Source organism: Thamnophis sirtalis, unplaced genomic scaffold, assembly GCF_051295495.1.
Source record: "Thamnophis sirtalis isolate CommonGarterSnake01/CBP01778 unplaced genomic scaffold, rThaSir2_p1.2 scaffold_5, whole genome shotgun sequence".
Classification (NCBI taxonomy): Eukaryota; Metazoa; Chordata; class Lepidosauria; order Squamata; family Natricidae; genus Thamnophis; species Thamnophis sirtalis.
The window spans coordinates 132,023,601-132,288,906 of record NW_028261385.1 but is presented as its reverse complement, the minus strand read 5'-3'; the positions used below and the strand labels follow the sequence as shown (position 1 = coordinate 132,288,906).

General features: G+C 39.8%; 8 protein-coding genes and 1 long non-coding RNA gene across 25 annotated transcripts; 4 read left to right on the top strand and 5 right to left on the bottom strand.

Annotated features, from left to right (window-relative positions):
• Positions 1 to 9,406: 9,406 nt before the first annotated feature.
• SPATA24 (spermatogenesis associated 24) lies at positions 9,407 to 18,462 on the bottom strand. Its single transcript, XM_087716921.1, has 6 exons — positions 18,235 to 18,462; positions 16,212 to 16,277; positions 15,250 to 15,380; positions 13,093 to 13,163; positions 12,693 to 12,795; positions 9,407 to 9,602 (listed from the first exon to the last, which is right to left on the bottom strand). The coding sequence occupies exons 1-6, from the start codon at positions 18,301 to 18,303 to the stop codon at positions 9,512 to 9,514; spliced, it is 531 nt and encodes a 176-aa protein (XP_087573047.1). The 5' UTR covers positions 18,304 to 18,462; the 3' UTR covers positions 9,407 to 9,511.
• Positions 18,463 to 22,120: 3,658 nt separating this feature from the next.
• On the bottom strand, positions 22,121 to 35,213 carry DNAJC18 (DnaJ heat shock protein family (Hsp40) member C18). The gene is made up of 9 exons (XM_087716919.1): positions 35,152 to 35,213; positions 33,607 to 33,793; positions 32,592 to 32,737; positions 31,628 to 31,813; positions 30,023 to 30,135; positions 28,697 to 28,806; positions 26,320 to 26,492; positions 24,785 to 25,616; positions 22,121 to 22,370 (listed from the first exon to the last, which is right to left on the bottom strand). Exons 1-8 carry the CDS (start codon positions 35,186 to 35,188, stop codon positions 25,477 to 25,479), a joined length of 1,092 nt encoding a protein of 363 aa, XP_087573045.1. The 5' UTR covers positions 35,189 to 35,213; the 3' UTR covers positions 22,121 to 22,370; positions 24,785 to 25,476.
• A 1,033-nt stretch (positions 35,214 to 36,246) lies between these two features.
• On the top strand, positions 36,247 to 78,653 carry ZC3H13 (zinc finger CCCH-type containing 13). 9 transcript variants are annotated; one of them, XM_087716912.1, is made up of 20 exons: positions 36,247 to 36,485; positions 45,788 to 45,910; positions 46,741 to 46,850; positions 55,407 to 55,569; positions 59,743 to 59,851; positions 61,400 to 61,539; positions 61,977 to 62,137; positions 63,227 to 63,427; positions 64,759 to 64,926; positions 66,347 to 66,657; positions 67,703 to 68,158; positions 68,963 to 69,145; positions 69,574 to 70,030; positions 70,317 to 70,420; positions 71,629 to 72,627; positions 73,459 to 73,962; positions 74,473 to 74,622; positions 75,810 to 76,010; positions 76,764 to 76,927; positions 78,171 to 78,653. In XM_087716912.1, the coding sequence occupies exons 2-20, from the start codon at positions 45,794 to 45,796 to the stop codon at positions 78,336 to 78,338; spliced, it is 4,866 nt and encodes a 1,621-aa protein (XP_087573038.1). In that variant the 5' UTR covers positions 36,247 to 36,485; positions 45,788 to 45,793; the 3' UTR covers positions 78,339 to 78,653. The 9 variants fall into 9 exon arrangements, with proteins under 9 accessions (XP_087573038.1, XP_087573037.1, XP_087573041.1 ...); XM_087716911.1 differs by having other exon boundaries at positions 45,785 to 45,910; XM_087716913.1 differs by lacking the exon at positions 36,247 to 36,485 and adding an exon at positions 36,622 to 36,643 and having other exon boundaries at positions 45,785 to 45,910.
• A 3,566-nt stretch (positions 78,654 to 82,219) lies between these two features.
• CPB2 (carboxypeptidase B2) lies at positions 82,220 to 108,950 on the bottom strand. The gene is made up of 11 exons (XM_087716910.1): positions 108,807 to 108,950; positions 103,986 to 104,061; positions 99,972 to 100,096; positions 99,756 to 99,864; positions 97,979 to 98,080; positions 96,649 to 96,753; positions 93,932 to 94,042; positions 87,243 to 87,333; positions 85,118 to 85,320; positions 82,531 to 82,615; positions 82,220 to 82,446 (listed from the first exon to the last, which is right to left on the bottom strand). The coding sequence occupies exons 1-11, from the start codon at positions 108,881 to 108,883 to the stop codon at positions 82,262 to 82,264; spliced, it is 1,269 nt and encodes a 422-aa protein (XP_087573036.1). The 5' UTR covers positions 108,884 to 108,950; the 3' UTR covers positions 82,220 to 82,261.
• Positions 108,951 to 124,141: 15,191 nt separating this feature from the next.
• Positions 124,142 to 147,772, top strand: SLC23A1 (solute carrier family 23 member 1). 2 transcript variants are annotated; one of them, XM_087716909.1, is made up of 15 exons: positions 124,142 to 124,270; positions 124,980 to 125,041; positions 127,365 to 127,487; positions 129,284 to 129,441; positions 130,168 to 130,256; positions 132,114 to 132,181; positions 134,479 to 134,660; positions 136,618 to 136,738; positions 137,425 to 137,581; positions 138,430 to 138,577; positions 141,170 to 141,275; positions 142,740 to 142,869; positions 143,573 to 143,716; positions 145,928 to 146,023; positions 146,923 to 147,772. In XM_087716909.1, exons 2-15 carry the CDS (start codon positions 125,006 to 125,008, stop codon positions 147,168 to 147,170), a joined length of 1,806 nt encoding a protein of 601 aa, XP_087573035.1. In that variant the 5' UTR covers positions 124,142 to 124,270; positions 124,980 to 125,005; the 3' UTR covers positions 147,171 to 147,772. The 2 variants fall into 2 exon arrangements, with proteins under 2 accessions (XP_087573035.1, XP_087573034.1); XM_087716908.1 differs by lacking the exon at positions 124,142 to 124,270 and having other exon boundaries at positions 124,949 to 125,041.
• Positions 147,773 to 150,096: 2,324 nt separating this feature from the next.
• Positions 150,097 to 170,405, bottom strand: PAIP2 (poly(A) binding protein interacting protein 2). Of its 2 annotated transcripts, XR_015696811.1 has the most exons (6): positions 170,220 to 170,405; positions 156,845 to 157,004; positions 155,744 to 155,920; positions 154,186 to 154,262; positions 153,256 to 153,378; positions 150,097 to 151,179 (listed from the first exon to the last, which is right to left on the bottom strand). XR_015696811.1 is itself a non-coding variant. In XM_087716907.1 (4 exons), exons 2-4 carry the CDS (start codon positions 156,980 to 156,982, stop codon positions 151,123 to 151,125), a joined length of 372 nt encoding a protein of 123 aa, XP_087573033.1. In that variant the 5' UTR covers positions 156,983 to 157,004; positions 170,220 to 170,401; the 3' UTR covers positions 150,097 to 151,122. The 2 variants fall into 2 exon arrangements, 1 of the variants encoding a protein (XP_087573033.1); XM_087716907.1 differs by lacking the exons at positions 153,256 to 153,378; positions 154,186 to 154,262 and having other exon boundaries at positions 170,220 to 170,401.
• Positions 169,854 to 176,699, top strand: LOC148045649 (uncharacterized). The gene is made up of 3 exons (XR_015696812.1): positions 169,854 to 169,959; positions 171,296 to 172,000; positions 174,346 to 176,699. It is a non-coding gene; the product is annotated as an uncharacterized LOC148045649 (long non-coding RNA).
• Positions 176,700 to 180,895: 4,196 nt separating this feature from the next.
• MATR3 (matrin 3) lies at positions 180,896 to 210,167 on the bottom strand. 3 transcript variants are annotated; one of them, XM_014064314.2, is made up of 16 exons: positions 210,002 to 210,167; positions 197,836 to 197,934; positions 194,344 to 195,402; positions 190,141 to 190,202; positions 189,454 to 189,495; positions 188,610 to 188,710; positions 188,193 to 188,242; positions 187,134 to 187,259; positions 186,314 to 186,439; positions 186,032 to 186,202; positions 185,561 to 185,692; positions 185,102 to 185,145; positions 184,622 to 184,997; positions 182,872 to 183,217; positions 182,395 to 182,516; positions 180,896 to 181,892 (listed from the first exon to the last, which is right to left on the bottom strand). In XM_014064314.2, the coding sequence occupies exons 3-16, from the start codon at positions 195,238 to 195,240 to the stop codon at positions 181,842 to 181,844; spliced, it is 2,646 nt and encodes an 881-aa protein (XP_013919789.2). In that variant the 5' UTR covers positions 195,241 to 195,402; positions 197,836 to 197,934; positions 210,002 to 210,167; the 3' UTR covers positions 180,896 to 181,841. The 3 variants fall into 3 exon arrangements, with proteins under 3 accessions (XP_013919789.2, XP_087573032.1, XP_013919791.1); XM_087716906.1 differs by lacking the exon at positions 197,836 to 197,934; XM_014064316.2 differs by lacking the exons at positions 197,836 to 197,934; positions 210,002 to 210,167 and having other exon boundaries at positions 194,344 to 196,488.
• Positions 210,168 to 214,102: 3,935 nt separating this feature from the next.
• SIL1 (SIL1 nucleotide exchange factor) lies at positions 214,103 to 260,669 on the top strand. 5 transcript variants are annotated; one of them, XM_087716903.1, is made up of 11 exons: positions 214,120 to 214,195; positions 217,075 to 217,194; positions 218,092 to 218,202; positions 218,882 to 219,029; positions 221,789 to 221,909; positions 226,124 to 226,232; positions 228,296 to 228,487; positions 230,461 to 230,582; positions 241,340 to 241,436; positions 257,016 to 257,180; positions 260,247 to 260,669. In XM_087716903.1, exons 3-11 carry the CDS (start codon positions 218,098 to 218,100, stop codon positions 260,589 to 260,591), a joined length of 1,404 nt encoding a protein of 467 aa, XP_087573029.1. In that variant the 5' UTR covers positions 214,120 to 214,195; positions 217,075 to 217,194; positions 218,092 to 218,097; the 3' UTR covers positions 260,592 to 260,669. The 5 variants fall into 5 exon arrangements, with proteins under 5 accessions (XP_087573027.1, XP_087573029.1, XP_087573031.1 ...); XM_087716902.1 differs by lacking the exon at positions 214,120 to 214,195 and adding an exon at positions 214,429 to 214,559; XM_087716904.1 differs by lacking the exon at positions 214,120 to 214,195 and adding an exon at positions 214,431 to 214,450.
• The last annotated feature ends 4,637 nt before the right edge of the window (positions 260,670 to 265,306 follow it).

Below are 265,306 nucleotides of genomic sequence, written 5' to 3'. Positions count from 1 at the left end.
TTAATTTTCAAGATAAACTAGAATGACTTCAAATAAATCAACTTTTGGAGGGCAAGAGAAATTATAAGAGCACATTATGAGCATTGTCGCAAAATAGTTATTGGGGTAGTGGGAAATTTGGTTGTCCAATTTACAAAATTATGGAAGTGATCAATCACAAGACTGCTCTAATATTCACGTTTTAAAAGGCAATTCTATGAGGCCCAGAAACTGTCAATTCAACTAATTAACAAAACCAAGCAAAGATGATTCAGATCCTGCAAATCAAAATCACATGACTCTCATGTATAGCATCAGAAAAAACCCCAAACACCCCATTTCAAACATTAGGAAAACATTCACAGGAACAAAATACTGACCTATTGCCCAATCTGTAATTACACAGACAAATATGTGCAAAAAATAAATAGGTATGCAAAACTAGGCAAATAAGTCAGCTAACGGCCACACTCACTTACATAATGCAAACCAAAAACCCCAAAGCTGGCAAGCACATAGATTGAATAGGCACGAAATGAAATGGTCTCTTCATTTGGTCCACCAGTATCCTACAAGTGCCAGCTTTCACATTCCAGGTTGTCTTTTTTCTGTTTTATTTTATTTTATTCCTGGGGCCATGTTAGAACAAAGCATATGCATATATACTAATGGTATTCTGCTTCTCTGTCTCTCCCACTTGGTTTCTCCTGCCAGCCTAAGCTCTTTTCAGAGGGTGTTTAAGTGAGATGTCCAAATTGGGACTTCTGGCTTGTTACTAAGGCAGTTTGGAAGCCATTCCCCCACCCCCCACCCCAGCTTAGCCCTTATTCCTGGTCTCCAGTCAGGACAGAAAGTTGACACTGTGACCACTTGTTGCTAAAACACTCCCCGTTCCATTTCATAGCCGGCCAAATGCTTTGCATAGAGAAGACCTCGCTCCCTTTCTGGTGTCTCCAGATAGGACTGAAAAAAATGTCTGTCTGAAAGTTTGAAGAGCTGCTGCCAGAAGATCAGATTGCTTCAAGAGGGATGAAATTTATGTCTCCACAAATTCATTCAGCCTGTCAGGCATTTGGTTGTTTTTTTTAATTGCTAATTCTCCTCACCCCCTAATTCACTGTTCCTAGCTATCATAGGTGCTATTCAGCCAGTTCACACCGGTTCGTGCGAACCAGTGGGGGAAATTTCACCTGGTTCACTGAACCAGTAATGACCTCTGCTGGCCTTGCCCTGACCTGCCTGGTCACCTGCTCCCCGCTCACTTGCCCCGTCCACTGTTCACTCGCTCCGCCCACTGCTCACTTGCCCCACCCACTTACCGCTTGCCCAGCCCAGCCCAGCCCAGCCCTATATATGTTGCCTTCACTATGCGGCCCAGCTAATTGCTTTGCCAGTCGCCTCCATGCCTTGCCCACTCAGCTCAGCTCACCAAAGGTAAGCATGCCGCCTGCTCGCCCTTCGCCTTGGTTGCTTTGGGGAACGCGCCATTCCCTGGCTCTGGCCTCCCCAGGGCCTCTTCATGCATGCCGCCTGTTCTCCCTTCACCACGTATCACCCCATTTTCCCTCCTTCACAGGCCCTGCCCAGTCCTTACTTACTCTCCCGTGGGCTTACCTTAATCCTTTTGTGGCTGGTGGCAGAGGGTTGAGCCAGGGCTGAGCCATCACCGCTGGGCTCCCCGCCAGCCTGCATCTCACCCCCCTCTTGTCACAAGATGCCTGCAGCCACCTCCTCTCTCTTTTTTTTTTTTTTTGGTGTGAGAAGCCTCCCAGCCACTGGCAAAACTACTGGCCTCCGCTTCTCGAATGTGCCAAAAAGGAGCTTCAGTCCCACTGTCATCGGTGCCCTGTTCTTCCGGCACAACAGGTATGGGGTGCGAATGTGTGGCTGGCACGAAAAACTGGAAGGCGACAGCAGCAGATTGAAGCTCTTTATCGGCATGTTTGAGAAGTGAAGGTCGGTAGTTTTCAGCGCAAGAAGCCTGCAGCCAAAGAGGCGGTGGCTGGGAGGCTTCTTGCGGCAAAAACTAGCCAAAAGCGTAGCTAGCTGGGGTGGGACTCAATTTTTTTACTACCAGTTCTGTGGGCGTGGCTCGGTGAGCGTGGCGGGAATGATGGTCATGTGACCGAGTGGGTGTGGCCATCTCAACATGTCAAGTTGGCCACACCCACTCAGTCACATGGCTCCCCCAAGCCACGCCTGCCAAGTCACGCCTACAGAACTGGCAGTAAAAAAAATTGAATCCCACCCCTCCTAGCTATGCTTAATTGAGTCCACTGCAGTCCATTGTCATTGCAGCTTTTGGGGAAAAGCTCGGTTCCACCACAAAACCGCGGTAGACAAAGGCGTGGTCGACGAAAGCGCGTTTGTGACGTCATCACAGCGCGACGAAAAAGATCGAAAAATGTAAAAATAAAGCGAAAACCTTACCCTAACCCCCCCAAACCTAACCCTAAACCTAACCCTAAACCTAACCCTAAACCTAACCCTTAACCTAACGAAAAACCTAATGCTAACACTTAACCTAACGCTAAACGTAACGCTAACGGTCTAAACCTAACCCTAACCCTTAACCTAACCCTAACCTTTATGTGAATCAGCTTGGTGTAATTTAATTTTTATTTCAATTTTTCGATCTTTTTCGTCGCGCTGTGATGACGTCACATACGCGCTTTCGTCAACCGCGCTTTTGTGGAACGCGGTTTTGACGGGTCACGAAAAGCTCTTGCTTCAAACACTGCTGGGATGCCACCTTTGCTCAGCAGGACCAGCCAATAGAAAACCTTTAACGTGTCTCTTGGAGCATTTGTTAATAGGTTCTAAGTTGAGTCCTGCCCTCCATAGCTGCATATTAGGAAGAATGTATGCAATACCAAACAAGCGTCCATAAACACCCACTTGTAGAAGAAGTATGTGTGTCATGGCAAGCAAGTTGGAGGGAGGCTAGAAATGTAGTTGTTGCTCCTTTGTGAAGGGAAGGAAGGGGCGTTCTTTTTCACTCCCTGATTTTCTTAGAACATTATTGTTACTTTTGTCAGCTTTGTTAAATAAGCTTATCAACATTATTTGTTTTTTCTCCCCTCTGGCCCTCATTATTACAGGCTGGCTTGATCCAACAAGTCCTATAATCTAATCATGGAGCTCTTTTAAGTGCTAGTTGAACAATGATCTGGTCATGAGCAGAGCATGCCATTTTATTTACTTAATTTCATGTACACTTAGAGGCTGTCCACCTCACACACAGAGCAACTCTGGACGGTGCCCAATTAAAAACATAAAAAAATATATAAACACTATGTTCCAACAGGAGGCCGTTAAAACAGAAATAGTATATTGCAATTAACTTTAATATTTTTTAAAAATATATATATATTCCAATAGGCGGCAGTTAAAACAGAAACAGAATATTATATCGGTAGTCCTTGACTTACAACCACAATTGAGCCCCAAATTTGTTGTTACCGTGAGACATTTGTTAAGTGAATTTTACCCCATATTAGACCTTTCTTGTCACATTTGTTAAGTGAATCATTGCAGTTGCTAACTTAGTAACCCAGTTGTTAAGTAAATCTGGCTTCCCCATTGACTTTGCTTGTCAGAAGGTCACAAAAGGGGATCATGTGTCCCTGGAACGCTGCAATTGTCATAAATATGAAACAGTTGCCAAGCATCTGAATTTTGATCACATGACCTTAGGGATGCTGCAAAGGTTATAAATGTGAAAAATAGTTATAAGTTACGTTTTTCAGTGCCGTTGTAACTTGGAATGGTCACTGAATGAACTGTTGTAAGTCAAGAACTACCTGTAATTAACATTAAAGAGGCAGAAGAGGGGGGCAAGGCAGTGGTCGAATCCTACCAATTTAATAATTGGTTCGGTGAGCGCACGCTTTGCGCGCATGCACTCGCTTTCGTTGCACACACGCCTGACGCAAACTGTGAGCGTGTGCGCAGTTTTGAGAAAACTTACCTTCGGCATTACTGCTGGGGAGGGAAACAGCTGAGGTGCGGCAATCTGCTCTGCCACGCAACTCAGCTGAGTAGATAAAGGTCAGCAAAGCACAGGGGTGGGCAGGGTGGTGGTGGCACTTGATCGTCGGACTAACCAGTTCACTCCCAGTTGATTGATGGAGCTACCGGTTCACACGAACTAGTCTGAACCAGTAAAATCCCACCCCTGGTTCAAGGCCCTAATCAATCCCAAATTTGTGTGTTTTCTTCAAGCCTCAAGCAAATCTGCAGAGCCAGGTCTTCAGATACTTCCGAAAGACCAGGAGAGTGGAAGCCCACCTCATCTCTGCTTATCAAAGCACCGCCTTTTTTCACAAGGACCCTCTCTCATAAAGGTTTTATCACCCACAACACTGCAGATGAACTGCGCTCCACATGGAGTGAGGAGTTTTCTGTTGCTATTATCTCCTCTATTTAATTAGATTACAATTTATAATATCGGATCAGGTCAGTGGAACAAGGGGGAATCCTGGCACAGTTGGTGACAGGAAAAAAAATGGGTGCAGCCTGCTATGGTTACTTGCCCCAATTCCTTTCCTGTGTCTTTGAACTTCTGTTATTTTCTCAGAGCCTCTTGGTGGATTTTTAAGTTGATTTATTGTCTGAACTGGAGAAATCACAGGTCATTATTAACAACTCCCATATCCCTGGATGCCATGCGGTTTTCATGCCAGGCAAAACAACAGGAATAGTAACAAATTGCCACTTACCTATGTACAGCATTTGGAAGAGTTCCTACTGTGACAGCTGAGAGAGCAAGTTCAACCTGACAGTTGTCACTTGGAGGATTGGATTCAACTGGTATGGGGTGAGGCAGGAAGAGGCTATCCAAGCTGTGCTCCTTTGGTCTGCCTGCAAAGGCTCGGAGAGTGCAAATATCCAATTCGCTAACAGGAGCTCTTCATTGTATTGTGGTTGACTTGTCATATATATGGCAAAAAGGATAATTTATCTCATTCAAAAAAAGGATGTTTTATCTCTTATCCAGGCTCGGCCTTGCTGCCACTTGATCTATGGCAGCATTACCAGAAGTCTTTCTCGCAATGAGATGGTACAACCATCTTGTTTTATTGTTTCTATATTTCTTAATTATTAAAACTTCAGCCTTTCTTTTGTATGTCTGCTGTGACATCTTTTTCCGTGTCCTTCTTGCAGCCTGCCATTTATAAAACCCCTTCCAACCAGTCTTGACTTTGTCAGGTGAAACTTGTTCCTCTTCCATAACATCTTTTAGACACAGGCTCTCCATACTATTAGTATTAATTTCTGAATTAATTCTAAAAAAAAATATCCTTCAATATATCGAGTGTTGGAATATTTTGCTTAATTCTGCAATTTTAAATTTATGTGTTCTCCTTTAATTGTAATCTTTAGTTCCCTCTAGTGTCCAATTTTTGAAATCTGACTTTTTAAAAATTCAAAACAGAAATACCCCTGTTCTAAACCCACCAAAGACAGTTGTTAAGTTCTGGGCGAAGAATGGAGATGAGGCCAGAATGATTTCTAACAGCTCTTTATTCAATACTGCCTGTGAGGCAACTGAACTCCCTGGCTGACACAGCTCCTTTTATAGGGAGCTGTTCAGCCAAATAACCAATCAGGAGAGAGTATTTTCCCGCTCTCATGGAGGACCAGAATGAGAACTTCAACTGACAACTATACACTATATACAATACAGAACAACAGTTACTTACCTTATAATCTCCTTATGAGGAGCAACTGTCCAGCACACTTGAGTGCAAACTCAAGTCCTCTCCTTCCCTAGAGAGATTTCAAAGAGCCAGTCTATTCACAAGTTCTTCATTCACCATGGTTGTTGGCTCTGCTTTTCACAGAGATGTCTTCAGTCTGCCTTTTTGGGGTCTCTGTGTAGGCCATGGAGAACCTAACCTTTGTGTTCTCTGTCTTTGAATGTGGTGAAATGAATGTTTAAAGCAAGCTCATTGGTACCCTTTAGCAATAGCAGTTAGACTTATATACCGCTTCATAGGGCTTTCAGCCCTCTCTAAGCGGTTTACAGAGTCAGCATATTGCCCCCACAGTCTGTGTCCTCATTTTACCCACCTCGGAAGGATGGAAGGCTGAGTCAACCTTGAGCCGGTGAGATTTGAACCGCCGAACTGCAGATAGCAGTCAGCTGAAGTGGTTGCAGTACTGCACTTTAACCACTGCGCCACCTCGGCTCTTTCATAAATCATTCCCTGGAAACTAAGACCCCATGTCTTTTCATCCAAATAATCTTTCCCAGGGATCATTTTGAGAGGGGAGACATCCGCCCTATTCTTCTAATCAGATCTTTGCACATACAAATAAAAAGATTTTTACCATCACTCTGTGGCTTGTACGTATTCCTTTCCCAAAATGACCATCTCTTGATTACCTAGATTCCCAGGCGGGAAGTGTGAAGCTCCTTCTCTCTAAATGGGAAATAGAGTACTATATCCTCACTGAAGCAAACATAGATAAATTTTTTAAACCTGGTTCTGTGATTGTGAAAATCTTGTGGCTTATCCTGGGACACTTTACGAAAGAGAAGTGACTCAGCATGAAAGCACAGCTGCTCTCACCAGTGGTATGGCTTGCAAATCTGGCTGCACCTTTATGGACTGGCTGAATTTTTGAACACTCTTGGCTACTCCATATCAATTATGCTGTCAAAGAAAGATGTTTCATAAAATGTGGCATTTCTATTTATTACTGTATACACTTTTCTGATCATAGATTTAATACATTTTAAGGTTACTTTGTTCTACAACAAATTTCCTCAGCATGTAATAGGAACTTAGTGACCTTGACAGGACATAGAAGCTAAATAGCATTTGCAAGGGAAACTGTGGAAATCCCAGTCCTATACACCAGACTGCAAAATATAAATATATTCTGGAAATCAGGGGCAAGCCACTTCTCCTTGACCGAAAACTAGATGAATATTCCATATAAACACAGAGTCAAGTTTAAGAGTCTTCTCCTTTTTTAGGGATGTGGTGGCTCAGTGGCTAAGACGTCAAGCTTGTCAATAAGAAACAGTTCGGCAGTTCGAATTCCTAGCGCCACATAACGGGGTAAGCTTCCGTTACTTGTCCCAGATTCTGCCAACCTAGCAGTTTGAAAGCATGTAAAAATGCAAGTAGAAAAATAGGAACCACCTTTGGTGGGAAGGTAATAGTGTTCCGTGCCCCTTTGGTCTTTAGTCATGCCGGCCACATGACCATGGAGATGTCATCAGACTCTTTGGCTTTGAAACAGAGATGAGTACCTCCCCCTAGAGTCGGAACGAGTATCACGCTCGTGCAAGGGGAACCTTTATCTTTTTTAAATGATGGAAACAGTGCATACAATATCAATGCTATTTTGAATGCTCATAAAATAGCTTTAAAAAATCCCTTTGCGTTACCTTAGGCTAAATTTTATTCACCAGGACTGAGGAAATTTCAAGCTTACTTTCCATATTATCTTCTGTTTAAATCAGTGGTTCTCAATCTGTGAATCGAGAGCCCCTGAGGGGTCGAACGATCCTTTCACAGGGGTCGCCTAAGACCATCGGAAAACACATATTTTCAATGGTCTTAGGAACCGAGACACCAATTTTATGGTTGGGGGTCACCACAACATGAGGAACTGTATTAAAAGATCACGGCATTGGGAAGGTTGAGAACCACTGATTTAAATTCTCATATTATGCTTTGTCACTGTGACTGATTCATTCTTTATATACAAGTGCCAAAGATGTTTGTCAGTGGCAAAGTTCAAAGTTTATTCCAAACGGTACTAGTAACAAAACCTCTATTAATAAGTAGATGCAAAATTAAGATGTTTAATATAACCACTGAAAGTACTTCGACTACAAGTACAATGTGAGTTCTTGTAAATGTTTCAGCATCTAAATGGCATATGGCTTTATTGATCCAATTCCCCAAACATCACATCAGTACTGAAATGTAGCCAAGATAATTAACTGAAGTTTACCTGACACTGATTGAAATGGCTAATTTACAATTGAGAGATCCAATCCGTTTGTACCTAAAGAGGGGACCAGAAAGGTTTCAGCTTGAGCTAAAAGGTGGCTTTCAAACTTTATATGAAATATCCCTCTTATGTTCAATATCCATAGAATAAAGGAGAGATATTTTTTTTCTTTCTCTTCGAACCAACCAGCAAGTAAACATAGATATGTGTATATCAGTTTACAACACGTGGCATGGGACACAACAGGCTGCACTTAGTGGAAACTATAGCAAAGTTATGTTGTTTATTTAGTTTTTTCAAAAACGGGTAGCAAAGGAACAGCAGCAGGTGCTAATCCACTACAGTGATGCCAAGATCATGCTACTGGATACTCTGGGTCAGATCAGTTCACTAATGGAGCTAAATTTAAAGGCTTGGGAATTAATTAAAAAAACATGTAAATCTCACTACAACTTAAGGTAAACACAGTATATTAACTGAGGTTTTGAAGGACCAGAATCCAAAATGTTTAGGAGTTGTTCTCAACTCCTACAACAACTCAGCCATTCATATAAATCAGGGATGTAAAATCTAAGTAAATTAGGAGAACCAATTCATGGGGATCATATACAGAATAAAGGCTAGGTAGTGGACATTTATTGGGAAAACAGCCAGCAGAGACTATACTGAAATTGATCATTTCTGTCTGGAGCAGGTTTCACTATTGCCCCCCTTTTATCTACCTATAATTGGTATATTATATAGTTTTGTAAATGTGGCAAGCCAAAATATATTACTTCTCCAATGTATGGTTTCTTCAAAATAGGGCATATCTCCAGGAGATGTAATCCAGACATAGCTGATTACCTGAATCCCAAGAACCTCTTTTCCAAGATAGAGAAAATTAGGAAGTATTTGTGATAATCTATGAAGTATTATACCAGGGGTATCAAACTCGTGTTGTCACGGCGGTGTCATCTGACATATCAGGACTTTGTCCCATTTTGCTAAATCGGGGGTGGGAATGGCCAGCGTGTGACGCATCTGGCCCGCGAGCCGCAAGTTTGACAGCCCTGTACTATACTAAAATATTTAGTGTGCTCCTATCAGAGGTCTGCCTTCTTCTTCTTAGATCTTTATAGTTGCCTAGCTGATTCTTCCTCATCTGCAAAACCTTTCAAATCCGCAAAACTGTTCAAGACTTTTCTAGAGATCATGAAAAATTCAGAAGCTCATTTCTTAGTGCAACACTTCTAATTTAATTGCTCATATGTTTCACCCAACATAATGAATTGGGATAAGATAGTCTTGTTGTTTTATTGCCCTTCCCACCATTAATTATGTTCCTTGATAGGAATGAAACAAAACATTCCAACACTAGCATTTCAGAATAGCTGTGTTGTATTCCCACTATTTTAGATAAATGCATAAATAAAGGATATCCAATTTTGACCCAATAAAAAGAATGAGAAACGAAAACTTGATATTTTATGAATTTTTCAGCGGGAAAACTTGGGAAATCCTTTAGAGAAGAAAAACAGTCCTAAGATGGTAATCCAAGGGAATGCTTCTGTAATTACTTAAAGCTTTTCTTGAGCCTTTTTCCAAGTACATTTGCTATGTAACTTTCTTGTTGCATCTGTATTTTGAATTCAGATGCTTGTTTCCTGCGAAACAACAATACATAACCATTAACAATATAGTAAGAGTCTGGTGTCAGATCGTGTATCCAGACAGACTTTGATAGGTTGAATAAATCAAAAAATAATTGGATGAACGTACCCATACAAAGTCCTTCCCAATATACATATAGTTGAAAAGATTTATTACCACTCCTACTTCAGAGAAAACAATATATGGGTGCTTGGGCAGTATATCAGGCAGTAATGGAGCTGGTTTAGCTGTAATAATCATACATTATTGGGAGAGGGAGGGAGGGAGGCAGGAAGGCAGGAAGGGTTAAATATGCAAATAGGGAGCAAAGGTTTCATTCAGATTGGGGCAGGGAGGGTGTTAAATAGGACATTAGCATTGGTCCATTAGAGCGGTGGGAAAAATAAAGAAATGTCAGTGGCCGGATTGCCTGTCAGTGCCCTTAAAAAAGAGAGCACTTTCAGCAGCTGGCAGAGAGGTTTTTCCAAGCCTGTTTTACCAGTCGCACAATAAAGAGCTGAAGTCACTTTTGGAGACCTGCCTCTTCATTCACCCCCAACTTAACAGGAAGGAAGAAAGGAAGGAAAGAAGGAAGGAAGGAATCAATCCTTCAACTCCTAGGCTTGATCCATCATATTTTCACTGGCCTTGGTATGACTGCTTTTCTATTAATTGTGATCAACTGCAGCGTCTAAGAAAACCAGAAGAACTATGTTTAATTTAGCCACTTTGTTAAAGTTTGGTCACTTCATAACATGGGAATTTTGAATTAAATATTACCTCATGGATATACCGAAGAAAGGGGAAGAGCATACTTGTTAAAACCATATAATATCAAAATAGGCCTAGAGTTTCTGAAAACAAACTGGAAGTTTTCAGAAAGAAAAGCAGATAGAAATGAAGTGAAAAGAATAAAAAGCAGGAAACCTAGTTAGGAAAGCAACAATGGCTATCAATCAGATATACCCAGGAATATTAGCAATAGCAATTGCAATAGCAGTTAGACTTATATATCGCTTCATAGGGCTTTCAGCCCTCTCTAAGTGGTTTACAGAGTCAGCATATCGCCCCCACAGTCTGGGTCCTCATTTCACCCACCTCGGAAGGATGGAAGGCTGAGTCAACCTTGAGCCAGTGAGATTAGAACCGCTGAACTGCAGATAACAGTCAGCTGAAGTGGCTTGCAGTACTACACCCTAACCACTGCACCACCTTGGCTCTTATTATGACCCATTAAATATTACTTCAGCTTTTTCTTTGGTTTACCTATTGAGAACTAAGGAAATAACAGAGGACAGTTTGAAACCAAACAATATACATATAACAAGGATAAAAATGGAAAGAAATTGATTATATCAAGAAGAAAATTCAACCATGCTGCCTATAGGAACTTGGATGGAGCAGGTGGAAACTATGGCCATGATATCTTTGCCCATCTTCTGAGCCATTTAAGCCTATACCTGGACTGGGAAGCTTTGTTCACAGTCATTCAGTCTCAGAGGTGGGTTCCTACCAGTTCGCACCTATTCGGTAGAACCGGTTCGTCAAATCTACCGAACCGGTTAGAAGAGGTTCCACCAGTGGACCCGGAAAGCAGGCCACACCTACAGAAGAGGTTCCAAATTTTTTTGAAACCCACCGCTGTTCAGTCTAGTAATGGTTTTCTCTTACCTTCGCTACCAGTTTGGAAGCGGGAGCGCGCACGTGGTGCTTCTGCGCATGCGCAGAACCTTCTGTGCATGTCTCTTCTTTCCTTCCTTCGTTCGTTCGTTCCTTCTTTCTTGTCTCTCTCTCCCACACTTACTTTCTCTTTCCTTCTTTCTTTCTTTCTTTCTTCTTTTTCTTTTCTCTCTCCCTCTTCCTTCCTTTTATTCTCTTACCCTTACTCTCTCTCTCTCTCTCTCTCTCTCTCTCTCTCTCTCTCTCTCATCCCCACCTCTCTCACACACACACATACCTTCCAGTTGGTGAAAAATTCTGTTTTGCCAGCTGGGAAGCTGGCAAAGAAGCCTCGTTTTCCCTGCTGCCTGCAGCTCTCAGAGAAAGGAGGCAGGGAAGTGAGCCCCGGGCCTCATCTTTGCCTCCTTCCTTGAGAGCTGGCTTTGGGGATGGCCAGCCTCTCCCGCCACTCGCCTTTCACCCAGAGGCTCTGCCAGCGGGGCGCATGCCATTTCACCTCCCGAGAGAAGCTTGGGAGAGACGCGCAAACGGCCGCAACTCGAGATTCCCGAGGAAGATGCTGGACACCAGGGATGGCAGTGGTGCCCGCTGCTGCTGCTGCTGCTCCCAGTAACACAGGCTTCTTGGAGAGCATTATGTTCAGGCGTAGTGGCGCACCGATTCAAGCAGCTGCTTTTTCCTTTGAAATTTGCTCTCCCGGCAACCCGAAGGGGACATTCTCCCAGCGGCTTCTCAGGCGTTCCCACCCTTAGCCGGGAGGGAGTGAGAACAGCTGGGCACAGTTTGGCGCCTCCTGACTACCCTCAGATCATCGCCGGGCCTCGTGCACCTGTACTACATTAAGATCCCCGTACTTCCCATTCCCGCTGGAAGCACGCAGGCCACGTGAGCAAGCAGGCGCGCAAGATCCCCCGATGATCTGAGGGGAGCCGGGAGGTGCCAAACTGCACCCAGCTGTCCTCACTCTCCCTGCTGCTGCTACCAGTTCAGCCAAACCAGGACGAACTGGCAGAATACCACCTCTGATTCAGTCCTTATTCACTTTCTGGTTGGATTACTACAATCTGCTCTATATGAGGCTGCCCTTGAAGACCATCCAGAAGTTACAACGGATGGAGCATGTGGTAGCATGCACAATGCTGGACATCTCTTAGTTTGCCATATTGTTGCAAGATGAACTGCACTGGCTTCTTTCCAGGTGCAATTCAACCTTTATGGGATAAAGCCAGATTATTTTTGGGATTGTCTCTCTCTGTGGCTATCTGCCCATCCCACTAGTCAGATATGGTCTAAGATGGGCAGCCATACAAATCTTTTAAATAAATAAATAAATACTTTCAATGAATTCGCTAAAGTATTTGTCTCCTGCTGAAGTTAACAGTGAATAATAGAAAGAGAAAGAAATCTCATCTTGAGGTACTTACTTTAAGATTTGCTTTTGCTTGTTGACGAAATAATGCAATTCCTTGATTTCATTTTCTTTGCAGCTTAGAATATTTTCCTGCTTCTGAATGTGGGTTTCAATTTCTACAATGGGAAGTTGGGAGTCATTTAAGTTTTCCTCTTCCCAAGTCTCAAAATGTATAGCACAATCCATTTATGAGTTTCAATGAGCAGATCTGTTTCCCCTCTTAATGGTCAACATATCCCCTAGAATCCTAACCTTACATAGCAAATTTTAAGAGTTGTGTACCTAAACAAATGAAGCAGACTGATCCTATTGCAAGATAGATATTATTTGAAAGCATGATGCATTTAGAAGTATTTCACTAAAACAAAAAATCAATGGGCCCTTCAAACATTTCAAATTTCTATTGAACTTACCTGTACATTTATTTATAAGTTTGTCTTTCTGAAGTGATTGTTTTAGCACTTTACTGTGTACTTGAGAAAGTCTACAAGACAAGTAACAAAGTATCGGTTTTATTACATATTTGATCAAGCAGAATTAATTGTAGAGGAAATAGGGACTCCAAGATTTTTGGTTATATTTTGGGTAACATGAATCATAATACATATCATTTAGAATTTACCAGATTCATGTCTGAAACTACTGAATTGTCTGACCTGCAGAGCCAATGTGAGTTACAGATAGGCCTAAACGTAATTGAGACTGGAATTATAGTCGTAAGCCATGCTGGTTGTTAAGTGGGTAATCATGTAATTATCGACCCAATATTTTGTTTGTTTGTTCAATTTCAATGGCTGTCCATCTCAGTCAATGACTCTGGGTGGCTTACAATTGAAAAAACAAATTACCTAAAAATATGAAAAACATTTTAAAACAATAAAATAGTAAGACCAATAAAACACTAAAACATACAAATTAAATACATATAGGAGCAAGATACTTGACCACTTAGCAAGATAGCAGGAAACGGGGTCGTTGATATATTGAGATCCCCAGCCTCAGGAACATAGCCAAGATTTTGGGCCTTACAAAAGGCTAATAGGGTTGGAGCCACACTTATCTCTGAAGAGAGGATGTTCCATAGAGCTGGGGCCAGTGAGGATCCCCATCCAGTGGACATTCTTTGGCTGACAGGATCTGCAGCATGCCTATCCTACTTGACTTGGTTGGATGGATAGCAGCTCTTGAAAAAAGGCAATCCCTCAGGTAACGTAGTCCCAAGGCATGTAAGCCTTTAAAGATAACCACCAGCACCTTGAATTGTACCTAGAAATACACCAGTAGCTAGTGAACACAGGAGTGGTGCTACATGTGCTATATATCTGTCACTATTTACTACCTGCATGGTGGCGTTCTGCACCAATTCGAGTTTCTAAATGGTCTTCAGGGGCAATCCCATGTAGAGCCTGTTACAATAGTCTAACGTGGAAGTTATAAGGGCGGGAGTTATTGTGAGCAGGGCCACTCTCGGTCCTCTTGGTCCTGGATTCCCTTTAAACTTTTGCAATTTATTTTATATATGCAATATGTATTTTATATGTACAATATAATATTGCACTGATTCAAATTAGGGGTGGGTTCCTACCCGGTGCACAACCGGTACACTTCACGTGCGCTTCACCGCGCAAGGGTGCGCAGTTTAGCAAAATTTGGGACTTCTGCATTGCAAACAAGAAAAGGAACAAGGATACTAGCTGAGCAGTGGCAATTCAATCTGATGCCACTGATCAGCTGGGCTTTGGAAGCAGAAATAAAGGTCAGTATAACCCAGGGGCGGGCGGGCTACACACTTTCACGGATACAGAGAACCGGTTCGCTCTCGGCTTGCAGTCAGCACTAACAGTTCGGCCGAACCAGTCCGAACCGGTAGGAACCCACCACTGATTCAAGTTCACATGGAGTTATTTGTAGTATTCAGTATTATTGTATTGTAGTTGTAATGAATTTATTTTTCTAATATGTGGCTCCTAATGTGGGCATTGCCCAATGGCAGAATCCAGAAAGAGATTGCCAACAAGTCTGGTTTAATAAAATCTTTTTCAAAGCGGTCAATAGCGACTATTCATTACTGTGCAATTAGTATTATTATTCACAGAACTATTATTTAAGATACCATTTATTAAATTATTTTCATACAATAAATATTTGGGGTGGGCAATCAATAAACAAGCTGATACATCATGGAAAGGTTGGTGAGTTGAAGAGTTTGGGGATTCCTAATCTAATCTCAATATTAGCCAACAACATTCCACATTCCAGAACTTCGTTGTAAATTTTAAATCTGCTGGTAATATTTCAAAAAATAAATAGTATTTCATTTAATGCATCTAACTATGCTTAATTTTATTGAAACCAGTGACCGAAGTGACGCTAACTTTGCATATCTTTGGCTTTTGTTTTTCCCAGCATTTAGATGATCACAGATGCTGCCAGAAGAATTAGAAGGAGAGAGAAGGGTAAGGGGTTCGCTCCTCTAAGATAAAACTATGTGATGACTAATTTAAGGAGAGTGAAATAATTTACCCCAGACAAACTATAAAACCACTTCTATTCATAGGTTTCAAGCTTACGCCTTTTCAAATGCTTGTTTCTCCCACTCAAGTTGTTTCGACAAAATATCAATCTCTCCTAGGGCAAACTGCAGGCGTTCAGATGTTGTAGCTAAGGTACTCTTTGTCTCTGCGTGTTCTTTCTCTTCTTTCTGCAAATTAAAGAACAACTCAAGAATGTGTGTTATAGACTAAATGTTAGCCAGCATATATCATGTTTGTTCTCACCAACTTTCAAGAATTCAGGTAACTCTGAAATCATTATAATCTTACAGTGTAATTCTTACTATTGGAAACAGTAAATATCTATATATCTATATATCTATCTCTGTCTGTCTATCTGTCTGTCTGTCTGTCTGTCTGTCTATCTATCTATCTACCTACTATCTATCTATCTATCTATCTATATCTATCATCTATCTATCATCTATCTATCTATCTATCTATCTATCTATCTATCTATCTATCTACTATCATCTATCTATCTATCTATCTATCTATCTATCTATCATCTATCTATCTATCTATCTATCTACCTACCTACCTACCTACCTACCTACCTACCTACCTACCTACCTACTATCTATGATAGATAATCTATCTATCTATCTATCTATCTATCTATCTATCTATCTATCTATCTATCTATCTATCTATCATCTATCTATCATCTATCTATCTATCTATCTATCTATCTATCTATCTATCTATCTATCTATCTATCTACCTACCTACCTACCTACCTACCTACCTACCTACCTACCTATCATCTATCTATCTATCTATCTATCTATCTATCTATCTATCTATCTATCTATCTATCTATCTATACCAGCATACACACACACACACACACACACACACACACACACACACACACACACACCCCTCTTTCAGATATCAGAGAATTTTTTTTCTTATCTCTGCCTTATATTTACACAAGAGAAGAAATATCACAGATTAGTAACCGGAAGCTTACAAACCTCAAGTTTCTTCACAATAGCGTCATATTCCTCCTTATTTACCGAGTTCTCTTTCTGTATGTTTATCTATAAAAAAGTTACATTTTGTAAATTATTGTTTGTATATAAGAATCTTATCATTTAGATCAGATCTCAACTATATGCAGTTAGATGTTGAGCTGAGTATACTTAAGCACATCTAAATATAAAAGCAACCTGTTTATTTCAAAAATCGTTATTATCTATTTTAAATTATTACTACATCTATGTTCACATAACATGGTTGACTAGGAATCTGTTACTCCAGTGAGTTAACTGTCCATGGAAGTGCATGACTTGGGATGTCCCTCTCTCAGTTGTCCTCATGGCCTTTTAATTCTGATAGTATGTGTAAAGGAAGCGGTCACATCCTTTTTAAATTTTATTTTCATTTAGCATGCACAAAACACAAAACAACTGCAATAGCCCAGATGGGATGAGAACATCTTTAGATGGTCAAGAAACTCTTCATTTCCACTGTACATCTTTTTTTTTCATCCCACATGTACTCACAGGAGAAAACTGAAAGCCACAACAGTGTGCCTTGAGAATCCCCATTTTCATCAGGCCCACCATGTTCTCTTGAGGTGTGCAAAGGAACAATTAACCTACACATCCATCAGCTGTTTGCACAACACAGACAACTAGATGAGAGGATTAGTTTTCTGACCACACTCTTCATTTTTTCATTTCATTTCATTTTATTTGTCTTGTATGCCGCCCACTCCCGGAGGACTCCGGGCGGCTCACAACAGACAAGGGAAAGGGGATAAATAGACAAGACAACACTTTAAAAAAGACGCAACATTCACAATTTCCGTGGGGCTGGATGTTTCACAAGCCCCCCGGCCTGCTGGAGCAGCCAGGACTTGGTGGCTTTGCGGAAGGCCAGGAGGGTAGTAAAAGTCTTCAGCATAGTTGTAGCAGCATGGCATGGGCAAAGAATTTGTTTGAGTGGAGCGACCATGGGTTGGACCTCTTACCCTTTATCGATACTGATTGGAGCTGGCCATAGAGAAAGAAACCGAATCAGTGCAACAGTGCACCAACAGTGCAACACCGCACTGTCTCAAATCCTGCAGCTGGCCCGGAAGGATATAATGGCTGAATCAGAATCAGAATAGAACTGGAAGGGGCTTGGCGGTCTTCTAGTCCAGCCCCATGCTCAAGCAGGAGAACCTGTCCTATACCATTTCAGACAAGTGACTGTCCAGTCTCTTCTTAAAAACCTTCATCCAGTGATGAAGCCCCCACAACATCTGAAGGCAAGCTGTTCCACTGGTTAATTGTCCTCACTGTTAGGAAGCTTCTCCTCAATTCCAGGTTGCCTCTCTCCTTGATTAGTTTCCATCCATTGTTTCTTGTCCTGCTCTCTGGGTGCTTTGGAAAATAAATTCACCCCCCTCTTCTTTGTGGCAGCCTCTCAAATACTGGGATACTATCAAAAGCCACTCAGAGATCAAGGATGGATGCATTATCCCCATCCTGCTCCCACCAGAGATCATTGACAAGCGTAACCAATGCAGCCAACTGACTGAAATAGTGGGACAGTTTGAGATGATGCTGTTCTCTCAGCAAAAAATAAATAAATAAATAATGATTCGTTTATAGTATTACTGTGCCAGGTAGCTACAGGGCTTCCCGTTCCTTTCTTGGCAAGACCAAGCCGCGACTTCCAGCTGCTGCTTGGGCAATATTTTCAAGCCTGCAGGACTAAAAGTCGCAAACTTCTGAATCCAGCTTTTCTCACAATCCAAAGCATTTGGAAGCGCGAGCGATTGAGGGAAGCTGCCCAACAAGAAGACCAGGCTCTCCGCAACACACACCCCCCGCCCACTCCAGCCCAAACCTTTAGTCCAGTGTTTGTCAACCTTGGCAACTTGAAGATGTCCGGACTTCAACTCCCAGAATTCCCCAGCCAGCATTCGCTGGCTGGGGAATTCTGGGAGTTGAAGTCCGGACATCTTCAAGTTGCCAAGGTTGACAAACACTGCTTTAGTCTCACTTTATCCAGTAAAGCCTCCTGGATCTCGAGGATATCTCTCAACTGTCGGACCGCCGCTGACGACGCCATGGAGAGCCGGCTTCTTCCTCCTCCGGCCAATCCAAGCTCGGATCCCGGCGCCTCGGGGTCTCAAAGCGATCCCTACGGCTAAACGCCCGTGCGACGCTGTGCCCGATCCAGCTGTCAAATAAAAGAAAATAAAATAATAACCGGGAGAGGCGCGACTCCTCCTCGTTTTGAATACACTCGCGAGGGAGCCACTATTGGCTGAAGCCACTAGGCTCCTCCCCCCCCCGTTCGAAAATGGAACTCTTCTCTATCCTAAAGGGCGGGGGGGGGGCGAGTTTGAGCAAAGTGTACTGCACCGCTTTGCTTCGCTTACCACAGAAAAGCTATCCCATTTTTTTCCCCCAGGAGGCACAACTAGACTTCAATCATTAACAAAAGTCTCTGCTGTAAAGTCATATCAGCAAGAGACTTCGGGCTTCCCGTTATTAAACGAGACAAAATAGGTACAGGATAGAAACAGGCACACTCGTGTACAGATATGAAACTCACAGAACAGCTGCTGGTTTTCAAATTGGGGTTTCTAGGTTAAATAATTTACTCTATATGCAGCTCTTTTCTATGCCTGCTTATTTGGAAGCAATGTGAACCGAGGGCTCCAGAGTCAGACTCCCTGTTTATTTTACATTTATTGCAAAGAAGACATAAAATAGATTTCCATTCATTGTTGGGATAATAATGCTGCATTCTGCACCAAAATCTGCCTTCTAAGCTTTCTTTTCGTGAAAAAGAGACTGCTATTCTTTTGTTTGTCTCAAAATGATGTCAGTTTACCTGTGAGTACTCTCTCTCTCACACACACACACACACTCGTCACTTATAAAGCCCTTCATGGTATTGGACCTGGGTACTTGAGAGACCGCCTGCTGCCAATTACCTCCACTAGACCGATTAGATCCCACAGATTAGGCCTCCTCCGAATTCCATCCGCCGGCCAGTGTCGACTGGCGACTACCCGGAGGAGAGCCTTCTCTGTGGCTGCTCCGACCCTCTGGAACGAACTCCCCGTGGAGATTCTAACCCTCACCACCCTCCAGGCCTTCCGCAAAGCCCTTAAAACCTGGCTGTTCCGACAGGCCTGGGGCTAAAGAATTGTTGCCCCCGTCTCGAATGGTATGACTGTCGCGTGTTTTAAATTATGTATTGTTTTGTGTCATTTTAATTTTTTGTTTGTATCCCCCTTCCCTGGTTTGAGTTGTGAGCCGCCCTGAGTTCCCTTTGGGGGAAAAGGGCGGCATATAAATAAAATAAACATTCAAACATTCAACACACACACACACAAACACACACACCAAAAACGAGAGAGGATAATCCCAAAGGTGCTTTTTTCAGGAGGCAACAGGACTTTCCTGTTTTTCTTTGAAGACGTTTCGTTTTTCATCCAAGAAGCTTCTTCAGCTCTGACAGAATAGTGTGGAATGGAAGGATTTATATTCCTTGCAGACAGCGGGTCATCTGCATCCTTTCTAGAGGATCGTTGAAGCACTTGGAGGTTTATCTGTGTTTACTTGATTTATTTGATTTTGTCAAGCGTGAAAAGATAATAGATATAAGTATACACAAGATTATGAATACATGACCTGGATAAGAATAAATGAGGTTGTTAAGACAGGGACAGTAGGCACGTTGGTGCACTTATGCACGCCCCTTTCAGACCTCTTAGGAATGCGGTGAGGTCAACAGTGTAAAGTCTAAGGCCGTGATGGCCAACCTGTGGCATGCGTGCCACAGGTGGCACACAGAGCCGTTTGTTAGGGCATATGAGGCGTTGCCCTGTCAGCACCAGCGTGCATGCGTGCGCTGACCAGCTGACTTTGGCCTTCTTTTGACGCCATTTTTCGCCTCGAAAAACCAGCCCTACGGGCTAACGGGAACTTCAGGAATGGACTTCCGGTTTGCTCGTAGGGCCAGTTTTAGCCCTCCAGAGCTTTCAGGAGCTTTCTGAACGCTCTGGAGGGCGAAAACCAGCACATCTTTGGCCTTTTCTCTCATGCTTCCCACATTACCATTTGCAGCCTGTTGCTGGCATGAAGTGCAAGTTGGTCATCAAGAAGCACTGCAAAGATTTCTGTTGGGTTTATGGAGATTCTCAGTCATCCAGGTCATGGTTGTCCCAAAAAGGTGCTTTTTCCCCCTGGTTTCTCTTTGAAGACGTTTCGTTTCTCCTCTCAACAACACTGGACCTTTGGGTCAAAGTCGGGTTGTTTCTTTCCCTGCTGGGCAACCTGTACAGGTAGTCCTCAACTTACAACAGTTTGCTTAGTGACCATTCGAAGTTACAAAGGCACTGAAAAAAAGATGACTTGGGGCCATTTTTCACACTTATGACCACAGTAGCATTACCCATGGCCACATGATTAACATTTGGATGCCTGACAACTGATTCACATTTACAATGGTTGCCCTGTCCTAAGGGTCATGTGATCAGCTTTTGTGACCTTCTGACAAGCAAAGTCAAATGGGGAAAACAGATTCACTTAACAACCATGTTACTAATTTAACCACTGCAGCGATTCAGTTAAGAAATGTGGCAAGAAAAGTTGTGAAATGAGACAAACTCGCTTAACAAATGTTTCACTTAGCAACATAAATTTTGGGCTCAGTTGGGGTCGTAACTCGAGGACTACCTGTATTTCATTTCTTGCCGTGGCTGATACAGGTAGTCTTAACAACCACAATAGAGCCACACATTTCAGTTGTCCAGTGACATTTGTTAAGTGAGTTTGGTCCCATTTTACAACCTTCCTTGCCTCATTTGTTAAACGAATCACTGCAGTTGTTAAATTAGTAACATGGCTATTAAGTGAACCTGGCTTCCCCATGGACTTTGCTTGTCTGAATTTTGCAAAAAGGGATCACGTGATCCTGGGACAGGGCAACCATCATAAATACGAGTCAGTTGCCAGGCCTCTGAATTTTGATCACATTATGAAGTGTGAAAAATAGTCCTAAGCAGGGGTGAAATCCTCCTGCTTTGGCCCGATTTGGCCAAACCGGTATGGATGATTGTCCTTGGTTTTTTCAAACCAGTAGTAAAAAAAGCTTCTGAGGATTGTGCAGCTCAGCTTTGAGCCACACGATCCTTGGAAGCTTTTTCCCAGCTTTTTAAAGCATTGTTTTCCTGCCGGTTCGGGCCAATAGGCAGGAAAAAAAATGCTTTAAAAAGCGAAGAGCTTCCAACAATCGTGCAGATTAGCTGTGAGTTGTGCAATCATTGGAAGCTTCCCCCCACCAGCTTTTTAAAGCATTTTTTCCCTGTCTATTCTCCTGAACTTGCAGGAAAAAAATGCTTTAAAAAGTGAAAAAAAAAGGGCCATGCCCACCCAGTCACACGACAACCCACCACCACCAAGCCATGCCCACAGAAAAAAATTAGATTTCACCACTGGTCCCAAGTCACTTTTTTTCAGTGCCATTGTAACTTCCGTCATTAAACAAACCATTGTAAGTGAAGGACTATCTGTATTTTCTTTCTCTGGCTTTATCTTCTCATTCTGCAAAATTCTTCATCAACCTCAACCTGGGTCTGCATGAGGAAGTGTGGTTTCATTATACAGTGCCAGAACTATTGCTATTGAGTTGCCTAGTTTGTGGCAAACTGAATTATCTTTTGGATTCAGAATAAACGCTTTATTTTGGCTTCTAATAGTATCTGCTTGATGGCACTGCTTTGCCTTGTTAGAGATAGCCAATGTTTTTGATCTTTTTTTCTGGATTTCACCTTATGGTCTCTTTGAGATGTTTTATCCCTCAAGCCAGCATTTGTAAGGATTTTATTGCAGTAATCCAGCCTCCCTTCCCCCCAAGTGCAACAAATCAGTTTTGATATTTATATCTTTTATTTTATTTTTTAAAATTTTCATACAATACAGTCACTAGGTGTCTTTTTAAAGTAGTACATTTAATGATTTGTGTATAAAACACACACCATAAACACACAGGGTTTTGTTTCTCAACCCAAGGGTGAAATCTTCAACAGCAGATGCACTGAAATTACCCCAGAATGTGGTCAAATTAATGGAGAACTGTTTACTTCAAATTCACAAATTGCTCCGACAAAGTATTTTTCTCTAAACAAGGAAATAATCTTATTTTAATATTAATCCTCTGAAATGTTACACATCTAAATATTGTCTAAAAAAAGGTGAACTATACAGTAATGATTCAATGCTATCATGTAATCACCATTTCGCCAATCTATATATGTACATTGAGAAATAAATATCGCCATTAACTTAACATTTAAACAAATAAATAAATAAATAAAAAATTGGTGCTTGATGTGAAAATAAACAAGATTTTTTTTCCAGAACTCATGCACATCTGAAGAACATTTAAAAAGAAACTATTTCACAAAGGCTGAACCATGCCTTTAAGTTTATGCAAAAATCTGCTATAGATTTTACCTATTGCCAAATGGGCATATGACAAAATACAGAGTTAATTTTGTCTATCAAAATTCAGGAGCTTGGTTTTCCTGCAATTTGCAATACAAACATTTGTAAAACATGGTTGATGAAGTCTTTCAAAACAAATTTTAATATCAGATACCATCTTTGAGAACCGTTTAGCCCTGAAAGGTGTCTTAAGAATATTTCTATGTATAAGCCTGCACCTTTTCAGCAAGGATGCAACACTGGGATGTGTGTGTGGGGTCAAGTGAACTGTGAGAGGGACACTAAAGATAAAACATGGATCCCAAAGTGATAGACCAAACCCTTTAAGCAAAACTATTAATTGCCTTTGTCGAAAGTACAGAATTTCATAAAACTCAGGTTATGTATTCAACATGTTACAATGTAGCACAGGATTAGGCCACATTTAATCCCACAATCACTTGATATAATACTATTTTTTTCAAAGCTATCACATTTCACAGAATTACAGGTAGTCCTCATCTTACAGTAGTTCATTTAGTGACCGTTCAAAGTTACAACGGCACTGACAAAAGAGACCGTTGCAGCATTCCCAATTTAGGGCGCATCAAATTTTTCAACTTTTAATTTCCAAACATTAGGGGTGCTCAAAAGTTGTGATATGCTTTGGGCATTGTAGAGATATTTTGGTTACTTTAATATAATTTAGATGTGCTTGGTAAGCAAGATACATAAATATCGTAACTTTTTAACATTTTGTTTGTTTCACACAATCAAGATTCGAATGCTTGGCAACTGGCTCCTATTTATGACCGTTGCAGCATCCCAGCGTCATGTGATCCCCTTTTGCGACCTTCTGACAAGTGAAGTTAACGAGGAAGCCAGATTCACTTAACAACCATGTTATTAAAAACTGCAGTGATTCACTTAACAAATGTGGCAAGCAAAGTCATAAAAAGGGAGAAAAACTCACTTAACAAATTTCTCACTTAGCAACATAAATTTTGGGCTCAATTGTGGTTGTAAGTCGAGAATTACCTGTATTGTACATTTTCTTTTGTTTGTGAATTATTTACGACCCTGTGTTCAGAAGTTTTACAAGAATGAGAAGCAAGCTGCTGTGCTATCATAGCCCAACAGATAAGGCTACCCATTAATATTTGTAGAATAAAGTTATGCCAAATGCATCCTGTCAACAGACCCTAAAAAGGTATGGGTTTTATCTCTAGGCTTTGTAATCAGGCATGACCCGTCAAAACCGCGCTTGACTAAACCGCGCCCGATTAAACCGCGTCGCTGACGTCATCAACAGGGCGACAACAGCCAGCGCGGAGAAAGAAGGGCGCTTTAAATAGCGCTTTGAAAGCAAGCCGATTCAACTTAAGGTAAGGGTTAGGTTTAGGTTAAGGGTTAGGATTAGGTTTAGGCTTAGGTTAAGGATTAGGTTTAGCAGGGTTAGGTTTAGGGGTTAATTTTAGGTTTAGGGTTTACAGCGTGCTTCTGTCTCCACGCTGTTGTCGCCCTGTTGATGACGTCAGCGACACGGTTTAGTCGGGCGCAGTTTAGTCGAGCGCGGTTTTGTGATGGAACCCTAATCAGGCAATATTCATTGAGAGAATAATAAGGCTTCAGCTGGAAGCCTCACCTGAAAGTAGTTCTAGCTACAACCATTTTTTTATGTCTTAAGTGAAAAGACCTTTGCAAACGAAGTTACCAACATCTGTGCCTTGGATCTTAGCATGCCCCCTCCAAACAAAACATTCAGCACACAGGATGCCAGGACATATTCCTTGGATGGCACCTCCACGTACATTCAGAGTTTAGGAATCAGATGGTGTGTTCAGATCTCAATCCACCTGGAAGGAACCTGCTGAAGTTGTACTGATAGCAAAGCTTAGGCTTACAGAAATGTAACTTAGGTCACAGTATTACTTAGGTGGAAATAAATTCCATTAGCCTGTCTAGAACTTCCCTCTAGACCAAAAGTTAGAACCTAGCTCACATTCTGATATGCGTGAAGCCACCTGGTTTGACTTCTCTCGGAGTATGTTTTTATTTCATGCTCTAGAGACCTAAGGCTGTTTCCTTTCTTTGTGTACAAGTCTCACCTGGCAACCGGAATACCAATCCATCCTCATCTACTGGCCAGATAAGGAGTTAATGTTCCAGTTCCTGCTTTGTCTTCTCTCCTCATTTTTTCATATTGTTTTTAGATGACGAATCTTCAGGCAGCACTTTAGTTTTTCCAACTGCTTTATGTATTGCAACATAAGACAGTGTATATCCTTAACACACTGGGCTGTAAAGTTCTCTTGAAACTGAATTGCATGTGTTTTGTACAGCATATACAGTCTGTGCATGTATTTGTATGCACTGTCTGTGCATGTATCTATACATAGATACATAAATGAAAGACTAATGCCATCTTTTTCTCTTCTAACTATGATGTCTTGCAAGGTAAAATTTGAGAAACCATAGGCTCAGAAAGCATGATGGCTATGATCCTGCAAAGCACCCAGTTGGCACTTAAACAGTGGCAAAGTATCATCATGAAGACTATAACAAAATGAAGGTAAATGAAGAATCACTAACACTGAAATAACGACTGGACTGTGAAAGGAAATGCACTGTACACACTACAGCAACTGCTGCCTCTATGTCTCAGTCCATATACAGTTTCCATGAACATAAATGATTCCGTGTGTGGTTTGTATGGGATGCTTTTCTCTCTCTACGCCTTTCCTCTTCATTATAAAAGTCAAGTCTAATTCCTGCCAACAGAACAGACAGTATTGTTCTCTCATGCCTCAGCCAATTGGCGGCTCCTTTGAATCCCTATGAGGTTGGAGAGCTTTTCACAGTTGTCAAGTTTTATGGATTCGGCTTTCTGTTTCAGTCGCTCATCTCGGTACAGCTTGGCCAAATTAGATAACTCTGATTCTGAAAGATGAAATGTATGTTTCAGTCATGCTTTCAGGGGGAAAAATATTTCACTTTTTATAGTCATTTCAAAGCTTGACTTACATTGGCTTGGTGAAAATGAAAAGCTACTTACAATCAGAAATATATATTAGCGGACTGCTAGTTTGGCAGTTCGGCGGTTCAAATATCACCGGCTCAGGGTTGACTCAGCCTTCCAACCTTCCGAGGTGGGTAAAATGAGGACTCGGATTGTTGGGGGCAACATGCTGACTCTGTAAACCGCTTAGAGAGGGCTGAAAGCCCTATGAAGCGGTATATAAGTCTAACTGCTATTGCCATTGCTCTCTCTCTCTCTCTCTATATATATAATATAATATAATTCTTAGATACAGTGGCAGAACAGCATCCATTAGTGCTGTAAAAAAGAGCACTAGAGAAGTTGTTTATGGTTTATGGTTCTGATACCCTAGCTGTGTCAAAAGAGAAATCTTTTGACACAGCTAGGGTATCAGAACCATAAACAACTAGGTTTAGACAAATCCTTAACATCAAATACATAGATTTCATGTGGTCAGTAGGCAATGGCAGAGTGAAATATCTTTATTTTTACTATATATCGTTTAGTTTTCTTGGCAGCTGAGCTGGTTATAGTGGATTATTTGTCTGTTTTAACCTAAATTTGAAAATAATGCAGGATGCTTGGGAAAAGAACAAAACTTACTTTGTTGTTTTTCTTTCCTGCAACTAGTTTGGACATAATCAATATAATCTTTCTCAATATGTTTTTCAAGGTCTTCAAGTTCTTCTCCATGGTAATTATTTTCAAAGTTCTTATCCACATAATAAGGCACCTGCAGGTTTTGTGTTTCTCTAACAACAGTGTGCCCTAGAGACCTGTGGTAGGAAATAAGAAGGAAATAAATTAATGCCTTCATTGCAAACCAGAAGTACCCTTTTCCCCCAATTAATATTTCGATTTAAAATTTTCTACTCTCTGAAAGCGAGCAAGGGGAATCATTGACATGCCTTATGCAAAGGGTGGCTGATTATGACCAGACCCGACATCCTGTCTTCCAAGTAGTACCAGCTATAAAACACTCATTTCTGGTTTATTTTAAAACAGCTGTGTCCTGCAAAGTGATCAGGAGCTCTATACCAAGCATCAAGTAGCCAGAAAGAAAAATCATCAACTCCTTAAAACAAACCGTGAGTTCCATCTCAAAACATCTTTTTGACCAAAAGCTATTCTACTATATTTACATGATGGGAATTGAAGATAAAGCAGGAGTGATTGACCTGTAGCTCCAACACCTCAGTGAAGAGGGAAGCTTTGACTCTGTTACCACAATAAAATGTATTTCTTTGTTCTAATCCATTTATATAATCCTATAAAGTTCAGAATCCTCCCCATATATCATGATTTACACATAAAGGCATTGGAATACTACCCACAAGAATTACAGATTTTTCAGTAATTAAATATCCTAAGGGTTTGTTTTTTTACTTCATATCTCATTTCTGAAAGGCATAGGCGCACAATCTGGAACATGAAAACAAAATATGAGAAGATACAACACTGCTTTTGGAAGTGTACTGATGTAATTTAGCATGATAAATCTCTTTGCTATCTATTTCATTTGTAATAACTTTCCTTTAAAAATTGTCTATCCTGGCTTCGTACCTAATTCAGAAGGGCATACAACACTTTAAAATCCTATCATTGTAAAAATTACTAAAATAATAATAATAATACCGAGAAACAGATTCTGCAACATTGGGGCAACTGCTTAGAAGATTCTAAAAATTTTCTCCATTAATTCTGCCTCTGTTCTAAACAAGATATAGGCAGTCCTTGACTTATGACCATTTGCTTAGCAACCATTCAAAGTTCCAAAAGACCTCCCTAAGACTACTTACAACCTGGATTCAAAACTGATAGCCACCTCACACATACACACACAGTCACATAATTGCATTTTGGGCGTTCAGCAACTGACCCGCATTTACATCTGTTTGCAGCATATGCTCTAGTCACGTGACTGTAATTTTACAACATTGTTTGGCCAGAAACCAGTGTTTGGTTCCAAGTTTCTGGCAAAAAAAATGTCCATTACAGACAACGGATTGGCTTACTGACTGTTGCATTCACTTAATGACCACTGTAAAAAAGTTCCTAAAATTGGGCACAGTTATCTGGTGATCCATTTAACAATTGGCATGATTTACAACTGTAATTTCAGGCTGAATTATGGTGGTAAGTTGAGGACTGCCTGTACAGGGAAGGAAGAATGCAGGATTATATGGAAGGAAGCATTTCTACAGGTGTCCTGGACCTGTGTCATTAAAAAGATGTTAATATCACAGACAGTAAATATCTGAATTCCAGCCCCTGTTTAGTGCTCTTTTTATTTGCTTTCAATGTAGCCTATAGCAGCTAACGACATTTCATATGCAATGAAGCAATCTTCCACAAACCAAGGTTCTTGTGATATATCGAGATTACAACTCTCAAAATCCTAAATTGCCATGTACAGCATCTTTAATACTCTTTTTTTTTAAAAAAAATTCTATTTCAAGTGGCTACTTACAAAGTAAGACTGGCACTTTTTTTAATTAGTTTTTGTTTCAAATTGCCTGGTACAAAACCACAGAAAACAATTTAATCATTTTCTATCCATCCTTTGGCCTCGAAATATTTAATCTGAAAATGGTTTTCTGTGAAGGCATTGTGGATCTTAATATAATGTATTCAAATAATAAAAGAAAAGAAAAAACCAAAATGCTCACGTTTTTAATGAAAACAATATTGTTTTCTATAGAGCAATAAGTCAAAGTAGTTTATAGGTTTAATGTCCCATCCTTCAAATAATTTGCAGCCCGGAAATTAAGTTCTCTTTTCAAAAAAAAAAAATTCAGTTGGAATGTATAGCTATGGGTATGCCTTTTCCAAGATAAAACGCTTTTCAAATTAACTGCTATTTATATATAATGAAGTAGAGGCCTCTTTGAGCAGCAAGATTAAACCTGCTGTTGGAAAGTTAGTGTCAAGAAGTAGCCTCTATTCTTGCAAGAGCACAAAGAAACAGATCTAGACTTACGATTTAAAGAAGAGGCTGTAGGGTGGATTAGTAGCCATCAGCTGAGTTACTATTGAAACAGCTATTATAATAAAGACTGGCAGTAACTGGATAAATGCTGAGTAGGAATTCTGGAAATGAAAACTATGGTTAGTAAAGCATGTAAGAAATATATGGCGAAAATGGAAACCACAATGGTACCACAATCATCCCAGATAGGGCGCTATGTTTTAATTTAGAACAAAAGCATAGGAAAAAAAGGTAACATAAAAATAATATTTAATTTTATGCCAAAATCTCTTGTGGTTTTCCATTTTAGAAGGCTTGTTTTGTTTGTGGATGCAATTTGATGGCACCTTGAGGTGGTGGTGGGGCTGTCAGTCTGGATGTTTAGGTTTTTGACAATGATAAATAGAAAAAATGAAATAGTATCTACAGAGTCATTAAGAGTTGGGCAACATACAAATTTTATTGTGGCTGGTCGCACAGTCAGCCAGATGTTTAGACAGGATTTGGCATTTTTGTCTGTCTGTTGACTCCTTCCCAAGGAGCTAGGAGAGGTTATTTAAGAATATTAAATATCAACTTGTTCCAAGTAAAGCTGCCTTTTGCAATTTTTGAAAAGAGGTTTGAAGTGGATTTGGTGCTAGGCTTACAATTAGTTCCTGTTCTAGCTTCTATTTTTTTTAGAAGAAAGAATAAAAACTGGAGATCTGGGTAGCAGAACCATTTAGAGTTTAGTCTGACTAATTAAATAAGAAATTCAAATTCAACAGAAGGTGTATTGTCACTGCATGACAGAGTTGGTCAATGTGCTATGCAAAGGACAGCTTGTTACTTAGTCAGAATATAACAAAGGAGAAGTTAGAAACTAAATATGGCCCATCTATAACAAAACAGCGAAGATTTTGTTCATCAGCTCAGAGATTTAAATTACTCCTCATATTGTAAAAATAATTCAACATACTTTGTCTTTTATGGTTAATTACTCATCAGTGATATACTCAGCATTAGCTGTATAACTTTGATAACCCCTTCGTCCACTTACTGATTTTATATCTCTGAATCAATTGAAAAAAAGGTTCTCCAAAGGAAACACCATGCCATTCAGTGAAATTTGTAGCCACATTTATATAAAACAATAAGTCTGCAAATGCTTTCAAAATCTTTCTTAAAAAGGCAAGTTACAGTTAAGATCCTTCTAAGATTTATAAGTATCACTTCACTTTAAAATAGTTCAAATATTTACTAATTTAAAAAAAAAAATCCCAAGCTTCCTTTTCTAGGGATAGGCAATAAATCAGCACTGTTTATCTATGATTATAATATCTTCCCTTCCCTATGTACCTGTGGTCTGATTTCTTCCTCTTGTTCATCCTGGGCCCATGTCCTCTCATGTCTGTTGCGCTGTGGATAACACGGGGGGTCCATTGAAGAATTGGAAAACATATGTATATTTCCTGTTGAAATAGCAATAGAACAAAGGTGCAATTTTTATCCTGTATTGTTTGTGTCATAAGAAACTAAGATTTCATTTTATTTTTAAAAGCTAATTTCAAACATGCCTTAAAAAAAATAGCAATGGCTCCATCAGTCCAGAAAATACTTCCTATGCTGTTTTCATTGCCCTGAATGGATTTTCAAGGGCTGCGTGTTTTAGTAGTGGGGACATCTAATGAGCAGAATTCTACATGTGGAACTTGGGATCAAACATTCATCCGTAGTCCTTGCCTTAATAAGGCAAAAAATGGAATAAAGTGCTATTGCAGAATTGCATGATTCCCCCACCCAGTTTCTGGCAATATTACAAAGAGTTAAGATTATCACAACTGATGTGTTAACATCTACATACTGCCAAAATAGAAGAAGTAAAGCAGTAAAACTAAATTGGTAACCTTCATATTGTCTTATAACTCACCTAGGTAGCGATTTTATCATAAATTAGATTTCTCAGAACTGCAGTACAAATCAGTTTAATAACATTCCTATAAAGCAGAGCAGCCTTCTCAAACATATTTAAGCTGTTCAGAATCATTGACTGAAATGGGCAGCCATAAAAATTGAAAGAAAATAAATAAATGAATATGTGCCTGAAAATGTATCGATTACATTCCACAATTCTTTACTATTAGTTAGGAAAAATGAAATTCTTAACTCAACAAAGTGTAAACCCAATAAATGTCCTGCGGTATTCAGAGTAGGATAAGCCTAAAGAATTGAGAAAAGCTATTTTAAGTTTCCTACCCTACAGAACTATGTGTCTAGTTCAAATAGCATCATATCTTGTTGAGTAGTCATATATGCAGCACTTTTAAAGAAAACTAGCTGATAACCAGGGGTTGTCCAGGTATTTATTTATAGGGGGAAAATGTCCTGACCAAACATAATTTCTAATGTTGGATTTTTCCCCTTATGGAGCCCCCTTGTGGAGTACGGCGAAGCTGTTACCATTGCAACTCCACTGCGCTGAGCCATTTTATGGCAGTACAGTAGAAGCCATTTGAATGCACAACAGGCTGTATCGTAACAGAACATACACCCCGAGAGGTGTTGGGATGTCTTACCCCCACAGTATTTGTTTCCAGACAGTAAGTCATCTGTTTATCAAGTTTGGTTGAAATTGCTTGAGGCATTCCAGAATTATGATGGAACATATACACACACATAGCCAGATAGATAGCCAGATAGCCAGATAGCCAGATAGATAGATAGATAGATAGATAGATAGATAGATAGATAGATAGATAGATAGATAGATAGATAGATAGATAGATAGATAGATCTATCTAATTGATTTCTGAAGTTCTTTGGAAACTTCAAATAGTCATCAAAACCGTATCTGGAGCTTCATCATCAATTAAAGGCCCCATGAAGCAGGGGGCAGAGTCTTGTACAGATGACTGAACAGCACCTTTCATTGCACTTTAAAGCACAGCTTTTAAAAAAATGTACCTGTTGGGAAATTCCCTCCAAAAAACATATTAAATATTTCTTCTGGCGTTATATCTGCTTCAAATTCTCTGTAATAGTTATAGTGGTTGGGCACATTGGTATAAAAAGTATCTTCCCTTTCTCCAAACTGATCATACTGTAATCTCTTTTCAGGGTTGCTCAAAACTGCGAAAGCTGTGCCTATTGCTGTAGAGTGGAAGAGAAAAATAAAGAAAACCAATCAAAAAAGAAACCCGGGTGAAATACGTAACCATATTACAAAACTCCTACAAAACATCTTTTTGCCCCACATCCAACAGAAAAATCTAATGTTTGTATTCTATTATTTGAATATTGGGAAACGGTCATGGTAGAAGGAATAACCTGGAAGTACAGGAGAAAGATAACCAAGTCAATGATTAGATAAAAGAAATCTGAGTCCCGGGCAGAAATGTAATTTGAGACCCTCTCTAGTTTTCATGAAGATTATACCTTAGCATGACATGAACTCCTCTATAAGCCTGGCGTTCTGATATTATTTTGTATTCATTTCACATCCTTCCTGGTAGTAACTATTATTGTACGTAATACACATTCGAGTTGGAATGAGATCCCAATATAGTGCTTGCTTTACTGTTCTCTTAATTATGTATCGCCTGCCATTGTACAGCCACCTTTAGTGTCCAATGGCAACACAAATATGGAATTTCAAATCATCTTATGATCTAGATTCAGATTAACCTGACAAGTGACATCAATCACTGGCGTCAAATGCTTACAAAGAATTGTACGTGAGGAATATGCAAGTAGCAACTATTTCCTAAGAGGTGGCAATGTTAGAATCTTTCTTAGTGTTTCACTTAGAATTATGCAATACTACAACTGTATGTAGGAACATGTTCTAAAAATATCTTCCTGTTAGCCAACACAACATTGGAAGATCTTCAAAGTTTGCTGTGGTCCCCTTTCAAGCTGTTTCACCTACCTTTGAATGCATCTGTTGCTCCTGGAGCACAATTCTTATCAGGATGAAATTTAAGGGCAAGTTTTCGGTAAGCTTTCTTTAGTTCTTCATCTTTCGCATTTCTTCCTACGCCTAGAATTTCATAGTAATTCTTACTCTCCTTTATTCTATAAAATAAGCACAATTATTTAATTTTGTAACTTTTCCCCAAACACATCTTACATATTCTTATTAATACAGAAGAATACCTTCCAATCCAGTAACATGATTTTCTAATTTGCTTCACTGATAGAAAGGGATTCAGCTGCTCTTGGGCATCAAGTGCAATCCAACTTAAATTTACATAATGAAACATGTGTTGCACTATTGTGATGCCAGTTCCAGTGCTTTTGTACATGTGTTATCACACATGTAAGGAGCAGAACTTGGGCCACAACACTGCTTTCATAATTCTGACAAAAGCCTCTGATCCTACACATGTTTGAGCGAGAACGCTTGTCCTATGCTTCCTGGATCATGTAGCAACTTTTGGTATAATTAAGCAAGATATATTTCTGTAGTCATTGAGCCAATTGGAATCTCACATTCAGAACTCTACTACTACTATTCTTCTGACAGTAAATAGGTGGGATCTTCTTAGTATTTTATGGTATCCCCATGTTAATTAAAACTGGCATAGCTGCTGTATATATATGGATGGCTCCATTCAAAATGAAACAGGATTTCATTTCTTTGGTAAGCCATTATCTGAAGTCAGTAATGAATTATTTAATTGAAATTCTGTGTATACAAGATAACATGCCCAGCATGAACAGAACTTCCCAAATCAGGAGCTCTCCAAATGTCTTGTTCTACAATTTTCATAATTCCTAGATTTATTTAATTTAACAATTCCTAGATAATAGGATACACAGCTCAACCTATCTGTGGGCACCAGATTGGGGAATATAGAGATTAGTTTTATAAATTTATTCATTAAACAGGTTGCAAGTCTAACAAATATGAATATATTCTAATTAGGCAAGTTCCTATTTACCTTTGAACTCCAAGTAACTGTTCCTTGGTGTAGGTCATGCTGCCTTCTCCAGATGTTGACTGGCTTCTTCCACTGTCACACATACGCTCCTTTTTCATTCTCATACAGTCACTACAGCCACAGCAATCAAAATTGTTTCTTACTTCCTCCAATGGACATGGATTTCTTCTGAGCTCATCAATTAATGCTGAAACAATGACAGCCTTCCTATGTATGTATATTTACCAAAGTGGATCACAAATGACATATTCAAAATACCCATGCACATATTGTATGTATGTATGTATATATTCATATTCTATTTTATTGAGAGCCATTAATCTATAAAATACATACAAACACGCATAACAAAACTGAAAGTCCCTTAAAATCATGATATACCCATCTCTCCACATCTTTGTTTAAATTCTAAAACTTTGCAATGATTTTTTTCAGGAAAGCAAATTACGAAGAATATTGAAAAGATATATTTTGAAATGATAACAAGCAAGGATGGTAATTCAGCAGTTCTTTAAAAAACATCACGTAAGGTTTGGATCTTTGGAAGCAGTTCACACATATAACTCGGTGTGTGAATTCTGTTGGAAACCTAAGTTCTTCCTACGGTTCAGAAGGACAACTTATTATAGTACATTTCAATTCATTTCTAACATGTGGTCCAACAGCAATGCTGGCCCACCTAAGATTTTCATTAGTAATGTGGATTTTAAAAACTCATGCAACCCTATTTTTATGCTGTATTTCTAGTTGCCCTGCATGTACATCCAATGTACTGTTTAAAATTATATAAAAGTTTTTCCTTAAAATTCTACATAGTTGCATAAATTGCAATACCTTGGGTATATGCCCTTGCCTAAACTCACAATAGGTGAAAATCTCCCCCCCCCCCAGTTCAAAACTTTTTTCCCTTTTCCTTCCTTCCATCATTCTTTTTGCATTCTACAATCTCAGAACTAAAGCTAGCTTTCATTCTCAAATCTCATCCAAGCAACACTTCTTGTTTTTACCCAACTGCATAATCCTCCTGGTCTCCAATCCTCCATCCCCTGAGACATATCCAAGAGCAAGTATGTTCATGTGTTGCAAGAAAAAAAAATGCTTTTCCAAGGCGATTGATTTTTAAACAGCAGCACAAGCTGCCGCAATCCATATGATTTTGCCCTTCGTTGGTAAACAAACATACACACCCCTAAACTAAGAAAAATTGAAAAGACCACGAAGACAAGAGGAAGACATTTACACCTTTCTATGCAAACTCACAAATTTCGCAAGTTCGATATTTTTTATACCCATTATCTGTCATTTAGAAGCATCGCCTTGCTAAAGCGTTCTCCCTTTCCTTTCTTCCCACTTGCATTTCTCATTTCTCCCTCTGAGTAAAAAGCTGATATGGGATTTGATCTGTCTGTGATGTCTCCACAAGGCTCTCCTCTCTGGGCAACCTGAGCTCTTGGAGCACCGATCTCCCTTCCCTTAATAAGATTTAAGCCTCCAATCCGGCCGTTTTCCCCGGCTCTGGCCCGCGTCATGGGCGCGGAGCCTTACCTTCGGCCCAGCGATCCCCGGAGCTCAGTCCTGCCATTTTCCCATCTGGTGGGAAGGAAGGATCCGCCAAGCAGCCGGGAGGGTCACGTGAACGCGAGCCCAGTGCAGCCTGGGCAACGTAGTCTTCGCGTGTTCGGCAGCTGCCCCGCCCCCTCCCTCCTACCAGGGCCCAGCGCTTTTGGCGGGAAAAAGAAGCGTTTGCCCCGTTGTGAAAAGTCGCGCGAACTGCAAGGGGTGGGGGTGGGGGCGTGGGAGGGCGCGCGCGCGCCCGCGCGCTCCGTGTGTATAACTCGCAAGCGCGCGGTCTCTTCCGAAACCGAGCTGTCATTTTTCACTCTGGAGTTTCTAGAGCGTCACCCCCACTTTTTTTTTTGGCGCCCATAAAGAAGAGTCGTGAAGACAGCTCTTTGCTTCCATATCCGAAGGGAGAAGAAGGGAAAAATACAAGGCGGTTATCATTTGTGGGTCAATTCAGCCGCTCGGAGGGAGCGCTCCTTTTCTCTTGCTGCGGTTAAAGCACGCAGAAGCATGACGGCTTTTTATATTCCACAAGGTAGACAAAAGATTCAGGTGATTACGACTTTCAATGGCCGCGAAGGCGGTCAGGTCTGGGATTACATTTATGGCGTAAATCCTCCGGGCGATTGTTAGGTATTAAAGTAAAAAAAAAAAAAACAACAACCCGGAGGAAATGAAATTCGGTCAACTGCTAGGCCAGAAATACCCGCCATGACGTACTTTCAAACGCCTTTACGTTTGGCACTGACGTTTTACTGAGGGGGGTCCTTGGTGCTCTCTGAGCTGGCTTGTTTTCTTGCAGACGTTTCATTATCCCAAACTAGGCAGCGTCAAACTAGGATGTTGCCTAGTTTGGGTAACGTAACGTCTGCAATAAAACAAGCCAGTTCAGGGACCCCTTATTTCAACCCTGAGCTACAGTTTCCTTTATTGATTGACAGTCTCCGTCAGAAGCCTGCGCAACGGCTTCCGGCGCTTCGCCTTGCGCCGGAAGTGGTACAAAAAAAAGATCGGGTTGGTCGCGCAGACGCAATCACGGCGATTTGGGTCGGCTCTTTCCTCCCCCCCCCTTCCCCCCGCCCCTCCTGTTGGCCTCCGCGGCGAACAGGAGCAGCGGGCGACCGCCGTCGGGTGGTCTCCGCTCTCGGAGCGAGCCGCGCTCCTCTTTTTCCTCCCCGTGTGGCTCGACTTTTAGGCCCGGGAGGACGGACTCCCCCCTCGCACTCTCCCCCCCTCTCCGCCCAGGGCGGCGGCGGCGGCGGAAGCGACGGCGGGAGCGGCGGCGGGGAGGAGCAGGCCGTGTGCGGAGAGAGCAGGTGAGTCGCGGCGCTCGGGAGGAGGAGAGCGCGGCGGCGGGAAGGCGCTTCGCTCCGGCACTCCGCGTCTCAGGAAGGTCAACGCACACACATACACCCTGTGGCTGAGGGGAGGGAAGAATAAAACATCCGGGATTAATTCTGCGTGACGTTAGTGTGTAAGAGATACATTGATGGACGAAGATGGTAGAAAACGTGTGTCTTATATCCCCTTTCCAATGGAGGGATATTTGTCCAGATGTTGGGCGCTAACTCCCAAGCAGCTTTCAAAGCAGCATGATGAGCGTTTCATTCCAACCTCTGGAGTCCCATTTGGCTGATCTCTGTCCTTACTCCGTAGCATCTTATCATTCCTATAAATTGTCTCTTATTATCGCCCTCCGCTTTACTATGAGTGGAAATGAGTTTTGTATGATTATTGCACAGATACGTTTGAAAGTTGCAGATTATCAGGACATCTGGGTAAGCAGAGTACAAAGGCCATGAACTGGGCTGGAGAGAATTGCTGCGGCCTGTGTGAAGATGGCTCTTTTTAGTTTTGTAGTGACCCTCTTGTCCTTAAGGGCTGAATTATTTGAACAGGTGCTTCAGCTTTGCTGCTTATTTACAAAGTCCTAAATCTCATGGTGCCTGTTTGGGAAAGGCATTGTCAGATGTTTTGGATGAGATTGGTTCTGATTTTGTATCCCCTGGGTGCAGTGGAAGGCAGAATACAAGTTTGGGCCAGAATAATTAGGATCTGGCAGCCTTTTTGGTTACAGCTGTTCTTTGCTATGTTTCCTATACAGGTAGTCCTCGACTTACAGCAGTTCATGTAGTGACCGTTAGAAGTTGCAGTGCCACTGAAAATAGTGACTTACGACCCCTTTTCACACTTGTGACCATTGTAGCATCTCAGGGGTCACGTTATTTACATTTGGATGCTCAATAACTGACTCATTTATGAGGTTGCAGTGTTCAGGAGTCCTTTTGCGTCCTTCTGACGAGCAGAGTTAGTGGAGAGGCCAGATTCATTTAACAACCACATTACTAATTTAACAACTGCAGTGATTCACTTAACAAATGTGGCAAGAAAAGTCATAAAATGGGACAAGTTTGCTTAAGAAATTTTTCACTTAACATACATTTTGAGCTTAATTGTAGTCATAAGTTGAAGACTATCTGTAATTGTTTTAAAAATATGAGAGCTCCGTTAGGTGAATGGTCAGGTCCATTGTTCGTATTGGTTAGGTTGGCAGCATGATTGGGGACCTGAGAATTAGCCATGAAGAAGATAGCTTTTTAAAAATTATTTTCATATATTTAATGTACAACACTTGGTGTAAATTTGTTACAAAGGAGATAAGATCACTAAAAAGCTTGCACTTTAGCTTACTGAATTTGGAAGGGAGCGCAGCTGATTTCAGTGGGAGATATTTCTCAGTTTCAGTGTTCTGGAAAGTGATGTCACTGTATTGTTTTTAATTCTACCTGCCATCATTTCTTTTTGTTTATGCAGTTGTGATGTTCCTATTTTAGAAAGACTGGGTGGGATCTGGCATGTTTTAATGTTTATGCAGAAAACTAAAAACTGTTGACTTTTATTAGAGCCATTTATACAGGTCTGACTTAACAATGGCTCCTTGGAAGAATATTTCTACAAATTCCAAAAAATTGTAGGGTTATAAAGTCTTGTCCATGTAAGTTTTACTTCACTAAATGAGACTTTGTTTCAAATAACTGCATGGATTGCAGCTTAAACCAGTTGCTGATATTTATCAACTATACAGTGTAGGCTTGCTTTTAACAGGTGTTTTTGCTGCTGATTTTCCTCTATTTTGTGCCAAGTTCTCTACAAGTTCAACCATGTTTTAGCCTACTGATTTTTTATTTTAAGTTTGCGATTTTTTTGGAAAAAGTATTTTGGACTTGTTTTGTATTATACTTATTACAATAATTAGATACAATTTTGTAATAATGTCAGATTTCAATTATTTGCTCCAGTATTTTAGTTGGAAGAGTAACAAAGCTTTTATTACTGAATATCTATGTATTTTAAAGATTCACTTCCTAAGAATATTACAATGAAAAGCATTTAGTCTGTGTTCCTGCCTGCTTCATTGCTATGAATGAAGTGCAGATTGTTTAACTATATGGATTGACCTGATGATGTAGTTTAACTGTTGAAACATATGGGGATTGTCGCATCTATGTCACCTCTGAGATGGAACTCCTCAATAGGAAGTTGAAGAATACTGATTTTTGAAGTTTCCAGAAATTCTGAAGATTCCTAAAAAATTAGTACACTTTGCCTGAAATACAACTATTTACCATAGTTCATGTTCTGATTGTACGTAGGTTGAGAATATTTAATATTATTCTTTGCTACATGAAAAGGTTGTTTTAAAATTAATATCATTTACTGTTCATAGTATGAAAATGCATCCTTTAGGGCAGTTGTAGTTTTCAGTTTCAAACATACAATATAAGAGTGACAGTGATTGTGTTGTTGGAAAGTAGAGAAACTATGAATACCTGAATTCTTAAAAATTAGATAGTGATGCTGGTATGTATCTGGTTATATCCATAGCAAACACTTAATTACGTTTAACTGTCATAGCATACATTATTTTTGGAATTGTATGTTTAAGAAAGCAGTTGAATTCAATGATTTTTTTTAAAAAAAATGTTCCTGAAAAGATAGTTAATCCATTTATTGGATTGTAATTCTAGCAAATTAGCAAGTACAGTAAGTTGAACTTTTTTCATGTTCTTTGTTTATATCTAGTTCAAGTTTGGACCCAGGTTTTTTAAAAAAATACATTGGCTTAATTTAAGAAGGCACTGTAATTTAGATTTAGCAAAATTATATTTTTAAAGGTATTGAACAGGGTATCCATTATCCCTTGCACCCTGTTTTCCCCAAAATAAGCCCTCCCCAGATAATAAGCCCAATTGGGCTTTTGAGCTGTTGTGCTAAAATAAGCCCTCCCCTGAAAATAAGCCCTCCCTGAAAATATTGCAACACAGCAGCAGCCATGAAGTGACTGCTCACCATCACCTGCACCTCAAAAATAATAACACTGCCCCCAAAATAAGGCCAAGCACTTACTTTGGGGGGCAAAAGAAAATAGGACCCTGCCTTATTTTCGGGGAAACACAGTATTCAGTTTAATTGCAGAAACATTAGCAGCCATCTACTAGTAAACAATTAGTTGTGATTGTAAGTCACCCAAAATTAGCTTATTTATTTATATCACAAATAAAGGAATAAAGAAGCTATGCATTCAGGAAAGTTGTTTATTAAATGTATTTGAACATGGCATATTTCTTAATCCCCCTAACATAGCACAAGAAAAAATATGAAGTTTTATCAGTCTGTCAGGCTTAATGGTTAATTTAAAAAATCTTAGTTAACCTGCATTCATATGATATCAAAAATGTTAGGAAATATTTCAGATAAAACTTTAAATACTTAGGAGTATATGTATCCAAACAATTTTTAAATCAAGATAAGTGTTACTTTATTAGCATGGATTATTCTATGTACAGTAAATATTAATATAAAAATCTGATTTTGTACCAATGTAAAACTGGAATAATAATTAGATTAATTACTAAGGAAGATAGTACCAGATTTAGCTAACGGCTACCTTTAGAATTTGGAGAAATTAATTTTTACTTACTCACCTCAATTTAAAAACATGCTTTCTAGTTACAAATAAAAATAAGGAACTTTATTTTTCTGTTGAAAGTAGAATGGGAGATGTAAATCCTGAATAATTAATAGGGTTGCCAAAGAGGATACGTTAATACATTAGAAAAATTATATCTTATAGTTTTACATTTTTGTGTTTAACCCCAGAAAAGTATCTTACAAACAAATGTTTTAATACTTTTTCTTCTCGAGTGGACATATAACAATTTCAAAATTTGTAGGCAATGTTTTTGGTGAAATAGATGTTCTAGCTAGAAAAAAATGATTGAATGCTTTGCAAGATCAAGTTTGTTACATATATTCAATCATCAGAATAAAATATCAGCAAGAAAGAAATAATACAAATTATTTTTCAGTGTTGCAATTATTCAAACTATTTCTATTCATATATTGTATTTTTTCGGAGTATAAGACGCACAAAGATTTTGAAGAGGCAAATTTAAAAAAAGGTTTTGCACTCTCCAGACTTCCCCAAAATGGCCCGTTTTTCATGAAAATGGGCCCATTTTTTGTCAAAAAAAAGGGCATGCATAGCTTTTAGGAGGCTTGTAGCGTGCTCCTAAGTGCTGGGAGCCCCCAACAACGAGCAAAAAAGGGCCTGTTTTTTGCGAAAACAGGCCTGTTTTTTGTAAAAAAAATAATAAATGGCACAAATAGCCTTTAGGAGGCTTATAGAGTGCTCCTGGGGGCTGGGGGGGGGCAAGAACAAACAGAAACTGGCCCGTTTTCGCTCAGGAGCACTCTGGAAGTCTCCTAAAGGTTATGCACAGCCATTTTTGCAAAGGGGGTGGGGTTTCAGGAGGCCAAAAATGCTGTATTCAGTGTATAAGACGCACCCAGATTTTCAGCCTCTTTTTTGAGGGGAAAAGGTGCGTCTTATTCTCTGAAAAATATGGTATGACACAGGATGATCAAGTCAATTGCTGTGTTTGGAAAGGTTCTAAGAAAAACTCTGTCAGGAGTTCCTTAGAGTAGTTGTATTTTTTTCTCTTGGATTCATGCAGCTGTCTTTGTAACTGGCCAAGATATGAGAAGAGATGGGATAGATTAAGGTGTTCCAATAGCATGACCAAATGTTGTGCTCTTTGATTGCCCATCTCTGCGCTGTCCCAAGGACTTTAACTATTACCAAAAAAAAATACTAATCCTTAAAAATGTATCAGGATTTGTGTAAATGATACATGCACAATGGGGATGTGTAAATTATATCCATCTTATTGGCTGCATAAATAACTTCTTCAGAAAAATAAAAACAATTTAACTCAAAAATATGTGAGCGCTAGTAGCCAAGGTGTAATTTTTCTTTGGATAACTAGCAAATACATCTCTATGTTTGTGCTTTTTTTTGCTTATATATAAACCTAAGGAAGCAAACATTATTATGTAAAATGGTAACTTTTGATAAAGCAAAATGTAAGATAAAACCGATAGTTCCATTTATTATTACATTTCCCCAATTAAATATTTCTTGGAATTACTTTAGCTTGTTAGGGTTTTTGTTTTACTTATTATGCAATTTATGAAATTGGTATATATTTTCAATGTTTACTAAATTTAAAGCAGACATGCAACAGACAATTTAAGGGAGAAGAGTGGTTGACTTTGCAGTGCTGACAACAAGCAAGCTTTAGTGTTTTACATAGATAAAATTTGTGTTGATCTGTGGTCTGAATTGTCTTGCTGATTGAGGTGAAAATAATTGTGGGAGGCAAGAAATAGGGATAGAATTGTTCACTGAAATTCATCTAAAACTTCCAGATAAGGTATTAAATAAGTTGCCTCTCTCTTCTATTATACCAGTGTTATTACATTTAATATTCAATCTGAAGATAATAATGACATATTAAGTAGCCAATTAATTCACTCTGATGTCATTGAGGGCAATTCTTTTATTCATTAGCTAATGATTTTTGAATATGTGAATAGTTTGATAATCTTGTTGCATTTCTTGAAAAATTGTCAAGGAAATAGTGCTGCTCCCTCTTAAATACTTTTTCCATTGTCCATTTGGATATGAACCCATGATTGCCTGCAATCACTTGTTATCATGGGAATGTCAAATAATTATTCAAGCTATACTCCAAAACCCCTGGAGGAAAATGCATCTGAATCATGCACATCCATTCATTAATCGATAGGAAGCAATATAGTAGTTCATATTTTAACTTTCGTGAGAAGAATCTTACCACTTCTTTGGCAAATCACATGCTTGCTAAATAAAGGTAAATGCTTAATTTTACCTCCAAATTACATTCTTAACTCCGAGGATCTTATGTAAATTTCTTGCAGCAAAATTGTTTATTCCCCACTTCTTTTCATATACACTTTAATATTGTTAAGTCTATTGGGCAGATATAATTAATGGAGTGTATTTCTTTCTCACTTACTTGTTTATCCCAATTAAAGCAATTCTTTTTCCCTGACCCCATTGAAGAGTAATAACTGAAATTTAGGGAATAGAAATAGGAGTAGTCCTCTAGTTACGATGGTAATTGGAAGTCCATTGTTAAGTGATGCGGTGGTAAAGTATGATTTCACATGACCATATTACATCCTCATTGTTACCTGAATTCCACTGGTTATTAGCTGAGAACCCACCCCAATCCAAACCTTTCCAGTCTTGATCCCTCCCACACTTAAACCTCAGTTCTTCCAAGATAAAAAGGACTTCAGCTCCCACCAGTTTTCCCCATCTGTGTCCTTTTGGGCACCTTGCATTCTGCCTTGGGGGAATGGTGGCAAGCAGCCCCCAGGATCATACTGTTCTGATGCTTCTTGTCACGATGCGGTTCAGGGGCTTTTTGGTGTGTCGCAGCTCTGAGGCTACAAGGAGCCCCTGAACCACAGCACACTGCTGCCCCAGCCTGACTCAGCAGTGCAGTGTGGTGTGAAGCCGCAGCCGTACCAGGAAGTCCCAGTAGCACAGTGCAAAGCTGCAGTTGCCCCAGAAAGCACTTAACTGTATGGCATAACGATGCAGCCATCAAAGCCCCAGCAATGGAACACGCAGCTTCCTAGGAAACCTCAGCCACACCAACCCAGTCCCAGCTTCAGTATCTGCATACAAAGCCCCTGCTTCCCCATCCCAGTTGACATTCAGTATCTTCTTGCTCTTGTTGCTGACTAGTTATGCCCATCCTGACCCGTCACACGGCAGCTCCTGTTCATCTAAGACCATCTTCCTTAAGTCTTGCTAGGGAACTACTGCGTGCAACTCTGGGAAGAAAACCTCATGTGGCAAGCAACTGCAGGCCAGGCAAGGTTGATCAAGCAGCGGGAGCAAGGAGAAGATCAGATAGCATTGCAGACACCATGGATTACTGGGAGACAAAAGGGCACATAGGGGAATTGAAATGACCCTATAGTCATAAGTGGGCTACCAAGTGCCCAAATTTTGATCATGTGACCAAATGGCCACTGAATGAATTATCATAACTTGAGGGCTGCCTCAAGTTTTAGTATAAATAATGGGATGAAATTTCCATGAACCTATTGAATTGTGTTTTACTCTGAGTGAGCTAGTTTTAAACTTCTAAATAATCATGCTGCTCCTTTTTACACTAATAATGTATATGCAAAGTGCCTGTTTGCAATTTGCACATGTCTCATAAATAAGCCAAGTGCTGAACATTTGAGTGTGGCCTGTGTGACATGTCCCTGAAATACTGGATATTTTGCTTGTATATTGAAAATAAGTTCAATCCTTTGGGGGAGGGGGGTGTTAGAGCTTTTGAAGTAAGAACTCTTAAAATCTTCCTACATTTATTTGGACCTTTGCCTCAGTCATGGTGCAAAACGTTCAAATTTCTCCTCTTCTCCACACAAAGACACTTGAAAATAATAGAATTAAATTATATGTGGTAAAGACCTGTGTAGATATTATGTCATTTCTTTCCTGTTGTACTTCCCCCCCTCCCCTAAAATCTTTAGGGGCTTCAGAATAGAAGAAAAGATGTACTTATTTCTACAGTGTTGTATTGAATTGGGCCTCAATCTCCGTTTATTGCAGTATTGCAAATTTTAAGATAGAAAATCTAGTTTACATTATAACTACATTTTATACTGATTTCATTTGTTATATATTACAGTTATTGAGTCAAATGGTTATTGTGATAATGTAATATTCTTCCCCGTCAAGGTGTGTATTGGTCCTGGTTTTATTTATTCTGATGTTAGAAATACCTTCAATTGAGACATACGGTTTGCAATAAGTTCAGATTCTCTCATTTGATTTTTGAAATCATATTTCATATGCAAAGTATGCTAAGCCAAATCTATTTTTTTTAAACTGGTTAATTTTAGGGATTACCTAATGTAGGAAGGATCTTAATTTACAATAATTTAGAGTTTTGGATACCTTTCAGATCTCTTAATTTGTAGCACACTGCTTCTCACTTTCATGCCTTTAGGCATATTGAATAACAGTTCCTAAAATGTTCCATTTTTGGATAGACGTTCCTATAGTCCAACACTTTGCATACAGCAGAATTAGAGCATTACTTTAAAAAGTGACCAAGGTAATGATTGAATAAGAGATGCTGCTCACCTCTAATAAAAATGCAAAATAAAAACACAGCTTAAAACAAGGAACATATTAGGCTTTCAGGTGGCTTTCACACAGTGCTTATAGGATATACCTGAACACTTTTTTACTGGATTTCTCATTTATTCTTTGGGTGGGATTTAGCAGTGATTCTTTGTATTTCTCTTGTAATATGTTTCTAGCATGATCACATACTTTAAAACTTAACTTAGAAATGTCCTATTTTATTTCAACAGCACAGTAGCTTTGATTTCCAGCTGAGATTGATTCATATTATTCATTGATGTTTTAAAGAGCATTTTGTTATAATGACTACTCAAGAGGAAAGCAGCTTGCACCTATCTTCTCCCTCCTCTTTTTTTATTTGCATCTCGTAAAAAACGCAGAGAGTGAAGGACATTCAATAATGGTCGAATTGCTCAAAACTGAACAAGCAAACTTGGAAAAATTCCACACTTTTGCTAGATTTGGAAAGTTTCTTCATCTTACGTAAAGTACATAGCATTGAAATCTTGTACAATGTGCTTAATATTGTTCTGTCCTTATCTGTCATGAGAAATTTTGGGGACAGTACTATGAGTTAGACAAGAAAAAGGAGAAAGAAAATGATAGTTTGCATGGGCCTTCCTCTGAGTGAGCTATCTTCAAGTTGTGTAACTATTGTATTGATTACAATCCAACACTGTATACCATTTATAAGAATATTTTGGCTCCCCCCCCAGTACTTTTATTTTTTACTGAAAATAAAGCTTTCTTCTAGAGGGAAACCCCCCCCCCCTTATTTTAGTACTTCATGGATATATTATTTCAGATAATAGCCAGAAATGGATAAGGTAGCTGAAAGATGGTATAAAGATGGATTCCTCATCTTGGAATGTTTACTAATGAATCGATTAAAATAATTCCTTTGAAATAAAATTCTGTATTTGCTACTTGATTAATTTCTACAGACAGTTCTGATGATGAATAGTGTTAACTAATCCCCCCACACCCCCTATGAGTTCAGTTGCATAGTTCAACTTGAGAATTTTACAGTGTTGCTTTTTTTTTTGGTTGAAGTAGTACAAAATGTCAAAAATTAGAAGGAAGGTCACAGTGGAAAATACCAAGACCATATCTGATAGCACATCGAGAAGACCCAGTGTGTTTGAAAGACTTGGACCCAGCACTGGAAGTTCTACAGAGGTGAGTCAAAAAGTATTCTTCCTTCTTAATGTGACACTCTCATAAACCAGAGATTGTGGCAGGGAATGCTTTTCTCTTTTCTTTCTCATAGAGTAAGTCACCTTATTGGTTTAATTGGGATGCTATAAACCTATAAAGATTTTCTTATCTTACACTGATATATTATGAACTCTTACATTGTTTCAAATGGGATAAGATGAAGATGAACATCTTTGTTCAGTACTTGTTCCTGATTGAATAAATGTTTGTGTCCATAATCTAAACATACTCAATTTCAAAAAATAATCCACTCTTGAAGAAGTGACTCTGTTAGCTTGTTGATGTTGATGTTGTGCCTTTATGTAACGGGGTTTCTTTTAATATTTGAAGCCTTCAAGATAACTTTCTTAGATGCAGTGCAACCTGTTTAACTCTGCTGACAGCTGATTATTCAATTAGAATGCTGCATTTGGATATTATCTATTTTCAACTCTGATTTTCTAGGTCCAAATCCATCCCTATTCTGCAGAATGAAGCATATGGATGGATGAATTGTTTAGCTAAAAACAGAACAAATTCCAATATTTGATCACATGTTTCACATTTTTGGTGATACATGTCTTGCTCATGGTCAGAAAAAAAACTCTTTTATCTTTTAGTTGTGAGTGAGAAGAGATCTTAGTTCATGTCAATATACCTTGAAATGACTTCTGTTTAATGAGCACTGTCAGATTTGGCACTAAATTATTGTTTGGTTGGAATGATATGTGGAATTATTTGTTCTGTGAATCTTCACGCGAGCAGTATTCCAACATTAGTTTGAAATTCACCCAGTAATGTCTGTCTCTTAGACACAGTGCCGTAACTGGCTGAAGACTGGCAACTGCCTCTATGGGAACACATGTAGATTCGTACATGGCCCTTCTCCACGAGGTAAAGGCTTTAGCAGCAGTTACCGAAGGTAAATGAAGAACTCAGCTTCATATTCAGATGCTTTTTCAAGCTGTTTTCTTGTCATCTTAAAAAAATTACAATGCAATGATGTGCCTTATAAAGAATATGGTTATTCTGGAAATACTGTTATTCTCTCACTTTTTGAGTGTTGATTCTGAAACTCAAAATATTTTTGTTATTACGTGATTTCTGCTTTAATTTACCAATGATAATCAGAAGTGAAAATGAAATTATTGCAGTTTTGTTTTGCTCAAATTCTCTCTAGTAAGTGATTAAGACACCAAATTCTCAATTTCTCTTCATAAAAATTTACACCTGGCAGTGTGATCAGTAAATACGCTTTCACACTTTTATGACAAAATTATTTTTCTAGTTGTCAGTATAAAACAAAAAATGATATATATGAGAAATTTATTTTCATTAGTACCTCATGAAGAGCTTTAGTCTTACTTGTATTTACAATATGTTTTGTTTAGCTAAAATGTATGTATGTAGTCTGGAATCCAATTAATTCCTTTCCCTAACAAATTTGCATCAGGTGAGATGGAACAGTAGCTAATTTTTGCTATCTCCTATACTTTTCCATGCATTTTCTATGTGTATTCATGGGAACAGGGATTGGAAGACAGATTTTGAGGTATGAAAAAGTAGTTTATAAAATAATTAGACTGCAATCCTATAAACAATTATCTGTGAATAAGTCACATTACATTCCAGGGCAGGGGTGAAATGCTATCGGTTTGGGCTGGTTCGCCTGAACCGGTTATAAAAAATGCTACCGTTCGCCCGAACCAGTAGTAAAAAAAATGCTTAACAAAGTAAAAAAAAAGTTTTGACAATCAGCTGTGCTGCGTGATGGTAGGAACTTTTTACAAACTTTTTTTTAGCATTTGGGGTTTGTTTTTGTTCCCAGGAGGCTTCTGTAAGGCCTGCTAGGCCAAAAATGGGGGGGGGGGGGCGAGGGGTCCATTTTTGCTTGGAGGAGGCTTCCCTGACAGCTGCTAGGCCAAAAATGGGGGGGGGTGTGCTGCGAAAGAAAGAGGGAGGGAGGGAGGGAGGGAAGGGAGAAAGAAAGAGAGAGGGAGGGAGGGAAAAAGCGGGAGGAAGGAACACAAGCCTGGCACTAGACGCAGCTTCAGAGGATACCTTGAAAGAGCACAGCAATCCAGGGCTGGAAGGGACCCGGAGGTCATCTAGTCCAACCCTCTGCTCCAGCAGGACATTGTTAAAGTGAGTTTCTGTCTTTTGACCCCCCAGTCACATGACTACATAGCCACACCCACCCAGTCACATGACTCCACCACCAAGCCACACCCACAGAACCGGTAGTGGGAAAAAATAGATTTCACCAGTGTTCAAGGGGGTTACTTTGGGAATACACTACCAATTGTAGCTGAGAAACGCAGGAAAGGAAATGCAGGAAAAACAGGAAAGGAGCTTGGATTATTGTTTGGAATGGCAAACATTTCATTTCTGATTTTCATATGAATATGGAATTACAATTGTGAATTTACATTGTATAAATTATGCTTTAGATTAGAATACAAAATGTATTAAGCAGCAAACAATCATTATATGGCCATTTTATGAATATATTAGGAGCCACTCCATTTATAGCAAATTATCATTGTCAAATGGACCAATGTTTTTCATTATTGCAAATAAAGTGATAATGATTCTTTCTTTAGTTTCAGAGGAAGCATGATGGTGCTACAGTGTAACTAGCAAACCATATTAGTGGAAAATTTAGACCTTTCATGCCACAACTATAGGATGGCAGAAGGTAGGGCTTCTAATCAAAAAGACGGGAGACATACTCAGATAAATCTCAGGTTTACAGAAACATAAACATACAGTATCTTTACAGAAACATATAAAAACACCTTAGAGAACAACCACTTTTCCCTCAAAAGCAAAGAAAGTACATAGGTTGAAAAAAAAGAATACATAAAGATTGTTCTTGAAGTTATGCTCTTCAATTAAGTCTCTAGTTAGTTTAACTAGAATAGTTCTTCAGTGGTGGGGAAACCTGAAACACCTTAGAAGGAGATCAAGAAAAAAGGGAGGGCACTCCAGCAGTTAAGTGTTTGACAGGATGGGAGCAGAAAAAGATGGAGGAAGCAGAAGATGATTAGAATAGGAATGTGACATTAAAGTTGGTGAATAATCTGTCATTTAAATTGTACACAATTTATCGCAGTCTTTTCTGAAAATCACTGTGATTGCATACTTAAATTCATTTAAGAAACAAGCTTGATTCTGTATATTTTTTTACTTATAGTTTTATTGCTTTTAAAAATGACTACAAGCATAAAGACAAAAAGGCATACATTGTCAAAGAAAAAGACAAAATGTGCTTTTTAAAAGTGCAAAAATGCAACAAAAACATGTATAACCTTTAATTATGTATAAATGTATAATCACAAATGATATGTTATGATTTTATATTTGCTCGTGGAATAGTTAATAAAAATATTCAGTACTAATAACTGTTTCTATTGCATGAGTATAAATAGATATTGTAGAAATAAGAATCCTCAGTGATATTTGGGAATTTATGCTATAAAGCCTAGATTGATGACTGATCATCATTGATTTTAAAGTAAAGCAGTTCAGATCAGTAAATTAAATCATTCAACACTATGAGGAATAAATGATTTAAAATAAATCCCATTGTAATATCCACAGTTCTGGTGATCCACAAGTCTTCTGACTACACATATTATTTTTTGCCATATGGTAATTAATGCATTTCATGAAGAAGAACAATTTCTAGATTGGAGAACAGCAAGACTTTGAAATCCATGGATTTCTGATCCCTACCCCCCACCCCGGCAAGCATGGAACTCTCTTGAGCTCTTTAAATAAACGTTAAATCATCAAATGTTAAATAGTTATTAAATCTTCAGAAGACTTGTGAACAGCTTCAGCCTCCTCCCAGTGTGATTTCTGTCCTGTTTTCTTTCTCTTGTTTACAAATATAGATTGGGAGCATAGGAAAAGTTGTATAATCCTGTTATTTATGGATATAAAATGAATGTAGAATAGGTTAGAGATGGGTATCTTATAGCCCTCCAATTATTGAGACTACAATTTTATCTTCTGTCCATAAAGTTAATAGTCAGAGATGATAAAAATTTTAATCCAATAAAATCTGGAAGGAAATAATGTCTCCAAAATGTTTGGGAAAATCAAATGTTAATACTGTTAATTAAATAATCCTGTATATTACATGTTGTATTATTAATATATATTATATAGACAGATGTGTGTGTACTGACAGAAACAAACACTATGCATACACAATTATATATCTACCAGCATATATACACTTTCTTATAAGATAATAATACTCCATGCAGATGGGAAAATGATTCTCTATTTTCAGGAATGCCTGGCTAAGACCTTTTTCAGCAGCCCTTAATTGTTTATTAATATTTTTCTATTAATACTGCTGGTTTTTAATGTTTATAACATTTTTATTGATTTGCCTGTTACATGTGGTTGGTTGTTTTTTTTGTCTATAAACATTCCATAGCATTTGGACCAGATATAAATAGAATAAATAAGTTTTGTTTAGTATCAAGATAAAATAAATGTATTCATGAAAATATTGGATTATTATAGATTTATTTTTGTGTGTGGGCCACATTAAGCTCTATGTAACTAACTTAAATCTTAAGTAAAAATCTATATTTAATTTTTGTTTTTATCTGTATCTCAATTTCCTAAGGATATACACTTTCCTTTTATTTATGTTTTAAATATAACATTTGAGGGGCCAGTGTGTGGAGATAACTCCAGGTAATGTTTTTCTGTTATGCTGTTCCTGTTGGAAACGGAGACTCAGTTCAGTTGGGAATAAATAAATAAAACAGGATAGATAGGAAAAGTGAGACAAAGGCTGTTCCTGAAACGCTACCAGTGCTGGGATAAAAAGCAGATCTATTTTCATTCAAAGAGGCAGAGATGGTGCTATGCACACTCTGCCAATATACTTGTTAGACAGGCTGTGAAAAGTGTAATGAACCTGCAGAGGAAAATTAAAACCTTTTTTCTTTTTCTGTCTCCTTTCCCAATGAGCTTGATCAAAATACTTGTGTTCTTTTGGCTGTTATAGGGAAACAATTATTCTGAAAAATAATAGGGGGATGGGGGAGTTGTCTTGACTAGCTCTGTGCAAAAATTTGAAATGTTTTAAATTTAAAATACCTGTTCTATCTTTTTTGAGAAGTGTTTTGTGTTTAGAATAGCCCAGATTTCCTACTTCAATACTGAATGTTTCCAGTTATTTTCAGTCCTTATCAACATTATTTCACTTTCCCCTTTAGCAGCTCTCTCCCACAGGATAATTCCTTATCTTGTTAACAAGATAATTACTTGTTAACTTACTATTGAGAGAATAAAATTAGCAAATTCATGGGAATCCATTTTAATATTTCTAACTACATTAATGTCATATCTTTTAAATTATAAACATAATCTTTATCTTAAATAATGCATTAAATAGCACCATTATTTAATTTTTCTAAAGTTATATCTTCTTTAAACAACTGGAGATAGTAAATATTTACATCCATTTTTAAACTTCTAATCATCTTAGATTTTTTTTGCTTCATTTAAGTCCTAGCCCTACAATTTAATATTTGTCTTACTTTACCTCAGGGTTTTAAGTTGAGCTAAATCTGAATGTCAAAATAATAAGCATTTATATCACGTATTCAAAAAAATAATTAGCATTTTCCTAATAATTCATCCTAGAATGGAAGGGTAAGGTGGGGCTACTGTCTTTCCTATAACAATATGGAGAATTTGTAAATTACACATTAGCTTCCATTGCAACTGCAATTAACGATACTTTTTCTTGTTGGAAAAAGTTCCTGGTATATTTTTAAAACTAGAAGCAAATACTTTGAATATCACTCAGGAACAAAATGAGAATGGTAGCAAACTAGGATGTGCTACTGAGTGATAAATAAAAATGAACGTGCCTTGATAATATTTCTATATAGGCAGTCCCTGGGTAAAGAGCAATTTTTGTTCCTAATTCTTTAACTGGAAGTTGTATGCAAGTTGGAACTGCCTATTACTAAGAATGGTAGGCAGCATTCTCCCTTCCTCAAGCCAACGAACTGCTGACACCGTGCAGTGCTTTCAGGATCTGCTGAAAACAGGCTTTATATTAAAAACATACAGCTTTCTGAAAGCATTATGTCATTTCAGCAGTTTGTTGACTTGAGGAAGGATAACACTACCCACCATTTTTAATTATAGACAGCCTGTTCGTATGTAGTGGTGGTTCTTAAGACAGATGTTCTTAACCCAGGGACTAACTGTTATTTTTTAATATTTGAAGTCTTTAGATTGCCAATATCTGCTTTCAGGCAAAATAGATACGGTGTATGTTGCAGTCTCTTTCTACCTGTGGAAAACACCCATATTTTTGAATATTGATTTTTATTACAGTTTAGTTTAGCTCAGTTATTCAAGCATAGAAAAAATGCATGCGAGTTGCAGATGCTTTGTGATTTGGGGATATAGATCAAATTTCATCTGTTTGTCTTTGTTGTGAAGCTATATATGTGTGTATATGTTTCAAACTGGATATATATTGAGTTTTCAGTAGTTAACAGAATGAAGTGACATCGAGTATTCCCTCAGATTTGAACTTGACAGTCTTCTTCAGATTTGAAGATATAGAAAAAGAAATATAGTAATTGCTTGAGGTTATTGAGGTAATTAGTTACTGTAGGCATCCTCCCAAGTCATGTCTTTTTCAATGCAACTGATTATTTGTAAATATTAGGTGCTTAAACGTAAAACTACTTCTCTGTATTGCTTACAGTATTCTGTAATTTCAAATATGTGGGGAAAAAATTCTTGTTGAAATTAGTAACATATCTGTAATCTATCTGTTTCTAATCTGTATCTTAATTCTAATTGATATATACCTTCTTTAGAGAGCTTACATATTTTCTCTTTATACCAAAGTATTGTGTGCAATTGAAGGCAGGTCCCCTTTGATTGTTAGAAATGAATGCCAGGATCTTTGTGCTGGCAGAAAAGAGCTCCTAGTAGATAATTTACCAGGATTTTGGCCTGCCCAAAATCTTGTAATTGCATTGTTTTCTTAGATGGAGCAGTCTGTTGTACAGAAAGTTGATATGTGGCGAATTCAAAAATTAGGGAATAGCCATATGTGATCAGGATTCCCTCTTAACTAAGCTGTGAACTAGTGATAGAATATATTTATTTATTAAATTTGTATGCCACCCATTTAACTGATACAGCGACTTGGGGAAATTTATAAAGTAATAAAAAGTACCCAAAACAATTAAAATTAGGGGAAAAAATATAGTAGAAAATTTAAAAACTGAGATGATGGGTGGCCTGGCAGTGGGGATCTTCTCTACTTGGTCAGCTGCCCCCAAAATAGCAGACCCTTGCTGGCCCCCCAGGCCAAGCAACAGAACCAAGTTTTTAGACTCTTGTAGAAGGCCAGGAGTGTGGGGGCAAACTTCATCTCAATGGGAGAATATTCCAGAGGGTGGGGCCCTACCAGAAAAGGTTTTTCTTCTGGACTTCATCAGCTGAAATTCTTTAGCCGCTGGAATTTGAAGAACACCCTTTCTGCTGGAACAAGAGAGGCAGGTTCCATTGGGGTAAGGTGATCCCCCAGATAGCCTGAGCCCATGCCATAAAGGGCTTTGAAGGTGCTAACCTAAACATTGAATTGAATCCAGGAGCAAACTGGCAGCTGGTTCAGCTCATATAATAGCAGTGTCACATCTACCACCCGAGTGGCTATCCATGCCAGTGCATTCTGTACCAGTTGTAACTTCCAGCTACTCTTCAAGGATAGGTCCAGGTAGCGCGCATATATTGTCACATGAAAGAAAAGTTACTGCAATGAGAGTAATACTTGCTACCTGTGTCATGCTTGCTACCTATGACAGATAACAGTGGCATTCAGAACACTACTCCACTGTTGTTTTGCCTCTCATTATCCTTTGCTGTGTTGTTGCTGTCTTAACTAACTGCTGTGTCTTTCTTCTCCCAGGCAGCTCCACATAAGCACAGAGTTACAAGAGTCCTATCTGGTCAGCTTCTTCACAACTATAACTTGTCAAAGAAATAGAAATTCAAAGCTGAGATTTTTAAGATGCAAGAGTTGACAGACTAGACAGACCCAAATATATCAGGCTAAAATAAAATAAATACCATGTTTAAATAAATCAGCACAGAGTATTAATCCAGTGACATATGAATGGGAATGTATTTGTCATTCAGTATATTTATCCCTCCTGCTATTTCATGTTTTGGTTATTGCAGTTTTCAAATTCCCTGTAGTTTAATAATTGCCATTAATGGTGACCATATCACTGTAATATTTAAAAATGTGGCACCAGTTGCTAATATTTTTCTGGGCTTAATTCAGGAAGTTAATCTCAACTTTTAAGCAATTTCAATATTTGAGCCTATTCTATTTTGACTTTATCCAGATGTTAAAAAATTTTAACAGACACAGAAGGCCCATATTGGGGGCATATGAGAAAATTTTATGTACCATTTTCAGCAGTGGACAACTCTCCTTCAGAATTAAGATCGGTTCTCATTCTTTAAGCTTTTTAGAAGGTGTCAGAACAAATTTATTTAATTACATTTAAATTAATTAAATTTACATTTATTAATTGTTAATATTTTTAAATGTTCAGATAGTTTTGTTTCCATAGACTTTAATTTAACAAGCATTCTACCTTGGTGATATTTGTCCCAAGGTAAGAAAGACATGCAGAATTACTTTTTAATGATAAATGTAAACAATTCAGATTATTTTTGAGATTAGCCAAAAAAGAAGTGAAGCCTGGTCAGGAATTGTATGCTGTTGGAGATGATCAATCAAGTGGCTTTGTTAGTTTGATTAGTTTAATGATTAAGTTAGGTTAGCCTTCGATTAGCTCCAGCTCTAAATCTTAGTAAAAGTCTGTCAGGCTCCAATTAATTTCTTGTTTAAATCCTTGTTTATGCATTTTGTGTGGTCGTTGGTTAGAAAGGAAAATCTTTAATATTTATTGGAAAATTTTCTGAATGGAAAATTATTGAAAAAGATTCAACTAAAAGGATTAAAGGATTGAAATACAGGTTCACATTAAGATTCAATAACTCATATGTATTTGTTCAGTCCACAGTTTTATCCGATATGGTTAAATAGCTATTGTGGGATATCATAACATGTCTATTTGTGTAACTTTTTTCTTTTCTTTGGGGAAAGGAATTATAGTCTTTGAGAATAAGCCCAATGATTTTTTTTTCAGTGTGTTTGCATTTTCTCTATCATTGTTAACAGTAGTTTAGCCTTATTAAAATAATCACACAAATTCCCTTCATCTTAGGCAAGATCAGTTGTGACTGATTAACATGACAGGAACTGTGTTAAATAAACAAGAAATTAGAAAGGTTGGGAAATGAAACTGAACTACAGAACTGCGGGACTTAAAACCTAAAACTTTCTTAAATAATGAATTCTATAGAAGCAGCTGTCTTTTCTGTCTTCATTATACAGGTCACCAGAAAGGCCTACAGGGGACCTTCGGGAAAGAATGAAGAATAAGCGGCAAGACATTGAAAGTGACTCCCAGAAACATAATACAGAAGAACAGCCTTCTCCTGTTAGGGTAGGATGCATATCTCTCCAGGATTTCTACAATAGTATAAGAAACAGAGAGGTGTGTCCTGTAAAATATAACTGGGCATAATAGGTTGGATCCAGGTTTGTGCCTTGATGAACTTCTTACATTTATAGAGGGAATCAAGAGGATCGCTGCTGATCTAACGGATGGTGTGATTTTTCACCAACTCCCCATAGTTCCTGTATCCCTTGGTACTACTTTTCACAAAAATTATCCAGAGCAGTTTTTCAGGAAGCAGTGGGGCTGCAAAGGCATGAAGGAATTTGCAAATTTACAATCTTTTGTTTGTAGTGCTGTCAGGCTTTCATGCACCCCTACCTAGTGTTGATTTTTACCACCAGTTATTCAAATATAATAAGTAAACCACAGTGTTATGGGAGCAGCTCCCCAAATTTCCTATTCAGTATCTAAAAAACTGCCAAATTGGGGAAGTGTAGAGTGCTTGCTGCTGTCTGAACTTGGTAGTTTTCTTGCAGATGTTTCATTACCAAACTAAGTAACATCATCTCTTGCATTTTTGAGTGCTGAAATAAGCTTTAGATCAGTGGTGGGTTGCCAATTTTTTTTACTACTGGTTTGGGTGCACTCGTGCAACACTTCTGTGCATGAGCAAAAGTGTCTGGGCTGGTGGACGGAGCCTCCCGCCGCCGCTACTACCAGTTTGCCCGATTCGGGCCGAACCGGGAGCAACCCACCTCTGTTTTACATTTGTATTTTTCAATCCAACCCCTCTCTTCTTTCTTTGTATAGAATTATGACTGGTTCCTTAGCGACCAGTCAAAGTTAAACCAACCTAAAGTACAGGACCTATGACCTGGATTCAAAGTTAATGATGGTCGGACTTTCTTCATGGTCATATGGCCAAACTTTGGGCACTTGGCCACACAGCTGCATTTATGGCAGTTGGCAGCTTTCTACAGTCAGTTTAACACCAATTTTACTGAAAACTAACTACAACTTTTGACAAAACTGTATCCATAGTAAACCATTGGTTTTGTTTAATGACCATGACAATCATTTAACAGGCACTGCAAAAAAAAGTATAAAATTTACTTCTTTTTTTTTTACAATCTATATGACCTATGTACTGGGCAAGCTTTACGGCTACGTATGTTGTTAGGAGTTGTTATGCAAAGAAAAGAATTTCACTGTAAATACCTAGGTTGTTGAATGACTGAATAGTTTTAATTTGCCCATGTGGAGCTCATACTTATGGTCATTTCAATTTCTAAGTCTTTTCAAATGCGTTTTACTCAGGTCAAGTGTCTATGCTTGAGTTTCATTATTTTTCATACATATATATGCCTCTATAGTTTGCAGAGTCATGGGCAGCATATAAATTAAATAAATAATAAACTAACAGCTTATATTTTTAAATCATTGTAGAAAGTTGAAATGTTAGATTTATTATTTGTTAGAAAGTTCTAAATTAAATCAAATGTAGAAGTCTTATTATTTTGGATAGGAAAACCGACTGATTCATCTGAGGAAATTGTCATTAAGAATCTGTATTTGAGGAGATACACCTTGTATTCTATTATTTAAATATATGTGTAGCTTGTTAATTTAAAGTTCTTTCAGATGTAACAGAATGGTAGTTTCCATAATGTGTTCAATGAGGGAATTAACTACACACTAAGACATTACCTAAAGTTTCTTGTTTAATTATAATTTCTTATAATTTATCATTTTCTTGAACACTTATGCTGTATTGGGACCAGAATTTTCTGTTGTTAAGCAAGGCAGTATTTATGCATGTATGCCACCCATCTTGCGGATCAGGCTTGTATGTCATGGTGGGTAGGAAGATATGTTTGAGCCAAGGTGGCGCAGTGGTTAAATGCAGCACTGCAGGCTACTGCTAGATCAGCAGGTCAGCGGTTCAAATCTCACCGGCTCAGGGTTGACTCAGCCTTCCATCCTTCCGAGGTGGGTAAAATGAGGACCCAGATTGTTGGGGGCAATATGCTGACTCTCTGTAAACCGCTTAGAGAGGCCTGAAAGGCCTATGAAGCGGTATATAAGTCTATTGCTATTGCTATTGCTCTTCCTGAAATATCTTCAGCTTCAATTTCTTCACCAACTGTGAGGCATTAGCTTCTAGGTTATGTTGATACAAGGTTGGAGCCATTCTTCTTTCTATGTGGATGGTACATTGTGTCTCTGGCTCCTGCATAACCTCAAATCATAATAGAGGCACATCTATGCATAATAGCTAAGAAAGTGGGTTCTCCCCCGCCCCTAATGCTTTGTTGTTGTTTTTTTCTCCAAATATATTTTTTAGTTGTGGGCAAACAGATAATTTTTTGGTTTTTCAGTCAAAAGCACACATTTTAGATTTATCAAGACTTACTTTAATATTTTTGTGATGAGATCAGAGTACTTTTTTCTGATAATTTCTTGCTCATCATTGTACTGTATAAACAGTGTTGCACTATGGACCTGTAGATAAGTATTCCAGTGTTTTGTTTTTAGCTTTTCAATATGTCAATAGCAGAGATCTGTGAGTTCTGTTTTAAAGATTTGACCAGTTTTCCAGCAGAATTTTTATAGATCTTGCCATAATGTCAACAGTTTCATGTAATTTCCATTTCTTAAACATATTGTTAAACTTACTAACTAGAAATGTTCATATATTGTTACAGCCCTCCTATACTTGATAAGGGTGAATTGTCTTTGTTTTCAAATGCTCAGACAGCTGCTTAAATATGCCCATAGTTGTTGAAAATAGGCAGAAGAATAATCCCAATCAGAGAGGATAGAAGGTTCAGTATTTATTCATCTATGGAATTGCGTTCATCTGGCTAATTGTAGGTCTAAATAATCAGTTAACCTTTTGGAGTCTTACTAACAGCTACATTTTTTTTTAAGTGTTACTGTATCAACTAGAAGGGTGTCCAAACCTTGTCGCCATACTCACTTTTTTAATAATTGAATTTATAAATAACTTCATATATATATGAATTAGTTTTTCTGACATGTTGTTTACAAAGTTAAACTTCCTTACCATATTGAGATGTTAGCTTCTTTTCACATAGAGATTCAGTGAAATATATCATTTGACCAGGGATTACTTTTCATGCGACTGTAGAGATGTTAGCGAAGCTTGTTAGAACCATCAACAGAAGATAACAACATTGGGAAAGAGCATTATATAGTTGCTTTAAAATATATATATTTTGTGCACATTTTACACATTTAAATGTTAGAAGCCTGTAAATCAAAAGCTACTGTTGGACAACTTGCAGAACCAGGTTGGGGATTGATCATCTTAGAAAAACTCTATCCATGTGGTCGCTAAACATTGACATCAATCAGTCAGAACAAAAGTTATTTTAGAAATGTATTAAACCATTTCTTAATTTAAAAGAACATGCAATGATGAATTTTTGGGTTTTGAATACTTTCCCACTTGGTTTATCCTTTTCCTTAAACTTTTATTTTAAATTATATAGAAATTCATGATACAAAATGTAGCATTCAATTATTATTCCAATTTTTGATTTGTGAACAGAATGTACTGTCAGTAAAATACAGGCCAACTTTGGTTGATCTAATTTTAAGAGATAAAAAAGTCTTTTGCATGTCTAGGCTGCCCCATTGCTACCATCTTGTATTTCCCTTAATTGTTGCTTCCTATAATGTGCAATGGGAGCAAAACAATACAAAACAGCCCTAAAGCCACTTTAAAAACTGGATTCCAAATAGTGATTTCTTTGTTAAATGCTGTTTGCCACAACTTCTACTTCACACATTATAGGGAATTTAGATTACCTGCAACATTCAGGTTTTAAACTTTTATGAAGGGAATGAAGTAGCAACTATCAGTATAGGAAATTTTCTGAAATTACCCATGAGCTAAGAGCTTTGTCTAAAGCATAATCAGTATTAGCTTTCAGTTTCATATTGATATTCAAGGACTTTAAAGCCAAAGGCTTGCTTCTGCTTAACTTCTGGAATTCTAAACCACAGCTTAGCATTTGATCTGGAGTTATACTCTTCTCTGAGTAGGTTTCTTAATATAGATTATTAAATATATCAAAACTTTTATCAATTTCAACATTTCACCATACCGTTTTTTAAAGTTAAGAGTTGAGTTATGAAGTCAGCTGTGAACTTACACCCCAACAGATAAAAGTAACATTAAAATAGTTTTCATGTTCTGCTTTGAAAAATGCTAAGTAATTTTTTTAATGTTTTCTTCGGTAGAAAGAGTCTACAAGAGGAAGGCACAGGGGAAAGGAAGATATTAAAATTACTAAAGAAAGGACTCCAGAGAGTGAAGAAGATAATCCTGATTGGGAAACAAATAGAGACGGTAAATTGAACACGCCATTAAACCTTGCAAACAAATTAACATGTATTTTACTTGCCATTCTAAACCTTTTGTAAAGGTCAAGCAAAAAATAGATTGTCTACAGAAATTGCTTGATTTTTCTCATCTCTCCCCTACCCCTGTAGAGTGGAGAAATGAGAGGGGAAGAGAGTTCAAGAGAATACTCTAAGCCAGGGCTGTCAAGTTCTCGGCCCAGAGGCCGGATGCATCATGCACTGGCCATGGCCACATCTGGTTTAGCGAAGGGGGGGAAAGTAACATGCTGCTGCTGTGATGACGTGAGTTTGACACCCCTGTTCTAAGCTGTTTGCATTGTGTGTCTGCAACTCTCATCCCAGTTACCAATGTGATTGCATTGCTTTTGATGCATAGAAGAGCAAACAACTTCCTCTCCCATCTCTCTACTTTTCTTTATCCTGTAGAGTGCTCTGTTTTGAACGTCAAAATAATACTATAAGCTATTTATGTAGCCTACAGAAATCACTCCTCGCCATGCCACAAAATAGAGAGATTGGAGAGAAAGAGATTTCAAGTGTGTAGCGCAAGCTGTTTGCATAGTGCACCCACGGCTCCCAGTCCCAGACTGCTGGCATGGATGCATTGCTTTCAGTGTTTAGAAGAGCCAACAGTTTCCTTGTTTGCAGTCTCTTCCCCTACAGTCTATCTACTCTGCAATGTGTGTGTTTGGAGACTGGGGGGAGGAGGGGGGGATGCAGTTCAGGCACAGGACAAGACATACTAACTGTAATGGCAACAACGTGACTGTTGTGATGGTTGTAAATGGTTATAAGTGGATTATAAAGTTATTCTTTGCTGAACAAATGGTCAGTAAATGAGGATTACCTCTTTGTATTGTACCGTGGATTTACAGAGTATTTAATAACAATCTTTGAACCCATTAGGATGCACTCCTGGTCTTGCATTGCTTGAGATGTCATTAGTATGCAAATTTCTAGAAGAGCAAACCCTTGCATGCTGTTGCTACCTAACCCAGGAAGCAAAAACAGCAGAAAAGAAGACAAAAGGAGGGTGGGGGGGAGGGGGGACTGTGTTCACATATGAAGAAGAAGGCAACACTGAAGGATTTAATTACAGAGGTTACTGATTCTGATTAGTGCTAAAAGAGCCAGTTTGATAATACAGAAGCAATAGCAAAGGCACTTGTTTTTGTTCCTTTCTTCTTGTTGTAAATATTTTTTTATCTCCTCTCACTTTGGGAAGAAAATTTAGATTTGCATTTAATACAGTCTGTGGCTAGACTATGAGAATGCAGATGGTTTCAAGAATTAAATGGAGAAAACACATATTCCCTTTTGAATCTGCATACACTACTGCCCTGCCAACGCTGAATAACATTCAAAAATCATGTTCACTGCGTAATTAGAATCCCTCTTAAATGAAATGGGAAATCATAATGGTGGTATTTATTGAATTATGATTGTTATTTTTAGAGTGTATTTGTATAAAGAAAGAGTTTACTAACCGGTTTTGTTTTCTTCGTCCTTCCTGCTTTCTTTTTCATAACTTAAGATTCTGATAACGGAGATGTTAATTATGATTATGACCATGAATTGTCTTTGGAAATGAAGCGCCAGAAGATCCAGAGAGAGTTAATGAAGCTTGAAGAAGAAAACATGGACAAAAGAGAAGAAATAGTAATTAAAAAAGAGGTTTGTATCTTGAAAAGAATCAATGCATAGTCATAAATAACTAAATCAGTGGACATTATTGGACAAATTAACAAATCTTCAAGATACTAATTCCTGTTAGTCAGATATATACTGTATACACATATATACATACCCTCATTGTAGTTCTGAATCCGAACTGTTACATGACTCCTACCAGCATGGAAAGTTGACGACATGTATTGATATTTTAGACTACATTTTAAAATGTCTTGTTTTCTTGCCAAATAAATAATGAAATTTAAAACTTACCAAATTTTTATCCTTCAGTGGTTCTTAGAGGCTATGTGTGCATGTGTATAATGAATATTAGATAAAGGAATTGCTTTCTGGTATGGATCAATTTCATTGATACTTGGTTGTTATTTGTGGCAAGATTATTACTAGATTTTATAAAATACTAATTGTTTCTTTTTAAGATTTCTCCGGAGGCAGTTAGATCAAAATTATCATCCTCACCTTCACCAAGAAAATCAAGTAAATCTCCAAAATTAAGGACAAGCCCTAAATCTTCCTCCACTGCCACTAAGAGGGAAAAGAAGGTTTCAACGGTATCTTCCCCACTCCTGGAGCCACAGAGGTAAGCAGATTGGCATATTTTATAACAACATGGTTATCGCTTACCTTGATTGTTGCTCTAGGTTTCTGCTTTTGTTTGCCAAGCAGTCCTATGGCCCTGTGGGGGTATTCCCAACATGGAGACGACCAGCAATATTGGCAAGATATGGTTTTATATGGAATAGGATTTTTGTGCGGGAGTCTTCTACAAAATTTGTAAAATGCTAAACACCTGGCATTGATTCTAGACCTGGTGTCAGTGTTCCAAGTAACACATCTGCCAAAAGCAAAACTCCAAGGCCGGTAGATTCCTCAAAGAACATGTTTATTGGATACATCATATTGGCACAGCTAGTGAAAACCAACTCTAGAAGTTCCCGTGGGTTTTAGCCTAATTAAAAGGGCAAAGATTCCCCTCCCCAGGTGTTACCGGTCACATTGTCCAATGAAAGCTGGCAGACTGGTTGGTCACTCCTCCTTCAACATGACAAAGTCATCCGTTAGGATGACCTTGGTTCCCACAAGGAAACTTTTTGTTTTGACTGTTAATCAGTCTATCTACTTCTCCTTTCAATGTTCACGGCAACTATGAGGCAGCAAAAGATGGCCAACTTCAGCCAACTTCGCTTCAGAGTTGACACCAACTCTGGTCTTTAGGTGAAGACTTCTTATATGACAAGGATTTCCCCTCTGTTTTTCCCTCAGTGCAGTTCCCCTCAGATCTGCTTTGGCAAATAACTCTGGAGCAAGTTCTGAGGATATAGACAGGAAAGTTAATTTCTTTTCTCCTCAGTGATTGGATTTCACTCTTTATGCGTGTACAGTTTTGCCAAATGGAAGTTTGTGTAGCAGGTAGGTCTATGCAACCAGCTCTTAGGCAGAGGCACATACAGAAGATTTATCCATGGCAACCCTGTCAAGAACTGCAATTTCACATTTGAATGACTATGGAAGACCTCAAGTGGACGTTTAATGCAATGTTTATGGGCTCAGCTGCTAGATCACATTTGTACTTTAGATGTCAGATCATATTGCATGGGCACTCAGGAAATATTATTATAATACAAGCGGATTAATTTTTTAAAATACTGGCTTGTGTATTGGTTTTTAGAAATTCAAAAAATAACCACAATAAAAAGAAAGGTCCTCGCACGCCTAGCCCACCACCTCCAGTACAAGAAGATTCCACTCAAGGGAAAAAACATAAGGAAAAGTATAAAGCTAAAGAGAGGGTAGAAGAAAAGCCAAAGGAGATAAAGGAAAGGGGACGTGATTTTGAGAGACATAATAAAGAAAAAAAAGAGAAGCAAAGGTAAATACAGTTTGTTTCGTTTTTTGGTATTATTATCGTTTTGTTCAGAACATTTTCAGGTTACTCCTAAAAGCAAAATATAACCTTCAACAAGCAGCCGTAGTCTCGCTCCATCCAATTTTGTAATCTTTTTCTCTTTGTTGTCCCCCATGCATTCCCAAAATGTGTTTCAAGGAATCCCTCCAGCTTCCAAAACAAATGTGAGACAAATGAGTTTTGTGCATGAGAAAATGAATGGGAAAGGGAATCACTTCCTTAATGGAAACATGCCTTGGATAAGATGTCCTTAGATCTGGCCTGTGGGGCCGCCCTGGAAATAACAAAGAGCTGCCCCACAGTGCCCCTCCCAGCAAAAATGTAGCTTGGGAGGGCCACAGGCAGCTCTCTGGACCTCCGTTTTTGCTGGCAGAGTACTTAGCCCGCCACAGGCACCCCCAACGAGTGATGTTGAGCTGCCACGCTCACCTTGGCCATGCCCCCTGGGCTCCCCTCCAAAGTCAAATACAGCTCTGACGCGGCCCTCAATGAAATTGGATTTCACACCCCTGCCTTGGATGATTGGTGTTAATGGATGCCACTTAGAGAGAGTCGAGTGTGACTCCTGATGTGCAAATGTCTTACTGGCACGAAACCTAGGGTGGCTTTTTTTGATTTGTGAAAATAGATAGCAATCAGTTATTTCCATCTTCAGATCCTTGACAATTTTTTAAGACTTTTTTTAAATCCCACATTTATTACTTATAAGTAACTTAATGCAACAAACATACCAATATTTATTCCTCCGCCTATTTTCCCCATAACAACAATCCTATAAGGTGGGTTGAGTTGAGAGAGAGTGACTCTCATCCATCAGCTTTCATGCCTAAGGTGGAGCTAGAACTTACCTTCTCCTGGTTTCTAGGCCACCACCTTAATCATAGAACATAGAATCATAGAGCTGAAAGGGATCTCAGAGGTCTTCTATCCAACCCCCTGTCAAAGCAGGGAATCTCATATTTTCCTGGTCCAATGGTTGTCCAATCTGTTTTTGAAAACCTCCAGTGATGGTGCATCAATAACTCCAAAGTGCAAGCTATTTTTGTGATTGTTTTCACTATCAGAAAAAAAATATCTAAGTTGGATCTCTCTTTCACAAGGTTGCATTACTTCTTGCCCTGCCTTCTGATGCTTTGGATAATATTTTATATCAAACTGGCATTTATAGTATATTTTCTAGGAAGGAGTATGTTTCTCCTTTAAATGGCGATACGCTGCCTCAAGCTATAAATAACAGTATCCATGCTATTGTTAATGACAATGTTGTATATGTTGGCTGTATGACTATTCCTCAGGGATCCCTCAGAAAGTTCCCACAGACAGAGACGTTCACCTAGTCCAGAAGACCATTCTGGCAGCAATTCTTCTTCACGAGAGTATTCTCCTGCCACAAGAAGAAGGCAGACATCTTGGGCTCCAGCTAAATCCAGCAGTCATAAACATTCTTTTTCACCTCCCCGCAGGTAGGTTTTTAAAAATACATTTGTGTCTGTGTATTGTTATTTTATGTCTATGTATTTTAGACTTCATTTATTCTTGAGAGTTTGCTGCAATGTGAAAGCCACATTTTATTATATTTTATCTCACCTTTATTACTTTTTAGAAAGAACTCAAGGTGGCAAACATAGATAATTATTCCTTTCTCTTCTTCTTATCCCCATAACAAAAACCCTGTGAATTGGATTGTGATTAGCCCAAGGTCATCCAGCTGGCTTTAATTCTCTTGTTCTTATTGTTTGTCCCAAGTGGTAAAATGTAATAAAACATATTTTGAACATCGGGAAGAACTGAAAACAAGCACAAATTAATCATAGCATATCAAGCATAGACAACCTCTGTCTTATACACAACTCATTAAAATCCAAAACTAATACACATTCCTCCCCTTATTGTCCAACCCCCCCCCCCAACCTCTAAAAACATGCTTGTTTCATTTCAGCAACTGATTTTTTTTTACTCTTCAGGTTTTAATATGTATTATCATTGCATTATCATTGATAACAGCTATTTCAAAGTTTTTATATTTGTGGGTTACTGCTGGGTAAGGAAGGGATAGTCTTCACTTGCATGCATCAGCTCCCATTGAAGAATCTTTCCCATTGTAGGGAGTTTTGGGAACAACTTCCATTAACATAAAGAGGTTGGGGGGTTATTTAAAATTCTTGTTTTGGGGAGAACATTTTTGAAGGGAAATCAATACTGGGGAAGAAGGGATAACGATTCTCTTATCAGCTCTAATGATCCTCTTTAAAAATGGATTCTTCCTCAATTTTTATTCTAAAGCCTAATTTCTGTGTGTGAGACAGAGTGTATGTATGGGAGAAATAGAACATTGGATTTCTTTGTGTTCGTTACAGAGAATTTTGCAGGTTTCCAGGGATGCCCCTACCTATTTTGAATGGTGGCTTCTCTCATAGTTGGGATGCAAGCCTTTCATGGTTGCCTAAGGCAGGTTAGAAAAAATAATCCCATACTGGTAATAGAAGAAGTAAATCTGTATATAGGGTGTTCTGTACGCAGGGTGAAATCATGAGCTTTGAGAAATGCTATAAGGAAGCAGATGAAAATTGATCTATAATCTAATAGAATTTGCCCAGGGAACGCCTGTTGTTGGTTATACAGTATACGGATATTTAAACATGATTTGAATACTGCATATTTTTAGCCACCCAAAGCCAAACATACTGTTCAGGTATTAATGAAAACAAATGCCTAGGAAGGAAAATTGTGGACAGGAAAGAATCAGCTTGGCGATGAAACTTCTGCTCTTCTTTTGGAACCAATCTGAAGGCAATTTTAGCAAGAGATAATTATAAAGGTTTGTGTGAATAATGCTCAAAAGGTGTGTAGCACCAAGATGTATATACAGTTCTATGTTTACAGGTCTGCATCACCACCAACACAGCATCATTCTCCTGTATCGTCAATGCATCATTCTTCTTCATCTCAGTCGGGCTCGTCTATTCAAAGACGTTCTCCATCACCACGTCACAAAAGGACCCCTTCCCCCTCTTACAAAAGGACAACTTCCCCACCTGTAGGTCGGTCTTCTTCTCCTTATCCTCACCGAGCATCACCTTCTCCACAGCAAAAACAGGCTTCTTCAAGGCATCGTTCACCAGTTAGAGAGAGAAGCCGGCATGATCACGAGCGGATTTCACAGTCACATGATCGTCGCCATGAAAGAAGAGATGGTATGAATAACCTAAAGACTATGAATGCAGATAGTCCCTATTTAATGGAACGGTTCTTTGTTGTTGTTGTTCAGTCGCTGGAGTCTTGTCCAGCTCTTCACAATCCCTTGGACCGTAGCATCCCCTGCTGGCCCCCCTACCCTCCACTATTTCCCAGACTCTGCCCAAACTCACGCCCACTGCATCAATGACACTATCTGCCCATCTCATCCTCTGCTGTTCCCTTCTCCTTCGCCTTCAGTCTTTCCCAACATCAGGGCCTTTTCCAGTGAGTCCTCTCTTCTCATTTGTTTATGCCTTTTAATTAAATTTGTTAGCTTGAAAGGACGCTTCTAGACTCATGGAGCATCTGCTTTAAAAAGTATTTTTCAGGACCATTTTACTACCTTTTCTCTGAATGTGGATGTTAAACAAAATATTATGCGGACTTTCAAAGTGGGGAAGTAGGACTTTTTAGAACTTTTTGGATTATGAATTAGAAAGGTCTTAAGACTAGCAATGGTAGAATAAGAACTATGTTTAATCAGCATCAAACAAATATGGGCTATTCACCACAAAAATGCCATTGAAATGTTTTCCATGTTTCCCCCTGCTTTTTAATGCAGGTAGGCCTCAACTTAACGACCATAATTGAGCCCAGAATATATGTTGCTAAGTAAGAAATTTGTTAAGTTGAGTTTTGCCCCATTTTATGACTTCTTGCCACATTTGTTAAGTGAATCACTGCAGTTGTTAAATTAGTAACTCAGTTGTTAACTGAATCTGGCTTCCCCATTGACTTTGCTTGCCAGAAGTTTGCAAAAGATGTTCACATGACTCCAGGACACTGCAACCGTCATAAATATGAATCAGCTGTGAAGCATCCGAATTAAATCATGTGACTATGGGGATGCTGCAACGGTCCTAAGTGTGGAAAATGGTCATAAGTCCCTTTTTCAGTGCCATTGTAACTTTGATCGGTCACAAAATGAACTGTTGTAAGTCGAGGACTACCTGTACTATTAAGTTGATCATATATTTACATTTGTATTTATTTTACTTCCAGAAACAAGAGGAAAAAGGGGAAGAGAAAGAGACAACCGGGATGAACGAGACTATGACCAAGAGCAAAGTACCCCCAGAGATCACAGAGATGATCGAGAATCCCGGGACGGACGGGATCGAAGAGAAACCAGAGATAATAGAGAACGCAGAGATCCAAGAGAATCTCGGGATGCTCGGGACTCACGTGATGCCAGGGAATTCAGTAGAGACAATAAAGAAAGCCGGGATCAGAGGGACGTACGTTCTACACGTGACTCACATGACTACAGGGAAAGAGAGTGTCGAGAACATAAGAAAGAGGAGCAGTATTTGGAGGAATCGCGTAGCTATGCAAGAACCCATGGCAGGGAAGATAATTCTCGAGCTGAAAGTCGGACGGACTCAAGAAGTGAAACAAGAAATGAATCCAGAATATCTGGAAGAAGCAGAGGGAGAGGTCCTGAATTAACAGACAAGGGTATATAATACATGAAATAATAAGAATGTTACACCATTTGTTTACTTAAACATCTGTTTAATCAATAGGGTAGAAATGAATTACACTACAGCTTATTTCTTTTTATGACTTCACCAAATTTAGTCACCATTACTCATAGTACAATGATCCTGTGCGTATTTTAGTTAATTTTAGTCACACATTGCTATTGAGAAGATCCTTTCCTTTAATTCACTGATAAATGAATTAATTTTTGAAACGACTGTTTAGGAGATTGTATAAATGCAGACTCCTTTGCTGAAGCAAAGTTGTTGAAAATTAGTCTAAAGATTAGCTTTTGCTTGAGAAATATTGTTTGCCAGATTATTTTAAATCTTTCTGTTATGATCAAACAAGGCTTTCCTTTTCATAGTGCTGGATTTTGTTTTGAGTATGATTTTTTTCTTCCAGCATTAGTTTTCTGAATCTGAATTCCTTTTAATTCACCACAGAGTTTGATCTGGGCTCAACTGAGGAGTTGAATGCTCAAAGCTCTTAAATTGCTTAGATTTCTGCATATGGATTCTGTAGGTTGAAATGTTCATTACTTGAAAAGAACAGGGATTTTAAGCAAAACTTCCTTATATTTAGCTTTTTTATGGCAAATATATTACACAAATTATCATCCTAGATCAGAAATTACATTTTAACTTGCCTGAACGCATATTGGGAGTGCACAATTTACAAATCCTTTTATGAAATACAGTTCTTTTAATCAATCTGTAGTAACTAATCTCTGGCAACAGAGATTTTTTTCATGTTTTCCATGTGTTTTGTTTTCAATAGGCAATAGGGGAACAAGAAGCTCTCAAGTTGATAGCCATAATACTAGTAGTAGCTACCATGAAAGCTGGGAATCACGGAGCAATTACCCTGACAGGGATCGCTATGAAAGCCGTGAGCATGCAAGAGATTCTTCTTTTGAAAGGAGACATGGAGAAAGGGATAAGCGTGACAATAGAGAAAGAGGTAAGTACTCTTCAGGAGTGTTTTTTTTAAACCATTAACTTATTAATGACTACAAGGGCATAATGGTAGAATAGCGTTAAAGATGAATGTAGCTGTGAAAGTTACACCGACTTCATGAACTTTAATTACAAGCACTAGTAATTAGCTAGCTCATTTAGCACAGTTCTGTTTACTGAGCAAATTTCCCAAAGAAATATTAAATTCAAGAGGGGTTTTTTTTGCTCTACAGTGGAGGTTGTCATTTCCCCCTTCAACCTTCCATCTCCATAGATTTTTATCATTATGGATACTCAACCTAAATAATACCTTCAGAATTAATTATTTCACATCTGTTGCAGTGATTTAACATTAAAGCATTAGTGTGCCCAAATATTGGAAAATAAATTAGATGATTATACATTGGAATTAAAACCTGTTTATCATTACAGATCAGAGACAAAGCTCACCCATACGACACCAAGGAAGAAATGATGATATTGATCGTGATGAAAGACTAGAAGAACGAAGAGTAGACAGGAACGAAGATAGGAGGGATGAAAGACCTAGGGAGCGAGAAAGGGAGAGGGAAAGAGAAAGAGAAGCAGAACGTGATCGGGCCCGTGAGCGAGAACGTGAGAGAGAAAGAGATAAGGACAGGGAACGGGAACGGGACAGAGACCATGACAGGGAACGGGAGCGGGAGCGGGAAAGGGAGCGGGAAAGAGAACGGGAAAGAGAAAGAGAACGAGAAAGGGAAAGAGAGCGGGGCCGGGAAAGAGACAAAGAAAGGGAACGACAGAGAGAGTGGGATGACAAAGAGAGAGGAAGAGAAGAACGCAGGGACAAGAGAGAAGATGTCCGTGAAGAAAGGACCACAAGAGATAGTCGTGAAGAGAGGAAATCAAAGTGAGTTTGTTTTTTAAAAAAGAAAATAAATAATTATGCAGTGTGAGACAGTAAATTGAATGAACGAGTTATACCCAACATTATCCAAACAAACATTGACAGTTCATATGTCTTCTGTAAACATTTTTATTTTTATTTTTGGAAAGAGGATTCTTGACATTCAATTTAGATTTTTAAAATTGGTGTGTAACAGTCGTGTTTATATATATGGTAGAAGATGAATTAAATTTGTTAAACTTAAATACCTAGAATGTAATGACTAACGGTTTATTTTTGGGTAATGCAGAAAACGTCACAGAAATGAAAGTAGTCCCAGCCCTCGGAAATCTCCTAAACGCCGCCGTGAACATTCACCTGATAGTGATGCCTATAATAGTGGAGAAGATCAGAGTGAGTGAAAGCATGTACTTACTAGCAGGAGTTGGCCACACAGTTCTTATGAACATAACACCCACTCTGTTCTAAGATAGGGTCTGCCAACCTTCAAAACTTGTGAGACTGTAGCCTTTTCTAATTTACAAGAGGGGTTTTTGTTCTCTCTTGAGATTTGGCAAGATTTTGACCATCCATTTATTTATGAATTTGTTGGTCCATTATTTTTGGTACCTAGAACATCATGTGATATTGTGCAGTGGCATCTGTAGCTGAGGAAGGTAAGCTAAATTGTACAGTTAAACTCCTGTATATAGAAGTATTTACAGGTAGTCTTCACAAGTGGTAATTGGGATCAGGAACTCCCATCACTAAGCAACACAGTTATAAGGCACAGTGTCATGTGTCTGCTTTGACTTACAATAGCAGTCCCAATTGCCATTGCCATGGCTAGGTGAATTCTACATGTTCACAGTTCCCAAAGTCAGATGATCACCATTTGCAATCTCCTGCACACTTCCCCATTGACTTGGCTTGTTCGAAGTTGGCAGTGAGGATCGCAAATGGTGATCACATGACCACATCATAATTGTGAGCCACTTGCCGAGCGCCCAAATTGCGATTACATGTTTGCGGGGATGCTGTGATGGCTGCTTGCAACTATGGCCTACTTCCTTCCTTTTAGTTCCAACAATCTTTAGTTCATTCATATAATGTTGTAAAACTTGGTTTCACTTCTGTTTTGTCCTTTCTCGCGACAGTTTCAAAACTTTAATAAGTCTCTTTTGTAAATCCAGTGTAAAAAAATTATCCAGGTCACCCTTTGTTATCTGTTTGTATGTCCCTTTTAATTAGGGAATTAAATTAGGGAAGTGGAATAGAGTAATTTGTTGATATTGCCATTGTTAAGAAGGCCAAAGGTGTATTCTCGAAAATCTGTGAATCAGTAATGTTTAACAGCCTCATTTTAAAACCAATTAATTTTTTTAAAGTCATTTGACTTTGGAAAAGAGGGATGTATTTTTAGGAGAAGAAGAATGTGTATACGTGTCGATGATTTTCCTACAAGTAACTTTCATGTCAAGCCTCCTATCTTAATAATTTCCTCTTCTCATAACAAAACATATAGCTGGATTTTTTTCTTCTTTGCTGTAAGTTAAAGAATATTCCTAGATATAAAGATTTGTTCCAAAATCATGTGCATTGACACATTTTCTTTTTTATAGATGAAAAACGGCGTTTATTGAGTCAGGTTGTACGTCCTCAAGAATCACGTTCCCTTAGTCCTTCACACCTTGCAGAAGAGAAGCAGAGCCGTTGGAAAGAGAGCGACAGAAAGCCAGAGCGAAAGGAAAGCCTGAGACATGAAGAAAGCGATTACAAAGAACGGGGTACTTCTGGGGACAAACAGCGAGAGCAGCGAGAGGGAAATGAGAGCACAAGGACCAGAATCCAAGATAATGTAAGCAAACGGGATTCTGAAGAGCACGAGGCAGTAGATCACATGCACGAAGACAAGAAGAAAGCTAAAATACAGAAAAAAATAGCAAAGAAGAAGAAAGAGGATGATGGTGGCAGGTTAGAGCGCTATATCAGTGAACCGCCAGTAGAGAAAACTCAAGTGTTTTCTCCCAAGAAAGGTCAGAAAAAGAAAAATGCTGAAAAGAAGCGCAAGAGATCCAAGGGAGATTCTGAGGCTTCTGAGGAAGACAGTGGCCCCCATCAGAAGAAGAAAAAAGGCCCCAGGACACCACCCGTAACCACGAAAGAAGAAGTGGTGGAAGCAGTGCCTGAGAAAACTGCAGTAGTGGAAGTTCCTCCCAAGAGGGAGGATACAACATTTAGTGATTGGTCAGATGAAGATGTTCCAGAACGAGGGGAAACGGTTCTAGAAAGGATTTCTGAGGAGCCCCATAGAACTAGCCACCGTACACGAGTCGAAACCCTGGAGGTTTCTCACGTGGTTGAAGAAACCCCTCACCTCCGCCCTGCAGAGCAGAAGCGTAGCAGCAGCCTCTGTAGCAACAGGAGCCGTACTTCAAGTAGACTCCGATCACCCTCTAATGATTCTGCACATCGCAGCGGAGATGACCAGGCTGCAGTTAAGAAGATCTTACACAGCAGTTCAAGCGACAGAGACCGGAGATGCCTTGAAATCGCAGGAGAGCGGAAGTCCAGAATCGATCAGTTGAAACGAGGGGTTGCCAGCCGTAGCACTTCTTCTGGTAATTTCTGTTGTGTGGCTTTCTTTGCTCCTGTGCCATATCTGTGGCTGTCCTGAGACTCTGTCCTTGGGTAGCCCAGAATTTGGGATAGGGGTAGGAGCTCCTGTGAGGAGGGATTTGTTTCCAAAGTGCAATGGCTAATGTTATAAAATTGCTTTATAAAGGGGTTAGTAATAACTTGTTTGGGGATAATGTCATTCAAGCAGAACTTGGCAACCTTCAGCCTGCCTTTCCTTCTTCATACCCTACAGTTAGGCTTTTTAGAAGCTCATGTGTTACTAGTAGTTTGCAAAAAAAAAAGCCCTCTAATCAGTAGTCCTAATGGATCTATTTTCAGTGAGGGAATTGGAAAAGAAAGGAAAACTTATTTTTTCCAATAGGTTTTGCTTCCTTGGCTCTTTGTGTGGGTCATTGGGTTCTTAAAAAGCTATATTGGGATCACTTGAAAAAAAATTCAAAATTTTATTTTGGGGATGAGTGTGACTCAGATGAGAGAGGAAACATGAATGTGAAATGGATGCATGAGGAAGGTGAACGGGAAGAGAGAACTAGGCATTGATACTGTTGGCCTCAGCTCTTTCTACCGGTGGTATCATGTCCCTGGCAGACTTCCTGCAAGTTAGAAATTTTCCTTTAGAAGTGATCAGTAAAATAGGGAAAGGCAAAGGATTTGCTTTCAGGTCAGTAAACCATGGTTTATTAATCTGAAGTTGTGCAATTTGGTATATAGTGTCTGGATTTGTTGTCCTGCTAAACCTTACTTCTGAGTTGAGTTTTTTTCTAAATGGAAGTCTGATCGTCTGTTCTGATGGAATTGATTGTGTGTTCTAGATCGACAAGATTCAAGGAGTCACAGTTCAAGGCGAAGTTCTCCTGAATCTGATCGACAAGGTCACTCCAGATCTGGGTCCTTTGACAGCAGAGAAAGAGTGCAAGACAGAGACCGGCATGAGCATGATCGTGAACGGGAAAGAGAGAGACGGGACGGGAGACAGAGAGAGTGGGACCGAGATGCGGCTAAATCTGAGTGGTTGAGGAGCAGAGAGCGGGACAGGATTCGGGAACGAGACCGACAACGAGAAAAACGAAGAGATCTGGACCGTGAAAAAGAACGCCTGCTCTCTGAAAATCTGGAAAGAGAGAGAGGTGTCAGCACTTCCTCTCAAGCAGAAATATCCAAGCATAGTGAGACAAAAGCAAGTAAAGATCATCAGGCTTTTGAGGCCACCGCTCTGGACTCTTCTTCCCAGGAGAAGGAAAGGCAGGATAAAGACCTAAGTTCTTTGCAAGGATTTGAAGATGGAATTGAAGCAGAGAAAGTGGAAAACGTAGAAGGTAAGTTATTCTGAAAATACAAACACTGGCAGTTTTTCTGCTTTTAAACAAACCTGTAAATGGCTTCATTTAAATAATCTTCTTATTTGAACGTTCTACATTTCAGGGTTCCTCATATAGTTTTTGAGCAGCATAGTTACTGTTAGACTCCAAATGAAATTTACTTTCACAACTTTTCCCAGTACAAATGATATTTATGCTCTCTAAAAACTCTGATGATGGTGAGAGACAGGGGGGTAAAAAGAGACAGAAACAGGTCATATGCATACCTACCTCCCATCCACCTTTCTCCCGATAATTACAGTTTTGATGGGATTATATACTGAGTAGAAAGGAAATGAATGAAAAAAGATTAAACCCAGAGTGCAATTTCTCTGATCTGACTCCAGACACGAACAACAAGCAAATCTAATTAGGTCTTCTGCATCATCTCATTTAGCGTGCCATTCCTGTTGGATCTGTGGAGAGTTTGACAGAATAAGTGCATGTTGCAACATTTCTGTCTTTCAGGTGGAGATGATGAAACAAAAATAGATGATATGCAGTCCATGGAATCTGGTGCTGGAGAATATGAGCCAATCAGTGATGATGAATTGGATGAAATTTTGGCAGGTGATGCCGAAAAAAGAGACGATCAGCAGGATGAGGAGAAGATGCCAGGTAAGCTTAGCAAAAACCATTTACATCAGTCCTATGCGTACTAGAAAGCCAAATTATTGTTCCAAAATTACTGTTTCGAGTTCAGAACCTGAAGCCTGCACAACCTATGCCCAAAGAAAACGAATCATCTTGGCTTGATAACGTTAATAGAACTGTTCCAATTCAACTGGTCATGAGAAAGAAGAGTGTGGGAAACTATGGTTTAAGAAATATCAGTGCCATAGCCATAAGAGGCAGGCCAGAGGCGGTGCAAAGTTGCCCATATTTCCCAATCAGTTTTGTTTAGATTAGGCTATGACACATGAATCGGCGCACCTTGCATTTTTAGATGAACATTTTAAAAACAGAGACAGGACAGGCCTGGTTGGTGATTCAGTCCCTGGGGGTTCCCCTTAAAAAAATGAAAGGGTCTTTTCTTAATTGAAGAAGGCTGTCTTTTGTGAGCTAAGAAGCACCTCTCATTGCTTCCATAAGGAGGGAACCGAGGTGGCGCAGTGGTTAGGGTGCAGTACTGCAGGCCACTTCAGCTGACTGTTATCTGCAGTTCAGCGGTTCTAATCTCACCGGCTCAAGGTTGACTCAGCCTTCCATCCTTCCGAGGTGGGTGAAATGAGGACCCAGACTGTGGAGGCGATATGCTGACTCTGTAAACCGCTTAGAGAGGGCTGAAAGCCCTATGAAGCGGTATATAAGTCTAACTGCTATTGCTATAAGGTTACTTTCCTTTTGCCTCTGTAACGGTTGGAAACGGGTCGGAGTCTACTTTCTTAACTGGATCTTTCCCAGGAAGCAGATTTGAAAGAAGACACAAACAGCCTTCTCCCAAACAGGGAACGAGTGTCCTCAGCCAACTGAAAGGGGGGGGGGTGGTCTCATCCCATTTTGTTTTTTTTTTGAGCGGGATAGCGATTCCCTCAGTGAGATTTACAACTGATTGCAGCCAGGAAACGGTTGCAACAGTCTTTGTGCCAGCCTAATGGGTGCTTTGGTGTCTTTAAGAGATAAAAGTTATTTCAGAGTAAACATTTGCATTTGTCTTATTCTACAATTTATTGTCTCCTCTTAGGTTTTACTAGTTTGCTTTAGTTATTGTATGCTCAGGTTTTCTGCTCTTTATTTAAGAAATGGGCTGAAAAGATAAATGAAAATTATCTTAAGTTTTGTTTTTGTTTTGTATGCGTTTGCAGATCCGGTGGATGTCATTGATGTAGATTGGTCTAGCCTGATGCCAAAACAGCCAAAGGAGCCCCGGGAGCCTGGAGCTGCTCTTTTAAAATTTACTCCAGCTGCTGTCATGTTAAGAGTTGGCATTTCCAAACAACTGGCTGGCCCTCAGCTTTTCACAAAGATAAAAGAAACTTGCCAGAGATCTTTGGAGAAACCTAAAGGTAATCAGTTTATTCCCAGCAGATCATGAAGAGAAGTTAGAAAACCTTAAAAGTTTGTATGAATTTTTGTTTTTGAGCACGTGTCACTCTGAAAAGACTGCTTCTAATTGTGCAGGGTCCGTTTATAAATCAGAGCAAAATGCTCGCCAGGATAATGCACGTGACCCGTCAAAACCGCGGACGACAAAATCGCGCTCGACGAAAGCGCGCATTTGACGTCATCACAGCTCGACGAAAAAAATTTAAAATTGAAATAAAAATAAAATTAAAGCAGTTAGGTTAAGGGTTAGGTTTAGGGTTAGGTTTGGGGGGGTTAGGGTAAGGTTTTCGCTTTATTTTTACATTTATCGATCACAGCGCGATGTTTTCGTCACGCTGTGATGACGTCAAATGCGCGCTTTCGTCGAGCGCGATTTTGTCCTCCGCGGTTTTGTGGTGGAACCGATAATGCATACAGGTTTGTAAAAACCTTATTGAGTTGTTCTGTTGAAATAATTTTGCCCTGCCTTTGTGTGTATAAAATCTCCCTTTCTCCAGAGGCAATCATGTAACCTATTCCTCTTCCTGCCACGGAGAAGGGAGGTGCTCTAAGGGAATGGGGTTGGACTAGACTCGGGGAACTGGATATCGGGAGCGGAAGTAGTGACTTCTCATATATTCTCTAAAGATAGATGGGTGTCTTTGTTGATAGTGGTGATCTGAATCCCCATTTTAGAAGACTTTCAATCTCATCGTTACATTGCCTCTTTGTAGATGCAGAGAGCCTTTTTGAGCATGAATTTGGGGCTCTGAATATGGCTGCCCTATTGCGAAAAGAAGAGCGAGCCGGACTGCTCTGCAACCTGGGTCCTTGCTGTAAAGCTCTTTGCTTTCGGAGGGATTCTGCAATCCGCAAGCAGCTTGTGAAAAATGAAAAGGCGAGTACCTGAAATGTATTTTAACGTGAAGTAAACTTTGATGCGGAAATCGTTGTCCATATAGTCATCCAGTTACATAGCTGCAACATATTTTGCTGATTTATTTTTAAAGCCTTTTTTCCCTTCTCTTTGTGAAAGCAACATGAAGTGGAACAATAGCTGCTCAACAAATAATCCCATTTTTAGAACTTTCATTAAGTTCTAAAAATGGGATTATTTGTTGAGCAGCTATTGTTCCACTGAAATAATATTCAGAGTCTTTTTGTGAAATGCAATAGCAATAGCAATAGCAGTTAGACTTATATACCACTTCATAGGGCTTTCAGCCCTCTCTAAGCGGTTTACAGAGTCAGCGTATTGCCCCCAACAACAATCCGGGTCCTCATTTTACCCACCTCGGAAGGATGGAAGGCTGAGTCAACCCTGAGCCGGTGAGATTTGAACCGCTGAACTGCTGATCTAGCAGTAGCCTGCAGTGCTGCATTTAACCACTGCGCCACCTTGGCTCCTGCATGGTATTCAGAAGTGCCTTTTATATTCTAGCAAGCATAATCTTCAAAATGCGTGTATTCATTCATTCCATTCATTTTTATGTGCCATATTTACATGGCCATCCATCTCGCAAAAGCATGACTGTTTTCTCCCAGAATTCTGGGGCAAAATATTTCTTTTGAAAAATTGATTTACATTTAAACTTGCGAAAAAGGTACCTGATTCTTAATATTTGGAGTTTCTGCTTTGACTTCTTTCTCGTCTTATCTGTCTGCAGAAGGCTTATGATTGTTTTGGACATCTTTCATCAAGAACAAGGGTTCCCAACCCATAGGCCGTGGCCCCTATTCATAACTGGGCTGTATGAGTTGTGGGTGCCCAGATCAGCTTGTGCAAGTTGTGGGGGCGGTGTGCGCGCGCACACGCACACACATGTAACTTGCGCAAGTTGAGCTGTGCACATGTGTGCACACGTTGGCCTGTTGCTTGTGCAAGTCGAGCTTGCGTGTGTGCCGGCCCACTGCTTGTGCAGCCCGGTACCCCTCTCCACCCACCCACCCCTAGCCAGACCGCGAAGCTGCAAAGGTTGGGGACCATTGATCTAGAACTTTTCATGCTGTGCCTCCAATAATCTCAATGGTGTATATATTTTTACAGAATAAAATATGCTCCTCCTGAAATGCTAGTAATCATACATTAGAATACTTACCATGCAGTCATTGCTAATATAGGTCGTATCCTGTCCCAACAGGGCACAACAAAACAAACCTACACAAATCCTCCAGTGGTGGACAATGAGTTGCTACGGCTAAGCCTACGATTGTTTAAACGCAAGACTGTGCAGCAAGGATCTGGACCAGATAAGACAGAAGACACTAAACTTTCACAACCATACGTTCCAGAAATGTGCCTGTCCTGAGCCAGAGTCTCCTGGCCCTACGGTTGTTTTGTTTCACTGTTTGATAATATTGATGTTTTCAGTCTTATTTCCTTTAAGTATGATATTGCCACAAGAATGAAAATACTCAAGAGTACGTGTGTGGATTCTGAGACAGAATGACAACGAAAAGTATTCAGTACAAAGAACGAAGACCACTTTGTCTGGTTTTGCTGCATGTTTTACAACAGAGTTCTAACCATGGATTTTATTTAAAAAGTCACTTGTGTTTAAGTGTGTAAAAATGTCCATTTTGGGATAGCTGTTTTATCATCTATTAAATTTTTTAAAAGAAAACAGTTCTGATTTTTTTCCATTTCTTTTTTCTCTTTTCCATAACATTTCCTTTGTAAGATTACTACTCAGTAAGATCAGCAAGCTGATAATTTTTACCATCCAAAAAGAATCATGAAAATGCAATGTATGTTATCTAAATGAAGAAAATTATATTTTTAATTATGAAGATGTGATAAATCCAGACGCATCATGCTCAGTGGAATTCCTCAGATGCTAGAGGAAAAAGTGGGATTATTTTTTTCCAGTTCTTCCTCCAGGTCAGGTCTCAGATGGGGGCTACTTCTGAAACTGACTCTTGATGTTTAATTTAGTTTGTGGTTAATGTGCGAAAAAGGTTCCATTTGAAATATATCTAGGCATCCTCATCAAATGTCCTTGAAAGGTATTAGGTCATAATCTAAAAGTGCAGATGCTAATAGTGGTGTGTGTGTGTGCATGCGCATGTGCGTGCTTATACACTTTTTGGGTTTTTTGAACATACTGACTTTGTTAGTTAGCTGCTTGTTTTGCTGACTGCAATTGTCTCCCCAACCAAGGATGCTTTTTTCCTATGATCAGCCCCTAAGAGCACCCATATTCCAAAAAAAAAACAGAGACTGATTGGCAGGTGCAGTTTTGGGTGAGATGTATTTCATTTCACTTTGGCTGCACCCAAGACCATCCACAGATGGTCTTCAGACTGCGTGACCCAACAAAAGGACGAACAACAAAACCGCACCCGACTAAACCACGTTGCTAAAACTGCGACGTCATCAACGCGCCGACAACAGCGCGTCGACAGAAGGGCGATTTACAACAGCGTGTCGGCAGAAGGGTGATTTAAGTTAAGGTAAGGGTTAGGTTTAGGGTTACATTTAGCGTTAGGTTTAGCGTTACGTTTAGGGTTAGGTTTAGGGTTAGGTTTAGTTTTACAGCGCACTTCTGTCGCCGCGCTGTTGTCAGCGCGATTCAGCGCTCATTCGTCAGAGTGCTTTAGAACACACGGTTCTGTCGTTCGCCCTTTTGTCGGTGAACCTACAGACTAACCAGAGCTTCGGAACCATTTGAGGTTGTTTTATTTTTGCCTCTTCCTTTGTTTTCTTTCCCTAAATATCCCACTCCATTATTGGTCCTTTTCTTTAAGTTTATCAGTGTTCTGTGCCATTGGATAATTTGGGGAAGAAATTTCCCCCTTGGGTCTTTTTCTTAAGATTTGTTCTACCATCTGCAGTGTTACATTATAATTATCTCTTGCACATAGGTGGTGTAATTTAGCCTGCTCTTTGATGAGACAGGAGGCTTATATCATAAAGAAGAAGAAGAATGTAAATATTTTCATTGTCTATACTGGACAAAAGATCCAGTTACAGGTGTTATCTATTTGTGCTCTTAAGACAATTATAAGATACCAAGATGGTTTTGTTTATTGGTTCTTGTTAAAATTGCTTAATGTTGCTGACTGAAGCGCTGATAGTCTCAGCACCACACAGTTGCCAAATTAGGAGGGGAAATATTTTATATTTCTCCTAAGTTCAGGATCAGTACCACTACAAAGCCTCATTTTCATGCATGTTTGATCCTCTGCTTGCAGGTTTCTCCAGTGCACTGCTCGGAGAGTCCAAGCATGGGTTAACACAGCCTATCTGCCCTTGGACTGAGTGATGTTTTTCTGTTGACCACGCCTCCCCTTGCCTCTGCATGCTCAGTTTGAAAACTCAGTCCGCCCGTAGGGACTGTTTTGGGAGTGCTCCAGTCCAAGGTCAGATAGGCTGGAGAAATTTCCCACTTTGGACCACCGTTATACCTTGATATTTGATGATTTATTTGCTAATGTGCATGTTGGATTGCAGCTGAGAGGCCATCCGGGCTTCCCCTGAGTCCGCTGGTCGCAGGCGCCTCAGGGGACTGTCAGCTGCTTTTCCAGCGGCCGCTGGCGAGCGGTGGAGGCGATGTGAGACTCGCAGGCCACCAACCAAGCTCCCAGCCCCAACCGTCACTCAGGGAGGCTTTGCAGGCATTTTCGCAGCAGGCCTGGGCGGTTTGCATTCTGCCCGGCAACAGCGGCGACGGTTGGCTGGTTCGCGCGCTTTCTCCTCAGGCCAGCCGAAAAGAGCGGGAGGCGGCTGCACTCGCAGCCGCCGCCATTTTGAATCACTCCGGAGCGCGTTTGTGAGGCGAGGAGTTCGTTTGCTCGTGGGAGAGCGAAGAGTGGCTGTGACCTAAGGAGAGCTTCGTTTCGGCCCTCAGCGACTGCAGACCGCCGCAGGGAGACTCGGGCCTGATCCAGGGAGCCTCCACAGAAGCTAAATCTCGGGGATCCGAGGGCGGTGGGAGGAAGGAACCTATTAACCACTGTTAACAACACAAGGCCAAAAGGCTGAGTTTCTTTCTTTCTTTCTTTCTTTCTTTCTTTCTTTCTTTCTTTCTTTCTTTCTTTCTTTCTTCTTTCTTTCTAGAAAAAGGCCTAAAATCTGGCCATTTGCCTCTGAATGTACTTACAGACAATACATGGAAATCAATTATTTCTAACAGAGCCATCATATTTCAGAAATGATCTAAAAGAAAGGTTTTGAACCTTGCATAAGGATAGCACTATTTTGCTGCTCATTAAAGCAGCCACAATTTTTTTTAGTCTTCCAACCCTAACCCATAAGAGTTCCAATTGACCTTTTAAAGCAGTAGCACCCTTCTTCAGGTTTATATGGTGGGGGGGAGGAAAGTTGCAGCTGCTTTTAACAGCAGTTGAGCAATTCTGTGTTCATGTGAGCTGGAAAGCCATTCTTCAGAATCAGGTTTGAACAGGCTCATTACCCACACTGTTAATCATACAAAAAAAGCATGGAAAATAAGTCTTACTTGAAATTAAAATAGCAAAACAATGTGAATTACTGTATATACTCGAGTATAAGCCTAGTTTTTCAGCCCACTTTTTGGGCTGAAAAAAGCCGCCTCGGCTTATACTCGAGTCAGTGAAAAATTTGCCCGAAATGGAGGAGAAAAAGGGGCGGGGCCATGCCGCTGGGTGACACTCGTGAATGGCCCAGTGCCCCTGTGAGTTTCCCCTCCCTCTGTGTCAGTTTGCTGCGCAGCGCGCACCGCACCATCCCCCCTCCTCACATTCTAATGTAATGCAGGGCTGTCTTACGATTCCCCTTCCTCCCCCTCCTGCCGCTCTGCAACGATGTCCCACCTCCTCCTTGTTATGGCAAGCAGCCACATAGCGATGCCCCACCTCCTCTGGTACAGTGATCCAATGATAGGAATCACTGTGCCGTGTGTCATAGGAGGCGGGACATCGCTCCCGCGGCTGCACGGGACATCATCATCACAGCGGGACACAAGCATCATGAGGTGAGTGAAGTATTTCATTGAATACACCGCTAGTTTACTGTTTTTCTTTGAAATAAATATTCAAAAACATTATTGGTATCTATTTTTATTTTTGAAATTTACCGGTAGCTGCTGCATTTCCCACCCTAGGCTTATACTCGAGTCAATAACTTTTCCAGTTTTTTGTGGTAAAATTAGGTGCCTCGGCTTATATTCGGGTCGGCCTATACTCGAGTATATACGGTAAGTGGACTCGGTGAAATGCTGTAACGTATAATGCCAAAATGGGATTGTATGTTTTACATATTATTAATCACATGCGAAGCTATAGTTTTGATCCCGGTAATAGCTTCGTAGCAGGTCGGCTTAATGAGATGCTGAGGAAGTAAGAATCCATATCTTCCTTTGTCCCGAAGCTCAAAAGTAAAAGAATACTTAATTCCTTGGTCGTAAGCCCAGTCATCTGAACCGCCTGGGGCTAAATCTATGAGGAAAATCAGAAGTATTAAGGACTCAGCAATGGCCTGTTGATAAACAGAGGTACTTCATGTTCTTGTCCTGTACTTACAGATCGTCTTTGCACCAGGGCCTGCCACATAGCGGTTGTGGTATGTGTTTCTAATAGCACCAGTCACTTGGTTTGCCACCAGTTGCTGAAAAGAAAAGAATTGGTTAATTAAATTATGTGAGTATGTGAGAAGGAGGGGGGGATCGAGGGAGGGAAAGGAGGGGGAAGGAAAGGAGAAAAGGAAGGAAGGAAGGCAGGGGAGAAGGAAGTAAGGGGGGGAGGGAAGAAAAGGGTATGGGAAAGAAAGAAAGGAGGGAAGAGAAGAGGGAGGGAAGGAATAAGATACCTAACCTTTGATGTTTATATGATTTGATAGTATGGGAATATCTCGAAATGTAGTTGTATTGTTTTTTACAAGTTATGGATGTTGTATTTTCGTTTTACCAATAAAATCTTATTAAAATAAATAAATAAATCATCATGGAGAACGTATGTTTTAAGTCTGAATGCAAAAAGAGAGCTGTCCAAAAAAGACTTTCATCTTGTTCTGGATGTTCATGAGCTGCCTTTAAAACTTAAGTTTCCCAAGGATGGCCCAGAGAGTTTGAATTCTTCACAACATTGTAACGAAATTAAAAGATGTACATTTTTTACAGAAAACACAAAAAAACTAAAGCTGCAAGTAAGCAGATGTCGGTCCCAGACCTAGCATGCTTGAGATTAAAATCTTATCTGTGGTTTACCATGATGTAAAAACTAAGCTATTGTGTGTCCATGGTTTTTTTTATTAATCTCCCTATTTCCAGTGATTGCATGCTTTCGAATTTTACCCTTTGCTTTTGTGTCTTTTTCTCCAGTTCTACTATGTCTGTTTGCTTTGGTTTGTAGTCTGAAATCCCTTTTGTTACCGGTATATTATGGCTGACAAATGTTTTTTTGGGGGGGGGGGAGGGGGGAATCGAATATGTGCAAGGCGACATTAACTTTCATTTAGCTAAAACAGCCTAAAATGTGACTGCAGAAATAAATTGAATTTTGAATGTAGTTATATTTGTCTGGTAGTAGAACAGATGCTGTTGACTGACAAGCTTTTGGGTTTCCCAAAATTGAGCCTCTGCAACAGATTGGGAGATTACAGAAGAGCAAAAGAAGAACATTGTCCTTGTAGAGCAGCACTTTTAATCTTAACGAATTCCAGCAACTATGGAGAAAACATTGCACTCCAATTTCAAACTTGGAAACTTTTAAGATACGTGGGCTTCAACTCCCACAAATGAGTTCCGCTCCCAAAAATATTGGCTGGGAAATTCTGGGAGCTGAAGCCCACACCTCACGTTTGAGATACCCTGCTCTAAATGCAGCAATCTTTCAATTTTGAGTTACACAATGAAAACTCTTGAAGAGCACAGGACAAGCAAAATCCTTTTGTCAGTAAAGTCAAACAATCTCAGTGTCTAGACTGATAACAAAGTTCTGCGTCCTTGAAAGACGCTATTATTGCCAAGAGCAATTAATTGCTCACTATGGCAATCCTTAGTCTGATGGGTTGGCCATTTGATCATTCATTTTTCTTTACAAAAATAAAGATTTTTTTTATTTACTTACATAATTACACACTCTGGCTCCGAAATTGTTTATGTGGGCATACAATCTAATGCTTTTGGCATTTTAATTCCTGAATTATTTTTCAATAATTGTAATAATCAAAAAGCAATGCTTCATGATGAACAGCATACTCCTTTCTACGGTATACTAGTTTAATATAGTGTGTTTTTATCTATTATAATGTACTATTTCTTTTATATCTAAACATGCGACAAACCATGATTTACGTTCTTGATTCATTCTAGTGAGATAGATCCCCTGTTTTGGGGTGTGGAGAAAGCCTGGCTTACAAACATTCATTTTAGGAGAAATACTCAACACATGTGTTCTTGTTTGGTCCCAATTGACATGCATCCATCATACAAACTTGCTTCTGTGCCTAGCAACTATTGTGCTATAACCTTCAATGTAATTCCCCAGTACTTAGATAGGAAAAGTACACTCTATGAATTATCTCTTATTTTATACACTTGTTCTGAATATCCTATATTCCTCTCAGACTTGAAGCATCCTTCAAAATGATAAATACAATGGGTACAGGGATGCTGATCCAAAAGTCTCTTTTCTCAGTAAGTCCATGAAAGTTAAAAATAAGGCAGCTGTGTTATGATTCAGTTCGGATGTGGGAATAGATAGTTTGCTTGTTATGAGAATGATCACAGAGGGAAGATATTAGAAACTTTTGATTATACTTTAGGGCAATTTTCCATTTCAGCTGAATGTATTTTATACAAAGCCTGATGTATTTTCAGACCGTGGTTTGATTCTGTTTTGTAAATAATGGCTTGCTGCATTTAAAATGAAATAAGTGGTGGAGGAAGAACATGAAAACCAAACTAAGATGCCATCGCTACTTGCTTTTATAACATAATAATATGGCCTGCTAAAACGTTGACATTATGGGCAGGCATTCATCATTTAGTCACTTTTTCTTAATGAAGAAGTGCCCTTTGTACTCTTTCTTTAAGGAAGACAAAAGCCAAGTCCAAAAACCGATCACAAAAGCCCTCTTGAGCTCAGACTTAAGGAGAAGGGTTCTTACCAGTTCATCATGATCTTTAGATGTATTTTTAGTATATGAATATGGAAACAGGACCATCTGGGAGTAAGAGTGCATTGTTAGATATGCTTTAATACGATCCTTGCGCTTTCTGAGAAAATTAGCCACAGCTTTTACTTCTGGTTCAGACTCAGGGTAAGGTCCACAGTAAGTCTCTTCACAGTCATTTCTGGATGCACCTTTTCCTTTATTTAAGAACAAAAATAAAAGCTTAATTATAGGACCCGGTGGCAACAAATGGAAAACAATATTTATTTAATTATTTATTTATATTAGAGGTTAAAACAATGACGTCCTTATAGGTTGTTGGTACAAAGGGATCTTCTTGTCAAATGGGCCTGGGTACTTGAGAGACCGCCTGCTGCCAATCACCTCCACTAGACCGATTAGATCCCACAGATTAGGCCGCCTCCGAATTCCATCCGCCGGCCAGTGTCGACTGGCGACTACCCGGAGGAGAGCCTTCTCTGTGGCTGCTCCAACCCTCTGGAACGAACTCCCCGTGGAGATTCGAACCCTCACCACCCTCCAGGCCTTCCGCAAAGCCGTTAAAACCTGGCTGTTCCGACAGGCCTGGGGCTAAAGAGCTGTTGCCCCCGTCTTGAATGGTATGACTGTTGTGTATTTTTAAATTATGTATTGTTATGTATCTTTTTTATTTTTTGTCTGTACCCCCCCCCCTTCCCTGATTTGATTTGTTAGCCGCCCTGAGTCCCCTTCGGGGGAAAAGGGCAGCATATAAATATAATAAATGAAATGAAATGAAATGAAATGAATTTCAATCTGCTATTGATAATCCTTTATTAGAGCGTTCAGCCATTTTCAGGTTTAAGCGTGTGGGCCTTTAATTCACATGAGTTGGGGTTTATTTATTTATTTAATAAATAAATAATTGGTTATTGGCAAAATGTGCAAAACTTAATTTGAGTCTTTTTTTTTTTTAAAAAAAACCTCTATTTAAGCAATTTCCTTTCTGGCTCCTTAAAAATTACAGTACAAGTTGAGGACAAACATTGAAGGGCACTAATAGAGCCTTAGTATTTTCAAAAAAATAAAAGCGCAGGGAAGTAGTTGCCCTCTCTTTGTATACTATGGATGCTTTGTGTGTGATGTTTTGCTGCTTAGCTTCCCTTAAGAAAAAGACAAGTGAACCCACGCCTCCATTCGGAGACCAGAATCCCACTTCTGACACCCGGGACCAAGAAATTCCAGTTAGCCTATGCTTAAGATCAGAAATGATTTAAACTGTTTAAAGTTAGTTCAGTAAGAAGAAGCTAAGGTCAATGTAGACTGTCATTAATTTCTTTATTTCTTTTTTCTCAATAGATTTTAGACTGTGTTAGTTAAAAATCCATACCGTGTACGGGTTCTGGGAAGTCGGGGGGGGGGGAAGGAGGTGGGGGGTGGAGGGAGGGGCATACAAAAAAAATGTACTTCAACGTTTTAATGATTGAATGATGAAATATTTGTGTTTTTTAAAAGAAATAAAACCTTAAAAAAAAAAAAGGACAAGCAAATCCTCAGAATATAAACTGACAGCAAACAGCACTTCTTACTAGCACTGATGATGTTACCTACGTAGTTAGGGTAATGAAACGTCTGCAAGAAAACAAGCAAGCTCAGAGAATACCAAGGGCCCCTCACTTAAGAAAAAAGACAATTTCATTTGAGGATGAAACGGGGTACCATTTGTCTCCTCCAGCTTGCAACTAACTGAAACGTCAGAAAACCTTCATTACTGGGTGGATCTGGATGCTTTTCTGATGTAATATATGGACCACTTTTTGTATTCTTGTACATTTTCCCAAGCTATTAAGATCTAGTTCAGCCTTCTCCAGTCAAATGTTTACCAGAACTGTTGTGATGATACCCCTAACCCTGACTAGCATGGACTGGTGATGGTATATGTAGTCCAATACAATCCAATGCCCTTGTATTGGAAAATAAAAATGGAATTCAGTGGTGTTTAACATAGGATAGATTTGGACAGCATTTTATATATCGAGTATGCAACTTGTTTCCCCCAAGTATATGTAGATCAGTTTATACTTTATTATTGCGATAAATATTCATAGTGCCTGTGTATATGTACAAACAAGCATCTTACCACACCAGCCTGCATCAAAATTGCGATTCATATCTGTCCCAGTGCACTTGTTGTTGCCATGCTTTGACCGGCTTTTTCTCCACATTCGATTCTGTAGGGAACACACATGCACACCAGTATGAATGTAAATATTTTAATGTTAACATCACCAATGCATAATCTGTAACATAAAAGAAATCTCATAGCACATAACTGCACCTTTGAAAACAAGGCTTCCCAAAGAACCCCCTGTTTATACCGCAGTGTTTTCTGAGTAGGCAGTTAAGTACGTCTCCAAAGTGGGGCGTGGGAGGAGTCACATCTGGGTATTGTCACGGCCCATCTGCCCGGAGACTGAGGTAAATTTTCAGGCTACTCCCTCTACTCCTCTGACTCCCCAGATTAACCTCAGTCTTCGGCCCAGAAGGAGCTAATTTAGCTGGCTCTCTTTGGTACGAGATTTTACCTTTGAATTTCTCAGCTTAGCTTGCTTGATCAGCTAAGCTTACCTCTTCTCGTGCGCTCTGTAATCAGCCTGTGCACAGAAGCGGTTAGCGCTACTGATTGCACCGGACCACCGTAAGTTCCTTAGGTTCTCCTATGGGGGCACTCATTACCAATACAGGGCCCTTCCCTTTGGGTTGGCCTCCACTTCCAGGACCTTCACCAAGGTCCTAGCCATGGTGGCAGCCCATCTCCGCTCCAAACCGGTCCGGTTACATTGTTACCTTGATGACATCCTTGTATTAGCCACTTCGGGAGGAAGGGAGAGATCCTGGCATTGCCTTGACGTCAGGAGGGCACTGCGCATCGTATCTGAAGTGCATGTCGGCCATTAGGTGGTCGGAGGCCCTCTTCGTTTCCTTTCACCCTGCAACCAGGGGAGCGAAGGTCTCCCCAGCCACCATCAGTAGATGAATCAGTCTGGCCATCTCCAAGGCCTACGAGGCACGAGGCCTCCTGGTGGCATCACCACACACTCCACCAGGAGTGCAGCCACCTCAGTGGCCTGGGCCACCCAGGCCCCCATTGAGGACATATGCAGGGTGGCAGCATGGACTTTGCCCTCCCCATTCATCAGACACTATCGGTTGGATGCTTTCGCCTCCGCGGAAGCATCCTTTGGGAGGAGAGTTTTCCAGAGAGTGCTAGATACTCAGGGGGACTCAGGCTCATGGCCCTTCCCAGGGACACCTAGCTTTGGTATGTCCCAGCTGTGACTCCTCTCACACCCCACTTCGGAGACTGTCGGTTGGTCTTACCTGAACTGCATGTCTCGAAGGATGGTGTGGGAGCAGTCACTTCCCGGCTCTTGTGCGCCCAATGCAGGGTGGGCCTGAGTTCAGATAGTTACCGGTCAGTCAGGGACCAGGGGGTGAGTGGGGGGATTGCCCTGTTCCCTTCCTTCTAGATTCACCTTGACTGGACCATTGGTTAATCTGGAGAGTCAGAGGAGGAATAGAGGGAGTGGCCTCAAGATTTACCACAGTCTCCGGGCAGATGGGCCGTGACAATACCCAGATGTGACTGCTCGCACGTCATCCTTCAAGACATGCAGTTCAGGTAAGACCAACTGACAAATTATTGTAAATTTTAACAAATTTTACAGATGCAAGTAAATGTGTGCTTAAATGAGTCTAAATGCTGCGGTATTTGTTTTGATTGTGGGCATCGTGGCCAAAGTAATCTACACTGCAGACAAAAGTGCTTGTAAAAGGGATTCCAGGGGGGCGTGGCCTGTTGCCGAGGAGGGCTCCACCGAGCTCCTCAGAGATCTGGTCTGTATATCTAAATAAGATCATAGATAGCACCCCTTTTTGGCTAAGAAAGGGGCAGGGAGGATAGCCCCGTAGGTTAGGATCTAATCGTAAGCCACAGCCTTTTTTCTTTTATGGCTGTGGAAAGAGATTAGATCCGGCCGAAGCGGAGCTTTTATCTCCAGCCATTTCTTCTCAGCTGCCTTTTTTTTTTTGGCAGCCCCAGACAGGCTAGCCCCCCCCCAGGACAAGACAAAGTTTTTTCAAGCTAGAATTGATACGGGCGGGTCCCACCCCTGTGAGATTTATGTTTTTATTACTATCGTAAATACCAGCACCATTCGTCTTAGAGACTTCTTTGTCTAAATAGACCTCAAAATGGCGATTTCTCTCCGTGGATGATTGATGTACTTAGCCGGTGTTATCTCCCTGCAGACTGCTCCTTAACAAAATAAATTTTTCTTTTTTGGAAATAGAGGGGAGCGAAGCTCTGCTTACTTGCTTATTTATTATGCCACCCAAGTCAAGGAAGCGTCTTGCTACAAAAGAATTTAAAGAAACACAGCCTTTGTCTCCTGTGCCTTCTGCTGGGGAACTTTTAACACAGGAATATCTCCTTAAAATGCTTAACGCTTTTAAGACAGAAATCAGGGAATTTGTATTGGAATTATATGATGATTTAAAATCTAAAGTTAATCAAATGAAGGCGAATACGTTTGCAGCTGTGTCTGCCCTGTCAGATTATTCTGCTGAAATAGAGAACAAATTGGAAAGTCTGGAGAAGGCTAACTTAAATTTGACTACCAATATTGAAATTTTACAACAGAAAATTAGAGACAATGAGAAACAGCTTATGGTGATAAATTTTAATAGGAAGGCATCTGCGATAAGGGTCAGGGGATTCCGTGAAAAGGAGCAAGAGAATTTGAAACAGACCTTTGCTGAAGCCTTCAGCCATGCGCTGGGAAGCCCGGGACTTAACTTTGATTGGCAGATTCGGAAAATCTATCGCCAGAACTCATTGATAGCGGAACAGCGACAGCTCCCGAGGGACATAATTATACATTTCTCTACAAAAGAATCTAGAAATGCGATCGTGCAAAAATTTCATAATAACAGGCTCCGAGTTGAAGGCCAAGACCTGATTGTTTTTAAAGATATTCCTTCTCAGATGCTGAAAGCAAGAAGGGATTACGCCTTTTTAACTAAGGAGCTTAGGAGCCAACAGATTCGATACAGATGGGAGGCCCCTGCCGGTATCACAGTTACATTCGAGAATCAAAGATTTCGTCTTAACTCTGTTTCGGAGGCTCAAGATTTCTATTGTAGGATTCTGAAGGCGGGACTTCCTGACGCGTTTGGAAGAGTGGAGAGACAAGCGGAAGGAGAAGCCGAGCGGTTGGCCATGTGGTTGCAAGATGGAGGGGGTAGCCCCTCCTCCCTCGGAGAAGTAGAAAAACGGAGATCGAGAATTTAGACATTTCAAAATGCTTGAGGACTGAATGGGGGCTTGAGACCTCTCACCGGTAGAAAAAGCGGACTAATTTTTATCAGAAGGGAAAGCTGGGTGAAACTACTTTGAGCTAGATTTTAAATTAACGTTAGCATAAATTTGATAGTGGTAAACATCAGATAAGCAAGGGATGAGGGTAAAATTGACGTTGTTTAAAGCGTATCAGAACAGAAAGCCGGTTGGGATCATCTTAAGATAAGTGTAAAAAGAATGCAGAATGATTTAGGGTGTTTAAATTTTGTTAGAAGGGACTACTTTAAAATAGAAGGATAACTGATTCTTGCTGAAAGTATTATTTTATAAATTGCTCTGAATTACATTTTAAACAAATGCTAGTATAAATTTGATAGTGGTAAATATCAGACAAGTAAGGGATGAGGGTAAAATGCATGTGGAATGAACTACGTTATTTGTGGTAAACATCAGACAAGCAAGGGATGAGGGTAAAACTTATGTTGTTTAAAGCTTATTAGAACAGAAAGTCGGTTGGGATTATTTTAAGATAATGTGTAAAAAGAATGCTGAATGATTTATGTTGTTTAAACCTTGTTAGAAGGGACTATTTTAAAATAGAAGGTTAACTGACTTTTGCTGAAAGTATTATTCGAATATGTGGAATGACCCATGCTATTTAACTTTTACTTGAAGGGAAAAATATCAGACAAGTAAGGGAAAAGGGTAAAATGCATGTGGAATGAATTATGTTATTTAAATTCTATTTGAAGAGGAAGTTGGTTGGAATTATCTTAAGATAGAAATTGATTTCTGTGTAAAGTAATATTTGATTTACGCTGCTTTAAAGAAAGATGATTCATGCTGTGTAAATTTTACTAGAAGGGAAAGTTTGATTACTTGTCTGTAAAGTTATATTTGAATATATGGTATGAACCACGCTGCTTAAATTTTATCGGAAGGGATCATGAGGTTAAGGAAGAGGAACGGGAGAACCTACAGAAGGTTGGGGTAAATAGCAAAGAAGTAAGAGACGAGAATAAAATATAGATAGAAGGATTTATACTATTTAAACATAGATAAAGATGGGGGGCTGAGATCAACACAAAGAGTGGTTTCCTTTTTTTTTTTCCCTTTTCTTTTTTCTTTTTTCCCCTTTTTTTTTTCTTTCTCTGTTTTTTCTCTGTTTTTTTTTCTTTTGATATATTACTTTTATTTTTTAATCCATATGTACACAAGATATTTTAGACAGAAGGTAGCGCCAGGTGTGGGCCCTGGGAAGTCGGGAGGATTAGGGATGGGGGTTTGTGGGGGGTGGGGTGGGGGGGTGTTAACATAGCCTTAAAAAGAACAAGAATGTATTTATATACGGTGGTTTTTTTTTTTTTGTTTTTTTTTGTTTTTTTTATTTCTTTTTTTTTCCTTGGTTCATTTTACCTTTATCAGATCAAACAACACTCGAATAAAGGCATACACCAAGGAGGGAGGTAGAGGGAAGGAAGAGGGAGGAGTAAGGAAGGAGTAGGGGGAATGTAAGGAGTAAGGGGAATGTAAGGAGGGTGTCTGGGGAGTAAGAGGAGAAGGAAGGTTTGAGGGGAAAGGGAAGTAGGAGGGGAGTGTTAGAGGGAGAAAGGAAAGTTGGAGGGGGTAGATGGGGTGTATGGAGGATGGAAGGGTTAGGTGGGGTTGTGAATGATGAGTTGTGTTTCCTATTTATCTGTTCGTTTTATTCCCTTTTTCTTTTTTTTTCTCTTTTCTTATAGTGAATACCCTGTATATAAATGATTGCAAATGGAATGTGAAAATTGAATAAAATATATTTAAAAAAAAAAAAAAAAAGTGCTTGTAAAAGCACGAAGTCTGGAATCTAGAAGTAAGGCCACCAATGCTCCAAGTGCTGTTGGCAATCCCAAGCTTGAAAAATAGATGACTGTAAGAAATCCGTGCCTGTTGAGCAGAAGCATCTTTCTAGTTAAAGTTAAGCCTTGGTGAACACATCTATTTCATTTTACAGTAATTAGGCCAAGGAGAACTTGGGACCAATATTTCTCTCTCTATCCATGTACCCCATCTATTTTCCTAATTAGTTCAGGAGAGATGCTTTTCACCTTTTTCTTCCCTGCAACTATCTGTGAGTGAGGTGAGACGAGACCGAGATTCTAGATTCACGCATCATGCTAAACATTGGTATAAGGGTTTAGAGTTAGAGAAAATTGTAACCATGTGGTAAGATTCATCATGTGCTAATAGCAATAGCACTTAGACTTATACACTGCTTCACAGTGCTTTACACAGCCGTCTCTCAGTAGTTTACAGAGTCAGCCTATTGCCCCCAACAATTTGGGTCCTCATTTTACCGACCTCAGAAGGCTGGAAGGCTGAGTTAGTCTTGACCCAGTGAGACTCGAACTGCTGAATTGCAGGCAGCCGGCAGGCAGCAGAAGTAGCTAGCCTGCAGTACTATACTCTAACCACTGCACCACCATGGCTCAGCTAAAAACTAGCCGCATTAGAGTTTACCATGCTTCTGAACCAAACCAGAATGTATAGCTCAAGGTTATCTAGTGTGAAGCAAAGATATAAATGAAGATAGCTTGAACTAAACACTCAGGGTATTTCCAAACTCATCTTGCAGATCCAAGTGAGTATCAAGCTACATATTGAAAAGTAGAATTATCTTGCGTCATTTTTCTCTATGGAATGATCTTGTAACTTGACAGCTTTAAGACTTGCATGCTTCAATGCCAGAGTTTCTGAATAGCTACTTGGACCGACCTAAGTACTAATTCATAATTTCATATCCGGCCACTCCCATCTGATCACATGGGTAGCAAGCCACTCCCACAAAGGAGGCCACACCCACAGAGTAGGTTCCAACAATTTTTGAAACCCACCACTGCTATGGATGTACAGTACACTATCAAGCAAGGCTTCTGTCATTCTTGATACTATTCTGCTGTGGGCCAAGATGAATTCCTAGATTTTCCCTGCTTTCAGGGAATTTTGTTGAGATGAACTCCAATGAAATAAAACCAAATGTGAAGCTCATTGCTAAGTTTGAAACTTACACCAAATAAATAAATAGTTCCTGCATCCGGCACAAGATTAGTCACGAAAATACATCCATAAAGGTATTGTTTTTATAAGTATACAGTACTTATAAGTAATTACATAATAAATATAGTGAGCGTATTTTTTAATTAGAACCAGCATCATTGACCCAGAAAATAGGGTCAAAGAATGAATCATTCTGTAAAAATTGAAATTAACATTTTATGTGTGAACTAGCAGGAAATTTGCATTCCTTCCTCTAGTAACATTTAAAGAAAAGAGGCAATCCTGCAGCACAAAGCTAATTGATTTGAATATTGTTTTATGACACCTAAGGTAATGCAACATTGTAACAAGTCATCTCAATGTAGATTATTTGGACTTTCAAGCGTTCCAGTCCAAATTTCATAATATATCTAGTAAAAATTTATACTTACAGTAGTCCATGTATAGTCATAACCATCCACATTCATTACTGGCATGACATAGAAATCAAGGTTCTGTAGGAGTCTTGCCATTGTTGCATCCCTGTTTAGAAATTGTGCAACCTAGAAGTGGATACAAAAATAAGATTTAATGGAAACTGCTGAGTAGGTTGCTATATCCAATCAATTATTAAGGCGTTGCTGTATTTGAGCATAGCTACTTTCTAAGTTGCATAATTCTATGTAGAGGGGTTGCAACCCACTCATTGTCTTTTGCTAGCTCTGGTGAATAGTGGTGTTTCACCAATAGCATGTATCTGATCCCACTATTAAACAATTATGGAGAAATTTCTCCTGCATTTGTTGGAATTCTTTTCCTCCAAGAGCTCAAGATAGCATAATTTATCTCTACTCCTATCACTTTTTGTCCTGTTTTCAGAGGACAGACTTCTTGTGCCCGTCTTCCAGAGGTGGGTTCCTACCAGTTCGCACCTATTCGGTAGAACCGGTTCGTCAAATCTACCGAACCAGTTAGAAGAGGTTCCACCAGTGGACCCAGAAAGCAGGCCACACCTACAGAAGAGGTTCCAAAATTTTTTGAAACCCACCACTGGTCCTTGGATATGATTATTCTACACTATCATGCTCATATTTATAAAACTCAGTGCCTCTGTGAAAGGTAAGGATGACTACTGCATTTGTGGTGCAATCAGAACATTGCGTGTGTGGAAGTTGTTTTAACGCAAACCAAAGATGCCTTTTAAAAAACAAGTTTACATAATATTCTTATGCATGCCAGTGCTGTGTGTGAGGTAATTTAAGGTGGTTCTGACAAGTGTCGTCGGCATCTTCATATCCAGTCACATGGGCGGCAAGCCACTCCCATCCAGTCACATGAGCGGCAAGCCACTCCCACAAAGAAGGCCACACCCACAAAGTAGGTTCGAACAATTTTTGAAACCCACCACTGCTGTCTTCCCAACATAATGTTAGTCAGATATGTTGGATTACAAGTCCCACCATACTAAGTCAACAGATGATAAGGGAGACAGTTTAACACAAGCAAAGTGCAACAGACTGAAGAAGGAGAAGGAGCCTCTGCTGGATTTTATTCTGCTAGTCGTCAACTATAGAAAGCGATGCTCATCTCTGTTTCAAGGCCATTGAGCCAGGGTGCTCTGAAGACATTTCCATGGTAATATGGCCAGCATGATGTCACGGAGCACTGTTATTTTTTCACTGTAGTGGTATCTATTTATCTACTTGCATTTGCATGCTTTCGAACTGCTAAGTTGGCGGAAACTGGGGCAAGGACAGGAGCTCATCCTGTCATGTGGCTGGGCTGTTGGCTTTCCAGCCAACAAGCCCAGCATTTTAACCACTGAGCCAACACGCCACTCCTGAAAAAGGAAAAGGCTTGCCTTTTTTTTAAAACAACCTTTTAATATAAGGCTCTGAATTATGTAATCACCATAAAAATTTCCCACTGTGCCTCAGAGTCACTTTGTGGGCGAAGTTTAAAGATGACTAGATCTAGTTGCTTACTAATTATCGCCATTGCTTCTCACTTCTTGGGTTAATACATTTTACCCTATGTGTCAGTCTCTGCTTTGCTGTTGCTTCGGCTGCCATGAAACGGGGAGGGAGGGCATGGTATTTGGGAGGGGTTACTCATTGTGCTGGAGGAAGGTTCTGGAGTTCAGCTGCTGATCGGACTACGCATGCATGGGAGTTTCCCGCCAGGACTAACGGCATCGACATTCCATCTTTGTGATGCCTTTTGAAGTTATCTCGCACCTGACACTTGGGAGAATTATGATTGGACTGTAACTGTGATGCCAAGGGGAGGGGAATGGGCTATTCTATATATCAATCGCTTTCGCGCCTAAATATTCAGATTTCGCTTCGCTATGCCTTTAATCATTTATAATTAGTAAAAGTACACTTGATTTCCACACATGGAGACTCGTGGTCTTTCTTTCCTAATTATCTAATGGAGAGGTGCTGACTCTATGTCCAGTAGGATCCCATGAAGAATGAAGAACAAACCAGTTCAACAGACATTGAACTGGTTTTGTATAATTTTAATCTGTTCCCTACTTATCCTTTTAAGCTGATTTATGCAAAAGCATAAATCGTGGAATTAACCATGATCTGAATTTGCATAGTATGATAAACTGCATGACCTGATCTCTTGTCACATACTAGGCTTGTACGATTGTATGAATACAGTCATTGTTGACCTCCTGAATTTTTCATTCTCTGTAACGGTATGTGGAATGACTTTTGGAAACAAGGAAAAGCTACAGCCAGATGGATGGTCAGATAAGAGGAAACAGCCCACAGCAGGAAAGAGGACATGTCAACCATCTCAGAAGAGACCCTCCCCAGTTTCTGGGGCTGTAAAGTGATGGGAGAAGTGTACATTCAGGTGTGCAAGGTTGATGTCAGCCTTACATGGTAGCACATCCAAGCAAGCCCATCCAGATGAATAAATTCTATTTTATTGCAAGTTTTTACTTTCATTAACAGAATCTGCCTTTATTTTTGTCTCAGCCTTCTACCTCCTCTTTAAAATAAATAAAAGACTCCAAGCTCCTTGGGAACCAGAACTCATGTTTATTTATCAAATTCTGAAAAGCACCTCCCTTTTTCTTATGTATCCTTGGTGGCTATGTAATGTATGTGCAAGTTAGTAAATACTTTAAAAAAAAAAAACATCAACTTACGTGTCCTGTAAACCAGAGACAACAAGCTGGCGAAATCCATTCCCTTGCATGGATTCCACAATCGATCCACATGGCATTTTTGGGAGTTTTGCTTCTAGCCGAAAGCTAATAAAAGGGAATTTAATGGCATAGGTTTCCAAGAAGACATATGGCTACTTGATCATATTGATTATCCTAAATCAACATCACTTGTAAAATAGTTTCTGAAATAACTTGTTACTTTCAAGTTTTGATATCAGAGCAACAAGAAAAAATTTTTTTTAAACTGTCCCTCTCCTGAAAATAAAATCAAAATCCAGTGGAAAGAAAATAGTAGGACAGTTTTCAGTTCTCGTAACTTCATTTTCTCAAGTCATTTCGGTTGCAACTGGGCATGTCCAGAGGGTGCTATGTATTGAATATATATATAATTGTGTTAAGCTCTGCTAAAGTGAAACTTATTTTTTTTATAAATTTTTATTTCTCATATATACATTCACAATTATATGATCTCATAACTGTTATTAATAATATGTATTTGTAACAATTTTTCTCCCCTACAGTTGACAATATAATTGAAGTTGCTTTCTTACCATCCCATAAACCGATCTTATTTTACAACAATCCTACTTCTTCTTCCTTCCTTCCCTCCTTTCTTCTCTCCTTCTCTCCTTCCTTCCCTCCTTCCTTCCCTCCCTCCTTTCTTCTCTCCTTCCCTCCTTCCTTCCCTCCTTTCTTCTCTCCTTCTCTCCTTCCTTTCCTCCTTCCTTCCCTCCTTCCCCTTTCTTCTCTCCTTCATTCCCTCCTTCCTTCCCTCCTTCTCTCCTTCTCTCCTTCCTTCCCTCATTCCTTCCCTCCCTCCTTCCCCCTTCCCTCCCTCCTTTCTTCCCTCCTTTCTTCTCTCCTTCTCTCCTTCCTTTCCTCCTTCCTTCCCTCCTTCCCCTTTCTTCTCTCCTTCATTCCCTCCTTCCCTCCTTTCTTCTCTCCTTCTCTCCTTCCTTCCCTCCTTCCTTTCCTCCTTTCTTCTCTCCTTCTCTCCTTAGATGACCCTCACTGTTAGCTCCAATTGTTTTGGAGGGAAACTTTGAAGATTCATATTTGGGCAGGTTTTTCAAGCATTATGATTGGTTAAGACCCTGTGGGCCCAGAAAATAAATTACAGGCATTTGCCTGCTATTCCTTAGTTCCAGTTTTAAGTCAATAAATGTTGTTGTAGCTATGCTGGTCTGGTTCTTGCCTACTGAAGCCCACTATATAATAGAGGGGTTCCCAAATTGCCTTGATTCCACCACTACCTGGTCCAAATAGCATTTCACCTTCTGAAGAAATTGTGAGGTTTGGCCAAACATACCTTCAAAACATAAAGTGGATGTTTATCAAAAGACTGTCCAATATGTATCTTTTGGATGACATCAGGATGTCTTGCAACTACTTCATCCATCCATGTATATATCTAAAAGATAAAATGGCTCTTTCAGCAGAGATAGGGCATTTAAAATTTTTTGAAGCAACAACTTCCTTCTATTATTCTGTCAGTTAATTCCAGTTGACATCAATAGAATCCCAACTACTATTTGTGTCTTTCCTAATTTTTCCCCAGGGTGATTGTATATTGAGCACAGACTATACCAGGTTCCACAGTGTTGGGATACAATCAATATTTCTGAAGGTCAGAACAGCCATTTAGGCAATTTGTGTGTTCCGACAATTAAAAGAATAATGGAAGAGGCAGGAAAAAGCAATTGATGTGACCTAACTCTGTTTCTGCAATATAGTTACAACAATATCAAGTTAGCTTACTTTACAGGCTTAATGTAATGATTAGAAGAAGATAAAACATGGATATATTGTTTTGTATGTTAAACGTGATTTTTTTTTAAATTGTTGTCAAATAGGTTTTTGAACTGATTAAAAGCATTACATTAGTAGTACAAGATATGCGTCATAAAACTTGGGGACAAATTACACCAAGTCTTACCACTTTTAGAAAATTAAATTGCCGTATTTTCTGGAGTACAAGACGCACCAGAGTATAACACACACCAAGATTTTGAAGAGGTAATTTTTTTAAAAAAGTTTTTGCACTCTGCAGACCTCCCAAACCCTCTGCTCACTTCATTTTTTGTGGCGAAAAAATGTCCCCCCAAAACGAGCAAAAAGCAGCCCGTTTTTCATGAAAATGGGTCTGTTTTTTGCCAAAAAAAAGTCAGCATGCATAGCCTTTAAGAGGCTTGTAGAGTGCTCCTGGGGGCTGGGGAGGGGGGAAAACAAGCAAAAAGGCCCATTTTCACTCATTTTTGCCCTCCCGAGCCCCTAGGAGCACTTTGCAAGCCTCCCAAACCCTCTGCATGTCCATTTTTGTGAAGGGGGTGGGGTTTCGGGTGGCCAAAAATGCTATATTCAGTGTATAAGACTCACCCAGATTTTCACCCTCTTTTGGGGGGGAAAAGGTGCATCTTATACTCCAAAAAATACGGTATATCTTTAGTGTATGAAAAGAAGCATAACTTTGGACTTGTCTCTCTGGCATAAAAATAACGGACAAAATGACAATCATTGGATCTTTCTCTAGCATAATGTATTACTTTAAAGGCCTTATGAAAAACCCTCAACCTTAACAGTCTTCTCAAAAACCTCCAAGGAAGATGCCATTATAATTCTAGGCTGGGTGATGGGGTCAGAAGTTCTTCTTAGTTGCATTTTACACCAATTGCAGTTTTCAAGCACACTAATCTTCAAACCAAATCCAACTCTTAAAATGTGGTCTAGGGTAATGGTGATGAAGGTGTGCACTCCAGTAGGACCCCACCTGGTAAACCAGCCGAAATATAGGCAAAGGATCCCCGCTATAGTCATACTCCACCTTCATGAATCCAGGAGAACTACCAAGTTGCAAATCCAAGTTGCAGCCAACTAGAGGGTCTCTTGAGAAATAGCAACTCTCTCTTCTTTCAATTCCATTTGGTCAATCACACGGAGCAATTGTTGGCTCATGGCATCCAGGGAAGATATTTGTTGGTTGACCTAAACAATCTTACGACTGTTTCATCACGAAATCCTTGGTTAGTAACTCCCTGAGAACCTACCATAGTTTTAGGAATAAAGGGACCAATTACACCAAGTCTTACCACTTTCAGAGAGTGATATTGTTCATAGAATGAAGTAGAACCACGAGGGGTAACAGTGTCATTGACAGTTTGTAGATCAATAATTTTCTGAACATCGTCCAAAGAAACTCTGAAAAGAAAGAGCATAACGGTTCCTCGTCTCTGATTTTTAAAAAAAACATGGCTTGATAGTATTCTACACCGCAGGCACAGAGAGCAGGACATAAAGTATCATACCTGAATAAAATGGCAGATCGGTTAAGCTCCGCTTTCACGTTATCTACATCGGAAACATTGACGTAAAAATGTACCTCCTTATTCCTTACAATGTTTTCAGAGGAAGCAGGTTGCCAAAGCACAATCTATTTTGAAATGAAAGAGAATGACATAGAGAATGGGACAATTACTTTTCATGGCAATCTGTTTTATCTTGCAGCCTTTACTTTATGCTCTTTTTATGCAAAATATTTGGAGAGAAGTAGTTGGGGGTTTCCTTTCTACTTGGTCTGCAACTAAACTCAGACTAGTATGGTAGAAAACTAGTAATTTTCTGACATATCTACCTTGGTTTTGCTAATTCGATTTACATATTAATTCTCATTGGATTGTTGGGAGAAATGTCCATCTGGGTTCAGTTCCAAGTGGGGAAAAAGACACTGAAAACATGGAAGCTGCTTGGAAAGATGGTTTAATGGTGGACAGGATCACATGGCTTGAGATCCTGGGCAAAAGAAAAAAAAAACCACATGGGTAGGAATGAGAGAGAGATTTATATCCTCTCTTGGGCGCCACCTTGGCGCTTCTTATTCCAGTTTATTCTGATTGGTTGTCAGACTCCCATGGGGCCATGCTGGGATAACTTTGTAGAGTTCCAAGCTTGGTTGAATCTTGCTGGGTGATGTAATCTCTCCAGGTGCCATGTACTGAGCCCTGTTGCTAGATGGGTAGAGGGTCAATCCCACCTTTGTTGGATCCTGGGTAAGGGCATTTGCTTATGAATAGACCTAGCTATCTCTTTATCTCTCAAGTGCTGACATCTGCTGTGAGCTATTGAGGAGGATGGGGGCTATTAAAAGTGAGTCTGCTTCCTGCCTAAAAAAACATGCTTCTCCATTTCTCATCCAGGGAAATATAATATTCTGCCTTTTTAATATTTCCTAGAATATTTCATTCTTCTAGGAGAGGAGTGGGTGCTAACTTCCTACAGCATACGACTATCTATCTAATATAAATTGCATGGTGCAATAATGATGTTCCCATTGCCAGCACCATAAGTATTCTTCAAATGCATATTCCTATAAATATGTTAACTAAGGGGACATCACAAATGTTTACTTTACTCACTGCTAATCCTAATCTATGTTTTTACTTCAATTCTACAACAGTCTAGGAATAGCTTTCGACTCCACACTTCTGTAAAATCTTCCACAATTCTAGCTTGTTCATTTTATTATACACTTTTTTCTATCAATAAATGCAATCGATCTTTCTCACATTCAAACACTTTTCAGTGACCCACTGGCACAAAACTGCAGGGCTCTTCCTGAATTTAGCTGGCACACCTAACTCATTAATTCCCACTCTCAACACACACACACACACACACACACACACACACACACACACACACACCAGGTTTTGCATGTACTCTTGCTACCTTCACCTTTGTGTAGGGGAACAATGTTCTTCCAGTTGCCAGACACAGATGCAATCTTCACATATACTTTTGGTAAGGACTGAAGATGGCAACATGACAAGTAAGGATAGGCAGAACCATTGTGTAAAGATGGAAGAAATGCTAATCTTAGAGGCTGGGAAACATACGGCTTAGAATTCATTGGTTCAAAACAATTGGAGGGAAAAAAAAGACTAGGATTAACTCTTAGGGCTGAGGTATACATATATGGGATGCGGTGGCTCAGTGGCTAAGACACTGAGCTTTCAATCAGAAAGTTTGGCAGTTTGGCGGTTTGAATCCCTAGCGCCGCGTAATGGAGTGAGCTCCCGTTACTTGTCCCAGCTTCTGCCAATCTAGCAGTTCGAAAGCATGTAAAAATGCAGGTAGAAAAAATAGCAACCACCTTTGGTGGGAAGGTAACAGCGTTCCCTGCACCTTTGGCATTTAGTCATGACCACGGAGAAGTCTTCAGACAGCGCTGGCTCTTCGGCTTAGAAACGGAGATGAGCACCGCCCACTAGAGTTGGGAACAACTAGCACATGCGTGTAAGCGGAATCTTTACCTTTACACATATATAGGGTTTGATTCCTGTGCTCTTCTGTCTTCTGAGCATGTATGACTTGCTGGTACCTTCCATAAAGCTATTTAAGTGAGCTGAATTTCTGTAAGTTGCAAGTGTCAACTTACTGAAGAAAGGAAGCTACTCACTGCTCTGATTGTTAGAGAAAAACTGATACAGGTAAAGACCGTTGCAAAGCCAGTTTAACCATAAGCAAACCAGCTCCCTATTTTAACATTCATCCACCTTCCCTCTATATATGTATAGTCTTCTTGCTTTTCAACTTTCTCACAGCATTATTTCAATAATATTATTTTCTTGGACAGTTGTAGTGTTCATTTCAATTCCACTCTTCGATATATCTCTACCATTCCCTTAGAAAGCTTTCTGGCATTCCCAGTTTCAGTTTCATGCCATTTCTTATTTTGAATTTCATTCATTTTTCTGGGGTCTCCTCTTTTTTCTTTTTGTTTTCTTTGCCTATTTCTTTTTTTTAAAATATACTTTTTTATTTTCCATTTTCATAACATATAATCACATGTATACTATTACATAGCCAATATCATATTGTATTAAGTAGTAAATACATCAGTTCCTCTTGCCATCAATGCCCAGAAAGATAAAAACCCATTATTAGCTCTTCTGCTCTCCATACACCTCTTTCTTCTACCTCTCCCCTACTTCCTTTCTTCCCTCCATCATCCTTTTCTACTCTACTTCCCCTTCCTTTCTCCTTCTCCTCTCTCTTCATTCCACTCCTTATTCTCCTCATCTTCCCCCCTTACCTTCTCTCCTATCCCTCTCTTCCTATCTTTCTTCTCTCCTCTGCTTCCCACTCTTCCTCTCATTCACTTGGTGTATTTCAGCTTCTGGGCAAACTCCATTCTATGTTGGTGGTATTTATGCTTCCATATCAATATACTTAACATATCTTAGTTTTAAAGAAAAATAAGAGAAGACAGTATACATGTGCAATCATATTACTTTAAAATCTAACACCCCTCATCAAGCCTAATATACATCCCTCCCTCCCCCCAACCCCCAACCCCCTCCAGCCTTCCCTCCCAGAACCCATACACGGTATAAATCTTTAACAAAAACAGTCTAAAATATATTTGAAAAAAGAATAGAAAATTGATAACATCTTTAAATTGAACTTAGCTCCTCCTTGCTAGGCTAACTTTAAACAATTTATATCATTCCTGATCTTAATCATAAGCTATCTGGAATTTCTTAGTCCCATATTTAATTTGTATATAATCGATCCATTTTTTCCAGTCTTGTTTATATCTTTGCCTATTTCCAAAACAAAATGTCCATTCCTTGTGATCCTTCACAATATTCTATTAATCTCTTTTTTTCTCAGTATGCACCATATGTATTTTTGAATATTTTTTTGCAGCAATTACTTTTCGATGTGCTTTTCGTCACCCTCTTTCATATCAATATCCCACCAAGCACACTTTCTCAGACACACCATTAGCGTAACTCCACACATTTCTATGTGGTGATGATTCAGATTTAATATAGCTGCCTAATCCAATGGATGTATAGCTCTTCATTTTGTCCCAAGCAATTTCTACATCCTCTTTAAGTTTACCTACTATGCATTTTATTAGGAGATTAATCTATCCCCCAATATATTTTTATAAATATATTGAGGAATGGATTAATATATACCTATATAAACTTTCTTTTCCTGCAGCTATTCTACTTTTTCTCCTTTGTTTCACCTTTTTTTCCTTCTGCGTACATTTTTTTTCTTAAACTCCATTCTAAATACTACCAAAAATGGTCGTAAATGAGTACTGTATTCTTCCTGGGTTTATATATCACCCTAAGCTGTTGATCATTAACCAACCACAATTGGCTGGGTTTGTGCTAAACCGTTTATTAACCAGCATTGCTCATTTCACATCACACTAAGCCAAAAGCAAATTCAATCCATTACAATTTAATGCAATGTGAAAACCCATCTTTTCTGCACTATATTCACGGTTTGCCAAAACTTACCTCAAAAGCAGTGGTCAGATTCCGCAGAATGTCTGCTTCTCTTTCAGATTTTGGAAAAGCCCACAAAACTTGATCACTGAAAGAGAAAGAATGAGAATGCAAAGATCTGAGCTGCAGAAACCATGGACCGGAATTATGAGATTCCCATTCTGAATGACTGAGCATCCATGAGTGTACAAAAGAATCATGATGGCGCAGTGGTTAAAATTCAGTATTGCAGGCTAATTCTGCCCACAGCTAGGAGTTCAATCCTCACCGGCTCAAGGTTGACTCAGCCTTCCATCCTTCCGAGGTTGGTAAAATGAGGACCCAGATTGTTGGGGGCGATACACTGACTGTAAACCACTTAGAGAAGGCTATAAAGCACTGTAAAGTGGTATATAAGTCCAAGTGCTATTGCTAAGTGCTATAGACTCCAAATAATGTTGCAAGGTGCCATTCCAAGAGCTTTGGCCCATCTAGCATGTTTTGGAATAACCCACATTGATTGGGGAGGTCCGACTCATCTGCTGGAATGGAGACTGGGTGGAACTGGAAAACTATTGCACATTTCTCATGGTATATGGTATATGTGATGATTTGAGCCTCTGCATGTCTTTGCATTAATGTAAGCGACCCTACATAGATGTAGAAGCCTACCAAACCGGAAACTCACTATGATCAAATGAAATGTCTGAAGGAACCATATAATCCTGAAGTATAATATACTGCCCTACAAGCCAGATAAATCCATGTTGGCTTATCCACATGTGACTTTGAACCATAAGTAGTCCTCGACTTACGACAACAACTGCGTCCAAAATTCATGTTGTTAAGTGAGACATTTGTTAAGTGAGTTTTTGCCCCATTTTACCACCTTTCTTGCCACCTTTATTAAGTGAATCAGCATAGTTGATAAGATAGTAACACGGTTGTTAAGGGAATCTGGCTTCCCCATTGATTTTGCTTTGGAAAAAGAGGGCATGTTAATGAGGGAACTTGTTTGTGTTTTTTCCATCATTGTGAAACTGCAATTAGGTCATTACAATCTGTTTTATTTCCTATGGCCATTTTCATTTAAAATGAAAAGTCCCTATCACTTATATATCACTCTGTTGTGAAATCAAGAGTCAGTACGAACTAAAAAAACATGATTTGTATGAAATCGGAAACCATATGAAACTTGGTTCCTGAAATCATATTTGTTAAAGGGGTTCTCCCTGTCCTTCTTTCCTGGAGGCACCTAATCCCCAACTCTGCTTCCTGGAACCATCTAGCTAGGAAAGCCTCTATTTTATTTTATTTTATTTTATTTTATTATTTTATTTTATTATTTATTTTATTTTATTTTATTTTATTTTATTTTATTATTTTATTTTATTTTATTTTATTTTATTTTATTTTATTATTTTATTTTATTTTATTATTTTATTATTTTATTATTTTATTATTTTATTATTTTATTATTTTATTATTTTATTATTTTATTATTTTATTATTTTATTATTTTATTATTTTATTATTTTATTATTATTTTATTATTTTATTATTTTATTATTTTATTATTCTATTTTATTATTTTATTTTATTATTTTATTATTTTATTTTTTATTATTTATTTTATTTTATTATTTTATTTTATAATTATTTTATTTTATTATTTTATTTTATTATTTTTAATTTTTATTTTATTTTATTATTTTATTTATTTTATTTATTTTATTTATTATTTTATTTATTTTATTTATTTTATTTATTTTATTTATTTTATTTATTTTATTTATTATTTTATTTATTTTATTTATTTTATTTTTATTTTATTTTTATTTTATTTTTATTTTACTTTGTTATTTATTTTATTTTATATTTTATTCTATTTGTAATATACAAATGTAGGGGCCATCTACTCACTCACAAAGCAATTATTTATATGGTTTTTCCTCCTGGTGGCTATTGATGTTGTTTGAACCACCACTGCTTGACTCCTGGCTATCTGGGAGTAATTTTCTTCTCTGTTGAATAGAACACAAGAGAACTTGCCAAGAACTTGCTTGTTTGATAACTCTAGCTAATATTCAGGTCACCAAACCAAAATGCTGGGTGTTGATTTAGTTTTGTTCTTGTTATAACAAATCTCTGCTTGCCTGTCTGAAGGCAATTTTCTGTCAACCAAAGTATGGTGGGTGGTGAAACTAGTTGATCTGGGGCATGGTTTTGGCTAGCAGTGGATGAGGTTGTTTGGCAAGTCCTCCTAGGCTTCAGCTGAAATATAAAGCAGAGATTGGATTCAGCTATGGTTCATGACTTCTCTCTCCTCTTTTGCTCCAAGTTCACTTGGATGTCTGGTTCTTGGAAGGAAGAGAATGAAAATAATCTGTCCTGATTATGGTTAAAGGCCACCAAGAAATCAGAAGAACCAAATAGAAATCCCCCTTTTCCAAGACTTCACATAAACCACCACCAAAGTGGTCAAGACTGTTTTAACCTCAAAATTGGGCAAAGTGCTTAGTGAGAAATTGATTGAAAGGCATTTAATCATTTGCATCTTATTTTACTTGGCGTTGAGATGACATGGTTCCCAAGGCCTATAATAGGTGTATAGTTAATTTAACATCTATAAAAGTGTAGAGATTCAGTGTGTTAGGTTAATTTTAATTTTAAAATATTTTGATTGGTTTCATTACGCTAATTCATGTAGACTCAAAACCTACATCCTCCATAAGGTTGGTGAGATATTGGGCTTGAATTTCATTTAAGGCAGTTGGATAACTTTGTAAAGATAATGGAAACTCCTATATTGTTCTGCTGATGGGACAAATATTTGAGCCTCAGAGCTAAGTAATACCCCTTTCTGATCACATTCCAACTTTGAGAAATCATCTGGTGGACTTCTCCGTATAGATTCATCAGAAAATGGAACTGAAGACTTCTGAGAGTGTGATTATATTGTTACAAAGTTATTGTCAGCCTCTGTTTTGCTGCTTGCTTTCGGCTATGATTGAAATGGGGAAGGGGGGCATGGTATTTGAGTGGGGAAGTATTCAGTACAGGAGTGATTGTAAAAAGGGAGTTGTTCTCACCATCTACTGCGCATGCTGCAGATAGAGCATTTGCCGCCAAGGCCAACTGTCCGTCATACCAACCTGATGATGCTTTTTGAAGATGTCTCCCACATGACACCTGAGGGATGTGCGGATTGGACCATGGGATGGGGATACCAGGGGGAGGGGGTTGGGTCACATATTGATATCTATGATTATGCGTGCTTTTGCTTTAGATCTTGCTTTGCTTAGCTGCTATCTACTCATGACCAGTAAAAGTACTCTTAATTTTGCAAAATGGAGATGAGTGGATTCTTTCTTGGTTACTGAGGGAGCCAGCCTTGACAGTTACGTTCTTGAATATAATCTGTTTGCTTTATGTTTTTTCCAATTTAAATCATCTATACGTAGATCTATCAGCAGAGTGAAATTATCTCCCTCCCAATCCTTCCACTCCACCAGGCACCTGCCGTTGTGCAAGTCTTGGGTTTCTTGCTTTAGTCATGTTGTTCTGGGCCAAGGGAAGTTCCCCATTGTCCCAAACCAACCACATGAGGAAGTTGGGACCTGTCATCTAGTAGGTGACGGTGGTAGAGGAGGAAGGGGGGGAATAACCTTTTTCTCAGCTGATGGGTCGCCATTCATCCCTGAAACTTGAGACTTCAGTGGTGAAATGATTATGAAAGTTTCAAAACAATGAGCTGATTCTAAAACTGTGATTATGTCATTCTCATTATTACGTGAGTGACATGATCTCTCAGGGAACAACCATGCAGTCTGTTCTTGGGAAATCTCTGGATCAGCCAAATTTAGGCAGGAAGAGCACCCAAGTGATAAGATTAAGGCTGTATCCCTGAATAAACATGCAAAATACAAGGACTAGAGAGAGTGAAGCATTCACTTGTATAGAATGATTCCATTCGCAAGAGTTTTGAGCAAAAATGGGATTTAACATCCAAGGAAAACAGTGCATGTAATAAATTCTGTTCATCCACATATAAAATGAGTTTAAGGATTCCAGTTTGATGGCTAAATTTATTTTTTATCTATTGAAGAGAAAATATCCAATTGCGATATGAAGTTTTTTTTATTAACTTATTAATAACTGTTGTGATCTAAAGTTTATTATTAACCTATTAAAGTTTCTTTTCTTTTGGAAAGTCCCTTACAATGATTTATCAAAAATTGGGATCTGAATGTTACGAAATCATTGTAGATTTGGATTACTGCCCTCATGTTAATTATGCTATAAAAAGTTAGCAGAAACCTAATTGCTTGAGAGAAGAAAAACAAAGAAAAGGACATAGTATTGATTTTATAATACCACCGGTATTTTCTGTTTCAATCAGGAGGAAGAGAGTCGTTTCCTCATTTTAGGTGTCAATTTTTAAAAACTTTACTCTAAATTGACTTGTTAATAGACAGTTGTGCTCCGTCTTGAGTTTAATCTTACTGTGGCATATATTGGCATTAAATTGATATGTTATTTATCTATGCTACAAGTTTCTCATTATGGGTCTTTTCAAGAGGTGGGTTGCTAATTCTTTTACTACCAGTTCAAGCGCGCTCCTGCGCATGCTCGCGCGCGCGTGACCTGCTTCTGTGCATGCACAGAAGCGTCTGGGTAGGTGGGCAGAGCCTCCCGCCACTGCTACTAATGGTTCAGCCAATCCAGGCCGAACTGGCACCAACCCACCTCTGGTCTTCTCCCCATAATAATTTGGCAATATAAAGTTCAGATTTCTACATCCATTTGGGCCTATGTCCTTATTTTCTTTTTCACTAAAAGATAAATACATACCTCTGGGAAGCAGAAACAGAGGTCTTTTGATTGAAGATTGATACCAAACAAAAAAGGAAAAGCTTTAGAGCAGCCATTTGCAATAAAACCAAGAGAAATAGTGAAGGCTGGTGACTTACTTTGTTGATTTTCTAAAGTCTATATTGAAAGAATGGTTAAATTTTAATATTCTCTCTCTTTCTCTCTGCAGTTTCTCTCCCCCTTCTGGCAACTCCCTTTTCCACTATTTGAATCTGGGCAGTTCATATCTTTATTAATAATTGAATGGGGAAGTACCAGAAAAAGTTTAAAAATTTCCTTATTACTCCCTTCACCTAAATGTGTTTTGCAGTGAGACAGGGAAAAATAGGCAGGTTGTATTTAAATGAAGCCAGTACTATACCATAAAGAAAATGGAGTTTTGTTTGCAGTTTATTATGCAACCAACTATTTGTGTCCAAAAAGTTTTGGTGTTTTTTTTCTTCTTCTTCTTCATTGTATTGATTTCTGGCTTCCAATTGAAAACCTTACAAGAAATAAAGCCTTATTTATGTTGGCCAAAGAGCAGAATGAGAAATGGAAGTTCTCAGACTCTTACAGCACAACAGTATTTCCATATTTCTATTTCTTTAGCCACATCAGCTGCAATTCAGGTATTTTTATAATGTGAGCTAAGCAGTCGTAATAAGGGTGCTACATATGATCATCAGAAGTGTCTTTAAGTCCTTAGATTCTATCCTTACCCAAACTAGAATTATTTGAATTAATAGGCAGTAAAGAATTTTGAGTCTCTCCTTGCCAGCGTTTAAGATTAAGGAGTGACTAATTTGATATACTTTTCTCCAGTGGTGTGCGATCCAAGTATTTAGAGATGACTGAGAATGGAGGTGATAAATGGATGGAGAACCTGAAGATAGACAGACCTTCCCTGATGAAAAAGAGATCATCCTAAATAGTTTTCATTTAAAGAAAAATGGCCTTAAAATGGCTCTCTTTGAGCTGATCATGCTATGAGAAAATATTCTTTAATTTGGAGGAGAAGCTATCCTCCGTAGTAATTATTTTATGCCATAATGTGTTTTGTGTGTCTCCTTATAAAAATGAGGAATTTTGAGGGAAGGAAGTAAAGCTTTTTGAAAACATTTTATACACTGGGGAAATGCTACTTCCTTCCTAAGCATATTTTATTATTACTGTATTTGCATGTCTGAGGGGGGAAATGGATTGGGTAACAGAATTGAATGTCTGAGGTATCTTTTTACATGATGTCATTTCTCACAATTTCACTTTATGTGGGGATGAAGGACTGCAAATTACATCAGAAAAGGAATGATACTGATTTCAAATTGAACAAGCACATTGTTCCTAAAATTCTTATGCGTCCTTCAATGTCAGTCCTCCATAAATGAGACAGCAGAGCAGACATCTGAAAATTATATTTCAGGCCCTTTACACTCAAAATATTAGTTAATAACACTGGAATTGCGGTGGGAGAGTTAATTTGTCTAATCCAACCAGCAAAACTCACCTAAAACAAATGATCTTATTTAAGATATTTATTCAAGACACAAGTTGTTGCCCCTTTTAGAAAAAAATCTAAAAGATGGGAAATGTGGAATGGAAATTGTGACAGAAGCTCAGAATGTATATGTGAACAGAGATGGAAGAAAGGATAAGAAAGTGTTGTTGTCAATTGTAGGAGTAATGATGGATAAGAGGTTAGGAGACCAGAAAAGAAAGAGAAGGGACTTTGGAAATTGAGGATAATGGAAAGGAAGGTGGCAAGGAAGGGGAAGAGGAATGTGGGCAGGACAAAGTGGAAGGACTCGGTGTTTTAGATGTGAAAAGGACGGACATTTTTCTAGAAACTGTCCACAAAAGAAAATAGAAAGAGAGAGGGAACAACAAGTATATTGACTGATGGATGAGGATGGAGAATAGGATGGGAAGGATGAAATATTTGTTAGTTATTATAGATCATCTGACAGGATGGGTAGAAGCCTACCCTTGTTTTGATGAAACTGCTAGAACTGTTGTTAGATTATTATTAGAACATATTATACGAAGATATGGGATTGTTCAGAGAGTTGATAGTGACCAGGGAAGACACTTCACGGGGAAAATTACTCAAGGAGTGGCTAACGTATTGGGAATAAAATGGGACCTACACAGTCCATGGCATCCGCCCTCTAGTGGGAAGGTGGAAAATATGAATGGAAAGATTAAAACTATGTTAACGAAATTGTATTTAGAAACAAGAATGAATTGGATGAAAACTTTGCCAATAGCCCTGTTTAGGATAAGAACACAACCCAGGAGGGATGTGGGAGTCTCACCTTATGAAATATTATTTGGAATGCCACTAAGGAATGCTGGGATACGAATGGGGAATTTACCTAGTAAAGACAAAGGGTTGATACAATACTTGCAAATACTGTCCCAGACTTTTGATTCTTTCAGGAAAGCGGGCTATTTAATACAGACTCCTCCATTGAGCTTCAAAGTACATTCCATTGAAGTGGGAGACCAGGTGTGGATAAAGACTTGGAAGGACGATTCCCTAAAGCCAAAGTGGGATGGACCATTCCTGGTGTTGCTGACCACAGACACTGCCATCCGGACGAAAGAAAAAGGCTGGACCCACTACACCAGAGCGAAGAGAGCCAACTTGGAGGAGTCGGAAACATGGAAAGCCTTTCAAAAAGAACCATTGAAACTGGTGTTAAAAAAAAAACAGTGACTTATATCCTTTTGAATATAACCCTAGTGGCGGTTGGGGGAGAATTATGGATTCAACCGCGTAGAATCTTTGAACCTGATGGAACTTGGACACAAATTCGGTGTTATAATGACAAGGAGAGTGAGTGTTGTCCCATGAATTGGATCTTTGAACCCAAAATTTGGTGGTATGAATCTAAGTTACAACCAAACTGGCAACAAGTAGGTCAGGAGGAAAGCTGGATAGTGGTAACACAAAAGAGAGGGGGTAAGTGTCAAACCACTCTATATTTGCAAATAAACCGAGAGACTATAGGAAGATATACTTGTACAATGTGGGAGGAGAAAGACTATTTAAACACAAACTCTTTAGTGGTCTCCCCAAGTTCTTTCGAATTTCCTCCTATCCCCTCGTGGATGCTGACTGCTTCAACTATTAGGAGACGTCCCTGCAGAGAAAGAATAGAGCCGTTGGTATAATTATCTGTTTGAAAAGTGGGGGACATCAAAAGGGAGAGTTCCAATACTGGAAAACTGCCTAATATGGATGTAATCTGACTCTGGAGGTAACACCAAGGCAAACTCAGAGAGATCCAGCTTGGACTCATAAAAATCAAAGTAGAGAATGGATGAATGGAATCACCCAGATGTGTGAAAATACAACCAGGGGAGACCCAAGGTGCTATTGGATAGGGAAGGCCTTGTGGTTCAGTGGTTGTGGCACGGAAGGGGAAGGCACTGAGAATCTCCACTTTCTATGTGATAATACCAGGAGTCAGTATTTACAACCAGGATGGAAGGGGTTGTGTAAAGTATTGTGGGAACCTGCTCAGAGTCATCAACCAGCCTATCCCTTAAACCCCCATGGAAAAAAGAAAGAACAGAGCATTACTTGCCATAACCCAGGCCTACTCACAAGGTATAATGTGACCCTGTGGGTTGGACTGGGAATTATTAGTGGGCAGCCTGGGGCAGCATTACTAAAATATCTTAATCATACGGTGGTCACCCAAAAAAATAAATGGGAGCTTTCATTAGATGTATGTAGAGCAATGGATATGATAGCCTTCCGAAAATGTGGTTCACAAACCTGGACTGGTCTGTTAGATGAAGGGGGCTTTTTGGGAGGTATTTTTAGAAATTGGAAGCAGGCTTTATTTATGGTAGGTTTGATTTTTATTGGACTTATGATGCTACCTTGCTTAATCCCAGTAATACGAAATATTGTAACAAGCTCAGTAAATGGAATACTCCAAGCACAACAAAATGCAAAATCTGTAATGGTATTGAAGGAGATTGGAGATCAAATTCAGTTATTAGAACGCATGGAAACTTTGCACCCCATGGAAAATACAGAAGATGAAAAGAAAAGGTTGAATGAAATAAGAGAAAATATTAAACAAATGACCAAATAAGAAATGGGGGATTGAATGGGGAAGTACCAGAAAAAGTTTAAAAATTTCCTTATTCAACAGCAGGCATACGTATAGAAGCAATAATTAACCATATGATTAAATCAGTAAACTAAAAGCAATGATTGGCCTTATGATTAGATCAGTAAGACAAACTGTCCAACTCCAAGCGATTAAATCAGTACCCTTAACACTAAATAAGATCAGCAACCACAGACTTGTAACTAAGCGTTGATTAAATCAGGAGTTACAACTGTTTAACTCTCAAACATTAATTAAGGATTGGAAGTTTACATGGTAAAGTTAGGGTAATTGTGTTGTTTAATTAGATTTGTGACCTGCCACGTCAGGTATAGCTGACGTAGGTATAGGAGGAGTTAGGGAGGGTATAATTGCTATTACGCTTCTGTAAAGGGTGTGGCTCTCCTTTGTGACTCAGGTGAAGTCAGGGTGAGACCCACCAACGCTTTGCAAACCGTTTTCAAATTAGCTCTAATATTCTTTGAATAAAAGGAATTTTATTCTTTCACTCCGAAACTCGTCTTTGGATTTTTGGTTCAAAATTCTGCAAACATAATGATAATTGCTGGTATATGCAGTTCTGATTGATTACTAAAGTTAACACAAATTATACTTTGATCCCTGTAGCGTGATCTATGCTTATCTTTAATTAGCCAGGAAACAAAGCACATTCTCTTCTCACTGATTGATTGATTTATTCATCTGATATATGACATCTTCCCATTGACATTAAACAAATCATGATGTCCTTATTTAATAAAATGGTGTAACTATGTTTTTTTTTTAAATATATTTTATTCATTTTCACATTCCATTTTACAATCACTTATATACAGGGTATTTACTATAAGAAAAAAAAAAAAAGAAAAAAGAAAACACAACTCATCATTCACAACCCCACCTGACACTTCCATCCTCCATACACCCCATCTACCCCCTCCAACTTTCCTTTCCTCCCTCTAACACTCCCCTCCTACTTCCCTTTCCCCTCAAACCTTCCTTCTCCCCTTACTCCCAACACACCCTCCTTACATTCCCCTTACTCCTTCCTTACTCCTCCCTCCTCTTTCCCTCTACCTCCCTCCTTGGTGTATTCCTTTATTCAAGTGTTGTTTATTATAATCTGATAAAAAGTAAAATAGACCAAGGAAAAAAAAATTTAAAGAAAGAAAAGAGAAAAAAGAAAGGAAAAAAAAAAAGAACAACCGTATATAAGTGCATTCTTGTTCTTATTGAGACTATGTTAACACCCACCCACCCACCCACCCAAAAATCCCGATCCCTACTCCTCCCGACTTCCCAGGGCCCACACCTGGCACTGCCTTCTATCTAAAGTATCTTATATTCATATGGATTAAAAATAAAAGTAATGTATTAAAGGAAAAAAAGAAACCAAAAAAAAAAAGAAAGAAAAGAACAAAGAAAAAAGAAAAAAAAAAGAAACTCTTTGTGTTAAGCTCGGCCCCCCATCTTTATATATGCTTAAATAGTGTAAGTCATTCTATCTATATTTTATTCTCGTCTCTTGCTTCTTTGTTATTTACCCCGACCTCCTGTAGACTCTCCCATTCCTCTTCCTTAACCTTGTATTCAGATAAACATTTATCCAAATTTGTATAGACATCCATGTACAGTCTAACTCAAAAATAATCCCTTCTAGTAAAATTTAAGCAGCGTGGATCATTCCACATATTCAAATATTACTTTACAGAAGAATAATCAAACTTTCCCTTTCTTAACCTTAATTTCAAACAATAATTCAAAATAATCTGACCAAACTTTCCCTTCTTAGTAAAATTTAAGCAGTGTGGATCAAGTATTACTTTACACAAAAATCAGTTTGCATTCTATCTTGAAATGATCCCGACCAGCTTTCCCTTCTAATAGGATTTAAACAACGTAAATCATTCCGCATGCATTTTGCCCTCATCCTTTGCTTCTCTGATATTTACCACTATCAAATTTATGCAGACATTAGTTTAAAATTTAGCTCAAAATAATTTCACCAAGCTTTCCCTTCTAATAAAAATTAAATAGCATAGATCATTCCACATATTCAAATAATACTTTCAACAAGAATCAGTTTACCTTCCGTTTTAGAATTATCTCATCCAGCTTTCCCTTCTAACAGAATTTAAACAACTTAAATCATTCCGCATGCATTTTACCCTCATCCCTTGCTTCTCTAATATTTGCCACTATCAAATTTATGCAAACATTAGTTTAAAATCTAGCTCAAAATAATTTCACCAAGCTTTCCCTTCTAATAAAAATTAAATAGCATAGATCATTCCACATATTCAAATAATAGTTTCAACAAGAATCAGTTTACCTTCTATTTTAAAATAATCTCTTCAAACTTTCCCTTCTAACAAAATTTAAACAGCGTAAATCATTCTGCATGCATTTTACATATATACATTCAGTATCACCCCACCAATAAAATCCGCTTTTTCTGCCGGAGAGAGGTCACAAACCCCCATTCAGTCCACAACTTTGGTGAATATTTTAATCTTGCAGCCATGTGGTCTGTTGCTTGCCTTCTCCTTCGGCTTGTCTCTCCTCTTTTCCAAGTGGATCAGGAAGTCCCGCCTTCAAAGTCTTGTAATAGAAATCTCGAGCCTCCGAAACAGAATTGAGACGAAGTCTTTGATTCTCAAATGTGACCGTAATGCCGGCTGGGGCCTCCCATTTATATTGAATCTGATGATTTCTAAGCTCTTTAGTTAAAAAGGTGTAGTCCCTTCTTGCCTTTAACATCTGGAAAGGTATTTCTTTGAAGACAATCAAGTCCTGGCCATCAACTCTCAAAGTATTATTGTAAAATTTTTGCATGATCGCGTTTCTGGATTCTTTTGTGGAGAAATATATGATTATGTCCCTCGGGAGCTGTCGCTGTTCCGCTACCAACGAATTCTGGTGATAGATTTTCCGAATCTGCCAATCAAAGTTAAGTCCCGGGCTTCCCACCGCATGGCTGAGGGCTTCAACAAAGGTCTGTTTCAGATTCTCTCACTCCTTTTCGCGGAATCCTCTGACTCTTATTGCGAATGCCTTCTTATTAAAGTTTATCATAACGAGCTGTTTTTGAGTGTCTCTAATTTTTTGTTGTAATATTTGAATATTAGTAGTCAAATTAGAATTAGCCTCCTCCAAACTTTCCAATTTATTCTCTATTTCAGCGGTATAATCTGACAGGGCAGACACGGCTGCAAACGTATTCGCCTTCATTTGGTCAATTTTAGACTTTAAATCACCATATAGCTCCAATACAAATTCCTTAATTTCTTGTTTAAAATCATTAAAGATTTGAAAAAAAAATTCCTGTGTTAAGAATTCTCCAGTAGAGGGTGTAGGAGACAAGGGCTGCGATTCCAGTGTAAATTCTTTAAGTTCCTTCACAGATTCTTTAGGCACATTTGTAGAGAGACGCTTCGATTTTGACCTGGGTGCCATTATAAATAAACAAATAAACAGCGCTTTCGCTCCCCTCTGTTTCCAAACAAAACAAAACAAAACAAAATTTATTTTGTTAAGGAGCGGTCTGCAGGAAGGTAAAACCAGCTACGTACATCCCCTATCAGTCACCAACGGAGAGAAATCGCCATTTTGAAGTCCGTTTAAACAAAGAAGCCTCTAAGACAAATGGTGCTGGTATTTAAGATAGTAATAAAAGCATAAATCTCACAGGAGTGGGACCCGCCCGTATTAATCCTAGCTTCAAACAACTTTGCTTTGTCCTGGGGGGGGGGCCTTGCCTGTCTGGGGCTGCAAAAAAAAGCAGCTGAGAGGAACTGGCTGGAGATAAAAGCTCCGCTCACGCTGGATCTAATCTCTGTCCACAGCCAAAAAAAAAGAGAAAGGCTGTGAATTACGAATAGACCCTAGCACACAGAGCTACTCCCTGCCCCTTTCTTAGCCAAAAAGGGGTGATATTTATGATCTTATTTAGATATACAGACCAGATCTCTGAGAGGAGCTCGGTTGAGCCCTCCTCGGCAACAGGCTCCGCCCCCCCGGATCTCTCGGTGTAACTATGTTTTGAATTCAGTAGGTAGTTCTGGTCATGGTATCTCAAATGCTGGAAAAAGGGAAGAATATAGTTGGTAGGGCCAAAATGATTAAGGAGTTGCAGCAAAGAGATGTGAAAATATTCATCAGCCTGGAAAAGAGTGAAGTTTTTCTTTCTTTCTCACAATGGTGTGATGATCAACAAATTCATGGAGAGGCTGCATAACTCAATTCATGAAATCTTTCTCCCTCCTCTGTCTCTATCTCTCTTCAAATCCAGGCAAGTGTCTGAAATTGTCCTTCAATTTTTATCGCAAGATAATGGGAAGTGATTTGGCATTGCCTCCTAGGACTGAGACAGAGGGATTGGCCCAAAATCCCCCAGCTGGCATTGTGTCTAAGGCAGGGGTGGGTTTCAAAAATTTTAGCAAAAGGTTCTCTGCCTGGTGGGTGTGGCCATTGTGGGTGTGGCCTAGTCTGCCTCCTGCACTGGGAGGGGGCATTTTTGCCCTCCCTTGGCTCCAGAGGTTTTGTTTGAGCCTCCGGGAGGGTGAAAACAGCCTCCCCAAGCTTTGGAGGGCCTCTAGAGGCCAGAAAAGAGCCCATTGCCAGCATTCCCGAACTTCTAGTAGGCCCGTTTTTCATCCTCTCTAACTTTTTGCGCATGCCCTGAACTTACCTACATCCAAAACAAGCTGCATGGAGACTTCTGGGAGGGACGGGCTGGGGTAGGTGGGGCCAGCCAGGAGTGGGATTTGGGAGTTCTTTGAATTGCACAGAATCTTAGCTAGAGGTTCTCCCGAACTCCTGCCAACCCCCAGCAGCCCACCCCTGAGGTGAGATTGGAATTCGCCATCTCCTGGTTTCTAGCCTGGTGCCTTAACCACTACACTAACTGGTTCTCTTCTTTTATATATTTATGAGCTGAATTTTACACCAATCAGAGCAGTCGTATGTGAGCAAGCAAACCATCCCATTACTAGTTTTCTTCTGACATGTTCTCAACAGTCCAGATATTCCCACTGCCCAAAAAGGACATGGGACCACTCCTATGCCTGCATGTATTTATTCTCCCATAGGAAATCACATTTATGCAGGACTGTCCACATACTGTGTGTAAGATATAAGCAACAGTCTCTTTTTTTGTTTTGTTTTATCTGATCCATCTGGTTCCTCAGCATTTTTCTACGTTTCTTCCTCCTGAAACACCTAAAACATTTTCCCTTCATCTCAGCATCACTGAATCTGCAATCCGATACCCACTAAGGCACCATCAGATACAATGGGAGACGTATTTCTATAATTGTGCCATAGAAGGTGTGGTTAATAATTGGAACACAAGATTTCCACAAAAACAACAGAAAATGTTTAGGTTAGATGTTGAATTTCCAAGGTTTTTTTTGTTTTCTTAAGGTAAATCAAGAGGGAAATGATAAAGTCTTGGACTGGTGAACAAGAATAAGTGAAAAGGTCACATATATAAATGCATGCTGTATATACCTGTTGAGAGATTGGAGGAAAAAGAAACCAGCATGTGGTCAAATGGTATCGGCTATTTATTATGTTTGGTGTTGTACTTATTGCAATAATTATATATATATTAATTAATTTAATTTTAGTACAGTTGGAGTGATACTTGGTTTTGAATATTTGTTATACTTTGTTTCCTGGCATACAGCACCCGATCAGTCGGAATCAGCGATGCTGCAGAGGAATGTGTAAACATGAAATAATTCATGTTTGATTGTTTTCATAATTCTAAAGCACTGAATTATTTCTGCTTCCCGAGAGATACCCCTTCGACTCTCCCACATTACAAAGCAGGATAATTAGAGATCATCTCATCACTGGATTATTTTTTCCTAATAAATTGAGCCAGCCATTGAAACAATACAAAACTTCAAGAAATGGGAAAGAGACCCAGAGAAAACATAAAAAAGAGGCAACTGAAAGAGCGAGAAAGAGACAGAGATGGTGGATGGACATATAAATGGTTAAAACAAACTAACTGATTGACTGCATAGAGATTAATGGGCCTAAACCGGCCCCTAAACATGTGAAATTTCTTCCTGTTACGGTATTTACTGTTGCGGATTAAAGATGCTAACATTTGCCCAGACAAATTGCTGGGCTTTTATTTTGTTTAATTGCTTTTTGCTCTTTGTTATTCAACCAAACAATTTGTTAATCATTTGCTGCATTTTGTTATGATTATTTGTGGATGTTATTATATTTTAATTGCACATTTGCATGGATATTCGCAGCTGTACACATTGTCCTAAAATGCAGACACTTATACTTTGTTTAGACAAATAAATATCCTTCACAAACAATGTATAATGTCTTTGAGAGAATGCATGATCTGAAGATCAAATCTCTGTTGGCATTCCTTACCATTCTTTCTTGGAACTAATAACTGCAAAACTGCAAAGTCAATTCATGAAAAATCAACTGGGATTTCATTAAAATCTATCCCTTTGCACAACTCAAAGATCTCATAAGCAAAGGTGGAACAGCATTCCAGTTAAGACAATTATTATTTCTGTAATCTAAGTTTTACACTTTTGCAAAATAATATCCTGCAAATAATATTAGCATGGAAGCACAGCGAATGTTATAAAAATGGGCATTTGCTCTCCACAAAGCTGCCGTTAAAGGTCATTCAGAAGCTGTATCTGACCCAATCAAAATGCAGAGTCCTGCATGGACCAGGATAAACTAAATTACTAGAAAAGCACAAATCCTGGGGACGCTGCAAAGGCTGCCAGTAGGGTTCCAGATCCAATTCAAGGTATCGGTATCAGAGGTGGTATTCAGCAGGTTCTGACCAGTTCCGGAGAACCGGTAGTGGAAATTTTGAGTAGTTTGGAGAACCAGTAACCTCTGACTGACCTCACCCCCATCTATTCTCTATCTCCCAAGTCCCAGCTGATTGGGAGGAAATGAGGATTTTGCAGTATCCTTCTCCTGGAGTGGGGAGGGAATGAGGATCTTACAGTATCCTTCCCCTGCCACACCCACCAAGCCACGACCACAGAACCAGTAGTAAACAATTTTGAATCCCACTACTGATCGATATGTATGGCTTGGAGCATTGCTGTCCTTTTACTCCAAGTAGAATCAAACCTTCAACCTTGTATCTGACCAAAGGGACATGTTTCAGATCCCCTCATTTTAAGATTTCTTGGTTATACAGTAATTACAGAAAGTAATTACTTTCTCCTAGAATAGCTTCCTAAGGCTATTCTAGACTATTTGGCCATTTTTTTCCCTGTGGTCCTTCTAAAACAGCTTTTTAAAAAATCATCTTGTGAGGATCCATCCTTACAAGAATACTACTCAACTGGAAGCAGCTATTGAGTGGGAATGGCTGAAAATTAATTGGGCAGCATACAAATATGTGTAATAAGTAAATAAATAAAGTTAACAGCTTTAAGTTTCAATACAGATGCAATAAAGTTTGTTTCTCTTCTTTATACTTTTCACATGTTTCATAATCGCCCCACTCAGATTAGGTGTTGGTTCTACCTACTGAAAACCTAAAGCACTCTAAGATTCAGTTGAAGTAGCTCATTTTGGACTATGTGATCAAGCTCATGGATTGTCAAGGCCAACAGTAACTTAATTACCTTGAAACAACTCATTTAATTTAATTACACAGCTAAGGGGAAGAGCTAGGAAGCACAATTATGTAAGCTCTCTGCTGATTAGATTTACCAGAGTTTTCAAAAACCTAACAGCAGCCATGTAGATTTGAAGACACATCAATTTCTATTATACCGTTCCCTGATATAAACCAAGATTCAGTCCCCTTGAGCTATGATCTGTTCTATGAAAAAACAAAAGAAAATATGCAGTGCCTTCTTCAAACTAGAACCTACAAGATGCATTCCCAGACAGTATGGGTTGCAAATTGTGGGCATTGCAGTCTCAACAACAGTGTCAGGCCTGCATTTATATTCCTTTTAGAATTTTGGCCTGCCACACTTTCTCTAATTTCCTTATGCTGTTTCTTTAAGTATAGTCAATGGGAGGGGGGATTAGAAGGAGTAGGATTTTGGAATGTATTGTTTTCATTCTTTGCTAGAAGTCAAGGTCATCCTTTGTCTCCACACCAGTACACCTGACCGGAAGAAGCTGGGCATGGACGCCAGCGTGGAAGAAGGAGATTGGACCATGTGATGGATTGTGGGTGTGGGGTCAAGATCATGAACTTTTAACTGGGTAGGATTCTGATATAACTTCCAGAGTTGGGATCCCATAGCTATGTGCCAACATGCCTGCTTTATTAAATTGGAACTTTAAGCATAGTTTTGCCTTCGATTCTGATTTGATTCTACATGGTATTTGGAACGCTTACAAACAGCTTGGCAGTGGCTATAGTACTGGCGGTTAGCTCCAATTAGCGAACAACAGGAATAAAAAGATACACTTCCTAGGAGATACTGATTGAAATAGTATTGATAATACTACATAGAATGCTCTGCAAATGTAAAACATTCTAAAGTACATGACAGAACTAGTTGAGCTTCTGGTTATATAAGAAAGAAGATCCCAGCAATACTTCAAACAGAAAAACAATCCTGGAACCAAACCGGTTACTTGCAATGTTCGGATTACAAGATTGCCCCCCAAAATGTTATCCATCCTGATATAAGCTAATATTATTTTAATTGTTGGTTGCAGCTGAATGCATGATTTATAAATGGATAGATGGTGATGGCAAAGAAAATTTCCCCAAACTGAGTGGAGAGCTAAGGTGGTTGGAGAAGACTTTTCTTAGATTCTTAACTTTAAGCAGTGCTGGTGCCTCTTCTGTGCAAAGGATCTCTTCCTCCATCGCATAGTGGCAAATATTCTTTGGAACATAGCCAAGTAGTTAATTCTTAATTTCATTGTCTAATTAATAGACCTCTAGTTAAAGAGCTACCAAGATGGACTTTGCCCTGCACATATAGCAAAGTCTTCATTCCTTGCCTGAGTCTAGACATAAAGAGCTTAAATATTTTTTAACTGTAATAGCCAAAAACTGAATGGGTAAATGTGGGAATAAATAATTCCCCCATTCTTTCCCTGGCAATTCCTCTGTGAATACCCTATCTTATTTTTCCACTTAAACTTGTCTTAGATAATCAAGTTCTTTAATCTCAGTAATACTGTAAAACACTTTAATATTTCAAGATGGTGAACATTTTGCTCTGGCCAACTTATTGAAAGACCTCTCAGCTATTACAGCTATGACAGTCCCTCTGCTATTAATTCATTACTCATCTCTTTACTCATTAATTCAGAGCTGGATGCCCAATAATGAAAGAGAGTGGGAAGTGCAATTCAGCTAAAACTGGAAGGGCTTAGATTTCCTGTCTCTGCATAGTTAGGATTGATTTTCTTCTCACACCAGTGCTTAATTAGCCAGTTTTGTCTGTTTACCTTGTCCTGTGCCATATTTTAATTGAGATGAAGATCATGTGTGTTGGAAGCTCCCCTCCTCCTTCTGCTTATGCTAGGAATATCAGTAGAGAAATGTTGAACTGATAGCTCATTGTAGCTGCTGGCTCTTGGAATACAAGTTTAGGGCATATTTCATTCAAAACACTAACACAGATTATATGGCTTCACAGAGGAGAGCTAGATTGGTGTAATGATTAAGATTCCTGGGCTAGAATCCTGGCTACTGTGAGTTCAAGTCCCGTTCTTGGGCACAAAGCTCAAGAGAAGTGACCTTGGGCCAGGCACTCTCTCTCTCTACCCAAGGAAGGAGGCAATAGTAAGCCACTTCTGAAAAAGTTGGTCCAGAAAACTAAATGCCCTTGTTCAGACAGTTGCTAGGAGTCATGACTGACTTGAAGGCACATAAAAAAGTATAACCAGAAACTACCCCAGTAACCTGATCATTTTTCACAATTTAATAGGATTAGTTAATATTCCTCTAAATCAAAACAACACACAGCTAGTTTACTTAATCAATAAATTCCTTAACATGGAGAAATCAGATTTAGCCATAGTCAAGATATGCAAGTAACACAAATGCCAGTCCTTGTGTGATGAACATTTATGTACGATAAGTTGGTGGTTACAGCTAATGAGGCAGGATCTTTTCTACATGCTATAGAAGAGCAATGTCAAGAAGTAGGAGTGTGAATCAGATATTTACCTTAAGTCCTTCTCTGGTTTCATGGTTGAAACCCCAGCATAACATTAGGAAAACATACCTTCTGCTAAACTCAGGCTGTCCAGGTCAATACACAGAGTGAATTATAAAGTGTAATTGTCTAAAACTTTGCATATGGATTAGAGAGGTTTTAAACTATTCATCAGCAGTAGGGGGATTTTTTTTTACAATTATTATTAAACGACATATTGTACATCTCCAAATGGCATAGCAATGTTAATTCTTTGTGGCTACATAATTCTACATAGAGATGCAAAAGTCTAATTAAAGAACATCTACAACAAAACCATTCTGCAACTGTAAACATATAGACTCCTGTATTGATTTCTACATCTCTATGTACGTATCTACCCTTTCTAGGAGTGACTATTTGTGGAGAAATATCATTGGGCACATTGCCAAGGGTGGAGGAAGATAAGGAATTGAGAAGTCATAGGGAGTAAAGTGGCTGTGCCAACTGAAGAAAAATTGCTTCTTTAGAAGTACGTATATAACTGTTGGCAGAATGCCTGTTCATTTGTCCACAGCCATAAAATGACTAAAATGTACTTTCTTTGGAGTTTGGGAGAAAGTATTTCTATCAAGTGGGTCTGTAAATCAATTACATTCTACATGGCAATCTGTGTTTTGAGCATTTCCATTTTCTCTTTTGAATTACCAGCCAATCCCTCTGGTGATGCAATTGTTTGAACTGCTACTTTAAAATAGATTTTGCCCATATTCCACAATTCCTCCAGAATAGATCTCTTATTCCTTTCTTTCTTAGATATCTTATTCCTTTCTTTCTTAGATATCTTATTCCTTTCTTTCTTAGATATCTTATTCCTTTCTTTCTTAGATATCTTATTCCTTTCTTTCCATGACCATTTTGCCATCCCACAATCACATGGAGATATCTCTAAATACCTCCCCAGTCTGTAGTGGGCGGTGCTTTTCCACAGTCCTGTAAGCCAATTATGCTGGCTGGTCCTCTGCTTACATACCGTCTGCTATTTAAGAAAGTAAAGCCCCAGAGTTCATGAGTCACAATCTGCAAAGGAGAAAAGTACTTTTACACTGGAAATCTTCTCCAAGAACAGTCTGGTAGCTAAAGGGAAGCTGGCAAGCAACATCACAGATTCAAGTGTGACAAATAACCACAGGAAGTTAAGGTAAGGGCTGGTGCAGGTAGGCTGGTATACATGACAAATTCTCCTAATGTTTAATTGGAAACAAACTTCAGCGGTGAAATGTATGCATTTTCACCTAACTTTGGTCATAGCAAACTTTCAGTTCCTACATTTGATTTGATTATAAATGAAAACCAGGTCCTGATTAAAATTAATCTATGGAATTGTTGAATTATTAGGATCATAATTAATACAATTCAGGTGAGATTATGATATTACATGGGGGGTGATGTGTCAATAGTTGATGGAAGTTAGAAAGGATTGTCAGATGGGTGAGGATGTTTTGGGAGATGCATTAACAGGTAAGTTGACTTACCACTGATTACGGTATCTAAGATGACTTTGCTGAGATACTTTCTAAAATACAAATTTCTACAGGCTGCCATATATTGATTCCTTGGTCCTTATCACTGCTGCAATTTAATGTAAACAGTCAGTTAGCAAATTAATTATATGGCAACTGTTCTTATGTTTTCCCCACAAAGCTTTGAAAAACTATAATTACTAAAAATGGGGGACAACCAGTTTCACCCAGTAATATTCTTACGAAAGTGTGAACTTTCAAACCATACATTATAATATTAATCAACAGCCAATAGCTACAGTTACAGATTGACAAGCTTTGGTGTGTTGTCTAAAGTCCTTTCCAAGGTGATAAATATGCTTGTTATTACATTTTCTCTTCCTTTAGAAAGTCTGGTCTTGCTTTGTACAAACATGGAAAGCAACTCTGAAGAGCCTCCTCATTGCAAGGTAAATTAAACGTAACATTATTCTTTCTCAGAAATACGAAGCACAATTTAAAACAAAGACGGTGATAGGCTATTTTTGTTGATTGTTAGCAGAGAAACAAGCAACAGCAGGCTGCCATGAAGCCTGACATAGTTTCAAAGACATTTCCATACAGCATTGATCTTTCTGCATATGGAGACATATGAATAATTTGACATCATGTAATTTCTAATATCATTTTTTTGCTAGATAAATTATTTGTCAGTATATTTTGCGTTATTCTTAGATCAATTGATTGGATTTGGATTTGGATTTTACTTTATTTATATGCCGCCCTTTTCCCTGAGGGGACTCAGGGCGGCTCACAATCCAGGGGGAGGGAAGTACAAGACAAAGTACACACATGAAGACAATACATCGTTAAAAAACACAACAGTCATACTATTCGGGTGGGGTTGAAGTCTTTAGCCCCAGGCCTCTCAGGACAGCCAGGTTTTAAGGGCTATGCGGAAGGTCTGGAGGGTGATGGGGGTACGAATCTCCACGGGGAGTTCGTTCCATAGGGTCGGAGCAGCCACCGAGAAGGCTCTCCTCCGGGTAGTTGCCAGTCGACATTGACCGGCTGATGGAATTCAGAGGAGGCCTAATCTATGGGATCTTATTGGCCTAGTGGAGGTAATTGGCAGTAGGCGGTCTCTCAAGTACCCAGATCCAATACCATGAAGGGCTTTGTAGGTGACAACAAGCACCTTGAAGCGCACCCGGAGATCAACAGGCAGCCAGTGCAGCTCGCGGAGGATAGGTGTTACGTGGGTGAAATGAGGTGCACCCACGATCGCTCGCGCGATAGGGCAGATACCAAATTCATTGCAGAATCCTTGTGGACTTTTCTAAAACTTGGGGTGAATGTATCACACTCACACTCATCTAATGTGGCCTCCATAGTATTCAAGGATATTGTTTGTACATAGTATACCTGATTGTGATCTTGGAAGAGTAAGTTGAAGATGTCTAGCTCTGCACCCACACTTCTTTTCATGGAATGCTTAAAGGTAGCAGTGAGGAATGACTCAAAGGTGTTGTGCACTGAAGTTGGATTCCAACTTCAATACACAAGTATTGTGTATTCCATAGTGGATTCCTTAGTTGTTGTGGAGCACTGGAATTTAGCATCGCAAAGCATGTAATTCTTGAATGTTCAGCAGGCTGCCCTATATTTATTTTTCTACCGGTTTTATATTGTGGATGTAACTTGATCTTGTTATTTATTTACTTATTTATTCAATTTTTACTCCACCTTTATTTATGAACTGATGGTGTTCATACTCAGTGCTCATTCCTCCCACTTTCCCACATCAACAACCCTTAGAGATGGGTTGGGCTGAGAGAGAGTGACTGGCCCAAAGTCACTCAGCTGGCTTTCATGGCCAAGGCAAGGCTAGAATTCATAAGCTTCTGGTTTCTGGGCAAGGTTCTTAGCCACCACACCAAACTGGCTCTGTGGTCTTCCTCTGAATAAATAACTGAATGGAATTATTTATATGAATCTGGGATTTCTTGCATGAACTCTGGAAGGTGTAGTAGAAAATATACCCATTACCAAGAATATTAAAGAAGCTCATGGTTGGATAGGGCAGAACACAATGATAAATGCAGCATGATTAATACACCCATTTTTGCTGTCCACATGTGCCTCCCAGATTCCTGTATCCATCTCTCCCTAAGTTCTGCTTCCAGCTATGATGGAGGCAATCCCAGCCAACTATAAAAGTTGTAGTGCAATATATTCAGCAGATTCCAGGTTGAGGAAAGTTGTTTTTGAAAATTTAGGAGTTCCTCCATGACCAGAGACTATAGAACCTGACTGTGGTCATACTTTCATCATAGACACAGTGGACACATGAGCAACTGAATCCCATTGTCTTCCATTTGGGTGGGGTGGTGTCCATCTTTTCTCAGAATTTTCAAATATATCCAAGAGGTGTAAGTCATTGTTAAGAAGTAACAGAAGATACAGACTTTCTTTATTCCTGGCGAATCTCCTCCTCATCTTGTATTCCAAGATGGACTTTTCATTTTTTCCATAACGAAGAACAGGGAGAAAGATTGAGCGGAAGACTAATAAAACAAGTAATAATCTCAGGCATTACAGTGAAATTCAGCACTCCTATCCATTTCTACTGGCTGTAGTTGAGATTGTAACAAGTGTTGAGACAGTGTGTTCATTGCTGGTGCATCATTTTCACTGTAACATACACAAGGGTTATCATGGCACCTGCTCCATTTATAACAGAAATCTTCCAAGCCTTTTCCTTTATGTGCAATGGATCTTTTTAATTTTCAGCAAAAAGCAGCAAATGGGAATTGTGTTGCGCCACCCATCTCCAAAGAGCAGAAGAATTTTGATATGCTCTATACAATCGAAGATGCTCCCCCATGGTATCTTTGCATCCTCCTGGGATTTCAGGTATATTAAACTGAGTTAGCTCCTCCTGGGCTCTTTTGCTGTTCTCCCTGGCTTGTTTAAATTAACAAATACTTGGCATGGTGATTGTTTCTCCACCCACAATAACAGAGTGACTGTTTACAAGTATTTAGGTGTTACTGTGTGTGTTCCCTCATCAATGGTGCCATTGTTGAAAAGGTACAAGATGTACCTTGGCTATGAGTCTTATACTGAATGGTGATTGCATCTTACTTCTATTGTTCATTTATCTCTGCAATATTAACATGTATAGAACTTTGCATCCCAATCTCATTTTGGGACTATGCTTTCATACATCTATTTTTGAAAATTGAAAAATTTATAGCGAGAAGAAAAATACCCTTACAAAGCCACCAAAACTATGATCTCATCTGTTGTCACAGTTCCAATAATGCAGCTGCAACAAGAATGAACACAACTTTGTGCGTCCCATTCTCTACATAGGATAGGGGTTTCCTGGTGGTCTGTGTCCCAAATAAATCATGCATATTTCAGTGCTTTGCTCTGATTATGAAACAAAAAGAGCCCCTTTTTCCCCCTTGGCAGAAATAATTCAGGGTGAGACAGGAAGCAAGAGATTTAGTAGCTGAGGGAAGGAGACAGGGAAAGGAAAAGATGGGAAAATGGGAGCAAAGGAAACCAGAGGAATATGAAGCACTCAGACACAGAAGGAGGCAGCTGACAGGTGGGAAGGATGATATTTGGAAGATTGTGGGGATGGAGGAAGCTGGTGGGATTTGTTACACCAGGATATTGGGAAGTCAACTGAGGGCAGAGAGGAAAGATGATGGGAAAATTAGAGTGGAGGGGAGGGAAATGCTGAATAAAGCATGGTGTGATATTTTGTGTAGATTGAAGATGGTGGCAATTGATATACAGAGTCCAGATTTCATTTAATCTGAATCAGGCCCAATCACAATATTTCAGTGTTTGTTTTGGTTTTGCTGAAGAGTAGCTGGCCTGAAACAATTGAGCATGATGGTTTATTTTGGATTCTAAACAAAATAGTTCCACCATTCGGTGAAGCCCTTTAATGCTCACCATCAGTACATGAATATTTTAACAGAATAACCATTTCAAACAAATGTTGTTCAACCTCTTCTTAAAAACTTCCAGTGTTGGAGCTTTTACAACTTCTCGAGGCAAGTTGTTCCACTGATTAATTGTTCTAACTGTCAGGAAATTTCTCCTTAGCTCTAGGTTGTTTCTCTCCTTGATTAGTTTCCATCCATTGTTTCTTGTCCCATCTTCAGGTGCTTTGGAGAATAGGTTGACTCCCTTTTCTTTGTGGCAATGCTTTAGATATTGAAAAACTGCCATCATGCCATTTTAGGAGCAAAAGGTTACTGTGGGAAAGGCATTTGGGCATTGAAAAAAACCATTCTTGCCTCTAAGGTTTTTTTTTTTTTTAAGATTTCAACAAATCTCAGAATATTCCAAGCATGATGACCCCTTTGTTTGGCATGTCATTGGTCCCATTTTGGATGCACTCTTACAGTCCCTCACCGCTGAATTCACAGTTTAAAGAAATGTCACAGAACTCTCAGGAAATGTGTTTGACTAATATTTCACAGGGAAAGGATAAGCTGTATTTGAGAAAATTACTATCCATATTAGAACAACAGATTATGGCTTCAGTTGTACAGAATTTCAGCATTTCTACATAACCAATGAATGTACAGCTGCATCCCAACGCAGTGGTGCCTGTGTGTCAATTTGGAGACATCGTCTGATCTTATGCTCATTTGACATATCCTCCACCCTAATCTTTCCTCCAGCACTACTTGACGTGTTTCAGTGGCACCATCGCCGTTCCCTTCCTTCTGGCAGAGTCCCTCTGTGTAGGGAAGGACCAGTATACCATCAGTCAACTTATTGGCACCATCTTCAGCTGTGTGGGCATCACCACCCTCATCCAAAGCACTGTGGGCATTAGGTACGCCTCATCTGGTTTGCTCCTTGGTGAATGTAACAGAGAAGAGATCATTATGAGGGGGAAGCTGTTAAGATGTTTAAATTTAGTAGCTGAAGCAGTGGGGTTATACAATGAGCCAGAACACACAGTTATAGTTGAATGATTGGAGAGTGTTGGCTCCTGAGGCAATCTGCACTGTGATTGGATGCTGTGGGTGTAGAGGGGGAGTTTCCCTTTTTTCCCGCCTTTTTCTTCTGGGTGTCCTGTGGGCTCCGTGATTTACCTCATGATGATCCTGCTTGCTTGACTATCTTGTTTGCTGTATATACAGATGCAAAATATATCTATTTTGATAAATCTTACAAATTTGTGTTTGCCTATCTAGTTTGCTGTATAACTAGATGTAAAATATATTTATTGATACAAAATTACAAGTTTGTGTTTGCCAACTATCTAGTTTGCTGTATATACAGATGTAAAATATATTTATTTATACAAAATTACAAGTTTGTGTTTGCCCAACTATCTAGTTTGCTGTATATACAGATGTAAAATATATTTATTTATACAAAATTACAAGTTTGTGTTTCCCTGACTATCTAGTTTGCTGTATAACTAGATGTAAAATATATTTATTTGTATAAAACGACAAAGTTGTGTCAGTCAGACTTCCTTTGGGCACCTGATGTGCAATTCCCTGACAGCAGCACTGAATCCATGCACTTTTTCCCCCCTTCCGTAAGGCAGGCTTCCTCTGTTTCAAGCCAGTGCGCTGGCATTCCTGGTTCCTGCCAAATCCATCTTGGCCCTGGAAAAATGGAAATGTCCTCCAGAAGGTAATGAAATTTGAACAGCCTGTAAGTTGACAGGAGCTAGAATAGAAATATCTTCAGAAGCCTTTAACCGAGTGAAGGAAGTCAGTAGCTTTCCAAATGGTAATACAAGTAGTCCTCAACTTCCATCCGTTTATTTAGTGACCGTTCAAGGTTACAATGGCACTGAAAAAAAGTGACATGGCTGTTTTTCATACTTACGACCATTGCATGGTCACATGATCAAAGTTACCCCGTGGCAACTTTGTTGTTTCAATTTATATTACTACCGTTTCGCTTGTGCATGCTCGCTCCCGCGATGCTTTTGCACATGGGCAGAAGTGTCCTGGCAAGTGGGTGGAGCATCCCACCCCCATCACCACTACCAGTTCACCCGATCCAGGGTGAACTGGCAGAAACCTACCTCTGACCCGGGATCATGTAATCACCTTTTGCAACCTTCTGATAAGCGAAGTCAATGGAGAAGCCAGATTCACTTAACGACTATGGCGTGAAAAGCTGTAAAATGGGGCAAAACTCACTTAACAACTGTCTTGCTTAGCAACAGAAATTTTGGGCTCAATTGTGGTCGTAAGTGAAGGATTACTTGCATATGTGATGTATCTATAAACAAGAATCAGAATTTCGCAGCCAGACATCCACATATCTTAGTGTTGTCAAGGTTGAGAAACATTGTGGTAGACAAATTGCTTGCCTTCCAGATTTTCTGATTAGAATTCCTATTATTCTTTACCCTTGATTTTGGAAACTACAGCATGTAGAAGTCCAGAATACATACATTCAAAGCCATCTTGGGGTCTGGATACAGACTTTTGGGTTAAGCAATATTATGTAGACTGTAAAAAGCAAGTAAAGATAAAGAGCCGAGGTGGCGTAGTGGGTAGAGTGCAGTACTGCAGGCCACTTCAGCTGACTGCTATCTGCAGTTCAGCGATTCAAATCTCACCGGCTCAGGGTTGACTCAGCCTTCCATCCTTCCGAGATGGGTAAAATGAGGACCCAGATTGTGGGGGCGATATGCTGACTCTGTAAACCGCTTAGAGCGGGCTGAAAGCCCTATGAAGCGGTATATAAGTCTAACTGCTATTGCTATTGCTAAGTAAATTATAAGCCAAAGATATTAAGTGCGTACAATTTTAAAAAGGAACATAGATTTAGTTCATAGAAACAATTCACCATAGCTTTCCATAGCTTTCTATCTGTAGAGTCCATCCTTGCATCCACCATGGTCACACACTTTCTTATTATTAGATTTCTTTCTTTTTTACTGTTATAAACTACATTCAATAAATACATTCTTCTTCTTCTTCTTCTTCTTCTTCTTCTTCTTCTTCTTCTTCTTCTTCTTCTTCTTCTTCTTCCTTCTTCCTTCTTCTTCTTCTTCTTCTTCTTCTTCTTCTCAACCCATTCATTCATTTTTACTTTTATAAGTTAGGGTTGGCATTTCTTTTACCCTGGTCCCTCTGTTTTCCTTTCAGTTTACATCCAATCATCAGCCTCTTCACCTTGACCCAAGCTTTTTCTATTTTACCACACATATTTCTGAAAGAACCCATCCTCATTGCATTCAATTTATTTTGTTTCTCCTGGTATACCCAACTGTCATTTCTGTATAACAAAATTGGGAGAAGCATACATTTATACACAACTTTAAACAAATGTTTATTCCTCAACACATAGTACTTACCACCATAATATCAATAAATGGGATGGAGGGAGAAGAAATACATTTCCCCATATCCATTATTCTCTCTGGGATTCAGGCTGTTCTGAAATGGAATTACCTTCCTCGGGAAAGAGAAAGTTTATTATATACGTAGTTGTGCTTTTTAACCCCAATTTCTTTCTTAATTCATGCAGACCAAATCTATGGCAATTGGACATTACCACTGAGCACTTCTCACATATGGCAACCAAGAATGAGAGAAGTAAGTTTGACCCCAGCCTTCCCAGATGTACATCCAGCCACATTTCTCAGGAAATCAGGCATCAGTGGGAAATAGTGAACAGGAGGAATTCTTTATAGCCTATAAGGAATTTGTTGGCAGCAAATTCCCACATTTTCTGCTTATAAATGCAATCACCAAATGTTCTTTATTATAAGGGACAACCCTTCAATTCAGAAAGCTGTCCTTTATATTTATTTCATTTAGTTATTTGTTTTCTTGGTTTTGTGCTTGAATCTTCCCTTGTAATACAAAGTTATAAGCATATTTTTTTAATCCTTAGGAGCCTCTTTCAGATTTGCCTCTTTTCCAAGTTTGTCTTTTATTTATTCCAATAAAATATGATTATTGCACTTATAAGTAATTTTCCATACCCATTGAGGGAAGTGTGTTTTAACTTTTAACTTTTTCCATTTCTTCTTTGCTAACTAGATGGTACGTTAGGCAAGATAAAGCAATTAAAATGTGATATTTACTAAGATTTCAAATATGTCCCAGGGATGCTTTTTCAAAAGGCAACTGGACTTTGTTTTCCTTGAAGACGTTTCGCTTCTTATTCAAGAAGCTTTTTCAGTTCCGACTGTCTGCTTCTCTTGGATGAGAAGCAAAATGTCTTCAAGGAAAAACAAAGTCTAGTTGCCTTTTGAAAAAGCACCTCTGGCTTTTGAAAAAGCACAACCATGACCTGGATGATTGAGAATCTCCAAAGACAAGATTTCAAATAATTGCTTGAACTGTGCCCTATTATGAGATATTGAGTTTATTTAGTATGTTTTTGGAGGAACTAAGGTATACAAGGTTAGGGTTAAGATTTGGTCGCCAAGAAGTTTCCTGGAGAATTAGGATAGCAAAGAGCCATAGGGAGACTTCCAGCAAGCCCTGAACTTTCTAGTTCTAGAGGTTTCTATTTTGTTTGGATTTGGTGGGGGGCAGTGCGGAGAGGGAGGAAACTTTGTTGGTAGGCACTGATGCAACAAGTGTCAGGGAGTCCCTCTGTGCATCTCATCCAAATACCTTTCAGTGGTGGGGCTTAAAATTTAGATTAGTCGGTGGGAGAAGTTAATTTGATTTTAAAGATGAAAATAGATGCTTTAACTACTTTGAGGCATCCATTCACTCTTTAAATCACCCAAACCCTGACTCTCTGTGTCAGAGTGCAGCTCTTAAAGTGCTATTCAAATCCTAGTGTAGCCTTCAAGTAGAAGAATCTTTGGATTAGACTTACTAGTTTTGCATTTATTGCTCAAAGCTGGCTGGCCAGAAAGTACACTGGGTGATTGCAGGACCCAGATATGGAGGCTAAGCTGGATTTATGTATGTTAAGTTCAGGGCTTGCTGGAAGTCTTCCTATGGCTCTTTGCTACCCTAATGCTAGGGATTAAGGTTGCAGTGAATAAGGGCAGGTTGGAACCCAATTTGTACAAAAGTGCTCTTTTATAAAGGGTTATAACCCAACCCAAACCAGAGGTGGGTTCCTACCAGTTTGGACCAGTTTGGCGGAGTAGGTAGTAACTCGGCCACTCACGCACCCGAACCGGTTCTATTGTCAGCGGCATCATCTTTATTTTTGGTTCTGCGCATGCGCAGAACAATCTCCATTGCAGAAACGTAATTTTCCCCTTTTATAACGTTCTGCGCATGCACAGAGCTTTTTAGGTGTAATTGTGCATCCGCGCAAAGTGTGTGTTGGGGTGTGTGTGAGCAAAGCGCACATTTGTGCACACATTTTTGTGTGTCAAACTGGCAGTAATGCCAGTAGCAACCCACCCCTGACCCAAACCAGTTGGGCACATAAATATGAAAAATCAAGAAAGTTACACACATCCTTGCAAAAAAGCAGGCTTTTTGTCCTAAACTACAGTTATTCATCTCTCAAGCAGTGACAATGAAGGATATCATAAAATGCATGCATTCTTCTAAACGTTTCTGTCTTTTTAAAAAGTAAGTTGCATCGTTCCATGGGGGGGGCGAGAGAGGAAGAGGACAACTGAGTGGCTCCATTGGCTTCCTTAGTCTGCTAGTTCAGGCGCTGCAGCTTATAGCCAACATTGAAGCATCTGTTTTCTCTCCCACTTAGAGTTCTTCCTCTTAAGTCAGGCTTCAGGAAATCAGTCAATCTGTGAAATGTCTAATCTCTTTAGACAGAGGATTATCCTTCCTAAATTAGGATTATTACAAATATTGTGAGTGAAATACAGCTATGCTTGTCTTGCTGAAACACTGTATTTGCAATGCCTCTTTATTCAACTTAATTCATCCTTTTCCGGTTTCTGCCCTAGATCCAAGGAGCCATCATCATTTCCAGCCTGGTGGAAGTGGTAATTGGATTGCTGGGCATTCCTGGAGTCTTGCTCAGCTACATTGGGCCCCTGACAGTCACACCCACTGTCTCCTTAATAGGTCTCTCAGTCTTCCAAGCAGCAGGAGATAGAGCTGGAACACACTGGGGCATTGCTGCATTGTAGGTGCTCCTTTTTCAATACACCAGATTTTCAGACTGATGCAAGAGTGGAGCAAAAGCTGTAGAGTTACAGAACTACTGTAGGAGCTCAGAGGAGTGAACTGCAGAGATACAAACTGACCCGTTGGCCAGATGCTCTCATCTCCTCACTCAACTGCCAGACCAAGCCAAATGAAGCAGAGAGTGAAGTTCTGGATGGTTGGTTGCCAGTGGCTCAAATCTTCAGAAAGACTCTCCTTGTGCACACTTATGAGTGTAAGTGTGCATGATAAGTAGAATAGGACAGTGGCATGGTGAGAATATTATGAATCTCTTGCTCTCTTTTCCTAAGGGGTTTGTAGCTCTGCAGTTCTGCTATATTTTAATTTATGACCATAGAAAGGCCACATGATTTTACAAATTGAGGAACAACCCACATATGAGTGTTGGTGGCTGAATTACCCATAATTAATGGTTAAAGGATCATGAATAGAATATATAAAGTAGATATTATGAACCTTTCAGTCACCACATTCATTCTCTGTGATTCCGACTGACTTCAGAGAAGTTTGCTTTATGGGCTTAAATTGGAACCTCGCATTTTATACCAACCTGTTGGTTCACTATGGTTCTGTCACTCTAGAGAGGCAAGGAAGCCAAGAGTTGGAGGAATATGTTGTGGGAAGGAGCACTGAACTTCTCTTGGTGAGAGCATTGACAGTTATCTGATTCTGCTCAAGTCCAACTGATACATTTTTCATATATTTGCTCTGACCTCAGCAGGTCTCAGTTGAATGCTGATGACTTGGACTGAAGCTCCTTAACCTCTCAGGGCATCCATAGTCTAAGGCTGATGCAGTGGTGGGTTCCGGATCCCGTTCCAACCGGTACGGTTGGAATGGGCCCGGCGGCGTCCACATGAACGTGTGCAGTGCGCACATGCGTCTTAGCGCCTCCGCGAGCCTCTGCGACGCTCCAGCTGCTCAGCGGAGCATCACACAGGCACTGTACGCGCCGTGCACATGCGTGAAAGCACCAAAGACTTAAAAGACTGGTAAGGAGCTCGGGCGGGCAGGGGGCCCCTCTGGAGCACCGTACTGGAATGGTATCTGGTGCTCCTGGTAGGCTCCGCCCGTACTGGGGTGTACCGCCTGCAACCCACCACTGGGTTGATGACAGCCTTGCCCATGGATGTTGAGTGATGAGCACAGTCAGAAGATTCTAAACCCGCCAGCCAAAATCCTGGTTCTGCTGAACCTCAACTCTCATGATTCTCAGCTAGTACGCCTGTTAGCTAAGTTAGCCAAGATTAGACATGCCTATAGAAAAGATCATGCAGTCATGAGATGCAAATTCACAAAGAACTTGTGTTAAGCTTCACACAGTTGTCTCAGTTTTGGGACACGGTGGGAGAGAATGAAGTACTTTTGTAAAATTACTCAGCACAAATCAGAAAATCAGATCAGATGCTCTCTGAAGTTGTCAAGCCAGGGTATACTCTGCGCCAGTTCGTGGGAGATTTCTGATCCGACTGGTGATTTATTAGAAGTGGCAGAATCTGCCTTCTTTTAATGGGATGTCCTCCAAATCATTTCCAGCCCAAGATTTCTAATAAACATAGCTGCTGTTCTGCTGGCTGGGATTTGGAGAGATGTACTCCTAATATAACTGCAAGGTATCAGATTTGTGTAAGGAAATGCCTAGATCAGTGTTTCTCAACCTTGGCGACTTTAAGTCCTGTGGACTTCAACTCCTAGAATTCCCCAGCCAGCTATGCTGGCTGGGGGATTCTGGCAGTTGAAGTCTACAGGACTTAAAGTCACCAAGGTTGAGAAACACTGGCCTAGATAATGGTAAATTCATGATAAATAACTACCTATGTATAATCCAATAAATTCAATTTGAAAATTGATCCCAGGGTTTCTGCATCCAATTGCTCCTAATCTGTCCACTCATGTCTTTTCTCTCCTTTGAACAGGTCTATTTTTTTAATTATTCTGTTTGCTCAGTACCTACGAAACGTTTCTTTCATTCTTCCTGGGTATAAATATGGGAAAGGCTGCATATTGATCCGGGTACAGATCTTCAAGATGTTTCCAGTAAGGAGATTGTCTTTTACTCATCATTTATTTCATTGTGGGCACATTTTGTACTCCACCCCCCCCCAAAAAAAATTGGGTCAGAATTTGCTGATTTTTTATCTTGCCAGAGTCCCCAGTTGCATCGGTTGGCAAGAACATCTTATTCTTCCTCTGCATAGGTTACTCTGAGCATGTGCAAATAATCCATTCACAGGTCAATTAGAAACTTCCCATGCGTCAAGAAGGCAAAAATGGGACAAAGAAGAGGCTGGGAATTAATTAAAACTAAATGTAACAAGGAGAGGGGGGGATTGTAAAAGCTTTTGTCAATCAATTGTGCACATTTTTTAGGAGTAAAGGAGAAGGAATGTAGAAGAGATCCTTAACACAAAAGTTTGATTTTGGTTGAAATATTTAAATCTGCATTCTTGAATATTTAAAATTCTCAATCTGCAGTTTTAGACAATTCTCCAGGAATAAAGCTCCCTCAGCTGCATGGGATTTATTTGCAACATAAATATTCCCAGGACTGGATTACTCGAAAGTAAAAACTAGGCAGAGTAACACTGAGTAGATGGACAATAGTTTAGAGATCCACGTTCTTTTCCTACAATTCCTTCCTGTCTTCTGACTTGTTTTCAGTGTGGATATATATGTAGCTGGGAGATGATGGTGTTCTGCCTTTCTGTGTATCTCCTCTTCAGATCATACTAGCCATTTTGGTGGTCTGGCTGCTTTGTTACATTCTGACAGTGACGGATGTGTTTCCTCGGGATGCCAATGCCTACGGATTCAAGGCCAGAACAGATGCTAGAGGAGAAATCTTGTCCATAGCACCTTGGTTCCGCTTTCCCTACCCCTGTAAGTTGGCCTCACGGTTCTCTTCGCCTCACATCAATCTTGGGAGAGAGCAATGGAATATGCGTCCACATGACATGTTAAACCACACAGGATTGCACTGAAAACAGGTCTGATGCCCTCGTATCTCCAATCCTTCCCTGTTTTTCTCTTTTATTTGTCAATTGCATGAAAATGGGCAGGATCTTCCCCCTTTTACCTGCTATTACATGCTCCCTTCCCATGGGAGAGATCACCCCTGGGCTGATTGACAGAGATGGATTAGCAGTTCAGCCTGTGATGGAATAGTTGCCTTTGATGTGCTAAGTCCCTTAGCACATCAACCAGGCACTTCCAGAAACAGGCTGAATAGCAGAGTACATTCTCCGGAGAGCAACTTATGTTGTCCCAAAACCTCCTGTCACCACCTACATCCCGAGACATGAGTTGCATGTAGGAGTTTAAATCTTGGTGAACCTGGAGAAAAGGAAAGGTTTTCTCATGTCTTTTAGCCTTCAATAATCCCATTTATCCTCCAGAATAAGAGTTGGAAAATGATGTATCTACACTCTTACCTCCATTCCTTTGTCCTTTGCTGTTTTCCTTCCTTCCTAACATGGATACTGGCGGAGGGGGATTACGCACACAGGTGTGTGTGTGTGTATTGTACTGTTACCTTTTGGGCTGATGTGAACTTGAGTGTGATTAAAAGACACACACACACACACACACACACACACACACACACACAGACACACACACACGAATTTGGGCTTCCTGATTTTTATTTATTGGACTTCAACCTTTGCTCCTCCTAGAGAAACAACATTTTACAGGGCAGCTGATATTTGTTGTGTTGTCTGCTTTCCCAGGTCAGTGGGGGATGCCCACAGTGACTGCGGCTGCTGTGCTGGGAATGTTCAGTGCTACATTATCTGGCATCATTGAGTCCATCGGAGATTATTATGCTTGCGCCCGACTTGCAGGCGCTCCCCCGCCACCAGTCCATGCAATCAATAGGTAGGGTGCATCTGGCTCAGAGACGTGTATATTTTTAATGTGTCTGTTCTGCTTTTCACTGATGAAACAAAGGTAATATTTTAACTACATTCCTATAAAAACTGTGGAGGATGATACTTCAGTAGCTAAAAGCTCTTAGAAAAAATGGTTTCTCATTTTGTGATGCCAAAGGTCAGACTCAGAAGAGGGAAATTGGAAAAAACTTTTTTTTTTTTTAAATGTCCATTTTTGGTGCACTTCAATGCTTATTTCTTTACTCAAATATTTAAGGATTTTGAGAATATATTTTTTTCACTATGGAAGCACACTGACTCATTAACATATTCATGAGGCCTTCCTTTTGTTATACTCTGCCCAATCTTTGGAGATCCTTGTCCCAAGGTTTTCTAGACTGTGAAAAATATCTTACTATCATTATTCCAAGATTCAGTATTTCCACTATGTTTGCCTTTGAATCATCACTCTTTGGGTGATTTAATTCTGGCAATGCCCATCTTTCCCATTTCCCTTGCATATTTCATTCTGACATTCACAATGCACAACTGGTGTGAGATAGGACAGCTTTGCTAGCTCACTTTACTGATTAAAACTTGAGATCTACTCAATGCATGCAACACGATTGGCCTTACAACTCACCTGGTTTCTAAATCAATTTGTTCTCTTGGTAAGCAGACTACCCTGAACTGTAAACATTGACGGAGGCTGCGTTGACAGGATTTACTAAGTCAGCCATCAAAACAAACAATTTCCCCACTTTGCTGCAAGACTAGAATAAAAGGGCTTACAATATTGTGCAAATACAGCTGTGAGGTTTGCAATTGACCTGGTCAAGGTTGTCATATGAGCCAAGGTGGCGCAGTGGTTAAATGCAGCACTGCAGGCTACTGCTAGATCAGCAGTTCAGCGGTTCAAATCTCACCGGCTCAGGGTTGACTCAGCCTTCCATCCTTCCGAGGTGGGTAAAATGAGGACCCAGATTGTTGGGGGCAATATGCTGACTCTCTGTAAACCGCTTAGAGAGGGCTGAAAACCCTATGAAGCGGTATATAAGTCTACTGCTATTGCTATTGCTATTGCTATATGACAACACAGACCAGTAGGTCAAAGTGGCTGTTTCTCGGAACAGTTTCAGGAGACCAGATTTGTTTCACTGCTGAAAGCAAAATATTGCAACTGCTCCTTTCTTAAGACAGAGGCGGTCAATATTTGAATTCTAACTGAAGGCTAAAAATGTCTATTGTGGGTTTTCTTTTGAAAATCTTTCAGTAAATCAATAGGCAACGTGCACATTAGCCTCGCCTACACCACACCATCTCAGGCTGCTTCACAGATTGGCTGGAATATTTAACTGAAGCTTTCCTCTGGGATGAACCTACTGGACTCTTTTCTTTTTAATGCACACCCACGTTACACCTATCCTCCGCGAGCTGCCCTGGCTGCCTATTGGTCTCCGGATACGCTTCAAGGTGCTAGTCGTCACTTATAAAGCCCTTCATGGTATTGGACCTGGGTACTTGAGAGACTGCCTGCTGCCAATCACCTCCCAAAGACCCATTAGATCCCACAGACTAGGCCTCCTCCGAATTCCATCTACTGGCCAGTGCTGATTGGTGACCACCCGGAGGAGGGCCTTCTCTGTGGCTGCTCCGGCTCTGTGGAACGAGCTCCCCGTGGAGATCCGGACCCTCACCACCCTTCAGGCTTTCCGTAAAGCCATGAAAACCTGGCTGTTCCGTCAGGCCTGGGGTTGACGAGTTCCCTTCCCAGCTCGAATTGTGTGACTGTTGATTGTTTTAAATTTTCTCTGTATCCTGTTGTTTGTTTTTGCCTTGTCTGTATTATTCCCCCCCCCCCGGGTTTGTTAGCCGCCCTGAGTCCCTCCGGGAATAGGGCGACATATAAATGAAATAAACCTATAACCTATAACCACACACCACACTGGGTGTGTGTTATATTCAGTTACATTCAGAACGGATAATGCTGAATCCTGTGGGTGTATGAAACACTAATGGTTTGTTTGCGGTGTAAGCAGAGGTGGAATATCACCCCAGGAAGACTGAACCATTAGGCCAGAGGGATTTAGGAAGGTATCTAATTAGGGAACCTGTTATCTCCCTGTGGGTGGGCAGTAGGTCTGTATGGTTCTATACGCTCGATTGCTGTTCCCAATAGTTCCGGATGTGGCAGCTACCTGCAGATGACATCCTCAAGCGCTATGATCAGCAGGAGGCCGCATCATAAATGCCACATTGGGTGGGGCAAGGCAGGATTTGCTCTTCCTCTCTCTCTTTTAATCAGATGGTTTCTGTCTGCCAAGGTCAGGGAATAGGACGAATAGGTGATGAGAATCCAAAGCACCACTAGTCAACAGGCAGCCACATCTGTGTACCATGGACGCATTGTATCTGGCTTCACTCTCATCTACTTGTTAATTCTAATTTTTGACAGTTATTCCTTTAAACTGTTTAACAAGATCTTCATGTAATTTGCTGAGTATCCATCAACTGAAATGCATCACCCTAACATTGCTAGGAGAGAGACTTGGAACATCTAAACACAACCCTTAGGATTCTTCTTCTTCTTTCCCCTCAGAGGCATTTTTACAGAGGGAATCTGCTGTATTATTGCCGGGTTGCTGGGCACTGGCAACGGTTCTACTTCCTCCAGCCCAAATATTGGAGTCTTGGGCATCACTAAGGTACCACCCTTACGCTATTAGATAGCATCTTCTGTTTCTAGGCTTTTGATGGATTTGCATACAGCTGCCTCCTGCTTCTTCTTGTGCACTGGGAGAAGCACAGTGTTTCAGTTTATAGCAGCTGGGCAAAATCTGCAACTGGGATAGATTTTATATTAGCATCACAAGGTAATTTTGTAGGATGAATTCTGCCATTCTAGATTCCTGAGAGACGTTTTGTGCTCCAGCATTAAGGTAGCCCATTTTTGGTGCGGTGTTGTTCATATCATGGGCCCAGTTAAGTAGGCAGAATTGTTGCCACCTTTGCAGAAGTTTATTTATTATTTTTTATTTATTAGACTTATATACCGCTTCATAGGGCTTTCATCCCTCTCTAAGCGGTTTACAAATTTTTTAGCAAATTGAGTCAGCAACTTGCCCCCACAGTCCGGGTCCTCATTTCACCCACCTCAGAAGGATGGAAGGCTGAGTCAACCTTGAGCCGGTGAGATTTGAACCGCTGAACTGCAGATCACAGTCAGCTAAAGTGGCCTGCAGTACTGCACCCTAACCACTGCACCACCTCGGCTCTTCCAGTATTTAACTTACAGTATTTAACTTACAGTATTGTTGTTGTCTAAAAATTAAGGAACTGCAGGAACAGACCAGGCTATTTAGCTAACCTGAAAAACACCTAGTCAGATTGGTAGTAGTTCTCCAGGGTTTGGATTAGACAGAGACTCACCTTCTTGATTCTCTTAACTGGGGATCAGTAATGCCTCTGGAAGGAGCATCCTTTCTCACCAACTAAGCAGGTTTGAACTGCCTCACTCCAGGTGCACCGCCTGTAATTTGAATGGGAAATTTCCTCTGAGATGTGTCACCATTCTGCTTGGCTTGCAGCCGGACTGACCAGAGACAGCAGCTGGGACAATTGTTGTTCTAAATAAATGGGTTTGCTGCTCTTATTTTGCTCAGAAATCACTCTGGAAATCCTATTGAAAAAAAATTAAAGCTTGTATGTGCCAGATGGTATTAAATGCAAAAGGTCCTTTCGGGCTCAGTGTGTCCCTGCAAGCATGACTCATACGTTGAGTAGAGACAGCAGAAAATGTAGCAGAAGATGAAGCATATACAGATTAATAATAATAATAACAACAGTGCATATGAAGGCTAAAAAACTGGCAGCTGTGATTTGATATTATTGTGAACAGATAATTATAATGCTGAACGTCTGGCTGATTGTGCCACAAACCATAATAATTTATTTAGTTGGGAGTTTTACTTGGAACAGCTTACATCCTCCAATGATATCTGTAACTCCATCAAACATCCACGTCTGCCTATCCCGGGTCCTTGGGAAGGAATCGATGAGCAGACAAAAATGCCAAATCCAACCTGTACATCTAGCTGACTGTGAGACAAACCGTAATAACTGATAATGAATATATGTTGTTTATTTGTGCTATTGCTTTTCCTCCACAGGTGGGCAGCAGGAAAGTGGTACAGTATGGTGCAGGAATCATGCTTATTTTAGGAACCATCGGCAAATTTACTGCTCTTTTTGCCTCCCTCCCTGATCCCATCCTTGGAGGGATGTTCTGCACTTTGTTTGGTAAGTCATTTGTAGAAATACAAATCTTTCTGACTGATTGAAGGACAAGGTTGAAATGAATTGTTTACTTTGAAAAATGTTTTTTTTTGTAATTCCGTGCAGCAATGGGAGGGAAGCGCCACTTAAAAAGAAACTGTGGATAATCTTCTACTCCCCCTGCTGCTTTCCAGTTCTAAATATTTGCTTTTTCCTAAAACACCTGGGTGTTAATTGTTACAGTGTAATGCACACTGTCTCCACACCAGAGCTCTAATTTGCATTTCTGGGATAGCCTCGTCTTCATATCATGTTCGGATTTCAACCCAGGGACCCTTATGCTAAAACCACATCCAGGAAAAATCAGTAGACTGAAATCATTCTTATGGTCTTTGTTGCTGCCTGATTTTTAGTATGGGGCTTAACTACCCTTCTCAAGTATCCTCCATTTATTTGTTTAGCCATATGTTTATACAGCAATAGCACTTAGACTTATATACCGCTTCAGTGCTTTGTAGCCCTCTCTAAGGGGTTTAGAGTGTCACCCTATTGCCCCCAACAATCTGGGTCCTCATTTTACCAACCTCGGAAGGATGGAAGGCTGAGTCAACCTTCAGCTGGTCAGGATTGAACTCCTGGCTGTGAGCAGAGTTAGCCTGCAATACTGCATTCTAACCACTGCACCATCAATGTATTTATTTATTTAACTTATTCTTTCTTTCTGCAGGTATGATCACTGCAGTGGGTCTCTCCAATCTGCAGTTTGTGGACATGAATTCCTCCCGCAATCTTTTTATCCTCGGTTTTGCAATGTTTTTTGGGCTTACCGTTCCAAACTATTTAGATACACGTCCAAATGCTATCAATACAGGTACTGAAAACTCAAGAGTCTTCGCCTAAGGAAATATGAAAACTCTGTCAGGCTGTTTGAGATTAGAAGTGGCCTTTCCCCATTCATCTTGAGCAACTCTGAATTTTATTCCATTCTTCTGAACCAATGATCGGGTTTGTAGGTTGTCTGGAAAGTGAATGTTATGAAAAACAGTAGCAATAATTTCAGCTGGAAAATGCAGTGGCCCCCAACCTTTTGGGCACCAGGGACCAGTTCTGTGGAGACGAGGTTTTTCCATGGACTTGAGGGGGTGTGGTTTCGCATGCTGCATGCATCCTATGGATGGGTTAGGTTTAGGTCCCCAGGGGACCGCAATTCATAGTTTGAAAATCTCTGCCCTACATAAAAGAAAGTTATTAAGAGTCAATGCAAAAACTACAATTTATTTCATGTACCATGGGAAATGTTTGGCAGAATTCAGATCAAAAAGATGCAAAAGGTGATAATAATTTGGAAAATACAAGTCTATTTTTACGCTAGGCAGAGAGTAAGTAGATCAGATTTTTACTCTTCAGCAAGTTAGAGATGGATGAATGTGAGAAAGTTTGCTGATTTAGAGAAAATATGTGACAAAGTGAATGTTTGAGTTATACCAGTGGTGGGTTGCAGGTGGTATGCCCCGGTATGGGCGTACAGGATCCTGCCCAGAGCACCGGGTACCATTCCAGTACAGTGCTCCAGAGGGCCCACCCGCCCGCCTGCACTCCTTACCCGTGCTTTAAGCTTTGCATGCTTCCGTGCATGCGCATGGCGTATACGGCACCTACGCAATGCTCCGCCAAGCAGCTGGAGTGTTGCGGAGGCCTGCGGAAGCGTCATAAGTACGACGCATGTATGTTTGCACATGCACCATGCGCATCCCCATGGGTGATACCGGGAATCCAGAACCTCATACTGAGTTATACAATCTGTGCATGTATGAACTCTGGGAAGGATGGAAGTTAAGAATGTGTGCGGGTTCTTTGGTTTTAATATGTTGATAAATCTACCAGGAATACTTGAGTGATAGTAGAGGTGGATGAATTTGGAAAATAAAACTAAGTATTTTTTTATGCAGCAAAGCCAAATTATTTCCTGTAAATGTTAGATTTTATGACGCAGTGAGGAATTAATGTGTTAAAACCCAATATCGTTGTGTTTGAGTGAAAATGTGGTGAACAATTACAGGTTATGGCTATACATCAGAGGTGAGTTGCTTCCAGTTCAGTCCGGGTTGGCCGAACTGGTAGTGGTGATTCAGCCTGGGTCACAGAACCGGCAGTAACTCAGGCTGGCCACACCCCTGAACTGGTTCCCCAGTCTCTTCTGCCGTTGCTGGCATGTTTCTGCACATGTGCAGAACAAATTAGAGTCAACTGTGCATGCGTGAGCAATGTGTGGCGCGTGCGCGTGTGAAGCAGTACCAACAGGTACAGGAACCCACCCCTGCTATACATGATAAAAAGTGATATGTATCTAATGTGTGTCCTGGTGGAATAAGATGGAAAAACAGATGGAGAAATTTAAGAGATGCAAATGCTGGTTGAAAGGTTGCAGGTAGCATATATTATTGAGAAAAATAAATGACACAAGAAGTGAAAATGACTACATACAACAGCTCTGCTCACTTTATTATATGGAAGTGAGAGTTGGGTAGGTTAGGTGAACATAAAAGCTAGGTGCAGTTGGAATGAGGTGCTTAAGATAGTCATGTAGCAAAATGAGAGAATGGGTGCGGAATCAACCTTGAACAACAATTATGTTAGAATTATGTAGTAGTGGTGGTTTGGTTATATGAAGTGAATGAATGAGGATCAAATCAAAGTGTGAATGAGTCAAGAGGAAGGGGGAGACCCAGAAAGTCATTGATGGATGAAATTGATGGAATTCTCAGAGAGAGAGCTTTACAAAACAAAAGCCAGAGGGACGCACTGCATGGACACAGTGTCAGCGTGGGTGGTAAGGACAGAAAGATTGAAGAGATGTAGGAAAGGATGTTTGACTAAGCCTGATTTAGCTACTTATATTTCCCTTCCTTTTCCTGTCACTTATATCTTGCATTGCTTACCTTTTCTTTTCTGTGCTTTATATATAGCGTTTCCTACTCTAAAAGGGAATAAAGTGAGGAATATAACGGATACATTTCAGAAATGAAAAAGTATAAAGCATATTTTGATCATATTTTGGACTATAAATTATTACTATTTGTAGGCATTGCTGAAGTGGACCAGATATTAAGAGTGCTTTTAACCACAGAAATGTTTGTTGGTGGCAGCATTGCATTTATATTGGACAACACTGTTCCAGGTACACCTGTTTCACTGTATTATTTTGAAGTGTTTAGCCTGTATTTTGGAAGGATAGATTTAAGTAGCCCCCAAATTCATCCAAAATAATATATACAGTATTTTGGTCACTGGGAGCTATACTTGAACATTTGCTGCTTTTTGGTTACCTACATTAGTGCTGCTACTACACTAGTTAGTACCTCATACATAGCAGTGGCAGAAAATACAGAACTAAATGTACAAATATTGTATTTATAACCATTTGTTTCTTGTTTCTGCTTTACCAGATCTATTAGGAGGTAGATGACCCTCGACATTTTAATCTGCTAATACTGTAGCCTGATAGATGTAGTGAATATTATCGTAAAATTAGATTCTTGCAGTCCTGTCTCATAACATTGGCATTTTAATTTTGTAACTACCTCGTAGCATCATAAAAGGCTAGAACATTTATTATGGCAAGGGTTTTCAAGAACCAATTGTTTTTTAAGTCTACCAAAAGCTGATGCCACAATATGCTAAATGTTAAAGGGCTGGAAGTTGTTTTTTGTGGTATCATAACTATCTCCCTGGAATTTAGGATAGCAACTTCCCACCTGCTACATAGTTCATTAGGTAATGAAACCCTATTGAAAACAAATTATGTATTTCCTATCAGTACCCAATTGATTTATTAATGGAATGGGATGCAAAAAGCAGACACTTCTGTTCCTTTTAATACCGTTGATCCCATCACAGGAAAAAACTACCATGCTCTTCTCCGAAAGTTAATTTCAACTTTTACATTTCTTTAATCTTATGGTGTAACTCTCTACTTCATGACATGTTATTAGCACAGCTTTCTTTTGTGAAGAAATTAGATGACGAAAACTTATCTTCCAAAACCACCTGATTTGAAATACACATTCTCTTTTCAAGGGACTCAAGAGGAACGTGGCTTAGTACAGTGGAAGGCTGGAGCATATGCCAACAGTGACGAATCTGCAAAACTGAAGAGTTACGATTTTCCATTTGGGATGGGTCTGATTAAAAGGACTCACTGGTTAAAGTATGTACCAGTCTGCCCTGTTTTCAAAGGTTTTAAGTCAAAAACAAAGAAAGATCCTGCTATATCAGAACAAGTAATCGATACAGTGGATGAATCAGGGATGTGTACCAAGGTTTGAAGGGGTTCTTCATTGTATAATGAAAAGTTAACAACAGAGACTGCAGAAACGTTTAGCTGTATTGAAACTATCCCCGTGAAAATGTCTCAGATCAGTCAAGGTCAATGACTGAAACACATCAGAGGGCATCTGTGTGCTATTCAAGAACTTTTATTCTTCTGTATCACATTCTGTTAGGAAAACTTGATTTAAGAGTTCACCTAAGCACTGTTGAAACTCACCAACTCAGAGGCAATAAATTTGCTAATTTTGATTTGAAAGTATCCAGTGTGAGTTTAGAAAGAAAGCAGATATTTTCTTGATGTTGGAAGACATTTATTTGAAGACTGCCAGATCTGGGCCACAAAATCCAGATGATGGTAAATGAAAAAGATACACGAAATATTATTTCTTCCCATCCAGATCTTAACAGTCTGGATCTGATGGAGCTGACCATGTGTGATCCAAGGTCAAATTACCTAATTATGTGACATTCATTCATACTCACATGCAAGTAAAACCTTGATTTTACTGACCAGATTTTTTTTGGGAGGAGGGGGGAGTGTGGGGACAACAATGTCCATAAAAGTGTAATGTCTGTGAAATACAATAATATATATATATATTTATGTCAATGGTTGTTTGTCAATTTCTGTCAATTGTGTAATGAAGCAAATTATATCAATTGTTGGGACAGTGCCATAAACAACATTTTTTTCCTACTGTTTGGGGGTAATAGCTGAACTAAAATATTGCCCGTAACATTCGGAATCAAAAATTGAGGTTAAGCAGTTTTGCCTCAATAAGTCAGAAAAAACTTTTGTTAAACTATTAATAGGTTTTAGATAATCTATCAAGATTTTCTTCACAAGTACATGTATTAGATGTGATTCCAGGAATCAAATTGCTTTTATATATAAGCATATGAAATGGTGCAAACACCCAAGGTCCATTCATCTTTTTACAATCATTCACATATTTGTCTCATAGAGTCAACCAGTAAAGGCTGAAACCTAAGAGGAAATTTTAAGAAATCTGAACTGGTAGTTTAGTAGTTAAAACAAAGGAAATGGGAAACCGGTCCTATTGTCAAAGTAAACTTTTAGCATCTTTCGCCATTAACATGGTGGGAAGGTAGTTTGGGTTGAGATTCAATGACATGTGAAGAGGCCCAAACCCCATACCATACCTATTCAAGTATTTTGTATACTTGACAAATACAAACAATTATTATTATTATTCCCTTCATGTGCTGAAGTACATGAAGGGAATTATAATTCAGGGTTCCACCACAAAACCGTGTTCGACTAAAGCGCGCTCGACGAAACCGCGTAGCTGACGTCATCACAGCGCGACAACAGTGCGGAGAAAAAAGCACGCTGTAAACGCTAAAGCTAAAATTAACCCCTAACCCTAAACCTAACCCCCTTAAACCTAATCCTAAACCTAACCCTTAACCTAACCCTAAACCTAACCCTAAACCTAACCCTTAACCTAACGCTAAACCTAATCCTAACCCTTAACCTAACCCTAACCCTAACCCTAACCCTTAACCTAACCCAACCCTAAACCTAACCCTAACCCTTACCTTAACTTGAATTGGCTTGCTTTCAAAGCGCTATTTAAAGCGCCCTTTTTTCTCCGTGGTCGCTGTTGTTGTCCTGCTGATGACGTCAGCGACGCGGTTTAATTGGGCGCGCTTTAGTGGAGCGCGGTTTTGTCGTGCCACGATAATTCAGAACATATGAAGTGCAGCACATTGAAGAACAGTGACTTACATTATTAAAATACAGTACAAGTAGTCCTCAACTTACAATAGTTCACTTAGTGGCCGTTAAACGTTAAAACGGTACTGAAAAAAGTGACTTATGACCATTTTTCGTACTTATGACCATTGCAGCCTCCCCATGGCCATGTGATTTACATTCAGATGCTTGACAACTGACTCCCATTTATGACGGTTGCCGTATTTCTGGGTCATGTGATCACCTTTTGCAAACTTCTGACAAGCGAAGTCAATGGAGAAACCAGTGATTCACTTAGGAAATGTGGCAAAAAAGTTGTAAAAATGGAGCAAAACTCCCTTAACTAATTTCTCACTTAGCAACATAATTTTTGGGGCCAATTGTGTTTGTAAGATGAGGATTTCCTGTACCTTCATTTGTTGATTATAACTGCTATTTTTAAAATTCACCATTAAGCCAACACTTATGTCCTGGGTTTTTTCAGTTCATTTTTCACAAAACCACTTTTGCCCAGAACTCTCTTTTGGTGTACATCTGAAGTAAACCAGTTCTGTTCCGTTTCATGAAAAGATTAATATATTCTGAACTACACCATTTTGGGTCTGGACTACCTGAAGTCGCTCTCCTGTTCTTGAAATATTCTGTACATTCCTAACAATCCTTAAACAAGGGTACTAAACACAAGCTACCACAAGTAGAAAAAGAGCAGCAGTGTTGAGGAATTTACACACCGGAACAATTACTATACGCTTTGGTCAGGTTTTTATATATCAACCTATTGGCTTTCGCACTTGTCTACTTGAAATGCTGGTATCTTTTTTTACAGCAAACATTCCTGGTATTCTACATGTAGTCTTGAATCATCACTAATCTTATTGTTTCATTGGCAGCTTGCAAGACTTTCAATCTCAAAGGGTCACAATTTTATTTAAAAAGCTTCCATATTTGTGGCATTTAGTATTGTATAAAGACAAACCAGGATGTTAAATAAATTGACAACGTGAATACACATTTGCACCTACTTGAATTTGCTTCTTTCTCTGACAAGAATGTCATTTGAATTATTTCTGGGAATTGTAAAGCGTTTTTCATTATTTCCAGCTTTTACCTCAGACATTGGGTTTGCATTGGTTGTTGTAAATGTAACGTGTGAACAGGACAACAAAGGCATTCTCACAAGCTCCAAATAAGATGAACACTCATTTTGTCATTTCTACTGTTATTTATTTTTTTTTAAATATTTTTGAAAAAATATAATTTTTTTACAATATTTTCAACTTAAACACTATTCACACTGAACACATAAGGCAGCGTAAGCTACCCAAATATGAAGTTTAAGAAGCCAAAACTGTACTAGATGTTTAAAAAAAAGTTGTGCTGTAGACTATTGTGTAATGATGATTAAACAAAGCAAGGGGAAAGCACCACTCAAATCACTAATGCTAAATTTTACAATTAAATCCAATTTTTAAGATTGTAAAATTTTAAGAGAGGCAGTGCCATGTTTCTGGATTCCTGGAAGAATCTGTGATGTGTAACTTCACATCAAGTGAAATATAAACTCAGAAGTGGGACAAACATTCCAACATGATAACTTGCTGCAAATATAATCTCAAATTGCCAAATTTTTCTCCCCCACCTCCCCCCAACCAGGTCTGTAGCCAAGAGAAAGGATTCTATACAGGCCTGTAAAAGTGATTCAGGTATTTTTTACAATTCACACTTTCCTCAAAAAAGAACAGCATGAAGTAAAGTTTTGCTTGATAATGGGAAGAATTAATAGCAGTACTGAAATTCAGCTAATCTGCATAATCAGATAAACCTTGCTTTTATTTTCACATTAAGGCATTATTGGGTGCATATCAACACCGCCATAAGTTTTAATTAAAACAGACCACTCTTTATCAAAGTCTGAATCCTTCTAAAAACAGAATTGCAAGAGTTTCTCAGAAACTTGGTACTTTTCTCAACATGACTGGTGCTTCCTTCCTTATTGTCTCCCTCACAGAAAGCTTGGATCCAATTCATTAACCTCTGACAGCAGTTGACTTAATAACAGTCTCAGCACTTTTATTAAGCATGCAAGACTAACAAAACTTTGGCAATGCGTAAGTGTAACACAGTGACAAGAAGAGAGAGCGTTTTAACAATTAAATCTTCTAATACTGGCTTCACAGTGTGGAAATTGTGCTACATCCACCAAAAGAGGGCCCAGTCTACTCATATATTTAGTACTTCACCCCAGGAACAAACTCCTTTGCATTGGGATTCAGATTACTCTTGACCTGGAAGAGAGAGATTTTAAAAGCTTAGACTGTGTTGCCTAAGGCTTTCATTTGAACATATTTGCACCAAGTTTAACAGGAGTTCTTTGCAGAGAAAACACTCCTGAAAATAGGCCTCAGTGGAGAAAGCAAGATACTCTTGCCAAGGAAACAGCTTAGAGTCAGCTTACAAGCCAGACAGATCAGGATCCCCTGGGTTGATTGATAGCACCCAATCCAGGATCTCAATCTCCTCCTTTGATAGAGATAAATCAACTTTCACAACAATAACTTCTTAGTGAACAACATGTGGCTCTATAGATCATATTAAATTGTAGTTTTCAGCATCTTTATCCCCTGGCTATTGCAAGACAAATTTGTAATACAGCAGCAGCAGCTAGAGCAGGGATGTCAAACTCGCAGCCATGGACTAGATGTGTCACGCGCTGGTCACACCCACTCCTAGTTTAGCAAAAGGGGGGGGGGAAGTCGTGATAAGTCACGTCACGTGACGCCACGAGTTTGACACTCCTAATCTAGAGGATCACATATTGCTCTTCCTAGACTAATTTTCTAGACTTGTTTTGACAGTATTAACAAAAACGTAGAGGAGAAATCCATCAGACACAGTGTGCACCTTTGATAATGTCCCTTATAAAGGTTCTTGAGCAAACTTGGAAGCCGAGGGATAAAAAAGGCTTATGTTCTTAGGAGTTGGAAATTGGCTTAAGAATAAGAAAAAGACAAGTAGGCAATAGTGCAAAATGAAATTCCTGGGGACTGGTGATAGGATCATTTTTTAAAATTAGTTTATAAATAAACTGAAGTTAAGGAGTAAGGTGATCCAATCTGCTAATGACATGTGCATTTTGATAACAAAGATATCGGGAAGAGTTCGGAAAGGACATTTCTCCAAACTGACTAAATAGGCCTCAAAATGGCAAATGTAAATCAATATGAGCAAGCACAAAATAATGCATATAAAAAAATCCAAACGTAACCTCCATGAATGGGTGTTGAGGTTGCTTTGAGTGATCATAAAAGAATGATGGAGTCGGGGTGCACAACTCAACAAAACTCAGAGATCTCATTTCTTGTTAAAAATGACAAATTTTGTGTCCAGATTTAAGAAAGTAACTGAAAATGTAAAAAAAAAACTAATGCCATTTACCTATCTGTCTAAAATTGAGATTGGAATACTATGCACACGGGGATGTACCTTGAAAAGGTGCAAAATAATTATATAAATGGGCAAACATAATTATAAGAGGGCTAAAATAGGTTCCTTATGAGGAATGACTACTTTTTAACTTGGACTGAAGGTAAATAAGGAAAGACATGATACAGTTGTATAACATCATCCATGATGCAGAAAATACAGATCCAATTCTTTTTATTTGCAATACTGGAAGTTGAAGTCATGTGAAATATTTTATCCAATGCATACATAAAACTATAGAATTTCCTGTCATCAGATGGAGTTCCAATTTAGTCTTAAAAGGAGACCAGTTCTCAATTTGTGGGCCACAAGATGATTATGCTCCACAAAGGTACTCTAGCTCACCTATGGTGCAGGTATCCAATATAAATAAAGTATTGCAATTTTAGAAAATTGCTGTATCTCCCAATATTTGGTAATGTCATTTCACATTTTGGATTTTGGCATTCTCACCCAGAATATGCAAAATGAATCTTGTGAGCTCTGGCAAAGTCCTAAGATTTTAAATCTATTACCTTCCTATCCACATTTCTGAATTCATGTGTATGGCTACTATATAATGCAGACCGTGAAACAGCAGGGACCTTCACATATTTTTCTTATGAGATGCAAATCCTGCTCTTATGAAACAATATTGTGCCTTATAAGATACAACTCAACTTGTAAATTCAGAGCAGAGTGGATGAACTTAATATGCAAGGTACAGGTAATTACGAAAGAATTTAGTCTACATTGAGACCAAAAAAATGGAACTTTAAAGGTGCTATATTTTTTTAAAAAACTGCTTTAAATTACTCTCAGTCGGAGTAGTTCATCTTATTAAAAAATTCTAAGCTTTTTAATTACAATCAAAGCAATAGAATTTTAAGAATACCTACCAAATGAGAACATCATCAGACTATGATATTGTATCTACTATATTGTAAGGGAGAGTTTATGTGATCTTTAGAACTATTTGTAACCCTGCAGACTTATAACGGGATCTGAGCTTCACTGAAAACCTATTAATAGATAAAGAGAATCTGGTTAAAACACTGCATTCTGTCCCCTCTTTATTCAACAGTCTGACCCCACATTTACTTTCCTTGCTGGAAAAAGTATGTGATACTTTAGTAATAAAGTAATAGTAGAACCTTCTTTAGCAGAAATTGCTTTAATAAAATGCTTTTCAATGCTTGTTGATCAATATTTCAAATTGGCCCACCCCTTTTTACAACCATTTCAATTCATGGATATTTGTGGGCTATCTACCATAAACTGCTCTTATCAGCATTTCAACATTTCAGTTGGGTTAAAGGTCAAGACTCAGCCATTCCTGAATGCAACATTCCTTTTGCTTCACACATTCTGTTATAGACATACTTGTATGTTTACAAAATAGTGAACTGAGTTTTTTAAAAAAATATTATTTTACATATAAAGGAATTCCATGCAAAATATTTTTTAAAAACCTTCTTTTTAAGTCTTTATCCTATCCCAAAGGGTAACATTTACAGGAATGATTCCCATCTATCAATGTAAAAGAAACCTCTATATATCTCTTACTCATATTCAGTATAATTATATGAGAAAATACCCCATGGAATAAGAATACCTAAATAATTAATAAATTCAGAACATACATGAAAATCATAATGACTTAAATATGAGATTCAGAGATGAGGAATAAATCATAATGATGCACTTCTAGTAATACTTCATGAAAACATGCTTTTAACTTCTTGGAAAAAATAATTTACATATATTTTGACTTTGAAACAAGGTTTATAATTTTTAGATGCAAACATTCTTTTGAACTACATACTGACCTCAAGGAAACTGACAGATGAACAATGGAAATGAATTCTCCATGTCCTTATTATTCCCAAGAGGTTAGTTCTTCAAACTAAATTTAAATTTAAGACAAATTTATGAATTACCCAGTAGCCTGAAGATAACATGTTACATGCATCCTATAAATGAGTTGGCTATTGACATAGATTATGCATGGACAATTATAATGAAATATGGTTATCTTTTATTGAAACCTCTGTGTGTGTGTGTGTGTGTGTGTGTGTGTACATACACGTAACAAAGTCTCATATAAATTACTTAGCTTGTTGTTATCAATGTTTACTCTTGTTATTTTAAAATAAAATTTTCTCTTACTTTCCTTCTTGGATGTTTTAAATGAAGCAAAATAAAAAAAAACATGTTGAGCACCTCTCAAACTCTGATTGCTCTCTCATTAACTGGAATATCTGACTCAATTAGCCTCTTAACACAGATTATTTCACATACTTTTTCCAACAAAGACAAGCAAAGTTGTCTGAATGTGTCTAATAAAGACACAACACAGAATATCATTTGGAATATTGTTTATTTAACCATAACCTCTTTATCCATTAATAAGACTGCAGGATTATGGATGGTACCCAAGGATTCACCAACTTTCTCACCACTGTAGGATTTTAATTAGTTGGATAGCTAAAAAATGTACCAGGAATTTGTAAAAAAAAAAGTGTTTTCAAAAAACATGGACAGTGGGTGCCAACTTGGCACACTTCCTTCAAGACACTGCCTGCCTGTATAAGAATCATTTAAAAGCAAAATGCATTTTCTTCAGAATAGGAGCTTTATTTATTAGCAAATTTATATAAAATTTAACTTATCAAACCCAGTAAAAACAAATAAACCAATATTGTGACTTAGGGGAAAAATATATGCATACTGAATATGAGCTAAAATGCTCAACAGGCTCCTCTATTTAAATAAGTCACATCATTTGTGACATCAAAGTAACTACAAGTTGGCTTAAAAATCATGGAAATATTTAAATGTTTAATGTTCCAATTATACTTTACGATCTATACTCATTTTCATGTGAGCCTAATTTTACCCTTTTAATTAAAAAGTAATCAAACCTAAGCTATTAGAAAACAGCACTATGCATCATGGCCAGTAGACTTAATTGTATGGCAAATGCTAGTAAGAAAGTGCTTCCAGGCTCTCTCATCTACCAGACCATTCCCTCAAATGCAGGGGGAAAAGTTAAAAAATAGGGAGACCTCTGAACCCTACAGAACTAAACCACTGTCCTAATCACTTAGCCTCACATCCAATCTTTAGCCTCCCAAATGGTTCTGTGTAGTCTTCTCTCCCAAGGCACATCTGTGCATTTGACAAAAATAAATACTTGCCATCAGACTATATGAAGAGATTAGAAGGAGAATAAGATGGTACACTTGTTCTGCATATACACTTGACTGTTGTCGGAAGGCCACATCTCAGCTAGCTTCTGATTGAGACAGCTGACAAAGTATACTGGTAACATTTGAAGAAAGGTGCTTGATTAAAATAATTCAATATTTAAAATAGGATGCTTACCACCAGATCTTCCAGTGACGAACTGTCACTGATAACAAGATCATTAAACTGGTCTTGAATTTGATCCATCGTTTGCGGAAGATCTCTTGCTGGAATAAACCATTCGTGTTCTTCCTCTTCCAGCATTTCTTGGAAGCAACGTTCTATAAATTCTTCTTCCCACAATTCCTCTTCAATCTTTAATTGAAACGACAGAAGGAAATCTATTATCACAGGACCTGAGTGGAACTGGCTGAGCCCTGAGGAAAAATCTCTCAGATGGATCCTCCTCAATGTTAGGAGAGCTCAGTGTTGAGCTCCCACAAGCTGCAGCAACTGAGGGCAAATGCAGAAAAGGGAAAGGAAGTTGAGATACCTGCTTCTTCCACGCTGCCACAAAATTGGGTCTGAGCCCTGCAAGGCCCTTCCTTTACTTTCGCTGGCATCCAAAGTATCCCTTCCCCCTCCAACCCATTGGTGTTCTCTTAGCTTCTTTTTCTGCAGATATATAGCAATAGCACTTAGATTTACATATCCCTTCACATTGATTTACAGCCCTCTCTAAGTGGTTTACAGTCAGTGTATTGCCCACAACAATCTGGGTCCTCATTTTACTGACCTTGAAAGGATGGAAGGCTGAGTCAACATGAGCCATTACTATTACTGCTAAAAACATAGAGATAAACCCTATCTGCCTACGACTAAAACAATTAACCAAAAGTCAACGATAAAGCCAACATCTAGATAACCAGGAAAGAGCACTAGATAAATAACTGGGGAGAAACTAAGCTCCAACCAAGTTTGGCAGACTATATATAAAAACAATTATATCTCCTCTCTCTAATGCACTTAGCCTGTTAGTGAAATGTTTGCAAGGAAACAGCACCAAGAACCCAACATATAGCATTGCACGCTTAGTAGTAGGTAAACAGCAAATACAAACTGGATATAGACCTACTATCAAACATCTACTGTCCTTTAAACCAAACAGAGATGAAGGAACTTTTTTGTTTATAGAGATTCACAGAAACACTGGAAGAATACAAGATTAACAGAAAAAAGTGGGATCTTTCCAATAGTGCAGAAGAAAAAACACAGGAGGCAATGTATCCTCTCACTTACCTGCCTGTTGAATTCCTCTTCATTTTCCATCCACATATATTCTGCAAATGGATTGTCATCTTCATGAGAGTGACCATTCATGATCATATCTTCACTGATAATGCTTGGACTAGTACTCCTACGACTTGGATCTTTCATGGTTGTGCCTTTGAGCTTAAGCCTGAAAGAAAGGGTCCCCAGGAGTTAAGATTTGTAGTTGAAACTCTAGCAATATATGCTTAGATGTCATACCATTGATATCATTGATATTTCCGTACAAGTTTGTCTGTCTACTTGAACTTTCAATAAACTTTTTTAGCAAAGAATCACTTTAAAATGCACGATTCTTGCTAGGAAGACAAGAAAAGGACAAAATGTGTTTGAAATTTGCTCTTATGAACTTACATTGTCTTCTTCAAGCAGAGGTCTAATCCTACTACTGTATCTAAAAGTTTGTATCAAATAGGAACCCATTCAGGAATTTGGCAAGGAGGACATAAAGATATTGCGCGACTTGTGCTGTGCAAAAGCAGCCAACAAGCACGGTGATCTTCCCCTCCCATCCATTGCTTTCTCACAGAGTCTAACAGCAAGAAGTCTTAATTGATTAAAAGCTTGCAATCTCTAGTTAATTCATTTTCTGGGTTTTACAAACTTGTATCTATGCAGTACAGGAGGCTACATGTTAGATATAAATTCCCTAGTGAGCTATACATTTTTCAATCTTTTCCTCTTCTAAATATTACTTCCTCGAGGTTTCATCTTTTTTATTGGAGCCTGCTACTTTCAATGCATTCTTGGCAGGTAACAATTAAAAAAGTAATAATAAAATGTTCATAACACAAGACCCCTCACTTCAATCCTGAGCTATAGATATTCTCCTTTATTGGTACACATTTTGTTACAGTCTAGTTCATCACGTTTTTTTTTTTTTTACCATGAACCATCAGTTCTACTATTAGTATCGGTAAAAGCTTTTCAATTTCACTAAATCAGTTCTACAGCAACAAATATGTAATTTGCAATTTCAGCAATTAAGCTTGCAACCCGAGGCATCTTTTTTTGCATTGGAAGCATTTAGCATCTGCCTACTATCAATTCATCTTTGAAAAACACAGTTTTAGAATACTAAATACCAGTATCAGTGCTTGCACTGAACTTCAATTACTTTCTCTGACCAGAACAAGTATCCAGGTTTTTCAGCTATAAAAATGCCCAGCTATAACAATATAAAGGGACGCAGTGGCTCAGAGGCTGAGCTTGTCGATCAGAAAGGTCGGCGATTCGAATCCCTAGTACCGCGTAACAGAGTAAGCTCCCGTTACTCGCCCCAGCTTCTGCCAACCTAGCAGTTCGAAAACAAGCAAAAAATGCAAGTAGAAAAATAGGAAGCACCTTTGGTGGGAAGGTAATAGCATTCTGTGTGCCTTGAGAGTTTTAGTCATGCTGGCCACATGACCATGGAGACGTCTTCGGACAGCGCTGGCTCTTCATCTTTGAAACGGAGATGAGCACTGCCCCTTAGAGTTGGGAACGACAAGCACATATGTGCGAGGGGAACCTTTACCTTTTACAACAGTTCCATGAATCTCAAAGGGTAACTGCATTTTTTTAATCTGCCAGAAAGTGCCTTTCTGACTACTGACAGTCCTCATTTAATGACTGCCTCATTTACTATCTGTATGCAGTTCAAACAATGGTAAAAAAACGTTTAGAATCAATCCTCACATTTACAATTTTTACAGGTTTGTAAAGCACAAGAAAACTGAAGTAAGATCATAAGCATAGCTGTAGCTTCACTTAGCAACTGCGCCATTTAATGGCTGAATTGCTGGTGCCAACTGTGGTTGCTAAATGAGTAAGACTCAATAATATTAGCCATTTTGGGTTACCCATCATATTAGCTGTCCATCCAAATTGAATAATTTCCAAAAAACAATTTCCACAAGGCTTTATTACTGGGCTCCCCCCAAAATAAGACAGGGTCTTATTTTCATTTGACCCTCAAAATAAGCACTTGGTTTTATTTTCGGGGATGTCTTGTTATTTTTGAGGTGCAGAAGGTGGCAAGCATGGTCACCTCATGGCTGCTGCTGTGTGCAATATTTTTGGGGTGGGCTTATTTTCAGGGGAGGGCTTATTTTTGGGGAAACAGGGCACTTAAGGTATCTTTAAATAATAAGCCGTGATGGAACAATTTTGTTTCTAATATTTGTTGTTCCCAGGGTAAACACAATGGAAAGAAACTGATATATTTCACAGTGGAAGTAGAAAACCTACTATCCTTCCATTCCCATAAGCCACAGTTAAAGGTAAAAGTTTCCCCTGTCCAATCATGTCCAATCTCAAGGAGACGGTGCTCATCTCCGTTTCTTAGCCGAAGGAGCCAGCGTTGTCCGAAGACATTTCCATGGTCATGTGGCAGGACTGGGCTATATGCTGAGGTGCACAGAATGTGGTTATACCTTCCCATTGAAGTGGTACCTATTTATCTACTCACAGTTGCATGCTTTCAAACTGCTAGGTGAGCAGGAACTGGGCAAGTAAGGAGAGCTCAACCCATCGCATGGCACTCAGGTCTCGAACCCAGGCTGTCAGCTGCAGTTGACAAGCTCAGCATCTTTAACTGCTGAGCCATCATGCCCCTGTTAAGCCACAGTTAGAAGGGCCAAATTATCAGGATGAGGGCACCTGAGATAAAAATTCTCTGGAAGACACCACATATATTTATATTGCAATCTAAAATGCATCGGCTGGAACAGAAAAATATTACATGCATTTCTTTACTGGAGGAAAGAAAAGAAGTTTTTTTCTGTCAGTTGTTTGAGGTTGTCTAGATCAGGAAACAGACTCCACAAGAACTAAGCCTCATTGAGATAGACTGTATTACTTGCAAGCCTTATTTTTTTTCTTCTTCTTTCCTCTCATATCACAGTGAGTCAGGGAACGACCTGCCTAGGTCTCTTCCTCATATTCTTTCCTTTCCTCTGTTTCAACAAATGCTTCTGTCCTTTTAACTTTTGTAATGTCTTTCAAGTATCTTTCAAGACCAATGACTCTCTACACTGTTATTGAGTCTTCCTTTAGCCTCTTGACAATTTGCAAAAACTGTTCTGGTGAATGTTCTAGAACGGGGTTGGATCTGGCCCATGGGGTGCCTAAACCTGGCCCGCACGGCTGGCCTGGAAATAGCAAAGGACTAGCCTGTGGTGCCTCTGACAGCCAAAATGGGGCACGGGGCGGCCGTGGGAGCTCCCCGCGCCCCATTTTGGCTGGCAGGGTGCTGCAGGAGGCATCCATCCCATCTCTCCCCCCAACTAGCTACAATGCTGATCCGCCCCTCAAAGAAATCCAGTTTGACATCCCTGTTCTAGAACAACATAAGTATATTAGAAAAAGAAAACTGAACTGACAAAAATATCCTCCTTATTCCAGCAGACGTTTCTGTTGAGATTCAACCTTTTCTGTAAATGAAATACACCACAATGGTGTTTGGGGGGGGGGGGGGGGAGGGAGAATGACATCCAAATATAGGATTGGCTGGCTAACCAAAGGCTCTCAATTTTTATGTGCATGCAGTAAGTATGATACTGTAGGGCTTCAATCTCCTGGCTGCATCCTCATTTTAATGTTGACTCCCCACCACCACTCTGCCCCATGGATGTCCCAAAAACATCCTTCCCTTTACAGAAGTAATTCTGGCTCTAGTCCACAGAGAACCTGGAAAATCATGTTATGGTTTGCCAAAGACATCCACATATTGTCTTGCCAACCCAGAAAAAAACCCCATCTTGTTAAAAATGATGAATATTGAAATTAAAAATAAGCCACTATTTTAAAATATTATTCAAGTCTTAAATATATGCACTTCTTAAAAACACAGCAGTAATATCCAAGCTGATTTTTTAAAATAAGAATGTAATGTTAGCCCTGCAATTTTATTAATCTGACTATACATCTTAAATGCCTACAGTATTACATTGTTCTTCAGCCATTATTAGCAATGAAGAAATGATGTCCTTATAAAGTTTCTCAGATACCACCTATTAGAAGCGTACATTGCATTTTTTATAATCTGCATTTAAAAGCCAAATTTACTATTGTACCCATAGGGAAACAAAAATACTGTTTAATGAATATTTTACAATATTGCTTAAAAAGTAAAGATGTATTCAAACAAACCCTTGTGCTTACTTCAAATTTTGTTTAAAACATATAGATTCTATTACTCAGTTTGGGAGTTTATGCGGCTAGTCACCTTAGAAATTTCATCATGTTCCTCTCTCCATTTGCAACAATCAAAGGGAGCTGTGTTTAAATACAGACTTCCCTCTGGCAGCTCTATGTCTCTTCCTGATTTATCCTGCTATGCAGGAGTTCATGGGATTCTGATGTCAAATGAGATTATGACCTCACAAAGCTCACCTCTGAAGGATGATGTGAAATGAGCAAATCCCCAAAACCTGTATAACTGCTCTAAAAGAACAGGTTCCCAATTATCTCTGCCGTATTATTTACAACTGTCCTTATTGTATAACATCATGTGATGATGGTCTCAAAAAGATCCATGAAAAACATGTTTTTTCCACGGTTTAAAAACCTGTTCCAAAAACTGCATCAATGCACAGAAATTATGGATGTGTTCTAGAAAGTAGTTTTTAGGGTTTGGTAGTATTTCCTAAGCTTGGCATCCTTCAGATATATAGTATTCAAGGTCTTAAAATTCTTAGCAGTGACCATATTGGCTGAGTAAATTTCGGAGTTCTCTAGATATAAAGGCAACTGAAAGGCCCAAGACTCTCCTGTACATTTTTGTTTATGTCCCAGATATTTTTTGAATCTGATGTCTGTAGGAATTATACAGGAATTCCTAAGTAGTAAAGCGATGTGGAAAATGTTCCTTGAATAGCACATATAGGCTAAAAAAGCATGTTATATTAGACTCCTCTCTTAAATAGCTAAATACTCTCTACAGAGCGGAGTGGGTGGGTAAATTAATAATTATATTCTTATTTTTCAAGCTCAAATGAAAGGCTTCAAAAGCTCCACTTAACACGGCTAAACACCAGGATACAGTATTGTTTCTTTTTTCTTTTAGGAGTTAGTCAGAGACAAATGCTGAAAGTCAGTAAAATGAAAGGGTGGAAAAATAGCTGCTTTTTCCTTATGAGACTCTAGAAAGAGTTCAGAGAAGAGCAATTAAGATGATTAGGAGAGTGGAGGTTAAAACATAAAGAACAGTTGCTGGAACTGGGTATGTCTAGTCCAATGAAAAGAAGGACATGGGGAGACATGATAGCAGTGTTTCAATATCTCAGGGGCTGCCACAAAGAAGAGGGAGACAAGCTGTTCTCCAAAGCCACCTGAGGGTAGAACAAGAAGCAATGGGTGGAAACAAATCAAGGAGAGAAGCGACCTAGAACTAAGGAGAAATTTCCTGACAGAATAATTAATCAGCGGAACAACTTGCCTCCAGAAGTTGTGAATGTTCCAACATTGGAAGTTTTAAAGAAGAGGTTGGATAGCCATTTGTCTGAAGTGGAGTAGGGTTTCCTGCCTAAGCAGAGGGTTGGACTAGAAGACCTCCAAGGTTCCTTCCAATTCTGTTATTCTATTCTATTCTATTCTATTCTATTCTATTCTATTCTATTCTATATTCTAATTGTTTACAACTATTAACTTGTAAAAACACTTTCTTGGATACAAACTTAAATCTGGACTAGAATACCAGTATTCAAATTATAAAATATTTTAATAACCAAAGCGTTCTTTAAATTTGATAAAAGATGCCTTATTGTTTGACTTCAGACATCTGTGAAAAATGAAAAAAAGCAGCAAGTTACACAGTAACTCTTAGCATCAATGCATATTTATTTATTTATTTTAAACTAGCTGTACCCAGCCACGCATTGCTGTGGCCCAGTCTGGGCGTAGTGGGGCGTCGGGTGGGTGCTGCCATTGGTCAGGACTCGAGGCTGCTGGGCCGGGCAAGGCTGGTTGGGGGAGACGGCGCTGGGGCTGTTGGCCTCGTGGAAGTTGTTGAGCATCTCCTTAGAGGAGTTGCGCTCGGGCTCCCCCAAGTCAGTGGGGATCTCGGAGAAGTCCTCGGTGTTCCACCTCACGCTGCACCTCAGCCTGACACCACCACTGCCACCCCGTCGGAGCCACCTTGGTGAGGTTGTAGGTGGCTTGCTGTGGGGGTGGGTGGAGAGCGTGCGCGGCCAGGCTGAGGAGACCCCCTCCGCCTCCTCTAGAGCTCATGTTTCTCTAGTTATGTCCATGGAGCATTGGCTCAATAGAAATGCTACTACATACTCCCTACATAAGCACTCTAGACCAGTGGTAGTCAACCTGGTCCCTACCACTAGTGGGCGTTCCAGTTTTCATGGTGGGCAGTAGGGGTTTGCTGTAGCTCTGCTTTATAAATTTTATAAAGTAAAAGTTATTTCCCTACTTTATAAATCACCATTACTGAGGAACTGGTGGGCGGTTAGAAAATTTTAATACTACCAGAAATACAAAAGTGGGCAGTAGGTATAAAAAGGTTGACTACCCCTGCTCTAGACTGACTTTCATTTATCTGATCTTGAAGAAATTTCCAGGCAGAGAATATGATTTCAATCTACCAGTACTTGTTTCAGACAAGGATTCTAAAATACCCTACCAAGTCACCCTGTTTGTGCTACAATCTGTATAATGCATTACACCATTAATTTTGGACAATTATTTATTAATCAATTTTATAATACTATTTTATTTTAATATATATGTTCCTTGTTTAGATTGCATTATACTCATTGATTTCTGTTATTCCCAGGTTAGGAATGCCTCGGTTTAAGAAAGACCCATAGTTAAGAATGAAGTCTATTGTACCAAAATTCAAGTGAAATATACAGCGATTCAAGTTAAATACACAATGATTCCAGTTCATTACATAATACTACTTATACAGTATTATATGGTAATACTATTCTGGCTTACATACACACTTGACTTAAGGATAGTTCTTGGGAACAGAACTCAAGTCTTAAACTGTACCTGTATATATAGATATACAGAACAGTTCTATTATTAGGTAATTTACAGTATTGTGGCTGTCACAAACTAATTTGATTTGTAAAGTGATTTTGATTTTTTGAGAAATATAATTTTCAAATAGAAATATTCAGGATCTTAATGCTGGCCAGCTAAATTAGGATTTAAGAAAATTGAAATGACGCCCGCAGTACTGAAACGATAAGCTCTGTTTCATATTAGAGTTTAACCATGAGTTGATGACTGTAACTCAGCCTCCTACAGCTGGGAGACTACTGTTTAAAATAAGCCTTAAAATAAGCACCTGTGTCAGATAATATACATGTACTTGAAGTGATATAAATTATTTCAAGCACTAAGGAGAAAATCTATGAGAAATACTTCTAATGGAAACTTATGAAATGCCTTCAATTATCGCATTTCACAGACTATTATCTTAAAGGGGTGCTTCCCTTAAATAATCACAGTTGTTCAGTATTGAAAACTTGAATCTTAATTCTCAAAACATACCTTTAAAAATCCTTGCCCTAATCCAGGGGTGTCAAACTTGCATCGTCACGTTGTCGTCATGTGACATATCACGACTCCCCCCCCCTTTGGTAAAATAGGGATGGGCGTGGACATGGCCAGTGCATGATGCATCCAGCCTGTGGACCACAAGTTTGACACCCCTGCCCTAATCAAACAAGAGTGATTTACTGGCAATCATCAACTTTTATCCATTTAAGCCCTAAAGCAGTGTTTCTCAACCTTGGCAACTTGAAGATGTCCAGATGTCCACATTCGCTGGCTGGGGAATTCTGGGAGTTGAAGTCCAGACATCTTCAAGTTGCCAAGGTTGAGAAACACTGCCCTAAAGTGTGTCTGTATCTCTCTGTGTATAAGGATTAGGCTGGAGTGACTCTTTTCACATTGGTTACTCATTCTCTCATCTCTATTCACATCAGTTTATGAATTCATCAAAAGCAGCTCCTCGTGGAAACGGTCAGGAATAGTGTTTATGTGCAACAATCTAGTGAGCACATAGCAAGCCATTTTTCGTAAAACAATAGTTTCGTATGATACAAAAATGTGTGTGCATTTTTCCCCCAATCTCTTTGAAAGTGAAGATTTTGACATACAAGCACATTCCAAAGGGCACGCAAATACAAATTGGGCAATTTAATATTAAAACAATGATTGGATGACTTTGCAACGCCACACTCCTAGTGTACAGCCCTACTTTCATTTGAAAATTGGAAGAGGTGGGAGAACAAAAGTGGTAAAATTATATTTTAAGTGTGCCATTCAGTGAAAATACTTGATAAATATGCTAACATATATGGAGATACAGACTTTTTAGCCATTGCTACGGTATATGCTTTTATGAGAATCAGTTTGGGATAGTGGTTAAAGTACCCAGCTAGAAACTTGGAGGCTGTGAATTCTAGTTCTGCCTTAAGAACAAACTCATCTGGGTGTTTAGCCTAGTCACTTTCTCTCAGACTTAGGAAGGAGGCATCAGCAAACCTGTTCTCAAAGATTTTATTGCATGGACTTGCCCAGGAAGCCTCTGAGAATCAAACATGATGGAACAGAATGGAAAAATGTTATTATACCTAACTGTCTAGTATCAAGAATTCAATGGAACTAGTGGTTGCCTCTAATGCTTATAATATTATTGTTATCATAGAAGCTCATATATCTATAAAGCAATTTACTTCTTATCCAAATAATATGTTTGATTACAAAAGAGAAAAAGTACTAACATTTTTAATTTTACATTACCATTACCAATTTGCTTTTCCACCAAACCTGAGCTCACTGTATAATTTTAAACATTAAAAACAGCCCTTTCAGATGATACAAAGAAATAATTTTATTTTTCTAAATGTGACACCACCAAATAGACAAAACAAATCAATATGTCAAAACTGAATGTTTACTACAAAATAGAAATATGTTACTATGTCTTTTTCCAGGCTATAGTTTCCATCCCATTATTCATCAGGTCTAAGTCTGCTGTCCTACACATCCATATGCTTTTCCCAGAGACAAGATCCTTTCTATATTAGAGCTCACTGTTCCACTACAGAATTAACTGAAAACAAGATGCAGGAAATGCATGTCTGATCTTTCCAAAAACCCAACCTGCAGCGGCCCTCCGGAGTTGGGCCAGGCCCAGCCAATTCACAGATTCTTCAGCAGTTCGCTGCCTGGCCTGGGCACACACCACCAGACCCAACCACTGGTCTTGCACCTCCACAAGAGGTTCCGTTTCGATTCATAAAGCAGCAGCGGCGGTGCAGGCATGCACAAAGCGGCCGCCTTGGAGTGCCACCTGTCGCCCTCCCCTATCCTGGCCTGCTGGGATAATTCACGCCGGCGGTTCCCGAGCATTTTACGCCGCTGGTGGACTCGGTACCTAGGTTCAAAACCTCACTTGACCAGATTCTTGCTGGTAACATTAGCTTAAGCACTGTCTAGCTTTAAGTATCTGGTAGAATTCTTCAGAGGATAAAATTGGGGAAAGAACTCACATAGACTATCCTTCTTGGAAAAACAGAACACTTGCAAACAAATTCAAGTGAAGTAATTTTTGAGAACAAATCCCATTTTGTTTCTTGGGAGTGCTACAATTAAAACTCAAAGCTAACAGGATGGAGATGGCCACCCAGAATTGCTTTGTGTGAGGTGGGTAGCCATATAAATTTGAGAAATAAAAAATAAAGACTAGCACATCTGAAAAATGTGTAATATGGAAGACTTTTTAGTGGTTTCTCACCCACCTTTATTCTACCAGAAACTTAAGTCAATAGTTAGTATCCAAGCAAATCAAAATTCTAAACATTAAATGAAATGCTTTGCTTTTCACAAATCAACTGCACTAACCATCCTCGTACATTTAGAATTAGAATTCTTTATTGGCCAAGTGTGATTAGATACACAAGGAATTTGTCTCCAGTGCATAAGTTCTCAGTGTCCATACAATAATAGTGATAGATCATTATCATAGTCATTATAAAAATACAGTCATCATAAAACATTAGATGCAACCCTTAGTGATAATCATGGACACTAAATAAGCAATCATATATTTTTCTAATACAAAAATAAATGCATCTATTTGAAAGAATGGTATCTTTTTCCTCCTTCGCTAGAATATCATTATGTATTATGTATATATTAGTAAGAAGATCAAATTTTAAACCAAGACCAGCATTTCTGGTTTTATTTTTTTCTTTACATGGAATTCACCTCAAAGTTGAAGCAAGTCATAACCAGAAGTCTCTGCATTCAATCATTCAAGCCCCGGTCCTCTCATATTTAGATTACTGCAATGCATGTTACATGAGGCTACTACCCTTGAAGGATATCGGGAAGCTTCAGCTGATGCAGTATATAGGTGCATGAGTAGTTCTTGGAGCCCCTAGAACAGGGGTGTCAAACTCAATAGTGTTGCAGGCCAGATTGTGACATATCACAATGTTTTTTGTCTTTGCAGAGACAGGGTGGCATGGCCCATCAATTTGAAAGGCTTGCCCTAGAGTGATCCATGTTACATCACTGTTTTGTGAGCTGCACTGGCTGCCAGTTTACGTCTAGGTGCAATTCAACGTGTTGGTTAGCACCTTTAAAGCCAGGGTCCAGGGTATCTAAGAAACCAGCTGACCCTGATGGGATTAGTCTGCCCCATCCATGTCACAGAAAGGGCATGCTGCAGATCCCGTCAGTGAAGGAATTTCAGCTGACAGGTCCAGAAGAACTTTTTCTGACATGGCACCTGGTCTCTGGAACATCTTCTCTCCTTCTGAGGTCAAATCCAGTCCCACTTTTGGTTTCCTGAAAGGCGTTGAAGACATGGCTGTGACAACTTGTCCGAGGTCCCAATGGGGTGTGGCACTTTGGAGCTGGCTAATGGGGTAAATAACACCCCACCTCTTACCTGTGAGCACTTTACTCCCTCCTGCCTATATTTTAACTGATTTTTAAATTTAAGATCCTTATTTATTGTTTTAATGTTTTAGAGTGTATAAGCTGTTGAGTCAGCTTTGGCGAGATGGGTGGCATACACAAATAATAGTTCAATAAACAAATAATATATAGCCAACTGCACAAAAAGAATCTTCCCCTTTACAGACTGGATGCGTTTTGACACTGGTGGTCTAGAGCACAGATCTATAATCCAATTTTTGGCATAAGCATAATTGCATGCAGTTGCTAATTTATGAATTAGCAGAACTTCCAAATGGATTATATGGAAAAATTAACAGGATCCACACCTCAGTTTTCTGAGGTATCTGCTCCATTACTACAATGAGTACAGGTAGTCCTCATCTTACGACCACAAATTTATGTTGCTAAGTAAGAAATTTGTTAAGTGAGTTTTGCCCCATTTTACAACTTTTCATGCCACATTTGTTAAGACAACCATTGCAATTGTTATATCAGTAACACGGTTGTTAAGTGAATCTGGTTTCCCCACTGACTTTGCTTGTCAGGAGGTCACAAAAGGTGACCACATGACCCCAGGACGGTGCAACCGTCATAAATGTGAATCAGGTGTCAAGCATCCGAATGTAAAACATGTGGCCATGGGGATGCTGCAACAGCCATAATGGCGTAAAAATGGTAATGTCACTTTTTCAGTGCCGTTGTGACTTTGAACAGTCACTAAGTGAACTATTGTAAGTCAAGGGCTGCCTGTGATTCATACAAACCAATGGCAGAACAATGTCTATGGAGATTCTCAGTCATCCCGGTCATGGTTGTCTCAAAGGTGCTTTTTTTCAAGAGGCAACTGGATTTTCTAGACCAGAAGGAGAAAAGTACATCTTCCTTTCCCTGTCCTTATCATTTTCTCTAGAGGGACGATCGAGATCATCCTGTTGTATTGCATTACAATCTGGTTTGGAAGCATTACTGCTTCAGAACAGGAAAGCGGTGCAGAGAGTGGTGAGGATGGCAGAAAAGATCATTGGCACTTCACTTCCTTCTATCCAGGACATAACACATAAGCGACGCTTGAGCAGAGTCTGCAGGATTGTCTGGGATGCTACATATCCTCTTCACAACCACTTTTCCTTGTTACCTGCTAGGAGGCTTCATAGTACCCAAAGCAGAACATCCAGATTCAGCCTCAGTTTTGTTACACATAACATCAACCTTGTGAATTCTCAAGTTTACTCTTTCCGCTACATATTCAAAATGGGCAGTGATATGTATGTATGTATGCATGCATGCATGCATGCATGCATGCATGTAGGAACACAGTGGCTCAGTGGCTAAGGTGCTGAGCTTGTCGATCAGAAAGGTTGGCAGTCCGGCAGTTCGAATCCCTAGTGCCGTGTAACAGAGTGAGCTCCTGTTACTTGTCCCAGCTCCTGCCAACCTAGCAGTTTGAAAGCATGTAAAAATGCAGGTAGAAAAATAGGGACCAGCTTGGTGGGAAGGGAAGTTAGAGTTGAAAACGACTAGCACATATGTGTGAGGGGAACCTTTACCTTACGTATGTATGAATGTATGGTGCAGGTATATATTAAAGTTTCTATATAGCATGTGTATATGTGTTATGTATGTGTTTGGGTAGATATATGCTTTCTCTTGACACCAGGCAACAGAATTTCATTTTTAATACAGGCCTCAGTGTTCTCGCAGTTAAAAAAAAAAAGACAATAAAGTTATCTATCTTATCTAAAGTCCAGTTGCCTCTTGGGTGAAAAAAAGGCACCTTTTGGGACATGGGAGAAGAGTTTCAGAGGATTCCTCCATCAAAAGGCATCAATCTTCTTAGGTCCCAACCTTAACTGTCACCTTATTACCTCTGGCCTCTACAGTTGCTTTTGAGCCTGTCCAAAAACAAGACCAACCCTTCTTCCCCAGGCAGGCAGAAGGCGAGACAGCTGCGCCCTCTACACCCCCAGGCTGACTTCAGCTGGCCCACACAGCCCCGCCCCTTCTCCAGCCAAGCCCCGCCCCGCCCGCGCGCCCTTGTCGAGCCCCGCCCACCCGCCCTCTTTGTTCCACTCCTTAGAGCGCGCGACGGCTCCGCCCCCCCCCAATCGACCGGGGGGGGGAAGAAGCGGCGCTATCCCATCATGCACCACGCCCCTTATAGACAGGTAGTACACTTCTCCAGATACCCGGATGGATGGGAGGGAGGGGAAGAGGGAGCAAACCAACGAGGGAACTCGAGCCCCGAAAAGAGGCGAGGCCGTTAGGCTCTTACGAGCTGATCGCCCCACGCTCCCCCCCCCCAGCCGTGGCGTCCTTCTTCTTTCCCCTCAGGGGACGCTCGTCGTTTTTGCCCCGTAATTCCAGCGGCGGGTCGGGGGCGTTAAGGGAAAGATAAAAGAGGCGAATGGAGAAGAAATAATGGCACCTTCAATTATTCGGCTCCGCCCCTCTGCGCTTCCGAGCCCTGAGGCGCCCCTCGTCGCCCCTCGTTTAAGCCGCCTTTCAGGCCCCGAGGCTCCCCAGCTGGCCGTTGCTTCTCGCCCTTCTTTATTCAGGTCCCTTTCTCCTTTGCCACCCCCTTCCTTTGGATACACAACAACCCCCCCCCCTCTTAGGCCGGAGGTGATGTCACTTCCTCCGCCTGCGTGTTTTTTGCGAATACCCGTTTCTACGCAAGTTTCTTTTACTTCCGGCAACGACCGTAGATCTACGAAGGTCTAGAGGGATTCCTGTCTGTTTGAACAAGGGCGCTTTTTCCTTTGAGCACTTCTCCCTCCTCCCTCCCTGGGGGAGAAAATTTTGAAAGGGAAAGGATGATCAAAACCGGTTTAAGAAATATTTTCAAATATTTGACATTTTCTGTCTAACGCAGGCTGGAAAACTGCGATCATTCTTAAGAATAAGTTCTATGATATTTTACAGGATGAGCCAATTAGAAGACTTCCAACGGCTTTTTAAATTTGAGGTCTTTTAAACCACATATGGTGAAATTGCTAACTGGTCTACTGAATAAATTTTGGTTGGGTTTGTTCAGTAAGCTGAAATATCACTTTTAATGCAGACCACAGACATCAAGCAGGTTTAGGGGGTACTACAGGTAGTCCTCGTCTTACAACAGTTCAATTAGTGACCGTTATGAATTTTTTTCACACTTATGACTGTTGCAACTTTCCCATGGCCAGTGATTTACATTTGGATGCTTGACAACTGACTTGCATTTATGACAGTTGCAGTGTTCCAGAGTCATGTGATCACCTTTTGTGATCTTATGACCAGCAAAGTCAATGGGGAAATCAGATTCACTTAACAACCAGGTTACTAACTTAACAACTGCCGTGATTAGCTTAACAAATGTGGCAAGAAAAGCCGTAAAATGTGGCAAAACTCACTTAACAAATTTCTCACTTGGGAACCAAAATTTTGGACTCAATTATGGTAATAAGCCGAGGACTACCTGTATATTATACTTCATAATTGGCAATGACCTATCGTTCTCTTCAGGTTTTCAGGGTGAAGAAACTGAATTTTGTTCTGAAAGTCTGGAGGAAGTTAAGATGCTCCATTTCATTTGAACTTTCCCTAGGCTGGTGATTGGAGCTGTTTTCTACAAGGGGGGACTCAGAGAGACAAAGAATCATGTATCTATAAACCAAAATAGCAATAATACATTCTGGATTAGTGCGCTTGATTTGAGATTGTGATTTTGTTTTATTTCAAAATGACCAGCTTAGTTCAATGTAATAGCTGTTTTGCACCTGTCTTTCGCAGTACTCTTTCAAATTTGGATACAATTCTCCTTTGTATACAAATTACTAGTCTACATAGACAGATTACCTATGTAGAATCTCTAATCTGTGCTCTCCAAGCAGAAATTAGGTGCCCAATTCGGCCATTCCACATTATAGAGATGTCACGCTATCAGCCCCTCTACAGCAAAGATCCTGCAGGAGAAGAGCAGTCTGGACAACCGTGGGATCTGGCAGGGTGAGAGCTGTGAACCATAAACACAAAGCTTTTGCTGTGACCCAGCATAACAGATATAGCGCCCTTGCTGACCTTAATGGGGACACTAAAGAGACAGGTCAAGGTAGTTGTGATAATGATGACTTAAATAAGCAGGGGATCGTGGTGCAAAATGAAGAACTTTCTTTGGAAAGGCGAAATGGGGACCCAGGTATCACACATCAGTCGCACAAGAAGATCAAGGTATGTAAAAAGAGAAGTCACCTTCTGGTTGGTGATTCAATCATAAGGGATGTAAATTTAAGAAAGGATATGGAGGTTTTAAAAGAGGTCAGGTGTCTGCTACTGCCAGCAGAGACAAGAGGCGTATTCTTAAGATAGTCAAGAATGCAAGTAAGGACTGTGATGTTGATGCTATTATACATCTTGGCACAAATGATCTGTCCCAAAAAGATATACTTTCTGTAAAGAATGATTTCCAGAGCTTGGGGTAGGAACTTAGTAGTGTAGGTTATAGGCTTATCTTTTCAGAGGTTTAATCTGCGTGTAGCAGAGTTTAATGTGTGGCTAAAGGAGTGGTGTAAAAGGGAACGCTTTGGTTTTATTAGTCATGATGCCTGCAGCTGGTCCAATGAAAAACTGTACAAAAGAGATGGTTTGCACTCATCCAAGAAAGGGACTGAGTTACTTGGAATTAAATACACAGATTTTCTGGATAAACATTTAAACTGGACAGCGGGGACAGAGAATTAATTGATACAGAATATTTCTGTCCCCAGCAATCTAAAACTCATAGGATTATCAGTGCATGTAACATAGATGTTTGTGCAGGTAAGATTATCACTCCTGCTGTCAAGCAAAACCAAGCATTTAATAGTGAATGCCATATCGTGTATGACTCATACAAGTTGCAAGAAAATAGGGGCAGTCAGGCATAACACAGGTTATGTAGACAGTAAAAAACAGGGTCAATCAAAATGGACTCAAATGTCTATACACCAATGCACAGAGTATGAGGAATAAACAGGGTGAATTAGAAATTCAAGTAAATGAGGGCAGATACGATATTGTTGCCATTACAGAAACTTGGTGGGATGAAACCCAAAAATGGAATATACAGCTAGAAGGATTTAAATTATTTAAAAGAAATAGACCAAATAAAAGAGGAGGTGGAGTTGCACTATATAGAAGAAATAACTACATCTCTACAGAAATAGAGCACAACAATGAACTATCTTGAATGCATTTGAGTCAATATTAAAGGAGGGGGGAAAATGACATTGCCATAGGACTGTACTACAGGTCACCTGTAGAGGAAGTAGATGAACTTTTTGCTAGTCAGCTAACTAAGGTATGTAGGAAGCACACCACAATAGTAATGGGGGATTTGAACTACCCTGACATCAATTGGGAAACAAACTCTGCACCAAGTGGAAGATCCAACAGGTTCCTAACGAACCTAGCAGACAACTTTGTTTCCCAAAAAGTAGAGAAGGGAACAAGGGGATCAGCTATATTAGACTTAATTCTCACTAACAGAGAGAAAATGATAGAAGGTGTTGAAGCCGTAGGAACCCTGGGGGTAAGTGACCATGCAATATTGGAATTCAACATTATGCAAACACAAGTAGTAGAACAAAGTCAAACTAGAGTCTTGGATTTTAAGAGAGCTAATTTCAATAAACTTAGAGAGTGCTTGGGAAAAATTCCATGGATGAGAATCCTCAAGGGGAAAATAACTCAAGAAGCTTGGGAAATTTTGAAAAATGAGATTACAAAAGATCAGTCTAGCACAATACCAATGAAGAGGAAAATAATAGCTCCCCCAAAAAATCAGCATGGCTGCATAAATAACTCTCTGACAAATTGAAAGACAAAAAAGTTAAGTATAAAAAGTGGAAAGGGGGGGACATAACTAAGGCAGAATATCAGCAAATAGCCCGAGCATGTAAAGATGAAGTAAGGAAAGCTAAGACTCACAATGAAGAAAGGCTTGCCACAAAAGTAAAAAATAACAAAAAAAAAGGGTGAGAGGATGCTGACGTCACAACGACACGATGTGCGATCTTGAAGCTCCAAGATCACAGTCGATCCTTTTGCCACTGGACAGTCCGTTTGGACCTAAACCGTCCTGAAGAGACGGTGATAGGGAAGAGTACGTCCTGCTGATCTCGGGGACACCGCAAAGTCCCTGATTGATCCAGGAGAAGCTCTTTTTGCCGACGACAGAAGCACAGAAGTTGGGACAGCTCCGGAACGGGAGGAAAACGGAAAGAGAAAGTGTGTCCATCTGGTGAGGAAATCCTTTTGTTATAAAAGAGTCTACCCAAAAAAAGGTAAGCTAAATTAAATTTGAAAACAGAAGAGAATAAGCGGCGAAATTAAGCCACTGTCAGGCCTGCAGTCATATTCCTTTTTAGGACCTTTGGCCTGCCACACTCTCTATTACTTCATTATGCAGTTTCATTAGTGTAGTAATTGGGGGGGGGGAAATAGAAAGGAGTAGAATTGTGGAATTTGTTGTCATTGCTATCTAGAAGCTCAATGTCATCTTTTGTCTCTGCACCTCTGCATCTGGCCAGAACTAGATGGGTGGAAATGCCAGCGTGGCTGAAGAAGATTGGACCATGTGATGTATTTATGGGTGTGGGGATAAGATCATGAACTTTCAACTGAGTGAAATCCCAGGAAGCTTTTAGATTTTGGATTCCACGGTTTGTGCCAACATGTCTGTCTTATTAAATTGGAACTTTAAGGATAGCTCTGCCTTGGACTTTGATTTAATTCTGCATGATATTTGGAACGCTGACATTATCCCAAAGCTCTCTTTAAAATAAACCCAGCACGGGGCTGGTGAGTGGTGCTGACTCCCAATGCTGACTGGGTCAGCGTAAAATATCAGCAAATAATTAAGAGAACGTCTTTTGAGATAAGATGAGATGAGATGCTTTTCTACATACCTCCCAAGCAGCAAAGGAATTTGCGTAGGAGGATTTTTTCTGATTTATTGCGCCTGGGAAGATGCAGCCAGAGGGGGCTGGAAAGGATTATTCTTCACATGGCTGGAAGTGACAAGATGTTTGGAACCCCAGACCTTCAGCCAAACATGAGTCAATCTTTCCCCCCCTTCACTAGTAAAAGCTGCAATGAACTGGAGGACTGGAGTGGAGATAATTATTCCTTCCATACAGCAATAAATGAACTGAGCCAGCAGAAGGGATTTGGTCAGCATCTCTCACTAATCAAGCACCACCAAATTGGGTTTTCTTCCCAGGTCATGGATGGCAGAGATGCCACTGGGCACCGGCTGGGCCGTCAACATGGGAAAGTCCTCCAAGCCAGCAGAGGGGGGCTTGGCCCATAACCACCACCCCAGCCAGCCATTGATGGTTGAACTGCAACCTATGAATCAAGCAACCCCAGGTCATGGATAGGAGGGATGCCAATGGGCACTTGCTCTCCCTCAGCAGATGGCACCATGGCAGATAACTGGGTAGTGGCCAAACCAGGGATTGACCTCCCCACTGGTTGCAGTCTCGCCTGCAATGCCCCAACAGGTTCTTACCCCACCTTTCTACAGAGAAGAGTTCTAGACAATGAAAGAAGGGATGAATGAGGGGAAAGCTGCAGGATGGATGGCGGAACTGCAATGCCCCACTGCCAAGATATTAATATAATATTTATTTATTTCATCTTTTACTGTGCTGAGTTTCACCAGGTTCGTGCTTCTTATTTCTTGGGTTTTCTCTTTAATTCTGTCTGTGCAGTTTTGGATTTCCTTTTCCTATGTGGCATATCATCAACATTTTTTGAATAATTTTATTAGGGGTATTATCAAGTAGAACGTATACAACTGCAAAAGAAATACATTAAAGAAAAAAGGTGCAGAAGAAGAAATGATAAAAATAGAAAAATAAAAAGTATCCTCCCCCTTCATTCCCAGCCAGTGCAATCAACATTAAGAACTTGTCACTATCTCTTAAAATAAAATCAAACATATCTTCTTTCTATATCTTCCTCCATTTTCAATAACCCATCTGTGAAAGATATTAATAAACAAAATTGTAATAGGGATTACCAACATATAAGCACAATATATCTTCCTCACACAATCGAAACCCATCCTTTCCCTTTAAACAAATTCCTCCCTCCACCCCAGATTTCCTCTCCAAATAATCACCAATTGGTCCCACTCAAAAAACAAAGGGCAAAGCTAGACAGGTACAATATTGCAAAATACAGTGTATTACATTGGATTGAATGACAATTGGTTAAAATTCCCTTTTATTTCCTGTATCCAATTTCTTTTGGTCGCCGCTACTTATTCTTTTTTTGGCACCTTAGGTAATATTTTCTGCCTCAAAAGAATAGCATGATGAGTATATTACTCTGGATATGCTTGAAATAGAAAATGCATTTTCATTATATGAATGAAGCAACCATGTGGTGTGGGTATGGATATTGAATTGGTTTGATTCCTTCACACTGTCAGATGGGTGGCAAATAGTTTTGATAATAATTTTAAAAAACTCAGAAGAGTTTTGCCAAGTTTCAGCTGAGACGAAGCTAGAGGACTATTACAGCATATACACTTCTGTTGTGACTCAGCAGAAGTTTGCTGTGAGTTGAGTTGGAATGCAGGAATGTTGCTCCAGCTGTTGCTCGTGTCAGCTTCTGGAGATAAAAGGACTGATGGTGCCACGCCCTGGTTGCAGAAGTCAACGTTTGTTAGTGGTTCGTCAGTCGTGGTTTGTTTGTGAGAGGCACATGGATAAGTGATTTGCTTTCTGTAACCCTGATTCAAAGAGACACTTGGAGAAGTGATTTGCTTTCTTTCTGTAAACCTGGTTTTGCTGCAAGAGCTCTTTGTTTTTGCACTCTGCTGCATAACCTTTTTGCTAGAGACTTTATTTATGTTTATTTTGGGCTCACAGCCAGCGTGATCCAGACTGATAAAGTTATTTCAAGTCTGTCTGACTGTCGTCTGTGAATGAGCTAAGGGGGGGGGGGGAGTCAGAACACACTTCTATACTTCTTGCCTTTCCTCCTCTATCTAGCCTGTACACCCACAAAGCCACCAATCTTCACTCCTTCCTTCCTCTAAGTCTTTGCATTTAAATTTAATCAGAGCATATCTGATTAGTCTGCAATCCTCTTCTCTTCCCAATGTCTTTCCTTTAGTCACTTCCCCTGGCTTGCCTTTTTCTCCAGTCTCCCACTCTAGAACACCTGCACCCAGAACTTGTGCACTCTGGGTTGTATACAGATCAAATATATGTACTTGGGTTTGGGCAGATTACCAAAATTAGTTAATCTGCACACAGAATTGACAAATTCTTAGTATGTATAAAAAAGCTGCCATTTACTTACAGGCTAAGCTAATGTACTATATTTTAAATTCTTTGTGGTGTCACAGGTAAATAATTGATTCTAATACGATGTTGTCTGTGTATATTTTTGCTTGTCCCCCTCCCGGCTGCAGTTAGTTGCAAAATTGTAGAAATAAGTCATACTGCTAGGTATGAGGGATAGAGAATGTGTGTGGTACATTTCTCTCAATTTATCCAAATTGTACAATGTTAATTGCCATAAATTATACTACATCTCTTTCATAATTAGATGTACAAATGATATAAACTGGAATAAATGCTAATTTATGTAAATTGTTAAAAACAACCCATTATTATCCATTATTTTGAGGTAACCTTTGGACACAAATTTTGTCTATTCCATGTAGTCTTTTAAATGGCTTTGCTAGAATGAGCTTTTATTTTATGCTTCTCTATTGAAGCATCTAATATGTGCTAAGTTATTGAAAAGCATGTCCTTGTTAAATTTTTCTTTAGGCTACATGTTCTCTTCACTTTGTCTACTTTCATGAAAAAACAAGTTTTAAATTTGCCATAAAGAACTATGTTTCATAAGACCATGCTGACCTAAGTACAAAATGTTTTCTTCTGTTCTGACCAAATACCTCATTTCAAAAGAAAGAGATTTATTTATTTTATAAACGAGCAATGTAATTGGTATGACCTATATGTTCTGCATTTTCAAGTTTTAACTTTTCACTGCAGGCTAAGTACACATTGCACAAAAGATAGCCGAATTCACAATTCCAGAAAATTAGGCTGCTAATTGTGTTTGAACTAAAAAAAAAAAAAATCCTATCTGAAAACTGAAAATGAGTGTGTGCCATTAATGATAGAGAATGAAGAACTAGCCTCACATTTAAACAATTTTATTCCAATTCTCCTCATATGTTCAAATTCCCACATACTTTCTTCCAATTCCCAGTTCGGGCTTTGACATTTCCCCTCCAGATAATTCCTACTAGCATCAGTTAAATTCTTCATAGCTGTAGTCATTTTACTTATCTGACAGACAACAATCAAATAATGAGACCACAAATAGAGCAAAGCAGAAAAGTAATGAATCCAACTGGGATCTTTAATTCTTAAAAATGAACCGTTCCTGGCTCACTGAAGACTTCTCCACAAATGAGCAGAAACACCGTGATTCTTCGGATCTCTCTGGAGAAGAGATTGAGAAATTGCCCAAGAGTATTCCGAATGGCAATCTTTGCAAGGAGACCGTAAGACAGTGGTTGATTTGAGGTCTGGGAACCAAGGGAGATGGATAACTTTGCTCTCAACAGTGGCAGATCCTTTTATAAAAACACCAAGCCAACCAATCTCATTTTCTGAACTGCTCAGTTTAACCTCTTTATGGATATTAAAGATCTTCAAACTGTGAGCTTAATTTGGCACATCAGGAATTTAACTTCTTTGGATTTAAAACAATTTTAAACAGAAACATAGGAATTTAAATTAATATGCAATTAGCAATAAACAAAAATAAACATTTTGATTTGAGAAAGTTTTTAAATGAACTGGGACACCAGAGCGATTTGGTATATTAGATTTTTGCTATAAGATTTGAAAAACAAATACATAACTAAATACTCATGGGAAGCAATTGAAACCATATTAGGAACCAAAGCTTGCTAATTATAAATGGATATTAAAAGGAATTAAAAGAACCAGGCAGAAGAACAATAAAATGCTAACCTGCTGTAAGTTTTTTAAAAATAACCAAGTATTAATAACTAGTATCTCAGAAAGGTTAGATTTCAATGGATAACTTTTAGATGCTTAAAAAAAAACTTTTACCTGACCTAGATATTACAATCTGCATGGAAGAAAACAAAATTGAGAATAGCAAAATAGGAAAAGAAAGATGAAGAACTGGACATGGAACAGCTGTGGCATCACCCGCGATTTCCACTACCGGTTTGAGCGAACCGGTAGAATACCATCTTTGAAGTCCGTTTAGTGACTGTTCAGTTACAATGACACTGAAATCACTTATGTCCGTTTTTCACACTTACGGCTTTTTGAGGCATCCCCTTGATCAAAATCCAGACGCTTGTCAACCGACTCATATTTATGATACTTGCGGTGTCCCAGAGTTTATCTTTTACCACCTTCTGACAAGCAAAGTCAATGGGGTAGCCAGCTTCACTTAACAACCATGTTACTAACTTAACAACTGAAGTGATTCATTTAACAACTATGGCAAGGCAGATCATAAAATGAAGCAACTCACATAACTGTCTCAATTAACAGAAATTTTACCACCAGAAATTTTGGACTCCGTTGTGGTCATACATCGAGGACTATCTGTATTTTTAATGTTTATTTATGCTCAGTGTGATGAAGATTGGAAGCAATTTCTTTACTATTGTCCTCTGACATTTTTTCCTGTTTTTTTTACTGTTTATTTAAAAACAATAAAATTAACAAAAATATTTCCCCTTTTTAGTCCCTAGTAGGTTCCAATATTTCCAAAATCAATTTTTCATTAATACTGCCCTCCATAACATCCTGCTCTCCTGCATGATTCTATACATTTAGAATTGCTTTATAATGGCTTTAGAAATGCACATTAAATATATTTATGGCTAATGGGTTATATTATTGGTTTTACAGTTGATCTCACAAAGAATCCAACTGATTATTCAAAAGTACATGACCACAGTAATTTCCCCCTCAGTAATGAAATAAAATCCTCAACAGGGATCTTCAAATCATGTGGGATTTCTTAGGCTAGGCTAAATAATGAATTGTGATAGCATATACTGTTCATACAATAATGATTATTTGGTGCATGGCATCAAAATTTGGGTGCTTGCCTGCCTAGCTGCATTTACGGAATGTGCTTCAACAATCCCCACCTATGTTCCCCCCTCCTCCATTTCTTTGCCCTTTTGGCACGCTGCACTAAATAGCTCCTACTGCCCTGTATTCCACACCCCCAACTGAGCTTCACTGTTCTCTTGCGCCTGCTGACAAGGGATGCCCAGCATGGCTCTTCATGAGGTAGCTGCTGAGCACACAAAGCCATCTTTTTCAAGGATTCAAGCAGCCTTCTCGAAACCTTGCGAGGTCTCCTGGACTATGTCACAAAGGGCCTGGCCAGGTGCACTTTCTCAGTGGCAGGAGCAAGAAGGTGAAAGTCAGCTGGGGACAGTGAACCGCAGGATGAAGACAGGTCCAGCTGGACCTTTGTACTTGAGTGCTTGTCTGGGCTGAGGTGGCTACAGCTTTGCACTATGGAGATGGGGCAGCAGGAGCTTTGCGAAAGACCAGGCCTGGTGTGCCCCATCATCACCACCAGATGGCAAGATATATTGGGGGCAGCAGGGGTGACAGAATGTGGAGCTATGCTCACACCAGGCCATGGCACCCATTTACTTCCCTGCCAGCCTGCTTCTAAGTTGCCTAGGACTCGCACGTTCATGCCGGCTTCACCTTTGACTTTGCTTGTTGGAAGCTGGCAGAAAGTTACAAGTTGCTTACTTAATGACCCACAATTTTTACTTAATGATCACATCAGGGACTGCCAGGATTGAAACAGTAAGCAATGTGGCCATGCGATGCTGCATTTTACAACTGCATTGCTTAGTGACAAAAAAATTGATCCCAATTACCAGGACTACCATACAATATTTAACTATAATATCAAAATTTCAAGTCCCAGAAACCCCTGTATGTATGAGCAATGATTATATTGGAAGCAGCAATTCTGGAAGGCCACACGTTCTTCAAAAATTGTTTGTAAACAGAAGCGAGGCACAGATTACTCGATTGGTTTGGTTTATTGGTTTGACACTATAATAACTTGAATTCACATATATGTAAGCTGTTAAGTGATAACAACAGAAAACAGATTTTACACAAAAACTGCTACTCATATTAGCTATGTGAAGCTACATCAAAAGCACAATCCTAGGATGAAACCAATCTCAAGATGTATGCTCCAATTCTAGGCAGGAAACTTTGAAGCATGTCCAATTATATGTTAGTAATTGGTCTAAGATTAGAGCTGAAGTACAAACATAAAAAAGTAAAACTATTTACAATGTATGGTTCATATGTTGCTTTTGCTTATACTGAAGATGTATGAAAAAGTACTAAATTCAATTGCAAGCAAGAGCCCAGAAAAATAATACTGGTCAGAAGAGCAAGAGTTGACTTCCTATTAAAATAGGACAGAAAAACAATGACTCAGAGAAAACACAAGATTTATTAAAAGCTGGCTATCGCTTTTCCTACTCACTACCTAAATATACCAACAAAAAACATTTCCACTTTTTAAAAAAACCACACAAATTTGATAAATAGTCTCAAAAATGAAATGAAATAATGCAAGTCCCTTGAACAATAATATCAGTTAGACTTATATTAGAATGTGGAATGTTGCAGGTAAAAATAGTAACTGTTTATATTTAACTGAATGTGAACCTTGAAAAGTTTAATGGGGATGACATTCTCTGTGGTCTTCAATTGCTGAAACAGCTGTCAGTACCTCAAGATTGAATCTGCAGAGAAATGGTGAATATCATCCAATTTTTGAGCAAAGATCTGACAATGTATATTTTGCCGTAACATTAAACACATCACAGAATTAAACTTCTATTTCACTAAGATCTATGTAGTATAGCATTCCCAATTTTACTGTATTGAGATTAGCAACAAAAATAAAACATTTCTCCTTAAATTGGCATGCCTTTCCCCCCTTTCGTTTAAGCCTCTTTTTTTGGTTTCTGATCTTCAGCCATTTTCTCCATATGTTTCTGTAACACAGAAGAGACTTGAATCAAAATGTGTTAAGTAACAAGGCATGTTTAACTGTAATGCCTGACTCAGCAAAATTACATCTGAAGTAACTTATGTAGACATACATACTTAACATGACCAAGGCTTAACACTGTGATTTATTTCAATTTAGATTGAACTGAGTTTAAATATTGTATTCATAACTTTTGTGAACAATTCTGTCTTTTTGGCATAGATTTTCACTAAATGCAATACAAAACAAACATAGTGACATTAGATCTCTCATTTGACCTTTTCTTTTAAACATGTAGGTATGAATTGTATTGTTGGATGTATTGCTCGTCTTTTAGATCATATTGCTTTGCCATTTCAGTGAGTGTTCTAGCAGTAAAATTCTCCAGACTTCTCATTCCTGGAAAAGTAATTTTTCTACATTCCTAGATGTTATCTATTAAAAAACAAATTAATCTCAAAAAGTGTGTGAAACAGTAAAGGGCACCTTGATAAATTTTGCCTCACCTTCAACTTTTGATAATGTGCAAGGCTGCTGCAATGAACTTTTTTCGCAGAATCTTCGTTAGTATAGAACAAGGAACACAATTTGCAGTAAAATCCAGTTCTGGGGACAACATAGGTCACACCTAGATATAGAGCACAAATAAGGAAGTTGCGAATTCGACAGAGTATTTGGAATGTCAAGATCACAGAATCATAGGGCTGGAAGGAGACAGCTGTGATAATGCATTTTTACTGAAAAGAGTAAGTTACAATCTGAATGTAAATCAATGACCTTTTAAAAGCTAAATCTACAGATCTAAATATTTTTATTTATGGTGAGCCATTCTATTAGACTTTAAAAGGTCTCAAAAATTATTTACATATATTACAAATTGATATTCAAGCATCTATTGGCTGTAAGATAAAGTATCCAGCATTTTTGCTTGAGTGTAGGTGCGCGCACACAGTATATATTATTCAAAAGAAAATCATTCTTACCAACTGGAACGTTTGGCTGATATGGTCCAATTCTATGTTCATCGTGCTCAGTCTTAGTTTCTTGCATGGTAGTGTTATCTTTTTCACCTGTCATTGTACTGGTTGCCCCTTCAGATGATTCCAACTTTAAGTTCTCTGTTTTAGTGCCATTTTCAAATGTCTCATCTTCCTGCTCCATTTCTTCTGTTTTTAATGTTTTTGTTTCAGCTGAATTGTCCTCACTTTTTCCAGCCAATTTCATTAGGCCAGCTTTATATTGTTTCTGGTGTTCTGCATCTTCCTCATCACCAACTTCATCGAGAGTGACAAAGCCTTTCATGCTTCTTGGAAAACTACCTACATGTCGCTGTTGAAACAACATATTCCTTTTAAAACCAATGTAAATCATAGTATCATTTGCACAAAAAAGAGAAAAGAACCCACAAAAAGTAACAAGAAAACAAAATGGCATCATACGTAAATGGCCTTTTGAAACAATTTAAGTTTTAACATTTTCTGGAAAACCATCAATGAGGGAAAAACAGCCTGATCTCCATCCATTAATACCATTTCTTCCAAAGAAAGGCGTCACCTTCTTACTTCACCATGCTCACCTCCAAAATTATTTTAGAAAGTGAGATTTTTGGTAGTTTTTCTAATCAGTCAGACTTACTTTGATTGAAATAGATAGTTCTTAAAATATTTAGACATCAAATTATAAACAAGGCAATTGAAGATGCAAATACAGGTAGTCCTTGATTTACAACTGTACTTTTAGTGACTGTTCAAAGTTACGTGACTTATGATCATTTTTCACACTTATTACCATTTTTCATACTTATGACCATTGCAGCATCCTCATGGTCACGTGACCAAGATTTAGATACTTGACAACTGGTTCATATTTATTACGGCTGCAGTGTCCCCAGATCCCCTTTTGCAACCCTCTGACAAGCAAATATCAATGGGGAAGCTGGATTCACTTAACAAAGTTATTAATTTAACTGCAATGATTAACAACTGTGGCAAGAAAAGTCGTAAAATGGGGCAAAACTCACTTAAAAAATGTCTCACTTATTTTGGACTCAATTATGGTCCTTTGAGGACTACCTGTACAAGGAAAACTGTACCCACAAATAAATTGATAACTCATGCCAGAAGGGAAAATATTTTTGGGTCAATCCTTTCTTGGCATGAAATTTTCATTTTTAAATTTTTTTACTCTCTCATATAGAAAACATTCAAGGTTTATAATTGTCTCAAAAGATTTTTCTTTTTGCTTAAGCTCAGTTCCAAAAACAACCGTTTTGCAAAAACTGTTATCAATTTACCCCTTTTTCAGATGCTGCTGATACTCAAATTCTTTATGTACCATGTTTACTGAACTACTTCAAAGTTCAGGGGAAGCCACCAGAATATAAACTGAGAGCAAACCCCAATCCTTACTAGCACTGATGATGTTAACCTAGTTTGGGTAATGAAATGTCTGCAAGAAAAAAACCAACCTCAGCACCAAGGACCCCTCCTTTCAACCCTGAGTTACAAATATTCTCCTTTACTGATAAGTTCATTCTGTCATGCAATAATAGCAACATCCAATGCAGATTTACAGTCAATTGCCAAGGAAGCAAATTGTTTGTACGCATACAATTCAAAACTTTTGTTTCCCAAATTCCGACTTGCATTTTGACATTCTGACTTGCAAAAAACACAAAATAAGAAAACTATTTTTGGTTAAAACACACTATTTATTTTCTTTTAGTAATCTTACCTTTTTGAGTTTTTTTGCAGTTGAAGTAGCTGCAGTATTGTCTTCAGGTTTTGCAGCATCATCTTCAGCTGCCTCCTTTTCTTCAGTAGCTGTGTCAGCCAAGTTAGCAACATCTGTCTCATCTGCTGCTGAGCTGCCACTCTCCAGTAATGCTGCTGCTTCCTCATCATCTACTAGCAATTCATCTTCAGATTCAAGCAGTAAATTTGATTCCTCTTGATCTCCTTGTCCACCATCTTTTGCATCTAACCCCTCTGTCTCCTCTCTCTCATCTTCTTTGCCTTCAGTACTGTTGTTTTCACCTTTCTCAGTATCATCCATCTTACATTTCTTTTCACTTCCAGAGTCTTTGCTATCTGGAGAGATTCCTCTTTTTCTATATTGTAAGGAAAACAACATGTATTATCTAGGATATCAGAACATGTATTATCAAGGACATTTTGTATTTTTAAGCAAATTAATTAATTGAAAGATTTTTACCTTGGTTTATCTTTCTTCAACAATTCCATTCCTTTGTTAGGAATCTGAAACAATATTTCAAATTAAGATGTGGAAACAAAACTTTAGGGATTGCAATAGTACAAATATGCTCCACGGTACATAGAAAACCCAGGTGTTTCAATATATTATCACCAGCAAATCTGAATTAATCTTGTTATAGTTCTTACAGCCACCTAATCAGGATCCGCAAGTTACTAACATAGGCTTTTCCTCTGGAAGGGATTAGTCTCTTGTCAAGATTTAGAAAGTGGAATGGGGGAAAAACTTCTGCTCTCCTGTGTTTCCAAACCTGAACACAAGTCTCTTATTCAACTTCAAATATTAGTAATAGCAAATCATATTCCTATTTCACTATGCACATTAAACAGCCACATACATCAAACTTTGTATTTACTGAACTCATCTTGAACCCAAACTTATGCTAACTTAAGTACTTACTCGTAATATTAATCTTTTGTATTTTTCAGATAAATCAACTTTCACACATCTGCCCTGGAACCAAAGGGCTTTGTTGGAACAGTGCTCCATCATAGCAACAGCATCTTCTCTGGTCTCCATTTCTATAAAAGCCTATTGAAAAAAATATGCAAGTGTTCAATTCACATTATTTTAATGATTGACTTTTTTGAGGGAACAAAGCTAGGTAACTTTTTATCATAAATCAATTATAATACCTTGTAGTAAAGATAAAGCAGATGGATACGTAATTCTAATGGATAGATTTTCGTATGCACATGAATCATGTCAGGGATGAAAAGTTAATTACAACAAAGAAAAGAGGGCAAAAGATGCTCAACCACTACATACAAGGTTTTTTAAATTCTATATTTCTATTGAAATAACTCTACCTATGTTACTATAATTCTTATATTATTAATGTTACTTATTCTTATAGTCCTATAGAATTACCTGACTCTTCATTCTCATCAATATATAATTCTTTATTTTTCCATAGGGCTCAGCTAATTTAAGTACAGCATTGTCAGAATAGCCCGAATGAGGCAAATTACTGAGATGGATCACACGACCAAGCTGTTGCTTTGGAGGCTCAAATTTCTGATCAGACTTTCCTTCTGGTTCCTGAAGAGTTAAAAACATCAATACACAGTATTGAATGTTAAGTCTTAACATCAGAAGAGAGATAATAAAATAAAAAAAATTAAACATTGGAAATGAGAAATTGAAGTTTACCTTTATTCTTTTATATTTTTGTGATAAATGGACTCTTACAGGTTTGCCAAAAACCAGGGCTGGTGCTGTTGAATAATATTCTACTGCAGCTTGTGCATCTTCAGTGGTAGCCATTTCAATAAATGCCTAAAATAAAACAAAAATAACTTATGGGATTTTTTTTCCGAAAAAGATGAGCAAGAATAAAAATCAAGAAAATAACTCTATCAATATTGTTATTTTGCTGCTATAAATATACATTAAGTCTTGGTCTTCTGGGGAAATCTTTTCTTTCAAGTATATAATCATTTTTTTTTAAATAATGACAAATGGTATCCTTTAGATCTAAACATGTGTGTAAGGGGTCCAAGAAACATCCCCAACGAAATAAAACCCCAAGGCCTGAAATTCCTCAAAGCTCCAATTTATTAAAGCTTCCAGGTTTTCTCCACCCAGTTGAAAGTTCACAACCCTTGCCCCACACCCACAAGTTCATCACATGGTCCAATCCAATACTCCAATGCAACACAACTGAAGACAATCTTCAAACACTCCCATTCAGGTGCAGGCAAGTGTCCTTGATTCTCAGAAGAATGTTATTATGGCTAAAATTCTATCGCTCCAAGCAAACCCCACTCCCAAATTCCCAGGCTAACATATGTGGCAGTCAGAAAGCTGAAAAAAGGAAAAAAAATGGCTTCCAAAACTGACAATATGCTTCCTTCTCTTAGTTACATTTGTTCCTGTCAAACCCCGTATTTCAATTAATTTTTATACTGCTTAAGAAAGTGATGGCTGTCACTGTTAAAATATTCTATCATATAAAAGGACTAATACTTACTTCATTAATTTTGTTCAGTATGAGATGATTTGTGATTATTCCAAATGGTTTAACAAGCTGTAGCAGCTGATATCTCAGGTTTTTCCCTCTCTGAAAGTCCATGATATGCACAACTCTACTTGTCTCCTGTTAATTGCCAGCAGTAATAACCAACACATTCAGTAAAATGAACACAGAAATGAACTTTCTAATCTTAGTTCAAAAGCAAATTTTAAGCAATTTCATAACAAGCAAGTCAATAAAAACAATGGAACAAAAATGCACAATTACATCCTGCCTTAAATTGAAATGTACACCACTCACAAATGTTACTCAGTTTAAAAGTATATCCTCATAAACCAGCTTTGCAAATGCACACATTATTAGTAACTACCAGTACATGGGCACAGTATGAGACACAGAATGAGGATACCAATTCACCTTGCCCACAAGAGCAGATACATGTAGCTAGGGCAGTTTGTTATCTAGGCAAATTAGGCTGGAGTTTCACATGATGAACAGCCTTCCATCGAACATGGTATAGCATGGTATAGAACATTGATAGCCCTTGACTTTACAGCCATTAGTAATGCCTCGAAGTTATGACTGGTTCTTGTACTTATGACTATCACTGTCCCTGCAGTGATGTGACAATTTCGATGCTTGCCAACCAGCTCGCATTTATTACAGCTGCAGGGCTCTATGGGCATGTAATTGTGATTTGTGATCTTACTAACTGGCTTCAGCCAAGCAAAATTAATGGAAAATAGATTTCTTTAATGTAATTCTCTTAATGACTGCAATAAAATGATCGATCTAGTCATGTGATGACTCTCTTAACAACTGCATCACTTAGTAACCAAAGTTCTAGTTTAGTTTTCTAGTTGTAGATTGAGGACGATCTGTAGTTTCATGTGGTAACTTAAACTTGTAAACATATGGTTTGAAAAGGTATATATAATCCAGATAGTGGATAACTTCTTTCATAAAAAGCAGATACTCATTTCAAGTAAAAGTAATTGTTGAACAAAAATCTTAAATGGAAATGTACATTAATTTTTCAGAGAATTGAATACTAACCACTCTGCCTTTTTGCATGTGTCTAGGTCCTTGCATGTTTCCATTTCCAGCTATCAATATAGTATAAGAGAAAAATACAGTTAATTAGAAAAGAGTGTTGACTTTGTGGCATATGATAATGCAGAACTTTAAACAGCTTGACTTAGAATATATCTGAAATTTTGGCATATCAAAGATATAACTCAAAGTAATATCCACGCAATCACACTTCAATTCCATATAGTATTTATGTAATATGATCAAACAGTACTACTGTAAATGTCAGGTAACAATGTTATTAGTATGCATACTGAACATCCATTTGATATTCAGAGTCAGCTTTTTTTAATTTAAAAAGTTCTACTCTTGATGATTTGACTTCACTGCATGATTACATCCTGATATATAGTCCTGTCAGAAATTGATTTTACTTATTACCTCTTGATCCAACAGGTGGCCCTCCCAGGTGGAATGGAGGTGGAGGTGGCCCCAAAATTCCTGGGGCTGGATTTGTTGACTGCAACATAAAGGGATCACCCCTAAGATAAAAAAAATAAGATTTTGTGTTTTGGAAAATATATAATCTTTCACAAGCTCCAATTCAGCTTTGTGTATATAAGTTATAAGAAATCAGATATATGAAAATAAACAGTAATCCATCAATAACTATTTCCATAGTTTGATATCTGCACGTAATATTTATTAATATGACTTAACAGTAGCAACACAGATGTCAGATAATAGTGCTATCAAACATTTTTTGAACCTCAGAAATATACTTCCAATATGTCCCTAGAACTAGAAATATAAGAAATAGATTCAAAGTTCAAATAGCTTATCAATGTAGGATTCTAAACTATACTAACTGCTCTCACACTTTCAATTTTTATAAAAACATCAGAATTTACAGTCTCTAATGTGACACTGGACAAACTTAATCAGAAAAAAATTCAAGAAGGTGCACATTAGGAAAATATGAATTCTGTTAATGCAAAATATAAACTCTACTTAAATCACTCAATGCAAGTTTTAGACATTGGGACAAATGAGTTTATGTGTTTATGTCTGTGTATGCCCCAATAAAAGAAAAAAATAAAAGACAGTGGGTGTGTTCTGCCATAAGGAAGCATTAAATATTAAAAGATTTCAGTTAGAACAGAAAAATAACTAGGACAGAAGGGAATGAAGAAAAATGCAAATGATAGAAAATTTGGAAATGTTTTTCCCCTTTGATATCTCTTGTGCCATTTTATTTAAATGGGAGAAAGCAAGCTTTACTTACAATCCATGTCCAGAGTCGTTATCGGGGTTCCATTCAGGGTATCTTTAAAAAAAGAAGTAGACAGACTAATCAATCTCCGAAAAGTAACTGTTGGGGCTAGAAATACCATGCATTGTATTTTGTATCTGAGGCCCAAGATTTTAAATGTATAAATAAGCATAAGTTGATCATTACAGTTTCAGAGCCAACACCAATGTTCTCAGTAATTTAAAAATACTGGATTTTGAATTAGCAATGCAATGCATTTTTTTCTAAAGGCATTTATAAATATTACGTTAAATTCCAGATTCTACTACATGCATATTGAAAGCTTCCATACATTTTAATTTACAGACTCATAAAGTCTTATTTATATCAACAGCAGTTTTTAGGTTGAAACAAAATATGAAGATTTATTGAATCAGTGGAGACTGAGAGTGAAACAGAAGTCATAATACTGTGGTCATGCAATTCAGCAGATTTGCAAAGGTTCAGGAATGAACAGTTAAAGATATCAAAAATATGTGGTCAAAAAGATCCCATTAAATATAAAAAGTAGTAACTTTCAAATCTGTGTACAAGCAAGCAATTTTTTAAAAAGCCTATCATTATAATACAATCCAATATTATATTAAGTTTTAAAATAAATACTTCATTTTCAAGCAAAATAGTACAATTATGAAAAGAAAGTTATGTTTAAATGCTTACATTTCAAGGAGAAGTTGACAACGACGACTATGACTTGCTCCATTGATATGTTGATTCCACTCCTGCAGAAGTGCAAAGTTGTGATGATCAGAAACAGCATTTCTAGAATATTATATAAACACGTACAGGTTTTGCCTTTAGACTTTATGCTATCATCAAAAAGCTACAGAAACTAACATTCAAACAAAAATCTATTTTGAGTTTCGTGTACTGCACAGTAATTTATCATGAAACAATTTAAATTTAAGTGTTTCCAAGAGATGAAACATGCATTTTATGTACCTTTTGTTTATATTTCAATTTCAAATTATTTCAAGATATTCAACTGGGCCTAGTGCAAAATACCTCTGCCTTATGTAAAATACAACATCAAACATCAAAGCATTACTAGTTCTGCATCATCTGTAGCTTGCCATGCAATATTTTATCTTGGTTGTGAGAGGATTTCTCAAGAGGAGTTTGTATGGGGTGTTCAAGACAATACAGTAGCTAGAGATATTGGTAAACATTTTCTTATTGCATTGGAAAAATGTTTTCCATCACTAAGCCATCACTGTGTACACAATAGCTTGTAAGTTTAATATTCTAAGTTTTGTAGAAGAAAAAACCCTAAGTCAAATTCTAAATGTATATTTATGTACAGCTGTACCAAGCACATCCAGCAATCTGTTCTTCAATGAAATAGAACAATCTGCACCTCAAAATAATTGGGGGCAAAAAAGAGAAAACAGGTTCTGTTTGAGCCTGCTTTTTAAATCGTAATTTACAAAAAGCAGCAGTCATCTAAAAGTCAACCCTTCATGATAATGGCCAGTGCACACATCGTCCCAGTCAAGGGACCCAGGATAGGACAAAGACTGTAGTTACATCCCTAAAGTTCAATTATTGGTTTTAATATTAAGAATATTCAACACTAGCTATTATTCGCAATTAGCTGTAGCTTGCTTTCTAAATTTCTTTTAACACCTACATAAAATCAATTCACTTTACAATTTTTCTTCATATTACTGGCTAAAAAAATTAATGTCAGCATAAAAGAAAAAAATAAAACCAAATAGTCCCATTTTACCTTACCTTCGCAGAATAACTATTTTTACTAGTTTTCAATGGTGTCCTTACGATTACAAAGCTACCGTTTTAAAGTAAATTACTGGGCGCTTCCACAAGCTCAGAACTGGGACCAACTGCAGAATTATGATCCAGAGAATTTCAACCTTATTTTAATTTAAAATTGTTTTAGCCAAATGACAAGCCATGAGATATATCAGATCTACAGGCTAAATCCTGAACTTGAAAAGCATGTCAGAAGCTGCCAATGGCAAACTTCCTCCTTACTGTTACCAAGGAAACTATACGGCTGCATTCATGTAGTCAGAAATAAAGTTAGACTCAAAGATTCCTCTACCTTTTGAAATAAGGTGCTCTTCCTAATAGTACCAGTTCCAACTCACAAGTCATAGAACCCCAAGTTTTAAAGCCTGAGGGATCCTTGGTGCTCTCTGAGCACTAGTACTAGCACTGGTGATATTACCAAGTTTGGGTAATGAAAAGCCTGCAAGAAAACAACCAAGCTCAGAGAGCACCAAGGATCCCTCATTTCAAACCTGAACTACAAATAATTTTTTATTAGTTGCAAAGCCTCTTTTATAGCTCTAAAGTAACTGTTATGAATTACACTTACCTTGACTGACTCAAAATATTCAGTATATTAAGTGAAGCTGAATGAATAATTTTAGAACCAAATATTATTATTATTTTATTGTCAAACTATAGTACTATGGTTAAAATGGAATCTAGTATTATGAATCAGAAATTATCTTTCAATGAAGTCTTTGCTGGGCTGCTCTAATATTTTTTGGATCAAATACACTGAGCCAATAGGTGGGATGCTTCTAAAATCAAATCTTCTAAAATTTTGAACAGATTAATCAGTTCCTTGTTTCTAATCATATTTTTACAGGGCAAAGGTATTATACCTCTAGAATCCTTAAAACATCATAACAGAAGGGAAAATTGATATGGCTAGACTAAAATGCTTGTGAGGTATCCAAGCACAGTAAATATACAATTTAAAAATACAACGCAAAGATGGGATTATCTGGTTAAGATTACAAGAAACATATTTTTAACCAGCCTTGCCACTCGTTTTGAAATTCATTAGTAGTCAGGAAAGGTTGTCCTTGATAATGGGGAAATTTCAATATGCCTTTGATTTTTTCTTAATAAAAACATTAGTAAATACCTCAAATTACAGAAAAAAACACCGTCAAGATAATAGATTTTGTATACTACTTTCAATAATTTATTATGTTCCTTGTACAGCCTGTTTCAATCTGAAACTGCACTAGAAATATTTAAGAACAAAAAAAAAGGAGACTAGATTTTTTTTCTTTCAATTGCATGTGAATTCTATGGTGTTTTTTTAGCTGTTTACAGAATCACCTTTTTTCAGATGGGCCTTTTTTCTTACATGCTATAATGACATCTTTCAATTAAGATGTTTGTTTTAATTAAAACTGTAAATGTTTTAAACTTCAGCCAAAAATTAATAGTTGGAAATTCTGAACGTGTCAAGTCAGCATACTTAATATTCCAAATAAAGTGACATTTTAATAAACTGAAGAAAGCAAGCGGTTCTATTTAGAGCAATGCAACGGGATTTAAGTGCAGGAGACAACTATATAATCATCCCTCTTATGAACTGTCATTGCTAGTGTTTTATATAACTGATTTCTAGAAACCTGAATTTGAGATTGACCTCAATGGTATTTATGCATGCACACGCCCATCATGGTATTTCCTTATGGGATAAGCAACACTATGTAAAGCACATAAAAAAGAGTAAGATCCCAAGCGTGTCACAACAGACTGCCTACGCATTTGGTTGGGATGATGTGCATCATGCTTCATGGGGATACAGCCAATAATGCATTAACTTGCAAGGCAGTGTGTAGATCAGAGATCTTGCCTTGCACAGAACAGTATTGTTTTAAGTAAAATGGGCTTTGAACTGTGGGCCAAAATGTGTGAAACGGATCAGTCTGCATCAGCAGAGAAAGCTACATCTGGCACAAGTACAATTCAGGTTGGTAACGACTTCTTCATATTACTAAAACAATGTGATCACAGAGGTTTGCAAAGATATTGTATTAAGGTAAGAAAAAAAAAGTTTCAGATATAGAAGAGTCAAGTGGAGAACTTTCAGATGAACAGACAATATTTCGTTTTTCGCTAGTCTGAAAACGATTTTGCATACACCAAGGTATTTTTTTTGAAGAGGAAGGACAACAGTGAAGAAAGTGTTAGTAATACCCAAGGAAATCATTTTAAGCACACAATGTGCACTCTTACCTGGATTTCTGACCATATGCTTTGAAAAGAAAAAAATGTAACAACAGTAATAATATTCAGCTTTAGTTTCCCATTGGCAAACTAACAGAGAACCCATTTGTAAAACAATTAGGAAATATGAATAAGCCACACTTGTTTGGTTTCAGACCTACAATATAAGAACGATGTTTGATCAAAACTTTTTAAAAGATCTATTCTAAACAGAAACTGCCAATAAGAACATGATATACTGTACAGCAGTAATCTGTTTATCTTTCTAAAAAGGGATAGATGCAATATGTGTAATAAAAAGTGAGCCTAGAGTATATAAGAAGGTTGTGAAAAGGAAGGAAAAAATGAGAAGTTTCAGCCATAGCATGAAAATAGTTTTTAAAGTGAATTTTAAAAAGAATGGATTAGTTTAAAAATGCTATCACCCTACAAATTTGTCCCAGGACCTTCCATTAAAGTATTTTCTCAGGCTATGGACAAGAAGAAAAAAACTGAATGTGCAAGGACAGTATCTTAACCAGAGCCAATTAGCAATCAAGACAGATGGGAAGAAATGTTGAATCTAGCCTCTGAATAACTGCAAAACAAAATGAAAAGCTACCCCAAACCAAGTAGAGAGATTATGTAGATGCAAAATATAAGTAGACTAGATGGCCTGAATTTAAGCAATATAGGTGAAACAATACATTAAAAGTCCTGGTTTCATGATTTGCTAATGATGCCCCAGAAACTAAGTGGCTTTGTCACTTAAAATTCTTTTGAAACCTTTGTAAAAGTATTTAGAACACAGAAATTGAGGCAAAGAAACAAGCAATAGGGACTACAAAGTAAAGGAAAACAAGCATCTGATACTGAACTCACCTTATTAGAATGAACAGGTATATCACAGATAGAGCACAGATGGGGATAGCCCTTCGGTAAGAATCCATGGAAGTCTTCAATATTGCTATCTGGTGGAGCACCTCTTTTTTTCTCAAAGAGAGATCTCTCAGGGACACGACTCAGTCTGTCATACTCACTGTCAAATTTACGATATTTATGCGAAGCTTCGCCATAATAAGAGTCATCCCTACACCTTTCTCCATCTCTTAATCTGTCATCTTCATAATCCATTCTGTCATAATATACAGATTCTTGAGAACGACTTCCATGATCATAATCAACCACTCGGTTGAGACTAGAACCACCATCGTCAAAGCTATCTCTTCTAAAATGCCTTTTCTCGTCCCAATCATCCCTAGGAACTCTGTATGGTGGTTCCCGTGCAGCTGCTCTGCCATCTCTACCATAACTCAGTGAAGAACCTTCTTCAGCTCTCCTTCTTTTAAGTTGCAGAAGTATTTGAGGCAAGTTTTCAGGAGTGATCTTGTCCTCAGGATAACGACTCAGTTCATCTAAGTCTCTAGTAGACAGACCAAGGCTGGCTAGAATATTAGTGGCCTGCTCTGCATCTCCACGGTGCTGAGAAGACAGAGAGAGTGGGCCTCTACTTCCAATGTTAAATATAGATTGTAAGGCATGGGAAGATGCACTAGCAGAAGACAGTGCACTATGAGATCCTTGTTGATTCAATGAAGAACTCATTCCAAGATTCATTAAGCTAGCAAGGCGTGCAGTACCCTGGTTCATCCTTCCAAGAGATGCTGGCACATTTAAAGATTGGGTAGCAGCAGCAAGAAGGCCTATTCCTGCAGAGAGGTCACGTCCATGACCTTGGGAATCCCTATTTAGAGATGCCTGGTGGAATGACTTGGACATTGCTGAACTATAAGCTTGTCTATTATGAATCAAACTTTAGAGATGTCTGAAAAGAAAGCTCACTCTAGAAAGCTAGGCAAACGTCACTTCAATAAGTTTACGCCAAGAAAGGGATCAATAATGATCGTAGATCTTCTTCAAGCTGAGAAACACCAAACAAGTCTGTAGAAAAACAAGCAGTTTTAGTCATAAAATCCTTTATGCAGATGCAGTTTTAAAATGTATGCATCATGTTGATCTAAAAACAATTTAAGATCTTGCATGGATTTCCCTATGTAATCTCAAAAATTGGATCATTAATCTTTTGATAAGAAATTGAATCCCCCACCCCCCAATAAGCACCAAATTTTGCCAGTAAATACTTATTTTCAAGCCTTCATATTTAAATTGCAGGGTGCATACATCTTAACCGCTTTAGATTCCAGGAAAAAAGACCACAGTATATCAGCTATGGAACCAAGAAAAATAATTCACATTTGTTAAAAACTATGACTTATAACATTGGTGAAAGATGAAACATTAATAGCTGAATACTTAATGAACCTTAATGAGACCAAGTAATTTTTGTTCAAAATTTGAGTAACTGATTTGAGACTTTTGAAAGAATATTAGGCTTTGGGAGCTCCAAAGACAGTCTCAAACATAAACTAATAGCCTATGCTACATAAACTCAAATCAGGCCCAAACTTCACCGGCACCTGATTGTGAGACTGAAGTTTTGTTTGAAGAAGAGAAATTCTCTGCACTATTATAATAAACCTTACTGTTGAAGGATAGGCATTATCTTCTAGAACTCCATAATATATAGCTAGTAATTTGCATTTAGTAGGCTTTTATTTATGCTGTTGTTTCTATACCAACAGTAAGTATCAAAAAGCTCATTTGTTTCAGCAATGGCTTTTGAAGAAGAGTTCATGAGAATTTTCTAAAGTATCTCAGAATGCTAATTTTATGAATTCCCCCAAAACAATTGCGGCCTCATTGTACTTCAAACATTTTAAAAAATCTCACTCAACTCTAAAATTGTAACACCCATTCTTGCTACAGAACAAATAGTCTGAGGAAAGGCCAGAAACAGACTGGAGGATAATGACATTTCAAGTGAACATATTTTGCAATTATTGTCTCATTTAGCAAGAAAAGAATACATTAGGCAAATACTTACAAAGTGTACAAAATATTTACCAAGTTTTATTGGTAAGCGAATAGCTATTTAATGTAACCAACAAATTTTGATAGTAACACCTACTGTAGCAAGTTGCTAAGTCATATAAATACAGACAATTATATGACATGCAAAGAAGTGTTACACGGACTACTTAAAAATATTGCATTAAAATGCTGCTGAAAGCAATTGTTTATTGTTGGATAAAACAGATGCAGGGTACAATAGGTATCTATTGTAAAAAGATGTTTTACTAATACCCAGTTATTTTTTGTTAAGGTAAATGGATGTGGGGAGTAAATTGAAAAGTACCAAACAACTGTAACAGAAGAATAGTCAAAATATTGCAAGCAGAGAGCAGATGTCAATTGACATAGAAAAGAAAGAATGGACAAATGTCAAGTGACAAATATAATCTATGACACTTGACTGAACATAAGAATTCCTAAACAAAAAAAAAGTTTTAACCAGCCTGTGTACAATGTTGGAATTGCATTCTAAGTAATATTGACCACAGTTTAGGAATAAGAATTATTTCAAATATTTTTAAAATATTTTAAGGTTGCTTAGGGCAAATAAATTGCTTCCAGATTGACAGGTGCCAAAACCCTAGCAGAAGAGTCTAGCCTTTTTAAAGACCAGTAGAAAGCCTGGTGATCTTTTTTCAGTGCATGTATGGACTACGTAGCTAGAAACCTCCTAGCAGTAGGAAGCATCTACAATGTAAAGGTTAATGGAATGTTTACTCTTTAATAGTCATTTGAGTTAATTTTTCTGACTCCATCTAACATCTTGTCACTGACAAAGATAAAAAGTAGTATTAATTGATCCGAGTTCCTAATTCTTAAATAGTGAAAGAGAGGAGATTGGTGATGAGAAAAGCCTCTATACAGATATTTCCAGTAGTCTGCTAGTGCAACATTTCCTAAGCAGCGTTTGACATTAGAAAAGCAGGTGCTACGAAGTAGCATAAGAAGGTTGACTCAAATTAAGACCTAACAGGTACAGTGAACTGCTAAACTTTTGCATTGGGGCAATACTCTAATTTCAATTGTTTTTCTTGTTGTTTTGGAATAAAGGGGCATAGTAATCAAGAAAGGTATCTATTTTTATTAATTTTGTTTCTTTTTTAGTAGTGAGCAAAAGTTAAGAGAATACAGGGATGAAATCTTTAAACACAAAAGCATAGTATAAGCAATTTCTTGTTGAAAAATAGGTTTGTTTGACTCAATGATCATCTTTTTAGAAAAGACCTTTACTATTTGTGTGTTTCAAGAGAAAATATCTTTTGAATTGATTTTTTTAAAAAATCCATCAATTTGATAAGGTTGATTATATTACTTAAAACACACATATAACTACACCTCTGATTTTAGTCAATTTTTGAAGGATTTGGACAATTGTCAGATCCAGGAGCATCTGAAGAGTACCTCCTGACAGAGTTGGGCTGCCCAGCAGATGGTTTCACTGCATAGCCTGGTTTCCACATAAGCTGCAACTGCCCAGGCTTATATGAAATCGATGTAAACCTACAAAGAAAAAAGCAGATATCAGAGAAGTTTTAAAAATGGAATACTCAAAGGGGATACCCCAATAAGTTGGCGAGGGAGAAAAATGACAATAGCAACATTCCCCAAATCGGGATAATTTTACTTCCCTATGGTTCAATTGTTTTTATTTGTCATCTTTTATTATGATTACAGGGTGAAACAGTATGAGGAATTGGAAAAAAGTAGAATATGTAATCAGTCTCCATAAAAGGTTGCAAGAATTATATTGACTTAAGTCTTAAAATATGATGAGGCATATAAAGAAACTAAAAGTCAATATGCCAAGTTTAAGAATTATTTTACCATTGCCAATTAAGACTCAGAATATTTTCTATTTTGCCTCAAGTAGAAACCGGAGTGAAAATAAGAGAAATAGGATTTTCTACCTATAAGATATAGCCCTGTATATTATTACATATTTCTAAAGGCCTATGTAGAAACAAACAAAACTGTATTACTGGCCTTTTACGAGGGCCATGGATAAAAAGTCAGCACAGAAAATGGAAATAAATTATTTTTCTGTGAGAAGTTATTCCACTCATGTAAGTGGGAGAAGCAATTATTATCTCTCTAACTCCCTAGAGTTCCCCCAACCTAGCACAACATGAGGCATAATGGGTAACAGTAAAGAAAGTTTCATAATATACAGAGATGTTCATTCATGTAATGTTGAACTTCAACCAAAGATTTGAGAACCGATTTGTAAATAGGCAGGGGCCTGTCAAAGAAGAATAATTTATGGAAATATGGGAACATTCAATTATTGAAGAATAGACTACTTGATTTAAACAATAAAAATGATATTGCTTAGTATAGAAATGTATGTGTACTGCATTCAAGATTTTGTTTAGGGTTGCTTACATCAAGGCGTAAAATCAGACAAATAGTTACTTCAGTTTTGAAAGAAATTCCCTACTCCAATGATTCTCAATCTTTCCTTCATCACGGATTCCCTTCAAATACCTTTTGTGGCCATAGACCACCAAGACTTAACTCTAGATTTAAATCACAATATTTCTTTAGGCCTTCACGGATCCCTTATGATGACATCACAGCCCCCCAGGGGTCTGCACACTAGATTGAAAACCAATGCCTTAAGTCAAGCATATAAAAACTATATTCAAAGAGAAGTTAGCAGGAAAAGTAACAGTGTAACCAAATTCAGTTGTGCGATGTGAATGGAAAACACTTTGCATTCTAGCGCTACAGATGCTTTAGAGCCAAGATTGGCATGGATATAGCAGTATAATAATCTCTATTGGATTTCTATACTCATTCCAGGATTTCAGATACACACCTAGCTATCTATAAGCTTTTTATATAAACTATAAGGTAGTCCTCAATTTACCCTAATTGGGATTGGAATCACAGTTGCTGAGCGAAGCAATTATGGTATTATGCCACTGCTTCACTTAATCACCACAATCCCTGCACTTCCAGTTATGGTTGTTAAGTATACAGTTAAGTGAAAGAGCTGCCTGTGGAGGATTTCAGCCAATCCCCCCCCCCCCCAAAAAAAAACATCAGAGGGAGTCCTCTTGGCAGGTATTGGCAGTTTGCAACCTTCCCTACCAGCTTCCCCATTGACTTTCTTGGGAAGTTGGTAGAGAAGATTGCAGATGGCAATCATATGACATCAGGGCACTCAGCAACTGGTTTAATAAGAGCCAGTTTGGTCTAGTGGTTAATGCTTAGACCCAGTTTGGTCTAGTGTAAGGCATTGGGCTATCTCAAGAGTGAGTTCAAATCCCGCCTTCACCATGAAAGTCAGCTGGGTGACTATAGGCTAGTCACTCTCTCTGCCCAATTCACCTCACAGGGTTGCTTGTTGTGGGGAAAATAGGGGAAAGAAGGAAGATGTATTGGCTGTATATTTGCTGCGTTGAATTATTTGTAAAAAAAAAAAGTCTCAAGGCAAGATGGGCAACAAATAAATTTAGCAAATAAACAAAACTGGTTGTAAGTGAAAACAAGCTGCCAACAAGTGTGCCAAACACCCAGATCATTATCACAGAACCGTGAGTGTGCACACATGTTTTGCAATGGGCAGGAAGTAAAGCACCCTTTCTGAGGTCAGAGTAATTTTGGGCCATCATTGAACAGTCATAAGTGAAGGCCTACCTATAACATATTTAATTCAACAATTTTTAAATTCTGGAATTCCAGAAATAGCCCAAATAGTTATAGATCATTTAAAATGAAATATGATGGCATTTATATATTAGGTATTATATAAAAGAAGCAATTACAATTGTACAATAAATTTTTCTTTGAAAAGAACTGATATTCTCTTGAATAGCGATTCTTAGAAGAAAATGAGCAAAAATGAGCCTTGTGTTCCAAGGAAGACAAATAATTTTTATGGAGCTGCATATCCACTACCTCATATGTTTCCAAACCACTGTACAACCCTACAATGTATGCAAATCTCTTTAGCAGCTATTACCTCTGGAATGGAATGCATGCACAAAGCAGTCACTGAAACAGCAATGCCTTCAACTGGATTTCTGCAACATGTAGCAAAACTAGATGAACCGAATAATGAATGTCTAATGATATATTCCATAATCTGCCAAGAAGCAGGCTGCAGAATATTTACACTTTATATTCTAAGATACAAGCTTCATGAAATAACATTGATAATCCAAATACAAGCACGAAAGGGTGTTTTTTCTTCAAAAATCTTTCTCAAGAGTAGTTGGCAGTAAAAGCTTTAGATTGGATGAACCATTCAATAGCAACAAATTGTATACTGGCCTTCCTATGCCAGCCTCCGTGTCATGTCATGTCAAAGACCAGAGCCCTTTCTTGTCAGCAACTTCAAATGGAGAACTGAGAATCCAACTTCTCCAAACTAAATGAAACAACTTTCAGATGTAAACTACAAGATAATGCCTCAGCTACAAAGCACATCACAGATGGCAGAAGAGGAAACAAATCCAAAAAGATATACAAATTTAAAAGGGCAAAAAAATTGAAATTAGAAGAGAAAGCTAGTATTTGCACAAATGAGAATAGAAAGGGGCATAAACTTACAAAAGCAAACAAAAAGATACCCCCTATTTAACACCCCATTGATGATCATATGGGGAAGACACAATGATCAGCGATAATATTTTCAAAAATATTCAATAAACCATTACAAATGTGTTAAAAAGGAATGAGGAAATTAAGGGAAAATCAGTTGCATTGTTGTGTTTGCAGTGAATATGCAAATAGTCATGCTGAACTGAACTTTTAAATAAGAGAAATTAAATTAAACTAAAATGTAACTGATGACTTAAAACTAACCACTGAATCCAAACAACATCTACCTAGTTCTTTGAAAAACATATAACTTATTCCCCAACTTGGTACCTGTACTCAACAACTAGAGAATGGCAGTTAGTCTTACCTGAACTGCTATTTTCGGGGCTCGGACAGGAGGCTCCAGTAGATGGTATTGACACGCCCATTTGGCCACGAGACTGGAATGAAGCTGAAGACACGCCTCTGTGCTCCACCCTTCCTTCTCCACTTCATCAAAGTGAGCTCCCCTCAGACCTGAAAACAAGGCACAAAGGAGAATTCCCACCACCCCAGCTATCATACTACCTAGGACGGGAACTGGAGCCTCCTGTCCGAGCCCCGAAAATAGCAGTTCAGGTAAGACCAACTGCCATTTTCTGGAGCGAGGGACAGGAGGCTCCAGTGAATGGGACCTACCAAAGCTAAGTCCCATGGGTGGGGAACTCATGCTCTGCAATAACCTGCTGTAGCACCCTGCGCCCAAACGCTGCATCAGCCGATGCGAACAAGTCCAACCTGTAATGTCGGATAAACGGTGATGGGGATGCCCATGTAGCCACTCTGCAAATGTCCTCTATGGAGGCCTGGGAGTTAGGTGTTTCAGGCTAACCATTCTCAACGGCTCAAAGGGCTTCTCCATGAGAGCCCGTAGCACGGTGGGAAGATTCCATGTGGGGAATCTATGCACCACTGGAGGGTGCAGGTTGGAGGCCCCCCCGAAGGAACCTCTTCACAACAGGAAGTGACAAGGGCAACTAGTTGCCTGCGCACAGTCCCCCGGGTGAGACCCTTGTCTAGGCAGTCCTGGATGAATTCCAGGACCTGCAGTACCGAGGCCCTGGTGTGCCCAATCCGTTTTGTCTTGCACCAGGAAACGAACGCTACCCATGTAGAATCATAGATCCTCGAGGTCGCATTTCTGCGAGAGGCCTCTATGGTTCTAATCACCCACAGAGAAAATTGAGGTCCCTTTAGGCGCTCCCGCTCAATCTCCACACAGCTAGTTGCAGCCAGTGTTGTTCCGGGTGCATCAGCTTCCCTTGGTGCAGCTCTATTCCCCCCCCCCCCCGGTATCCGCCATGGAAGCTGGACTGACAGGATCCCGAGATCCATGAACCAGGGTCTCCTCAGCCAGTGAGGAGCCACCAGGATCAGCTCTGCCTGCTCCCTGACTAAATTCTGAACTACTCCGGGAAGGAGAGGGAGGCGAGGAAAAGCATACAGAAGTCCCCTTGGCAATCTTGCGTGAAGGGCGTCGACTCCCTAAATTCCCCGAGCTGGGAACCGAGAGAAGAATCGCGGAAGCTGGGTGTTGGCTGGAGTGGCGAAGAGGTCTACTACTGGCCGTCCGAACCTCCGGCAGACGCTCTGGAACAGCTCCTGGGACAGGCTCCACTCTCCATTGTCCACCGTCTCTCGACTGAGCCAGTCGGCCTGATGGTTGTCGATCCCCGTGATGTGCTCCGCCCGGATTGACTGCAGATGTCTCTCTGCTCAGCTGCCTAGCGACATCGCTTTGGTGTGCAGTGCCCAGAAACGCATGCTGCCCTGCCGATTGATGTGGGCCTTGGCCGCCACATTGTCTGCGAGTACCAGGATGTGATGACCCTCAACAGCGGTCCAGAAATATCAAAGCACCAGATGGATTGCCCAGAACTCCAGCCAGTTGATGTTGTGTTGGAGCTCCTGCCAGGACCACCAGCCCTGCGCCAACCGGGACCCCAGGGTCACCCCCCCGCCAAACAGGCTGGCATCAATGGTAAGAATGAGGCGCTCCTAGTCCCTGAACTCGCACCCCATGAACAAGGCTGGGGACAGCCACTACTTGAGGGAAATCCATACCTAAGGGGTGGCCTCGGCCTTGGTCTCACCACTGCTGGTGTTGGCTCTCTGGAACAGTAAGAGTCGCCACTGCAGAATCCTGGCATGCAACCGTGCCCACGGTACTACCTCGATGCAAGATATGAGCTTCCCCAACAAGCTGGATAGAAAAGCTATTGGTCTCTACGGACCTGCTTAATCATCTTAACCAAACTGGCCCTGCGGTCCGGGGAGAGAAAACCCTTTTCTGCACTGGAGTCTATGACTGCCCCTAAATGGAGAATTCTAGTTGATGGGATGAGGGAACTCTTTTCGAAGTTGATGGAGAACCCCAGCCCCTGAAGGGTGTCCACGACCTGCCAGAGGTCCGCCCTCATCTGACCCGGGGATGCCCCCTGGACGAGGACGTCATCCAGGTAGCAATGTAGCCTAATGGGAAAGCCCCTTAGGTAGGCTGCCACCACCGCCAGTATCGTAGCGAATGACCTAGGTGCAGAGGATAACCCAAAGGCAAGGGCCCTGTATTGGAAGTGGCAGCCCAGGTAGGAGAACTGCAGGTACTGTCTGTGGCATAGGAGGATGGGAATATGGAGATAAGCCATATTGCACCCGGAACAAGCCATGGTGAGATCTATGTAATCCCCCTCCCATATGCCTGCTAGAATGGATTTAAGCAAGGCCACCTTGAACCTGCGGTACACAAGATGTTGGTTCACGAGCTTCAAGTCGAGAATAGCTCTCCAACCCCCCCCCCCCCGAAGCTTTCGGTACGAGGAACAGATTTGAGTAGAACCCCCGGCCCACCTGGTCCAAGGGGACCGGTTTTATCGCGGCAATGTCAAGCAGATGCTTAATGGCCTGACGCATCCGCCTTGGTTTGTCTAGATTTTGTGCCAGGGGAAGTGTGCGAAAGTGTTTGGGGAGGGGATGGAGAGGAACTCTAGCTGAAGCACATATGAGACAGGCATCAGAGAAAATTCTCGCCCAGGCCTCGGAGAAGAGAGCCAGGCGACCGACAATAGGTGGGATTGGGTTCAACCTATTTGCCCCGGTGATAGGGGTGTCCACCTCCCCCTCGAAAGGGCCCCTTACTCTGAGGCTGGAAACGGGATCTGTCCCCACTGAAGTTGCGGTCAGATGACCTCTCTGACCTGGGAAAAGAAGCTCTGCTGAGCTTCCTGTTCCAGGGGCTGATACGAGTGCTTGCAGTTGACCTTTGTTCCGCTTTCTTCACCGAAGTGGGTAAGACTTTTTTCTTGTTTTTGTCCTCCACGAGGAGCGGTTCCAGGGCTGCCCCAAGAGGAAGCCCCCCGTGTAGTCGGCCGATGCCAGCTGCCATTTGGACTTGCTGTCCGCCTGCCACCCCCTGAGCCAGAGGAGGCGACGGAAGGTCACAGATGACACCATAGCCCTGGAAGCAAACTTCATCGTGTTTAGTGTGGCATCAGCTGAAAACTGCGCTACTGCCACCAACTTGTTCAAATCCTGATGCAGTCGCACATCCTCTGGAGGAATGCGTTCCTGGATCTTCTCCATCCACAGGATCACTATGCAATTGAAGAATGAAGCCGATGCTGCTGCCTTGATGGCCCAGGCGGCTTACTGGAATGTTTTCCTCAGGGTTATCTCTGCCTTCCTGTCATCTGCCTTAAGGTTGTCTGCGATGTCCTTGGCCACCAGGGATGCAGGCAACACCAGGGCCACCACAGGTGGGTCCACGGCTGGCAACTGTAATGCTTGGGAAAAATCTGGCTCAATGTTATAAAAACATCTCTCGTTACTGCCAGGTTTTAGGAAGGCAGTGGGCTTTTCCCATTGCTTCTTGATAAAGGAAGAGATGAGGGGTAGGAATCTCCTTCACCACTTGGGTTCAGAAAAGACTGGGCCCCGGGGCTTTTTTGGTGCAGGCCCATCAGAGGAGCCTTCCTTGGCCTCCTCCCTAGCTCCATCTATCCCCCGCTCCTCTTCTACCTGTGCAGTAGCATGCGCTTTTCGTAGAAGAGACCGGAATAAATTTGGGGGGAATAGTCCAGTAAATGCCAGAGTTTCTGGCTTATCATCCTCTGACAGGTCAGGATCTCTCTGGAGTCTGTCCCGTTACTGAACCTTCACTAATGAGGGAAGGAGAGGTAGGGCGGCTCATGGGATTGGATGGAGGCTGAGCCTGGAATGAGTTGGCCCTAGGATTCCCACCTTGATCTGGTGGCTAAGGACAGAGCATTCTGCTGCTACAATCTATGTGCAATTCCAGAGGCAATTGCTCTTTCGATGAGATTCTGCAGCTCCCTCGGTAGATCATCTACATCCAGAGAATCCCAACTGGAATTCTCTGGTTCCTGAGCTACCCCAGCTTGGGGAGCTAAACTGGACTTGGGCAGGGCCTGATCCTCCCTAGGATGCACGTGGGCACAGGAATCTTCCAAGTCCAAATCCTGATCCTCCAGGGAAAGGAGAGGAGACCTTTCCCCCCAAAATCTCCGTGGGGAATCTGGAGGGAGTCCAGGCTGGAACTCACCCCTCAATGGGGATCTGGAACCGGGGGGGGGGGGGGTGAGGGGAGACACTAAGCCTACCTTGCAAGGCCCTCAGTTTTTCAGCCCTGGAAAAGGTCTTCGAGAGAGCCTTGTGCCTCCTCAGTTCGTCCCTCTGGATGGCACAAGAGGGGTGGTGGTTTGCAGCCTTAAGGGCCCTGGCTGAAGTAGTGGGTCGCTACCTGGTTGAAGGTCCCTCCCCAGGGGAGCATGGGGGAGAAGGAGACCCCCCGCCTCCTCCACCATCTTGGCCACGTGGGGGAATAAGGGATATAAAGAAAAAACTAACCCTCCTTGTGCAGCCTCCTGGCTCTCTCTCTCTTCCGCTGCAACAGTTAATGAGAAAACAAACTGAAAGAATGCTGCTTTCTCCCCTTCTGGGCAGCACCTGCCTCAGCACCAAGAATGGTTTGTTTGGGGGCTGCTGCTGAGGCTTGCCTTGGCCCGGGTCACTTCGCGCACTCTCAGTTCAAAAAAGGAAAAAGGTTTGTGCTCTTCCCAGCGCTCCGTGCTCTCTGCGGCTCAAATCCAGTCGCCGAAGCAGTTTCCAGTAGATTGGTGTGATGAGGGGGGGGGGGGGGCTCTGGGCTGGGAATCCCTAGCCTCTAGCCTCCCGATCGCATAAAAACCCCTAGGGATTGGCGCCACGTGCTTGGCAAAGCCTGAAATGGCTGCCGTGACCTCAGCGCTCTCTCCGATCCCAAGGATACAAAGTAACACTCCTTGGTGGTTAGAAAGGAAAACCACATAGAGCTACTTACAGTCTAGAGCAGAGAGCTAGCTATGGTGGCTACAGCGGCAAGGAGGTTCCAGTAGAGATAGAAATTGCAGGAGAAGTTAAAAATATGACTCGTTATTTAGCCGGACTAAGATGAAGTGGAGAAGGAAGGGTGGAGCACAGAGGCGTGTCTTCAGCTTCATCCCAGTCTCGTGGCCAAATGGGTGTGTCAATACCATCCACTGGAGCTTCCTGTCCCTCACTCCGGAAAATGTGCATTTTTTCAAATTTTAATAATGGATCCAGGGAAAGTATGAGAAGGTACAAGTAGTTACAGATCAGTTAAAATTACATAGCACAGATGTTAGTGATGAAATATTAAAGAATATACTGCAGAAAGAGCTTTCAATATTTCTCTTAATAGGTCATTTTTCAAGCTTTAAATTTTTGTAAGGAATGTAAATGCAGCTTAATCATTGACTTATGATGGAAATTCTGGCATAATTATACCATAAGTTGTTGCAATTGTAAGCTGAGTCAGTCAACTTTACAGTAGTAAACATTTTTATAGCAGTCATTAACCAAATAACCATGATTAAGTGAAAGCAAAGTCATTAAGCAAGTCCAGCTTCCCCAAAGGAGTTTTTGCTGGAAATTGATAAAAGGTTGGAAAATTGCAATCATGACACAGTGATAAACTAGTCATAAATATGAATGTTGCCAAGCCCTCCAGTTGTAATCACATGGCCAAGAGTGATGGTTGTAAGCATGAATGCAGGTTGTAAGTCATTACAAGGCCATAACTTTGAACTGTGATTAAAATAAAAGGTCATAAGTTGAAGACTGTATTTGATCATGATTCAAGAAACCTATGCCATTACTTCTTTAAAACTCTTTCAAAGTAGCTTATAAAAATTCATGGTGAAATATTTTATCACATCCTTCCACTATCTGATAACTGGTTAAAGATAAGGAAATATAGTAGAATTAAAGAGATACTTTTCACAAAGGGAAGAAACTGAGTCTCCTTAATATGTCTTACTTCTATGATGGAATTGGTTATAAGTGAGTCAGATTTCCCGATTATTCAAGAAAAAAGAAAGAAGGGATTGAGAAAAGCAGCAAAATAAGCTGTGTAAAGTTGAATAGGCTTTAAAATGGGAACTGCAATTTAATATAAATGTAAAGGATTCCACATTGGAAGAAGAAGAAATCAGAACCCCAAGTATACTTTATTAGGATCTAAATAAATAATGACTAATCAAGAAAAATATGAGAGTTGCAGTAGATGTAGCATGCTCACAAAACATCAATTGTTATGTAGCTAATGTAAAATAAGTGAATTTCATCCTCCAGAACTTTAGAAAGTAGAGTGACATCAGTCATAATATAAAAATTGTCTTATATAAATCTAACAATTGTCATGAAAATCTTGGAGTATTGGTTAATTCCCATAATCAGGCTAAGCCATAACCTAGATATGTATATTAAAAACCATACTTTACAACTTAGCACAAAGCATAGACCCAGCCACTGTAGAACTCTATTCCCTGCATCTCAGAAAAATTATTATAAGCAGCAAAAAAGCTGATTGAAAGAGAGCAATTCCATTACAAGAAGCAATTATAGAAATTTGGACCATTAAGTATGTACTTCCTTTCTGGTTTTGTTAGAATTGAGTCATCCCTGAAACTAAGTGCAAAAAAACCCTCAACAATGGAAGGCTATAAGTGACTACTGTAATATAGTACAATACCTTGCAAATCACAAGTGCTAAAGAAAGACAGCTGAATAAATAGGCCATTGATTTCCTGCATCTGAGCTTCTAAATTGCATCTAAGTATGAAAAATGTTAAAACTAGACTGATTTGATCTATTATTTTGAGCAGATTTTCTAATATTTAATCTTAAAAAGCAGCTTTTTTTAGACAGAAGTATTAATTGCTTTAAGAACTTCTAAGATCCAAGTGCAATATCTCAGGGTTCAGACTTGAGAAACTATTAAGAATATCTTTTCCTTTGTCTAAACTTGTTTCTTATAAGAACTATGTTTCATAAGAGAGTTGTCTTCAAGGAATTAGAAAAATAGCTAGGCAATCCTGCATGATGGTGAACCTGCAGCACGTGTGTCAGAGGTGGCACGCAGAGCCCTCTCTGTGTGCATGTGCATGGTGGCCAGCTGCTCTTCCAGGTTCCCTTGCAAGCACAAACATTTTTTTAAAAAAGTATACCAATTGTTTATGTCATTACACATAATTTCAGGAATGAACAAAACTGAAGAATAATTCCAAATATCCATCAACAGTGCATTATATTACCTCAAGGCTGCCAGTCTAGGGAGAAAAGTAGAGATAAGCCTACAATTGCAGCAAAATAAGGAATTTGCAAACAAGGTAAAGACATTCATTATTCAATTCTACGTTCATTAAACTATTCATAAATTTAATTCAGAAATGTTATAGATTAATGTAACTATACTGAGACTTTTCCCCATTAAATTGGGGCAACAGAAAGTTTTGTAGATACATTCCCAATTCAAATGTTCCATCTCTTATGCTGTGACATGTGTTGAACAAAAAAAAATTGCAATCATATAAATTAACCATTTCTGACAAACATTCTAATTCTATTCTTTAAACATTTCACTTTTGCAGAATTTTATAGAAAGAATCATGGAAAAAAATGGTTGTTACTAGTCTCAATACACCTCCAATATAAAATCCTGATTAAATGTAGGCTGCAATAGTATTTTTTGCGTTTGATGAAGGGCCTTCTATCAATATGAGGCTTGTAGAATTAGTACCATAATTCTGGAATCTTGAAAGAATAGAGACTCACCCACCCTACAACCAAGGTTTAAGATTCAAGTTGTGTTTAAAAACTTCAAACTTGCAGTTGTGTTTCATATACATAAACCATCACCCACAAAAGATACCGATCCAGAGCAACTTTCCACCTTAGCACGGGCGGAAGAAAGTTAGTTTTCTATGCAATTTCTTATAAAAATATTTCCATTTGCATTCTAATTGAAATCGATCGAATCCAATCCTCTCAGTAGCAGAGGATAAATATTCGATGTATGGTCTTAAAATGGCGATCAGTAAACTTGGGTTCAAATTTTGCAGTTAGGATTGAAAAATAACATGCGTTACCCGCAGCGCCTATAGCCCAAAAGAGTAAAACACTATTAAAATACTCAATGCATTTGGTAATCAGCATCCCTGAATGCAAACGAACTTTACTTCTGAGCAAACACACATAGACCTTATTTGATCGTCGCCAGAACGAAAAAAATTAAGGAACACTATCTTCACCCAGGTACATAAGATAAAGACACAAACCAGTTAACTACTCCAAAAGAGAAGGCGGCCTACGTAACAAAGAACAAAAAGGTCGTATAAACCTCGACTCAAAAACGCTTCTTTGGCTTCCAAGACCCGCGCATGCGCACGACCACACCTCAGGCTTCGGCGCCGGGCCTATTTTTCTCACTGAGAGCGCGCACGAACACTTTCCGGCGGGAAGGGGTTTTGCCTTTCTCTTCCCTCCACGCATGCGCACGAGCACGGTAGAGCAGCACGCGCCCCTCCTCCCTTCCAAGTTACCAACGGTTCAGGCCAAACGGCGAAGCAAAGGAAGCCTTCGCGGCCTAACAAGAATCGACACCACCCTGCTGCACCACTCCTACCTCAGCAAGAAAAGGAGTCGTTCGCTTATTTTGCCATCGTTACCGCAAATAAAACCTGGGGGAGAAAAGGACCAAGAGGATGAAAAAAAAAATCCCAAAACGAAGCTGCGTAGGTCTCAGTCCCACACCGCTCGCATTGGACCGCTAATCTATCCAACGCATGCGCCGTCTGGCCGCAGGACCTCGAATTTTGTGCGAATGGGATTCTCGCGAGAGAACGCGCTCGTTCTGTTGCCCAGCCTCTATCGCGAGAAGCTGAGCTTTGATTCCCTTACCACCCTTCAAGTCTTGTGTCCCCCCCTCCCCCCTCCCCCAAAAAATCTGGAGAGGAAGTTTACTGGCACTAAAACCATTTCCCTCTTTAAATTAGCATCGGAATCGGGTATATGAATGCAATAAGCCTCCGTTTACAAAATTAAGCTAAACTTAAATATGACAAACTCAGTGCCCTGTGAAGATCCAATAATACATACTTCACTTATGTTCTAAGAATCCAGACAATTGCCTTAATTTAATAAGCTATGTTGAACTCAACATGGTTTATTAATTTATTAATTAATAATTATTACATTAATTACCTTAATTTAATAAACCATGTTGAGTTCAACATGGTTCAGTCCACACAGTATAGAAGTCAGTGGCAGTAGCCATGATGAATCCTAAATGTATTCTGTGGCTTCACACTTTCACACCAATTAAAAAAACAATTTGTACATATGATGTCTTAACATGAGATTTCAACCCAACTATTGCAGGTTACGAACTAGTCGTCCCCCCCACTCTATTATGTTGTGTCTGATTTTTGGAGACTGCCTCATCAAGTTTCCTTCCCAAAATTTTAAAGAAGTGATTTGTCTTTGCCTCCTTCCTTGGGCTTAGAGAAAGTGACTAAACCACAGTCATCAGGCTTGTATCAAAGGCAAGACTAGAACTCACAGCCTCCTTGTTTCTAGCCTGATGCCTTAACTACATTAAAGTGGCTCTTTATAAATTCATTTTTAGTGCTGGAAAAACAGCAATCAAGGACTAACACAGGGAAGAGGTGGTTGATTTATTTTTCATAGCACCTGAGGACAGGACAAGACACTGGGTGGACGCTTGTTAGATGGAAATTCAATCGAACTGAGGAGGAATTTCTTGACAGAATGATTAATGATTAGTCTTCCCCGCCCCAGAATAAAATATTCTACCGACTATTAAAAGAGGCAGAATATTTCCTCTAAAGGAGAAGAGGAGAAAAATCTTAACAAAGGCAGAAAGCAGCCTCAATCTTTCTGCTATAGGAAAACAGACTCAAGCAGAAGCCTGAAGAGGCTTGGCTTTGTAAATGGATTCAGGCCACTCTATTCATAAACAAAACTCCAAATAAGCAGCAAAATAGGCAATGAGTCGAAACTGACAATATGAGCTCAGACAAACAAAACACATAGGGTATGCATTTCCCCTTTGCCTGTAGAGCCAGTCATGATCTCTACATGACCCCATAGGAATCTGGCAACAGCCAGTAAAATATTAAAGGACATATTCTTGCACAGGAACAGGCATCTCAATCACAAAGCCCACCCCCCAATTGTATAAAAACCCATCCACTCTCAACCCCATTTTGTCACCCACCCCATTAACATGCTGCTTTCACTGTTGTTTCTGACTACCAAATAAATGGATACTTCCTTTCCAATTGTGCCTACCTTCCATTCATTTTTCCTGTGTCTTTCTCCTAGCTTGGAATAAGAACCCGACCAGATTTTACTTCTGACACAGTAAAACATTTTCAAAAAAAGATTGGACAGTCATTTATCTGGAATGCTATAAGGATTCCTGCCTTGGGCAGGGAGTTGGACTAGAAAGCCTCTAAGATCCCTTCTAGCCCTACGATTCTATGAAATATATTAAAATAGAGTTAAGTGAATTTATCTGGACAAACTATTCCCTTTCGCACAGAATACCCAGATACAAGCTAGCTAGATACTTTTTACAATAGAATATTGGAGAACCTAGTCCTAGCCCATACATTTATAGGTTTAGTGTGCGAGGTAAGATCAATTAATTGGTTACTTGAATAAACCATGGTTAGCCACAGAAAACTACGACTACCTAAATTAGGTTCAGATTGTTACATCATGCTATGCAGCTATGCTTCCATTTTATTTATTTCTGAGTTTTCTTGTTCAGCTATTTTATTGTAATTTAAATAGCCTGGCATATAACTGTGGCTTGGTTCTTATAAAAAAAGAAGAAATTGTGCCAAATTACAGGCAAGTTCTGTAGAAGCATTTGCTAACATGTCGTTGCAGAGAATCAGCAGTATTTCCACATCTCAATATCTTGCTTATTTTGACATTATAGTCTCCTGATTAATAAAATTAGGTTCATATAGCCAGGTATCACCTACGTGTACAGAGAAGCAGAATTTGGGGCTTGATTTGGAATTTTCTTAACAAGACCTGACTGCTGTCATAAAAGGGGTCAGAGTTCACCACCACTGACTAGGCTCCAAAGGTCAGCCTTTGTATGTGGCCAGTCACAACAATCTCAGGGAAACAGGTGAAGAATCTTCCTACCATTCTCTACTTGTTCCCTGCTACTTCATATTGTTTTGCCTTTGTTCTCTCAAGACAAATAGGGGAAGGGAAGTGCTTGCAAACGAACCTTTGGTGCCCTCATCATTTATACTTTCTATAAAAACCAAGGAGGCATATCTGTAGCTCAGATAAAATTTTGAAATAAAGATGTTGGAAGTGTTCTTCCATTTTTATCTTAATACTTAAAAAAAAAGATAGGGAAGAGAGCCACTTGTCTACATGATTCGTTTCGACAGGTTGCCTGTATTAATACTAATGTAAGGCAAGTTTTAAATATACGGAGAGCTGGCACAGTTCACGCCTTTAAAGCAACCCTCCCTCTTCAATGTAGGTTAATAATATTACCTTGGCAGCTTAATAATAAAAGGCAGGATAACAAATTCATAATAATAACTAGGAACATATCCCTGTACAAACTATTGATATAAGACCATAACTTAATTTAGAGCCTTTGTTTCTGCAGGATGAGTTATTGGCTAGAATTTTTTTTTAAATTCTTTATTTAAACTGAACATTCGTGATCTATCTGACTCAGTATTATATAGCTGGAGATGCCTCCTGTGTTCAAATGTAGTTTTTTTTTATAGTTAGGGTTGTTGGAAGAAATGTCCTTCTGGGTTCGGCTCCAAGTGGGGAAAAAGACACTGGAGACATGGAGGCTGCTTGGAAAGATGGTTTTAATGGTGGACAGGACCACGTGGCTTGAGTCCTGAACAGAAAAGGTGATCACATGGTTCAGTGTTGGGGAGAAGAAGAGAAGGAAGGACTGAGATGCCAAGTCCCTAGTTTTATGCCCTCTCTGGCCTTTGATCTTGAGCTTGTATTCTGATTGGTTGTCAGACTCCCATGGGCCCATGCAGGGGCAACCCTCTTGGCTGCTTTTTGAATCCAGGTTTGGTTGAGTTCTCAGATGCCATGTGGTGAGTTGGGTAAAGGGCCAATATTATCATGCCTTAATCCCATCCCCCTGGAGCTGAAGGGGAGAACTCTTTATTATGTAAAGTGGACTAGCTTGTCCTTTAATGGCTCATTGACAAAGGGGGATGTGCAGGAAGCTGCAGGCAGCTATTCTGTCTTTTAAAACACGTTTCTTCCTTTTCACATCCAGAGAAATAGACTGCCTTTTCAATATTTCCTAGGATATTTCATTTTTTTTCTGGGAGAGGGCTGGATGATAACTTCCTACAGGGTAATGAAAGCTGACAAAGCCATTATTAGATGAGAAAGAAACTTGCTAAACATATGTACATGCAAATATACTGTGACTGAAAGCTAAGAGAGGTTAAATAGAAAGCAATGAACGCTTTTTCCTGACCTTTGGAGTCAGTCCGAGATAGAATCTGGATAGGGCCGAGTGGCATTTAACGGCCCCGGAAGCGTAGTATCTTGCGAGCTGATGAGCGCCTCTAAATTTGTTATCTCTATGTCCCCTCTTAAAGGGCAGCCACGTTGGGAGGGGCGGCTTCCTTTGAATGGGCGGGGCTCTTGTCTGAGAACTCTGAGCGTGGAGTGGGGGAGGGGGAGGGGTTGACGCGGGGTTTCCTGATTGGTCAAGAGCGCGTTCGGGGCGGCTCGAGGGTCCGGCTCCTGCTGGAAGAGGGTTCGCAAAGAGGTAGGGGCTGGTGGGTGAAAAGAAGGTTGCGTGGGCACGGTGCGTATTCCCAGGGCTCCTTCCGAGGCAGCCGGGCATCCCTTTCCAAGTACCGAGCGGCGGTGCCAGCAGTTCAGCTGCCGGGGATCTCTTCTCTCTCGTCGTCGTCCTACCTGCTGCCCATATGTTTTGGACTCCAATTCCCATCGCGCTTGACTCGCGATTGCTGTCTGTGTGGCTGATGGGGATTGTGTTGGGAACCTTTGGGTGCAACGGGTATCGTATTCGCTCTACGCCATACAAGTGAAGGGGAATAGTCGCCGGTCTCTTCTGCTTTAGCTGGCTCTTGAGGGTTGGATGCTGGGATGCTGCTGCGTAAATAAATGTAACTTTAACAGTAACAGAGTTGGAAGGGACCTGGGGGGTCAATTTAGTCCAACCCCCTACTCACGCAGGAGACCTGTACTAGGAGATTCGAACTTCCGCCCTTTCTGATCGACAGGCTAAGCGTCTTAGCCCCTGAGCCACCTAGCCAGGTTAGGGGTGGGGGAAAGTTTGGGGACCGGGAATATAAAGCCACGGTAGAACCGGTTTATTTTGTTCTTAAACACGATCCTGAAGATTATGGACGGATTGGCCGTTTCTGACCTAGTTTTATAAAGCCGGTAAAAAGTGCGTGGTAGGAACTGCCGCGGTTCCGTGTGGCTTCCTCCCATCTTCTCTCCCATTGCTGCCCAAATAGATCAGCCTCTCGATAAGCACTGAATCGGGGCCAGGTCTGTACGGTGTTTGATCTTGAATTGGATTAATCAACCGTTAAATATAATAGGTACCCTTCAAGATGATCTAATATTTCTATTAATACCAACCTGTGAGGCTGCTCTTGAGAAATTTCGTTTATTTATTTATTGAACTAATACGCCTTCCATCTCAACAAGGTGACTCTGAGAGGCTTACAGTTAATTAAAAAAAAACCCAATATAAAACATTAAAGCCAGAAACAATTTATTAGTAACGAAATAAGTTATAAATAAATGATATTGCTTTGAAAATTGGGTTTTGGGTTGGGTTTTGGAGGATTTTTTTGTATGCCTTCAAGTGTCACACCTGGAAGCACCCTGACAACATGTCTGTTGATACCTGACGGTAGTTTTATTAATAAGGTTTTTTGGAAGTGGCTTGGTATTGCCTCCTTCCTAGGGTTCAGAGAGAGTGACTGGCTCGCTTTGTGTCTAAGAGGGAGCTAAAGCTCACAGTCTCCCAAGGGTTCTCATTTGCATGATACACCTCTTGTTACCTTAAGCAGAATTTACGTCATTTACTCATTTTTCTGGCTTTATATGATAATTGTAAACTAACTGAGACTTATAGCTGAATATTTGATCCATATTTTCTCTCATTCTAATATGCCTCCTAAGTATTCTTGCCATTATACAGTTAGGTGGTAGTGTGATGAAATGCAATCTACCTTAGGACACTTTTCAGTTATTTAGCAGTGTATAATTATAGGCCTAAAACATTAAATGAACAGCATATCCTTCCTGATCCTTAGCTAGGTGTTCTGACCCTCTCCTCCGTCCAGTAACGAAAGCCGAGACAAGCGTAAAATGGAATGTCCTTTAATAACAAGACCAGACTCTTGGTGGCTGAAAGCCAAATAAACAAACAGATAAGGACCTTGGCAGCAAGTCTGACAAACCTTGGCAGCAATTCAGACTAACTCTGGCAGCAATCCAGCCTGCCAAGTTAGTTTCTCTTTAGTCCAAGCGTTGACTTCTGCAAGAAGGGCGTGGCACAAGCAGTCTCTTTTATAGTCTGGAGAGGAGCTTAATGACCATCAGCTGAGCGTAATTACCTCCTATAATTACGTAGTTGTTCTTGACGCCGAGTAGCCCTTCGACGGTGTGCATCCTGGAACAACTCACTGTTGGTTTCTGGATCACTCTCTCTTGTCTCCTCCCCACTGATCCAAGGCTCAGGCACCACCTGGTGGCCAACCAGTCTCTCTGCGCCCTGCTCGGAGTCGGAACCCTGTCCAGGGTCCTCCACATCCTCCGAGGCCGACTCATAGGGCTCCTCGCTGTCGGAGTCTGGTGGCAGCTCCAACGGCTCCTGCCGGGCCACAACAGCTAGGTATATGCCATCATACTTTGGGAACATTATCCAATCGAGCAGATTAAGATAACAAAACAAAACCAACAAAAAAACCCGAAGATGTGATAATACAAAACTACCTCCACTGCAAAACCAGCTCAGTCAAATACCAGAATACAGAATGCAAAGGAACAGTCCCCAGAGTTTACAAGGCAGAACAAATGACCATAAATTGCCTCAAAATCACAGTGATAGTGTTGCAGGCTGATACTCAATGCAGCATGAAGCCAGGAGAAGGGACCCTGTTGTGTGAATGTTTCTAGTTCCCACTGTTCCTTTGGGCCCAGAAGTGCTCAGCAGTCATTTTTGTTCAGGAGCTTCCTGTGATGAATGGTGTACTTCAAAGCCTTTAAAGGGCCTTTTTGTGATGACAGAGATGGAGTAAAATTGTTCCCGTTCCTTGCCACAAATGGGATGCCAAGGGTGCTTCCCCACTGATTTAATTCTTAGGAGCAAAGTAGGGCTGGTTTTCTAGAAGGTAGCACGTAACAGTTGGAACTCCTCTCAAGGAAGGGCATAACTGAGACTGTTGCCATTATTTCCAGTTTTCACTGAAGGAATTGCCTTAGCAGGAGGTAAAGAAAAAAGGTGGGGGAAGAATAAAAGAAAAAGGGGATGTGAAGAAAAAGATTAGGAGAATAAAGGAGGTGGACACAAAGAAAGATGGAGGAGAATGGGGCTAAATACAATACTTTTCCTTGAGTTTGTGAGTAACAGAGCTTTCTTTATTGCATTTATCCTTGCAGGGTTCCTGGTAACTACCCAGCTGCTGTCTCCATATATGCAGAAAATAATACTAATAGCAGATAGTGGGAGAGCATGCTTATTTAAGTGACAAAACTAGGGTGGAAGAACCACCTTTACAGGTGTGTAGAACATGTGCCACCTGCCTCTTTGTCTCTTATTTATGTTTCTGAGCAGTTGATGCCTTTATAGTTAGCGGGAAGGACACAATATGTTTTTACTTGGATAATCATGGATTTCCCATCCAGACTCTATGGCTGTGATGGCAAACCTATGTCACACGGAGCCATATCTGAGGGCACGCGAGGCATTGCCCTATGTTAGCTCCAGTGCACATGTGTGTTTTGGCCAGCTGATTTTCAGCCTTCTGGAGCCCTGGGAGGGTGAAAAATGGGCACAACGGGCCTACTGGAAGTCCAGAGGCTTCAGTGAGGCCTGCATGCATGCGTGGAGGGAGGGGAATGGTGTGTGTGTGCACATATGCATATGCATTATGGATATGAGCACGCAGGTGTGCGCTATTGCACATGCGTGTGCCCTTTTGGCACCCAAGCAGAAAAACGTCTGCCATCATTGCTCTATTGTATCTTTCAAAAAGAAAATAAAATTAAGGAAAGAAGCAGTTTTAGGAGAAATTGTGCACATTTATCATTATTTTAAAAAGCATACAAGGACTACTTAACTGAATCACTGTTTTCTCTCCTATTAATTATATGGTATGTAATTAAAGTATACAATCTGCACATAGAATAAGAATAAGTTTATCTTAATGGTATTCTCCAGGATGAATTTGATCTTGACTAAATAGTGTTCTCTGAGATAAGATTAAATTCATACATTTATGAAATTTACCCTTGTATCCATCTTTGAAACAGAGCTTTGGGATATATATTTTGGAGCAGTAATGTTCACTGCTTAATGTCATGTTTGTTTTCTGTGAATATGGTAAAATTGTCCAATGTGATGAAAATAACGGATGGAAATGGGCGGGGATTTATTAATCAACTGTGTAATTTCAGGTTGCAATGCCTCACATCTGTTTTTGGTCCTCCATTGTGACAAAGCTGAATTTGGTGGTCTTGCTGCTTTTTATAACAAGTTTCTCTTCATGCTTGAATGACAGAGTTACGGTAAGTATTTTTTAATAAACAAATACTGAATACGTTTCACTAAAGAAAGTTAAGCGGTTGAGGACTCATAAAGTCCTCGAAGTTACGACCGGAAGGCCAGCAACAGACCAGGCTGCGCCCCGATTGGCTAGGGCGCAGCATAGCCTGTTGCTAGATCCTCTAAATAAGCCATCAGCCAGAATGAATATGGGTGAGTGGGATGGTAATCTTTCTCTTTTTAGCACTGTGCTTTCAATGCAGATGGTTATCCACACATTTAATTGGTTTTTTTTAACAGACCTTTTCTAATGCATGTGTAATACATAGAGTACTTTCGCTAATAAAAGATAATATACATGCTAGAAAGCTGGCAGCCCAGGTTCAAGACCCAAGTGCCGAACAATGGGGTGAGCTGTTAGTTGCCTCAACTCCTGCCTCCTTAGCAGTTCAAAAGTTTGCATGCGACCTGATAAATAGGTACCAATTTGGAAATTAACAGCATTCTGTGCCACACGATGTGTAGTCATGCTGGTCACATGACCACGGAAATATCTTCAGGCAACCCTGGTTCCCTAGGCCAAGAAACCGAGATGAGCACTACTTCCCTCCTCTCCCCGAGTTGGACATGAGTGGAGAGGGGAAACCTTTACTTTTACCTTTATATGCAGGTCTAAAAATAACCCTACCTTTCTTCATGTAGGAATTTGCTTTGACAAAAAAAGAAGAGGGTGATTTAAAAGAACAGAACAAGGAAGAATTGGAAGTGATCGAGGTGGAAGAAGAGGTTCTTGATTCTGAAGACTTGGAAGTGTTTTATCCAACAAATCAGTGGCAGACTGTCCGGCCAGGTAATGGAGACGTGGTTTATTTTTAGAGTTGTGCAAATAATTCACAAGGGAAGCTTGCAAAGGGACTAAATCGCTCCTCTTTACTCTTCCGCTCAGTGTTGTTAGGAAAGAAGGGCTGAATTAGGCCAAGATTTAGCTTAATCCAGCATTTCTTACAGTGACCAATCAAGTGCCTAGATGGAATATAGCCCTCTTCCGTCATTCATCCAAGGTGGCGCAGTGGTTAAATGCAGCACTGCAGGCTACTGCTAGATCAGCAGTTCAGCGGTTCAAATCTCACCGGCTCAGGGTTGACTCAGCCTTCCATCCTTCCGAGGTGGGTAAAATGAGGACCCAGATTGTTGGGGGCAATATGCTGACTCTCTGTAAACCGCTTAGAGAGGGCTGAAAGCCCTATGAAGCGGTATATAAGTCTACTGCTATTGCTATATTCTTGCCCTGCACCTGGTATTGGGAGGCATGCTGCCCCCAGCTTAAAGGTAATGCAATGTCTGTACTAGCCTTTGATAGAACTGTTTTCCATGGATTTAACCATTGCCCTTTTAAAGGATCCAGGTTAGTAGTCATCACCAAATTTTGTATTTAATTCTTCAGGGGAATTATGTGCTTTGCTTGAATGGCAGTGCCAGAAGAACTGTACTCTCTGGTTGCATTCATACAAATGCACTCAGTGACCCATTCACAGGACAATGTCTCAGTACTGGATGCTTAGAAGAAAATTTACATTATTTTATGTGCTTATCCGCAAATACTAGGGTTTAGTAACCTTCAAATCTCAGTTGATCGAAAGTTCTGTTAATTAATTGGCGGAAGAAAGTTCTAATCAATGAGGCTGCCTCTTAAGGAGCTACATTATTAAAGCTCTTTTTGTCAGTAGTGCATGACTTAAGGGAAAACATTAAAAAAGTAATGAATAGAAGTGAAAATGAATATCTAAGTCAGGGGTAGTCAACCTTTTTATACCTACCGTCCACTTTTGTATCTCTGTTAGTAGTAAAATTTTCTAACCGCCCACCGGTTGCACAGTAATGGTGATTTATAAAGTAGGGAAGTCAATTAAATTAAAAAAAGGAAAGTGCTTCAGTATCGGACTAAACCCCTACCGCCCACCATGAAAGCTGGAACGCCCACAAGTGGGCGGTAGGGACCAGGTTGACTACCACTGATCTAAGTTATTAATATTTCCTCCTTCCTCCAGTATCTCAAAACCCCAAAAACCCCATATATAGATAATGTGCACTTTTAAAAAATGAAGTCAGTTATACTTTAATTAGATTATGCCTTTTTGTTTATTTATATCTTAGAGGTGTAGACATGAAGCCAAATTATGAAATGCAGACAAAGGAAATATTTCATTTTATGAACAAGATATTTTATATACAAAAGCTAAAGTTAATATTGTAAATTATTCCTATCTTTCTTTATCCTGTAAAGCCCATTGCCATAAATGCTCTGTGAGTATAGAAACTCATGAGTTGCTGATCGTTGGAATGGGTCTAAGAAAGTTTTACTTCTAATTTTACGTGTTTTTTCTTGTGTCAGATTATCAGTTTATTATTATTTTTTTGAATGACCCATTTTTGATTCTAAATAATAAGCTCTGATAGTGATTACCTAAATTCACTGCAGTAGAAATTAGGACTTTAGCTAATCATATTGTTTTAAAAGAGATTTCTAATTTTGTGTTGCAAGGATTCAGACAATCAATTCAGTTCTGACGGTTGATAATAGTGTTCTGTCTGCATTTGGCATACAAGTGGTCCAGGGGCAAGTTGCTGTCGGCATTAATTTTGCTTCAGTGCGCGTGCTTCGCTCATGTGCACACCAGACACATGCTCCGCGCATGTGTACAACAAAGTTGTCCGTAAATAGGTCTGTGCAGAACATTAAAAAATGAAAAAAACACAACTTGCTGCCCCAACTGGGGAACCAGTTCAGAGGCACAGCAGGCCTGGGTCGCTGCCGGTTCCGGCAACCCAGGGCGGCAAACCACTACCATTTCAGCTGAACCGGGCTGAACCAGTAGGAACCCTGGTTCCTGGGTTCCATAATGAAATGGCCCTGGGTTCCATAATGGTAATCTCTGTAAAAGGAGTAGTTAAATATGGTAGAGTAGCATATTACACTATTTATTTGTAATATGCTACTCTATTTATGAGGGGCGCGGTGGCTCAGTGGCTAAGACGCTGAGCTTATCGATCAGAAAGGTCGGCAGTTTGGCAGTTCAAATCCCTAACACCGCCTAATGGAGTGAGCTCCCGTTACTTGTCTCAGCTTCTGCCAACTTAGCAGTTCGAAACCATGTAAAAATTGCAAGTAGAAAAATGGCAACCATGCATGGTGGGGAGGTAACAGCGTTCCGTGCACCTTCCGTGTTTAGTCATGCCGGCCACATGATCACGGAGATGTCTTCGGAAAGTGCTGGCCCTTCAGCTTTGAAATGGAGATGAGTACCTCCCCCTAGGGTCAGGACGACTAACACATATATGCAAATATTTATGCAACCAGACTTATGATTCTCCAAGTGTTGCTGAATTACAGATCCCAGAATTTGCATTGAAGAGGTCCATAGTGAGAAATGCTGGAAATTATTCAGCATCTGAGGGCATAGAAGGGGTCTCCAGCTAGATGACCTTATACTAAACTAAAGTGACGGAACTTTAATACTCTTTAATTTTTAATTGGTTCCCTTTTTGAATATGGTTTTGAATATTTATGGAACAGAAAGAGACAAAATTGAAATCCCTTCTTAATTTTAGGTCAAGCTATTCCTGCAGGATTACATGTACAATTAAATCTTCAGACTGGAGAAAAATTAGCCAAGCTTCCAGATGACTACAAAGAAAAAAGTGACACAAAAGACTCTCCAAAAAATAAAAGGTATACAGATTTTAAAAAACTTTTAAAAAAAATGGAAGTGGGTCAGCTTCTATTAGTTATCATTGTTTCTTTGAAAGGGAATGCTATCAGGAAGGTGCCTCTTTCCAGAGCAAGGTCTTTTCATAGATATTGTTTGAAATTTTGATCTATTAGAGTACTTCACTCACACTGCAAAATAAATTCCTGATATACTGGAATGATATAATCACAATGCAAGTAGAAAGCAAAGCTAAAAAAATACCAGTATAAAGTAAATACTCAATTTAGCTTTACAGTTAGTGTACTAGTCTTGGTGAATCCAGGAGACCTTGGAATCTAGTTTATATATTGTTGTTTTGTGTTGCAACAGCCTGGGTGGTGGGTGGGGCTTGTTGACTACCATCCAGGCCGTTGCAACACAAAAAAAACAACAGACACACAGCCAGCACCAATCAGCACCAATCTACCAATCATGATACAGCCACATAGCCAAATCAATCCACTTACTGAAACAACGCCAGCACTCCACACACCCCCACCAAGATTTATAGAAAGACGGCAACTCCAATCACACTTTAAGCCGAAAACAACAGCCTGAGGATGGTGAGTGAGACCTCACCGAAACGTTGCCAAGACAGTCTCAATCTTACACAGGAAAAGACCTGAATACAACAAGATCAGCATACCTACATACATATACCTACAGATTAGCCATGTACAAGATTTTATTTATTTTTATGATCCTTTAATCCCTTTTTATCGGGGTGAAGTCGGGGAGACTGGATGGAGCTGAGTGTTTGCTGGCTGGATTCCCTTCCTGAAGCCTACATGGAGTTCGTAGCAGAAGTTTTTCTCTCTGCGCCCTGATAGAGAAACATCTAGGATTGAACTCTCAACCTTCCGAGCGGAAGGCAAGAGTCAGAGGCCTCTGGCCACTGCGCAGCTCAGCCACATACAAAGAATAAATAAACACAAATCATACATTGTAGCTCAAACAGTAACAAGAGAGCGGCGACAACATTTCAGCCTCCCAAGACATTCCATCACTGACCTCAAGGTAGCAGTAGTGAAACAGAGGAACATCAGCAGCACTGTACAAGGAGAGACAACTAAATTACAATGCATTAAAAAAAATGCAATCCATTAGAGAAGATTTGAATAGGGACAATGGGTTCTTAGACCATTATTTCCGTATGTGGCTTTCATTTGCGCTATTGTGTAAACCCATTAGCTTGTTTTTCTCCACCCACCTTTCTCTTGCTTCCACTTTCTGTATTTAAAGTCCCCTAAGTCTAAGAGTGAAGCGGCTTTATTCATTTTTGTGTCATGAGCTGCTACTCATGAAAGCTTATTTCCCTAATGAAGTTGATTGATCTTAAAAAGTGCTTACAATGTGTTATAAAAGTATAATAAATGGTTGGGGTACACCCTTTCAGAATTAGAATCAATATTGTTCTTAACCTTGGGGCTTCAAAAATTAACCAGAGGGTTCATAATGTATCAGGGAATAACTTTTTGTAAGCCATTTTGATTGTTTAACCAAGCTGGAAGATGGAATTTAAATAAATAATAACTAGAAAATTATCTATCTAACAATTCTATTAACATGCCAGTACTGATTATGCTTAATTACTAGTTCCTTTGGAATAAAGATTGCATTTTGATGGAAAAGAAACACTGATGCTAATTAGTATGTTTAAATGTGAGGACCAAGAGATTAAGAATTCGATGCAAGATGATTCAAATGCATTATTTGAACTACAAAAAAATTAGATTATCTTGCAAGGGGCAGTTTTTACAAAATGCAGGCAGTCCTCGGTTTATGGCCACAGTTGAGCCCAAAATTTCTATTGCTAAGTGAGACATTTGGTAAGTGAGTTTTACCTCATTTTATAAACTTTCTTGCCACAGTTGTTAAATGAATCACTGTAGTTGATAAATTAGTAACCCGTTTTTTTTTTTAAGTATATCTGGCTTCCCCATTGACTTTGCTTGTCAGAAGTTCATAAACGTAACCCCAGGTCACTGCAACCATCATAAATGTGAGTCAGTTGCCATAAGTCATACTTTTGATCACGTGACCACGGGTAGGGGTGGGTTAGCTGACGGTTAGCTTGCGTGCATGCTTTACGTGCACATGCAGTTCAATTAAAATTGTTCTGCGCATGCGCAGAGCTCAAAGACAAGATAGCAAAGGTGACGATGGCAACCAGGGGACTAGTTCGGCAGTGTGGTAGGTTGCCGTTGGTTCCAGCGACCCAGGGCGCCATATCACTACCAGTTTGGCCGACACCAGTAGGAAGCCACCTCTGACCACCGGGATGCTGCAATGATGCAACTTTTTCCCCATGCCATTGTAACTTCAAACAGTCACTAAATGAACTGTTGTAAGTTGAAGACTACCTGTATATGGAAAAGTTTATGATGAGATGTTGGGAACCCTACTTGCGTAATAAGGGTCTTAACAACATTATAGTGTTGAATTTCGATGTCTTCAGCTGGGAAGCCTAACTGTGACCTTAGGGCAGTGGTTCCCAAACTTGGCAACTTTAAGACTTGTGGACTTCAACTCCCAGAATTCTCCAGCCAGCTCTGCTGGCTGGAGAATTCTGGAAGTTGAAGTCCACAAGTCTTAAAGTTGCCAAGTTTGGAAGTTGAAGTCCACAAGTCTTAAAGTTGCCAAGTTTGGGAGTTGAAGTCCACAAGTCTTAAAGTTGCCAAGTTTGGGAGTTGAAGTCCACAAGTCTTAAAGTCGCCAAGTTTGGGAACCACTGACCTAGGGGGTTGGTGAAACCAGAGACCTTTGCAGTTTTGGAAGCAAAGTCCGAAAAATAATACAACTGCTTTTCTATCATGGGTCCCCTTTCAGTGGATAAAATATGAAGTGGTTTTTTTAAAAAAAATTCTCAGTCCGTATAGACTGATGAATTTCTATTTTCTGCTCTCTGTCCTCCCTTCAGAACATGGGTTTTCTTATTGTTTCCAATAGGCAGGTTTTTAAATTTTTCTTTAAAAGAGGTACTATGTTTGTTTACCTTGTACAATATAATCCCTGATGGACAACAACCATCCAATCATTATGAATATGTGGAAAAATAAAAAACCAGAGCGCCTCAAAACTTAAAAAAGAAAAATCGCACTTTCGTCCTGTACATGTGTTTTCTCGCTCTCTGTCTTCCTGTCCACCTCTTGTCTCTTTTTCCTTTCAATTATTGATTTAGTCATTGTATGTTTAAAGCGTTCTTGAGTTTTGTAGAAACTATATATTTCGAGTCCTCCGTTTGCCTTCTACAGAGATATGTACTCTGGACAGAGAAAATACTTTTCACTCTCAATCAGAATTATCTGTGTTTTTCTTTTAGATGACTTTTTAAAATTAAAATGGACATTAACAATACATGGATATTAACCCCTAGACAAACTTTCTGTCCATTCCTGCTGATGGCTTTGGAGCATAGCTGATATGATTGTAGATTTTTCTTAAAAACTTACACATCTCTGGTATTTTTTTAATGAGAATTTTGAAAAACAAACTTTACAAATATTTACTTCTCCCCCCCCCCCCAAACCGCCCCCCAACCTCCCCCCCCCGCGACTTCCCAGAACCAATACAGGGTATAAATCTTTAACAAAAACAATCTAAAAATGTTTTTAAAAAAAAGATTGTTAAGAACATCTTTCAATTGAGCTTTAGCTCCTCCTTGCTAGACTAGCTCTAGACAATTTATATCATTTCTGGTCTCTAATCATAAGCTATCTGGAATTTCCTAGTCCCCTATTTATTTTGAGTATAATCAATCCATCGTTTCCACTCTAGTTTATATCTCTCGTTTGAATGATCCTTAAGATATGCAGATATTTTAGCCATCTCGGCTAGGTTTGTTACTCTCAATGTCCATTCTTGAATAGTAGGCAAATCTTCCTTCTTCCAGTATTGCGCCACCAACAATCTAGCTGCAGTTATTAAGTGCAAAATCAAATTAATCTCTACAACTGTACAATCAGTAATTATACCCAACAAAAATAACTGAGGGGTAAACTTTATCCTTTTTTAAGAAAATCTCTGGTATTAAAACAATATATGAGTAAACCTTGCTTTGTGCCATATACTGTTTCCTCCATTTTTTGTTTTTTGTTTGGCTTAGTTAAATAAATAGGGTCAGAATGGCTTTTCTGAAGGGGATATATCTGTTCCTTTGTTGATACATTGTTTATGGTTTATGTTTTTATGCTAGGCTAGGCCAAATAGATATTGACCCAAATTCATTCACAACGCAAGAACTCAAAAGGGCCTTGGCTAAAATGAAAGAAACCACAAAGGCGGACGATACACCAGAAGAAAAGGTATGATATAAATCCAGGAAAACAGTAACGGGAAGGCAAGCCCTTAGTGCACATATCCTTAAATCCAATGGGGAAAATGTTGATAAAGGAAGTGAAATCCTTGGTTCCACCACAAAACCGCATTCGACTAATGGGTGCTCGACGAAACCGCGTAGCTGACGTCATCACAGCACGACAACAGCGCGGAGAAAAAAGCACGCTGTAAACGCTAAACCTAAAATTAACACCTAAACCTAAACCTAACCCTCTAAACCTAATCCTAAACCTAACCCTAAACCTAACCCTTAACCTAACCCTAAACCTAACCCTAAACCTAACCTTTAACCTAACTCTAAACCTAATCCTAACCCTTAACCTAACCCTAAACCTAACCCTAACCCTTAACCTAACCCTAAACCTAACCCTAAACCTAAACCTAAACCTAACCCTTACCTTAACTTCAATCGGCTTGCTTTCAAAGTGCTATTTAAAGCGCCCTTCTTTCTCCGCGCTCACTGTTGTCGCCCTGCTGATGACATCAGCGACGCGGTTTAATCGGGCACGCTTTAGTCGAGCGCGGTTTTGTCGTGCCACGGAAATCCTTGACACAAATGTGAACCAAGAAAATGGATATGGTCTGGTCTGGCTGAATCCTGCTAATCTCTACTTCCTTATCATGTCTGTTTTCTTCCCTGAAAGAGCAAGAGAAACAACCCTCCATTTTCAGTGCTGGAATGCACATTTTTTTGTTCAGACTGAGGCTCACACTTGAGTTTTTGAATGACATCCAGGGAACACATATTAAACAAGATGGTGGCACACAAATCTTTTAAACAAACAAGCAAGCAAACCAAACTCCTTGTGATTTAATTTGTAATGTAATTTTAATTAGAACATGCTGAAAATAAAATGTCACTATGCGCACAGTTCATGATGTATGATTGTGTTCACACTGCAAATTATAATTGGGAGAGGACTTTTAGAGCAGAGTCCCCGTTTCCAGCTTTGCGGACTAGGGGAGAGAGGATGGTTCACCCAAGCAGCCCGCAAGCGTGCGTGCAGCTTGATTTGCACGAGTAGCATGCACATGCGCCTGCTGCTCACGCAAATGGAGTCTAAAGGCACAGGCTCCCTTCCTACTCGCGCAAGTGAGGATGCACACATGGGCGCCCGTCGGCTGTTTCCATGGCCCCAGTTGCAAATCCCTCACGGCCCACTAGTGGGCGGCAGTCCACAGGTTGGGGACCCCTGTTTTAGAGGCAGTCTGGGAAATGTGCCTCTGCTCTAATGAACTAATCTGTCTTTGGCTTCTAAATGCCTTTCTTCTTTTATTTTCTAATGCTTTTGTGAGGATCCATGCATGAGAGCAGGTAAGGAAGCTAATTTAATATTCATCAAAATGTGTATCCATCTATTTTTTACTTGCAGGATTCAGATGGAAATGATTTTGATATTTTTTTTAAATTACAAACTCAGGCAGTTCCCAGACAATTGCAGCAGATGTTCCAGTTTTTTTTATAAAGACATTTGAGCATCAGCTCATTGCCTACCCAGCACCTGAGAGTGTAGTAAACGAGCAGCTGAAAGGCCACATTGTGGCTTAAATTGTGTTCTAACATTGTGGAGTCTTTTTCATGTGTTTTTCACTTTGTTCCGTCTCTTCCTCATTCTAACATGCAGATGTTTCAAGCTAGCGGCCTGATTCTTTGCTTTCTGAATGCATTTGTTCACTTCGCATATCAGTTGACATTGAACAGGTGATTACTACCGATAGAAAGCAGAACAACAGAAATAACAGGCATTAAGTAGAAATGGATTCATTAAAATCCAGAGGGTTGTTTTTTTTCTCTTTCCCCATCCCTATCCCAGTTTCTAGAAAGAAGCAGCCCCTAGAATGAGAATAGGAATCTCACAAAAAGAGTAGATTGGAATTATTAAGGGATATTTATTTCTTTATTCCTGTATCTGGCCACCAAGTAATGGATGCTGTTTAGGTTTGTACTAAGAAGCAGCGTTTCTTTGGAGAAACAATCATGTTTACTTTTGGCTTATAGTCTTTTGGTTCGCTGCCCCCCATTTTCTAGGCTCACCGGGAAGACATCCGACGGAGATTCCGTTCCATCGAAAAGCTAAAGGAAGAATTCAGAGAGCTCAATCTGCAGATGGAAACTGACCTTGAAATTATGCTTAAACTGATCAACAAATTCAACAATTCAGCTTCGACGCTTGAGGAGAAAATCACAGCACTTTCCGATCTTGAGTACTATGTTCATCAGGTAGGAGGAATTTTTTTTTAAAAAAAAACAACCTCTAGCAGTTGTTGGTGGCATTCCTGGAACCGACATTTACGGTTCCACCACAAAACCGCGGTAGACAAAAGCGCGCTCGACGAAAGCGCGTACGTGACGTCATCACAGCGCGACGAAAACATCACGCTGTGAGCGGTAAATTTAAAATTAAAGCGAAAACCTAACCCTAAACCTAACCCTAAACCTAACCCTTAACCTAACCCTAAACCTAACCCTTAACCTAACGCTAAACCTAACGCTAACCCTTAACCTAAAGCTAAACCTAACCCTAACGCTTAACGTAACCCTAAACCTAACCCTAACCCTTAACCTAACCCTAACCCTAAACCTAACCCTTACCTTTATGTGAATTGGCTTGCTTTAATTTTATTTTAATTTCAATTTAATTCATTTTTAATTTTTTTCGTCGCGCTGCTGATGACGTCAGGTACGCGCTTTCATCGAGCACGGTTTTGTCTACCGCGGTTTTGACGGGTCACGGACATTTACATGGCCACATGTTTTTATAGAATAGCACTTAGCAATAGCAGCAGCACTTAGACTTATATACCGCTCCACAATGCTTTACAGCATTGAGCTGTTTACAAATGTCACCGTATTGCCCCCAATAATCTGGGTCCTCATTTTACCGACTCGGAAGGCTGGAAGGCTGAGTCAACCTTGAGCCAGTGAGGATCAAACTTCTGGCAGTGAGCAGAGTTTGTTTGCAGTGCTGCATTCTAACCACAGAGCTACCATTGCAGCTGTAGAAACAGGCATTAATGAATTCGCCCTTCCTGAATAAAGAACCTGAACTCATTTGTTCAAATTTTGAATCGGGCATGGTTTGAATTTGAGTACTACAGCATTCTTCTTTTACAAAGGCTTTCCCTGATTCATCAAGGCTACCATTAACTCTTTCTCTTAATCACATCTCATGTCAGCTTAGTCATTTTACGATCAATGTTCTAAATTCTCATTCCACATCATTTGTACTGGCTGACAAGTTTCTAATCTGTTTATTACTGCCTCCCAAGTGTTTTTTTTAACTCCCTAACCTTATTAATTAAGTCTTACTTAGAATACCATTTAACTCACTAGATTCCCAAGGATGTATTCTAAAGAAATGCGAACTTTAGCTTTCTTCCTTCTAGTAAGTACATTGTTTGTACAGGAAGTTAGCAAGCTAATCACAGTAAATGAATTTTCAATTAATTCCTCCAGGGCTGATTATAACTAAATAACAGGAGGGTTGCATCCAGAGATCCCGTGGGTGGGATTCTACCCGAGGAATATTCTCTCTATAAAAAAATACTGGCAGATTGTGTGACCTTTCATAACATTGTAAAAGATTGCAAAGAGGCTGGGCCCAAAGTTGAAGTGGCGTTATTTGCGTGACCCGTCAAAAGCGCGGAGGACAAAATCGCGCTCGACGAAAGCGCGCATGTGACGTCATCACAGCGCGACGAAAAAAATTAAAAATTGAAATAAAATTAAAGCAAGCCGATTCACATAAAGGTAAGGGTTAGGGTTAGGGTTAGGGTTAGGTTAAGGGTTAGGGTTAGGTTTAGAGCGTTAGGGTTACGTTTAGCGTTAGGTTAAGGGTTAGCGTTAGGTTTAGCGTTACGTTAACGGTTAGGTTTAGGGTTAGATTTAGGGTTAGGTTAAGGGTTAGGTTTGGGGGGGTTAGGGTAAGGTTTTCGCTTTTTTTTTACATTTTTCGATCACAGCGCGATGTTTTCGTCGCGCTGTGATGACGTCAAATGCGCGCTTTCGTCGAGCGCGATTTTGTCCTCCGCGGTTTTGTGGTGGAACCGTTATTTGAGTTGAGGCAAGAGGTTTTGCATTTGATTGTAAAGCCTCCTCATCATTTAATTTCTAGAATGTGTGGATTGATTTATCTCTGTATATGTGTATTTTAATGCAGTACTTACCTGAATGTGGAACTGTATCTTACATAGGTGGATAATGCGAGAGATTTGCTTTCCCTTGGTGGTCTGCAGCTTTTGATTAATGGGCTAAACAGCAGTGAACCACTGATGAAGGAATATGCCTCTTTTGTATTGGGAGCTGCATTGTCCAGGTGAGCACCTCGATCTATCCCTGTTTAAGAATCTGGGTAAAAAAAGGAGCAACCCAAAGAAGGTATCAATACAGGCATTGTGTTTCCCCAAAAATAAAACCAGGTCTTATATTATTTTTTGCTCCAAAAGATGCATTGTGGTTTATTTTCCAGTTGGGTCTTATTTTGGGGGAAATGTAGTACTAAATACATCTGTCTGGCTGACGATCTTAACTGGGGCTTATTTTTTGGGATAGGGCTTATATTATGAGGATCCTGAAAAATCATGCTAGGGTTTATTTTCCATTTGGGTCTTATTTTGGGGGAAAGACGGTAGTTCTCGACTTACAACAGTCCATCCAGGTACCGTTCGAAGTTACAACAGCGCTGAAAAAAGTAAGATGGCCGTTTTCCGCACTTACAAATGTTGCAGCATCCCCATGGTCACGTGATCAAAATTCAGAGCCTTGACAACTGACTCCGATTTATGACGGTTGCAGTGTCCCAGGGTCATATGATCACCTTTTGCCACGTTCTGACAAGCAAAGTCAATGGGGAAGGCAGAGTCACTTAACAACCGTGTCACTAACATCAACTGCAGTGATTCACTTAACAACTATGGGAAGAAAGATCGTAAAATGGGGCAAAAGTCACTTAGCAACTGTCTTCCTTAGAAACAGAAATGTTAAGCTCAATTGTGGGCGTAGGTCGAGGGCTACCTGTACCATCAATACAATTTCACAATTCCAGATCTTCGTGGTAATGCTCTATGTGGCTCCTGCTGTCACAACTGATCGATCCCAAAATGAGTACAGTAAAAATACCCTGCAGTTGCTACACATCTGTAGATGGCTGTTTTTAACCTTTTTTGGAATTTGGAAAACAATTACCCACCTGCTGAAATGTGGCTTTCACATAGCAGATTGCTGCCCCCTTGACACAGTCAGGTGGGATTATCATGAGTGCTGCTTCATACAAAAACAAAAACAAGAGCTGGAGTATACAAATTTGGGGGAATTAGCTGGTAATTAGATTTTAAAATATCTTTAAACCAATTTTGTTGTATTTAAGTACAATGACAATAAAGATTATACTTACACTTTTCTGAAAGGATTCTAGTGTCAGAAACATAGCATATAAAGAGGAATAGATGCTCTGAGATTATAACCAAACCCATCAAAATCCAGAAGGCCCCAAACTCACCTTAGTATTCATTATTTAAGTAAATGGGATATGCAACTTTGCAATAGACTCTTCCTTAGTCTATCATGGTTATCTTTTAGATCTCTTCTCAAAGCAAAATTTTGAACCATTGCTTTCATCTTTAGGATGCCATTAAGATTTTAAAGTGGCATTAGATGGCATATTGAATACTGAAGCTTGTCCATGAACATTACTACTTTTGGAAACTGCTTAACCTAGCTCCACATTTTGTGGCATGGCTAAATGTTACTGTGTATAGATAGATATTGGGCATGTCATGTGAACATCAAAACCACCTTTATATACTTCATTGTTTGCTAGTTTGTCTATGCCTTCCTGTAAAGTCATATTTCAGAAGGCCATCTTGTATTATGTTGCAGATTAGCAGAATTAGGTTTTTAAAAAGTCAGCTGGAACACTTCCAATCCATTATGTTGTCAGATATATTCCAAAGTATTCATTTCAGAATTCATTCTGTGTTTTGACCTGGGACTTGATTAGTACACTGTGTTGGCAAACACCATCTTACCTGCTGGCATTTTAAGTGCCTTAAACAAAACAAAATCAATAGAGAAATTTAGAGCTGACAGTGCACAGAAACTTGCACTTTATTGATTTAATAGACTATATAGAAATTGCCTAAATGCATGTCAGTTGTAAGATATAAACTGCAGAATCCCAAAAACAGAAGAATTGAATGCCATGTATAGCAGTGTTTGGGGGGAAAAATGGATTCACACCAAATAACAGCTTTCATAATGTGTGAACCAATAACTATTGTCTATGTCAGATAATAGCTATTATCTTGTGTTCATTCAGCTATCTTTCAAATGTTTTCATGTTGGCATAGGTTAAAAGGTAACAAAATCTGAAATGGACCTATTCAAAAGCAAATATATTAAAACCTTTTATAATTCAGCATATTCCTGTAAAGGATATGCAAAAGCTGAATGCTTATTGTTAGAAGCAAGAAGGTTTCCCTGCATGCATTTGCAAAATAAGAATATAGCCGTGCTGAAGTCTTCTGTTCCTTTAAGAACAAAAAGATAATCTTAATTTCAGGTGATTGTAGTCCATCCAGAATGAAGAGAATGTTCTGTTTTTCTACAGAAAGAAGAACCATCTTCTGCCTTATATTGTTGGACATATGTTTCCTGAATTCTCAAATCAATAGATAGTGAAAGTCAGGAATGAATTTCCATAAGGCTTCTTTAATCATTGCAGACATACATTCTATTTCTAATTCAGGGTCATATTGTTGAAAAAAGTCTTCTAGGGATCCCCTCCCACAGAAACAGTTAATTAGATGCTATACTTGGCCAGTTCATATGGTTGGTTTCATGGCTATATGGGGAGTGTTATGGCCTTGGAAATTCATTCAGTGGAAACTTTGGGAATCAGTTCTCATTGGTCCAAGTTACTGACACTACAGGTAGTCCTTGACTTGCAACAGTTAATTTAGTGACCGAAGTTACAACGGCACTGGAAAAAGTGACATGACCATTTTTCACACTTACTTGCAACATCCCCATAATCATGTGATTTATATTCAGATGCTTGACAATTGGTTCATATTTATGACGATTGCATGTCCTGGAGGGGTCATGTGATCACTTTTTGCGACTTTCTGACAAGCCAAGTCAACAGGGAAGCCAGATTCACTTAATAACCATGTTACTAACTTAACAACTGTAGTGATTCGCGTAACAAATGTGACAAGAAAAGTCATAAAAATGAGGCAAAACTCCCTTAACAAATTTTTCACTTAGCAACATACATTTTATGCCTAATTGTGGTCGTAAGTCGATGACTCCTGTATTTCTCCATGTCATCAAGAGGACTTTTTCCAAGCTTTGTTTCGTCAGATGTCTAAACCATCGTTATAATCCATGGATTACAGAATCCACTTTCACAGGTAAAGGATGGAAACCAAAAGGCTTGACTTTAAAGTTTTCATTATACACATCTGTACAGGATCAGGCTATCAGGGGAGGCCAGAAATAATTACCTGGGGAATGTGTGTGAAAATTGCTCCTCCCCCTGTGGCTTCTTTTCATTCCTCTCTTACAAGACCTTCGATTAGATAATTAGTGACCATACATGCTTTATTATAAAGTAGGGGCCCCCCAACCTGTGGGTCCCTAATGGGCCATGAGGGGTTTGCAAACCGGGTCATGGAAATGGCTGGTGAGTGCATGCAAACACACATCCTCACTTGTGCAAGTTTCATTTAAGTGAGTGGTGGGTGCGCATGCCAGCTGCTCGTGCAGAATCATCCCCTCTCCCCCACCCCAGCCTTTCCGTAAAGCCAGAAATATTGCAGGAAATCTGTTATAAAGGACAGCCCTTTATTTCAAAAAGCTGTTCTTTAGATTTATTTTTTCAAAAACTTAACTTTTGTCCTTTATTTTGCTCATTTAACTTTTACTGTACAAACAGTACTACTTAATTGTACTGTCTTTTACTTTCCTGTGAAAAATACCGTGTTTCCCTGAAAATAAGACTGGGTCTTATTTTCTTTTGACCCGCGAAATAAACGCTTGGCCTTATTTTTGGGAAGGTTTTATTATTTTTGAGGTCTTAACCTTGGTCCGCAGCCTGTAGATCAGCTGATCCAGAGAGGGCCGGAAGTTCTGCCCCTGTTTCTGGCACATTCTTGCCAGCTCTAGTTTCGCTGGGCCTGCCACTCTTTCTGCAGCCGCCACTAAGAGATGCGTTAGCTAGCTTTTGTGGCAGCAACCTCCACAAGGCCTTTCCATGTGAATGGCTGGGGCGTGTGGGGCATGTTCCCCCTCCCCTCAGGAAATGCCAGAGACCAGCTATGCATGTATTTTAGGGGAGGGCTTATTTTCTGGGGAGGGCTTATTTTAGCGCATGCGCTCAAAAGCCTGATTGGGCTTATTATCCGGGGAGGTCTTATTTTTGAGGAAACAGGTTATGGAAATGGAATTGTCTGTCCAAAATAAATGTACTGGGTTTTTAGATATTTTTGTTAGAATTTTCATTTTTGTTCCATTCTTCTTGGTTTTCTCTTGAATTTCCCTTTTTAAAGCACAGTTATGATCTTAAACAATTATTTTTATCCTTATGAACTCCTTTCATATTTGGCCTTGATTTTTTTCCCAAGAAAGTATGGGCCCGGTACCTACGGTATAATTAATTATCTGAAAAAGGGGATTCCCAGAGAAACTTTATCTTCATGTATATAAATTTATGCTTTTAGGCAATATCTACTCTTCTGTGCATATTTACCAACTTTCCATGGCACACTTTAATTTGGCATAGATCAGGCCATGAGAAGAGCCAGCAAAAAAAACTTAACGGAGGCTGCCAGCCGCCTCGCCAATATTCATTAAAAGCTGCCACTTCGATAGCAGCTGCGAGAACCGAACTGGCATCCACAGCCTCTTCTTCCAATCAACACTGGAGTGTAATCACCATGACAACTGTTGCTGGGGGCGGGCCCTTCTCAGAGAAGAGAATCGCGCCTGGCAGGGAACAATAGGAGCTGCCTTGCAAAGGAGTTGCATCTCCATCTCTCTCTCTCTCTCTCTCTCTCTCTCTCTCTCTCTCTCTCTCTCTCTCTCTCTCTCTCTCTCTCTCTCTCTCTCTCTCTCTCTCTCTCTCTCTCTCTCTCTCTCTCTCCCTCCCTCCCTCCCTCCCTCCCTCCCTCCCTCCCTCCCTCTCTTTCTCACACACACACAAACACACACCAGGGGGTGGGAGGGGAGAGTGAGACAAGGTAGCCATGCTGAATTAAGCTGATTGCTCCAGAACGGTCAAGGGGTTGATCAAAAGCAGTAATTGCCACCTCTCTCTTAAAACAGGTCATGAATTGAATGGCACCAGTGATATTTTCTTTGTACACCACTCTTGTAAAAGAAGAGTTCGCCTTTGAGTTGGTGGTGGTGGTGAGGAAACCGAAGGCTTTTGAAGGCAGTAAGGTTCAAGGAAAAGGGCATAAAAATAGAAGAAGAGCTGTGCAAGGTATATTCAAGGACCAATTGAACACAGCAAAACAGTTCATCGTAGGATGAAAGGAAGCTAGAAGGGGGAGCAGTTTTCAATTCCCTGTTCCCCAGCAATTATACTGAGGAACATAATGTCTTGGATACCAGGTAGTCTTTTCTGTCTGCTTTTGGTAAGCCTTGTGCACGCTGCATAGCTGCGTGTAATCAAACCTTTAAAGCCAGCCACCCTTAGCTGCCATTGCTTAGCTGTGGAAGCGGATTCTGTAATCCAGTGTTTTCAACCTTGGCAACTTGAAGATGTCTGGACTTCAACTCCCAGAATTCCCCAGCCAGCGAATGCTGGCTGGGGAATTCTGGGAGTTGAAGTCCAGACATCTTCAAGTTGCCAAGGTTGAAAAACACTGCTGTAATCGACTCTCTGCTCTGTGAATAAAGTTATTGCTTTTGTTGATTCTGAATCGTACACTGTTCAGCTCCATTGAGTGATTTGTGCTTTCCGTAGCATGAAAAAGGAAGGGGGAAAAAAAATATCTCTAGACCATGCATAATTTGATATAGCTCTCTTATTATCCCTCCCGTTTTTTTTTCTATGGGAAAGAGCCCCATAGAGTGAAGCCTTTCTTTGTATTCTAACCGAAGTCAGCATGACTTGTCTGGCTCATCAAAGTTATGTCTAAAGGCACAAGATGCAGCAACCTTCATGAAGCTCAGCAACTCTGGTTCCTGCAAGCCTCCTGTGCTCACCTTCAATTTCTGTAGGGAAAATAGCAATAGCAATAGCAGTTGGACTTATATACCGCTTCATAGGGCTTTCAGCCCTCTCTAAGCAGTTTACAGAGATAGCATATCGCCCCCAAAAACAATCCGGCTCCTCATTTTACCCACCTCGGAAGGATGGAAGGCTGAGTCAACCTTGAGCCGGTGAGATTTGAACAGCCGAACTGCAGCTAACAGTCAGCTGAAGTAGCCTGCAGTGCTGCACTCTAACCACTGCGCCACCTCGGCTCTAAGCCAGGAAATAAATGTCATGGGTAGATTGGGGTGTTGGGTTTTTTTTTGGTACTAACTTAATGAGACGTGACCCGTCAAAACCGCGGTCCACTAAAGCGCGCCCGATTAAAGCGCGTACATGACGTCATCAGCAGCGCGACAAATAAAATTAAAAATAAATTAAATTAAAATTAAAATAAAATTAAAGCAAGCCGATTCACATAAAGGTAAGGGTTAGGGTTAGGGTTAGATTAAGGGTTAGGGTTAGGGTTAGGTTTAGGGTTATGTTAAGCGTTAGGGTTAGGTTAAGGGTTAGCGTTAGGTTAAGGGTTAGGTTTAGGGTTAGGTTAAGGGTTAGGCTTAGGGTTAGGTTTAGGGTTAGGTTTGGGGGGGGTTACGTTTAGATTTACGCGTTAATTTTAAGTTTACCACTCACAGCGTGCTGTTTTCGTCGCGCTGTGATGACGTCACGTACGCGCTTTCGGCGAGCGCGCTTTAGTCTACCGCGGTTTTGTGGTGGAACCTAATGAGATTTTGACTCATTCATAATTTTTGAGGGGAATAGCATCGGACTTGTTGCGCTCTTAACTTTTATGGAGGGAAGGTCTATTCTTGTTGATAATGAAAGGCTGACCCTAAAATATGATCATAATGTCTTAAATACATCATCATGTTAATGGAACGGAAAAAGGCAGGGAGACGTGGAAAATGAGTTTGGATTTTTTTTTTAAAAAAGTCAACAGATGCGAGTGGGCAAATGAATGCAATAACCTGTGAAACGAAGCTGAGGGAAGAGATTACCTTGCTTAGAGCCGTGCCTGGAATGCAGGAAAAGGCATTTTATTCAGAAATGTTATTGTGATGCCTACAAAGGTTCAGCCAAAATGATCTTTCCCGGTCACATTTATCATGTCAGTGGTTTCTTTTCTTTTACTGTTTGGGATTATGCTGACCTTTTCTCCAATACCCGTCCGTTGTTTATTATCTTGATATGTCTATGGTACTGCAATATTATCTCTGTGCGCTGGCTGCCACTGCTAGTTGTAGTAAGTGGCTTTCCACCCCCACCCCCGCTTCTTATTGTCGTTTTCCTCCAAATGAAAATGAGGAGTGCTACCTTTGAAGAGAAGCCAGCATAATTGTGGCATCTCACGGCATGCTCAGAGTTGATCTTTATTTCATATCCACTTTTATATCTTGACTGGCATTGGAGGTTTAGGTAAAGTTTTCAAAAATAGTGTCTCTTTAATTCTTAACAATATCATCCTCCAGTCCATCAGTCCATCGTGAAACTGTAGCTTCCTCTACAATGTTTCTTTTTTTTTTTTTAAATAGTTTTTATTAAACATTATTACCTTTAAAAACAGAAAGAAAAATACAAGAAAAGACAAAACATACATAATAATATAAAGTAAATATACAGCCTTTTGTATCGGCATTCATTAGTTATACATTTTTTTAAGCGTAAAACATACAGATACAAATACAATTTTAAACATACAAACCCCCCCCCCCCCCCCCCGCGGTGACAGTCATTCACAGCCCAACTTTTTCTTTCCTTCCTCATTGTTAGGTCTCTAAGCCACATCTTCTCATTACAAAGTTCAGGGATCTATTACAATACCCATGTTCACTTTTAACTTTCCCCATTTTAAGTCCCTGCTGTTCTCCTTGTCGCCCACATATACCATAAGTTCCAGCTAAGATAATGTTCCGTTTCTCCTTTGCCCCTCAGCCAACCCATCATTCTATCCATTTCTGCACATTCATAGATCTTTTTAATTATAGCATCTTCCGACGGTATGGTAGTGGATTTCCAAAATTGTGCATAAGTTATTCTTGCGGCCACAATTATATGTAGGCTCAAATGCCATATTGAACTGCTTATGTTTTCTGGTTTAATGCTTAGTAGTACAATGTTTCTATATACTTGGTCCTTTTCCATTCAATCTGCCTGCCCCCCCTCCCCAAATACGCTGTATCTCCTCTAAAACTTTCCAAAGGTTTGTCTCACATGTGAAAACTCTGCTTTCTTAACTTGGACATCTGCCTTCTTTACCTGTCCAGTTCTGTTTATACAATATTATTCCTCAAATCTGTGCGCAAGGCGTCTCTTCATAGATACCTTTGGAATAGCAAATACTCTTTTGTAAGAAAGGGGAGATGCATGCAGTCAAAATAATTGTATACTATTTCCGTCAGTCTTTATTCCCATCATTTTCCTTTGCCATTTCCCATATTTACATTCAGATTGTAAACCACATGAAATACAAGTCTGCACTGTGCCAAGCCCATAGAGAGTGCTATATAAATTATAGCAGCATCCCACCAACATAACGAAGATATTTCTGTCTATAGCTGTCTATAGAATACAGGTAATTCTTGTAACAGTTCTACCAGTCGCGAGCAAGATCAAAGAGCTAAAATTGAGCTCAGAGGCAGAACTAAGATTTTTGAAGTTCAGACTGACAAGCCAAACATGTTTTCAGCAGAGATACTAGTCATGTTTTCCAGTTTGCCAAGGATGTTGACATTGATCCTGCTAGTGAAGTCCTTGGGCAGATTTAAAGGTAAAAATCTGTCTCTACTGCCAAGATAGCCTAGGCTTGGTTGTTGATGGACATGGAAATAACTCCTATTCCTGACTATGAAACGCAAAAGCATCTCTATCATAGAGACCTCTCATCTGTGCCCCACTAACCTTGAAGAATGATTGCAATTTTCATTCTTATTCTTTCCCCCCTTTTTAACCTAACACAGCAAAATCAGGATTTGGTATTACTAATCCCCCATATAGAGTTAAGTTTAGGACGAGCTTATTAAGGCACAGTTAATGCCAGTAGCTGCTCAGGGAATATGGTTTCAGGATAGCAGAATATGAGTTACATGTATATCATTTTATGTGGAAACAGCAAAAGAAGAAAAGGAAGAAATCGGACAATTCTCATATTATAGTGGCCATTTCTCCTGATAATGTCCAGCAGGATGTAATTTTTGATCTTGTGCCATTCTGACCTAGAAGATGAAACTAGACTCTTTGCATTACAATGCCCTGCACACCTAAAAGATCTAAAATCCTATTGAGGCATTACTACTTAAAAAAAAAAATTAAAGGGACATGCTAAACCTACCAAGTTTTCTTTTCATTTATGCACATTAGACATGTTTGTAAAAATGTTAAATCTGTTTTTAGTAGATGTGTGCATACCCTTCCTGTAGAGATGTACGTGGAACGGAAAATAGATTTTTAAAACCTGAAACACACATTGCCTTCTAGAAGTTCTGATGAACCATTCTGGATGAACCATAACTAGCAGAAAGAAAATTGTTGCCATGCCATGGTTAGGTGGAGCTTTGCAGCTCAAATTCTATAACCCTATTGTTGGCCAGCTTAGTCTTCCTCTTGATGTCTTGACGTCTTCCTTTTACAACGTTCATCTAAACATTTCCATACCTGATCATCTTCCTTAGCATTGGAACTATCTCGAGCTGAAGATAATATCCCACAATGCCCTTCTGGGCGACACTGAGTTAATGTCTTTCTTTTAGGCCAACTACCTTCATACGGTTATCACTGGAAGGGTAAAATGAAGAGGGATCCTTATCAGTGGTGGGTTCCTACTGGTTCGGCTGAACCGGTAGTGCTTCGGTGGCCTGGGTCATTGGAACCGGCAGCGAACCATGCTTGCCACGCCCCTGAACTGGTTCTCTGGGTGGCACCATAGGTGCCGCCATCTTGTTTTTCGCTTTTGCGCATGCCTAGAACAATTTTTATTGCACTGCGCATGCACGCACAGCGTGCTCACAAACAAACCGGCAGGAGTGTCTGCCGGAACCCACTCCTGATCTTTATGTAAGTCAGTTTTTGCTCCTGACCATAGGAGACAAACTCGCCAAAGCCAAACCTCCAAAGAATTTTAGGGAATGTGTAAAACAAAGATCATATGCCTCCCCCCCCCCCCCCGGTGCTTGGTAGCTCCCAAGAAGACTTATCTAAACAGCCCGAGGAAGCTGCTAAGGATATAGGGGAGGCGCGGGGGGGGGGGGGAAGGGTCCCAATCCTGTCTTCCCAGCACCTTCTCTCTTGTGCTTCACCCTTATCTGTTTCATCATTGACTTTTTCCTCCCCAAAAGTAAAATAGTAAAGTAGAAGTAAAAAAAACTGGCAGGAAGAAAATAGCGGTTTGAGGCCTATTCAGAACCAAACTACCTTATTTTATTCACTATCTGGACCAAAATTATCTGTTTTGATTCAGTCATCAGCCACAGAAAAGCAACTGCGTTGTGCACGGAACAATTTGTGCAGGAATTACTTTGCGTATCCGTAGCTTGCACATCAAATGACATTGTGTTTGCCTCATCTTGTCAAATTGCTCCAGCAGGTGGCGACTTGTGAAGCTAAACCGACATCCAGTACATGCTGTTTTGCAGTAGGTTCTCACTCCAGGGCTTCATATATTCATTTTCAGCTTTGCAATATATTGTTTTGCTTAAAAAAAAAAAAAAATCTTTACCTTGACACAATTATTTTGTATGGAAGCCAAATTGCAGTAAGATTTAAAGGATGCTGAGGTGCTTTTGACTGTAATGAGTTTTTATTTTCTCTCTTCCCAGCAACCCCAGAGTGCAAGTTGCAGCAATTCAAGGAGGTGCTTTACAAAAATTGCTGGTTATTTTGGCCACAGATCAGTCCTTCACAGTAAAGAAAAAGGTACCGGGGGTGGGGTGGGGGGGGGGGGTGGAGAACATGTAGAATTGAATATTTTACTAGAATGTTTATAGCCTTCTATGTAGGAATGTAAATATCCAAGGCTGAACCAGGAGGACAGCTGGGCAAAAGTGGTAAGATTAGATTGTTATAATCTAATAATGTTAGATCACTCCTAACCTTTAAAGGTGCTAGCACTAATCAGCAAAGTCCATACCCCTTTGCTCATTAATGCTAGCAGATCTGGGCGGTTCCACCACAAAACCGCGTTCGACTAAAGTGCGCTCGACGAAACCGCGTACCTGACGTCATCACAGCGCGACGAAAAAAGCACCCCTTGAACGCTAAAGCTAAACCTAACCCTAAACCTAACCCTAAACCTAACCCTTAACCTAACCCTAAACCTAACCCTAAACCTAACCCTTAACCTAACCCTAACGCTAACCCTTAACCTAACCCTAAACCTAACCCTAACCCTAACCCTTACCTTAACTTGAATCGGCTTGCTTTCAAAGCGCTTTTTAAAGCGCCCTTTTTTCTCCGCGGTCGCTGTTGTTGCGCTGCTGATGACGTCAGCGACGCAGTTTAATCGGGCGCGCTTTAGTGGACCGCGGTTTTGTCGTGCCACGGATCTGGGCTGGATGGTTAGTAGATGTCATCAGAAAAAAAAAACCCAATAACCCTTCTTTGCTTCTGCCTCGTGGTCACCTGAATTTTGCAGCCCAGATCTGATAAGCCATGTCACCGAACAGCTTTGAAGGTCGAAGTTTTCTTTCTGTGATAATCATCGAAACATCTTGACACTTGATCATCTCACTTAATTTGGAAAACAATTCTTAGCGAAGGGCTTTAGTTACCAGTATGGCACCAAGGGCTAGGATATAATGGCTTTGAGTTTAGGCAATCCTTATTAAGCCCTCTTTTGCTCCTGGAAAATGTGCGGGGCGCACATTTTTAAAACGTATTTGTTTTGTTTGGTTTACATTCTAACCACCTCCGCAGAGCACACTTATAATCTATATTAGACAAAAAAAGAGGCTGGTTGATTTCAACCTCTGTTTATTCATAACTTTATCACAATCGGTGCCCAAAGTTGCATGCAACAGAGAGACGTAACATGACATTAAAAATGCATTTTACCTAGTTATGAAATCCTAACACTTAAGAGATTTTTCTTGTATAAAGCAATGGCAACTGTGTAAGGATTTTGTGACTCTTCTAGAGATGATGATAATGATTTATTAAATATGTATCCTGCCTGATTCTCTACGCTAATCTGGTCTGATAATAAGAAGCAAAGTCACTCCCAGATAAATGGCATTTTTATTAGGATGGAGGTGGAGTTAGGGCATATTTTGCAACAAAAAGGACCCATGTGGGATCAAAGAAGCAGCAAAGAAGCATGTGGGCTAGAGGCTCAGGTTCCTCCAAGTCACAGGGACAATTTAATTCAGAAAGGTGATACTGTTATACTTTCCCTCTGATATGGTGAAGGGTGAGGCATTAATGCAAGCCAGAGAAGGAATCATACCGTATATTATACAATTGTAAATACATCGTTTGCTGATGTTTCCTGTTTATATTCAGGCTATTAGGTCACCTTAAACTACCTGGAGAGTAGGTACACCTGCTGCCAAAGGATGGCATTAAATCACATTGGGCTCATGGCCAGCAGAACTTGCACAAGAAGCTGCACTTATTCTGGACTAGCTGAATACCTGTGCTCTGCTACGAAACTATGTGATTGGGCTTGATATATTGACACAGCTTGAAAATGAATGAGTAGTTACAATCGGACTCTCCTCTCCCCTTCTCTCCCTCAGGCTTGCCCCATAGAATCCTCTCCTTTCATATCCCCCTTCTCTTCCTCAAGCTGGCCTCATTGATCCTCTCCTATCTCCTTCTCTCCCTCAGGCTTGCCTCACAGAGGCCTCTCCTCTCCCCTTCTGTCCCTCAGTCTAACTCCTTACCATCAGAGCATTTTTCAGGTGGGGAGGGGGAGTAGAATGTCTAAACTCCCCTGCAGGCCGGATGAAGCACACACTGGCCATTCCCATGCTCAAGTGGCAGTTGGAACAGAATTCATTTCAGGTGGGGAGGGGGAGTAGAACATCTAACTCCTTAGCATCAGACTGTGTTAATAATAATATAAGAAATACTAATGATCTGATGGTCGTTTCGAAAAATCCTTTCTTAAAGAGCACCTAGAAACCAAGAGGAACATAATGTGCCAAATTTCAAGTTTGTAGGCTTTACGGTTCTGGAGATTTCATTATGATGTGTGTGTGGTATTTCACTTTTATATATATATAGGTTCTAGTTTTCCAAGAAAAAGAAGATTGTCAGTACAGGGTAGTCCTCAACTTAACAACAGTTCATTTAGTGATCGTTCTAAGTTACAACAGCACTGAAAAAAGGGACTTATGACTGTTGTTGGCACTTGCGACCTTTGTAGCATCCCCATGGTCAAGTAATCAAAATTCAGATGCTTGGCAACGGATTCATATTTATGAAGTTGTAGTATCCCGAGGGCATGTGATAATTTTGTGCAACTCTCTGACAGCAGAGTAAATGGAACCAGATGCACTTAACAACTAGGTTGCTAACTGAACAACTGTAGTGATTTGCTTAACAACCGTGGCAAGAAAGGTTGTAAAACGGGACAAAATTCGCTTAACAAATGTCTCACTTAGCTGGAGAAATGTTGGACTCAATTGTGGTCATAAGCCGAGGACCACCAGTTAGGTTGTAGAAGCTAGGGAACTGCTGGAAAAGTGAAGGTAGAACCCAAAATAGAATTGACATAAAGGGATTGTAGACTCCAATGCAGTGTTTCTCAACCTTGGCAACTTGAAGATGTCCGGACTTCTACTCCCAGAATTTTTATTAGGATGGAGGTGGAGTTAGGGCATATTTTGCAATAAAAAGGACCCATGTGGAATCAAAGAAGCAGCAAAGAAGCTAGAGGCTCAGGTTCCTCCAAGGTTCCTCCTCCTCCGAATTCTGGGAGTCGAAGTCCAGACATCTTCAAGTTGCTAAGATTGAGAAACACTGCTCCAATGGGATCACCCCGGCTTCTAAGAAGATTGCCCTACTGAAAATGCAGCAGGCACAAAGAATAATAGGCTTAGGCGCCTGGATTGGATAGTATCTCAGGGTTTTAAGTTATTATATGGACACATCTGAAATCTGTATAGTATCTGAGTGATGGATTTGGCTTTAAAAAGTTTTATGGCAATTGATAAGATATTTGCCCCCTTCAATAGGAAAAAAAGACCAATATGGCTTTAGTGCTGTTATCAGGAATAGATTTAGTTGTTCATACCAGATTCCAGAGGATTAAAATAATATGCCAAGGCTTTTGAAGGATGAAACCAGACCTGTATTGTTGTTATTATTATTTTTTGTATCTGCCACGGATGTTTATAGCCTCTAAATCCCTTTGAAGAGGCCCCAGGGATGACGTCTGAAGACCAGCCTGAGTCAAAGAGAGTCAGGATAAAGAAGCGGTGCTAATTCTCTATTATTCACTTTGCGAGGATGAAATTCTGTTTTGAGTTGAGGCGATGACAATTGAATTCATATCAGCATTGAGGAGAGGGAGGGCCAGAATACAGCACTGCTAATCGTATAAAGATAAAGCTGTGCTTCTCGTCTTAGTGCTGTAAGGATGGGGCGGATTGAAGGAAGTTAAGCTGGGTAACGATTGCCTTGAACAAATCAGTTTTTCAACGCATGTAAAAATCCTAGCACGGCCCACCCTTCCACTGGATGGTTCCACCACAAAACCGCGGACGACAAAATCGCGCTCGCCGAAAGCGCGTACGTGACGTCATCACAGCGCGACGAAAACATCGCGCTGTGATCGATAAATGTAAAAATAAAGCGAAAACCTTACCCTAACCCCCCTAAACCTAACCCTTAACCTAACCCTAAATCTAACCCTAAACCTAACCCTTAACCTAACGCTAACCCTTAACCTAACGCTAAACGTAACCCTAACGCTCTAAACCTAACCCTAACCCTTAACCTAACCCTAACCCTAACCCTAAACCTAACCCTTACCTTTATGTGAATCGGCTTGCTTTAATTTTATTTTTATTTAAATTTTTAATTTTTTTCGTCGCGCTGTGATGACGTCAAATGCACGCTTTCGTCGAGCGCGCTTTTGTGGACCGCGGTTTTGACGGGTCACGCCACTGGATTCCCTTTTGATTTGGGAAGATCCCAACCTGCCATAATAAGGTCCAGGTAGTCCTCGACTTACAACAGTTCATCAGTGACCATTCCAAGTTACAGCGGCACTGAAAAAATGACTTAGGACAGTTTTTCACATTTGCTACCTTTGTAGCCTCCCCGTGGTCATGTGGTTAAAATTCAGACCAGTTCATATTTATGACCGTTGCAGTGTCCCAGAGTCACGTGGTCCCTCTATTGCGGCCTTCTGGCGAGCAAAGTCAAAATCCGGGAAGCCGGATTCACTTAACCACCGGATTACTAACTTATCAGTCGAGAGCCGAGGTGGCGCAGTGGTTAAATGCAGCACTGCAGGCTACTTCAGCTGACTGCAGTTCAGCTGTTCAAATCTCACCGGCTCAGGGTTGACTCAGCCTTCCATCCTTCCGAGGTGGGTAAAATGAGGACCCGGATTGTTGTTGGGGGCAATATGCTGACTCTGTAAACCGCTTAGAGAGGGCTGAAAGCCCTATGAAGCGGTATATAAGTCTAACTGCTATTGCTATTGCTACTTAATCACTGAGGCAAGAAAAGTTATAAAATGGGGCAACACCGACTTAACAAATGTGTCATTTAACAACCAAAATCTTGGGCTAGCTTGTGGTCATTGGTCCAGGACTACCTGTAAAACAAGTCATCTCCGTGAAGAAAAAGAAATAGAAATCGTGTATCCAGGAAGAAATGAATAAATAGAAAGCAGTGTCTTTTATTGAGCAGATTGAAGTTTTGCATTAAGGGGAATTAAAAACGTAAAGGTTCCCCTCGAACATATGTGCTAGTCATTCTCAACTCTAAGGGACGGTGCTCATCTCTGTTTCAAAGCCGAAGAGCCAGCACTGTCCGAAGACGTCTCCATGGTCATGTGGCCGGCAGGACTAAATGCCGAAGGCGCACGGAGCGCTGTTACCTTCCCACCAAAGGTGGTCCCTATTTTTTCTACTTGCATTTTTACATGCTTTTGAACTGCTAGGTTGGCAGAAGCTGGGACAAGTAACCGGAGCTCACTGCGTTACACGGTGCTAGCGATTCGAACCTTTCTGATTGACAAGCTCGGCGTCTTAGCCACTGAGCCACCGCGTCCCACTAAAGGGTATTAAGTTTCCTCAAAAATCATCCTGAGGAATTAGAACAGTGGTAGTCAACCTGGTCCCTACCGCCTACTAGTGGGCGTTCCAGCTTTCATGGTGGGCTGTAGAGGTTTTGTCCGATACTGAAGCACTTTCCTTTTTTTTAGATTTAATTGACTTTTGGGAAAAAAATTCATAGCATTATTTAAAAACATTTTCATTAGGTTTTCATAAAACCACCATTACTGTGAAACCGGTGGGCGGTTAGAAAATTTTTACTACTAACAGAGATACAAAAGTGGGCGGTAGGTATAAAAAGGTTGACTACCCCTGGATTAGAAAGACCCAGTCTGCCCAGTGGGAAGGTCTCCCGTGCTTCATCCAAGAATGCAAGCTAACACAGATATTGCTGAAAGCCACATTCCCCAACCCCTCCTCCCCGTTCTTCCGACTGACATTTAGCCATTGTGCATTTGCAATGCTTCCGGACTGGCCCTGCGCCTATGCATTCACACATCGCTGGACAGCAGAGCTGGTTCAACTCTGCTGCGAAGCACAGGAATTGTGAATTCGATTGTGCTGAACATTTGAAAGTCATCCGGTTACCTGGTCCTGAAGTTAGAATCGGGGAAACCATGACTGTGTGCCCCGTACTTCGTGCACCAAGAGGAGAGGAAGATGGGGTGGGGTCTGAATGACACGGGAAAAGTCTGGGAGGCAATCCTATGCGTAGGGCAAAGATGACGAGAGTACCATCTGTTTTCAGGGTTACGAGAGCTACACACACACACACACACACACACACACAAACACACACAGAGGTGATGTGATCACATTTTGGGCATTTGGTGACTGACTCACCTTTATGGCCATTTGCAGCATGCTACGATCGTGTAATTACAATTTGCAATTTTTCCCCCCCTTTTTCTTCTCTCTTTATTTTTGCCAGTTTCTAGCATGAACTTCCCAGTTAGCAGCATAAAAATGCCCATTGGGAAAAAGGAATTTGCTTAAGAGGTGCCACTTTTATTTTAACAATGTGGCGTTTGCTTAAACCATCATCAGAATGATATGGTGGTAACTTTGAATCTGGTTGCACAATGTTTCAATGAAAAGGACTAGGAGTGACATGAGAGCAGTGTTCCAATGTCTCATTGAAGAGGGAGTCAAGCTATTCTCCAAAGTACCTAAAGGTAGAACACAAAGCAATGGGTGGAAACTAATCAAGGAGAGAAGCAACTTAGAACTAAGGAGAAATTTCCTGACAGTTAGAACAATTAATCAGTGGAACAGCTTGCCTCCAGAAGTTGTGAATGCCCCAACACTGGAAGTCTTTAAGAAGATGTTGGATACCCATTTGTCTGAAGTGGAGTAGAATTTCCTGCCTAAGCAGGAGGGTTGGACTAGAAGACCTCCAAGGTCCCTTCCAACTCTGTTATTCTATTCTAAGTTACAGCGGCATCGATTTATGATCGTAATTCCAGGGTCAATTACAGTCACAAGTCGAGGATTATATGTATTAGGATAATAAAGATTCAAAAAGGTAGGGTTGGAAAACAAGTCTATGTTGATAAAGAAAATGCCTTATGACTGTTCCAACATTCCTGGTCTGTTGCCCAGCTGGATCAGCCCCATTTTCCTGGAATGAGGGTGAAGAATATATAATGTCTGAACTATTTCTGCACCAGTTGTGGCTTAGGATTGGCTTGGGGAATTGCCCAAAATTCTCCTAAAGTTCCCAGGATACCTGCGAGACCACCTACTGCCACCGATAACCTCCCACCGTCCAGTGCGATCCCACAGAGTTGGCGTCCTCAGGGTGCCTTCGGCCAGACAGTGTCGGTTCCACCACAAAACCGTGTTCGACTAAAGCGCGCTCGACGAGACCGCGTAGCTGACGTCATCACAGTGCGACGAAAAAAGCACGCTGTAAACGCTAAAGCTAAAATTAACCCCTAACCCTAACCCTAAACCTAACCCTTAACCTAACGCTAAACCTAATCCTAACCCTTAACCTAACCCTAACCCTTAACCTAAACCTAACCCTAACCCTTAACCTAAACCTAAACCTAACCCTTACCTTAACTTGAATCGGCTTGCTTTCAAAGCGCTATTTAAAGCGCCCTTTTTTCTCCGCGGTCGCTGTTGTCACCCTGCTGATGATGTCAGCGACGCGGTTTAATCGGGCGTGCTTTAGTGGAGCGCGGTTTTGTCGTGCCACGGACAGTGTCAGCTAGCGACCCCCAGGGGGAGAGCCTTCTCTGTGGGAGCGCCTTCCCTCTGGAATGAGCTGCCCCCGGAGCTTCGTATAATCCCCGACCTCCAGTCCTTCCGACGTGCCCTAAAAAATTGGCTTTTCCAGCAAGCCGGCCTGGCCTGAACAAAACAAAATAAATTATTGATCATTGTTAATTTTAATTGAATTTTTTTTAAAAAAAATGTTATTGTTAATCTTAATTGGGTTTGTTTTTTGGCTATTCTATTTAATTTTTTAAAACTTTTGTAATATGTGTTTTTTTAATGTTGTACGCCGCCCTGAGTCCTTGGGAGAAGGGCGGCATATAAATCCAATAAATCAAACCAAAAAGAAACCCCTGAATCTGGTCCATAGAATGGTAGGGCAGACTATCTAACATCCTAATGGCGAGCCTGAATATCCACACCTTAACAAAAACAGAAGTAGATGAGCGGCTGAGACACTTGCTTCCTACCTGTGGCAGTGACCCAAGATTTGAAGTTCTCCCCAGGAGCAAAGACCTGAAAAAGGCTCCTGGCTGATTGATTGGGATAGAAGTTGGGGCCTTATTGGCTTGTCAGTTGTCCGCTCGCCACCTGGCCTACATGCTCCAGTGATTCTTCCTCAGTGCGCAGCTTTGCCATTCTTTTTTGGCTACGAGTGCTTCAAGGTCTACAGATCCTAGTCTGATAAATTAGGTCACTGCTTTTATGTGAGTTCGTAAAGCCACGTGGCCTGCTCTAATCAGGATCATGCTGTCAACCTTTTAACAAGGCTGCCTCTGAATATCCTTGCCTTAAGCCGTGTTCGAAGCGCCGAGTTTCTCACGGATGTTTGTGCACCCCAGGAAAAGGAACGAGACGGATGGCTATGTTTGTGCGCGAGCAAAATGCTTCCTGAGGGAGAATTCCTTCCTTACGAAAGGCAGGCCGTTAGAGTACTCTGCGCTTGGCAGAAAATGTTTACGGCACGGTCCTGGGTGCTTTGCTAAGCAAACTGGTAATCTTACAAAATGTTCAGCCTTTGTGCTAGAGGGAAGAAAGGTGGGATGGAGAATTTGTCTCCTTTCATCTGCTCATTGCTCACTTGGCTTCAAGTGGGCCAGTCAATTTTGTGTTTGTGTGTGTGTGTGTGTGTGTGTGTGTGTGTGAAGGTTATCTCGTCTTGCATCCCAGTGATTTTATGGATCACCCTTGAGCACACAGGCTCTATGAGGCTTCTGTGCTTAGCAATAGCGCTTAGACTTATATACTGTCCCATAGTATTTTATTTTATTTATTTATTTGACTTATATACCGCTTCATAGGGCTTTCAGCCCTCTCTAAGCGGTTTACAGATTTTTAGCAAATTGAGTCAGCAACTTGCCTCCACAGTCTGGGTCCTCATTTCACCCACCTCGGAAGGATGGAAGGCTGAGTCAACCTTGAGCCGGTGAGATTTGAACCGCTGAACTGCAGAAGTGCAGTCAGCTGAAGTGGCCTGCAGTACTGCACCCTAACCACTGCGCCACCTCGGCTCTACAGCAGGGATCCTCAACCTGTGGGCCACGGCCCATAACCGGGCCACGGCCTATTCACAACTGGGCTGTGTAAGTGGCTGCTAGTATGCACTCGTGCACAGCCCCACTTGCACGAAAGTCGTGGATGCTTATGGCCCCACTCACATGAGCGTCATGGGCACTCTTAGCCCCACTCACGCGAGCAGCGGGTGCTCGTGCACACATGGACCTGCCCCTTCCCACAAAACCATCACCTCTTCCCCCTCCCTCCCCCCGCTCTGGGCCGCCAACCGGGAAAAGTTGGGGAAGTCTGCTTTACAGCACTCTCTGAGTAGTTTACAAATGTCAGCATGTTGCCCCAACAATCTGGATCTTTGTTTTACTGACTTCGGAAAGGTGGAAGGCTGAGTCAACTTTGAACCAGTCAGGATCAAACTCCAAGCTGTAGGCAGTCCGCAATCCTGCATTCTAACCGCTGCGCCATAGATATGGATACATTTCTGGCAGACTAATCACAGAGCCACTGATGCCCCAAAAGTTAAGAGTTGAAGATGTCAGATTTACTGGATTGTAATTTTTATAATAAGCCAAAGTGTGATTTGTCTGATTTTGTTAGCCCTTTGGGCAGATCAGGTCAAAAAATGGGCATGGCAAAGATTCCAGGAATGCTTTTTATTGTAGTAAAATTGAATAACAGAATCGCGAAAACCTCTGGTAGCAGAGTGTTCTTGCCAGTGGCTTTGGGCCTGTTCTCACACATTTGGGCTGGTTGATTGCATTTTCTTCCTGTCTGTCCTCATATAAAGAAACTACAGTTATGTAGGAAGAAGATTCATTAGCCAAGAATTTGCTTTCTCATTCTGTTGTGCCCCATGAAGATTGGGGGGGGGGTGGTTTGCTTTTAATTGGCTCAGTTCTCCTAGTTTACGTTCTCCAGGCCACTTCTGTATTGACAGCCCTCTCATTACTACTATAATTTTTAGCACTAAGGACAATTTGTATCCACCCTGGTAACTCGAGCAGCACCAGATCTGGATAAGGAAGCACCATTGGGAATTCTGGAGAAGTCTCAATTGGTCTATTATTTCGCTGTGGCCTGACATATTGTGGTTTGTTAAACATGTCACATGACCAGGCTTCAAATGCTGCTACTTATATCCAGTGGTGGGTTTCAAAAATTGTTCGAACCTACTCTGTGGGTGTGGCCTCCTTTGTGGGAGTGGCTTGCATCCCATGTGACCGGATGGGAGTGGCTTGCCACCCATGTGACCGGATATGAAGATGCCGACGACACTTGTCAGAACCACCTGAAATTACCTCACACATAGTACTGGCAAGCATAAGACTATGATGCAAACTTGTTTTTTAAAAGGCATCTTTGGTTTGCGTTAAAACAACTTCAACACACGCAATGTTCTGATTGCACCACAAACGCAGTAGTCATCCTTACCTTTCACAGAGGCACTGAGTTTTATAAATATGAGCATGATAGTGTAGAATAATCATATCCAAGGATCAGTGGTGGGTTTCAAAATTTTTTGGAACTTCTTCTGTAGGTGTGGCCTGCTTTCCGGGTCCACTGGTGGAACTTCTTCTAACCGGTTCGGTAGATTCGACGAACCGGTTCTACCGAATAGGTGCGAACTGGGAGGAACCCACCTCTGCTTATATCCCTCTAGCTACAAGCACCCCTCCAGTCCTGTTTCTCGCTGCTTTTTTTCATAAATGAGACTCCTGCATATGAATGAAATGAAAGATAGAAAGAGGGCCTCACTTGGTGATTTTGGTCGTATGTGTGTGTGTGTGGTAATTTCACAGATAATTATAGACAATCCCATTAAAAATTACTCCTCACCACCCCTCTTTTTTAATGTGTCACAGCTCCCATTGCAGAATAGCCAAAGGTGGCTCTAACCATTACAGTTTTTTATAAATACGTCAAACTTTTGCATAGCTTCTGGGCAGAATCTGAGGTGATGTATAGACTGCCTTTAATACTTTCCATTTCAGCCACGCCAGGCTAACAAAGTAGATGAGAGACATGATATTTTCAAATCCAGCTTTTGCATAACGTATTTGATGTATAAATACATGAATTTCTTTTCCAGCACTTTTCTGAATAGGAGGATTGGCACTAGCAGAAGGTGTTCGCAGAAAGAGATACCTGTCCATCCCTATTCAGGCACTGTGAAAATTGCAGTATTCCAATATTTGAGGGGCTTCTACAAAGATGAGGGAGGGTCAACCTATTTTCCAAAGCAGCAAAAGGCAAGTCGAGAAGCAATGGGTGGAAACTAACCAAGGAGAGGAGCAACTTAGAACTAAGGAGAAATTTCCTAACAGTGAGAGCAATCAACCAATAGAACAGCTTGCCTTCAGAAATTGTGGGTGCTCCATCACTGGAGTCTTCCAAAAAGAGACTGGACAACAATTATTTGAAATGGTAGAGGGTCTCCTGCTTGAGCAGGGGGTTGGACTAGAAAATTAACAGAGTTGGAAGGGACCTTGTAGGTCATCCAGTCCAATATCATTTTTTTTTCATTTTTTTTTTTTTTCATTTTATTAGGATTTATAGGCCGCCCTTTTCCCTGAGGGGACTCAGGGCGGCTTACAATCGTAGGGAAGGGGGTGCAATACAAAAACAAACAATATGTGAACAAAATACAATGATAAGACACAACTTGCATTCAACAGTCAACACTCGGGCGGGTAAATTGGGAACCTATCCCCAGGCCTGATGGGATAGCCAGGTCTTAAGGGCTATGCGGAAGGTCTGGACGGTGGTGAGGGTGCGAATCTCTCCCCCCTGCCCAAGCAGGAAAGCCTACACCATTTCTGACAAATGGCAGTCCAGTCTCTTCTTGAGAGCTTCCAGTGATTAATCTCCCACAACGTCTGAAGCTGTTCCATTGGTTGATTGTTCTTGCTCTTAGGAAATTTGTCCTTATTTCCTGGTTGAATCTCTCCTTGTTCAGTTTCCATCCATTATTCCTTGTCTGGTCTTCAGGTGCTTTGGAAAATAGCTTGACCCCCTTCTTCTCTGTGGCAGCCCCTCAAATATTGGAACACTACTATCATGTCTCCCCTGGTCCTTCTCTTCACTAGACTAGCCATGCCCAATTCCTGCAACCGTTCATTGTTTTAGCCTCCAGTCTCCTAAGACCTCCAAGGTCCCTTCCAACTCTATGTTTTATGTTCTATATTCTATGAAGACATATTCACATATTTTCACAGGCTGGTGGTGCTGGAAAGTCTTATGGCATTACAGACAGCATGCCTTTGTTATAAAAGCCGACACATCACCTAAATTACAAGAAGGAATAGACTGGAGTAACTGAGCTCCTGAGAAGGAGCAAAGTACACACAAGGAAGATGTACTAAAAGAGAGGATGGGTTCTTGTGAGCTGTGAAACCAAACCCAAGCAGTTGTGTTGAATCAGCCACGGTTGGCTGCATTCAAACATAATGCTAACCCTTCAAGCGTTGTTCACAAACCATAATGGTGAAGTTCACACTACCAACTAAACCAAAGGCTGTGAAGGAATTGGAAGTGACCCTAGGGAAGGCACGAGAGAGCTGTTAAGAAAAGAAGGAGTGAGTTGTTAAGAGGGGTTTGCATGGTCCGTCGTCTGTCTGCAAGAGAAAGAAACTCAGAATGATTTTGCTTAGTATAAAATGGGAGAGAGGAATTTGGATAGGTTTACAAGATTTCTGTTATTCAGTTTTACTACAATAAAAAGCATTGCCATGCCCGTTTCTTGACCTGCTGTACCCAAAGGGCTAACAAAAATCAGACAAGTCACACTTTGGCTTATTATAAAAATTACAAACCAGTAAATCTGACATCTGCAACTCTTAACTCGCGGGGGCATCAGTGACTTTGTGATTAGCGTGCCAGAAATGTATCCATATCTGTGCGATTTCCCCCTGCAGACAGCACCTTATAATGGCATCTTAATGACATTCTGTTTAGTGTGCCTTACAGGGAAATGTCAAAGCCACCGCAATAACTAATGCTAATGTCTAATTAATGAGATGATTGTTAAACTCAAGCAAAAGGGCTGCCTGCACTACTACTATTTCCATTCCCAGATGTTTGCGCTTGAGTCAATTCTGTGATGGGAATCAAACCTTGAAAGGGCTCATCCCCGCTTGGGAGTTTGGATCACTCTGAGAGTTGGTTTCTTTCGTACTTCTGTGGCGAATTCCCCATGGATGCAATCTGTTGCCTTTCCCCGAGACCTCTCTCTCTCTCTGGGGTCTTGCAAACGAGGATCTCTGTGCAGATATTATTCTGCTGGCTTCCCAGTCGGGAGAAAAATAAATTGAAACCACTGAAATAATGAGAGCAAAATAATTCTGCCCTCAAGAATTGTGTATATTTATCTTAAAGCGCAAATTAAAAGCCTCAGCTTGGGTGCTGGTAGCAGTATTTTATTTCAGTCAAGGACCAGCAAAATGTAACATGCAAGAATTACAGCTATTCTGTTATAAGAAATAAAATTTAAATAACTTTTTATTTATCACACGCATATGGCCACCCATCTCGCCACAAATCAAATCACTAGCACAGTTGCTACGATTGTAATACCTGTATCGTTAAGATTATAGCGTTAAGCGTATGAAGCTAAAAGTAAGTACAGTTGAGATTTATGTAATGTGAGTAAAGCTAGAGAATAATAGCTAAAGATAAAAATAGAAACAACTAACAGGAATTGTAAAACTACAACAGCACTAAAATCTGCAGGTGAACTATATTTCACATTAATATTGAAACTATATTAGTATAATCATGTGGTATAAAATAAAACAGTATAGAAATGAATCACAACAACTTCAAAGGCTGAAGAGCTAGAAATAAGCAATTAGTTGGAAATTTATGGGCACAGTTCTCGTTAATCTGATAGCTCTAATAACTATGGGGAATGAATTGTATCGGTATAGTAATGGGTTATATACATAATGAAATAAGCACCTAAACTTTCTCATTAGCTGTGTTTATTTCTGGGTGGGGTTTACACATGTAACAGGTTTGGTGGGTTTAAAGCAGGGGTATCACACTGGCGGCCTGCAGGCCAGCTGCATTATACATAAACCACGCCCACCTCAGCTCTGCAAAGGGGAGAAATGTCACAATATGTCACGTGACACACCCGTGATCTATAGAGATAATGCCATGATAATCAACTGGTAAACAGCATGAATAGGCATAGTAGATTGTTTTCAGCAGCATCTACCCTGTTTTCCTAAAAATAAGACCTAACCAGAAAATAAACCCTAATACATCTTTTGGAGAGAAAAAATAATATAAGACCCAATCTTATTTTTAGGGAAACACTGTAGATAACCTTCACTTCAGGGGCTACCAGTGGTGGGTTCTGGAGCCCTTTCCATCTGGTATGGTTGGAACGGGCCCGGCCTCATCCACATGGATGTGTGCGGTGCGCATGTGCTGTAGCTGCCAGGGACGCTTCCGCAAATCTCCGTGACGCTCGAGCTGCTCGTTGTAGCGTCACGCAAGTGCTATATGCGCAGAAGTGCCGAAGGCTTTAAAGGACAGGTAAGGAGCTTGGGCGGGTGGGCGGGCCCTCCAGAGCACCGTACCGGTATCTGGTAGTCCCGGGCAGGCTCCAGTACGCCCGTACCGGGGCGTACAGTCTACAATCCACCACTGGGGGCTACCTTCCAATAAGTATTTTCTCTGAAGGAAGCAGAGCTGATTTTCCTTATTTTACTCACTGTTTCATGAGATACATCATGGTGGAATCTTCAGGAGCAACTTTTCAGGGGCCACAGATAAGAAAACAGAAAGATGGGTTAAAATTATATTCTTCATATTTCTTTGGAGTTACCATCTTGCAAACAACAGTTCTGCTCACAGAAGTTGTATCCCGGGCCCTTTTTGTTCTGCTGTGGATTCATTACACTTCTGTCCAGGCGTCATAAAACGTAATTGTCCGCTCCCTTGAAATAGAAGGTCCTGTCCCCAAGTCACCATGAGGCCATAACCACTTTGGTGATCGTATAAAACAGTGGTGGGTTGCAGGCGGTACTCCCCAGTACAGGTGTACCGGAGCCTGCCCGGAGCATCGGGTACCGTTCTGGTACGGTGTTCTGGAGGGCCCACCTGCCTGCCCAAGCTCCTTACCTGTCCTTTAAGCCTTTGGCGCTTCTGCCCACGCACATGGCACATACAGCGCCTGCGCGATGCTCCACCGAGCAGCTGGAGCATCACGGAGGCTTGCGGAAGAGTTGCAGGCAAGTATGATGCATGCATGCGCCGCACACTTCCATGTGGGTGACGCCGGGCCCGTTCCAACTGTACCGGTTGGAACGGGATCCGGAACCCACCACTGGTATAAAAATAAAATCTTGGTTACATAAATTGCACCTCTGGAGTGTGGTGGTGTATTTGTTAAATAAGTAAATATTGGTGTGTCAAGGCATGAGAACTGAAAGAAACGCAGAAAGGGCATGCGTGATGAGACCCAGGAAATGAAAAAAACCATGATGATGGATGCGGTTTGGTTTGTTTTTTTTCCTAGGCTCTTTTTGCTTTGTCATCGATGCTGCGACACTTTCCTTACGCCCAGCAACAATTTCTCAAACTTGGAGGCCTTCAAGTACTCAGGAATCTTTGCACAGAGAAAGGAATGGAGATACTGTACATCCGCACTGTGACCCTTCTCTATGACTTAGTAGTAGAAAAGGTAAGAGGGGCCGTTATACTTTATCTATTACTAGCTGGATATCCATGCTTCGCTACAAAACTATGTGATGGGACTTGATAAATTGACACTTAAAGCTTGAAAATTAATGAGTAGTTACAATCAGACTTGATACATTGACACTTAAAGCTTGAAAATTAATGCAGAATGTGTAACTCCTTAGCATCAGAGCGTGTTAATATAAGGCAACTGGCAGTTGGAACAGAGTTCTTTTCAGGTGGGGAGGGAGAGTAGAACGTCTAACTCCTTAACATTGATGCATGTTAATATAATACTGTGTAAGAAATGCTGGTGATTGAATAGTTATTTCGAGAAATCCTTTCTTACCAAGCACCTAGAAGCCAAGAGGAACATACATGCCGAATTTCAAGTTTGTAGGCTTTACAGTTCTGGAGATTTCATGATGAGTGAGTGGTATTTGGCTTTTATATATATAGATTATATATAATTAGCACAAGTCTACCAATCTGAAGGAGAAGAGCAAGCTGAGCTGGAAGGCAAGGTTAAATATGTCACCAGTTTGGAATCATTGCGTTGCCACTAAAGACCTAACATACAGCAATCATCAATGGGGCACCGTTAGAAAGAGGGGAGTCGCTAAGTTTTGCTGAGCACCTGAATACGCGTCTTTCAACTGTGCCTTGAACCTTGTCAGAATAGCTGTCGGGGCTGTGAAGGTATAGCCTTATCCTCTGGTTTATCCTTTAACTTGAGCCCGAGTTCCTTCTCTACCGGCTGTTCCTTTTTGCCCAGCATGAGCACGTGTGAGAGTATAGGCAAATTACTATCAAGGAAAGTATCGCAATCAAGCTTCTCTGCTGGGATTTAAGAACAGAGATGAGCAGGGCAAGCTCCCAGCATACAATTCAGGAGGATTTGACTTCCCTTCTCTCTCTTAAGCCAGAGAAACACCCTTCCTTAATTATAACGTAGTAGTAAGGAGATGCTTGTGATTAGGATCTAATTAATGAATGCCTATATAGCAATTTACCCAGGAGGCAGCCCAGTGGAGCAAAGGCATTGTATTTTTTAAAATTATTATTATTATTGTTATTTAGAGAATGCCCGCCCCCATTGTGTTGTGTATCTGGCTGCTGTATGCTGTGTGCAACCTTTTACTTCATCTGTGTAGCCAGATGGCTGGCTTGCGGGGCCCATGTGGGAGTTTTGCAGACAAAAATCAAGCATCTTGGGCTGCATCCATATTATTTCTACGGAGCAGAAGGAGAGAGAGACAACACCCTCCCCTCCTCCTTTTACTACTACTCTGACATTGGCCCCAATCTAGCAGAGGAGGTGGATGACTCTTGCAATCATTAAACACCTTAACAAAATCTACATGTGCCTTTTGGCATGACTCGGCAAGCATTCCTCCCATTTTGAAACCCACAAAACCAGAAAGAGTTTGGGGTCTATGGATATTCTGAGCCATCCAGGTCATGGTTGTCCCAAAGGTGCTTTTTCAAGAGGCAACTGGAGTTTCTGGGGTTATTTTTTTCTTGGAAGGTGTTTGCCGTAGAGCTGAAGAAGCTTCTTGGATGAGAAGTGAAGCATCTTCTTAAGAGCCGAGGTGGCGCAGTGGTTAGGGTGCAGTACTGCAGGCCACTTCAGCTGACTGCAGTTCAGCAGTTCGGCTGTTCAAATCTCACCGGCTCAAGGTTGACTCAGCCTTCCATCCTTCCGAGGTGGGTGAAATGAGGACCCAGACTGTGGGGGCGATATGCTGACTCTGTAAACCGCTTAGAGAGGGCTGAAAGCCCTATGAAGCGGTATATAAGTCTAACTGCTATTGCTATTGCTATCTTCCAAGAAAAACCATGAAGTCCGGTTGCCTCTCAAAAGACCTCCCTTCGGGGGCCTGTGGAGAGGAGAGGTGAGATAAACAGTAAATAATTCTTAGTCAACTACAATAATAACAAAGAAATCTTAATGGATAATATTTAATGATACATACAGGTGTGTTATGGGGTGGGTGGGGAAATGCTTAGATATCTTACTTAATTGAATTTGTTTCAGAATATGTCATCAAGATGTAATGTTATTGGAGGTTTATTGAAACTGCAAATGAATGCCAGTGGTGGTTGTGTCTTTAAATACAAATGATTCTAGATAAAAACATGTTTAAACAACTGTAATTAAATGAGAATTGTGGTACAGGGACAGTAAAATACATAAATTTTCTTTTTTGATTTAAAATGTACAACTCAATTTGAATGAAGTATATGTAAGGATTGTGGAAGAAACGCATGGAATGTATTTGTTTTTATATATATATATATATAAATTTTTATTTTAACCACATAAACACATCAACAGAAACAGACACATGACTTAAAACAACATAGGAACAATAAGTTCCATCGTATATCATACAGCAGTTCCGTATCGGTTTCTTTGCAGTTAGTGTTTTCCCTTCTATACATTTCTATCTTGCATTCATAATCTCCTTATTCGTTATCCATTTTTATGTACAATTCTATATTTATTTATACTTAGCTATTTATAACCAAATATTGTTTACCTCTATTGTGCTTTATATTCTTACTGTCATTTACTCTCTTACATACAATTATAGGTATACATTCACACAGTTATTCTTTTCCTTTGCCATTCTTATACTATTGTTATTCCATTTAAAAGGTTACAAGGTATAGTTTGGATTGCTTTGTTTACCATCCCTAGCCCCTGTTGTAACACCACCTTATTTTCTCTTTCTTTTCTCCCTCCCTCCCTTCTCTACTTCCTTCCTTCCTCCTCTCCTTCCCCTTCTTCCTCACGCATGGAATGCATTTGTAACCAATCGATACACTTTCTACAAGATGTAATGAAGGATGATTCTTTGTGTGTGTGTGTGTTTTTGTTTAATTAAAACAATAAAATAATCCCCCCCCCAAAAAAGACACCCCCCCCCTTCGGGACAGAAAGAGCTTGGTGCATTGACCACAGAGGCCGATAGAATTGATTTCAGGCTTCACACCTCTATGTATATTTCATGCAAAAACAACGCTGTGTCAGCTTAAGTAATCACTTGAGGACTCTCTGTTGCAGCAATTGCTCAGTGATGAGGAGGAGGCAGCTGACGAGAAGAGTCAGCAGTACAGTCAGGTGAACCTGATGCCCGCCATTGTGGAACAAGGCTGGTGCAGCATCATTTCGAACCTCCTGAGGACGCCGGAGCATGACAGCAGGGAGAAGGTGCTCAAGACGGTGCATGTCCTGTTTGCCCCCTGTAAGGACACTTACGCCGGGGATCCCGCGCTCAGCCACATCCTTGGCCTCCTGCGCCAGGAATACGAAGAGCTGGCCGAGGAAGAGCGGAAGGAGGGGGACGAAGATGGCTACTTTAAGGAACTCCTGCACTCTATAAATAGCATTGCCCAACAATTAAAGTAAAGAGGACAGTCGCCTCGCCTGTCGAAGAACCTTTGTGGGGTTTGGGAAGAGTGGTGATGAATAAATCTATTCTAATAAGTTTTTGGTTTTCTGTCCTCCTCTCAGTGTGGCAAGGCCATATGCTGGGTAATAGAAGAACGGTTGCCTTTCATCGGTAATTTTCTGTGTGTTTTATCCCGATCATAGATACAGGTAGTCCTCGGGTTACGACCACAATTGAGCCCGAAATTTATGTCGCTAACTGAAATTTTGTCAAGTTTGCCCATTTTACCACCATAATTGCCACAGTTGTGAAGTGAATCACTGCATTTGTTAAGTTGGGAACACGGTTGTTAAGTGAATCTCGATTCCCCGTTGACTTTGGTTCTCAGAAACCAATGGGTGGAAACTAATCAAGGAGAGAAGCAACCTAGAACTTAAGAGAAATTTCCTGACAGTTAGAACAATTAATCAATGGAACAGCTTGCCTCCAGAAGTTGTGAATGCCCCAACACTGGAAGTCTTTAAGAAGATGTTGGATAGCCATTTGTCTGAAACGGTATAAGGTTTCCTGCCTAAGCAGGGGGTTGGACTAGAAGACCTCCAAGGTCCCTCCCAACTCTGCTATGCTATGCTCTGCTATTCCTTCACCCGCTGCTCACCTCCCTTTGCTGATCACATGACCCCAGGGTAATGCAACCGTCATAAATGTGAACCGATTGCCAAGCATCTGATCCTGTGGCCATGAGGATGCTGCAATAGTCATAAGTGTGAAAAATGGTCATGTCACTTTTTCCAGTGCAGTTGTAAATTTGTACGGTCACGAAATGAACCGTTGTAAGGTGAGGGTTACCTGTAATTTCAACAGCCAGGCCCAACAGTTCCCGCCACCACAGTGTTAACGCAAAAGAAACCTTTTTGGAAATTACCTTCTCAAAAAAAAAAAAAAAAAAAGGATTTGCAGCAGCATTAAAGAAACTCATTGTCTTGTCTCTGGTCTAGGAGAGAATGTTTTTGCTTAAGGTCATACATTGCGTGCTTGCTTTGAAAAGCCAATTTCCCCAGAAGAAGAGTTTTTACCATATCTCACATGTGTCAGAAATTAAAAGCAGGGTCGTTATGGCAGGTTTCCTTTACATTTTTGCAGCTTTTCCTTACTTGCTAGGTTGTGTTGATATAATATTGCTGTTCTGGAGGAATTTGTTAATCCAATAGAAATGTTGCTTTTTTGACCTGCTAACTCAGAAAAAAAAACCTGAACCGAGTGGTGACATGTCAGGAAAGATTCTATGCCAGAAAGTGATGTAGATTTAATATTTTTTCGGGGTAAAAAATCATCAACAGCGGGTGAGCTTCACAGAAAGATGGCCTGGCCATTACCAAATTGCCCCAGAAGCACAGCTTGTAAGAGGGAGGTAGTTAATTCCCTTCTGCAATGTTTTCTCAGTTCACACGCTGTATAGGTAGTCCTCGTGTTACAACTGCAATTAAGCCCCACAATTCCAGTCATAAGTCATGATGGTTGTAAATGGGTTACCATGTGAGGCGTGGCCCGCCGTCGACCAGCAGAGCTGGCAGCAGATCCGGTCAGTGAGGAGGTTGGGGAGGAACATGGGCCAGTCCTGGAGTCTGGGGAAGGCTCTGAGGAGGGCTCTTTGTCAGAGGCAGAGATGGGGCCAGAGCCGTATGCCAGTTATCAGCTGCCTTCAGAGTCAGACATCAGTGAGGCAGACGAACAGCTGGAGCCTGTTCCCAGTGTGCGCATGCGCAGAGTTGCCAGACGAAGGGAACAGCTAAAGAACAGGGGTCAATGCCATAGGTGGACGATGAATGGACCTTCTCAGAGGAAATAAAAGAGGAGCGAAAGGGGAATGGAGTTTCCAGGAGACAATTAGTTCGCTTAATTGGTTCGTGACTCTCCGAGACTCCTTGCCAAGTTTTGCAGATATCAGCCTGGCAGTTCTCCAAGCCAGATAAGGTCTGTGACTCTAAATCCTCCCTTGAAAGACTTTGCTGGATGTGAATGAGCAGAATTCACGGTAAATTCATAAAAGGGGTTTTTATCGGGACAAGGAGCTTCATGCTCTTGGGAAGCGTAGGTTAGAACAGGCGGATCCAATGTTAGGACCTTGTTTGTGACAGTCATTAAGTGAATGTGGTAGCTGTAAAGCAATCAACTGTACATGTTTAGATTGGATTTGGCATTTTTATCCATCTGTCGAGCCCTTCCCTAGCACCTAAGTAAACAAGTTGTTAAGAAGACACATGGTCCGCTATAGCAGAGGTCCCCAACCCCGGACCATAGACTGGCACCAGGCCGCAGCGTGCCAGAAACCAGGCTGCACAAATAAACGAAGCCCCATCCACGGAATGCAGGCAGCATACGGTCCACAGAAAAACATCTCCGTGGAACCGGTTCCTGGTTCCCAAAAGGCTGGGGGCCACTGCGCTAGAGGCCCAGTTTTTGCTGGGAGCTAGAATGAAATGCTGGTTGCTGGCAAAAAGGTCATGAATCATGGTCACGTATCTTCGGGGTGCTGCAAACAGCCATAATGGTAAGTGGTTTCCCAAATGCGATCACGTATCCGTGGTGGGGATGGGGGTGGATGTCGGAACTTCAAAACCAAATGGTAAGTTCCATTTTCGGGCCCCAGAGCCATAACTCTGAATGATCTCCAAGCAACTGGTTGTAAGTCAAGAACTGCATGTAGAAAGGAGATGTGATCCAGCTGGATGGCATTCTATTCATTCATTCATTCATTCATTCATTCATTCATTCATTCATTCATTCATTCATTCATTTATTTATTTATTAGACTTATATACCGCTTCATAGAGCTATCAGCCTTCTCTAAGCGGTTTACAGATTTTTAGCAAATTGAGTCAGCAATTTGCCCCCACAGTCTGGGTCCTCATTTCACCCACCTCGGAAGGATGGAAGGCTGAGTCAACCTTGAGCCGGTGAGATTTGAACCGCTGAACTGCAGATAACAGTCAGCTGAAGTGGCCTGCAGTACTGCACCCTAACCACTGCGCCCACCTCGGCTCCATTCTGCACAAACCCTGTTTGAAAACATTCTGCAGAATTCCCTCCGGCTTGGAGCTCTTCTTCGGCAAAGGAGCTGATGGCAGAAAAACTGAACACCTTGGGCAGAAATAGGTAAAGGTTCCCCTTGCACATATGTGCTAGTCGTTCCCAGCTCTAGGGGGCGGTGCTCATCTCCGTTTCAAAGCCAAAGAGCCAATGCTGTCTGAAGACACCTCCGTGGTCATATGGCCGGCATGACTAAATGCTGAAGACGCACAGAACACTATTACCTTCCCACCAAAGGTGGTTCCTATTTTTCTACTTGCATTTTTACATGCTTTTGAACTGCTAGGTTGGCAGAAGCTGGGACAAGTAATGGGAGCTCAGTCTGTTACACAGCGCCAGGGATTCGAACTGCCGAGCTTTTTGATTGACAAGCTCAGTGTCTTAGCCACTGAGCCACCGCATCCCTTTTGGGCAGAAATAGCTTCCGTTTAAAACCACTGCTTGCCCTGTAGGGAGGTGTTTTTAATGGACGCAACAGCAACCCACACGGACTGCGATTTGGGCCGTAGAGGCACAGTGGGCACCCAGTTTTGTCTGTTGGCATTTCCTTTGCTCCACTACTGCCAGTATAAAGTCTGGCAAGCATCTGCCTGAATGCAAAAGCGAATAACAATGGAAAGTCTGTCTTCCATTGGAGGTGAAAAGGACCAGCTCTTGGCTTCTTATCGATCTGTGTCTTTTTGAAGCTGATAGTTCAAGGATCTTCTTTGCAAAAGCTGGAAATATTTGTTACTTTTTGCAGATTTTACAGTTTTGGGGCTTTGCTATTAAGTTCCAGAAGTAATTAATGCACATTGATTTTTTTTTTCTTCTGCTGGCATTTTGTTGTTTAAGTGGGATAGGGGGTTTGGGAGACGAAAGGATCTTACAGGAAATGTTCCCTGGAGAACAGCATGTGATTATTAGAAGCTGTAAAACATGAGATGCTCGGTGTACGTCACAGTTTTGGCAGCACACACAGAGCCCTGCTTCACAGCAAAGGCTGCATGGGCATGCCTAGTGTTTTAAGTAGATCTTCCGTAGCGGAGAACAAGGGGAGCAAAGAAACAACGGGGTTTATTTTGGAATGAGCCCTGCCTCAGGATATGAAACATCCTTAAGCAAGACATTGCTGCGCTTGGAATATCTGTGTCTGGGGTTGGGTTTGAAGGGTGAGGAATGTGACACAAAGATTCCCTCTTTTGTTTTTTTTTCCCCCTCCACGCCTCCCCCTTTCTGCCTCTTCTCCCCCTTTCCTTCTCCTCTTTTCATCCTCACACCCGGCATTCAATCCAACAGCTGAACTGACTGCATGCAGAGAGCTTTGAAAAACTATCCATGGGCTGGAGGTGGTCTATCCATACCCAGTCTGAAAGTTCACACCATGGGGAGCTGTATTTTTCTGCTTTTGTGACAGCCTTGTTAACTCTCTGTAGACATCCTTCAGGATACTCCCAAGAATTTCTGCTCTAGCAGCCTATATAAGAGAACTTGCTGCTGGGGAAATTCATTGAGATACACCTGAAAGACACTAATTTGGGAAGGGCCAGCTCCAGCCATTTCTGGTTCCATATCCTTCATTCCTTGAACAACTTCCATGATTCCTTGCTTATAAATACTTTCTTCCCCTATTTCAGAAATAGGGGAAACCAAATGTTCCTTT

Coding starts and splice junctions, on each gene's coding strand:
- SPATA24 (XM_087716921.1), bottom strand. CDS start 18,303: ATGGCGTCGTCAGCGGCGGTCCGACAGTTGAGAGATATCCTCGAGATC. Junction 13,164..15,249: donor AAACAAGCATTTGAAAAGGC/GTAAGCTTGAAA, acceptor CTTGTCTTGTAG/ACTTTCTCAAGTACACAGTA. Junction 12,796..13,092: donor ACTTATAAATAAATGTACAG/GTAAGTTCAATA, acceptor TTCCCATTGTAG/AAATTGAAACCCACATTCAG.
- DNAJC18 (XM_087716919.1), bottom strand. CDS start 35,188: ATGGCAGGACTGAGCTCCGGGGATCGCTGGGCCGAAG. Junction 31,814..32,591: donor AGCAACAGATGCATTCAAAG/GTAGGTGAAACA, acceptor TCCACTCTACAG/CAATAGGCACAGCTTTCGCA. Junction 30,136..31,627: donor TGGAGGGAATTTCCCAACAG/GTACATTTTTTT, acceptor CTATTTCAACAG/GAAATATACATATGTTTTCC.
- ZC3H13 (XM_087716912.1), top strand. CDS start 45,794: ATGTCAAAAATTAGAAGGAAGGTCACAGTGGAAAATACCAAGACCATA. Junction 46,851..55,406: donor TTTAGCAGCAGTTACCGAAG/GTAAATGAAGAA, acceptor TTCATTATACAG/GTCACCAGAAAGGCCTACAG. Junction 70,031..70,316: donor CGTGAAGAGAGGAAATCAAA/GTGAGTTTGTTT, acceptor TGGGTAATGCAG/AAAACGTCACAGAAATGAAA.
- CPB2 (XM_087716910.1), bottom strand. CDS start 108,883: ATGGCTGCTCTAAAGCTTTTCCTTTTTTGTTTGGTATCAATCTTCAAT. Junction 98,081..99,755: donor AATATCACTCTCTGAAAGTG/GTAAGACTTGGT, acceptor TTTATCTTTTAG/ATATATACATGGATGGATGA. Junction 94,043..96,648: donor GTCTCTGGTTTACAGGACAC/GTAAGTTGATGT, acceptor ATCCACTTCTAG/GTTGCACAATTTCTAAACAG.
- SLC23A1 (XM_087716908.1), top strand. CDS start 124,949: ATGCTTGTTATTACATTTTCTCTTCCTTTAGAAAGTCTGGTCTTGCTT. Junction 136,739..137,424: donor AGATCTTCAAGATGTTTCCA/GTAAGGAGATTG, acceptor TCTCCTCTTCAG/ATCATACTAGCCATTTTGGT. Junction 141,276..142,739: donor GAGTCTTGGGCATCACTAAG/GTACCACCCTTA, acceptor TTTCCTCCACAG/GTGGGCAGCAGGAAAGTGGT.
- PAIP2 (XM_087716907.1), bottom strand. CDS start 156,982: ATGAAAGATCCAAGTCGTAGGAGTACTAGTCCAAGCATTATCAGTGAA. Junction 155,921..156,844: donor AAGAGGAATTCAACAGGCAG/GTAAGTGAGAGG, acceptor TTTCAATTAAAG/ATTGAAGAGGAATTGTGGGA. Junction 151,180..155,743: donor CGTCACTGGAAGATCTGGTG/GTAAGCATCCTA, acceptor TCTCTCTTCCAG/GTCAAGAGTAATCTGAATCC.
- MATR3 (XM_014064314.2), bottom strand. CDS start 195,240: ATGTCCAAGTCATTCCACCAGGCATCTCTAAATAGGGATTCCCAAGGT. Junction 190,203..194,343: donor TACCTGTTCATTCTAATAAG/GTGAGTTCAGTA, acceptor GCACTTCTGCAG/GAGTGGAATCAACATATCAA. Junction 188,711..189,453: donor AACGACTCTGGACATGGATT/GTAAGTAAAGCT, acceptor TTTTTATCTTAG/GGGTGATCCCTTTATGTTGC.
- SIL1 (XM_087716901.1), top strand. CDS start 218,098: ATGCCTCACATCTGTTTTTGGTCCTCCATTGTGACAAAGCTGAATTTG. Junction 221,910..226,123: donor GACTCTCCAAAAAATAAAAG/GTATACAGATTT, acceptor TTTTTATGCTAG/GCTAGGCCAAATAGATATTG. Junction 230,583..241,339: donor TTGGGAGCTGCATTGTCCAG/GTGAGCACCTCG, acceptor CTCTCTTCCCAG/CAACCCCAGAGTGCAAGTTG.